The sequence below is a fragment of the Cetorhinus maximus genome, chromosome 20 (assembly GCF_964194155.1).
Source record: "Cetorhinus maximus chromosome 20, sCetMax3.hap1.1, whole genome shotgun sequence".
Classification (NCBI taxonomy): Eukaryota; Metazoa; Chordata; class Chondrichthyes; order Lamniformes; family Cetorhinidae; genus Cetorhinus; species Cetorhinus maximus.
This window is the reverse complement of record NC_135898.1, coordinates 45,398,282-45,686,639: the sequence shown is the minus strand read 5'-3', so window position 1 is coordinate 45,686,639 and position 288,358 is coordinate 45,398,282. Positions and strand designations below refer to the sequence as shown.

At 42.7% G+C, this 288,358-nt stretch overlaps 3 protein-coding genes and 1 long non-coding RNA gene across 6 annotated transcripts; 2 read left to right on the top strand and 2 right to left on the bottom strand.

Moving 5' to 3' along the window:
* Nucleotides 1–65,538: 65,538 nt before the first annotated feature.
* On the bottom strand, nucleotides 65,539–67,017 carry LOC144695074 (uncharacterized). The gene is made up of 2 exons (XR_013579859.1): nucleotides 66,533–67,017; nucleotides 65,539–66,091 (listed from the first exon to the last, which is right to left on the bottom strand). It is a non-coding gene; the product is annotated as an uncharacterized LOC144695074 (long non-coding RNA).
* A 148-nt stretch (nucleotides 67,018–67,165) lies between these two features.
* ankrd1b (ankyrin repeat domain 1b (cardiac muscle)) lies at nucleotides 67,166–75,945 on the top strand. The gene is made up of 9 exons (XM_078565987.1): nucleotides 67,166–67,302; nucleotides 69,318–69,524; nucleotides 69,767–69,898; nucleotides 69,990–70,097; nucleotides 70,187–70,285; nucleotides 71,066–71,164; nucleotides 71,260–71,358; nucleotides 72,370–72,468; nucleotides 74,572–75,945. Exons 1-9 carry the CDS (start codon nucleotides 67,276–67,278, stop codon nucleotides 74,668–74,670), a joined length of 969 nt encoding a protein of 322 aa, XP_078422113.1. The 5' UTR covers nucleotides 67,166–67,275; the 3' UTR covers nucleotides 74,671–75,945.
* Nucleotides 75,946–81,473: 5,528 nt separating this feature from the next.
* On the bottom strand, nucleotides 81,474–119,703 carry rpp30 (ribonuclease P/MRP 30 subunit). Of its 2 annotated transcripts, XM_078565985.1 has the most exons (11): nucleotides 119,174–119,703; nucleotides 114,390–114,445; nucleotides 112,784–112,840; nucleotides 110,742–110,816; nucleotides 108,456–108,527; nucleotides 105,611–105,700; nucleotides 91,090–91,206; nucleotides 89,973–90,002; nucleotides 88,331–88,368; nucleotides 87,094–87,173; nucleotides 81,474–81,829 (listed from the first exon to the last, which is right to left on the bottom strand). In XM_078565985.1, exons 1-11 carry the CDS (start codon nucleotides 119,253–119,255, stop codon nucleotides 81,717–81,719), a joined length of 810 nt encoding a protein of 269 aa, XP_078422111.1. In that variant the 5' UTR covers nucleotides 119,256–119,703; the 3' UTR covers nucleotides 81,474–81,716. The 2 variants fall into 2 exon arrangements, with proteins under 2 accessions (XP_078422111.1, XP_078422112.1); XM_078565986.1 differs by lacking the exon at nucleotides 108,456–108,527 and having other exon boundaries at nucleotides 119,174–119,670.
* Nucleotides 119,704–119,781: 78 nt separating this feature from the next.
* On the top strand, nucleotides 119,782–242,695 carry LOC144695070 (kinesin-like protein KIF20B). Of its 2 annotated transcripts, XM_078565983.1 has the most exons (34): nucleotides 119,782–119,967; nucleotides 124,133–124,289; nucleotides 127,356–127,454; nucleotides 127,547–127,666; nucleotides 134,464–134,599; nucleotides 134,685–134,869; nucleotides 137,931–137,982; nucleotides 139,856–140,068; nucleotides 142,660–142,771; nucleotides 143,553–143,621; nucleotides 148,932–149,078; nucleotides 154,623–154,785; nucleotides 161,646–161,939; nucleotides 166,276–166,415; nucleotides 172,022–172,151; nucleotides 174,584–174,791; nucleotides 184,807–184,862; nucleotides 186,944–187,048; nucleotides 190,982–191,132; nucleotides 202,386–203,589; nucleotides 210,243–210,381; nucleotides 214,790–214,912; nucleotides 219,876–220,013; nucleotides 220,933–221,029; nucleotides 221,834–221,959; nucleotides 223,125–223,276; nucleotides 225,529–225,684; nucleotides 227,114–227,290; nucleotides 227,700–227,897; nucleotides 229,019–229,087; nucleotides 233,187–233,291; nucleotides 236,046–236,181; nucleotides 241,693–241,835; nucleotides 242,427–242,695. In XM_078565983.1, the coding sequence occupies exons 2-34, from the start codon at nucleotides 124,134–124,136 to the stop codon at nucleotides 242,508–242,510; spliced, it is 5,583 nt and encodes a 1,860-aa protein (XP_078422109.1). In that variant the 5' UTR covers nucleotides 119,782–119,967; nucleotide 124,133; the 3' UTR covers nucleotides 242,511–242,695. The 2 variants fall into 2 exon arrangements, with proteins under 2 accessions (XP_078422109.1, XP_078422110.1); XM_078565984.1 differs by lacking the exon at nucleotides 229,019–229,087.
* Nucleotides 242,696–288,358: the final 45,663 nt, after the last annotated feature.

The window sequence follows — 288,358 nt, the reverse complement described above, 5'->3', positions numbered from 1 at the left end:
GGTTAGTTTGTATCGGTGAGAACTGATCAGTTTGTTTTGGCATGAACTCACCTGTTATTTTGATGTGAACCTCTCCCCGTTGGCTTTTAAACAGATGGCTGTGGTTTACTTCATAGATGTTTGTAAAATTTTGAAAGTTTTGATAGAGCGTATAGTGTGTTTCTACTTTTTGGTCAGAGCAAATCTAGAGGCCGATTACATAATCAGCAAGAAATTAATTGGGATATTGAGGAGAAATTCTTTGTCCAGAGGATGGTGAGAATGTGGAATTAATTACCACAGAGACTCTTTTAAATGAATAGTGCTGATACATTTAAGGGAAGGCTATATAAGCATATGAAGGAGACAGGAATAATGAGTTATGCTAATATAGTTAGATAATAATATAATTGGATTCCTGTGCTTTGGATGAGACATTAAACCAAGGCCCCATCTGCCTCCTCCTTGGGTGGGTGTAAAGGTTTGTATGGTACTATTTCAAAGAAGAACAAGAGAGTTATCAGGCCTTTGTCCTGGCCAATATTTATCCCTCAATCAACATCACAGAAGGCAGACTATCTGGTCATTATTACATTTCTGTTTGTGGGAATTTGCTGAGAGCATATTTGCTACTGCGTTTCCTACATTACAATAATGACCACGCTTCAAAAAGTACTTCATTGACTGTAAAGCACTTTGAGATGTCCAGTGGTCATGAATAGTGCTATATAAATGCAAGTCTTGCTCTTTTTTTTTCTCTTTGAGGAAGGATGGAAGGAAGCTCAAGTGGAACATGAGCAATAGCATGACTAATAGGGCCGAATGACCTGTTTCTATGCTCTATATTCTGTGTCTCTTCTTCATCTATAGTACTGAAAAGCTTTAGGGAGAATTGTAGAAATATTTGACAGAATGGGAAAGTGTGGGATAATGGTTTTTGAAATTTGCCAGGTATGCAGCATAGTCCTGTCTAATCCTTTGATCACATGAACAAATTACATTTTTTTACAGTTGGAAATATTTAAAGGTTCTAATAAATTGATTTTCATTGGCAGAGATGTGATATAAATATACTCACTTGTGAGATTGGCCATTACCATCTATCACAAATAATTACCATTATACGACCTATAGATTGAATAAAAAATAATTTGAAATAAACTTTGCAAAGAGTTCAGTTGTAACAGGCATAGTACCTGATGAGTTACTCGGAGTAGGCCAATCCAGGTAGTGGCCTTCCTTCCAAACTCTCTAATTTGATGTTAATAATGTGTTTACCTTTAAGAAGGTAATATCGAAGGAATATCGTTACATTAGCATTTATCCACAATGCAAAGCATGCAGACAGAATGAGGAAGGTATCCATGTGCAAAGATGGGAAGGATTAGCCTGGCTATTCACCAGAAGCTTCCAGTTACTCTAGCTGTTTATAATCAAGAGAACCAAATGAGAGGTGTACCTCAAGGACATTTTAAATCAAGATAAGTTATTCCAACCTGTATAGATTACTGATAAATCACCAAGTAACGATTAGGTGACACCAAGCCTGGGCTTCAAAAGCTTTCTGAGCACCCGTATTCCAATAGTGAGAACCGAGGAAGTGATAGAGTTTGTCGGCTGCTCAGTGGCCCCCTCACATTTTACTATAGCTGTAGCTGTGGCAGCCTTCTTTGCTGCATCTTGCCACTTCTCTTTTATTATCCAATGGCGCAGGTTTCATTCCAAGCTCGTTGCATCCTTTTTTTGATCTGGAGGCAACATGGTAAAGAGGGCAGCGATGTGTTTGTGGGTGTCTGTCAGGGCTTTTGTGATAACAGCCTCAGGTGCCAGTAAACGAGGAAGGTAACAACTGCAAAAGGAAACCTGCTTCCTGGGTCAAAGGGCTTGAGAAACTGAAGTGTGCGATGGAAGTGAAGGAAAACAATCGTGGCAAACGGTACACCGGAAAGGAGATAGTTATAAAAAGGGACAATGTGAAATATGGAGAGGGTGACACCAGAGTCATGAAGAAAGGAAATAAAAGGTAGCAGAAGGCACACAGACTGTGAAGAAGTTAACACTCAGAAGTATCAACCCAGAAGCTAGCACTGGGTGTTTGAGAGAAGATGACCAGTGGTGATTTTGTTTGCATTGAATATGCCCTATCTCATTTACCTCCTACAGTCCTACAACCCCCAGAGAACTCTGTGATCCTCCAATTCTTGCCTTCTGTACATCCTGGATTTTCATCACTGCACCATAGGCGGGCATGCTTTCAGCCACCTAGGACCTTAGCTCTGGAATTCCCGAAACCTCTCTGCTTCTCCCTCTCCTCCTTTAAGACCTACCTCTTTGACCAAGATTCTGGTCGTAATATCTTCTTACGTGTCTCAGCTTCTCATTTTATCTGGCCAGGCTCCTGTGAAGCATCTTGGGATATTTTAAAGGGCTTAAGGCTATATACAAATGCAAATTATTGTATGGAGGCATGAGTACACAGCATCTAGATATGGAAAGATGACATAATGAAAACACTACAAAGAGACAAAGAGAGATTGAGTCAGAGAAAGTCAACTTGAACAGCCCAGCCAGAAATCACCTGAATTTGAGCAGGATGATAACAACAGCAGTCATCTTGTCATTGCACAATAGGTCATTTGAAACCTACAGGCACAAAATGATAGTAATCCACACCTGAAACTAGGATCATTGAACCATGTATGTAAATTATTTTTCTATTCCTTCAAGGAGTGTGGACGTCATTGGCTAGGTCAGCATTTATTGCCCATTCCTAACTGCCCTTGAGAAGGTGGTGGTGAGCTACCTTCTTGAATGGCTGAAGTCCATGTGGTGTAGGTACATCCACAGTGCTGTTAGGAAGTTCCAGCGACAGTGAAGGAATGGCGATATATTTCCAAGTCAGGATGGTGTGTGGCTTGGAGGAGAACTTGCAGGTGGTAGTGTTCCCATCTATCTGCTGCCCGTGTACTTTGAAGTGGTAGAGGACGTGGGTTTGGAAGGTGCTGTCAGTGGAGCCTTGGTGAGTTGCTGCTATGCATCTTGTGGATGATACATACTGCTGCCTCTGTGCATTGGTGGTGGAGGGAGTGAATGTTTAAGATGATGGGTGGGGTGCCAATCAAGTGGGCTGCTTTGTCCTAGATGGTGTCAAGCTTCTTGAGTATTTTTGGAGCCACACTCACCCAGACAAGTGCGGAGTATTTCATCACATTCCTGACTTGTGCCTTGTAGATGTTGGGCAGGCTTTGAGGAGTCAAGAGGTGAGTTATTTTCTGCAGAATTCCCAGCCTCTGATGTGCTCTTATAATTATATGATGGTATGTGAAAATAAATTGTTCTGAAGCATGCTGAAAGCTTGATCTCAACTGTTCCATCGAGCTAGGAGGTCACCAAGTTTTGTTGTGCCTTGCCTATTACTAAAGTTACTGTTTAGCAAAATTAGCCTTGTGGGGGTTCTTGGCCAGCATATATTTAGCATATTAAGAAGACAGAGAAGCTAATGGTTTTGTAATCTGTAAGTTGCAAGTGAGTCAGCTTGTAACAGAAGGTTTGGCGATATTGGGTATTCTTTGAGTATTCGAGGGAATGGATAGGTCTTTCTTGTGCAATGGAATTTGTCAACTGTTAAAAGAGTGTACTTATGTCCTGTCAAGAGTTTGGTTGAGCTTTTCATGTGGCAAGTCTGCAATTCACCTGTGGTGAATGCACCTGAAGGTGCTCCTTTTGGATAACTTGAGGGTGCCAATATTTTCAGGTTGACATTAGCCCCTTACCAGACCAATAGATATACTGTTACTATGGGACAGTTCTGGACCTGTCAGCCTTTTCTACTGGGGTCGAGACAGCTGACGGCACAGTTGCCAAAGGAGGGGTGAAAGGTATGGTGATATTCCAGGGGCCAGATTTGGAGGAACACAGGCTCCTTAGAGGGTTATAGAATGAGAGGAGGTAACAGAAGTAGAGAGTGTAACAGAGACCATGGTGGTAGTTAAGCACAATAATGGGAATATTAAAAACAAATCATCGATGGACTGGCAGCCAAAATAGACGAGTGAGCACAGACGTACTAGGTGAACTGGAATAGGTGTAAATTAGGATTCAGTCATCAGTGCTTTGGATCAAGTTGATAGAAAATGGGAAGGTGGGGTGGGAGGCAGCTAGGCAAGCATTGGAATAGTCAAGTTTGTAGGTAATAAGAACATAAATGAGGGTTTCAGCAATAGATATTCTCAGGCAGGAGAGACAATGGGCGATATGACAGAGATGATAGTAAGTAGCCTTTGTCGTGGGGAGGATTATGGAAGTTTAGTTCACGGTCAGTAAGATGCTGAGTTTACAAACTGTCTGGTTCAGTCTGTGACAGTGGCTGGGAAGGGGGTGGAATTGGTGACAAGGAAACAAAATTTCCAACAGGGAATCAAAGACAAAAGCTTCCCAGTGTTTAACTGGAGGAAGACACTGATGTCAAGCATTTAGAAACAAGTAACTCTTAAAGGAAAGATGCAATATACCTCATGGGACTAGCTGAGTGAGACTGGGAGTGAAATCGATGAAGTGCTGAGAGTCTCCATGCTGGAGTTAATAAATATATGGGGCTTCCACTGCATTGGAACTTATTTCCAAGGAAGGCGGTAAAACAAACCAAGCCAACTGCAGATCCTTTAGTCCAGGCTTGGCCAACCTTTTCGTGAGGGAGGCCACATTTCCATTTTTTCCTCACTCAAGGGGCCAATGAGCAAATTTGGGTAAGAAACATGAATTTCTTTTAAATGTTGAGTATGAAGAACAGAAACAACTTGCTGAGCAAAAAATAAGCAATAAATTGATCACTTAAAAAAAGAGTAACGAATAAAAATGATCATTAGAGTGTAAGAGGGTGAGAGTATGTGCATCCAGCACACTCCCAGTCTCAGGGTGTTTACTCACTCACTATCATCCACTATGACGGTGAGAGTATGTGTTGGAGTGTGGGGATGAGGGTAACTGAGAATCCTGAGACTCGGAGTGACCCTGACATAGTCACTCACTCTCTCCATCACACACACACACACACACTCCCGCCCTCTCTCTCTCACACGCACATTCTCTCCCTCTCTCTCACATACTCACTCACACACTCTCCCTCTCCCTCCAACACACAAACACACTCTCCCTCTCTCTCACTCACACACGCACACTCTCTCTCCCTCTCTCACACACACTTCCTCTCTCTCACACATACACATACACAAACACACACACACTCTCCCTCTCTCTCACTCACACACAAACACACACATAATCTTTCCCTCTCTCTCACACACACACTCCCTCTCTCTCTCACATACACACACACACAAAAACAACATCCACACACACTCACACACTCGCTCTCCCTCTCCCTCACATACACACAAATACGCACACACTCTCCCAGTCTCTCACTCACACACAAACACACACATACTCTCTCCCTCTCTCTCACATACACACTTCCTCTCTCTCACACACACATACACAAACACACACACTTCCTCTCTCTCACACACACACATACACAAACACACACGCTCTCCCTCTCTCTCACTCACACAAACACACACATAATCTTTCCCTCTCACACACACACAGTCCCTCTCTCTCACATACACACACACAAAAACATCCACACACACACTCGCTCTCCCTCTCCCTCACAGACACACAAATACGCACACACTCTCCCTCTCTTTCACTCACACACAAACACACACATACTCTCTCCCTCTCTCTTACACACACACTCCCTCCCTCTCTCTCACACACCCCCTCTCTCTCTCCCACACACAAACACACACACTCCCTCCTGCTCTCTCACACACACACTCACACACTCTCCCTCTCTCTCCCACACACAAACATACACACACTCTCCCTCTCTCTCTTTCACATACACATACACACAAACACACACACACTCTCTCCCCCTTCTCACACACACTCACACCCCAAAAACAACATGCACACACACACCCGCACACACACACTCGCTCTCCCTCTCCCACACACATACACACATATGCACACACTCTCCCTCTCTCTCACTCACACACAAACACACACATACTCTCTCACACACACATACACACTCCCTCTCTCTCTCACACACACTCCCTCCCGTGCTCTCACACTCACTCACACACTCTCCCTCTCTCTCCCACACACACACACACACTCCCTCTCTCTCTCTTTCACACACACATACACACAAACTCTCTCCCCCTCTCACACACACACTTACACCTCAAAAACAACATGCATACGCACACACACACTCGCTCTCCCTCACACACACACAAATACGCACACACTCTCCCTCTCTCTCAATCACACACACACAATCTCTCTCTCTAACCCCCCTGCCACCCCCCCACCACCACCCCCCACGCCCCCTCAAGGCGCCAGTCCCAGCCCCACAGCACTTTCTCACTCTTTTCCCCCCTTTCAAATCCTCTCTCTCCCCAGCACACTTACTGCCACCAGTGATCGCTGGTCATCCAATCAGAGACTGCTTCTTTCCCACATAGGAGAGGATCAGCCTCTGATTGGAGGAGCAGGGCTTGCAGAATCTTCAACTTCACTTACCTGTCTTACCAACATTTTGAACAGTGGCTCTGTAAGCCACATAAAATGCCTCTGGGGGCCATAATCGGGCCCGCAGACCATGTGTTGGACAAGCTGCTTCAGTCTTACCTCAATAACAGGCAATATAATGGAATCATCCTTTCAGAACAAAGTTGTATGAAAACATCCTATTTTTTTTTGCAGTTAATGGCTTGAGAAGAGGTAAACCTGGCAGCGACTTTAGTGATGAAGTGACTTTCCTTAACAACTCATTAAAGGCCTATGGTACTGTAGGTTTGATTTAGATGTGGAGTACAGATTGAGATTGGCAGTGGGCAGGGCATTCAATGCAACAAATGATATTCGAAGGACTCAGAGATTGGTGGGTGGGCCTCATTGTAGTGAATGTAAGTAAAACCTTTCATAATGTTTTAGGGACCATGTGACTGTACAGCTGAATCAGCCCTTAGCGCGGGTAACCTTAGGGGTGGAGCTTTCTAGTCGTGATCTTGGTTCGAGCTTGTAGCTTCATCAGGAGCTCTGTAAATAAAGTTTACTGTTTCTAACAAGAAACCTGTCCGGTACACCAAGTTTATTACAATTGGTGATGAGGATAATTAGCTCCGACGCTGCACCTCGCCTCACAGATGTGAGTATTTTGATTTTTAAGGGAGGAAAGGAAAGTATACTCACTAGTCTTGCCACACTTTGGCAGAATTGACCCGTACGACTCATTCACGGAAAACTGGAGTCAGTACATAGAGCGCCTAGGTTTCTATTTTGTGGTAAACAAAATAACAGCCGAGGAGAAACAGAAGGCAATTCTTCGAAGTGTCTGCGGGAGCAAAACATAAAACCTAATCTGTAGTTTGATGGCCCCGAATGCGTCAAATTCTAGATCTTTTAATGAGCCAGTAGATCTCGTGAAGGCACATTTTCAGCCTAAGCTATCGGCAATCATGTAAAGATTCAAGTTCAAACTCTGGAGTAAGGGCCCATGGTGAGTTAATCAGCAACATATATTGCAACATTAAAACAGTTGACTGAGCACTGTGACTTCAGAGAAACTCTCAACGACATGTTGCGAGATCATTTGGTTTGCAACATACACGACAATGCCTTTCAGTGCTGTTTACTTGCAGAATTTAATATTGACCTGAAGTGCAACATGGAAATAGCACTAGCAACGGAGAGTGCTGAGAGTGACTCATAGGCTTTGCTCCTTTTGCAGGATGTGCAACATGGTGCCGTTCTTCAGCTGGGGTGGGAACCTACCACCAGGCATGGTGCAAAACCAGGGAGACAACCGCAAAGCGGGACACAGTCCCTACCACTCGAAAAACAAAAAGAAATACTGGAAGCATCTCACCAGTAACTCAGAAATTAAATTGTTACCGATGTGGGAGTAGCCATGTTCTGGAAATCTGCAGATTTAAAGAGGCGGAATGACACCACTGTCACAAAAAAAGGCATGCTATAAAGCAATGCAGGGCGAAATCAAGACAGCCATTCAGAAAGCAGGCCAAGCTGATTGAATTGCACAACACAAGTGAGCCAGAAGCTGCTGTTACTGATATCTATTCCCTGTTCAATCTCAAGGCAAGGAAAACTGAACCAATCACCATCACTCTTCAAGTAAATGGGAAGACTCTGGTCATGGAGGTTGACACAGGAGCTTTCACCAAGTGGTGGGAGAACACATCTTTAAACACTTAAGTCAAGGTACCCAGCCACTGGATCTGGGGAAAACCACAGCTGAAGACGTACACTGGAGAGGCAATACAGGTTAAAGGCATCACCTCTGTACCTGTATCTTACAGGCATAGCAGCCCAGCTGCCAGTAATTGTTGTAACAGGTGAAGGACCTGGCCTTCTGGGCCACGATTGGTTGAAAGAAATTAAGCTGGTCAGAAGTTTTTCAAGTCAGAACAGGAAGAAACCCTGGGTTGACAAGGGAATATGATGGTTTCTTTTGGAATGAGATAAGAGACCCGAAGGACCTTTGCAGGATGCAAGGATCCCTCAGGTCAGAGTTGGTTCCACGGAAAAATCATGAAAAGAAGCAAAATGAATATGGTGCCACTCTGGACCAACTGAAGAAACAGTTGGCAGAAAAAACTCAACAATGTTCAATGCTCCAGTGGGATGCCAAAAGATACAAAAAGGAGACAGGAGAACTAAAGAATCAGTTGCCTGAGACAAAAGAGGCAATAGAAGGAAAAGTCATGGAACTTTCCAAGATGAGAGTGGGTAGCGAAGCTATGGGTAGCTCAACCCTCGAACTGAACCAAGTTAAGATTTCACCAGAGAGAAATTTGGCCGACTGTGAAATCAAAATGAAAGATGAGACAAAACTCTGCGGAAAACACAAGAAGAAGACAGAAATCAATTCCAAAAGGCCAATAGGATATGTCCCCAGAACACTTTCTCATGCAAGAAGGGTTACTCACAACTTTAAAAAGAAGGTCTATCCATAATATTTAGAGGAAAGAAGTTCCATCAATATTTGCATGGTCGACATTTCACCATAGTGCCAGGTCACAAGCCACTTATGGTTTTATTTAGTGAAAATAAAGCAATTCCGCCAATAGCCTCTGCTAGAATTCAAAGATGGGCTTTAATCTTGTCAGCATATGAGTACACTTTTATACACCGTCCAGGTTTGCATATAACAAATGCAGATGCCCTCAGTCATCTTCCTTTGCCAGATAACATTATATATGCCCCAGCGCCTCAAGGAATTGTACTTGTGTTGAATTTCCTGTAACTCCTCGCGGTCTGTGTGAAGCAGATAAAGAATTGGACAAGCTGGGATCCAATTTTATCAAGAGTCCAAGAACAGGTATTGCAAGGATGGTCAAATACACAAGTCTCTGAAGAGTTAAAACCATTCTATGCCCATGAATTAAGTTGTCAAGATAGAATCTTGTTGTGGGTAATGAGAGTCATCGTCCCTTCACAAGGAAGAGAACACTCTTGACGGAGTTTCATAGTGCGCATCCAGGCATTTCAAAAATGCAAGTGCTTGCGCAAAGCTATATAGTCACGACTCACTGGGGATAGTGTGCTGTAATATCAAGCCCCACAGTTCCTTCAGCTATGACAAATGTGAAAAGTTTGACCAAGCCACCAGATTGTCCCAATTCTACCAAACTGTTTAATTTAGGTTAACAGAATACGAGCGCCAGGTTTGTAAACTTAATAAGTAAATAACTGTTTATTGAACAAATTGTTTTTAACTAGTGGCAAAAGAAAGAAATATGAACTGCTAACTTCTAACTCAATAACTTAAACTCTATCCCTTCTTAAGCCCATATACACAAACTCATACACACATAAGACACACAAAAATGCATTTTGAGGGTGAGATAGAACAGTTCAATAGCACAAATTCGTAGCACAGGATTAGGTGGGTTGATTCTGATTGATGTCTTCCAAATTCCTTGCAGTTTGTTGTTGATGCACGATGTGGTCACCCAGCACTTTCAGTTTGTGGTTCATTGGTTGAAAAACTTGCTTTTCAATGTCTCTACTGGCGATTTTTCCCCTTTTCCTCTTGGCAGGGGATTTCAGAGAAAGCAGGTTACAGAGATGTGAGGGATAGCCAGCTAGCTATTGTGGCTGAATTGCTGGAACCTTACAAACACAGGAGGGAGAAATTTCAGGTCTTCCCCCTTTTCAGGTTAGGAGCTGTTCTCCCTGCACTGTTACCACACAAAACCCTGATCACCTGGTCAGGAACGAATTAAAATGCTGTCATCAGGCAGTTCCCCTTAGTCCAGAATCCCTTTCCAGCACTATCTTGTTCTCTTATGGCACCCTGTGTTCCAGGATAGCAACATTGTAGATATTCCTCATCCTGCTCCAGTGAACATGTCTTTCAACTGCCGCCATGGTAGTTTTTTTTAAAGCCACAGTCCAATTTTTAAAGCCACAGTCCAAGAAAATATAAAATAGGTTCTTTACAATATCTGGTGGCCAGCTATAGACAGTGATAAAGAAAAAAATGGTTAAACACTGTCTCCAGTGTCAGCAACAGCAGAGGTTGCCCATTTCAGCTCCATTTCATCTGTGGGAGTAGCCTGGTCAACCCTGGGTTAGACCAAATATAGACTATGTCGGTCCATTTTTAGGTACCATGTTTAGTGATCATCGATGCACATTCTAAGTGGATGGATGTGTATGAAGTGAGATCACCTACATCATGTGCAACTACTGAAAAGCTACGCCAATGTTTCAGTGTGTATGGCCTACCAGAAGTCATTGTTTCGGGTAATGGCACTGCTTTCACTAGTAGGGAATTCCAGAGATTCATGAACTTAAATGGGATTAAACATGTCAAAACAACATTATATCATCCCTCATCCAATGGGTTAGCAGAAAGAGCAGTACAAACATTTAAAACAGGAATGAAGAAATTATCCAAAGGAACGTTAGAAACACGAATTTCAAGATTTCTTCTCAACTATCACACAACTGCTCATGCAACCACGGGTTCAACATGGGAATTACTAACGAAATGCTGCCTTTGTACAAGATTGAGTCCCTAACTTAGAGTGGAAGGTAGAGGAGAACCAGCGTAGTCAGAAGGTGAATTATGATCTTCACAATAAAGATTGAAAATTTACTGTAGGAGAGACAGTTTTTGAGTGAAATTTTGGAACTGGACCTAGATGGGTTCCTGGTGTAATTGTCTCTGAAACAGGACCTTTGTCATACCAAGTGGAAATGGAAAACTGGATTGTTAGGAAACATCTGGATCATCTAAGAAGTAGAGAGACACTCCAACAACCAGTTACTCCACCTGAAATTGAAGTCGAACCTTTGATCCCCGAGGTGCCAGGTTGATATAGAATAAGCATACCGGATGTCTCTGTTGAAGTAAATAATTCTGAACTGTCATTGTCTGAGGATGTCATTGATGCTATAGTTCCTGGTCAAATCAATCCAGTGGAAGATTCTCAATTCACAGAGCTACGTCGCTCTACCCGAATCAGAAAACCACCTCAAAGACTTAATCTATAATTGCATGAACTATATATATTTATATATATTATGGATTAAGATGCTCTTGTAAATAAGAGGTGTAAAACAAAATGAAAGGGGGAAGAACATAGTGATTGTAAGTAAAACGATTCACCCTGTTTTGGGGATCATGTGATTATACAGCCGAATCAGACCTAAGCGCGGGTAATCTTAGGAGCAGAGCTTTCTAGCTATGGTCTTGGTTCAAGCATGTAGCTTCATCAGGAGTTCTGTAAATAAAGTTCTAACAAGAAACCTGCCTGGTACGCCGAGTTTATTACACTCATTTAAATAGGATACATGTGCTGCCAACATGAATCATGTTTCTTACAGGTGGAATAGAAGTTTGGCATGGGCCTGCAGCAGAACTTTAAAGGCCATGGGTGGAAGCATTGGGGAATAAATGGTGCAGCAGAGTCCAGCAGCAGGGTTGAAATGCTGCGATATTTGCATGTGCCTGAGGGAATGAATGGACATCGATATAAGGAATGGAAACAAGTGAAGAGGCTCCAAGTTTTTTGGGCACTAAGGGAATCAAGGGAAGTGGGGTTAGGGCAGGAGGAAAGTAGAGCTGAGATTAAAATCACCCATAATCTTATTGAATGGTGAAGGAGGCTCGAGGGACTGAGTGGCCTACGCTAGGTCCCATTTCTTAAGTTATGTTCTTATGTTCTTCAAGCAAAGGATGTTTAGACTCATTCACTTCCCATATTGTTTAAACACCCAAAATCTCCACGGATCATTCCTGATGTCTCAGATACACCCACCTCTCCTGAACTGTCATTAAACATTGAACTAATGTCAAAGAACTTGTATATCGATGTAGAAATGTTTAAATCGGGCACAATTTCATGTAATGTTTCCAGAGGTAAGGGTCTGATATAAAAATTCACACAGTGATTATTGTTTTGCTTAGTTTTGTGGGCATTAGGTCTGGATCACATAAGTTTCAAACAATGTCCAAAAAAATCATCTAAATAACGCCTTCTTTCAGTTTCTTTCAGTTCAACCTTCAACCTGACAGACAAGCAGGTTTTGAAAGATTCAACTGTTACTTTGTGTAAGTTGCCCACACACCAAGCGATCTTCTAGATTCTTCAGGAACCATCAGAGAGTTTTTTTCAGAAGTGAGGCCCAAAGTGCTCTTGGACGCGATTATCAAATTCTATAAAAGGAACAGTCTGTGTCACAAATGAATGCTTGAGAAACAGTCTACTATTTTGAGAAAAATCATGTGACTGATATCCATATATGTCAGTCAAATGCATCAATGTAAGCTAAACAATCAGTCTGCATGCACCAATTAAATTGTGTTAATTTTTTTTTCTGCTTTATTTAGGAAGGCTGCCAATACAGCCTATAATTTTAGGAGGTGCCTGTTCTGCTATCTTCAACATAAAATTTATTTCACACGTTGATCCTGCCAGTCCTATCAGTGCCATGACCTTTCAGCCATCTGTTAATTTTCTTCCTTTCCGTTGGTTAAGTATGTCAGTCTGGTTTTGTTTTGCTCCTTTTTCATTGATTATCTTTTTTTACCTTAGTTATTCATATCACCCAAAATCTTTCCCTCAAATTTAAATTTTCTCTTCATTGACATTCCAGCTGAAGTAAAGGGCAGAATCGTCCTAGATTTGCACTAAGTGCAGAAGCAGGCAGGAAAAACTATGTTTTACCCACCGGCTGCAATGGCGGCTTCTCGAGCTGTATTGTCCCAATCCCGCCTCATTAATTATGCATTCCAGGACACACACTGGTTTGATGGTGGGCGGGCTGTAATTTGCCCGCCATGCCGTCCCCTCGCCGCTTCATCACGCCGGGCGCCATATTTAAAGTGCAGCCGCGCGCACACACCTCTCAGTGTTTCCAGCCCAGGACTGCTGCAAAGAAGACATGGCCCTGAAAGGCAAGAAGACTGCAGCCCCCAGGTTTAGTGACACATCCCTCAAATTCCTTTTGGACACCGTGGAGGACTGCTCTACCCCTGCTCTGGCCTCAGGAGGGGCAGCAACATCACCATTCTGGCTTGGTAGGTATTGGCAGTGGTGGTCAGTGCCAATGCTGCACAGAAGAGGTTGGCCATCCAGTGCAGAAAGAGGATGAATGATCTCATCTGTACCGCCATGACAAGGCAATCATCTCATCACTCTAAACTCACACATCAAGACCATTGTTATGACTGATACAGTTGGTAAAGCGGAGTTATTTAAACATCCCAGAGGGAAACTTTAAAAAACTGTCATAACCTGTAATTTTAAGTGTTATCTTTGAGATGCGACTATAAATTCAGGAATCAGACCATCATTTCCTGAGGTTTTAAAGTAAACTAATTGAAACATTTTATTAATTTACACAGGTTAAAAATATACACATGGCTACAAATTACTACTATCATAACTTTTAACAAATTCCCAAACTAATCTCCATTAAGGCAACAGCAACCCATAGACTTAACCAGACACCAGACAAAGCATCTTCACCTTACGAATTCAAAATGAGGTTCTTTCCCTTTGGTTCCTGTGGAGACAGTTGGATACTTACAACTGCCTTTTGATCTCACATTGCCTCTGCTCTGCACACACAGAACTGCTGAAGTTATACCTACCACCACTGATTGAATTCAAATTTTCATTGTCTCACCAGCCTCTTTGACCTTCACCTTTTAAAAATGAAGCCCCTTTCATAGTACCAATTTTATTAGTAATATAAACATATTGCTTGGTATCTGCTAGATCGGTGTCAAGTTTTCACCCCACTTCTTGAATGCTCTATTCAAAAAACGTAGATGCACAATACCTCTCTGTTTACATCTCAAACTAGTACATATCAAAGCACCCAGACTAGCTGACTTTAATCCACAGACTAAACCTCTATTTTAAAAGAAAAATATTTTTCAAAATATTATATACATTAATAGCTTCATGACACTCATCACACATTCACTGGCATCTCACTCACTGCCAGCTCAAGGGACATCACCACCCATTCTCACACACACGCCCTCACATGTCCACCTGGCCTCATCTCCTCTGGAGACTGACTCCTCAGCCCTCACCATCTTGAGGCCACTTGCACAGATCACCATGTGCCCCCCCGCCCCACATCTTGGGATACCCCACTTCGTCAATATTGCCCTAGCCCTACGGCCATTGAAAAGCCACCCACGCCTTATGGCTGATCTGGTAGGTAGAGACATGCCCGTAAGCCCCCCTAAAAGTCATGTGGTGCTGCCTGTGAAGCCTGGCGCTGATGACTGCGAGTGCAGCCTGAAGCAAAGTAGGCAAACAAGCCTAGAGTCCTGAGAAAAGTGCAGCTCGCCAACTGCACGCCTTATATATGCTGTTGTGAAACACGCCAACGTGCTCGGATGATTCGTCGTGGGATGGATGATTCCGGTGGGCTTGGCTTATAATGACATGCAGATGTATTACAATGAGGTTCGCGACATGCGGTGGCGGGAAACGCAGCCCGCCATTGACGGGCACAGCAGACAATTGCTAACTGGTTTCATGGCGTCGTGAAACCGATTTTTGGCCTTCTCACCATATTGTCCACTTGATGTCGAACACGCCCAACTCCAGTGGGGACGAAAATTTCTGCCCAAAATTGTTAAAATTAATGGTAACATTTGCACCTTAAGATTTTAGTTGAAGAGCATGCATACTGCTAAACAAAAATGACCCAAATCATACAAAAAAGAACTTGCATTTTTATATTGCCTTTCACATAATGGATTCCACGAAGCACTTTTAGGCCAACAAATTACTTTTGAAGGGTATAGCCACTGTTTTTTTTTGGGCAAATGCAACAGTCAATTTGTACACAGAGAACCCACAGCAATCATAGAGATAAATGATCCATTGATCTGTTTTTGGTAGTGCTGTTTGAAGGATGAATGTCTGCTCAGATACCATAAGAATGCCTTTCTCTTCTTCATGTTGTGTCATGGGATGTTTCACATCCATTTAACAGGCAAATGAGACTTCAGTTCAAATTCATAGATTCATAGAATCATAAAGCACTGAATGTAGCCATTCAGCCCATTTAGCCTATACCAGCACTTCAAAAAAGCTGTCCAATTAGTCTGACTCACATGCTCTTTCCCTCATTGCCTTCCATTCTTTTCTAGTTCAGATGTATGTCCTATTCCCTTTTCAAAGTTACTTTTTGAATCTGCTCCAATCACTCTTTCAGGCATTGCATTCCAGATCGTAACAACTTGTGCATAAAATAAATTCTCTTCATCTCACCCCCCTAAATTTATGTCTAATCTAATCTAATGCTCCCAATAGTGTAGCACTCCCCATGTATTGAATTGAAGTATCGGTCTAGATTATGAAATAAAGTCCTGGAGTGAAGGTTAACTCCTAATCATTTGAGTAAGAGTTGAGAGTGCTACCACTTCAAAAAGGTTGATAGCAAATAAAAATGTTGTGCCTAATTAGGTACAATTTATTGCAGTAATATTAAAAGAAGTAATCATTCACTTCATGTTACTATCCAGTATATATTAACATAATGCCCAGCTGCATCAAATCCAAATGATTGAATATTTAAATCAATGATATGCATGACAGGAGACAGGATTACATCTTTCCCATATTCTTATACAATTTTCCATGAGTTTTACCAAAGTATTGATGGTGGACAGAAACTTCCCAGTCGCATGGAGTAGGCTTGAAGGCGGGAATGGAAGGAAAATTTGAAAGGAGGGTGTTAGATTGGTTGGCCCTTTGCTGGCTGATCTTGCTGGAGGGGCAAGAAGAAATGGGTGAAAGAGGCAATGTGGCAGCAGTGGGTAGCCACTTTGCATATATAACTGCCCAATTGTGGGTAGATTGGGGACACTGCCGGGATCTTCCTGGCTGCAGACGGTCCTCCAGCTAAGGTCAAATCATTTTCCCCTCCATAGGGGTAGCCTGGCAGCCATGTCAACGTTTATTTTATAGAAGTTAATACCACTTCAGAGGGCACCTCAGGTACCCTTACATTCCCGCTCCTGCAACTTGAGCATCCACCACAGGCAGTGGGGCTGCCGTCTTTCCAAAATTGCAGGCCCTCTGATTGGGTCCACCCACCACCCTTTCTTTGGCGGCAGACCCTGAGGTAACCTCCTAACTGGCCACCTCCAGGAAGAGCCCCCAGGTGGGTGGAATGAGAGCAAATGCAGAGCAGCATCCTGGAAGTAGCCCCATCCCTGATTTATTTTTAACGGGGATAAGATTCCGGCTGATAACAGCAACCTGATATGAATGCGCAACATGAGGTTCTAAGAAACCTTTGTGCTGCCACAGTACTTGATGCTTGATACCTGAGCCATTTAATGGCTAAGATTGGCAGCATTGTGATGTGGCAACTAAGCCCAGTGAAGCAAGAAGATTAACATGTTTGTGTATTGACAAAGATCAGCACTTTGTAAAGTCCGTTGCATTTTCCCCCTTTGTACCAATTTAATAATGAGCAGGAAAAGAGCTTGGCAAGTTTCTGGTCAATGGTAACCCCCAAGATGTTGATAGTGGGGGATTCCATCAAGGTAATGCCATCAAGGGGTGGTGGTTGGATTCTCTCTTGTTGGAGATGGTCATTGCCACACACTTGTGTGGCGCGAATGTTACTTGTCACTTGTTAGCCCAAGCCTGGATATTGTCCAGGTCTTGCTGCATTTGGACATGGACTGTTTCAGTATCCGAGGAGTCACGAATGGTGAACATTGTGCAATCATCAGCGAACATCCCAGTTTCTGACCTCCAACAACCACAACCATCTTCCATGTGCTAATTTTGACTCAGACCAGCGGAGAGTTTTCCCCTTGATTCCCATTGACTCCAATTTTGTGAGGGCTCCTTGATGCCACACTCGGTCAAATGTGGCCTTGATGTCAAGGGCAGTCATTCTCACCTCACCTCAGGAGTTCAGATTTTTTTGTCCATATTTGAACCAAAGCTGCATTGAGGTCAGGAGCTGAGTGGCCCTGGCAGAACCCAAACTGGCCGTCAGTAAGCAGATTATTGCTAAGAAAGTGTCGCTTGATAGCACTGTTGATGACCCTTTCCATTACTTTACTGACGATCGAGAGTAGACTGATGGGGCAATAATTGTCCGGGTTGCATTTGTCCTGCTTTTTGTGTACAGGGCGTACCTGGGCAATTTTCCACATAGCCGGGTAGATGCCAGTATTGTAGTTGTACTGGAACAGCTTGGCCAGCTATTCAACCATGTCATAACATATTGCATGGCACTCAGTGATAAACTTCCCTCTCTCTTGTGGGAGAAGGTTTGGTACAAGTGGAGCCAGCAGGAACTAACTGTATCTAGATGTTTTAACCCCCATGCAAGAGACAGTGTTGGCCACATTTGGAAGTGCCATTGCTGAGGGGTGGCCAGGGGCGTGGCTAGATCCATTGAAGATATAGATATTATCATACCTAATTCTCCTTCACATTGCTCCTTGCACCTAAATCACTTCTAACTTGCAAACTGCAGATTGTGTAAGCATTCACTTATTACTTTCCCCTCTACCCTCACCACAACCTTATCCTAGTCCCTTTTCCCTTTCACATACCCAAGGGCTGCAACCTGGCCAGGCAGTGGAGGAAGACCAAGAAGACTTGATTGCACACGCAAAGTCATCAGCTTAGATACTGACACTGCACATTTCTTAGAGGACAGCGTAGAGGTGGGATCTGCACATGATGAGAGGCCTGCAGGGCAAAGGGCAAGGATAGTGCAGGTGCCAGCTCAGTGGAGGGCAAAGTTGCACATGACTTCTGCTGCAGAGGATTCAGATGGGGTCTTTGAGGGGCCAGGCTACAGAAAAAGACTGATGGGTGGACATCTTGAAATGCTTGATGTAGTGAGAAGCCTCCCAGAAAATTTGCATTCAATGTCAAAGAGCATGGCGGAGTCTGGCACCAACTTGGCATGAGGTTTGAGCTTGGAGCTCATCCTTTCCAACAAAAAACTGATGGCCAACACCATCAACACACTTGTGGGCCCAACCATGATGTGCCACCAGTGGCTGATGTCTCAACTACCATCACAGTACAAGCAGAAGACACCTAAAACCTTAGTGCTGCAGTGGAAGCTCAGACTGGTGTCGTGCAGGGTCAGCTAGCTGCTATACAAACTCCAACTTCTCTCAACATGACTGAATGCAAGAAACGGAAGCAGGAGTAGACCATATGGCCCGTTGAGCCTGCTCCACCATTCAGTATAATCAGGGCTGATCTTGGGCTGCAACTCCACTTTCCTGCTCACCTGCCATATCCCTTGATTCACCAAGAGACCAAAACTCTGTCTATCCCAGCCTTAAATGTATTCAATGATAGCACATCCACAACCCTTTGGCATAGAGAATTCTGAACATTCACAACCCTTTGAGTGAAGTAATTTCCCCTTATCTCATTCCTAAATGATTGGCCCCTTATCCTGAGACTGTGCCCTTGTGTTTTAGGCTCCCCAACCAGCGAAAACAAACTTTCAGCATCAACCCTATTGAGCCCCTTCAGAATCTTGTGTGTTTCATTGAGATCCCCTCTCATTCTTCTAAACTCCAGAGAACATAGACCAATTTTCTCAGCCTCTCATCATAGGATAACCCCCACATCCCAGGGACCAATTTAGTGAACAAACTTTGACTGTGAATACCAGTGGTCAAAGGGACTTGCTGGTGTCACATCAGTTCAGCAATCTGTCCTCCAACAGACTGCTAGCATTGCTGGGATGCCACCCTGAGGGTGAAGTAATGGCTCCATGAAGCATGAATCGCCATCCTCTCTCAGAATGACAGCGTTCGTGACCTCATCCCTGCAACTTCACCAATGCCCCTGGTGGCAAATGGGGAATTGGCGTTGAGGTTACAGCCATTGCACTTTAGTTAGTTCTCATGTACAGTCTGGGCAGAAAGGGGCCATCTGGATTGCAGCCTCCTTTCCTCAGCCTCCTCCTCTTCCACCTTCTCCTCTTCATGTTCCTGCTCCTCAGCTTCTCACCTGATAGGTAGTGGCAGGGGCTGTCCCCTTATGGTGGCAAGGTTCTGCAGTGTGCAGTATACAACCACACCACCACAAAGCTTGAGACCCATTCTGATGAGTACCTCCAGAGCAATCCAGGCAGAGGAATTGTTGCTCAGCAGGCCAATGGTTTGTTCCATCACATTTCTTGTGACAACATGGCTGTCATTGTATGCATGCTGCCCACATGTAAATGGGTTGCAAGGCAGAGCATGAGCAATGTTGTCAGCAGATAGCCTTTACCCAATAGCCCTCATTTGGTTTGGCGTGGTGGTTGAAATACAGCTGACAGGGACCATTGCTACACAATAAAGGCATCATGACTGCTGCCAGAATATTGGGCATTGGCCTGCATGGCTTGCTACCTATGGTCACATACCAGCTGCACTTTGACTGAGTGGGATCTACTTCTGTTCCAGTATAAATACAGAGTTGACACAAGGCACCTGCAAAGCAGTGTGGATGGAATCAGTGTCACCCTGTACAATGAGAAATCCTACAAACTGTTCAAACTCTTGTAATGCTTCACCTGAATGAATGAAATTAAATTAAATTATCTCTTTTTGCACTGAGAACCTCAGTGAACTCTCTTATGTAACAGTCGACTGCAAGTTGTGAGATGTTGCTAATATCACCAGCAGACACATAAAAGTTCATTGCTAGTCACCTTTACAGCTACTAGCAATTTGGTTCTTGCCCTGCTCTGATGTTGGAGTTGTGTCTGGCAGATTCCAGTTATGGCCTCCTTCATGAAATGCAGATGTCTCAAATGGTCGTTACTGACATAGGAATATGGGTTCTTCTTGAAAGCCCCATCCTCCTTTTCCTCCTTTTATTAGCAGCTTGACCAGCTTTATGTGGCTGCTACTCACTCCCCAATTTATGCTGTATTCCAAGAGGAACACCTTTCAGTGCACCAGTGACTGAGGAAGACTGGTTTGTGGGAATGCTGTGCATGAAGAACTAACTCAAGTGGGATATCTGTAAACTCAACACCAATTCACCAAAACACTTGTAGAATTGTAGCAACAGCCAGAACAAATCGACCAGCAACTAATCGGCAAGTTGTTAATCATCCCTTTAAATAACGCTGATGGAAGTGTCCTTCATGCTGTTTCACATGTATTCAGCTATTGGGAGGCTAAGAAAGGATTCAGCTGGAACATAGTGCTTCAAAATGACAACGCTGGCATCAAATCATTATTGCATTCAAATTGATGTCAAGATTTGCTTGCTGTGCATAATTCTAGTGGATGTTAAGTGCACATGCATGAAACCCTTTACCAAACTGGGGTTCGGCACACATCCAGTCAGAAGTATGCGCATATGCCACTGCTGCCATTTGGAACCCTAAGGGCATTGGCAGCGCCCAGAAAATGGGCACTACTGAGTCTAATTTTGTCCCTACATATCTACATGGTGACAGAACGTTTCTTAAGTAATTTGATATGTTTGAAGTAATGTAAAATCCAGATCTTAATGATATACCCTACAGAATATTTTATGTTTCACTGAGATCACCTCTTCTAAACTCCAGAGAAAATAGGCCAATTTGCTCAGCCTCTCATCATAGGACAACCCCCACATCTCAGGGACTTGATGTCTCCTCCTGCAAGGGGTTCCTCAGTGAATCCAAACTAGTGCCTTCTCATGGTTTCCTGGAACCAGCAGTTACTTGTTTAAAGCATATACTACACTTACTGACATTAACAAATCTGCAGCTCAGTTTTGGGAAAGCAGCTTTCACCATCCTTTAAATATCCTTAAGAGGTTAGGAACAGGTGAAGGCTCAGAGGGCGAGAAATCTGATGGCACTATGCCTATTTTCCAGGTGCTAAACGGCTACCTAATTTTTCAATACTGCAGGCGGAAAGCACAGGTTCATTACAAGGTGCACCATCCGACTTACTGATACAGATCAAAATTATTTTTATGGGGACAAAGTATGGGAAATAGAAACAGGAAACGCTGAAAACACTTGGCAGGTCAGGCATCATCTGTGGAGAGAGAACAGTTCTGACAAAAGGTCATTGCCCCGAAATGTTAACTCTGTCCTTTCTCCACAGATAATGCCTGACTTGCTGAGTATTCCCAGCATTTTCTGGTTTTATTTCAGATTTCCAGCATCCACACAGTATTCTGCTTTTCAAGCAAAGCACGGGAGTTAGCCCAATGGTAAAACTGTTTGTTATGTAAGGAAACCTACTTCTTAATTGAAATTATTAATAAGCGACAAGCCGGATTAAATTTTCCTTAAATGGAGCTGTATTTTAGCTTATGTATCATTGTGTAAAGCAGAAATGGGTGAATTGTCATGTAGTCAAAGTGACAGAATCCATAAAAAGCAGCACTTTGTATAGTTAGTTAGGATTCAAAAAGGTTTGGCCTGGTAGTATGCTGAGCTCAGAACTATAATGAGCTCTCCAACATTGGTACTAAGTACTAAGCCTAGCTTTCGTTAAATCAAGCATGCCTCATTCTCTCTACCAGCAACAGCAACAACTTGCATTTATATAGTGCTTTTAGCATAGTAAAATATCCCAAGGTACTTCATAGGGGCGTAATCACTGAGCCACAAAAGAAGACGTTAGGTCAGATGACAAAAGTTTGATCAGAGGGATAGGTTTTACGGAGTGTATCAAAGAAGGAGAGAAAGGTAGAAAGGTGCAAAGGTTAGGGAGAGAATTGCAGGGCTTCTGGCCTAGGCAACTGAAGGCATAGACACCATTGCTGGAGCAATTAAAATTGAGGATGCGCAAGATACCAAAATTGGAAGAATGCAGGTATCTTGAAGAGTTATAGGGCTGGAGCAGTTACAGAGATAGAGAGGGGCAAGGCCATGGAGGGAGTTGAAAGCAAGGATTTGAAAAAAGGCTTTCAGCCTTCTGCTGCCTTTCTTTGCTGCTGTCTCCATCTTCCATCTCCCATCAGTACCTCCATTCACGCTTCACCTCTTTCATTTCAATGTATCCTGTCAGTCTCCCAATTGACCCCCCCCACCCGAGCTCTGGCAACCCCAATATAATCTCAACTTTCCATCCTAAAGTCTGAAAGCTGCAAACTTGAACCAGCCTGGTCTTGTCACTGCTAAAACTGGTTGTAAAAGTATATTTTAAGTGTATGTTTAAGTACTACTACATATACTGTGTGCTTAATAAATCAATGATGCATGACCTCAATATTTCAAGAAACTTATTAAAACTGAGGAACAGTAATTATAATTAAAACCCATCCTTTAAAACTTTTGATGAATAAATCCATGAGCTCCTTGCATTTAGTGTTACAAATGAAGTTAGAAGAGGAGAAGGTTTAAGGAGTTAGAAATGACCATGGAGAAAAGGACTTGTAGATTGTTACCCTCCAGGATTTGGTCATGGAAACACAGGTGTGGAAATGCTTGGAATGGCCTCACCAGTTTTAGCAGTGACAAGACCAGGCTGGTTCAAGTTTGTAGCTGTCAGACTTTAGGATGGAAAGTTGAGATTATATTGGGGTTGCCAGAGCTCGGGTGGGGGGGTGCGATTGGGAGACTGACAGGATACATTGAAATGAAAGAGGTGAAGCGTGAATGGAGGTACTGATGGGAGATGGAAGATGGAGACAGCAGCAAAGAAAGGCAGCAGAAGGCTGAAAGCCTTTTTTCAAATCCTTGCTTTCAACTCCCTCCATGGCCTCGCCCCTCTCTATCTCTGTAACTGCCCCAGCCCTATAACTCTTCAAGATACCTGCATTCCTCCAATTTTGGTATCTGCGCATCTTCAATTTTAATTGCTCCAGCAATGGTGTCTATGCCTTCAGTTGCCTAGGCCAGAAGCCCTGCAATTCTCTCCCTAACCTTTGCACCTTTCTACCTTTCTCTCCTTCTTTGATACACTCTGTAAAACCTATCCCTTTGATCAAACGTTTGTCATCTGACCTAACATCTTCTTATGTGGCTCAGTGATTACGCCCCTATGAAGTACCTTGGGATATTTTACTATGCTAAAAGCACTATATAAATGCAAGTTGTTGCAGTTGCTGGTAGAGAGAATGAGGCATGCTTGGTTTAAGGAAAGCTAGGCTTAGTACTGCAATTATTTACGTTACTTTTTTTGGACTCTTGAAAGAGATGGTGAGGATCAAGTGAACGTCTTATTCTCTGCACTACATGTAATCACACTCTTTGGGATACTTACTTAACGGATGACATGAAAAGGATCCAGAAGTAGAATTACATATTTATATATAATTATGATATTTAGAGACTCAAAGAATAGAGAAAACCAGTCAAGAATACAAGCATGCCTTGAAGATTACATGATAAGGCCTCTATGATGAACAGAGCGTAGGGCCTGTTACAATGGTTAAGATATAGAGATCCTGAGGCTAAAAGTCTCATAGTTGGGGTGCAAATTTATCTGGTGATGGGTGTTACGTAGATGTTAAGCAGGCAACCAGGAGATGGGAGAGACATGAGGCAGTGTGAAAGTCAGAGACTGCAAGGAAAGTGACCATGTGGGGGCACAGGAGGAGGCAGTGGTCTTGGCATACTTTGTGGTGGTCCTGAGGGAGCCTAGCATGAAGAACCCGGGCTGGATTTTATGCCCAGCAAGGGGTTGCTGTTGGCAGATGCAGAAGTGGGTGTATCTTCCACTCCCACCCAGTTCCATGGCCCCGCAGAAAATTAATGTCCTTTTGGGCATTAATTACCTTCAGGTGAGGCTTCCACCCTATCTTGAGCAGAAGTCCCACCCCGACAAGCTGCTGACCAGCAGCGCCACCAGGAGCGGTGGTCACTGATAGAACTGCATGTGGTCCCAAGCATCATTCATTGCTGGAGCCGGTTTAATAGGTTGGGGGGGGGGTGTGGTTGGAATGGGGGAAGGTTGCCATGCTCCAGTGAGGGGAGCAAGGAGGACCAGGGGCTGGGGTAGACAGGACAGAGGGGAAGGGGAAAAGCAGGGGTGCCTGTAGCTTTGGGGGAGTGGGGGCCTCAGATCGAAACGGGGGCCCATATAGGAAGTGTGATAAAGTGAGGTACCCTGTCCCTTTAAGAGAATGCAAGCCTACTGATCATGTGACAGCACTGATGAATCACTGCACAGCATGGGCAACTGGGAAGTGTAAGTCTAGTTCTGGAGGTTTTTGAGTAAACATGAGTGATCTGGTGCTCTGCCCTATGTCTCAATAAACCATCACTGTTTATTCTTACATCAGTATCTCCCTGTTATTGATTGCAAGCAGCAATTGATGAGAACATTGAAAGGCGTGCAGTTAGAGTTCGGTTGGTCAACAAACTCAATTACCCAAGACATAAAAGTGGCGACGAGGGTAAAAGCATTGCAAGACCCCGAGTGTGAGTCCACAAGACGGGTGAGTAAAGCATTGGAAAGAGCATCTGTACTTAACTTGTAAAATAGGTGATAGCCAGCAATTGAAGCAGAAAGCATTGCTGCAGTTGAAATTTTTTTTAAAACACTGCAGATCCCACCAAAACTTGAAAAGAGCGCAAAACCCAGCAGAGAAAAGCCAACAGCTGCAGAGACAGAGTTAAAAACAACAGTGACTGCTCTGAAAGAGGCAAAGCATTTAAAAGGGTAAATACATGAAAATGGCGATGGACAGAAAATTATAAGTGACCCCAGAGTGAGGGCAACTCTGCGGTAAGCCTAACACCTAAATTTGTCATTACCTGGAAAGTCTATCGGAAGTGCAGTCCCCTTGTGGTCATTCACAATGCCATAGTTTGGGCATGTCAATCCATTTGACCCCATTTCAGATGACTGGTCTCAGTATGTTGAATGCCTAGTGTTCTTTTTTACCACTAATGACATTGAGGGGGAGGAGAAGAGGTCAATTCTATTGTCCTCATGCGGGATCAAAACATACGGGCTGATCTGCAGCTTCACATCACCTAGCGTCCCAGACTCAAAGACTTTCAATGAGTTAATAAAAATTGTACAGAGCCATCTGAGACCAGAGCCCTCAGTTACTATGCAGTGCTTCAAGTTCAATTCAAGGAACAGGCTTCCAGAGGAGGCGATAGCTGACTATGTGGCCATTTTAAATGCATTAACTGAGCATTGCGAATTCGGAACATCCACTAGTGATATATTGAGAGACCGGCTGATATGCGGGATTGGAGATGATACTATCCAAAGGCACTTGCTAGCCGAACCTAGTCTAGACTTCAATAAGGCATTAGAATTAGCCACAGCCATGGAGAGTGCTGTTAGAAATCCTGAAATTATAAAAAATACACAAAATGGTGCCGTCCATCTGGTTAAGCGGGACAATCCGGCAACAAAAGGAGCGAAAACGTCGGACTCCATGGAAAGACAAGAAACGCTTTCCAGCTCCAGACCATTGGAAAACAACGGTACTGCAGTGTAAACCCACAAAATGAATGAGAGAAATACACCCAGGCCTCCAGTGAGCGAATGACAACTCAAACAAGTCGAGTGCTTTTTCTGCCACCGCTATGGCCACATAAGGCGGCACTGCAGAGAAAGGCTAAAACAACACTATAAAGGCAGAAGGAATGATCATGAAATATGTCTCATGGAAGAGCCAGAAGAAATAGAATCAGACAGCCATTCGTTATATAACCTCAAAGTGGGTAGAACCGAGCCAATCCAAGTAGCCATAATGATCAACGGACAGCCCATTAAGATGGAAGTTGATATGGGACCGCCGATGTCTAGCATTGGAGAGCATACGTTTAGATATCTGAGTAAAGGAACCCATTCTTTGAAGTTCAAAGTTTCAGACACAAAGCTGGGGACATACACGGCGAAGAAATAAATGTGAAAGGGGCATGTCAAGTCAAGGTGCAGCATGAGGAAGTGTCTGCAAAATTACCCTTATTTGTAATGTCAGGCAGGGGACCGTATCTCATGGGAAAGAACTGGCTGGGAGAGATAAATCTTGAGGGCCCGCTAAGTTCCCAATTCGAAACCAGAAATGATGCTGCAAGAAAAAAACGAGTACGCTAAGGCCCAACAGGAGAAGCCCATAGAAATGTTTCACTGGGACAGAGCTCAAGCTGAAGTCAGCATCCTTCAAAAGGAAATGGAAAATCTATTTAAGGACTTTCGTGCACCACAAAATTCAATCAGCTCCCAATTTGTGCCACAAAAAAGATATGGAGAAGGAAAGGAAGAGCTAAGCCTGTCTCTGGCTGAGTTAGGGAACTGAGAAGGAGCAACGATATGTGATTCTCCAGGAAACTATTAATGAGAATAGGCAAGAATTGGAAGAGCTGAAGCAGCAGCTGTGTAAAAGCCCTGAAGTGTTAAAGCTGGAAGGCCCTGAGTTCTCAGAAGAGCTGTCGGAAAATCCAACTACTCTCATTCACGTTCAGCTCGTGCCTGGGTCTAGTCCAGCCAACAGCGAAATTAAAGAGAAGACAAAGATACAGGTCAGTGCTACCAAGAAGAGGACACGCAGGAAGAAAAAGAGAAATTATTGACAGTCCTCGAAAAGAAAAACAAAATTTTTTTTTTCCTTTTCCACTTTCTCCTCACACGTTATGTAGCTCATCGCTGTATTGCTTTGTTCTTGTTGCCTTTATCTATTTCAGCTTGGAGGGGAGGGGCAGCAGGAGTGAACGTGTCTGCACCCGGAAGATGGTAAAATCATCCGCTGAGGGATATAGTGGGCAACTGCCCCTGAAAAGGAGGCCTCGGAAACACCAGCCGGGGTTGTTGGGCTACGACGCTCAACCCATCAAAGACGGCCTCCTGAGAGACTTGAACTGTAAATAGTTATTGTGTAAATAACTCATGTGTTTTAAGCTTGTTAACTGTACTTTTAAGTGAAGGGGGAGGTATGTGATAAAGTGAGGTACCCTGTCCCTTTAAGAGAATACAAGTGTACTGATCATGTGACAGCACTGACGAATCACTGTACAATGCAGGCAACTGGGAATTGTAAGTCTAGTTCTGGAGGTTTCTGAGTGAGCACGTATGATCTGGGGCTCTGCCCTATGTTTCAGTAAACCATCACTGTTTATTCTTACATCAGTCTCTCCCCATTATTGATTGTAAGCAATTGAGGAGAACTTAGGAAGGCATGCAGTTAGAGTTCAGTTGGCCAACAAACTCATTTACCCAAGACATAAAAGGAAGCACACTCCCTTTCCTACCTGAAGCCCGGGTAATATTATCTGCCTCCAGTCCATTGCAGGCAGTCCACCACCTGTGAAATAGCAGAGGATGCAGGAAGTGGCCACATAATCGGCCACTTATGGGTCTCAATTGTCATAAGGACAGGCATGACTCTTTCCCCACCACTGGTAAAATTGTAGTGGGAACAGGGGGGTGGGCAGGTAGGCACAGGGAAAGGCACCCATGGAATTTTACATCATCCCACCCCCCAGCACCTCGCATCCAGGGTGCAATCGACTACACACATGTGGCCAACAAGGCGCCAGTAGGTCAGCCAACAGCAAGGGATTCCATTCGATGAACGTGCAGATAGTGTGCAGATTCTGCAAGTCTGTGAAAGGTAACCAGGCAGCAAACATGACACTTACATCCTCAGACACTCCCAGGTGCTGAGGCTCTTCAGTGCTCCAACCCAGCTGGATGGATGCCTATTGGGTGACACAGGCTATCCGTAGAACTGGTGGCTCATGACACCTCTCTGCCATCCAAGAACAGAGACAGAGAAGCGTTACAATACGAATTATGCCTCCACAAGGGCGGTGGCAGAGAGGATCATAGGTCTTCTAATGATGCACTTCCAATGACTGGACTGTTCAGTGGATGCACTACAATACCCCCCAGAGCGGGTGTCACTGATAGTGGTCGCATGCTGCACTCTCCACAATCTGGCACTGACAAGGGGGACCCACTGGAGGAAGAAAATCTTGATGCAGCTACACAGGCCACAGATGTTGAGTGCAGTAGTGAGTCCGAAGAGGGCCACGGTGATGGGAACAGTGAGGGCATGGAACCAGACCTCGGTAACCTCTAGGGAGGCAGGGACACCAGGGGGCCTTGATCCAACACTCCTTTAGCTAGGCTACCAAGGATCAGCTTCAACCACATGCCAGGGCTGCCTCCTCCATCCTGGATGTTTGAAAGGACCCTTTCATTTGAACACAAAGAACGCTCAGTGCCTGTGCAATAAAGTTCAGAGCCACCTATGTCCAGCATAACATACTGGAATTCCCCACACCAATGAAATAAAAAGGCATACTCTGGCCATGATGACAAAAACAAAATTTATCTCATTCTGACAGTTCAATAATATTTTTATAAATGTTTCTGGTCTTCAACCCCAGACCTAAATATATAAAGTCAACATAAATGAACATACAATCACCCGTGGCCTGTCCCTCTTGTGTTCATGGTGCTTTTAACTTACCTTTGTAAGTGCTGCATCTTGGTGCATCCCCCTCGCTGGCACTGGCATTGGAGACAGCCTGCTGACTGCTGCCTTGTTGGCCTTGATGACCTTGGCGGTTGCCTTCTTGTCAATGGAGCCTGTGTTGGCCCCACCTGGGAGGGAGCGTCCAGCGCCACAGCTGGCATCTCCCCAGTCGCTACAGCCTCATCATATGCCACAGTCACTGGCAGAGGGGCAGAGGAGCTGCTGCCGTCATCTGGAGCGCCCTGAAAGGAGCTCGCAGAGACAACAGGCAGCTCATGCACCAAAGTGAAATCGCTCTGGACCTCCCTGCTCACCATTGATGGACGGGCACCTAGCTGGGATACTGGTGCCTCATCCATCTCCCACACGGACGCTGACCACCTGAGCTCAGTGCCTGTGTGAGGGTTTGCAGGCCCGAGTGCAACCCCAGGAACCCCTGATTCTGTTCCTGGAGTAGCCTCTCCATGAGAGTCGCCACTCTCTCAATGGACGAGGCAGTGTGCTTGGCCATGATGGTCAATACAGTGCCAATGCTCCATCACGCAAACCATGGCATGTAGACCCTCATGGATCTCCGCCAGATCCTCCCGCACACCCCACTGGACATCCGGCATCTGCCACCTAATGGACAACTCCAGAGGTTCATCATCCGCCTTCGACTGAGCATGTTCCTGGTCTCCAGCAGTACTCCGACTGCCGGCACCCTGGGCACTCTCTGCCTCTGCCAGCACCTCAAGCAAGTGTGAAGTGGCCTTACTATTGTGTACCAAGATACTGACTGCTGATGTAATGCCCACCGAGGCTCTGGTGCCTGATTTAGAGAGCGGGTGTGACGCAGGTGCAACAGAAGCTCGGTGGTCCTCCGGTGTCAGGGGTAGCCCTTCGAGGTCTGCAGAGCGAACTCCTACTGGTGAACCCAGAAGGAAGAACAAGGACATGTCATTAGTTAAAGTCACCACACTGTCACTGTGCATGCCAGGCACCCTGGTGACGCAATGGAGATCTGCATCACGGTGCCCTCGTCTTCCAATGATCAATGGGGATTCCAGGTTCAAGGCTCACATCAATGAAGAGACTATATTAGAATGTCTCACCTCTGTACACTCTGCTCTTACCTTCGTCTGGCACCCCTGCCTCTCCACGCCCAGTTGCACGGGGCACATGGCCGCTCTGGAGCTCCAGGGCATCTTGCTCATATCGGGAAAGGCTTAGGAGTCTGGCAGGGGCTCCGCTGGCCTGTGACCTTTCTATATTGTTGTGGGCTGCCTTCTCCTGAAACAACAGAGGAGCATTGATTAGTCCACTCTCTACCTGCAGCGCCATTGCAGCCTGGCCAAACCCACCTGAGGAGCACCTTGCAGGGCACATCCAAGTCGTGGTCCTTGAGCCGCAAGGTACTCAGTCCAAGCAGCCAGGCCTCACCCCCTTGGCAAGCTCCAGCGTGATTGACAGTTGGCACTCAGATTCTAACACCCCTGAGGTCCATGGGGGGACAGCCACACCTTAGCACTTCCACACACTGACCCCATGCCAACATGGTACTCACCCTTCCTGAGCTCAGCAGGTCATTGAACCGCTTCTGGCACTGGACCAGGTGCGCCGCAGCACGTCATGGCTGCTAACCAGAGCGGCAACCTCCTCCCATGGTTTCCTGGTGAGGTACGGTGGCCTCCTCCTCCCATCCCTGGGGAAAACAGTATCCCTCCTCAAAGTCACCTCCTCCAGGGGGACAGCGAGGCACTCATCAGAGAATCGGGGGCCTGAGAGCCCACCCAACCTGGCCTCCCGCCTGCTGTGTCCAGCTGCACGTCCTCCTGCAGCAGCCTTTCTGGGGCTGCCTTGGCCGCTTTTAAACCAGCCACCGGGTCGCCATTGGACCTGGCGACCGACAGGCCCCCGCCCACGCTCAGCGCTTCCCGGCCAGGGCGGAGTCGTGTTTCACACTGGGCAGACCTTAATTGCCCCGCCAGCGTGAAATCGTGGCCGGGGCCTCATCGCAGGCGGAGGCCCGTTTCCCAGACACCCTGGGGCCAGCTCGCCGCGCCTGCCTGATGACCTCAAAATTCTGACTAGGATGAAAATGGATTTAGGAAACCATTGCAGGAGCTTCAAGAAAACTATCCTAGACAAGTGACGTTGCACACACCTTGAAAATTGTAATGCAAATACAGCTCTTAGCACTTTGTGTGTTGGGTTGAATTAATAGAGCGAATACGGTATCAGAAAGTAGCCTGAAAGGTTCTTGATTTACCAGTCAATAAATTGATTATTGATACTGAGTGCCGCCTACAGGACGAAATACATCAAGCTCCATTCACAGATTCAATGCCAACATACCATAGGCACTTAAATTAATGGTGAGAAAGAGGCAGCAAGACAAGTGGGGAGTGGAATACGCTTCCATATCACAGTTTTCAGAACTGCCAGACAGGTGGACTGTTCTGCTAGTATCACCATTTTGTTACTTTTCATATATTTATTATTAAAAGCATGCAGTTTGGAGAACAGTTTTAAAAGGACTCATCCATTTTATTAATATTACAAAAACTAAAACATGGGGAAGGGTTTTACGTCCCACGGGTGGGCGCACGTCCAATCCGATCGGGCATAAAATAGCGCGCGATGATGGCAGGTAAGGGTCCCGATGTCATCGCACACTCATGCGATACTTTGCTTGGCGGGTGCCGGAGCTGTGCCCACCATTATTTAACAGGCCACTTAATGCCATTAACGTCTAATTGATGGTGATTTTTCGTTGCCTGAGCGATTTCGCGCTCATCGCACGGGCAAAACGGGCAGGCGGCCAGCCAACGATTTCAACAACCTCATCCAAGGGCGGGTTAAAATGGGTCAGCAGCATTGCCAGTGTGAGGAGTTTGATAGATAGTTTGCTGCTGGTGACTTATTGTACTTGGCAGCTTCATCTCTATACAGGGCTTCATTTTTAGCATTTCCAGGCTTCATTTCAGGACTCACTGGTATCTGCAAGGCCTCCGGAGGATTCAAACCGTGTGGACCCTTCCAGGTATCAGACAGCCTTCCATTACCCTGGGAATGGGGGTTGTGATCGCCGCTGGTGGCACCTCCTCTGAGGAGGAAGAGAGGGGCAGAAGGGAGAGGAGTCCATGTGTTCAATGCAGCTTCCAGGGGAGGGACTTGTGGGAGGAGAGGCGCAGGTACAAGGGGCGCAGGGCCAGCAGAAAGTCCAAGGCGGAAGGGGCCACAGAAGACGCCACTATCCTGCTGCGAGGGTTTACAGGAAGCGATGCAGCTACCTCAATGTGTCTGAGGTGCAATGCAAAGGACGCTCCGCCTCTCAAGGGAGACAGTGATCTCCAATTGTCAGATGATTGGCCCTGAGATCAGCTCTGACTGTGTGAGCAGCTCTAAAGGTCACAGGGGCCCTCAATTTCTTTGCCTCCGGCTCTTTCCTGGGCTCAGCGGGGGATCTGTGTGGAGTCTCCCAATCAGCTGTCCACAGCTGCGTCAAGCTGGTGACAGAAGCTCTGTTCAGACAGGTACTGACATTTATCCTTTACCATACGGACGAGGCCAGCCAGGCTGAGCGAGCCAGAGGCCTTGCAGCGATTGCTGGCTTCCCCCGTGTCCAGGATGCCATTGACTGCACGCATGTGGCCATCAAGGCGCCAGCGGGTGAGCCCGGTGCCTTCATCAATAGGAAGGGATTCCACTCCATGAATGTGCAGATAGTTTGTGACCACAGGAAGCAGATTCTTCAAGCCTGTGCAAGGTACCCTGGCAGCTCCAATGACACTTACATCCTCAGACACTCCCAGATGCCGAGGCTCTTCAGTGCTCCAGTCAGACTGGATTGATCTCTGCTGGACTGACAAAGGCTATCTGTAGAACAGGTGGCTCATGACACCTTTCTGCCACCCAAGAACAGAGGCAGAGAAGTGTTGCAATATGGGTCATACCTCCATAAGGGCGGTGGTAGAGAGGACCATTGGGCTTCCTATGACTGGACTGTTCAAGGGATGCACTACAATACCCCCCAGAGTGGGTGTCCCTAATAGTGGTTACGTGCTGCACTCTCCACAATCTGGCACTGGCAAGGGGGGACCCACTGGAGGAAGAAAATCTTGACGCAGCTACGCAGGCCACAGATGATGAGTCCAGTAGTGAGTAAGAAGAGGAGCACATTGAGGAGGATGCTGAGGGCATGGAGGCAGGCATCGGTAACCAACAAGGAGGCAGGGACGCCTAGGACACCTTGTTCCAACGCTCCTTCAGCTAGGCTAGATCATCTTCAACCACATGCCAGGGCTGCCTCCTCCATCCTGGATGTCCGAAATGACCCTTTCATTTGGACACAAAGAACACCCAGTGCCTGTGCAATAAAATTCAGAGCCACTTACATCCAGCATTACATACAGGCATACCCTGCACCAATAAAATAAAAAGGTGAAGCATACTCAGGCCATGATGACAAAAGCAAAAGTTATCTCATTTTGACAATTCCAAGCTATTTACATAGACTTCTCTGGTTTTCATTCCCAGCCAGCATAAAGTAAATATAAATGAACATAAAATCACCCGTGACCTGTCCCTCTTGTGTTCATGGTACCTTTAACTTACGTTTGTGAGTACTACGTCTTGGTGACCCCCTCACTGCCACTGGCATTGGAGACAGCCCACTGACTCTGGTATCTTGTTGGCCTTGATGACCTTGGTGGTCGTCCTCTGGCCAGTGGAGCCTGTGCTGGTCCCACCTGTGAGGGAGCGACCAGTGCCACGGCTGGCATCTCCCCAGTCATCGCAGCCTCATCAGATTCCACGGTCACCGGCGGAGGGGTGGAGGAGCTTCTGCCATCATCCAGAGCACCCTGACAGGAGCCTGCAGAGATGACAAGCAGCTTGTGTGCCAACATGAGGTCGCTCTGGACCTCCCTGCTCACCATTGATGGACAGGCACCTAGCTGAGATACTGGGTGCCTCATCCATCTCCCACACTGGTACTGACCAGCTGAGCTCAGTGCCTGTGTGAGGGTTTGCAGGACCGAGCGCAACCCCAGGAACCCGTGATTCTGTCCCTGGAGCTGGCTCTGTATGAGAGTCGCCACTTTCTCAATGGAGGAAGCTGTGCGCTCAGCTATGAGGGTCAATGCAGTGCTGATGCTCTGCATAGACTCCTCCATAATGGAGACCATGGCATGCAGACCCTCATGGATCTCCGCCAGATCCTCCCACACACCTGCTGGACATCCAACATCTGCTGCCTAATGGGCAACTCCAGGGGCTCATCATCTGCCTTAGACTGAGCATCGTCCTGGTCCCCAGCAGTCCTCCGACTGCCGGTGCCCTGGGCACTCTCTGTCTCCACCTGCACTTCAAGCGAGTTTGAATTGCCCTCTGTGTTTGGTTATGGCTTGTCTTCCCCTGAAAGAACAGAGGAGCATTGCTGAGTCCACTCTATACCTGCAGCCCCATTGCGGCCTGACCAACCCTAGCTGAGGAGCACCTCGCAGGGCACTTCCGAGTCGTGGCCCTCGAGCCAAAAGGGACTCTGTCCAAGCAGCCAGGGCTCACCCCCTTGGCCAGCTCCGGTGTCATTGACAGTTGGCCCTCAGACTCTCCCACCTCGGAGGTCCACGGGGGGACGGCCGCACCTTAACACTTCTGCACACCTATGCCAACATGGTAATCACCCTTCCTGAGTGCAGCAGGTCATTGAAGCGCTTCCAGCACTGCACCTAGGTGCACCACAGCACATCATGGCTGCTCACCTTTGCTGCCACCTCCTCCCATGCCCTCTTGCTGAGGTGCGGTGGTCTCCTCCTCCCATCTCTGGTGGCATGGGTGTCCCTCCTGACAGCCTCCTCCTCCAAGAGCACGGTGAGGCACTTGTCGGAAAAGTGGGGGGCCGGGTGCCTACCCAACCTGTCCTCCCGCCTGCCATGCCCAGCTGCACTCGACTCCTTTGGGAACATACACCCTCCTGTGTCGGCCTTCCAGGGGCTGCCTGGGCCGCTTTTAAACTGTCCGCCAAGTCGCCACTGGACCCAGCGGCCAACAGGCTCCCGCCCGCCGCTTCCCAGCCAGTGCGGAGCCATGTTTCACACTGGGCGGGCCTTAATTGGCTCACCAGCGTGAAATCACGGTCGGGTGCCAATCGCGGGCGGTGGATCCTTTCCTGGCCAATCCCGGGCCTGCCCACCACGTCCGCCTAACGTCCCAAAAATCCTGCCCCATGGGGCAGTTTTTGACTCCAGTGGGTTTCAGGTGAGCGAGTAAAAAATACACTCACAGGCATAAGTTTGAGGCCTATGGTATTTTCAATGTGCCATCAGCATATTGCTCCAATGATGTTTAATCACTGCAAATGAGGCAAGTGTTAGGCCTCTGATCACACAAGTCAAAAAGGGCTCATTTTTGAAAAAGGTCATTGTTTATTATCAGGCAGACAAAGAGCAATTTAAAGCTGTGACACCATTGAGAAGAAAATTGAACTTTAGAAATGTTTGAGATTGTAATTAATGCCCCATACAGCCTCGTGAATAGCCTGGGATAGAAGGTGCCTCCACTTTGTACTGTTGTCTAGCTATCTAACTGGGCAGATTTTGGTATGAAGTTGAAACATTCATGGAACCTGAAGGTTGCTACCCTGTTTGATGAGGTCCCACCTGTACAGATGATAAATATAATATCAGATGATTCACCAGTGAGGGAAGTTATTCAATTCATCCTATTTCAATCCTCCAAAAAGGACCTTTGGCCTCTCTCTCACAGCATCCAGTTGATTCTAAATGAGTTTCAGTTTTTGCACCTCCATTATTCCAGAAGTGCATTTCATTTGTTGTTCACTTTGTGTGAAATCATCAGTCCTAAATTTATCCTTTGGTGGTTTTAGCATCAATTCTTTTGTCCTACTGTCACAGTTTAATTTGAAATATTTGTGGGAATGCGCCCTTTACAATATTATATACCTTTATAAGGTCACCTCATTTCTATATTGAAAGGTCCATTCTTTCCTCACAAATTTGTTCTCTAACACTGGAGATCAACTAATTGGTCTTAACCTACAATGCCTTCAAAGCGCCAACGTCTTGCCTGTGTGTTTCACCGACCAGACTGGATACAGCATTCAAGATGTGGTCTGGCTGGAGCAATTTGAGGCCAATTTCCTCTTTCTTGTATTTCATTTTAACTGCATAGTTCAATATTCTACTTGCTTTATTCATTGCTGAGCCACAATGACAGAATATGACAATTGCTGAGTCTACTGATAGCCTAGATCTGTTCCAATATTTTCTTTTGCTATTTTTGATGCCATTCAAAGACATGTTTGTGACAGCAATTTTTCCTTTGCACAATATTTTACACTTGTCCACATTAGATTTTCTCTATCACTATTTGTTGTAATATTGCTTTGTATCTATGATCAGGCAAGCATGTACCTTTAAGAGAGCTAAGTGTGACACCATACCATGTGATATTGTGACATCATGCCATGTGACATTCATGTATAAAGCTACTAGCCCCATCTTGAATAACTGCCACTGTACTTTGGAATCCATCAGGAAAGTCAGTCAGTCAATCAGTCTGTTAAATGATAGAGCCTAGACAATATAGATGTCTAGAGACAGAGTTGTAATATATTTAGTTGCTTTATGAATAACTCTTCTCAGCAAGAACTCCATCTCAGTGCTCATGTTACAGTGCTCATGTTAACCTAATAACACAAGAACCCAATGCTTTTCTGCCCGTTTAGGTATTTTATAAAACTCGTCCTTTAATTTGCCTTCTCACGTTCAATTCCCCTCCACCGTGAATTTACATTGAAGACCTGAATGCAGAGCATTCCAACACTGGAGGTCCCAACACTGATCCCAGGAGCATCCCATTCAATCCTGGGCTGAATTTTCCTAGTCCCATGGAGATGGGGTTCGGGGTCTGGGGGGTGGTTGGGGGCCGGGAAAGCAGCAGGAAACACCGTCTGAATGACTCCCTGGCACTGCCCAGTCCTCGGGTGACTCTCCCTGGGGCAGATTGCCACGGGAATCAGCAGCCTCGTCCACAGAGGTGGGCAAGCAATGAAGCTAATTAAGGCCCCAATCAAGGACCATTTTGCCTTGGTGCTGCAACATTTCCCCTCTCACTGTGTGGAGCCCAGCAACGGAGGCAGCCTAGCTCTCACTGGGAGGTCCATGGGTGGCTAAGTTATTTGCAGCATCAGGGGCCTAGGAGCGGCTGCAGGCCTCCTTTTGAAGGGGTAACCCCTCCAAACTAAGGACCCTCACGGCACCTTGTCATCTCCCACCACTGAAGAGGGAGGCTTTCAGCAGCGCCTCTATTTTGAGGCACCCTTTTTCTACAGCATTTACCTCTCCCAATGCGGCTGCCATCCAGGCATTTCTCTGATTGTGCCTGGTCCACCCGTTGTCCTTAATTAGACGTAGACAGTTAGGAAGTTTCCTCTCATAAAGTCGCTTTTCTGATGAGTGCCTCGCTGTCCTCCTGGAGGAGGTGGTTGCCAGGAAGGACACTCTTGTCCCAGGGATGGGAGGAGGAGGCCACCACACCTCACCAAGAGGGCATGGGAGCAGGTGGCAGCGCTGGTCAGCTGGCCGTGACGTGGTGCGGCACACCTGAGTGCAGTGCCGGAAGTGCTCCAATGACCTGCTGCGCACAGGAAGGGTGAATACCGTGTTGGCGTAGGTCAATGTGCAGAAGTGTTAAGGTGTGGCTGTCCCCCCCGTTGACCTCATGGGTGCTAGAGTCTGGGTGCTAACTGCCAATCACACCAGAGCCAGCCAAAGTGTTGAGCCCTGGCTGCTTGGATTGAGTGACTTGCGGTTCGAGGGCCATGACTTGGATGTGCTCTGCCAGGTGCTCCTCAGCTGGGGTTGGCCAGGCTGCAATGGCGCTGCAGGTAGAGAGTGGACTAATCAATGCTCCTCTGTTGTTTCAGGAGATGATGGCCCACAAAAAAATTTAAATGTCGTAGTCATTAAAAGCCTCCTAATACTCTTGAGAGAGCAAGATGCCCTGGAGCGTGAGAGCCAGCACGCCGTTCGTGCAACCGGGCATGGAGAGGCAGGGGTGCCAGTCGAAGGTAAGAGCGCAGTGCACAAAGTAGAGACTTTTACTTGTGCAACCATTCTAGTGTAGCCTTTTCATTGATGGGAGCCTTGAACCTGGAGTCCCCACTGATCATTAAAAGACAATGGCACGGTGATGCAGATTGCCATGGTCTCACCAGGATACCTGGCATGCACAGTGACAGTGTGATGACTCCAATAACTGACATGTTCTTGTTCTCCCTTTTAGGTTTGCTATCAGGCGTTCGCTCTCCGGATCACGACGGGCCACCCCTGACACTGGAGGACCACTGGGCATCATTTGTGCCTGCGTCACATCCGCTCTCTGAAGCAAGAACCAGCACAGATACCAGCACCTTGGTGGGCATTAGAGCGGCGGCGAGTATCTTGGTGCACATTGGTGAGGGCATTTCACAATCATTTGAGGTGCAGGCGGAGGCAGAGAGTGCCCAGGGCACCAGTGGTCAGAGGAATGCTGGGGACCAGGAACATGCTCAGGCAAAGGCTGATGATGAGTCTCTGGAGTCGTCCATTAGGCAGCAGATGCTGGATGCCCAGCGAGGTGTGTGGGAGGATCTGGCGGAGATCCATGAGGGTCTGTGTGCCATGGTCTCTGTTATGGAGGAGCCAATGCGGAGCATGAGCACTGCATTGACCATCAAGGCCAAGCACACTGCCTCCTCCATTGGGAGAGCGGCAACTCCCATGGAGAGGCCGCTCCAGAGACAGAATCAGGGGATCCTGGGGTTGTGCTCAGACCTGCAAGCCCACACACTGAGCTCAGATGGTAGTGCGATGGTAGGAGATAGATGAGGCACCCAGTATCCCAGCTAGGTGCCCGTCCATCAATGGTGAGCAGGGTGGTCCAGATCAACCCCATATTGGCGCACGAGCTGCCTGTCATCTCTGTGGGCATCACAGAGGGCACTCTGGATGATGGCAACAGCTCCTCCACCCCTCTACCTGTAACCATGGCATCTGATGAGGCTGCAGCGACTGGGGAGGTGCCAGCCGTGGCACTGGCCGCTCCCTCCCAGGCGGGGCCAGCACCGGCTCCACTGGCCAGAGGATGACTGCCAATGTCGTCAAGGCCAACAAGACAGCAGAGTCAGCAGGCTGTCTCCAATGCTGGTGCCAGTGAGGGGGAAGGCACCAAGACCACTCATAAATGAAAGTTTAAGGCACCATGAGCTCAAGAAGGACAGGTCACGGTTGATTTTATGTTCATTTATGTTAACTTCATCTATACTGATCTGGGAATGAAGACCACAGAAGTTTATGCAAATGGTTTGGAATTGTCAAAATGAGATAAATTTTGCTTTTATCATCACAGCCTGAGTATGCTTCACTTTTTTATTTCATTGGTGCAGGGTATGCTGGTATGTAATGCTGGACATAAATGGCTCTGAAGTTTATTGCACAGGCACTGAGTGTTCTTTGTGTTCAAATGAGAGGGTCATTTCAGACACCCGGGATGGAGGATGCAGCCCTGGCATGTGTTTGAAGCTGATCTTTGGTAGCCTTGCTGAAGGAGCGTTGGATCAAGGCGTCCCTGGTGTCCCTACCTCCCTGGAGGTTACCGAGGTCTGCCTCCACACCCTCAGCATTCTCCTCACTGTGCTCCTCTTCTGACTCACTAATGGACTCATCCCCTGTGGCCTGTGCAGCTGTGTCAACATCCTCTTCCTCCAGTGGGTCCCCCCTTTGTGGAGAGCGCATCATGCAACCACTATCAGTGACACCCATTCTGGGGGTATTGTAGTGCACCCCCTGAACAGTCCAGGCATCGGAAGCGCATCTCGAGAAGCCCTATGGTCCTCTCTACCACTGCCCTTGTGGAGGCATGAGTTGTATTGTAACACTGCTCTGCCTCTGTTCTTAGATGGCAGAGAGGCGTCATGAGCCACCTGTTCTTCGGATAGCCCTTGTCACCCAGCAGCCATCCATCCAGTCAGGCTGGAGCACTGAACAGCTTCGGTACCTGGGAGTGTCTGAGGATGTAACGATCATGGGAGCTGCCTGGGTACCTTGCACAGACTTGCAGAATCTGCATCCTGTGGTCACACACTATCTGCACGTTCATGGAGTGGAATCCCTTCCTGTTGATGGAGGCACCGGGCTCACCCGCTGGCGCCTTGATGGCCACATGTGTGCAGTCGATGGCATCCTGGACATGGGGGAAGCCAGCAATCGCTGCAAGGCCTCTGGCTCACTCAACCTGGCTGGCCTCATCCATACGCTAAAGAATAAAGGTCAGTACCTGTCTGAGCAGAGCTTCTGTCACCAGCTTGACACAACTGTGCACAGCTGATTGGGAGACTCCACAAAGATCCCCCACTGAGCCCTGGAAAGAGCTGGAGACATAGAAGTTGAGGGCCACTGTGACCTTCAGAGCCACTGGCATGGGGTGTCCACCCACACAGTTGGAGCTGATCTCAGGTCCAATCATCTGACAAATGGAGGTCACTGTCTCGCTTGAGAGGCGGAGCCTTCGTTGGAATTGCACCTCAGACATATTGGGATAGCTGCATCACCGCCTGTAAACCCTGGAAGCAGGATAGTGGCATCTCCTGTGGCCCCTTCCACCTTGGACTCCCTGCAGACCCTGCGCCCCTCGCGCCTGCGCCTCTCCTCCCACAGGTCACTCACCTGGAAGCTGCATTGAGACACCTGTCCTCCTCCGCCTCCTGTCCCTCTCTTCCAGCGGCGATTAGAACCCCCATTACCAGGGTAACAGAAGGCTGTCTAATACCTGGAAGGGTCCACACGGTCTGAATCCTCCAAGGGCCTTGCAGATACCAATGAGTCCTGAAATGAAGCCTGGAAATGCTAAGAATGAAGCCCTGAACAGAAATGAAGCTACCAAGTACCAAATAAGCAACCAGCTGCAAACTATCTTCAAAACTGCTCACTGCCCACACTGGCAATGCTGCTGACCCTTTTTATCCCACCCTCAGATGAGGTTTGTGAAAATGTCAGCTATCTGCCTGCTGGTTTTGGCCATGCGAAGAGCTGGAAATCGCATGGGCAAGGAAAAATCGCATTCAACTGGACTCTTAGGGGCCTTAAGTGGCCGCTTAATTAATGGAGGGTGCCACACCGGCACCTCTGCGCGCCCGTCAAGCGAAATATTGCGCAACAGCGCGATGACATCGGGATGCTCGCCCAATGTCATGACCCACTATTTTACTCCTGATCAGGTCAGGCATGCGCCCCCCGCCTGCAGAATGTAAAATTCCCATTAACTCGGTTTCTCTCTCCACAGGTGTTGCCAGACCTGCTGAGTTTTTCCAGCATTTTCTGTTTTATTTCAGATTTCCAGCATCTGCAGGATTTTGCTTTTATATATTATTTGTAACTGAGAAATGGTTCAGCCCAGGCATGGAGTCACTAAGATAAAACGTTAAGTGCTAAAGGAAAGCAAGAAAATAAATAACAAAACAGTAGTTTTCCTATAGGCTTTAACTTACAAATCACTTTCACGCCTGGATTATCCTTTGTATTGCCACCCACTTTATGATGGATTTGGGACATTAGAAAGAGCAAAATGTGTTCTTGAAAGCTATCATCTCAAATCTGCCACAAAAAGACCCACAATGCACTTTGCTCCAAATAGCCAAAAGTTGCCTATATTGCCTGCCAAAAATCCCACCATATTTAAATGAAGAATTTGTGGCTAATCCCTTTGTTCCCTGGTTAATGCCACCACATCAGTGCCTTTGAATGTCACAGGCTTGTGAATGTCATGGAGACTTTCCTGAAATGTAGTCATGTTATCCATGATGATGATGAGGTAAAAACTCCTTTAAATGAACCATCTTTGAAGATTAGTAGAAGCCCTGTGGCTGGGAATGTGAGTTGAAAGAATGGTTTTGAGTAAAAGATGTGCTTGAGCATTCAGAGGTTTCCCTTAATAGAAATGAATTTCTCAGACACCAAGCAGCTGACAGAGAAAGAGTATAATAGGTAAGGAGATGGCAGAAATTGTATGCATTGGCACCAGAGCCTGCCTTACCTTGATCTGCCTTATGAGGTTTTGGAACCTCTTCACGCATTGTGTTCTTGAGGTGATGAAAGTTGCGCTGATTCTGCCATCTCACCCTTGACATGCCATAACTTCTTTTATGGGACCTCCTACCATCAGTGCTTATCAGGTGGTCTTTCCTGAACCTCAGTTCTACCAGCAGCAGCTCCATGAATGCACTGGAAAATGTACTCCCAAGGCTGCTGCTCCTTCTGCCAGCATGCTGAAAAGTGATGCACTGCAACAGTATTTCTATCCCTCTCAGTGATGGTAGTCCAATGAAAGCTACTTCTCAAGCCTCCAAGTCACTCTGCATGGTTAATCAGAACTCTGGAAGGAAGTGACAGTTTCACCTTCCCACCATAAACCTACCAATAACATAAGAATCTAGGCCAAAACATTTAGAGAGCTTTTCATATCAATGATCAAAAAATGAACATCTTCTTTAAGCTTGAGAAACCTAGAGTTTGAATTGGAAGAGTTTAAAAATGTTAATATCTCTGCCAGATACATTGCCCTTTTAGATCTTCTCTCTGGCGCTGTCTTTTCAAATGTTTCCTTTTCAGTCCTGCCTCAAGTCACCTGCTGACAGAAAGCTATCCTGTGATGAAATGCTGCAGTGGTTTAAGGTTTTTAAGTCCCTGAGAGAGTGACAACTCCCAGACTCTTTACTTTTGCTGCCCGGTATTTGATTTTCATTGTCTTGCATTTTTTTTAACTGATTTATTCTGAGCGTAGACAAGGCCCCTTTACTTGCCCATCTGTCATTACCCTGAGATTGTAGTGGTGGGATTTCTCCTTGAACTGCTGCAGTCCTTATTAATGCAGCAGCTGTGGATGATCGGGCTGGATGCTGCGGGGTTTGATTTTTGAAGATCACATGATGAGAAAGGAGTCAACCTTAAGGGCAGAACGATGACCGACGATGTGGTTGGCCATCGGTTCAGTTATACAGGGCATTGGTGAGACCACATCTGGAATACTGAGTACAGTATTGGTCGCCTTTTTTAAGGAAGGATATAACCGTGTTTGTTGTAAGGTGGCCGAGTTGTGCATTTAATAATAGAGTTGATCTGCAGACAACTTTCTAAGTAGGAACCTTAGTTTATTTACAATATGCCCAGCAATAACTACACGTGTGCTTTCATCTCCAACTCTCTACACGAACTGCTGAGGTAGCCCGCACTATCCCCTATTGATTACTACAGATCATGTGACCTTCCCTAACAAGTATTATTCTTAAAGGTACATTACACACTAAATAAAACCATAATTATTACATTCCTCCCCCTTTAACTCGGCTATACATACTATATTTACAAGTACATATTTTTCAAAACAACAAAATATTTACACTGGATAAGGAGTTTACAAGTTCAGTGTTTCAGGTGGTTTCCTGGTACATGTGGAACGTCGCAGCTCCACAACTTCAGATTCTTTGTCAGGGACCTCCTTTTCCGGAGTTGCCTGAACATCAGGTGCTTCGGTGGGCACTTGCAGTTCTGTATCCTCAACTCTTACAGGAAAATCAGACATGTCAGTCCTGGGTTGAATATCCTCAACAGGAAACGCAGATCCAGTCATGATCACTGGTGGAACCTAATCTTGATGATTTGTCTCTCTCTTCCTTAATGGTCCACATATTTCCATATGATCTGACCTTCCACCTCCACGTGGTAAGATAGAGGTCCTGTCACCACACTTATGTCATCCAGTAACCACTTTGGTCCTCCCCCGAAGTTTTTCATGTATACCGGCTTTCCCACAGTAAATTTCCTATCGCGACAATGCCAGTCGTGCCTAGTTTTCTGGCTTCCCTGACTCCTTTCCATCTTCTCCTCTAAATTCAGCGTTATTAAGCTCAATCTCATCCTGAGATAGCATTTCAACAATAAATCCACAGGTGTGACACCTGTTGTTGTGTGAGGGGTAGTCCTGTAATGAAAAAGAAAGCGTGCTAGCTTGGTTGCCAAGGAATCACCAGTTAGCTCTTTCATGCCTGCCTTGAACATTTGAACCGCCCTTTTGACCAGTCCATTTGAGGAAGGGTGGTACAGTGCAGTTTTTACATAAGTAACACTGTTGAGGCTGATAAACCGTTGAAACTCAGCACTCGTAAATGCCATGCCATTATCGGAAATGACTACTTCGGGTAGTCCATGAATGGCAATACTTTGGTGTAGTTTCTCAATTGTAGCGGCCGACATTGGTGACTTTACCTCATATACGTCCATTTTGAATGGACATCAACAATGACAAGAAACATTGTTCCCTGGAAAGGTCCAACGTAGTTAATGTGTAACCGCACCCAGGGTCTACCTGGCCACTCCCAAGGGTGTAACAGAGCTGTCGATGGCAACTTTGCAGTTGCTGACATTGCACACAGTGCTTCACTAAACTCTTTATTTTGTCATCCATCCCAGCCCACCATAGATAGCTGCGTGCTACGGTCTTCATTCAGGAAATTCTGGGATGTCTACTGTGTAGTTCAAGTAAAAGTGGCTCCCTTCCCTTTGGAGGAACTATCACTCATGCACCCCACAATAAGATACCATCCTGGCTGGTTATTTCATGTCTTCTGTTGAAGTACGGTTTCATTTCGTCAGATACGGGCTCCTGTGACCAACCACGCAGCACTTGTTCTAGTACTTGACATAGGACTGGGTCTCAATTTGTCCAGTCTCTGATCTGTCGAGGACACGAGGAATCTAAGAAATTTAACAGTAAATCAAGTTCCTGTGGAACTGGGACGTTCTCATCATTTTCTGATAAATGCAAATGAATAAGGGCATCGGCGTTTGCGATTTGATCGCCAGGCCTGTGTAAGAAAGTGTATTCATATGTTGCCAGAATTAAAGCCCACCATTGTATTCTTGCTGAGGCTATGGGTGGTATAGCCTTGTCCTCACTGAACAATCCTAGCAATGGTTTGTGGTCTGGAATAGTTGTAAAATGACAGTCATGTACGTACTGGTGAAATTTCTTAACGCCAAAGATGATGGACGGGCCTTCTTTTTCTATCTGCGAGTATCCCTTTCTCTTGTGGTGAGCGTTTTTGATACGTAACCTATTGGCTGTTCCGTGCCATCATCCATCTGATGAGAGAGCACTGCTCCCACTCCGTAGGGAAATGCATCACATGTCAGCACTAATTTTTTCATCAGATCATAATGCATCAAGAGACTGGGCAAATGCAACAATTGCTTCACCTTTATGAAAGCTTCTTTCTGTGGTGCGTCCCAAGACCAGCGTTGGTTCTTTTTGAGTAGAGAATGCAGGGGGGCCAGCACTGTAGACAAATTGGGTAAGAGCCGCCCATAGTGGTTGATCATTCCTTGGAATGATTTGAGTTCTGAGGCGTTCTTTGGTGCAGATGCCTCTCCTATGTCTCTCACTTTCTCCTCAACTGGGTGGAGACCCTGTGAATCTACCCGGTGGCCCAAATAGATTATCTCCCTAGCTTGGAACATGCACGTTTCTTTTTTTAAACGCACTCCAGCTTGCAAGAGCCATTTTGCAACTTCTTCTAAGTTTGCCAAATGCTCTTTTTCAGTGAATCCTGTCACCAATACATCGACTAAATAGACTACAACCTGATGCAGTCCCTGCAGTAAACTTTCCATTGTTCCCTGAAAGATGGCACTAGCGGAGGAGACACCGAAAGGCAATCATGTATATTGGTACAACACATTGTGGGTATTAATTGTGACAAATTCCCGAGAGGCATTATCCAACTCTAGCTGTTGATAAGCATGACTCATGTCAAGCTTTGTGTACATTATCCCCCCTGCCAGCTTGGCATACAGGTCTTCAATTTTTGGAATGGGGTACCTGTCTAGCTTAGCTACTTTATTAACCGTCAATTTGTAGTCTCTACAAATACGGACGCTCTGGTCGGGTTCAAGGACTGGGACTAAAGGTGCTGCCCATTCTGAGAACTGCACAGGTTGTATAAAGCCCAGCTTCTCTAGTCTGTCCAGTTCAGTGTTGACTTTTTCTCACAGGGCATATGGCACCGGTCTAGCCTTCATGAAGTGAGGGGTTGCTTCCGGATCCACGTGAATTTTTGCCTGCAGCCCCTGGATTTTCCCAAGTTCGTTCTTGAAGACAGTGGCGTACTTTTGAAGTAGCACTGGTAGCCCACTTGCTCTCAACTGGAAAATTTCAGCCTATTATCATTTTTAATCTCCTTCAACCAACTTCGCCCCGGGAGGTTTGACCCTTCACCTGCGAGCACCATCAGGGGTAGCTTTGCTGATTGGCTTCCATAATGGCTTCCATAATCTGCTTATGCCTTTTACTTGAATGTCTTCACCCATGTATGTTTTGAGCTTGGCAGCTGTTTCTTCTAAACTTAATTGATGTTCACCATTATTCAGATATCTGAAATTATGTTCCCCAGTTAGTGTAGTGGACGCTCCCATGTCCACTTCCATTCTAACATATTTGCCATTTACTTTCACTGTGACAAATATTGGTTGTCTTTCCAACTTTCAGATTAAACAACAAGTAAATGTCTGAATTTGTTGTTTCAAGCTCGTCTATATTGTAGATTTCATTGGGCTTCTTCTTTTGTTTGCAAGCCTGCTTGATTCTTTCCTTGCACTGCCTCATCATATGCCCATTTCGGTGACAATAATAGCACTCGTTTTTTTAAACTGCCAATCATTAAAAAGCTGCATGTTTCCCCCTCTATTAAAATTATTCTTTGATTTCGCTGCAAAGTTATTTTTCTTTATTCTCGGCTAGCGAGGGCTGTTTCTCGCTTCTTGACAGAGTCTTGCATTTTTGCATCGCTTTTGGCTAGGGCTTCCTGCCCGATGTGGAGGACGGCACCATTTTGTGCATCCTGTATTGCTTTTGAATCTCTTACTGCGTTTTCCATGGCCAGCGCTATCTCTAGCACCTTCTTGAAATCCAAATTCACTTCAGACAATAATCTTTTCTGAATAGTGTCTTCATTCATACCACACACTAAACGATCTCTGATCATGTCATTTAGATATGTACCGAATTCCCACTGTTCTGTTAGCTGCTTCAAATTTGCCATGTAGCATGCAGTTGTCTCACCCGGGGCTCTACTTCTCTAATTAAACCTGAACCTCTGCATCGTGACTGAGGGCTTTGGTTGAAAATGACCCTTCACGAGGTCCACCAATTCATTGAAATTTTTCAAATCTGGGGCACTGGGCGCCGTCAAACTTCAAATCAAACCATAGGTTTTGCTCCCACATGTACTTAAGAGGATCGCTCATCTCTTCTCCTGCCCCGTAATCTCATTTTCTTGAAAAAAGAACATGAGGCGTTTTATGTAATGAGACCAATCGGCTGTGGCTGATTCAAAAGGTTCAATTCTCCCAAATTGTAGCATTTGAGAGGGGATAGCTTCTTCGATTCTAACAGAGCGTGCTACTTACAATTACTGGGCGGGGTACAGTGCTAATTTCTTTCTAACTTGATTGCTTCTGTTCAATCTTCATCACCAGTTTGTTTTAGGGTGGCAGAGTTGTGCTGGTAATAACAGAGTTGATCCACAGACAACTTTCTAAGTGGAAGCCTTAAGTTTATTTACAATATACTCAGCAGCAACTACCCGTATGCTTTCAACTCCAATTCTATCTCCAAACTGACTGCTGACCGCGCTACTCCCCTATTGGTTACTACAGATCATGTGATCTTTCCTAACAAGTACTTTTCTTAAAGGTACATTACACATGAAATAAAACCATAATTATTGGAAGCAGTTCAGAGAAGGTTTACTAGACTAATACCTGAAATTGGCAGGTTGTCTTTTGAGGAAAGGCTGGCAGGCTAGGCTTGTATCTACTGGAGTTTATAGACAGAAGAGTAAGAGGCGACTTGACTGAAACATATAAGATCCTGAGAGCACTTGACAGGATGGATTTGGAAAGAATGTTTCCTCTTGTAAGAGAGTCCAGAACTAGGGGTCACTGTTTAAAAATAAGGGGTCACCATTTAAGACAGAGATGAAGAAAAATGTTTTCTCTCAGAGGCTTGTGAGTCTTTGGAATTCTCTTCCTCAAAAGGCGTTGGAGCGAGAGTCTTTGAATATTTTTAAAGCAGAGGTAGATAGATTCTTGCTAAGCAAGGGGGTGAAAGGTAATCAGGGGTAGGCAGGAATGTAGCGTTGAGGCTAAAATCAGATCAGCCATGATCTTATTGAATGGTGGAACAGGCAGACAGGACTGAGTGGCCTACTCCTGCTGTCAATGTTGCCGGAGCTGGCCAAGGGGGTGAGCCCTGGCTGCTTGGACTGAGTGCCTTGCGGCTCAAGGGCCACGACTCGGATGTGCCCTGCAAGGTGTTCCTCAAGTGGTGTTGGCCAGGCTGCAATGGCGCTGCAGGTAGAGAGTGGACTAATCAATGCTTCTCTGTCCTTTCAGGAGAAGATGACCCATAAAAACATTGAGAGGTATTGGACAGGTGGAAGCCCCCCCAAACATCTTAATCCTAACCAGATTCGAGCAGGATGCCTTAGAGCTGTAGAGGCGCCACGCACATCTGTCAACCTGCCATGGAAAGGCCAGGGTGCCAGACAAAGATAAGAGTGCAGTGCACAGAGATGAGACTTTCGGATGGTGCAAACATCTCCTCATTGTTGGGAGCCTCAAACCTGGAGTCCCCATTGATCATTGAAAGACAGTGGCAGCATGTCCGGTGGGATGTGTGGGAGGATCTGGCGGAGATCCATGAGGGAATGTGTGCCATGGTCTCTGTTATGGAGGAGTCCATGTGGAGCATAAGCACTGCATTGACCCTCATGGCCAAGCGCACTGCCTCCTCCATTGGGAGAGTTGCGATTCTCATGGAGAGGCAGCTCCAGGTACAGAATCAGGGGTTCCTGGGGTTGTGCTTGGACCTGCAAACCCTCACACAGGCAATGAGCTCAGGCGGTCAGTGCCAGCGTAGGAAAAGGATGAGGCACCCATCACCCCAGCTAGGTGCCCATCCATCAATGGCGAGGAGGGAGGTCCAGAGCGACTTCACGTTGGCACACGAGCTGCTTATTGTTTCTGCGGGCTCCTCTCAGGGCGCCCTGGATGACAGCAGCAGCTCCTCCCAGTGACTGTGGCATCTGACAAGGCTGCAGTGACTGGGGAGATGCCAGCCGTGGCGCTGGTCACTCCCTCCCAGGTGGGGCCAGCACAGGCTCCACTGGCCAGAGGACGACCACCAAGGTCATCAAGGCCAACAAGATGCCAGAGTCAGCAGGCTGTCTCCAATGCCGCTACCAGCGAGGGGGAGGCAACAAGACGGAGCACTCACAAACATAAGTTTAAGGCACTATGGGCACAAGAGGGACTGGTCACGGGAGATCTTCTGTTCTGTAATGTTTTGTTTATGTTCACTGGTCTGGCAATGAAGACCAGAGAAGGTTATGTTAATTTGTTTGGATTGTCAAAATGAGGTGAATTTTGTTTTTGACGTAATTGCTTGAGTATGCTTCAGCTTTTTGATTTACTGGCCCAGGGCATACCAGTATCTCATGCTGGAAGTGAATGGCTCTAAACTTTATTGCACAGGCACTGAGTGGACTTTGGGTTCAAATGAAAGGGCCATTTCAGACATCCAGGATGGAGCAGCAGCCCTGGCATGAGGTGGAAGCAGATCTTTGGCAGCCTAGCTGAAGGAGCGTTGGATCAAGGTGTCCCTGGTGTCCCTGCCTCCCCGAAGGATACAGAAGTCTACCTCCACACCCTTAGCTTTCTCCTTACCATGCTCTTCTTTTGACTCACTACTGGACTCATCATCTGTGGCCTGTGGAGCTGTGTCAAGATCCTCTTCCTCCAGTGGGTCCCCCCTTGCCAGTGCCAGATTGTGGAGAGCGCAGAATGCAACCACTATCACTGATGCCCGCTCTCGGGGGTAGGGTAGTGCTCCGTCTGAATGGTCCAGGCATCGGAAGCGCATCTTCAGAAGACCTATGCTCCTCTCTATCTCTGCCCCCGTGGAGGTATGACTCTTATTATAATCCACCTTTTCAGCAAATAACCCTTGTCACCCAGCAGCCATCCATCCAATCGGGCTGAAGCACTGAAGAGCCTTCGCATCTAGGAGTTTCTCAGGATTTAAGCATCATGGGAGCTGCCTGGGTACCTTGCACAGACTTGCAGAATCTGCATCTTGTGGTCACACACTATCTGCACGTTCATGGAGTGGAAGCCCTTCCTGTTGACGAAGGCACCCGGCTGACCCGCTGGCGCCTTGATGGCCACATTGCAGGGGAACCCAGCAATCACTGCAAACCCTCTGGCTCGCTCAGTCTGGCTGGCCTCATCCATACAGAAATGAATAAATATCCTTACCTGCCTGAACCGAGCTTCTGTCACCAGCTTGATGCAACTGTGGACAGCTGATTGGGAGACTCCACAAAGATCATCTGACAAATGGAGGTCACTGTCTCCCTTGAGAGGCGGAGCCTTCGTTGGAATTGCACCTCAATCATATTGAGGTAGCTGCTTCGCTGCCTGTAAACCCTGGCAGCAGGATAATGGTGACTTCTGCAGCCGCTTCCACCTTGGACTACCTGCTGGCCCTGCGCCCCTTGTGCCTGGACCTCTCCTCCCACAGGTCACTCTCCTGGAAGCTGCACTGGGACACCTGGCCTCCTCTCCCTTGTGCCCCTCTCTTCCTCTCAGAGGAGGTGCCTCCAGCGGAGAGAACAATCCCCATTCCCAGGATAACAGAAGGTTGTCTGATTCCTAGAAGGGTCCACAGGATCAAAATCTTTGGGGAGCCTTGGAGACACCAATGAGTCCTGAAATGAAGCCTAGAAATGCTAAGAATGAAGCTCAGAACTGAGATGAAGCTGTCATGTTCAAATAAGCAACCAGCAGCAAACTCTCTCCTAAACTCCTCACTACTCACACTGGCAATGCTGCTGACCCTTTTTATCCTGCCCTTGGATGAGGTTTTGCAAAATGTGGGCTGCCTGTCTGCCAGCTTTGCCCGTGCAACAAGTGAAAAATCACATGGGCAACATAAAATTGGGTTCAAATGGGTTTTTAATGGCCTTAAGTGGCCTCTTAATTGATGGATCTGACGCCCGCGTGTGTCCGCTGGCCGGAAGATTGCACGCGTGCAGGATGACATTGGGACGCTCACCCGTCTTTTCACGCTATTTTACACCCAATCAGGCCGGGCGTGCGTCCGCCCACGAGGTGTAAAATTCTGCCCCATATGATCGTAGCAACGATGATAAGCAATAAGCTACTAAAAAGGAAGATCTTAGGCAACAATATTAGAGTTTGTGGGTAAACTGGAAATTGTGTTAAGTTAGTGAAAATAATAGTTGTTTCATACAAATGGACTGAACTTTCCATCAGATTGTAAAGTTGCTGTAGTCGCCAATGAAAAGAAAGACTCTTTTCACAACCTCAACCCCAAAGTGTTTTTGAAGTGTAGTGACTGTGGAAATTGCCAATTTGTGCACAGCAAGACCCAACAAAAAGCAATGAGATAAAGACTAGGTAATCTCTTTTTAGCGGCATTAGTTGAGTGATCATTATTGGTCAGGTTGAACTTCCCTGCTCTTCCTCAAATAGTGCAATGGGACCTTTACTGTCCAGCTAAGAGAGTAGACAAGACTTGGATTTTCTACCTTATCTGAAAGACAGAACCTCTGACAGTGCAGTATTTCCTCAGTACTGCACTGAGGTGCTAGCCTAGATGTTATGGTCCAGTCTCTGGAGTGGAACCTGAACTCAGCCTTCTGACTGAGAGGCAAGAGTGCTCCCACTGAGCAGTTGCTGACAGATGGCAATCAGTCAAAAGACCTCCTAATCATTAGTAAATTATGGATTTCCATAATGGTGAGTAATGATAGTTAAAATGGTTCACAACTGTGCAAATATTGACAAAACGAACCATAATATTGAGTCGGTTATCAAGCCATGCAGACCTGAGACATCTGAATCATTGCAACTGAATATCTAGCACTTGCAGCTCTAAGTATTTCTGAGGGCAATATATAAGTGCAGCACTTGCATTCCTAGCATATTCATTACCAGAAATCCAGCAGCTGTTAAGGTTAAGTGGAGCATCTAGCCTGAACTCTCCCATTCACACATTTATTATCTCTTTAAAATTCCCAGACAGATGACTCCACAAGTGAACAGCTGCACTGTTCTGCCAGTGCCTTAAACTCCATGATTCCATAGGGCTCATTTTAAGTTATAGAATTAAAAGTTGTGTGTCAAGTGCACATCCATAGTGTTGTACTTTTCAATAGGCATTGCACCTGAAAATGTTGTCGCAGACTCCTCACTCCCCAGAATGTTACATCCATGTGTCAAACAAAATGAATGCCTCAAATAAGTACTCACCCAGAAGGAAAAAACAGTTTGGACCAGTACACTTATTTCCCAGTTTTTACTGGTGTTCCATTTTAAGGTATGCAAGACCAGTTCAGACCAGTCTTCTTATTTCCCAGATAAAAGCAAAATACTGCAGATGCTGGATCTGAAACAAAAACAGAAAATGCTGGAAAGACTCAGCAGGCCTGACAGCATCTGTGGAGAGAGAAACAGAGTTGACTCTTTGGAAGTGTCATACAGACTTGAAAGGTCAACTCCGTTTCTCTCTCCACAGATGCTGTCAGACCTGCTGAGTTTTTCCAGCATTTTCTGTTTTTGTTTCTTATTTCCCAGTTTTTACTGTTTTTTGATGTGAAGGAATTGAAGTGAGCATAAGGTTCTATGAGTATCAAGGATCCAGTAGAAAACGGAGCAAGTTCTCAGTTCTTTTCAAAGCTATCACTCACTGGCCAACAAATAGCACAGAACTGAAAATTTCACAAGTTATTTCCTCACACCTTTTTTGATCACCACTTTCTTTCCATCAGTGTATGTAATAGAAATAATGGCCTCAATTTGAACTCCCTCTAACTGGTGGAAACAAAGTGGAAACCAGGCACGAGAGTGGCAGTTAAAACAGGGTCCTGTTTAAATAGGCAGAGTAAGCTCCATTGACATCATCTGGACGTCATCATGGCTAAAACCTGGTCATTTTAAACTGAGAACTAAACAGGAGTGCAGTGATGGCTTCCTCAACAGGCCAAACCTGTCTGGAAGAGTAACCACGCCACAAGAGTCCCAACAAGGTAAGTTTTTAAAATTTTATTTGGTTCCTTGTGGGCGAGGAGGAGTAGGAGTGCTGCACTGGTCCCACAAGGAAGCCTTGGGTCCCCCCTTCCATGGGCTTCTCTCTCTATCCCCCGACCACAATTCTCCTGCTGAGCCCCACTTACTTGTGCCAGGGAAAATCCCCTTGGATCCCCAGATTCCTGCCACCTGATGTTAATGCCCAGACAGCCACTCTCTATTAACTCACAGAATCACAGAATCACACAGTGCAGAAGAGGCCTTTCGGCCCATCAAGTCTGCACCGACACGTGAGAAACACCTGACCTACCTACCTAATCCCATTTACCAGCACCTGGCCCATAGCCTTGAATGTTGTGACGTGCCAAGTGCTCATCCAGGTACTTTTTAAAGGATGTGAGGCAGCCCGTCTCCACCACCCTCCCAGGCAGTGCATTCCAGATTGTCACCACCCTCTGGGTAAAAAAGTTTTTCCTCACATCCCCCCTAAACCTCCTGCTCCTCACCTTGAACTTATGTCCCTTTGTGACCGACCCTTCAACTAAGGGGAACAGCTGCTCCCTATCCACCCTGTCCATGCCCCTCATAATCTTGAACACCTTGATCAGGTCGCCCCTCATTCTTCTGTGTTCCAACGAAAACAACCCAAGTCTATCCAACCTCTCTTCATAACTTAAATGTTTCATCTCAGGCAACATCCTGGTGAATCTCCTCTGCACCCCCTCCAGTGCAATAACATCCTTCCTATAATGTGGCAACCAGAACTGCACACAGTACTCCAGCTGTGGCCTCATCAAGGTTCTATACAACTCCAACATGACCTCCCTACTTTTGTAATCTATGCCTCGATTGATAAAGGCAAGTGTCCCATATGCCTTTTTCACCACCCCACTAACATGCCCCTCCACCTGAAGAGATCTATGGACACACACGCCAAGGTCCCTTTGTTCCTCAGAACTTTCTAGTGGCATGCCATTCATTGAATACTTCCTTTGTCAAATTACTCCTTCCAAAGTGTATTACCTCACACTTTTCAGGGTTAAATTCCATCTGCCATTTAACTGCCCATTTGACCATCCTGTCTATATCTACCTGTAGCCCAAGACACTCAACCTCACTGTTAACCACCCGGCCAATCTTTGTGTCATCCTCAAGCTTACTAATCCTACCCCCCACATAGTCATCAACTAAAGCTGTTCCAAACCTGCTTCAGCTTAGAGCTCATGCCCAAGTCCAGCTACATATTCATCCAATGCTTCACTTCCTGGCCTTGTGCTCCATTTCCCCAACTGCCTGCTCTATGCTCTGGCCAAAGTGCGAGACTAGCTGTGATCAATGCCACAGGAAGTGTGCTAATATGTATCTAACGTGCAAAGGAACAGGACTAGGCCATTGAACCTACTCTGTTATTGAATAGATCCTGGCGATATGTAACTTAACTCCATTTAGTCACCATTTATCCATAGTCCTTCAGGCCCGTAGCTGACAAAACTCTGCTAAACAGAGTCTTGAATTTTCAAATGACACATCGTCCATAGTCTCTGTGGACCGCTACTCTTTGTGTGAAGAAGTGCTTCCTGAAATCACTCCTGAATGGCTTCACTCTAACTTCATGATTCTTGTTCTGGATTCCACCACTAAAGGAAATAGCTTTTTTGCATTTACCCTGAATCCTTCTATTATTGTGAACGCCTCAATTTGACCACCATGTAACCTTCTGATTGCAAGGGATTACCAGCCAGGATTATGCAATCTGTCTTTACAATTTAACCCTGTAAGCACTGGTATAATTCTGGTGAATCTGCACTGATATACCCTTCCTGAGGTGTGATACCCAAAAGTGAACACAGTGCTCCAAATTGGGCCTGACCAAGGCTCTGTACAGCTCAAGCAGAATTTCCTCCCCTTTGTATTGCCGCATCCCCCAACCCCCACCATGCCCTTGAGATAAAGGCCAATATTCCCCATTGACTGTGGCTCCTGACACCGAACTGGAACTGGAAGTCGGTACCCACTCCGTTCACCGGCGCATACATGATTGCTGACGTTATTGTTGTGTGCCGCTCACCACTTCATTCACCAACTTGCTCGCCACCCCATTCCCCACCTCACTTGCTGCCCCGTGGCCACTTTGCTTGCTGCCTCGCTTACTGCCCTGCTCCCAACCCTTGGCCGTCTCACTTGCCCCTGTTCTCCTGAGCCCTCACTGTCTCACTCGCAGTGAGTGGTAGGCAGCGAGGGAGCAGGAGGCAGTGAGCAGTTGGGGGTTGGGCAGTCAGTGAGGCAGCAAGCGGGCCAGCGAGGGAAGCGGCAAAGTCAAATCGCAATCACGATCTCTGGATTTTCAACTGGTGTTTTGGGGGTCAATATTCTGTGAAAACTGCAATTTTTAAGCATGATAGTAGGGTGTCAGAGTGAGATCGCACATCATTTAAGATCCTGCACATTGGAGAAACATTTGAAAAAAACACATTAATTGGTGCTGCCCTTGTTAAAACATCTTTACACTGCTCAATATTACAGATGGTCCTATTCTTTGATGCAGGCAGCTACCTGTGGTGTCAGCTGGCGATGATGTCCACTGCGACTGCATCTGTGGTGAGTGGCGCCCTCTGCAGTTGCAGTTTCAGCAAACACAGCCTTCTCTATATGCGTGACATGAAATATTGCCAATTTTTGAGGCCTCAGAAGCAATCAGCAGAAAACAGTGATAGGCATTAAAAGGATAAGACTATTATTCAATTTTGCAGGGAGATAATTTGCCCTTTTTTCCCACTTCTCTACTGGCCACAAGAAGATGTATTTCTGAGAAAGAGTGTTTTAACCCCTCCAGAGCTGTGTTTTTTTTTAAGAACAGACACAAAACAAGCTTTCTTGTAAATTGAAAATCAAAAGAAGGAATAAATGTTTATTCATCACAGAAGCCGAAATGCAAAATACAACAAACACTCACTCCCCAAAAACACAGGCACACACATAAGGAAAGAAGATTTATAGAAAATTAACGTGCACTTAGATTACTGGAAGAGTAGTACAGAAACAGTTCACTTCTTTACACTCCTTTACACTGCAGGCCAGAAGGATTTTCTCCTAGATTGTTGAAAACAAATGGACATTGGAAGTTGCTGCTTTTAGTCTAAATTGTGGCCAAGCCTCTATAGTAAAGAAATGTAATAGCAGGTAAAAGGTACTTGCCCTTTTACTGCCTGAGGTGACTTCTCCGCAGGGTTCTTCCTTTTGCTGGACTGGGATCTCTTCCCTTAGGGTCTTGTTTTTTTTGATTTCACTGACTCCTGGACATTGAAAAGAATGTCAGTTATGGAGTGTCAGTTCTAAAGTGTCTTTCATCAGAAGCCATCTCCCTGTCATGTAACCATGGTGTCAGCTTTCCATTGTCCACACATCAACATTCTGGCCATGAAAAGCATATGACGCGATCATAATCTAACTTCTGCCATTCATTAAAAAAAATCCTACGACCCCATTCCCCCCACCCCCACAGAAAGGGACTGTTTGGCCATTTGCTATACTAGGCAAGGAATTGATGTAGTTCTCAGAATACGATTGAAAGTAAACAGAATTCGTATAATGTTACTGATGACATTTCATCATCCCCTATTGTAATGGAAATATTAACATATTTATTTTATGTGGGTTTAGGCAGTGATTTAAAACATCAAATAATGGAATGCTTTCAAAAGTGTTAGGCATTTATCCACATATATCATTAATCAGTCATTTTGAGAGTATTGTATTTTAAACCTCTAATCATGAAGGAAATGTAGAAAGATGTCCAGGGTAAATATCATTGTTTAAAGTTGTTTTTAAAATTGAAAGAAAACATAGTTAACACAAAGGATCATTCCATTGTTGGCATACTTTTAGAATTAAAAATTATATACCTGCGGTTTTGATTTCCTGAGGAAGTGTCCCTGTTCCGAATGTGACAATCTGCCATCTGGTGTTCTATCTGGGCATACCCGCTGGATGAAATTACCCTTGTTCCTAGATAAAGTTACAGTTTTAACCACTGTCGTGACTCTTATGTCTGAGAGACTGCAAGATAAAAGGTAAGAGCAAAAGAGAAAATTCCTTGGGCACCTAGAGAATTGCTGAACGGAATACAGAAGAATTTTGTATCTGTCCAGTGAAGTATCAGCCCTGTAGCTGATTGTTTCTATAGATAGTGATTCTCTTGCAGCATTGCCCAGTAAGTTGAAGAATAGTTTTACAATGATAGGAATGCTATGCCATGTAATGCACAATGTATTAACAGGGCACTTATTGGTGACTAAAAAGCAAGATCAATTTTATATGTAATAAAGAAATTTTAATTGTATTTTCAGCATACAGCCCTCAGATTTGTCCATTTTTCTATGAAAACAATATATGACCTTGATTAATAAATGCTCCTTTATCTATGCACCCAATATTAACCATTTATTTCCTTTAAACCCCGGGATACAGAGAAAATTGCTGGCAACATTCCTGGAGTCTGATTCAGCAAGAGTGGGATGAGCTGTTAATCAACAATTATCAGGGAGGCAATCCTGGGCTTTGGCAGCATTAAGGAGTGGAACTGGGACGTGGTTCTGAGACCTTCATTTTCCTAGCAATGTAAAGAAGAATGTGGGAATTGATTGATTGGGGCAATTACTGGAAACTGGCAGTAATGGGAGAGGAACCCAAGATTTGGCAGCACTTGCTGGATCTCAGGTATTATATCACAATGAGGGCAGCTAAGCATCTGGGAGCGCTGGGGAGTGATGCTGCAGTCATTTCAGTATGTAGAACAATATGTCCTTGAGCAGTGTCAGGGTCTGTAGCACAGGTAGAGAGGGACAGAGGTCTAGCTGTATTGCTGAGGCACCCTCAGGCCTAGTAACATTACGGGGGGGTGCTTCTGTCTTACAACACTGCAGAGAGGAATTTTGTGGTCCAGGAGCACTGGAGTGGTGGGGGTGGGGGTACACTGGGAACTGAAGGTCGTAAGATATGGCACTACTGGGAGAAGACACGGTGGTAGCACAAAGGGCATATTGGGCTCGTAGTAATGAGGAGGCATATCCCTGGGTCTGGGGTAGAACAGGAAATTCTTAGGATGTAGGTATCTGTAATGAAATATATTTCTATTTGACTGACAAAAAAATAAGTGACCAGATGTATAAAATAAAGAATAATCAGTGTTTTTTTAAAAAAACAGTGATATACCGTTGGGATTCTGATGTTATAAATCATGAGTTGCTACACTTCAATGGGCATCTTGATATCTTACCTTAGAAGTCAATTAACCTGTCACTAAATGGCATTCAACAATCTTGCTTTATCACAAGGGTATAGCGGAGGACCCGGTGTGTCGCATTAATTGCACAGTTTTATGCCTATAAAATATTTCTGACACATGTTCAAGATGTACCTATGGAAATAGAATTTCACATTTTCAGGCATCACAGGGAGCTCTAGAAATTATTTAAATGCCCTTATTTTTGTCTTTGAAAATCACATATGAGATAGAGAATAGGTTATGTCTACTAAGGTGAGTATTTCTGCTCAGGTGCCTGATCATTACCTTCAGGATGATGAAGTTACCTGTTCAGCCAATCTTAGGGTGATATTTAGCATATCTTCAAGATTCTATTATAAAAATAAGATCATAAAATCATACCTCACAGAAGGAGGCCATTGTGCTTAAACTGGATCATTGATAGATCTATCCAATTAATCCCAATCCCTGCTCTTTCATGTGGCGCTGTAATTTTTTTCCCTTCAAGTATTTGTCCAATGTTCTTTTGAATGTTAATATTGAATCTGTTTTCACTGCCCTTTCAGGCAGCATATTATACGTTACAACTTGCTGTGTAAAAAAATTGTTTCCTTGTGTTGCCTCTGGTTCTTTTGCCAATCACCTTGAATCTGTGGTTACTGACACTTCTGACACTGGAAACAAGTTTTTCCTTACGTACTTTATCGAGATTCAGGATTTTGACCATCTCTCAACCTTCTCTGCTCTAAGGAGAACAACACCAGCTTCTCCAGATTAGCCACATGGCTGAAATCTCTCATTCCTGGCACCATTCTAGTAAATCTCCTCTGTACCTTCTCCAATGCCTTGACATCCTTCCTGAAGTGTGATTCCCAGAATTGAACACATTACTCCAGCTGAGGCCAAACCAGTGTTATAGAGGTTTGGCATAACTTCCATCCTTATACATTCTATTCTTTTATTAATAAAGCCAAGGATCTCATATGCTTTTTAAATAAATTTATTAACCTTAAACAAACTTTTCAACTTTAAACAAACTTCTCATTTTATCCTGCTGCCTTCATAAGATTTGTGTACGTACACACCCAATTCTTTATCTTCCTGCAGCTCTTTAAAATTGTTCCATTTTGTTCATATTGCCTCTCCTCATTCTTCCTATTAGAGTGTATCCCTTCACACTTCTCTGCATCAAGTTTCATCTGCTATGTGTCTGCCTAATTCAGCAGTCTGTCTATGTCCTCATGAAGTCTGTTTCTATCCTCCTCATTGTTGAATATATTTCTAAATTTTTCATCTTTTGCACACTTTGAAATGATGCCCCATGTACCCAAGTCCATTACGTTAATATATATCAAAAAGAGCAGTGGTTGTAATGCTGACCCCTGGGAGTACTACTGTATACCTCCCCTGTCTGACAAACAACCATTCACCACTGCTTTCTGCTTTACGTTTCTCAACGAGTCCTGTATCCATGTTGCCACTGTCCCTTTAGCTCCATGGGTTTTGGTTTTGGATTCCTTTCCATTCCCACTCATGGGAATGTGTCTACTCCCGACCTGAACCATCTCTTCTTTGAAGGTCTCCCACTGTTCAATTACTGTCTTGCATACCAACATTTGATTCCAATCCACCTGGGCCAGATCCCTTTTTGATTCACTGAAATTAGCCCTTCTCCAGTTAAATGCTTTTATGCTTGATTATACCTTGTTCCTTTGTATAGCTATTCTAAAGCTAATAATATGATCACTGTTCCACAAATGCTCTCCCACTATAACATGCTCCAATTTTCTCACACCATTCCACAGGACTGGACCCAGCGCTGCTTCCTTCCTCTTGGGCTGCATCAAGAAAGTTTTCTTGGAAACATTTCCAGAATTCCACCCCCCTCATCTTTCTCCTTGCACTGTTACTTATCCAGCTAATTTGGTACGATCTAGTTAGCAACCAGTAACTTTTTGTTTAAAGTAGAATAAGTTTGAAATTCCAGTTACCCACTAGGAGAATAAAGGCACAAGATTACACAGTTTTAAGCAAACAAAATGAACTTTACTATACAAAGTAAGAAAAGTAAAACAATCTCCAATATCCTATACTCTAGCATTCAGAATTAAAATGAGGTAAATATGAATTAACAGGCAAACTGTAGTTGAATACACCACACTGCACATTAAATGGCAGGTGTGACCAAGATGGATCCCACGATTTCTCAGCATCCCACCCAGACATGTGACAACTGTTAGTCATGAAATCTCATTAAAATTCTGTCTCCCTCTCGAAGAATTTCAGCTCTTCACTTTTGCAGATTTAACCTCTAACTTCTCTCAAAATCCACTCCAACTCAGACTGCCTCAATGAGTGCTTACCTTTCGATGCTTCAATCTCTCCTCCTGAGACTGTGTTCCACGGGATTCACAAAGTTGCACTCTCACCTTTAATTACAAGAACACTTCCAAATCTTTCATAGACCCCTAGCTTCACTAAGCTGGCACTGCCGTGTGTTTCTCCAAATGTCAGCCTCTTAGCTGCACCGAGCTATAAATGGCTCCCAGGGCTTCTCTGAGCCCTAACTGTCTCCAGCATGGAACCAGTGACCTTCTGCTGCCTTCTTAGCTCCTCAGGACTTCTCTGAACCATAAATGCTCCAAATAGCTCCCAGGCTTCTCTGTGAGCTGCAAGCTGCACGAAGTCCAAACTCCAACCACCCCTCTCCCAGCAAACACACAGATAAATTGAAACCAGAGAACCTTCTTAAACTCCACCTATCACCATGAAGACGTGATCTTTCAGGTTTCACTGAATGCTTTTAAATTAATTTAGCTCTAACTCTTAAACCAAAACATCTCTCTGGTCTGCACTTCTTTGCAAGCAGTGTAAACATCATGTCTCCAGCTCTCCAGCTAAGTAAGTCCACGTCCTATTTAATGGCTCCATCTTTTCTACTCTGACTCAGTTGAACAAACAAGGGTAGCTTTCTGAACTGCCATTTCTTGAGATGTTTTAGCAATCACTAAGTTCTAGTTACCTTACCCTTTACAACTTGAATTGTCCCAGTACTAAAAATTACTTCTAAAATATTAACATGAATGATGAACTAGGTATTTACAACAATTTTAGAATAATTAAAGTTCTCCATTATCACTACACTGTAGTTCTTGCACCTTTTAGTAATTTCCCTGTAAATTTACCCCTCCAGCTATTTTACACTATTTGGTGGCCTTTGGTATATTTGTCACTTCATAGCTTCTCTATTGATTTTAAATTCGAACTAAACAGACTCTATCTTTGACTCCTCAGCTACTCATTCCTCGCCAGTGTGGTAATTGGCTATTTGATCAATACAGGTACTGCTATCTCCCGCCCTTTCCTTTTTTTCCCTTTCTGACTTTTATTGAATACTTAGGCTCAGGTTTCCGCTCCCAGGTGTTCAGAGACAGAACTCCTTGCTCTGTGAACCCAACCATTAAAAATGGCTGCCCACAGGTTGGATTTTCACTCCAGGGGGCAGGCTGGATTGGAAGTCGGGCCCGCTGCCCCAGGAACATGCACGGAGGCTGCCGGGTGTGGAGGCGAGATAGACGGATGACCTGCCTCTGTACTTTGGCACTGTGTTGAATTAAATTTAAAAAGTACAAAAACAGCCCTCTAGCCCTTATCCTCCTCACCCCACACTCTCCCCAAGCCAACCTATGCCACCTTATGCCCCCACCCACCTCCAATCGTCCTTCATATACCCATGCCAACCCATGCCTCTCTACCATCCCCCATGCCCCCCTCATACCCCCTATTCACCCACATCCCCGTGGCCCTTTATAGCCTTTATGCCATCTTAGTGTCAATTCATGCCAACACATGCCTCCGCTCCATCCTTTGCCCTTACCCTTCCATGCCAACTCACCTCGTATCCTTTGGCAGCTCCTTGGCAGCTTTGATAGTTTCTTGGCAACTTCACAGTTCTTTGACAGTTTGACAGTTCCTATGAGTTTATGCACTTTTTACACATAATCATGTTTACTTTTAACAATCCTAAAGGGTGCCTTACCTCTCCCAAAAGGCGCCTTACCTCTCCCAAAGGGTTACTTATCTACCCCAAAGGTGTTCCAGGACCAGATCCTAAGGGGTACCTTGCCTCTCTAAAGGGCACCCTGGCTATCCAAATGAATCCACCACGTTCAGACCTGGTCTAATCTGCACACTACAGGTTTCACACTCCTAGCCTATCAAATTCCCACTTAAGTGGAGGCAGCTGGTGATTTAAATGATGAGCTGCCTCCACAAACCATGCGCTCCTGCCCCTGTGAAAATGGAACATGCCATGTGGGACTTAGGATTTCTGGGATTTTCACCACAACAGAGAGGCTCTCCATCATGGTGAAAATCTGGCGCCTTGTAGCCAGGAATATCAAGTTCCCAATCCTTCACTCCTATGAACCAGAAGTAGAACCATGGATCAAACAGACAATTTTATCCTGTCTGCACTGAATTTGAACACAGGTTGTAGAGGTGATAGGCCAGTGTCCAATCCACCACTCCTCCCACTCCTCCTTTCTTGATATCTTCACTTCAATTTTTTTATTTTACGTTCTCTAGAATTCACACTTGGTTGAACCTCATGCAGTGAGCAAGAATATTGTCTCACTCTCATACAAACATCACATCAGCAAGTCTATGAAAGGTGTCTTCTTCCATACATTTTGAGGGTTATTGACTTGTACAAGAAATACATTCTGGACCCCTTGTGGACTGATTTCTACGTATTTGTGCCATGATTTGCTTATCTGGCTGTTCCAATTACTTATGTTACTTAAAATAAATGAGGGCTATATGTTATAGCTTTAGTGCAACAGATTGATGGTGCGATATTTACTACCTTTTGGAGTAAACAGCAGTGTATGGAGGACATCCATAATTATGATGACATGCATAAAATTGTAGTATTAGCTTCATAAAAATGTAGTTGGCTTTTGTTTGAGCACCAAATAAAAGCTGAGATTTGTAACAATATCCTTTATCTCTGTTTCTCTCGGTCACACACAAACACATGCCCCCACTCTTTTTCCCTCTCCTTTAAGTCACTGCTATGGGCTGATATTTTTGCCATTCACTGAATGGGCCAAGTGTGGTCTCTGTAATCTAAAACTGTCAGTGCAGATCTATAAACTTTTTAAAAAAAGAAACAGCTGACAAAGGTAAAATTTGTGCCCATGTTCTGGGAAGAATGTAGCCTGTTCAGCACAAGCAGGGGACTGTGTAATATGCAGCCGGACAGCTTCCACCTCTGCTGAAGACTGCTTTTTCCCAAGGCAATCACAATCTTCTACATATTCTGACTTGTCTGGGATAGTAAATACACAGGGTTCACTGGTGGACTAACACATTCTTATTTCATACAGAACTGAAAAAGTATGGATGGTTAAGCTCTGAGTGTCTGCGGCATGCTTTATGTCAGATTAAAATGAATTGTGATTTTACTGTCATTTATCATGCTTGTACCTTTAAGATGAATGGTATAGTTAGAGTTGTACCAATGATGAAAACCCACGATCTATCACTTCCATTATTGTTAACTAGAAGGGGGTCACTAATGAATCCCAAAAAGAATTCAGCAAAAAGTTATTTACCCAGATAGTGGTTGTAATATAGAACGTCCTACCACATGGAGTTACTGAGGTCAATAGCGTGGATACGCTTAAGGAGGAGCCAGGGAAGTACATGAGGGTGAAAGAATATACAGTAAGAGTTGGATGAAGTAGGGCAGGAGGAGGCTCCTGTGGAGCATAGACACGAGTTTAGAGCTGAATGACTTGCTTCTGTGCTGTAAATTCAATTAAATGTTAATAAGTCACAATAGTTACCACAACATTTGTGCAGCACACACTGTTCTTATAATCAGTTATTTAGCATTTACATACTACAAACAGTTTTGATATATTGCTGATGTTTTGGAATTTAATACATATAGAGAGCAAAAATGTTGTTACAAATCGATAGCTGACAGTATCAAAGGTATCTTGGAAACTTTGAATCTTCATATAATTCTTCCTCCTTCTTCTCGAGTTCTCTGCCCGAAGGCAGGTCCAAGCCACCGTGCCACGATGACCACCGCAGGCAGCGCAAGGAGGCAGCTTCCAAATCAACCCCAGCCAGAATGGGGGTCAACCCCCATGCTGTCAGCACCAATCTGATCCACACTGTTTGTCCAGCCATCGGAACCAACCAGTGTCACCCCGTATCCCTGCCCGCCCCTCCCCCATGCCCCTTAAAGGGGCCTAGTTGCTGTGGCAACATATCCTTTTACATGCATGGTGCAGCCTGGAGCTATGGATAATGATGACAGAGGCCCCGATTTCTTTCCATCAAAACGCTTGCCAATGGTATATGTTGGAAGGATTTACGAGTTGATACTCAAACTGTGTGGCCGCTTTATGACCACACCTTCCTTGGCCGTCAAGTCCTGGAGTGGGACTGAACCTTGGCTTAGAGGCAGGGACCCTGCCACTGCGCCACAAGACCTCATTTCTTCATTATTGAACATAAAAGTGTTTTACATCTTTCACAGTGCAACTTGCACTAGAAATTACTCTGCACCTCCCCCCCACCTCCAAATTTAAAGCTGGAACTTCAAAGGGTAAAGGCAATAGAACAATTTCCCAGCTCGTTTTCCCCACTCTAAATTTAATATACTGTTTCCCTCACCCCGAGTTCCCACATGAAAACCTTGGCCGAAAAACAGACACTGACAACTCGGTGGGATGCAGGTGTTTCCTATAGCAAAGTAGTTGTACACGGAAGGTTTTTCCCTGCAGCATTTCCCCGCTGAGCCCCTCCCACGGAAGCATTGTGTTCTCGCTGCACATTGTACTTGGGATAACCTCACACACTGTGCGAGATAGCACATGTTCACACATGGCCATAAATGCATCAGTAAAACATCAGAAGAAACCAGATATGATGCCTGCAGTCTCAATATTAACAAATGGTGCAGGCATCTTCCTTTAAACTTCGGAATGATACAGTACAGTATTTATTTTAGAGATATCATGAACTCAATTCATAGACAGCAAGACTGACAAGTGTTATTCTTAGTGCAAATAAAACAGCTGAGGCTGAGGGATTCTTTCGTGAGCTGTTGTTTATTTCTATTTGGGCATTTAGTCGCTACATACCAATTAAATCCACAAAGGGATAAGCACTTGCTTCGAGTGTATCACGTTCTTAGAAGACAAACGTAAATACACGTGTTAAATCATACTATAAATAATATCACGCTTACATAATCAAAGTAAATATTATTAGAACCTCAACTCGGATTTCATATCTCCCATTCAGGCTCCGATGCAGTATTTCTTCTGCTTATCTGATTTGGCAATCAATAATAAACATTGACTGTTTGTGTATTTGTTTAACATCTGTGTTTCCGCTGTCAAATTGTGGCTATGTCATTGGTAATGATTTATGCTATGGATGTCTGTCCAATTTAATCCACATCGCCACTCACTACATTGGCGTCACTCATCACTCCGCACGAAGCCAAACTGAAATCAGCTCTTGAAGGTTATATTTGTAAAACACGGAGCGCCAATGTTCACTAAAGCCCCGTGTCCCCACTCATTTCCACGTTTATCCAGGTCATTGAGACTTGTTTCCTCTTGCCGGTTCATGGAATTCTGCCGAAAGAAAATCACAGCCATTTATTAAATTGTGTTTGGAAGGGAATGGAGTCTGTGTTAAGAGGTTGAAAATAGGACAATTAAACCAGTGAATATGGGTTGGGCGAAGTGAAGGTCGGATAGACAGAAATGTATACAGTATAAAAGGTGGGATGTGAAAATATCGTTGATTAAAGTAATGAAGCGAGGAAATGACAAGCAAAAGCAAATTTGACATAAAAATAAAAAATGAAATGCTGGAAATACCCAAGCAGAACAAACAACATGTGTAAAGTGAAACAAATGTCAGGTAAAATGTACATTGTCAACGCCGTAAATGCACTTGCTCGCACAGACCTCTATGCTTGAACTATGTTGTTTACTGTCGCTTCAATAAACCACATGGAGCAGCATCTATTTACGCCGATCTTTTCATAGTGTGGATAGCGATCCTCTTACCCTGGGGCCAGTATTTCCGAAAAAGATGACCCGACTGTCTGTGACTGCATCATCTGCAGGAAGCACCGTCGGGATGTTGATCCCAGCAAGGTGAAGCGGCTTCAGATGCAGCCATGTAGAAACTTCGATGTGACCAATGAGCTGGTTTGAAAATATATATATATATATTTGTCTCTGTGACAAATCGCTCTTGTGAGAGACCCATTAAAATTAGCCTAGGATGTAACGGGAATTCACACCCAGTCCATATTGTGTGTGTGCCCTGACTCTGTGAGTCAAGGTGAATTACGATATTAATGCATTTTACGCGCTCTTATTTTCTCGGATCTGCTCGTCTGGTAAAAGAAATCTCTGGAATTCAGCAAGACAGCTGTCACGCAAAACATGAGGTGGCAACGTGATTAGCATAGTTTGCTTCTTTAGTCAGTTCTAATAGCACAAGGATTACATTTCAGATGCTTAATATATGCAGTTTTGTCTGTGTTAAAGGCGTCTTTCACCCCTGGTTAAAAAGGTCTTGTGACATGAGATCACGCCTCCCACTATGCCCGGAATGACAAGGAAGCGGTGGTCCTGACCGATCCCTGGGTAAAGCTCCCAGCTTGGAACATGACCTCATTCAGAGGCGCCAATTTTATATATAAGGGATGTAGAGGCTGGGAGGCTCATCAGAAGTTTGCAGTGGGCACTGAGGGAACTCAACTGGATTCAAGGAGTCTTCCTTTCCAATAACTACTGGCAACATGGTTATGCTACGAGTTGAAGATCTGGTAAGAACTTTAATGCAATCAACCCATATTATTAAAGATATCTTATTCAGCGGTTGTTTTTACATGAATTGCAGGTTATATGTAATGTCCCTGCTAGTGATAAATATCCTATACCAGAGTTTAAAAATATTGTCATTCGATTGTAAATGGTTTTCTAACAGGATCCATTGATTCAAGTGAAAGGAACAATATTTAATGTGTGAATCATATATGAGCATGCATTAGTGTATTTCTGCAATAACTATGAATATTAGTCTCGGTTAAATGTTTTATAAGACAGGAGAATACGTCAACAATTTAATACATTGTGATTAAACAGAACGGCAATGATAAGTTACAGAATGAGAATAATACACAGCAGCATGAACGTATCATCGCTTCTTTATTGGTGAATGACCCAGGGTATCTTGGCGTTCAAACGGCCACAGTAACGATGATATTCTATTAGGTAGAAAGTTGCATTAATAAATCAGCGAAAACTCTTACGTTTTATGGACAGTTGGTTTGATTAAGTGACAGGGACTATGAATTCAAACATGAAATTTGCTTAAAAATATATCGCAAATGGATTTATCGGACAGTTTAACTGGACTGGGATATTGTCCGTAATTTCATCCACAATAAAAGTCATTCCTCCTAAATTGGAATTTGATAAACTGGAGTAGATGGTAATTCAGTTCGTTTCTATTGGAGGAGACCGGCGCTCTGGATAGTGAACAAAAATAAAAATACATGGAAAAACTCAGCAGGTCTGAAAGCATCTGCGGAGAGGAACACAGTTAACGTTTCGAGTCCCTATGACTCTTCAACAGAACTAAGTAAAAATAGAAAAGAGGTGAAATATAAGCTGGTTTAAAGGGGGAGGGGGGGCAGGTAGAGCTGGATAGAGGGCCAGTGATAGGTGGAGATAACCAAAAGATGTCATAGACAAAAGGACAAAGAAGTGTTAAAGGTGGTAATATTATCTAAGGAATGTGCTAATAGGTGACATTAAGGGTAGAAAACAGGACGAGCAAGGTACAGATAGCCCTGGTGGGGGTGGGGTGAGGGGAAGGGATCGAAATAGGCTAAAAGGTAGAGATAAAACAATGGATGAAAATATATTTAAAAATAATGGAAATAGGTGGGAAAAGAAAAATCTATATAAATTATTGGGAAAAAGGGGGATCGGAAAGGGGGTGGGGATGGAGGAGAGAGTTCATGATCTAAACTTGTTGAACTCAATATTCAGTCCGGAAGGCTGTAAAGTGCCTAGTCGGAAGAGGAGGTGCTGTTCCTCCAGTTTGCATTAAGCTTCACTGGAACAATGCAACAGGCCAAGGACAGACATGTGGGCATGAGAGCAGGGTGGAGTGTTGAAATGGCAAGCGACAGGGAGGTCTGGGTAATGCTTGCGGACAGACCGAAGGTGTTCCGCAAAGCGGTCACCCAGTATGTGTTTGGTCTCTCCAATGTACAGGAAACAGCATTGGGAGCAGCAAATGCAGTGGACTAAATTGAGGGAAGTGCAAGTGAAATGCTGCTTCACTTGAAAGGAGTGTTTGGGCCATTGGACGGTGAGGAGAGGGGAAGTAAAGGGGCAGGTGTTGCACTTTCTGCGGTTGCATGGGAAGGTGCCGTGGGAGGGGGTTGAGGTGTAGGGGGTGATGGAGGAGTGGACCAGGGTGTCCTGAGGGAATGATCCCTGAGGAATGCCTGGGGGGAGGGGGGGGGGGGGGAGCGGTGGTGAAGGGAAGATTGTTTGGTGGTGGCATCATGCTGGAGTTGGCGGAAATGGCGGATGATGATCCTTTGAATGCGGAGGTTGGTGGGGTGATAAGTGAGGACAAGGGGGACCCTATCATGGTTCTGGGAGGGAGAGGAAGGTGTGAGGGCGGATGCGCGGGAGATGGGATAAACACGGTTGAGGGCCCTGTCAACCACCATGGGTGAACTGGTTTCCGCATGGTTGTGCTCAACGCGGCTGAAGGGGCCTCCTCCGCCCGAATTAATTAATTTCGTGTCTTTTCCACCAGGTGACTGGCAAGAAGAGTGAGGTTAAATCCGCGGGATGGGAGGCCGAGCCGCGGAGGGTGCAAGAAGAGTTTGGAAATGGAGAATACTGTGCCGCGATGGCAATCGAGAAGCAGGATGGGCTGAAAGCCCAGACAGCGCCATTCCCCTTCATCCCCAGCCACAGCCACCAGAAAGAGCAACTACAGCCAGTGCCACACAGCAAAAACGTACGCTCCTTGGGGAAAAATTAATTTCTCTCGTATTCCCTTCACAGCCTCGTATTCAAAGGCCAGCGACTTACCCTTGCTCCAGCTTACATGCCGAGCAGTGCGTCTAACTCGAATTGCAACCTAACACCATTCAAATTATATCACATTTACCTTTCGACCCCTTAGGCTTTTCAGTGTTGATGTGTGCCAGCGCTAGGGTGTGTTCGGCTTTCACTAACGATTCTCGTTGTTGTGTTTAGATAAAGCCAAAGGAGCAGAGGCTGAAACTTGAAACGATAGATGACCTTCAATTCATCGTCAGGTTGAAGAAGAAGAAGCAATCTAAGGCCATTGTTGTAGAGCCCCCAGCAGAGCAGGAAGCCGAGACTGTCGTAAGTTAAAGGCAACAGGCGCAAAAGTGAGAACATAAAGAAATGGAGCTGGTCTTCTAAAAACTAACCCCTTCCCTGTGTTCTGCCCCAGACTGGACCTGTTGATGTGGAAACCTTTTGGAAGGCGGCAGTGGACAACAATCTTGCTGTGATTGAGAAATACCTGGCGGATGGGGGGCATCCAGATGTGTGTGACCAGGTAAAATAAAAAGCCAATCTTTTTTTTGTAATTCTGGCTGATTAAAGGGAACGAAACAAACATTTGTTTTTTTTTATATATTTAAACAGTTTAACAGGACTGCCATGCACCGCGCCTGCTCAGAGGGAAATGGAGAGATTGTACTGAAGCTACTAGAAGCCGGAGCCTCCATTGAGTTTCAAGATATGGTACTGATCCGATCATCAATATCTATCTATAATCGTCCAGACACACCAACGGGTGAAATGAGCGATGCATAAATCGTGCACTTTAAGGCAGTACATTAGGTTAAGGGAATATTAACTCTAATAATTTCTTACAATGACTGCATGAAAGCGTGTTTTTCAATAACTGAACTCCAGGGACTCAATTACAAGGAAGGACAACACAAACTAGGAATGTAAAAGTTTAAGGGATGATTAAATCAAAGTTTTCAAGATACTAAAGAGAATTAATATCATAGGTAGTGCGAAACTATTTCCATTGGTTGGTGAGTATAGGACTAGGGAACATAGCCTGAGCATTAGAGATAGACTTTTTAAGGATGGAGTTAGGAAACATTTCTGCATGCAGAGAGCAATAGAAGTTGGAAACTTTCTCTTGCAATCAACAATTGATGTTAGATAATTTTTTACTTTTAAATCTGAAATTAATAGAAATTTATTAACCAAAGCTATTAAAGGGTAAAAGTATATTACAGGTCAGCCACAATTTAATTGAATGGCAGAGCAGACTCGAGGGGATAAATAACTTAACCCTGTTCATATGTACCTACAATTTTGTTCTGGTTTGAGGGGGGACACAAGACAAACAGAGCTGAGTGTACACACTGCATGCTGCATTTTCATATGATTTATGCCATCCCGTCGTGTAATTGCAAACGTTTTGTATGGCATTTTAATTCACGTTAATTGCGAAATGTGCGCCACTCATAATAACGACAATTATTTAAATTGCTTCTGGCACAGCTCAATGCAACGGCGGTCCATTGGTCCTGTCGTGGTGGTAGCCTCGAAGTGCTGAAAACTTTGTTAAACAAAGATGCAAATGTAAACGCCAAAGACAAGGTGAGCAGTTATCCGTATTATCAAATATCATGCCAAGATTCACGCGCAATAAAGTCTATTTGCCAATAACTGTTCTCTGCCTTTGTTTCATACAGTTATCTAGTACTCCTTTGCACGTTGCTGTCAGAACTGGACACTATGATTGTGCTGAACACCTTATTGCATGTGGAGCAGATCTGAATGCAAGAGATATAGTATGTATTAACTCATGTAAAAAATCTTTCTATCTATCTATCTATCTATCTATCTATCTATCTATCTATCTATCTATCTATCTATCTATCTATCTATCTATCTATCTATCTATCTATTCGTCTGTCTATCTATCTGCCTTATGATTATATTGGACTCATTTCTTCTGTAAAAGAGAGCTGTAAAAGACGAGGCTATAACAGTGTTTAAATTCCGCGATGATATATAAACTTATATATAAATTTATAAAATTATAACCTAACTTAAACACAGCTCCCTCAGATCAGAGGATCTGAGGAAGGACTGTGAACACAGTTCTGGAGGCGCTAACAAGATACGTTACTTGCCATATGGCCAGCAGAATGACTATTGGCTGGAAACCCTTGGTTTTGGACATTAGGTGTCAAAATTGATGGTCGCTGCTACTGTCGGCCTCTTGGGCTTGCTGCAAAAGTTGACTTTCCTGCATCCGCCTCCAGCCCACTACTAGGCACAGGATCTTACTAAAAGCAGGTTCTGCACCAGGGGAATATTGGGCATCTGCAGCTAATTGGAACTTAGAAGGACTAGCTAGTTTATATCAGGTCAAGTGGAGGGCAGCCATGGGAGGATTTGTGCTTAAGCTGGGAATTGGGGGTGGAAAGAGGAAAACCAACCCACGTTTTAATATTCCATTGTGGGAGCTTACAATTGTTTCAGCATTGCACCCATTTTAATTTGGGAACAGTACTTGTATTCTGCCTGTTGTATAGTAATAAAGAACATTTACATCACTGACTGGTTCGCCGTGCCTAAGCTACGTTGACTTGGGTGAGTGAGGTGTGTCCAGTGAGAGTGAGGTATATCCAGAGAGAATGCACTTGTTCTAGGTAAACAGGCGCCTTACCTCTGTGGATTTTTCAGAGGCTATTTTTGGGGAATTTTAAACAATAGAGCCGGGCTTCTGACTATGGTGAAAACAATGTGATTTTACTGAATAGTAACCTTTATCTCCCAAATGTCACTTTCTGAAGGAAGGGGACACTCCTATGCACGATGCAGTCAGACTGAGCCGTTACCGACTGATGAAGCTGCTGATGATTTACGGAGCCAATCCAACTTTAAAAAACAGCGTAAGTGCAATAATAGACAAATATATTCACTTGCAACCTTTACGGGATTTAAAGCGGAATTTGTTGAAGTTAGATTCTTTGAAGATTGTTTTTTAAAATGGCATAATTTGTTAATCATTTTGAAGAACATATACCAGGAGATTCAGTGGCTAACAAAGGATATGACCAGGGTTAGCTTAAAGCAGCTAAATAGCAATCAGTAAGACAACATTTAGAGCCATTGGAATCTCTAGTTCTATAAAGCCCTTTGATTTTCGGGTTTTATTTTCTCTTGAATGGCGTATCAGAAAGTTAGTGGAAATCGGATGCCAACGAATACATTGGGTGGTTGAGGGGTAAAATTTTCTGCGGACTTTTTCCGTTTCACCGCTGTAAACTCAGTGAAAAATCCATTTACACCTTTGAGTGGTGGAATGCCAGAAGCCCTGAGGAAATTCACCCCTTCCCCATCCCCTCCTCTATGTTCTTTCATAGCCGGAACATTTCGGGTTTAATCAGCAATTTTGGAACGAAGTTAATACCTTTAAGATAGTACAATGCTAGAAGGAACTTGTTTAGCGCAGTAGCTCTGTCCTCGGCGCTTTTGTTCAGTAGCCAACTCCAGATGTAGACCAGAATGGTATCAGGATGATTCTGGTTGATTTGACCTTAAATTTAGGACTTATCTTTTGAGTGGTAATTATCCGACTTAATCAAGCGGAATCCTGACATCAAAAAGCTTACTTGTGATTAATCATGTATGATTATAATTAGATGGAGCATATTGTTTCTCATACACTTGTGGAAATAACATTTTTCAGCTCAATCACACTGTTAGAAGGACCACATGTAGTACTACATTGTTGAAACAATATATAGGCTATAAGTATTTTAAATCTTCTCATTTTGTTTAAATTGTGGGAAGTAATATTGGCAAGTGGGGTTCGCTAAGATAAAATGCAAAATAAAGCTAAGCACTTAATACATTTGCCGTTGATCTCCAACGTTAAAGCAACCTTCATTGTTCGGTAGTGTAAGTCACTTAGAAATTGTGTTGTTTGCCGACAGATATTTTGTCCATTATAAGCAGTTGTACAATAAATCGAATTTGTAGCGAGAATCTTCAAAATCAGTGAATATAATGTTGGTGATAACCTGAAGTAACTTTTCATAATAGAAAATTTGAATTATCTAACAATTTCCACTAAGCAGCATAAATACAACAGTAAACTGGGGATTCAGTGCTTAAAATAAATTCCAAGATAATGTGAATTAAATAACTTTAAATGGTTTAGATTTTGGAGTAATCAGTTTGACAAGTTTAAAGAGCGGTTTAAACATGTTCTTGTACTGTTGAATAAAGTGTGCGTTGACTATAACACCAACTGATTGTCATGCCAGTCAGTATTACCTTCAGCATATGCGCAACTGCACAGCACCGTATTTTGACAGGCAAGTTATGTAAAGTCTACATCTCCACAGCACCAATCTCAACATAGCTGCTCACTTTAAACTCAAAAGTGGTCCTTAGGGAGAGCTTTGCGAGATGTAAGTGTAGTACAGAAATTGCCTGGACTCAAAAAATAATCAACTCGGATGATCAACAAAATGCTTGGATGCAAATTTATTTAAAAAAAAACTTAAGAGGAAATATACTCCAAATCTTTAAAGGAAAGCTGGAAATACCATAGGTCTGTCAGCAGCACTTGAAAGGTGACTTGTCTGACCTATCACCTGCTTAAAACAAAAAGCAGAAATTATTAGATGGCCAGCATGATTTTTACATCAGATAATAGAGAAGCATGAGAGAAATTAAAGACCTTGAAGATACAAAGAACATGTGAATAGCTATATCAGTGGGAGGCAACCCAAGGAAGGGATTAGGAGGTGAATTGAAAGCCTGTGGATCAGGTCTGAAATTAGAACAGGAAAAGCAGGCAAATAGGGTGCAGTATTTCAGCCTTTCCCATTTTGTACACATTGTGGAATCACACTGTAACACCATGGAAGTTTTAAGAATATGTACAACAATGTATTGCTGTGAGCATTTCACAATATTTTAACACTTTTTAACATATTGAATTGTAACAGTTGCATTTTGTAATTGGTGCTGTCTTATTACAGAATGCACAGACACCACTAGATCTTGTTCTACAGTGGCAGACTGGCACAAAGGAAATCCTTAACCAATTTATGGAAAACTCACAGAAGTCACCAAAGTGAAGTTTGCTGCAGTGCGAAAAAAAATTACATCCCACCCCCCTCTCCCAAGAATGCCAGGTGCACTCTCCTAGTGTGGCGATTTGTGAGAACTTCAACACACTCACAATTGATTTGTCCTTAGAATTGAGTTTAATAATTTAAACTTGTTGTGGTAATGTGATAATTTATTGCAATCGCTTCAGTTCTTAACTTGATGAAAATGGACTAAGAGACCTGAAAAGTCAAGATTGTATTCAAAGAAGATTGGAATCTCTGTTGATCTTTTTGACTGTCAGTAACAAAGTTTACTCTGGGATTCTGGAACGTTGAAGGAACAAGGCTGGGTGACACTGGAGATCTGAAAGTTGCAGTGTTTTGTTGGTGTATGGTTAAAGTTTTAGACACACTGGGAGGGATAAGGTTTTTAAACACTTGCTTGAAAGGTTTCACTATTTGATATCTAATCAGCAATGGCGTAATTAAGTTCCATAACATTCCCCCCACCATGTCTATTGAGATGGCAATTCAATTATTAAAAGTTATTTAAAAATAGTTGGATTTGAAACTGGGATCTTGAATGAAATGAAGGTGTGAGTAAGTACTGTATATGGAAAGTCAGTGAGGACTTATGAAGCTTATGAACTGAATAATTAGGATGTGATTGACTGTATTTATGATGTAAAATTTGTATATTTATATAATGTTTTAAATTTGTAAATTTTGCATACATTTTAAGCATTTACTGTTATTTATCTGCAATTGAATTAAGAAAGAGTAAGGCTACTTTTAAAAATAGAATATGATTCCAATAGCTTGGACAAAATGTGAATTTTGTATTGGGTGGCACAATAATGGGATGCAGCTAAGGGAAAGTTTAGCAAGGAAAGATGGTTTGATTCTGGTGGTTGCTGAGAGGACAGGAAGACTCGGGGATTTATAATGTCATACCTATGGACATGTGGCAGAACAGAATGCAACCTGATCTCAGCAAATGTAGGCAAGGGGCTTTCACCATTGGTGGGCTCTTGTGCCCAGCCTCTGCTTTTGGATAATTATGGGCAGGCTGCCCAAGATTACATGCTTGAAGCTCCACCAGCACGATACGGTGTCCCACAATGTTTATCCGCTTGTCTTCTGCAAAAAGGGGGCAATTTCTGACATATTTCATGTTGCATTGAGTTCTATTTTAAAACAAAAGCTTTTGTATGGTCCTTTTCTGTATTTTTACCTGAGATTTTTCTCAGAAAATATTGAAAGCAGCATTGTAGACAGAACATAAATAAAGTATGAACATGGGATTGAGACTCTTAAAAAATAATTTCAAGCATGCTAGTAATTATATCACATCATTCACATCAGAGTGCTGACATTTGTGACATTTGTGAAGGTAAGGGATACAAAACAGTAGACCGTTAAGATATCAGTGCGACCTAATAGGAAATTGTGATTTAACAATTCAAAGGACCTACCAATCTTCTGCAGTGAGATTAAAGCTGTGCATTCAGTATGTGGCACAGCAAATATCCAAATAATTGGGTAACTAATTACGTCCAGTCACAGGGCTTTCCGGTAATGTCCATTGGAAACAACAATTACCACAACTACCAAGATACTTCTTCCTATCCTATTTTCTGACTCCATTCCTTTCTCCTGATTGTTATATTTGTGTTGGTGATAGCACCTTCCATATCAAAGCAATGGCAATGTACTTTTCTTAGTCGAGGACCATGTTCTGTTGTGGTCCTTCCCATTTCACATGTTTTTTTCTCCTTCATCCACAATACAACTCCACCAGGATTGGGTACTGCTTTTTCCCCCCAATAACCAACCATATTCACCAGATCACCCTCCCATATTTCTGCCATCTACATTACCCCACCAATAAATGCATTCCCCCCTCCCTCCATGTCCTGATTCACTCCTCTGGCACCCATACAAACTGTTGTCCTTTCGCTGGCACCTTCCCTTGCAAATGCAGGAGTTCCAACATCTATCCACTTACCTCCTCCCAGTTTACATGCATTTCCACTAAACTGTATCCACTATTAATGGTGCAGTTTCCTCTACACTAGGGAGACCAAATACAGGATTGAGATAAGACTCCTGAACACATTTGCAAGCATAATTCCAAGCCCAATCATTTGTTACTTCAGTTCCTCATCACACTCCTGCCTTTGACCTTACACGAAGGTCAGCCTAAATTTGAGGGCTAGTACCCAATCACTCAATTAGTTAGTTTTTAGTTGTCTGGCTTTAACTGATTTAAACCTCAACTTTAGGTTCAGTCAATGGATGAGGCAGCATATCAGGGATGGGGAGAAGGGTGACAGTTGGGCTCTCAATGTGAACAGTTTTAGGGTGTGCTTCACCTTTAGTGTCAACCTACTTTCTTCCTGTCCAAAGCTACTAGATTCTTTACCACTTTGCCAGATTTTTTTTCAGACCCCAGCTGTCTTGGATTCTCAAGTTGTGTACCCTAATGTCTTCAATTTTCCTTTCCCTTATTGGCTCATGTTAACATTATAGTATTTACAGCAGGGAGGCAGGCCATTTAGCCAAACAGGTGTATGCCACGATTTATGTTCCTCAGGCCTTTCACCCTTCTTCATCTAACCCCATGACCATCAATATATCCTTCCGTTCCTTGCTTCCATATTATATATATATATACATATAGCCTCATCATAAATGCTTCAATACTACATGGCTCAACTAATCCCTTCGGCAAAGTTCCACATTCTAACCACTCTCTGGGGAAACTTTCTTCTAAATTCACTGTTGGATTTATTAGTGACTATCTTATATTTATGACACTGAGTTCTGGTCTCCCCCACAATTGGAAACAACTTCTCTATATCTGCCTGCTCAAACCCTTTCATAATCTTAAAGGCATCTATCAAGTCACCGCAGTGTTTTCAAACAAAGAATCTCAGCCTGTTCAATCTTTCCTTATAGGTATAACCTGTTAGTTCTTGTATCATTCTGGTAAATCTTTTGTTGCACCTTAAGTGTCTCTATATCCTTTTCACAATATGGAAACCAAACTGTTCATAGTACTCCAAATATGGCCGAACCAAGGGTCGATACAAGTTTAACATCCCTCTAGAAATGAACCCCAATGTTTTGTGTTTTTTTTAAAAATAGCCTTATTAGCCTGCATTGCTACTTTGGTGATTTGTGTAGCTGTACCCAAGATCCCTATGCTCCTCTTTTTCATTCAGACACTTATTTTCCAAACTAAATGCATCACCTCACATCAGCGTTGGGAAACCAGGCACATCAATTGAGGTGAAAACTTGAAGGATTCAGGAATTAAGTGCCTTTACACTTACCTTCTGGATCAAGGTGTCTTCATGAAGAGCCTCCATGATTGGGTGCCCACACCCTGCCCCAAACCAAGATCATCAACCCCCTCCATCCCCATATTTTCAGAAAATTCTTTAAGGCATTGGCAAACATTGGCTTCATCTCAGATGATGTTCATTGCTATACAACAGAAAGAATATGCAAATACAGAAAGTAGAATGATCTTATAGGACACCACAACTCCACAGAGCCCATTGCAGGTTTACAATGCAGGGTCCGTAGCTTAAAAAACTATGGGTCAGTGATGTTATGTTTTGAAGAGAGACAAATATGACATAATCTCCTGATCCTCCTTTCTTAGTTGGTTTACACAATAGTTCACGGCTGGGTGATAAGATTCAGATGCAAAACAGCCAATATTTGTTGTACTAGGGATAAATGCAAGTTGTTGTTGATATCTAAATCATATTATTTCACAGTATCACAGTATTTTTACAGTGCAGGAGGCAGCTATTCGCCCCATCAAGTCTGCACTGGCTCTCTGAAAGAGCATTCTACCTAGTCCCACTCCCCTGCCTTATCCCTGTAACCTTGCACATTCTCTCTCTCTTCAGATAGCAATCCAATTCCTTTTTGGATACCTCAATCAAACCTGCCTCCACCTTCCTTTCAGGAAGTTTATTCCAAACTCCAACCACCCTCTGTGTGAAAAACATTTTCCTCATCACATTTACTCCTTTTGCCAATTATTTTGAATCTGTGCCCTCTATTTCTTGTTGTTCTCTTGAGTGGGAGTAGTTTCTCACTATTTACCCTACTCATCTCTCAGGATTTTAAATACCTCTATCAAGTCTCCTCTCAGCCTTCTTTTCCCCAAGGAAGAGAGTCCCAACCTCTCCAATCTATCCTCATAACTACAGCTATCGCTGGAATCATTCTTGTGAATTTCCTGTGTGCTCTCTCCAAAGCCTTCACATTCTTTCTGAAGTATGGCACCCAAAACTGGATGCAGTACTCCAGCTGAGACCTAATACCTTATACAAGTTCAATATGACCTCCTTACTCTTGTACTTAATGCTTTTATTAATAAAGGCAAAGATATTATATGTTTTTTTAACTGCTCTCAATATGCCCTGACATCTTCAATGACCTATGTATGTATACATCGAAGTCCCTGTTTCTGCACCTCCTTTAGAGGCTTCCCCTTTATTTTATACTGTCTCACCATATTCTTTCTGCCAAAATGAATCACCTCACACTTCTCTGCATTGAACTTCATCTGCCACTTATCTGCCCAATCCACCAACATGTCTATGTCCTTCTGAAGTTCAAGGCTATCCCCATCACAGTTGACAACATTTCCAATCTTCGTATCATCTGCAAATTTTGAAATCATGCCTTGCACACCAGTCTAGGTCATTAACATACATTAGGAAGAGCAAAGGTCCCAACACTGACTCCCGGGGAACTCCACTACAAACCTTCCTCCAATCTGAAGAACAACCATTTATCACAACTCAGTTTCCTGTCACTCAGCCAATTTCTTATCCAAGTGCCTACTTTCACTTTTATTCCATGACCTAGGATGTTGCTTAAATCTGTTGTGTGGCACTGTATCAAATGATTTTTGAAAATCCATATACACATCAACAGCATTGCCCTTATCAACCTTCTCGTTACCTCCTCAAAAAACTCCAGCAAGTTAAACATTACTTCCCCTTAATGAATCCATGTTGGCTTTCCTTAATTATCCTGCGCTTGTCTATTGATTTTATCCCATTCTATGGTTTCCAGAAGTTTCCCTACCACTAAGGTCAAATTGACTGGTCTGTAGTTGCTAGCTTTATCCTTGCATTCCTTTTTGAACAAGTGTGTAACATTCACAATTCTCCAGTCCTCTGGCACCTCCCTTGTGTCTTAAGACTGGAAGATTACCACTAATGTCTCTGTAATTTCCACTCTCACTTCCCTCAGTACCCTTGGATGCATCTCATCCAGTCCTGGTACCTTATCTATTTTAAGTAAAGATAGCCTTTCCAACACTACCTTCCTCTCAATTGTAGGTTCTTCTAGTGTACCAGTTACTTACTTTCTCACCACAGCCTGGGTAGCATTCTCTTCCTTTGCGCAAAGCACTCATTCAACACCTCCACAAGTCCCCTTTTTTGTCTCTAATCTTTAAGTAACCTTTTATTATTTACATGCTCAGAGCCACTTTCATGTTAGTTGCCAGCCTCTTTTTAGGCTTGCTCCTTGCTTTTATTAGTTTCGTCATTTCCCCCTGGTCTTTCTATATTCAGCTTGACTCGCCATTGTATTTTCTACCTGACATCTGTCACATGCACACTTTTCATTTTTACTTCTCTCTCGTCATCCAGGGCGCTCTGGATTTATTTATCCTACCTTTCCCCTTCAAGGGAATATACTTTGATATTGCCTGCGATACTTTTTCATTGAAGGTGGTCCATTGTTCAGCCACCGTCTTTTCTGCCAACATTTGATTCCAACGCACTCAAGTCAGATGCTTTCTCATCCCATTGAAGTTGACTTTTTCCCAATTAATTATCTCTGCTCTGAATTGTTCCCTGTCCTTTTCCATGATTAACCTAAACCATATGATACAATGGTCACTGCCTGCTGGAGGCTCTCCCACTGATATTTGATCCACTTGGGCCAATTCATTCCCCAGAACCAGGTCCAAAAGTGCATGCCCCCTCATTGGGCTGGAAACATACTGCTGCAGAAAAATTATCTTGAACATTCCAGGAACTGTCATCCCTCTGTACTATTCCCACCTCAGTCTATATTTAGATAATTGAAGTCCCCCATTATGATTACACTATAATTCTTGCAGCCTCTGCGTAATTTCTTTGCAAATTTGTTTCTCCACATCCCTTCCACCATTATATACACCATTTATATACAACACCAATCAACGTTATTGCACCTTTTTCATCCCTTACCTCTAGCCAGAGAGATTCTGTCCTTGACCCCCCTGGAACATCCTCTCTCTCCAGTACTGTAATGCCATCTCTAACCAATATTGCCACTTCCCCCACCAACCCCTTTTCTTCCTTTCCCGTCTCTCCTAAACATCTTGTACCCAAGAATATTTAACATTCAGTCCTGCCCTTTGTTGAGCCAGGTCTCCATTATAGCAATAATATCATAGTTCCATTCCTCAACCTGTGCCTGCAGTTCACTAGTCTTCTTAATCTCACTCTGTGCATTCACATACATGCACATTAGCCCTGATTTAGGCTTTTTTTACTTTCCCCTTTACTCTGACCCCATCTGATGACTTATGATTGCCTACTCTAATTCTATCAAAGTCTCCAAGTATTCGATCTACCTTGATGCTACTGTCTGATAGATACTCCTTTCTATAAGAATTTAATAAAAGCTTGCAAGATGGATGAGAACTATGTCAGTTGTGGTGCATTGTTCAAGGATATTCACTTTTTCTGAAGTTGTACCCACTAGCATCTTTGAAAATGAATTTCTCACCAAGTAGAAAATCAGGTTTAAAAGAATTTTATTTTGAGCTAACAGATGTTTAATGTGCTGCAGAACTTAATTAGTCACAAGCTCCTAATTTTGTGCATTCAAGATCACTGATGAATAAAATGTTAAATGGTAATTATAAGAGCATTGTAATTTAATTAACAGTGCAATTTCAATGCAGTTATTTGTAAAAAAAACAAGTATGTTTGCAAATTTAGAAATCCAGTTATAAGTCTGACAATGGCGTTTTCCCATCATCAGTCACTTTTGGTCTTAGCTCGTTTGGAAAGAGGTCTCCCTTCATCCTTCTCTTCAGTTGCTGGAACTTTCCTCATTGTATAGATCACGCCTAATGCAGTCTTTCTGGTTTCTGTTTTGAAAACACGATTCAAAGGTTAGTTTAAAGTGAGTTCATTCATGCAGCCAGTATAGGAACACAGGGAGGCCCTTCAGCCCATTCTTTACTACAACATATGTTCCTGTTCATTTCAGCATTACAGAAAACAATGGCATTTTGAAAATGTTATATTGTACACAGAAAGTTGTATAATTATCTACACCAAGCAAATTTTAGGTGAGTAAAATAACATCCATGTTTAGTCTGCAATGGGCACTTGAGGCTGACTTATTTTGTGTGACCACAAAATCTTGAAACAGATTGAGACTGAAGCCCAGATTTTCACATCAAGTTGGTGCAATGCTCCTGCATGACTGTTTTAAACTCCACTTCATACTGTAGGATATAGGATCATCTCTGGAATACTGCACGAGTTCCTAACCTGACACTTGCTCTTGCATTCCTTTCTGACAGGGCTGCCCTTGATAATATACGGCACCACAGACTTTTTGCTCAAAAATTCTGTTCACCATATTAATCAAAAGTAGACATACTATAAACTTGTGTGGTACCACATTTAGTACAGGCAATGGATTGAGAAAATATTAAACTTACTGTTATGGCACAGCTGATGGTAAATGCTGAGGTGTTCAAATCCCAAAGGGAAACTTGAAACAACTGCCACAACTTGTTTTGTAATTTGTATAAGTTTCGAGATGCATGCCTTGAATTCAGTAGTAATAATACCACTAAGTCTTATAGGGTTATAGGGTTTTACAAAACTAGATTAAACATTTATTAGAAGAAATGACTTTAAATACATACATAGATCTACAAATTATGGCAACTTCTAAATCCCCTATTTAATCTGACACGTTTTCGTTAAGGCAACAGTAAGACACATATTTTCAAAAGGACCAGGCAAAGTAAACAATACCCTGAACAGTCAAATTCAAAGTAGGTTCCCTTAACTTCAGTCCCTAAAGGTAACAGTTTGGTACATACAGGCTGAAGGCGTCACACTTGTTGATTCTTAGACTGCCTTCCCTTATACACAGCCTTTGCTCCTTTATACATATTTTCCCTTTTTGAATGCAAATACCCATTGTTTCACTGTCTTTGGACTTTACCTTCCTGATAATAAAAATCTCTCATAGCACTAAGTTTTACCAGTAATCTTTGGGGAAGAAATAAACACACTGGATGGAATTTTCCCAAATTTGCACTAAGCGCGATAGTGTTCTACTGATGACGATGGTTGGTTTTCATGCCGTATCTTCCCAAACCTACCTCATTATTCATGCATTCCTGGGAAACACTGTTTCCATGGCGGGTGGGCTCTCATTTGCCCTCCCACCATCAGCCTGCCATTGCATCAGGCCGACCACCATGTTTAAAAGGCAGCCACCAGCACATCACTACCAGCTCACCGCTGCTGCCTGGGAGACGTGGCCAGCAAAGGGAAAAAGCTCACAGCTCCGCGGTTTAATGACAGGTCCCTCGAGCGACTGCTGGATGCTGTGGAGGCCTGCCGGGATGTCCTCTACCCCTGCTCTTGTCGCAGGATGGGTAGCAATGCAAGCAATCCAGCTTGGGAGGCAGAGGCAGCCATGGTCAGCACCAATGCTCTTCAGAAGAGGACAGCCACCCAGAGCCGGAAGAGGATGAATGATCTCCTCCACTCCGCCAGGGTAAGTCACTCTTTTCATCACTCTCAACTCTCACACTTACAAACCCAGCACACATCCACAGGGCCCTCACTCTCTGCCAGTTCAAGGGACATCACAAATCTCTCACACACACCGTCATTGTCCTCAGCCCATCCATGGGACCACCCGCACAGGCCAGGGACATTTATCATCTGGCCTGACAGGCATCTTGCTTCCTCTTTCTCCATCTTTATCCACACAGGGCAACCTGGCACACAAGAGAGAGGGGCCGCAGACCGGTGGTGGAATGCTCGAAATCAAGGTCCTCAAGGACTTTGAAAACAGAGCCATCCAGCTGGCTGGTGTGGATCTGGACCGGTCCTGCGCTACCAAGTGAAGATCCATCAGTGCAACATCCATCAGGCAACCATGCCGTGAGTGATGTGTCCTCTTTCACAGGCCACTGCCATGCACTAATTATCTCCCCTTGCTTTCGAAGGCACATCTGGCAAACAGCCAACAGAGTCCATGACCCGGGACCTCCAATCAAGCCCCAAAGAGGGGAATCTGAAGGTACCCTCCTCGAAGTTCCGTCACAGCGCTCATCCACACTCTCCACCAGCACAGAGAGACACACTTTGGTGGGACCTAGCTTTAGGACAGGCATGAGATCACAATCTGGTGAGCACATCGCACTGTCTGATCCACAGCAGGCAGCGGTCCCTGAAATTTGGAGGACTGCTGGAGGCCAGAAATTTGCTAAGTCTGGGTCAGATGACGAGCCTCTGGATTCAGTCATGTCACAGTTGCTGGAGCTGCAAAGGCAAGCTCGGGGGCACCAGGAAGGGATGTCCGTTGCATTCTTCAGATTGCAAGGCATGTTGGAGGAGTCCGTTCACCTTCAGGCTGAGGTGATGGTGCATTGGCATGCGATGCACCGAGTTCAACACTGGTAGGATGGCGGCCGCCATGGAGACCTTGGTCCAGGATGTCGCTCTTGCATTGCTGCATGGGCTCAACTCTATCGCTGATACCATAGTTGGCCTACAACAATGTGTATGAGAGGTGTGTAGGGCAGCTCGGTCTTGCTCCAGCTACCCCCTCCCCTCAAGGAATCAGCCAGAGGTCCACAGGACCCATAGGGAGGAGGATCAGCAGGTGTACATTCCGGCCCCCTCCACCCAGGTGACTCTGGGAGTGACCGGCCCATTCGATTCCCCTTTTCCTGTGATCTCAGCAGCTACAGCTTCACAGGCCAAAGAGGGTGCCACTGCCACACAGCAGGACCCTGAAAGCAGTCCAAGGCCTTCCAATTCTCAGCCCTCCAGAGGTCATATTCTGCCCGCCAAAGTCATTACAGACAGGGCATTGTAGTGAGCAGGCCGCCTCCACCTCCACTGTGGAAGTCCAGGGAGCACCAAGACGTAGGGGCAGGGTTAGGAAAGTTGAGAATGAGTTACACAGTCTGTGTGCGGGTGTTAATCGCTGGTACATACTGTTCACTATTGTCAATAAACTCCCAAGAATGTCTCCCTGCCTATGGCTCCTTGTTCTGATGAGCAGTGTTCTTGTCACTCAGATGTGAAACCTTTGTGCACAAGATAAAGGCACGTGTCTCGGTCCAGGGCCTTTACTTGTGTGCGGTGCAGCCTTCAGGCCAAAGTGATGGTCCACCGACACAGTCCCTAGAAACATTACTGATGCTTGCATCTCAGCGGTACTTGTCATAGCTGCCAGAATGTAGTGGGCAGGCGCCACAAAGTTCTCTCATTCTCTTGATGTGCTCTCAGCACCTTTAAGGAGAGGCTGGGCTCCAACACTTCAGAATCTGTGGCCAATGATGCTGTGCTCCAGCTCCTGAAGGCAGACAAAGCATTAGGTGCCTCTAAAGTTTGACTGCATCTCTATGATATGACCCTGATCATGGAGCGCAAGCCAGACAGGAGTCAGACTCTCTCAGAGGTTATAAGAAGATTTATGGAGTGTCCTCACAGCATGTCGCCGTCATCCTCCTGCAATCGAGCGATTATTAGGGTCTCCACTGTAACTCCTTGACAGGAGAATTCCTCAGAGGGTACTCACGCTGCCATAAGCCAGGCTGGAGTCAAACGTTCACAAATGCGCTGAGATGATCTATGGGGTCACCTCACTGCATGTCATCATCCTCCACAAATCTAGCAGCTATGAGGGCCTTCTGACCATGCCTGCCTTGTCTAACCAGTGCAAGGGCCTCATCCCTGTCACCGTCACCTCCGAGGGCCTCCTCACCCTCATCCCCCTCGGCATCCTCCTCATCGGAGGAGATGCGCAGCTCCTCCAACTCTTCCTCAGCCAGCTCATGCCCCGTTGGAGTGCCAGGTCGTAAAGGCTGCAGCAGACGATGACAATGTGCGACAACCTCTGTGGACTGTATTACAGGGCTCCACCAGACCGGTCCAGGCACCAAAACCTCATCTTCAGCATCCCGATGGTCTGCTCCACCAAGTTGCGAGCTGCAGCGTGAGCCTCATTATACCACTGCTCTGCTGCAGTCTGAGACTGTTGCACAATGTCATCAGCCACTAGCCCTTGTCCCTGAGGAGCCACGTCCGCAGCCTCTGCGGACTCTGGAAGATTCCAGGGATCTGCGAGTGACTGAGGAAGTAAGCATCATGCAAACTCCCTGGAAACAGTGCACACACCTGCAGGATGCGTTTCTGGTGGTTGCATATCAGCTGCACATTGAGTGGAATCCCCTGAAGTTAATGTAGTCCACTGTGTGCAACGACGGAGACCGGAGTGCTACATGGGTGCAGTCGATCGCACCCTGCACCTGTGGGAATCCCGAGATCCAGATGAATCCAATGGCCCTTGCATCCTGGCTGTCCTGGGCAAAATGCACAAAGTTGTGCCCTCGAGAAGATGGCATCATGACCTCATGGATGCATTTGCGGGTGGTGGCTTGTGATATCCCACAGAGGTCACCTGTGGAGCCCTGAAAGGAGCCATTGGCTTAGAAATTGAACGCCGCGGTCACTTTCACAGCCACTGGTATTGGATGCCCTCCATGTTCCCTGGGTGCCAAGTCCTGCAGTAAGCAGCAGATGTGAATGACCAGGTCCCTGCAGAAGGATGGTCAGTTTATACAGGTGGCCACTTTGTTCGTCTACACGGCCCCCCACCTCAATTCTTTGTGCGCGGGATCCAACGCCAGGGCAGCAGTTGCCCGCCCCCCACCACCAACGACAGCAATAGTCGCCCCAGAGGCTGGGCAGTTGCTCCCAGACACCACCCCCCCAAAAACAGGCAGGGCGGCACTTCACCTTGGCCTCCCCGGTGCCCCTAAGGCCTGCAAAGCGATTTGTGGAAAACTATGCTGTTCACTGAGCTCAGCTCCCCCAAAGTGAAGGCCAGCAAGTGCACGTCGCCTGCGTGCTGCTGTGAAATACGTCGATGTGCTTTCCCGCTGATGTGAATGGATGATCTGGCAGGGGTCCAAGAGCCTGGTGGGATGGCCTTTTAATATGATGTATTACAATGAGCTCCTCGGCGATCTGCCTTCCCACTGTCGTGAAACTACTTGTGACATATTGTCTGCACATGCCACTTCATGCCCGCTGGTGAAAATATTAAATGACTAAGGCTGTTCCATCTGAGTGCATTACTTACCTCCATGCAAAAGGGCTGCTCTGCAGTTGGTTGACACGGCAGCTTTGGCATCTCCTTCAGTTAAGCCAAAAAGCAACCCCCTTGCAGTAACTTAGTCAAGGACTACAACTTTATAGTATAGCAATAATATTTTCTTACCCCTATAACTAGCTTTTACTATTATAAAATTTTATTATTCAATGTAAATTATACATGGAAGTTAGGTCTAGTTAACATCTCTATCAGCATAATGAATATCATTCCTGGTTTTGTATCCTTAATAATTGATTGCTGCGGCCTTATTATGGGCAATCTAGTTATTTCACCGATTCTTTTCTCTACATTGCATTCTGTGCATGGGGTGCACACAAAGCATAAGCTTCTATTATGGAGCTTACAAAGCAAGACCTCATTGGGTACAAGATTAAGATGAGATCAATGAATCACATGGAATATTGGTAGTTATTGGCTGTCAAGAACCATGCGATAATAATGGTGTGAAATTTAATTCAAAGTAGGAATGAGGGTGTTACTTATTTCAACCTTTGCCTGACTTTAAGTAATACATAATTTGTCACTTAGTCCAGTTAGTAGCACACTCACTCTTGGGCAAGTAGGCCATGGTTCAAGCCCAATGCTAGGCTTCTGACTGCAATTTAGGCTACATTCTAGAGCAGTATTGGGCAAATGCTACATTGATAGGAGCCCATCTTTTGGATGAATAGACAAATTAAAATCCTACCTACCTATTTAAGTGATTGTAATTATTTGAAGAAAAGCAGGAGGCTTTTGTAGCATCAATGGCCAACATTCCTTCCTAAAACCTTACCTCTATAAAAATAGCTTAAATAATCATTTATTCATCTTGCAGGATATCGCTCATATATATTTGTGTGCATAGTACTGAACTCTGAAAGTAAACAACTACGAAGAGCTATGGAACACTGAATGTGAAAAGTGTTACACCAATCACAAGCATCATTCATTAATACAACTTATTACTAAAATATACCTGATCTGAAACAGATTCTTCATTCAAGACATTTTCTTCACTCTTTCCCAGTGGTGAACTTGAAAGTTCAGTGTCATAAGTAGTTTTTAAAAATCCTCAACTGTGCAATATAGTGCTACATAAAACAGAAGCTGAGTTTATTTTATTAGAAAGTTAAATACTTTTTACATGTGCTTAATTTAGAAGTAAGCTCCATGCATGCAGTGCAAAAATGTTTTCTATACCAACATATTTGGACAAGGATACAGGTTAGCAATATCGTATGGTCCTCTCAGTTCCAAATGCTGCAGATAAGAAAAAGACGTTAATATCCTGATTTTTAAAAGAATCAATTTTTGGCACAAACATTTTGCACACTTCATAAAGCATATCTATCTTGGGTAGCTTTCTCAAACTTTGCCATATTGTTTTGTTCATTGTCATGATCTGGGCAACATTGGCAGGGCCACATTTGTTGTCTACTTCTATTTGCCCTAAAATAGCAGTAGTGAACCTCTCTTCAGCAATTGCTCCTCTGATGGAGTGGTTTGCCAGGACACTTGATGTGGAATTACAATTACATTGTATTTGGGGTTCCAGTCACTTGAAAGCCAGATTGGCAGATTTCCTTCCCTAATGGGCATTAGTGGTTTTGAGGATAATCAGCTGATTTCATTCTTTATAGATGCTAACCCACAGGTTACTGAATTTATCGAATTCAATTTCGCCTCAGTTCATGGTAGGATCTGAGCTCATAGCCTGTGAATTGCTCATTTATTACTGTAACCAGTAATGCACACAAATTATCAATTGACACTTTTTCATAACCGATAAGCTAACTTGAAGGGCATTTCGTATAGTATCAGGTGCCGACAACACTGGAGAGTGAGTTAAAGAAAATGTCAGGAACTAGATAATACAGTTTTATAAGTGCCCTCCAAAGGCAGTAGGTGGGTGCTCCCCAGATAAAAAATGTGGAGGGCAACCCCCAACTACCCCAAATTCTTGATTCGCATTCTCAGTGGAGATGGTTTTGTGGGAAAAGTGTCATTTTGTAAACTTATACCTCAGGCAATGCTAAGCTTAGGTTTTAAAAGTCTGAATTTGTAAAAAGAAAGAAATACAAGGTAATAAAGAATTTCAGTCTAAGTTCTGGAGAAGAATGGGTTGCAGTAGGAGACTGCAATGAGTCCTGATTTCAACACAGTAGGAATGCAGGGTATATCAACATAGTAGGAATATAGGAGTGTGAAGGATTCAATAGTGCCACTTAATATTTAAATATTAAGTTAAAACTATGATCCATGTTAAACTCAAATGCCCAGCTCTCTGTTCTTGGAACCAAAATCAATAACTAACTTTATAGTAATTTATTTAAAGAAAACACTGTAACTTCACCATGTGAATATACTGATGGAGATATCTACTACATGAAGGTGCTTGTACGTGTGACTTACAATCCAGAAACAGATCATCCTAAATTACTGCATCTCAGCAACTTGAGTCTCTTAATTAAAATATCCTGCAGTTATCTTTGCTACAGTGCTATTCCAGCCTACCTACTGTTAATACTGTTACTGTTTTTTGAAGTGGTCAGCTGTGCAAAAATATTAACCTTTTCAGAACAAATTGTGCAATAGCATTGGCTTTAGGATCATTAGCATTGCTTTAATAATTTATAATGAATATCTTGCTCTTGCAAAATGGTTCAAATATAGTGCTTCAAACACAGTGCAAAGCTGATCAAGTACACAGGTCCTGCCTTGCCTATGAATAACAAATTACTGTAAAAGGTATCACTGCTCCGGTGGCAGACAACTTATCACAGAGATAATAGGAGCCAAAATGTAAAGAATCAAATTTATGTATGGCTGAAGACACAATATTGGATTAAAAATCAAAACCTTACCCTTTCTGCTGCACTTGACATAATTATGTTCTGAAGGAATACAAATACAAACATTACTTGCAGGATTTTACACAGTACAGGTACTGCATTTTTAACAACTGTCACTAAAACAAACAGTAACTCAATGTTTAGCAATCTCAAGTGCAAGATTTGCTTGGAAAGAATACAATTCAAAGCACTTTAGGCTAATTGAATGTTAATGGCAATGGCAAACATGTTGCCGAACTTTGCTGTCAGCAGTGAAGTGATGGTGCTGACTGCTGACCTCAAAGAAAGCTGTTCACAAAGACCTATTGATCTCTGGCGTGGATTGCCCCTTTTCTAACATTAATATGAATTGCCAAGTCAAAGTGATTTCCAGGCATTCAGCAACAGTGCTGTCATCAAGTAGGCTAAGCAGTCATTCAGTGAAGATTGTTACTCAATTTTCACAGACAAAATAAAGATCGGGACATGCACATTAGAAGCTGAACCATATAAATAGGCTTTTATGGATATTAGACTAAGGATTTCATAATGGAAAAATCTGGACATTATGCAAATATAAAATTAGTTTTCCAAGACCAGTGATGGTGTTCAGTAATTATAACACTGAATTCCATTAAAAACCCAGTTACACTTTGTGCTGATGCAAAAAGTTGCTGTTAGTTTCAAAGGATAATGATGGTGAACATTGACAGCTTTGCTGCCATTAGAACAAACAAACTGGCCACTGTGGCTTTTTATAAGTGATACAATAATTGTAATAACTTTAAAGCAACTACTATGATACATTAAAACTAGTACATCTACAGGCGAAAATGATTTTCAAGGTTTCATTCATAGTGATCCTAATTCTTTGTAAGCAATGATGATCAAAAGGTTCTATACATTACAATATTTGTGAAAGATCTTTCCAGGCAATTGGGAATAGCTAGTAGTCCAAAAGCTCGCTTAAAAAATTAAATTTGGTTTTATTATTTGGGTTCATGATACTCTCGGTTTCACAGCAACTACTTTTTAAAAAAAGAGTAAAACTATACACTAATTATGGTTCAACAAGAATCAGAATACTCCCTTTGCCTCGTCCATAATCTTGATTAAGCATCGAAAGAACAGGATAACTCTTCATGCTCACCTTTCCTTTGCATATCTGCATCAGGCTGAGTGCATTTGAAATGGTATATCTTCTCATTGTGGAGTCTTTAATGGCAGGAGAATATGCCAGTTCAAAATAAATTCCTCTCTCAATAGCCTGAAATACAATTAGTAAGTGATCAATAAAATGACCAACAATTCCATTAACGTTTTCAATGAAAGAATAGTAAGAATTCAGATCCTACCCACTCAAAAATTGATGTGGATATTTAATTTCTTCATTTCTCATCCCCATCAACTTATATTTACATAGCACCTTTAACATTAAAAAAAAAGTCTCAAGGCACTTTACAGGAGCATTATGAAATAAAGAATGACACTGGGTCACTTAAGGAAATATTAGGTCGGATGACTAAAAGCTTGATCAACGAGATAGAACTGAAGAAGTGTCTGAAAGAAGTAAAGTGAGGTAGAGCGGCAAAGGGGTGCAGAGACGATATCCCAGAGCTTGGAGCCAAAGCACCTGAAGGCACAGCCACCAATGGTGCAGCAGTTAAAAGCAGGAATGCGCAAGAGACCAGGATTAGAGGAGTGCAGATATCTGAGGGTTGTGGGATTGGAGGAGAATACAGCAATTGGGAAGGGTTGGGGGATGGTGGTGGGCGCAAGGCCATGAAGAAAACATAAAAGAAGGATGAGACTTTTAAAATGAAGACATTGCTTAGACTGGGAACCAATGTAGACTGGCGACCACAGTGATGATAGGAGAACGGGACTTACTACAAGTTAAGACACCGGCAGTAGTTTTGGATGACTTCTGAGTTTATGGACAGTAGAATGTGGAAGACCAGCCAGGAGTGGGATGGAACAGTCAAGTCAGGAAGTGACGAAGGCAGGAATAAGGGTTTCAGCAGCAGATGAAACCAAGGTGAGGTGAGGGTGACGACACTTGACATTGTGTGGCATCAAAGAGCCTTTGCAAAACGGAAGTCAATAGAAATTGGGGAAAACCCTCCACTGGTTGGAGTCGTAACTAGCAAAAGGAGGATGGGTGTAGATGTTGGCAGTCAATATCAGTCCCAGGACACCACTTCAGGAGTTCCTCAGGGTAGTGCCCTAGGCCCAATCATCTTCAGCTTCTTCATCCCTCCATGATAAGGCTAGAAATGGGAAAGTTTTCTGATGATTGCAGAGTGTTTAGTATAATTTGCAACTCCTCAGATACTGAAGCAGCCCCTGTTCATAAACATTAATACCTGGGCAACATTCAGGCTTGGGCCTGATAATTGTCAAGTTAACATTTGTGCCACAGAAGCGCCCGGCAATTACCATCTTCAACAAAAGAGCATCTGATCACCTCCCCTTAACATTCAACGGCATTACCATCACCATCCTGGGGATTACCACTGGCCAGTAACCTATCTCGATCAGTGATATAAATACAGTGGCTACAAGAGCAGGTCATAGATTGGGAATTCTGAAGCGAGTAACTCACCTCCTGAGTCCCAAAGTCTGTACACCGTCTACAAGGCACAAGTCAGGAATGCTACAGAATACACCATCCAGGACAAAGTAGTCCGCTTGATTGGCACCCGGTCCATCACCTTCAACATTCACTCCTTCCAGCACTGACGCACAGTGGCTGCAGTGTGTACCTTCTACAAGAGGCACTGCAGCAACTCACCAAGGTTCCTTTTACAGCACCTTCCAAGCCCAGAGCCTCTACCACCTAGAAGAACAAGGGCAGCAGATGCACAGAAACATTCCCAGTTGTAAATTCCTCTCCAAGCCACACGCCATCCTAACTTGGAACTATCGCTGTTTCTTCAATGTCGCTGGGTCAAAATTCTGGAACTCTCTCAAAGCACCGTGGGTGTAACCACACCAGATGGACTGCAGTGGTTTACCACCACCTTCTTGAGGGCAATTAGGGATGGGCAACAAATGTTTACTTGCCAGTGACACTCTCATGCTATGAAAGAATAAAAATGAGCTGAGACAGGGGTGAAGTTGGCCATGGTATGGAGGTGGAAATAAGTGCTCTTAGTGATGGTACAAATACAAGGTCGGAAGTTCATCTCTGGATCAAACATGGCATCAATATTGTGAGCAGGCTGGCTTAATCTCAGACTGTTGCCAGGGAGAGAGATGAAGTCTGTAGCTAGGGAACAGAGTTGAAGCAGGGTCCGAAAACAATGGCTTCAGTTTTCCCAATATTTAATTGCAGGAAATGTCTGCTCATCCAGTACTAGATGTTCAAAAAGCAGTCTGATAATTGAGAGCACTGGGTGTCATCAGCGTACATGAACAAATAATCGTGGATAAATTCTGGAATACATACTTTTCTGCTTAGAAATTGTAGAAATCTTATAACAAATCCAATTCTACTAAAAACTGACCCATTGGTATAATCAGAAAATTGAAGGAAAAATGACAGGATCACAGAAATTTCAACTTTGCAGGGTGGTCTACTGCAACTGCGCTGTAGCCATCCAGTCCATTTCATTTCTCTGCCTCACCATAACCCTTTTTATTCTTCTATTCAAAGAGTTATCCAATTCTTGTCAAATTACATAAGTCTCTGCCTCACTAGCCACTTAGGTCCAAGTATTTCATGTGAAAATCTCCAAACTTTCCCATCATTCTCCTAGTAATATGCTACTACTCCTTTGGTCCCCTAATAATACCAAGTTTATAACCTCTTGTTACTGATTCACCAGCCAAAAGAAACAATATTTTACTATTTACCTTCTCAAAACCTTTCATACCTTGTGTAACAATCAGATTTCCCCATCTCCTTTAATGTTCTCTATTCTGGTTAAAAACTGTCCCAGTTTTCTAAGTACAACCGCTTCATAGGTATGACTGCTCAATTCTGGGCATAATTCTATTGAATCTTCACTGTACCTTTGTCATAACCTTATGTTGCCCTGAGCTGCATGCACATTGTATTCCAACTGTGAGCTAAGCAATGTTTTATATAAATTCAAATTAACTCCTTGTTTTTATATACCATTCACTTTTATGTAAAATCCAAACTCATTCCGAAACCAAACTAAATTGTATTTCACTTTAACGTAACACAATTTTCAAACTTTCGTGTGGCGTATTCCCTCTCTTCCTTTACAAAAATATGATTAAATGCAACTGCTGAAGTATTAGAGCTGTGTTTTGACACAGAACAAGTGTCAAATAGCACAACTATACTTACGGGTACAAATTTGAATGATGTCGCAACAGCTACATTCGTGAATGCAAACAATTTATTCAGGGATTTAAGACTTCAATGAGCCTTTGTTATTTGAAATAAAACAAAAGCTAAAGTCAAAAACACTATGATGATATTCAGGAGTAGAGTGGGAGATGATCAGTCTCCTGGAAAATAATAAGTAATCCTTATGCTTCTAACCTCAAATCCAAATTAAATGTTTATATTAGCCATCTTCACTTCAGTTGAAGGACCATTAATCATAGCCATTTGATGATGCACTGAGAAACTTTCTTGGCTCCAAGCACAGACAGGAGAGATTACTTCCTTTAGAATTGTTTTAAGGGAAAAAAAATAAAAGAATAAATTGCAATTCAAATACTAAGAGCAGATTAGTCATCAACAATTAAAGTGCACTGAACTTGAAACATGGCCAATTAATTGAATTAGGGAATAATAACACAGGAGAAAAGCTAGTTATTTATACGTCTGTAGCAACAGCACCCTCTGAAGGAAGCTTTTCATAGTGCTTCCATCTCAAATTTTGTGCATTAAAAGCACTTTTATTGGTTTGACGTATATCAGAGAACTTAAGTGTGCCTATAAATAAAGCAGGGTATATGCAGCATTCTCGTCTGCCACTGGGGGGCTGCATGCGAAAGTGTGGGACGTACCATCAGCACTATAGTTTTGCTACCTATTGTCTTGACTTGTACTCTTGGAGTGTGGTTTCCTTTTGGGATTGTGCAATTGACCCTATGGCAGCTATGGTGTACTAGTCATTTACACACACACACAGACACACAAAAGAACTGCAGTTGTTTAAAAACAACAATGTATAGTAAAATGCAGATCATCAAAAAGTCAGATTTACCATTATAACCTTACTTTCCCCCACCCCATACATTATCAGCAAATACACTCTGCTGATTCCGAATGGGTCATGTAGGAGGGTGATCACATGGGCTGCAGGTCAATGATATAAAATGCAGACAATTTAAAAAGTTGCAGTTGCTTAAAGTGCCAGACACACCATTGGCCAGATACAACTTGAGTGGAAGAAACTGTACAGTGTACATTGAGACAGATGGCTGAGGCAGTAGAGAGGCCTAGGGAAAAGAAAACACTGTTTTAAAGTCAGCACCCGAGGGATAAGGGTGATATAAGTACAACAAAAGGTTGCCATTTTTGGTAAGGGAGCAGACCCCTTAAAAGTCTCCTTCTAGGATATCCTACAATATCAGGCCCGGATGAAATGTATCCCAGACTGTTGAGTGAGACAAGGGAGGAGATAGCAGGGGCGTTGCGTTGGCAATAATTTTCAATGCCTCCCTGGCCACAGGAGAGGTGCCAGGGGACTGGAGGACAGCCAATGTGGTACTGTTATTCAAGATAGGAGGAAGGGATAAACCAGGGAACTACAGGCCAGTCAGTCTAACCTCAGTCGTGAGGAAACTATTGGAAGCAATTCTGAGGGGCAGAATTAATCTACACTTGGAGATGCAGGGATTAATCAAAGACAGTCAGCATGGTTTTGTTAAGGAGAAGTCATGTCTGACCAATTTGACTGAATTTTTCGAAGAGGTGACCAGGTGTGTAGATGAGGGCAATGCATTCTAATTCAACGCAGTCTAATTAGACTTCAGCAAGGCTTTTGATAAGGTCCCGCATGGGAGACTGATAACGAAGGTAAGGGCCCATGGGATCCAAGGCAATTTGGCAAATTGGATCCAGAATTGGCTGAGTGGCAGGAAGCAAAGGGTGATGGTCGAGGGGTGTTTTTGCGACTGGATGCCTGTGTCCAGTGGGGTTCCACAGGGATTGGTGTTGGGTCCCTTGCTGTTTGTGCCTTAGATTACAGGAGGATATAGATGGGCTGGTCAGATGGGCTGATCAGTGGCAAATGGAATTTAATCCGAATAAGTGAGGTGATGCACTTGGGCAGGACAAACAAGGCACGGGAATACATGATGAATGGTAGGACCCTGGGAAGTACTGAGGATCAGAGGGACCTTGGTGTGCTTAAGGTAGCGGGACAGGTAGATAGGTGGTTAAGAAGGCATATGGGATACTTGCCTTTATTAGCCAAGGCATAGAATATAAGAGCAGGGAGGTTATGCTGGAATTGTATAAAACGCTGGTTAGGCCACAGCTAGAGTATTGCATGCAGTTCTGGAATCCACATTATAGGAAAGATGTGATCGCACTAGGGAGTGTACAGGGGAGATTTACCAGAATGTTGCCTGGGCTGGAGAGTTTTAGTTATGAGCAGAGATTGGATTGACTGGGGTTATTTTCCCTGGAGCAGAGGAGATTGAGGGAGGACATGATTGAGGTGTGCAAAATTATGAAGGGCATAGATAGGGTAGACAGGAAGGAACTTTTCCCGTTGGTAGAGGGATCAATAACCAGGGGGCATAGATTTTAGGTAAAGGGCAGGAGGTTTAGAGGGGATGTGAGGAAGCATTTTTTCACCCAGAGGGTGGTGGGAATCTGGAACTCACTGCCTGAAAGGGTGGTAGAGGCAGAAACCCTCATAACATTTAAGAAGTATTTGGATGTGCACTTGCAATGCCATGGCATATAAGGCTATGGGCCTAGTGCTGGAAAATGGGATTAGAATAGTTAGGTACTTGTTTGACCGGCGCAGACTCAATGGGCCAAAGAGCCTTTTTCTATGCTGTAGACCTCCATGACTATGTAGCAGAACAGATGAATGTTATTTCTCACGTGCACGATAAATGAAGAAAGAGTTTACCATATTGAGGACTTATGCCAAGTTAGGTGTAGCCTGAATATAGCTGCTTCAAGCCTGAATATAGCTGCTTCAAGTGTTAAATAACATGCCTGGATTATAAGCTTTCACTTTAAACAGCTCTATCTTGACTCTGATGGTAGTTTTGAAAGGTAGAAAAGACCCAAGGAAAGGGAGTGGTTGATGATGTTAGCGAGCAGTGGACTGACAGATGGTAACACAGCAAGGATCTGGGTATGGTGGAATTTATTTAATAGATCTGAGGAAATTAAATTTAGAAATTACTGCTAATGAAGGTGGACAGAAATTGCAATATGTGACAGGGTGAGGGCAGATATTAGAAGTGATGGAGTCTGATTAAGTAGCAACATTTTGGAAGGTTCTAACCTTCCAGAATGATCCTAGATAGCGATATTGGTTAAAAAAAAGAGGGACAATAACTTTTAAGGGGGTCAAACCTGTTGTGGCACTGCTCAATCAGAACAGTCAGGAGGCAAATGTGTTTAAACCTATGCTTCGCCGATTTGAGATGTTGAAAATTAGGCTTCTCTCTATCTACCCCATCTTCAAAACTTTGATCAAGCCACCTTAACCTTCTAAATTCCAGGGAATATAACTCTAATTTATGTAATTTCTCCTAATTTAGCCCTTGGAGGCCAGATATCACACTGATAAATCTATTCTGTGCTGGCTCCAAGAGCAATATATTTTTCCTAAGATAAGGTGCTGACAACTGCTAACAGCATTCGAGATGTGGTCTAACCAGGGCTTTGTATAACTGAAGCATGACTTCTACCCTGTAGTATTCTAGTCCTCATGATATAAAGGCCAGCAATAAAATTAGTCTTTTTGATTATTTTCTGACCGGTTCATGATATTTTAATGATCTATGTACCTGTGTCCCAAGTCTCTTTGGACCTCCACTGTTAAGATTTTCGTCATTTAGAAAGTACCCTCTTCTACCTTCTTTTTAGATCCAAAGTGGATGTCTGCATATTTACCTATATTGAAATCCATTTGTCAAAGTTTTGCCCATTCACTTAATCTATCAATAACTGTATGCTCGCACTTACATTGCTTAGAATGCCACTTACATGTGTGTCATTAGCAAATCTGGACATAGTGCTTTCCATACCATCATCTAAGTCACTTATGAATACAGTGAACAGTCAAGGTTGCAACACTGCTCCTTGTCACATGTTGCCAATTAGAATGCCTGCCCATTATCTACTCTGTCTCCTGTTGTTCAGCCAATTTCCTAATTAGGTCAATAATTTGTCATCAACTTTAGCTAACAGTCTCTTATCAGGGACTTTACCAAATGCCTACTGCAAGTCCATATAAATAGTATCCATAGACATTTTCCTGTCGACAACTTTTATTCACCTCTTTAAAAAATTCAATCAGGTCCATCAGGAATGATTTACCCATTACAAATCTATGCTACGTCTCTCTGATCAGCTCAAAATTTTCAAATCATCCTATCCTTAATTATAGGCTCTAATAACTTCCAAACAACAGATGTTAGACCAACTAGTCTATAATTGGAAGGTCTTCCTCTCAGCTTTCTTAGTCCAAACATAGACAGAAGAGATGAATTCACGAGGTGAGGTGAGGATGACTGCAAAATTTGACATCAAGGCAACATTTGATTTAGTGTGGCATCAAGGAGCCCTAGCAAAACTGCAGTCAATGGGAATCAGGGAGAAAACTCTCCACTGGTTAATCATATCTAGCGTAGCCACAGGTGGTGGTTGTTGAGGTCAATCACCTTCGTCCCGGTACATCGCTGCAGGAGTTCCTCAGGATACTCTCCGAGGCCCAATCATCTACAGCTGTTTCATCAATTACCTTCGCTCCATCAAAAGGTATAAGTGGGAGTGTTTTCGTATGATTACACAATGTTTAGCACCATTCATGACTCTTCAGATACTGAAGTAGTCCGTGTCCCTACGCAGCAAGGTCTGGACAACATTCAGGCTTGGGCTGATAAATGGCAAGAAACATTCATGCCACACAAGTGTCACACAATGATCATCTCACAAGAGAGAATCTGACCATCTCCCATTGACATTCAATAGCATTACCATCACTGAATCACTGAACCTATTAACAACATAAATTGACCAGAAACTGAACTGGATTAGCCAAATGAATACTGTGGCTACAAGGGCAGGCCAGGGGTTGGGAATTCTGTGGCAAGTAACCCATCTCCCGCTTCCGCAAAGCTTGTCCGCCATCTATACGGCACAAGTTTGGAGTGTGCTGGAATGCACTCCACTTTCCTGGCTAAGTGCAGCTCTAACACTAAAGAGCCTCAACATCATCCAGGACAAAGCAGCATACTTGACTGTCACCTCATCCACCACTTTGAACATCGATGCATAATGACAGCAGTGTGTACCATCTACAAGATGCACTGAAGCAACTCACCAAGGTTACTTTGACAGCACCTTTCAAATGCACGACATCTACCATCTAGAAGGACAAGGGCAGCAGATGCATGGGAACACCACCACCACTTGCAAGTTCCCCTCCAAGCCACACATCATCCTGGCTTGAACTATATTGCCATTCTTTCACTGGATCAAAATCCTGGAACTCCCTCCCTAACAGCACTGGGGCATACCTACACCACATGGACTGCAGTGGCTGAAGAAAGTGGCCTAGCCAGTGATACCCGCATCCCGTGAACAAATAAATAAAAGACAAATAGCAAAATGATGAGCGCAATTTTTCAATTTAAAGAACATTTTCCGAATTGGAAGATTATAGCTAGGGCAACAGCTATGCTCTTACCTAATTCCTTTAAAAGCTTGCGATGGAAATCATTTGTCCTGAGGATGTCATTCATAAGTGTCAATATTTTCTTCATTACTGTTGTTTTGCTTATGCTAATTTGGGTGAGCTCCTGTCCCTGATTCAATATTAGTTTCTCAGGAAATCCAGCATGCTGATCTCTGAAAACTGAGGTTTTCCACCCACGGTGGTTGACAGGGCCCGTAAATCTGCCCTCACACCTTCCTCTCCCTCCCAGAAACATGATAGGGTCCCCCTTGTCCTCACTTATCACACCACCAGCCTCCGCATTCAAAGGATCATCCTCCGCCATTTCCGCCAACTCCAGCATGATGCCACCACCAAACACATCTTCCCTTCACCCCCCCGGCGGCATTCCGCAGGGATCGTTACCTCCGGGACATCCTGGTCCACTCCTCCATCACCCCCTACACTTCAACCCCCTCCCACGGCACCTTCCCATGCAACCGCAGAAGGTGCAACACCTGCCCCTTTACTTCCCCTCTCCTCACCGTCTAAGGGCCCAAACACTCCTTTCAAGTGAAGAAGCATTTCACTTGCACTTCCCTCAATTTAGTCTACTGCATTCGTTGCTCCCAATGCGCTTTCCTCTACATTGGAGAGACCAAACGCAGACTGGGTGACTGCTTTGCAGAACACCTTCGGTCTGTCCGCAAGCATTACCCAGACTTCCCTGTCACTTACCATTTCAACACTTCACCCTGCTCTCATGCCCACATGTCTGTCCTTGGCCTGCTGCATTGTTCCAGTGAAGCTCAACGCAAACTGGTGGAACAGCACCTCATCTTCCGACTAGGCACTTTACAGCCTTCCAGTCTGAATATTGAGTTCAACAATTTTAGATCATGAACGCTCTCCTCCATCCCCCCCCTTTCCGAGCCCCCCTTTTTTTCCCAGTAATTTATATAGATTTTTCTTTTCCCACCTATTTCCATTATTTTTAAATGTATTTCCATCCATTGTTTTATCTCTACCTTTTAGCCTTTTTCGATTCCTTCACCCCACCCCACCCCCACTAGGGCTATCTGTACCTTGCTTGTCCTGCTTTCTACCCTTAATTAGCACATTCCTTAGATAATATCACCACCTTTAACACTTCTTTGTGCTTTTGTCTGTGACATCTTTTGGTTATCTCCACCTATCACTGGCCCTCTACCCAGCTCTACTTGTTCCACCCCACCTTAAACCAGCTTATATTTCACCTCTCTTCTATTTTTACTTAGTTCTGTTGAAGGGTCATTCGGACTCGAAACGTTAACTGTGTTTCTCTCCGCAGATGCTGCCAGACCTGCTGAGATTTTCCAGGTATTTTTGTTTTGGATTTCCAGCATCCGCAGTTTTTTGCTTTTATGCTGATCTCTTCCTCTATTGTAAATACTGACACAAAGTAGTTATTCAACATCTCTGCAATTTCCATATTTGAATTTGGCAATATCACCATTATCAATTGTCAAGGGGCCTACAGTGCTCTTGGCCACTCTCCTTTTCCTAATAAAACAATAATTGTGGCAATTTTAATATTCCTTGCAAGTTTCTTTTCATACCTTTTTTTTGTAGTTCTTATGTGCTGAAACGTGGGGAAAGTTTCAGATGAGTAAAGGTGTAAGCCAATGTGGAATACACACTCATGGGTCATGCCACAGTATTAGAGTTAAGGTGGCTTTAGTGAAGGGAAAGCAACCAGTGCAATTGAGCTAGGTTTCATTGGCAAACTCAGCTAGAGATAAGGTGTGAATGTAGGAGCCTAGCTCAAGAGAGCATTCTATAACTGGCCTGTGAAAATTCATTCTGGTAGCTGGAGTCCTGCCAAGGGAATTGACAGGATTGAGGGCGGGAAGTAGAAAGGGAGACAAGAAAGAAGCTGGAAAATTGACCCCTAAGTACTGCGTGGGTCAGGTGTGCACAGGGAAAGGAGTATTGCAGTTTACATGACTGCAAGAAAACTGGCTGCAATGGTTATGCTGGGGGGTTCCCTAGGTAGGAGCAAAAAGCTGTGAACCTAGCCAAAGGAGTCTCAAGTCTGGGATAACATCAGGATATAGGGTCAATAGGAGAGTATTAGTGAATGGGTAAAAGGATGAAGCTTTGGAAGAGGAGTGTGCAAAGGGGCAAGTTCACAGTGAATTGTTCAAAAAAGGGTGTAAAGCCCAGCAACTACAGGCAAGTATAATTTTAGCGGTATTGAATTTTTTAGAAACAATGACTTGGGACAAAATCACTTGGGCAAATGCAGGCAATTAAGGGCCAGCATGGATTTGTTATGGACAAAGTTGTATTCAACTAATCTGCTTGAGAATTTTTAATGAGATAACAGAGTGGATGAGGGCATGCAGTTGATGTGGTGTACATGACTTCCAAAAGGCATGATTAAAATGTCGCACAACAGACTTCTGAGCAAAGTCGTAGCCCATGGAATAAAAGGGACAGTAACAACATGAATATGAAATTGGCCGAGTATCAGGAAACAGTAGTGGTAAATGGTTGCTTTTCGGACTAGAAGAAAGTTTATAGTGCAGATCCACAGGGGTTGATGTTAGCACCCCTGCTCTTCCTGATCTAGATTAATGGCCGAGACCTTGGTGTTTAGGGCACAATTTCAAAATTTGCAGACAACACAACTTGTAAGTATTGTGAACATACAGGACCTGCTGAGTTTTTCCAGGTAATTCTGTTTTTGTTTTGGATTTCCAGCATCCGCAGTTTTTTGTTTTTATATACAGATTAGTGGAATGGGCGGTCAAGTGGCAAATCAAATTTAATGCAGAGAAACATAGAGCGATTCATTTTGGTAGGATAAATGTGGAGCAACAATATAAAATAAAGGATACAATTTTAAAGGGAATGCAGGTACAGAAGGGCCTGTGGCAATATTTGCATACAAATCATTGAAAGGTACAGGGCAAGTTGAAAAGGTGGTTAATAACACATACAGGATCCTGGGCTTTATAAATAGGAGCATAGAGTGCAAAAGCAAGGCATAGAGTACAAGACTTGAAACGTTAACCCTCCTACTCTCTCCACAGATGCTGCCAGACTTGCTGAGTTTTCCCAGAATTTTCTGTTTTTATTTCAGATTTCCAGCATTCTCAGTATTTTGCAGTTATTTTAGAAGTTATAAACTTTTATAAAACACTGGTTCAGCCTCAGTTAGAATACTGCGTCCAGTTCTGGGCACCAGACTTTAGGAAGGATGTAAAGACATTAGAGAGGGGGCAGAAAAGATTCACAAGAATGGTTCCAGAGGTGAGGAACTTCAGTGACATAGATTGGAGAAGCTGGGGTTGCTCTCCTTGGATGATAAAGAAGAGAAGAAATATGATGAGGTATTCAAAATCATGAGGGGTCTGGACTGAGTAGATATGGAGAAGCCATTCCCCTAAGTGGGAGGATCGAGAACCAGAGGGCCCAGATTTAAGGCAATTGGCAAAAGAAGCAATGACAACAATAGGAATTTTTATTTTTGTTTTTTTACGCAGTGAATGGTCAGGATCTAGAATGAACTGCTTAAGTGTGTGGTAGAGGCAGATCCAATCATGACATTCAAAAGCAAATTGGATCATTATCTGAAAATGAAAAAAAATGTAGGTCTATGGGGAAAAAGGAGGCAGATTGAGCCTAGGTGCTCTTGAAGAGAGCCAGCATGCATATGATGGGCAGAATGGTCTCCTTTTGTGTTGCAATTATTCTATAATTCTAGAAACGGGAAGGGTGACAGAGGGGGCTGAAGGGCAGTGCAGCTCTGGTGCAGAATAACAAGGAATGAGCAGGCATGGAGAGCCATGGAGAGACACAGAATAGTAATGTATAAACAAAGTGTGAAATTATTCTTCAAACAATTACTTCATTGTAGTAGTTAAGAGTTTGAAGCTGCCTGATATATGGGTCAAATCACGGTGTAATTTAATGTGAAAAGGCAGAATAGAACCTATGATTTATGTAAAAATCTGCCATCAGGCAAATGAGTAGCCAGATGAACTTTAGAATGGATAAATTTAGGATGATGCATCATTCCACAAATGGTGACACTGCTGAGGGCAATGGGCATTAGTACCTCAACATTTAACATGTCCAGACACCAAGCAGCAGTTATTAAAAAAGCAAATTAAATGTTGAATTACACTGCTGGAAAAGTGGAGGACTAGTCAGTGAAAATCATGCTAAAACTATATAGGGTTTTGGTCAGACCACAATGAGTACTATATTCAGCTTAAGTAACTGAGACTTGAAGGACACATTCAAGATGTGACAAAAAAGGAGTCACAATGCTAATCCCTTAGTATTGAGGAAAGACTGTGAAGTACTCGGCTTTCCAGCGTTGAAAATAAGTGACCTTGAATCCACCTCAAAAGAACTTAGAGAGTAAATGGTACGCAAGACAGAAAAGGTAAACCCCGAACACTAATTCAAATCAAACCATTCTAAAAAGATAAAATGACATATTCTGACTGAAAAAAAATGCCAACTTAAGACTGATGCCAGAAACGTTTCTCCAGAGTGAAGAATATATGGGGCTGGTTTGCTCAGTTGACTAGATGACTAGTGTGGTGAAGAATAATGCCAACTGTGCATCCTTGTACCAGCTGAGGCAGTTCATGGGGCCTTCCTCCTCACATTGCCCCAAAGTGATATAGCAACTCAATGAGGAGAGAGAATGAAGAGAGAGAGAGAAAATATATGAAATGGAAAAAGTAGAATTGCAGGGACAACCACTTGAAATCATTAGCAGTTCAATTCTGTGATAATGGATTTCCTGCCCCCAAACTCTCTTTTGGTTGGATGAAGAGTAGCTGAGTTAGTCTCTTTGCCAATATCTCTCTCATGCTGGGTGGTTTGGGCTCATTCCTCTGAAATGCACCTCATGTATTTCTATTTCCATTTCTGTTTGCTCGTCAGCTTAGTTATGATCAGGAACTCAATGAACAGAAAGCTGCAGATGTAAACCTGCACCCTATTACTTTGTGCACTGCCACAAAGAAATCAACTCGCTGTACCACTAACTGAACTTACAACTTCAATTGGAAAAGAAATACTAAACACCCAAATCTCTTGGACCATCCAATCAGGTTTTGTAAAACCTTATAAACAAATTAGGAAGTAAATAACTCAGCCAATTACACAAACCATTCATGGTTGTAATGAGTTTCCAACAGTGTTGTACTTTCTTTGTATGAGCAAATTTAAATATTATAGGGGCTAATACTATCTCTTCAGAATCAATTTGATCAAACAGCCTCAAGAAAACAGACACTAACATATGGAAATGTTACAATTAAATACTAATTCTATGGAAGGCTAGGCACGGTTAGAGAAATGTCATTAAAAGTATCAACATATAATTTGTGATTAACTTTTCTGTAACTTGAGACTTTCTAGTTCAATAAAGAACACATTTAATCAATATATAATGTGTGTATAAATAGAAGGGCAGTATACAGTATAGGGCCTTACTCAGGCTACAGTTTCCTTTACCAAGCTCTCCCTCCTCATGATTTAGTGTGTTTTCTGTACTAGTAGCTTGATATTCAAAAGGTGAACCTCAGATAATATCATGATTCATATTCCAGTCTCACAGTTGAACAAATACAGTGCTATAGGTTAAATACTTACTGCGTAAAATACTTTGCATCCTATTCTTTACTGCTTATTGATGTAAATTTGCCTTTATGCTCCATATTGAAGGTCCCCTATTTTTTGTTACATTTTTCATATAAAATGGCCATTTTGTCAAATGTTAAAGGTTTACTAATAATCTATCTATGCTGTACAAATAGTACTTACCCCATTGACAGAAGGCCGTCTGAAATGGTATGATTGTTTTTCTATCACATTAATACAAATTAAGTCGATATCCAAGGTCATACAAGCTACCTGTTAAGAAATAAATTATGTCACAAAAATATTTGATAAAAATGAGGTCCAACATAGTAAGTTATACTTAATGAAACAGGATCTTCACAGTTCTGCCATATTTAGAGAAATTACTTTTTGGGAATGGGAATGAAGAGGACAGCACTAGGAATGAACAGCTTTTAAAAAAATAAAAATTACTATTTCATCTCTGGAGAAATGGAACAAAATTGTCATTCTTTATGTTGCTATTTCTCTTTTACATCTTTTCACTACATTTCTCACACATTTACTTGGGTTGTTGATTTATCTACTGTCAACCCTTTCTTACTCATTAGTTGTCTCTCTGCATGGGATACCACATATTTCATTAATGATGCACTTAATTTCTGTCAAATCAAGGGTATGCAGCATGATAGCAATGAAGATGGTTCAATGGGATCAGACAAGATCACATTGGGCTGGGAGCCTGCTGGATCATGTATACGAGAGGGAGGGAGAGCGCAAAGAGAGATGGGGCAAGCATGGATTAGAGGAGTTATGGTAGGAGGGGAGATGGTGCCTGGTATATGAGGGACAGTAGTGGAGGGAGCCAGGGTTTGGAATTACTTAAGATGGGTCAGGAGAATTAGATTATGTGGTTTCAGACTACTTTGAAAGGCAAAGGTTGGGAATGAGTGGTGGCTTGTGGAATGTAGAAAATGAAGGGGAGGAACAGGTCTTGGGTACAATCAATCATCCATGTGAGGGAGAGGGTGTCATGTGCACCCAATTGCTTGGAGGGGGTAGCAGTTGCAGGTGTCTGTGACATTGATCCTGGATTCACACTGCTGGGGAATAGGGTAATTGGGATGCATAAGCACTCAAGGGAAAAATGGGGCATTCATGGGTACTATCAAGTGCAAACCAATATCTGGGAGCTCAGTAGCACAGACAGATAGACTGGACATCAGATAGAGTAATCTGCTGTGATCGCCTTGACAAAAGATTCATAGAATATGTAGAGGCCTGTAAAGTTGCAGTGCCCTGCTGTGCCCAGGCATATAAATAGTACAGAGGTGACAGGCATGTAGAGATGCTGCAAATTGAGAAAGGAAAAGTAAGTTAGCCTGAGGAACCCAATGAAGGAGGCCTGGATGTAGATTGTTGAAGGCGGTAAAGTGGAAAGGAACGTTTTGTGAATACTTGAATCTTTTTACAAGTTTATGAATTTTGTTTAAGGGATTTGATTGGCAACCATGGTTCAGCTTTATTTTCCAATGAATGATTCTTCTTCATTTAAAAATAGTTAGCTTTGGTTTGAAAAGAAAACACAATGATCATCTCAAACATGTCAATCAGCTGGCAACAGACCTATTTCAGTTGCTCTATGAATGCATTGAACATTTCACTTTGTCATATAAACCAGATGCATAAAAGTAACATTTGTATAAAAATAGCAATATAAAAAATAGAAAATCTTAAGCAACGTAGTATAATTATTCTATATCCACACAAGGTAATTTCTAACAAGGGTTAAATAATTGATTTGACAGTCCCAAAAATATAACTCATACTTGCAGAATGTAGGGAAATGCATATATCTATATTATTCATAGACATGGCTAATTACTAATAGTATTTCAAGTCAACACTTGAAATACTACAGAATTTTAGGAGGCATGGTTATACATAGTTTCAATAATTTGAATCTATAGAAGAAATTTTACTCTAGCTTGCCAGGAATCACTCAGTTCCTGGGTGCAAAATGGACAAGAAAATGGATGGACACATCATCAGGTTTCCACTTGTAGCAGAGAAAAATAGTGCTTGTTATCTATGGCAATATCACTATGCTAAGTGGCCACCTATTCTTAACAGCACTGAGGACAACACCGTGAGTCCAGCAACAACCTCACTCACATCAGAGGATCTGAGATGGGGGCATACAGCAAGAAGGTACAGTGGGGAAAATGGCAAGCATTTTTTAAAACTATTACAACATTAGATAATATCTTTGAGGATGGAGTTCTTCTGGCTGCTCTTTTCACACAGACCAAGAGGTCCAGCAGCTGGCAGTCATTGCCAGTGTTGCAGGCCTGCAGGACCTACAGCCTTTCATCTGTTTCCAGGATCTAGGCCCTTCCAGTGGGCAGGCCAATGCTGGAAGGACATCCAAGCCTATAAAGATCACCCAAGACAAAAAACATAGTCCGTTTCAGATTGTGGCAGACACAGTCAGGGGGAAGGGGAGACAGGAAATTGGCTCATATTTGTTTATTGCATCCATCAGTTTCACTATTGATGCTGAAAAAATAAAACATTTGTAAATTCTAGATTAGCAGAATTTGTTTGAAAGGTGGTGTGGGGAACCTTTTTCTTGCCACAGGTCATTCACACAATCAGTCATGGGCCACGGACACAAAATCAATTTAATTTAGTTTTTTTAAAAAAAGAGAGAATACAGAAAGGTTCAACTCACCCGCTGTTTTAATGCAATGGCTGAATTTGAATATTATATTGTTAAATATTATATATTATCCATAGCAAATTTGTAACATTGACGATAATGCTATTTTGAAGGCACTACCGTCATAGCTCTATATTTTTAGAAATCTTGCTGTGGGTTGGATTAAATTGAGCAAAAGGCTGGATCCGGACCACGGGCCGTAGGTTCCCCACCCTTTTTTAAGCCATACTCATGAATTAAACAGAAACTGAAATACATGACAAGATAATTGTTATATCCGTAGATGGATATTTGTTAATTATACTCTCTCAAATTTGGTTCACTTACATGAAACAACTTTTCTGTTTTTGGTAACACAGCCACAATGTCATATGACCTGGTATGTGGGGAGGTAGTTCTCTGTAACCAAATAATTGTGTTTTAATTATCAGGACGGAACATTATCTTCGTTCAAATGAAATTTCAACAAATAAAAATAAAACTGGAATATGACGAACAACAGTTTACACTTGTTTGACACTTTTCTGTCAATGTGCTTGATTTATAGCAAAACTATATTTACTTTTCTGGGGCTACCCCTGTGCCATACAGTAAGTTCGACTTACTCCTGTTTCACATTAACATCGGTAAGTTAAATGGAACCTATAATCTTGTTGAGCGTTGCGAGATTTGTTTTAATGATATTTCCATGTGACCCATTCGGGGCCATTTTGGACTAGCCTCTCTTGCTCTCTAACTCCGACTTGCAGCCTCTACCCATGCCCAAACCTCCACCTTGCAGCTTCTCCTTCTGCCCAACCTCTGACTTGCGGCCTCGACCCATGACCGACTTCTCCCCATGTCCAACCCACCCACGCGCCGAACCTCCCATGAAGGTGATGAGTGGGTGCATTTAATAAAAAAAACATGGATTATATCAGCCCCAGCTTGGCACTTCATTGGGACCTGCATTTTCAGAACCCCAGAGCTCCAACTTCAGATTGGATCTGGATCTTGAACAGGAATGCAGTTTCAGGAAAGGGAAATGGTGAGAGAGCGAGTCAGGGAGCAGGAAGTTGGGAGAGGGTGGCTGGGCACAGGTTGAGGCTGTAGGGTTGGGGAGGGGGTAGAGGCAAGTTGGGGAGCCAGGGCAGGAGGAAGGCTGCAAGTCGGAGGGTCAGGAACAAGGAGGGCTGCAAGTCAAAGGATCAGGGATGAGAAGGATCTGCCGTATGGAGTGGGAGGTTTGGGAAGCAGGATCAGTGACGATGGGATACTGTAAGTCAAAAATTACTTATTTTATATTTTAAATATAAGTTATTTCATGTAGGAATTTAACAACGTAAAGTATTTCAACTCACAAGGTGTAATGTTTTATTTTTTTCTCTGATAGATTCTCTCGGACCTTACTTACTTCCAATTTTAACATTGATTCCTATGGGAACCCATGTTTCACAAAGTCGTTTCACTCAAAAATTGCGATTTTCAGGAATGCAACCATAACTTTTGTGAAGACTTACTATATATAAAAAATAAAAATGGGCATCATGAAAATGTATTTTCAACATGTGCATGAACCCACATTTTAAAAGTGCATTTCAATAACTTAACGTTATCTATCCTCTAATATTTAGAGCTGTAATTTTCCTGACAGGCTAAATTTTACAGGTTTGACATGTTAATATAATATAAACAATCAAGGGGAAGAATTCCTTTTTTTGCTTTGTATAATAAAAACATAAAACTGTTCTTTTTAATTAGGTTTATAATTTAATTGTCCATCATCCAAAGGGAATCCTCCTCAGTTACTCAAAACTGCTTAATGGGGTAAACTTCTACATATACACTAAAGATACTCAGCTCCATTTTTCTGGATACTTCCTCAACTCAAAAGTAGCTGCTATTCTTTGCAACTACCTGCCCAATAATGAGAGCTGAATGAGCAGAAAATTGCTGCAGTTAAAGGGTGATAAAAATTGATGCCATGCCATCTGTGGGCTTCTGCCTCTGTCTTCTAGTGCGGCTGAAACCCTAATGTACATCAGCATTTTCATATATTCCTTCACTTTTACTTTCCATTCTTCCCTCATCCCTCCTCAAACTACAACTCAATCAAGATACTGTGACCTGTGTCATCACCTGTCGCTGGACATGCACTTCATCTTTCTTCAAACTTCATCGTCCCACCATATCGAAGTAAATTAATCTGCTCAATGTCACTTTTAAACCCATCTGTGGTTTTGTCTCACCATCCCTCCATGATCCCCTCCAATAACACACCCCTTACACACACTCTACTTCTTGCTTATTCCCATGACCTTCGTTCCACAATCAGCAGCTGCCATTTTAGGCCTGCGTTCTGGAATTCCTTCAATTCCTCTTGACTAGTCACCTTCCCCCTTACCTTATTTAAACAAAACCCTCCCTCTGAATAGGATTCAGCTTCCCTCCACTCTCTTCATCTATCAACCCAACCAACACTTACTGTCCCTGACATAATATTCTGAAATGTCTTTTTCAAATATTGTGTAATAGAAGTTAATATTTTAAGTAGCTTGGAATAACTGTTGTAAAAAAACATTTGTCTTGGAAATCAAACTCACTGGAGATTAAAAATTAAGCATTGGTACTTACCAGATCATTGCAGTGAGAGGCATCAGAGACAATCACAGTAAGTCTGGTCACAATTTTAATTGGTTTTGATTTCCCCTATTTGACAGAAATTCTATTAAGCTTATCAGTTTAATTATTTCCTGTTCTACATGTTAACCATCATGACAAAGTATATTTGTCTTTGAGCCTTAAACATTAATGTTCTGTCATACTTAAGGTTTAAAATATTTGTACAAGTCACCTGCAGCAGCACTGTAAGTCACCCCTTGAGAAAAACGTAGGCACAATCATGAGCTATTATTAGTGTTTAGAATGCATTATTACCCTAATGTTGAGAATTCTTCAAGCTCTAAAAGGTTTAATATGGCTATCATGATCAAAAATCTATCCCTAGACTATCTACTTTAATTACAGTCCATATTTTTTCTCCTAGATTGTTATAAATGTATGAATGTCAAAATCAGAGTGTTCTGATGAAAGGTCATCAACCTGAAACATTAATCGTTTATCTCTACAGATGCTGTCTGACACGCTGAGTATTTCCAGCATTTTCTCTTTTCATTTCAAATCTATTTCAGATTTCCAGCATCTGCAGTATCTTGTTTTTGTATTTCAAATGCTCTTGGTAATGATCTGGTCCTCAGAAACTGAGGCGGGTTGAACAGATTCAGTGCAAGTATGCATCAATATTAGCTCAATCACTTGGGAACCCTGAAATTACACATGCATTCTTCTAGTAAGGTTCAATGGTTAACAATCGCCAGTGGAAATCCTGAACAATTTCACTATCTTTAACAAAAGGAGTTATGCCTAGTTTTAGGACTCTGGATGAGAATCGTTCACTAGGAAAATTTACTGAACCAGTAGGGAAGCTGCAGTAATGAAAACAGAAACAACTGTTTGGAATGATGAAATATTCTTTGCAATCACACATAAATATATTCACATAAAGCGTTAACAAATTCATTATTACAGAACCTAGTCTTAAGCCACATCTATATACATATATATGCTGAATACACCTGGCAAACCAAAGAATTAAGGAATACACTCCAACACAATTCAAAAATGTAAAGTCAGAGATCATTGAAATGCATTTGCATAGAAATGTCAAAAATGATGAAAATCTGATTTAAAAAGTGGAATTTATGCATAACCAGATTAATGGAAGATGTTGTCTATAGTTCTTGTTTATAATTATTTATATGAAAATGTGCATACAACTAGCCACTTTATACTGTTCCTTGCAATAAAACTATGGAAAAGGTGAAGGATAATGATTAACAGAAAAAAACAACAATTGCCACATTCATTGAATAGGAACTGTGAAGACAGTTCCAACATAAAAGACAGAAAAAGTTACACTGATTACACAATAACACCAGGGCATCATTAATAAATTTTTGCACAGTACTCAAATATTGTGTAATAAAAATACAATGCCATTGTCAATTCCACGATTGCAGTGGTTCTTAATGTCTTGTCCGCAGATCACTGATGGTCCATGGGCGTCCTCCAGGTTGCCCATGGGCTGGTTCAAAATGCAAGTCAATGATGTGCAATGCCATGATCAAGGCCATATGAGGGGTTAGGCCAGAACCCTCATTCCCACCATTTGGTAACACCACATAACCACATGCAGGGTGCAATCGTCAAAAACACAAACAATAATGTGGTTTTACAAGCAAGGTTATGTTACTGTTACAACACACAATTGCGAGATTAAATTTTCAACACATGTGGGTCTGAAAACAAAGAACAGGAGCCTAACAGGAGAATGAAGTTATGGAGCTTGGTACCAGACATCACCTCATTGGTGTCTCATCAAAAGCAGCAGCGTACTTCCCATTAGCTCTGATGAGATTTTTTGAGGTGGCAAGTGAATGCAGGAGGGTTGGGACTGGTAGGTGGTCCGCGGGGTCTTTTGCCCTACCTGAGTGGTCTGCGGTTGAAAAGACTGAGAACCACTGCACGATAGTAGGCATAACAGGAACCAAAATTATACTTCCCAAAATGTACTGTACACTGAAAACATATATTGTGAAATTCATTTAAGTACGTACCTGCACAATAGGTGGAGATGGGAAGAGTTCTGTAACAGATATTGGTTTGGCAATTTCCTGGAAAACATTTTATTGTTGTAATAAATGCCAAACGAGAAAGGTTTTTTTGAATTGAAATACACAATTTGCACTTCTGTTGTCTCACTGATGGTCAAAATGTAAATGTTCATAACACATCTGAAATTGTATGTTAATAAATTCAGACAAATACAATAAATTCTAGCATATAATTCAAGGTATTCATTGCAATAAAATTTTACTCGGTAATGTAATCATGGAATGCAACAACTTGCATTTATAGTAAATTTCACTATCAAAAACTTAATTATGTTCAAAAAGAGATTTCTCGAAGTTTTTCACCTTGCACTCATCAAGGCAGCTCGTAAGAAACACCAACAGTAAAGGGAACAACAATTTACACTGCATGAGAAAAGAGTGGCTTGGCAGTTAACTGTTTCCTGCTACATTCTCCATGGCAACACCTCTACCAATTAGAGTCCACTAGCCAACTAATCAGACTCTTCTCTTGCAGTATAAACTGCTGGTATTTCTTGCAGGCTGTCCTGATGAGTGCAAGACGAAAAGCTTGGGTAGCATATCTTTGTTCAGCAATACTTCAGTTATGTATTGCTAAACAACTACTTAATTCCGTTCCTTCCTGTATATATGTAGTTATTAAGTAACACATTTGTTACTTAAAGGTGGCAATAAGAGGCCAGAAGCCAAATGCCAAGTGACTAGGGATTGCGTGGTGACAGGGAGGAGGACTTGGAAGGAGCAGAGATTGGAGGTAGAACATTTCAGGGTTGGAAGAGCAGTAGATTGTTTAAATGAACCAGAGTCTTCAAAAGACCAAATGTAGAAGCATTAAGATGGGTCAGGGAGGTGTGGATGGAGGGTATACGTAATGGTGGATGGTGAGCCACCTTTGTCTCAGTTGTTTGGTGCAATTCCTGAAACTTGGACAGCTTTTTATTTATAAAGAAAGATAAACTCACAGCTCAGGGAAGATTGCTTTGTTGCCAAGCCAAAACTTCAGGATACAAAAGCAAAATACTGTGGATGCTAGAAATTTGAAATAAAAACCGAAAAAACTGGAAATACTCAGATTAAGCAGCAGTGTGGAGACAGGACATGCAGTTAACGTTTCAGGAGGATGACCTTTCATCAGAACTGGGCTTCACGATGGTTGAGAATTCTGATGACAGGTAATCAGCTGTATTTGGGAGGCTTTTGGAGTGATCAGAGAGGAGTAGGTAAGTCAATGTAGAATTTTACAATGTATTTCAAAACTGGCTAATTTTGGTGTTTATTTTGGTGTAAATTTTATTACTCTTTCAACACTAAAGACAACATTTACTCTGTGTACTATGTTCTACTCTTGATTGGTGATGTGCAAAAGCAGTGCCAGCTTTTCCTTAAAGATGTTATTGATTGCTTTTGTGGTAGTTGCCGATTGTTCAGTTTTCAGCGATTTTAGACTTTTTTAAAAAAACGAATGCAAAATCACCATGCCTAAAAGACAAAGGACAGACACTAAACGATAGAAAGGATAATTAGACTATATAAACCAATTTGAATTGGGACATTAATAAAGCTTCCATACCTGCCTTTTTCCTTGAAATTCAGCCACATGGTTAATTGCAACTGTTGAATAACCAACTAAGGGACAGAAAAATTAAATCATTAATAATGCTCATGCTGCAGCAGTACAGCAGCATATAATTATTTATGTGTCCTTTCATCCACGTTCATACTTTAAAAAAATATTTATTCGTTCATGGGATGTGTACGTCGCTGGCTAGGCCAGCATTTATTGCCCATCCCTAATTGCCCTTGAGAAAATGGTGGTTAGCTGCTTTCTTGAACTGCTGCAGTCCATCTGTTGTAGGAACACCCAAGGTGCTGTTAGGGAGGGAATTTCAGGATTTAGACCCAGCAGTGAAGGAACGGAGATACGTTTCCAAGTCAGCCTGGTATGTGGCTTGGAGGGGAAATTGCAGGAGGTGGTGTTCTCATACATCTGCTGCCCTTGTCCTTCTAGGTGGTGCTGTCAAAGGCACCTTGGTGAGTTGGCGCTGTGCATCTTGTAGATGGTACACACTGACACTGTGCATTGGTGATGGAAGGAATGAATGATGAAAATGGTGGGATGGGATGCCAGTCAAGCAGGTTTTATCCTGGATGGTATCAAGCTTCTTGCATGTTGTTGGAGTTGGACTCATTCAGGCAAGTGGAGAATAATTCTATCACACTCATGGCATGTGCGTTGTAGATGGTGGACAGGCTTTGGGGAGTCAAGAGTCAAGTTACTTGCTGCTGAATTCCCAGCCTCTGACCTGCTCTTGTAGCCACAGTATTTATATGGCTGGTCCAGTTCAGTTTTGGGGTCAATGGTAACCTCAGGATGTTGATAGTGGGGGAATTCAGCGATGGTAATGCCATAAAATGTCAAGGGGAGATGGCTAGATTCTCTCTTGTTGGTGACGGTCATTGCCTGTCACTTGTGTGGTAAGTAACATCGCTGCCACACATCAGCCCAAACCTGAATATTGCCTAGGCCTTGCTGCATAGTGACATGACCTGCTTCTGTATTTGAATTGCAAATGGTATTAAACATTGTGCAATCAGCCGCAAACATACGCCACTTCTGACCTTATGATGGAAGGAAGATCATTGATAAAGCAGCTGAAGATGTTTGGACTCAGGATATTACCGAGGAATTCTTACAGCGATGTCCTGAGGCTGAGAAGATTGATCTCCAACAACCACAACCATCTTCCTTTGTGCTAGGTATGACTCCAACCAGTGGAGAATTTCCCTCCATTCCCATTGACTTCAGTTGTGCTAAGGCTCCTTAATGCCACACATTGTCAAATACTGCCTTGACGTCAAGGGCAGTCAATCTCACCTCACCTCTAGAGTTCAGCTTCTTTGTCCATATTATGACCAAGGCTGTAATGAGGTCAGGAGCTGCGTGGCCCTGGAACCCAAACTGAGCAATAACGAGGTTACTGTGAAGCAAGTGCCGCTTGATAGCGCTGTCAATGATACATTCTATCACTTTACTGGTGATCAAGAGTGGACTGATGGGGTGGTAATTGGTCAGGTTGGATTTGTCCTGCTTTTTGTGGACAGGATGTACCTGGGCAATATTCCACACTGCCAGGTACATGGCAGTAGTATGGCTGTACTGGAGCAGCTTGGCGAGGGGTGCAGCTAGTTCTGGAGCATGAGTCTTCAGTACTATTGCTGAAATATTGTCTGGGCCCATGGCCTTTGCAGTGTCCAGTGCCTTCAGTCATTTGCTGATATCATGTGGAGTGAATTTTATTGGCCAAATCAGCATCTGTGATGCTAAGGAGGCCAAGATGGATCATCCATCCAGCAGATCTGGTTTAAGATGGTTTTAAGTGCTTCAGCCTTATCTTTTGCACTGATGTACTGGGCTCCCCCATCGAGGATGGGGATATTTGTGGAACCTCCTCTGCCTGTTAACTGCTTTACTGTCAACCATCATTCACATCCGGATGTGACAGATTTCTCTCTTGTTGGCTCTTCACCACCTGCCACAGACCTAGTCTAGCAGCTATGTCCTTTAGGACTTGGCTAGCTTGGTCAGTAGTGGTGCTACCTACCCACCCTTGGTGATGAACTTTGAAGTTCCCCACCCAGAGTACATTGTGCCCTTGCCAGCCTCAGTGCTTCCCCCAATTGGTGTTCAACATGGAGGAGTACTGATTCATCAACTGAGGGGGGCAGGAGTTGGTAATTAGCGTGAGGTTTCCTTGCCCATGTTTGACCTGATGCTGCGAGGCTTCCTGAGGCCCAGAGTCGATGTCGAGGACTCCCTGGGCAACTCCGTCCCGACTGCATATCACTTCTGGTGGGTCTGTCCTGTTGGTGGGACAGGACATAACCATGGATGGTGATAGTGATGTCTGGGACATATTCATACTCACCGAATTATATGCTGCAGACAATGTCAGGCTCTTGCTGGACAAGCCTGTGGGACAGCTCCCCCAACTCTGACACAAGCCCCAAGATGTTAATAAGGAAACTTCTGCAGGATTGACAGGGCTGGGCTCGCAATTATTGTTGCAGAAGTTGATGTCAGATGGTCCACCTGGTTTCATTCCTTTTAGAATCTTCATAGCAATTAATATTGGGCCATAACTTCCGTCAAATGGCAATCACAATTGGATTTCCACTTCATTCAATGCAGCAGCACCTTTCTTGCCCACCTTCCGACTCAGGCTGGATAAGAAAGACGCAGTGCAGCAGGTTCCCGAGAACAGGTGAACTGAAGGTAAGGAAGGCATGCCCCGTTTTACAGTACTAGTTTCAGTAAAGCAGGTAGGTTAGACCAAATGATTCCTCGCTCTAAGCAGTGTACTTAAAATTACGCATTTACTGCCAATTTGAGCTGTACTATTACTGGTGAAAATATAATCTAAATAGGGTGCAAAGGAAGACTCTGTCCCCATACAAGTGTGAGATGAGCAGGCATGGACAGGATATGGTAAAGTTAACCATAGCTTTATTGAACTTTTTACCCAGCAAATGATTTAAGTTGACTCACAGGTCACTGGAGGGCAAATGAGACTTTTTTTCCCTATTCTTTCATGGTTGTGAGCTTTGTTGCCCCTCAGGTGTTGGTGGCGGCGAGCTGGCTTCCTGGACCGCTGCAGTCCACTTGGTGTAGGTATACTCAGTGTTGATAGGAAAGGAGTCCAAGGATTTTGACCCAGTGGCAGCAAAGGATCAATGACATAGTTCCAAGTCAGGATGGCATGTGGGTTGGAAGGGAATTTGTAGGTGGTGGTGTTCCCATGCATCTGCTGCCCTTGTCCTTCTAGGTGGTGGAGGTCACAGATTTGGAAGGTGCTGTCAAAGGAGGTTTGGTGAGTTGCTGCACAGCATCTTGTATTTGGTGCACACTGTTACTATTGTATGTTGGTGGTTGAAGGAGTGAATGATTAAGACGAATGAAGTGTCGATCAAGCAAGCTGTCTTGTCTTGGGTGCTATCAAGCTTCAAGTGTCCAAGACACACTTGACTTGTGCCTTGCAGGCGGTGGACAGGCTTTGGGATGTGAGGAGTTGAGTTACTCGCTGCAAAAGTTCTAGACTCTGACCTGCTATTTTAGGCACAGTATGTCTGTGGCTGGTTCATTAAGTCTCTGGTCAATGGTAACCCCCAGGATGTTGATGCTAGAGGGATTCAGTGATGGTAATGCCATTGAATGTCATGGGAAGGTGGTCACTTGTATAGTGCGAAAGTTACTTATCAGTCCAAGCCTGAATGTTGCCTTGCTGCAGACACACACTGCTTCCATAACTGAAGAGTCATAAGTAGTACTGAACATTGTGCAATCAGCAGCCAAGATCCCTACTTGTAACCTCATGATGGATGCAAGATCATTATGAAACAACTGAAGATGGTTGGGTCTAGGAAATACCCCAAGAAACTCCTACAGTGATATCTTGGGGTCGAGATGATTAGCCTCCAACAATCACAACCACCTTCCTGTGTGTTAGGTACATCACAAACCAGTTGAGAGTTTTCATTCCGAGTTCAGCTTTGCTAGGGCTCCTTGATGCCACACTCGGTCAAATGTTGCCTTGACATCAAGGGCAATTACTCTCATCTCGTCAGTTCAGCTCTTTTGTCCACATTTGGACCAAGGCTGTAATGAGGTCAGGAGGCAAGTGGCTTTGATGGAATCCAAACTGAGCAACATTGAGCAGGTTACTCTTGTATAAATACGGCTTGATAGCACTTTCGACAACACCTTCTGTCACTCTGACGATTGAGAGCAGTCTGGTGGGGCGGTAATTGGTCAAACTGTTTGTCGTGGAAAGTAGACAGGATGCATCTCAGAAATTTTCCATATAGATGTCAGTGTTGTTGCTGTTCTGGAACAGTTTGGCTTGTAGCACACAACTAATTCGGGAGCACAAGTCTTCAGTTCTACTGCCAGGTGTTGTTAAGTATTATAGGTTGTTGGCCTTTGCCATATCCAGTACCTTCAGCCATTTCTCGATTGATAGCAGAAGTTTTCCGGCACTGGTCCTAAGTCATGAAAAATTGTTTGAATGAGGAAGCAATGTGTAGCAGTTTAGAGTTCTAGAGTAGGGTGTGTTGAATGTTGTTGTGTACGAGCTTAAATTGGAGACGTTTTTTCCTTGGCTAGGAAAAGGCATCAATTCTGAATTCTATGCAATTCACTCAATGTGACACGTGGGTCTACTACTAAAGGACGAAAAGCAGTTTGTCGTAATTCATAAAAGGACACTTAAAAAAAAGACACTCCAATTAAAAGACGAAGTTTGCACTCCTGGGACATCCAACTAGTCAACTTAACTTAGGAGCAGAAATAATACTCACGATGCGCCGCGGTTTCTATTAGACTTTGCAATCTCTTTCTGTCGGCGGTGTTGACGATGTTTAAATCTACGAAAAGCGTCATGCTTTCACAATGTGACGGGAAGTGTCCGCTCTTCCAGCGGCTCGGTGGATAAATACTTGCCGCTCGCACAGGGCCCCGCACAAAGCCGCCAACCCCGTCCCCCTCACTTTAAACCAAAGAGCAACAAACTCGAAATAAAAACAGGAAATGCTGAAGAAGTTCGGTAATTCTGCGAAGCATTTGTGGAAAGAGAAACCCAGATTAAAGCTTAACGTCGGCGACCTCTCCTCAAAACGAACTCAATCTGAGCCGGAGCCGGGCGATTAGACTACAATTCCCAGACTCCCCTCCAACTCGTTTCGATATCCTTAATAATAACAGGAACAAAACGCTCTCTCCTCGTATTATCGCCAGCAGCTCACCTCAGGTTGATTTTACCACTATCCGTGAGAAAACCACGCAACTCACTCGAGCCAGGGGGAGCCTTTGCGCAGTCGCACTTGCCACTACCCGTGATGCACCGGATCGCTGGCGGTTCACCATTGGTGGAATTTGAAAACTGGGGCGCGCGGTGGGAGCGTTAGTCCCGGAGGGCGCGCGCGCGGTGGCGATTGGAGCAACCGAGTCCGGGCGCTCGGTGTCAGTGTTCCCCGGTGGTCAAGTTTGTATGGTCCAGGTCGGTTACCACCGCTTCTGAACTGCGGGGCTCTTTGTCGTCTGGGTTGGCACCAGCGCCAATCTGCAGCACGGGGAGCCGGTCCCCGTAGTCCAGGTAAACCCATTGCTGTGGGGCTCTCCCTCCCGGGTAGTAGAGTAACTTCTAGTCCTGTACGGGGCGGGGCGGGGGGGAACCAGATTGCCGGACATCACGAACAAATCTGACCCAGAGGGTCCCCGTGTTAACGCTCGCTCCGCGCCTGTGCTCTGTCCATTTGATCTTCCTTCTGGGGACTTTGCGGCCTCTATTCTGACTTTTTATTTAAAAGGGTGTTTGTGTGCTGCATGGTTACAGCGGCTGACCTTTGGATGCGATACTACTCTAGATGGGATGTAAAGGATCCCATGGATTTTATTTGAACAAAATCAGGCAGATTTTCCGTGGCCTGGCTAAACATTTCTTTCTCGACCAAAATGCCTGAAAGCGTTTTTCATAGAATGCAGCACAGAAATGGGTAATTTCGCCCAACCGGTTTGTACTAATTTTTCTGAGCCTCTTCCCTTGCGCATTCCTCTAGTCCTTTCCCCATGAATTTGGCATCCCTCTAAAGGCATCGGTGCTCGTCGCGTCAACATGTTCCATGTTTCAGATGCGCTCTCTCTGGGTGAAATGGTTTCTGCTGAACTCTGGCTATCATATTATGTCTCCTAGTTTGCAAATATCTTGGCAATATTCTAATTCACAGATTTGTTGCTTTGGGACATTGCTATATGCAAATTAGTTCTGGTGCTTGTCTACATAACCGTGGTTGCATTTCAGAGCTAATTCAATGGCTGTGTTGCTTTACTGGAGATTGGGATATGATTAAATATGTGAGATTTTTCTCCCTATTTTTAGTCAAAATTGTATTTTGCAGGCTTGATCTTTAATGTTTTAGCTATTTGCAGGATTTGTTCTGACTAAAGATTATCTCTAGATTATCTCAGTGCCTCTTGTATATAGATTTGACCTGGCGATTATTGGCGTAACATGGAAGTGATTTCAATGAAGCATTTTATTAGGTTCGTCCAACAACAACTATGGCGCTTCATAGGCGTATTGTAGCTATGTATGACATTGAACCTCGTAAGGAAACATCAGGTCAGATTGTTATGATCCCCATAGAGAGAGGGTGAATTTAAACTTTCAGGGTATAGCTGAAGGCAAAGCAAAGTTTCTTGTTTTAAGGCTTTACAAACTAAGAGCAACATTGTCTACTCTTTCAGTAGGCAACTTCTACTGTAACGACAGAACAGAACTTTTCCCTTTTTACTTTTAACACAACTGAAAATCCGCTTCAGTTATATTTTATACTGTCCTTCAAGTAGGCATTCAGTTATCGGGAAACCTGTTCTTTTTTGTGAAGTTATCCGCTTTGGTAGGGAAAAACAGAAATGCAGAGTATTTCCTAAATGGGGAGAGATTGGGAAGTGTTAATGTCCAAAGAGACCTGGGTGTCCTTGTTCACGAATTACTGAAAGCTAACATGCAGGTACAGCAAGTAACTAGAAAAACAAAATGTGTGTTGGCCTTTATTGCAAGAATAATTGAGTACAGGAAGAAAGATGTCTTGCTGCAATTGTATGGAGTCTTGGTGAGACCACACCTGGAGTATTGTGTAGAGTTTTGGTCTCCTTACTGAAGGAAAGATACACTGCCACAGAGGGACTGCAACGCAGGTTCACCAGACTGATTCCTGGAATGGCAGGATTGTCTTATGAGGAGACATTGAGAAGACTGGGCCTGTATTCTCTAGGGTTCAGAAGAATGAGGTGATCTCATTGAAACATACAAAATTCTTACAGTGCTGGATAGGGTAGATGCAAGAAGTTTCCTCTGATTTGGGGGTTGGGGGGTGGATCTAGAATCAGCAGACACAATCTCAGAATAACGGGTAGACCATTTAGGATTGAGATGAGGAGGAATTTCTTCATTAAGAGGGTAGTGAGTCTTTGAAATTCTCTATCCCGAGGACTATGTTCAAGGCATAGATCAGGCATCAAGAGACATGGGGATAATGCAGTAAAATGGCGTTTGAGGTAGAAGATCAACCATGATCTAGTTGAAGGGTGATGCAGGCTTGAAGAGCCAAATGGCCTACCCCTGCTCCTATTTCATGTGTTCCTATGTTCCTATCTTTTGCCATGTATCTGAGTAATTACATTTTAAACCATACTCTTGTTTTGTGGCCAGCTTTCTATCCATTCTGCTGCTTGTCCCCTGACTCCCATGTTCTGCCCTTTGATATGAGTCTACTAGTGGCACCTTGGCTTTTTCGAAATCCAAATATAGTTTGGACAATTTTCTGAAGAGAAAAGTTGTAGGTCTGTAGGGAAAATGTATTGGGGATAGCACTTGCAGAGAGTTGGCACGGACGCAAGGAGCTGAATATCCTCCTTTGCTGTTACTATTCTATGACTCTGGCCCAAATCTTCAGGTCACAGTGATGCTGAGGTGATTGCCACTGACTGTGAAGATAATTGCGACCCTTTTTCCATCCTTGCAGCCGGGTCTTCCTGTCCTAGCTGCATCAGCGGTGCTTGAGCACAGCCATGCACGGAGAGCAGTGGCAAAGAGGGGGCAGTGGAGGTGGCACGCCCCCTTTTTACAAGATCAGCTGTCATGTTCGTGTAAACTTTTAAATGTCTTAAGGTTTTCAGTGGAGTATGTGAATCAATGGGTGGATATTCGAGTCGGGGGGGTGGGTTGGGTTGTGCTGTTAACCAGAGTTACAGCGGGAGAAGACTAGGGTAAGTATTGCGCATCTAGACCAAGTCTCCGATCCTTAGCTCAGTGTTGGAGAAATTATGATGTCAGGGGCAGCCCAAATCAGCCATCAGCAGTTTTAACTTCCCGGCAATTACCGCGCATGTGTATGGGTCAGGCCCTCCGATGGGTCCTAAAATGCAACAGCGGCAGACATCTCATCATTCGCCGTTGACGTCAGAAGATCCAGCCTATATCTGCAGATCTGCATTTTATCTTTTTGCCTGTTACTACTTCAAATAATTCATTTAAGATTAGTCAAATATAACCTTCTCTTTGGAATCTGTGCTTTATTATATTTTCAATTTCTGGATGCATCTCTGTTATCCTTTGGTTAAGGATTCCATTATCTTTCCTACCACTGATATTAAGCTAATTGGTCTGTAGTTCTCTGGGCTTGTTTTATCTCTATTTTGTGTATGGGAACTGCATTAGTTGTCCATTAGTCTTCTGGCACTGTTTACTTTTCTAATTAAGTTTTGTATCTTTCAATGCTTCTGTTATTTCTTCCTGATGTTTAGGTATGTATGGATTCAATGCATTTGGACTAGGGATTTTATCCTCTTGATTAAATGTTTTTATATTTTGCATTCTGTAAGTTGTGCTGATTTACTTTTGCTTGCTCTGCAGGGCTTGTGTACAATACGTACTGATCTCTGCTCTGTTTCTAAAAACTTCTGGTTTGGTATATATGGACTAAAATGTTAATGCATACTCCCTACTCTGTGGCCACCGTTTTTTTTGTTATTAAGTATGAATCAGCTACAAAAACAGATTTTTGTATTGGCAGATCAGTGGCATGAATTGACTGCTGTTCCAGCTGCCAGTGAGATCTGAAGCATCAATTTGAAACCTTGTTTGCAATGCTGCTTGGACTAATTCTGAAAGTACAATATTGTAAATGAAAAAAAAAGACTTGCATTTATATAATGCTTTTCATGACCAGTGGCCCCCTCAAAGTGCTTTGCAGCCAATGAAGTACCTTTTAAATTATAGTTACTGTTGTAATGTAGGAAAAGTGGCAGCTAATTTGCACTGAGCAAACTGTCTCAAACAGCAATGTGATAATGACCAGATAATCTATTCTCGTGATGTTGATTGAGGGGTAAATATTGACCAGGACACTGGAGATTGCTCTTCTGCAAAATAATGCCATGGCCTCTATTGCATCCACCTGAGAAGGCAGATGGGGCCTCGTATTTGTCTTGTGAAACATGTAATTTAGATATCATTTGCATGAAATTTAATGAACAAAGTTGTATTATCACATGACTGATACAAGCCAAGGTACAGAGATCATGTCAATTGAAATAAACCCTGAATTGTATGACATAAGTTCCAAATGTTTCCATATTTGCAGAAAATAGAAACTTTCAGCTAGTTGCATCCAGCATTTATTACACTTCACAACTTCAAGGACTTTTCAACTTTAAAAAAAATAAAATGTAATTTGCCAACAATTGTTTCTTAGCAGAATGGAACCAGTGTTAAACTCTAAGTTGTCATTTATACAATCGCAAGGAATTGTGAATGACGAACAGGAGATATCTACTGCAGAGGATTTTGAAGACATAAAAAAGGATTTGATCGATGAACTTTGCCAGGAAGAAAGTTCAAATGCGTCACATGTGGTAAATACATAATACGATTTGGCTGCATGTAGCAAGATTTGGACAACATTCAGGCTTGGGCTGATGAGTGGCAAGTAGCATTTGTATCATGCAAGTTCCAGGCAATGACCAATAGGACAGAGTCTAACCACCTCTTCTTGCCATTCAATTGCATTACATCAAATTCCCCATCAAAACCTTGAGGGTCACCATTGACTAGAAGCTTAACTGGACACAAATATTGTGACTAGTATAGCAGCTCAGAAGTTGGGTATTCCGAACTCAAAATCACTCTGCCATCTTCTAGTCACAATTCAAGAGCGTGATAAAACCCTGCCCGATTAGCTGGATGGGTGAGGCTGCAACAGCACTTGATGTTTTACACCATCCTGAACATAGCAGTCCAAAAGATATGCACCCCACCAACCAGTTTGCCAATCCATTCCCTTCGTGACACACAAGAACACAAAATAGGAGCAGGAGTAAACCAAATGGCCCATCGAGCCTGCTCCACCATTCAATATGGTTGTGGCTGGTCTTGGGCTTCAACTTCACTTTCCTGCCCACTCGCCATATCCCTTGATTCCCTGAGGACCAAAAATCTGTCTATCCTAGTCTTAAATGTATTCAATAATTGAGTATCCCCGATTATCTGATGTAGAGAATTCCACAACCTTTTAAGTGAAGTAATTTCTCCTCGTATCTGTCCTAAATGATTGGCCCCTTATCCTGAGACCATGCCCCTGTGTTTTAGACTCCCCAACCAGCAGAAGCAACTTCTCAGCATGCACCCTATCAAGCCCCTTCAGAATCTTGTATGTTTCAATACTTCTAAACTCCAGAGAAGATATGCCCAATTTACTCAGCCTCTCATCATAGGACAACCCCCCCTCATTCAGGCGATTCCAGTATATCCTTGAATGTTGAGACCAAAATTGCACACAATGCTCCAGATGTAGACTTGTCAAAACCAAGTATAACTGTAGCAAGACTTCTTTATTCCTGTATTCCAATCCCCTTGTACTAACGGCATGCCATTTGCCTTCCTGATTTCTTGCTTTACCTGAATGCTAACTTTTTGCATTCTTTGTATGAGTACAGCCAAATCTCTTTGAACATCAATACTTACAAGTTTCATGCCTTTTTTAAAAAAAAATCACTTTTCTGTTCTTACAACCAAAGTGAATAACTTCACAGTTCCCTACATTGTGTGCCATGTGTCATCTTGCCCACTCATCTAATCTATCTATATCACTTTGCAACCTCTTTGTTTTACCTTTCCATCTAGCTTTGTATCATCAGCAGACTTGGATACGTTACTCTCTGTCTCTTCACCCAAGTCATTAATATAGATAGTAAAAATTGAGGCCTCAGCATTGATTCTTGCCGTACTTCACTATTCACTGCCACCAACTTGAAAATGTCCCATTTATGCCCACTCTATTCTTCTTGCCTGTTAACCAATCTTCTATCCATGGTAATATGTCATCCCCAACTCCATGAGCCCTTATCTTGCCTATTAACCTTTTGTGTGGCTCCTTATCGAATGCTTTTTGGAAACCAAGATAAACTACATCTACTGGTTCCCCTTTATCTACCTATTAGTTACACTCTCAAAAAGCTCTAATAAATTTGTCAACATATTGAGTTGTTCTAATCGTACTATGCCTTTCTAAGTGCATTTTTAAAATTTCCTAATAATGGATTCCAGCATTTTCCTCATGACTGATGTTAGGCTAATTGGCCTGTAGTTCACTGTTTTTTCTCTTCCACATACCTTTCTTGAAAAGTGTTGTAACATTTGCCAACTTCCAATCTGATGGAACCGTTTCTGAATCTATGGAATTTTTGAAAATCATAGCTAGAGCATTCACTATCAGTGTAGCTATCTCTTTTAGAGCCTTAGGGTGTAGGTCATCAGGCCCTGGGGATTTGTTGGATTTTAGTCCCTTAATATTCTCCAAGATGTTTTCTCTGCTGATATTAATTTCCTTGCTCTTCTTAGCCACTTGGTTATCGTCTGTTTCTGGAATGTTTCTTGTGACTTCTACTGTTTAGATAGGTACAAAATATTTATTAGACACTTCTACTATTTCCTCATTCCCCATGGTAATTTCTCCTGTCTCTGCTTCTAAGGGGCCGACATTAACCTACTTATAAAAGCTCTTAAATCTGCTTTTATATTTCTTGCTAGTTTCTATTTTTTCCATTTTTATCAACTATTTGGTAGCCCCTTTCTGGTTATTAAAACACTCCCAATCCTCAGACTTGCTACCTTTTTTTTGCAACATTGTAAGCCTCTTTTTTTTAATCTAATACTCTCCTTAAATTTCTGAGTGAGTCACAGATGGGTCTTGCTTGCTGAGTGTTTGTTTTCAATGGATGCATTTTCGTTGAACGTTTTGTTTCCCACTGTTCATTTATGGCCATACATTTTAGCCTATTTACCCAATTAAACGAAGCCAGTCCTCCCCTCATACCTATGTTTGTGATTAGAGTATGTCATTTTCACACTTAACGTGGAATTCAATGGTATTATGATCACTATTTCCCAGCAGATTTTTTTACTGTGACATTACTAATTAACTCTGCTTTGATAGATTTATCCTTAGTCAGTTCCACAACGTATTGCTCTAAGAAACTGTTAGAAAAACATTCTACAAACTTATCTTTTAGACCACTTTTGCCAATTTGATTGTCCCAGTCTATATGAAGATTAAAGTCCCCCACAATGATTATATTGCTTTTGTTACAAGCTCCAATAGTTTCTTGTTTAATGCTTTCTCCAATGGTGCAACCACTGTTAGGGTGACCAGCATACTATAGCTGCAGTATGTACATACAGCAAGTTACCTAGATTTCTTTGGCAGCACCTCCCAAAACCATAACCTCCACCACTTAAGACAAGGGCAGCAGGTGAAGCATCATGGCATCCAAGTTCTTCAAGGCACAGATCATCCTGACTTGGACATATATTTCCATTCCTTCATTTTCGCTAGATTAAAATCCTGATTATTTTTTCAAATTTAAGCTTGCGAAATGTATCAACTTTATTTTGATGTCTTAAACCATATCTGTTTTTAACAGGCTCTTCAACAAAAATGTTCAAGATCAAAGGATCATATGTGTGTTCATCTTCGTATTAGACCTTTCACTGAAGCTGAAGTCGCACAAAATGAATCTCAGGTTGGTTATCTATATTACTTTGAATTAAACTTTTTTAAAGTTTTGATCCCATTGACATATGTGCTGATATGTCAAACTCGTGCTCTTTCTAGGAGTGTGTGACAATAGAAAACTCGACTAGTGTCATTCTGAAACCACCACGCAATTCCTTGGGTTCCCGATGTAGTGATCGAGGAATTGGCCAAATAGCTCAATGCTTTTCATTTACTCATGTAAGTAACAAATAGTCTGTGTATTCTACAGTTGAGTATCGTGGCAATCTTGAATAGAGGCCTAATTGGTGCATTTGTGTTTTTAAGCAGAGTTCTATATATGATGAGTTACTTTTCTGAGCCTATGCCTTCATGCATTTAAAAATAGGTGATTAGCTACTATTACATTTTTTTTTGTGACAGATTTCTACCGTAAAACTTAATAGCTGTTGCTTTAGGTAACAAAAGTTACTTGATGTTTCTTTTCCTTGGGAAACACTACTAACTAGAAGGGGCAATTCAAAGAAGTATGCTTGGAAACTATCAAGTTAATTTATACACTTTAGTTTAATATCAGATTAATTTAACAACAAATAAGGAAAAAAGATGGATAGCAAGAATGTCATGCATGGTACTAAAATTGTAAGGGCAGTTTTGGAAGATCTAGAGGTTTGTTTCACATTGCTCCGCAACAGAGCAAGTGGAATGCTGATCCACGTAGCAGTAGAATACAAATTGAAGGAACTCATTTTATAATAATAGTGATCTATCAGACCATGTCCAGAGATCTGAGTGCTGCCCTGGAAACAGCGCAGCGATGATCCACAGAATTGATTTCAATGTCAGAAGGCCGTGATGAGAATAGGGAATTATGAATCTCATCCTTGAAAGATGCCAGAGTGTGTAAATTAATAACTTGTGCTGAATAGCTAAATTAGAATAAATGAATATAGGATAAACGGATATGCGTTCAAATTTATAAAAGGCTAGTTTAAGGTTGGAAGAAGTTCTTCTGCCAGAGGATCCACGTATGGAATGGATTTCGAGATAATGGTACAGACGAAGGGGTAATTGGATGCTGTGATGGGCAGACTGTAAGATTATTGGGCTGGAAGTATTGAGATGGGCAAAATTGTGCTGCATTGTCGTGAGAATTCCACCCCCTCACCCCCAAATATTGAGTGTGCTTCATCAGGAAAGGGTGCAGTTACATCGTGGATGAAAATGTTTTCTCAAGGCCCAAATTTGATGAATAGTTAACCTTGCCAACCTTTCCTCAAGCACCAATATGGGTCATGAATGTCAAATAATTCTTTAAGCCGAAGTCCTTTGGCAAAACAGTGTTAATAATCTAGTGTCTAATTGTAAAATGGTTTATTGTTTTGCCTGCTGGCAGGTGATCATTAAGAGCTCTCTGTGCATAAGCTTCCATAAAACTTTGAAAACTGTATATGTACGTTGTAGCTGTATTGGCAAAGTAATATTTTGGAAGAAGTTGAAGTGGTCTAAATATATCTTGGATGAGATATATATATCTGTATGAGGCAAAACTCCTTCAACTGAATATTAACATAATTTTCAGCTAAAATCAGTGGGCAGAATTTTGCCTTCGGTTGGCGAGTGGGCCTCACCGGCTTGGCAGCGGGCGGGCGGGCAGCCAAACTCAGCCGCCGAAACGGGGCCCGCCACCATTTTGAATGCGCTTCCTGTGTGGGGGGGTGGAGGGATTCCCCATCTGTCAAAGTGCGCTCTTTCGCGCACGTGCGCGAAAGTGTGCACTGCTCCCTAAGACTAAGTGCTATCTCCGGGAGATTAGTGACAACTTAAAAATCATGAAAAATAGAAAAATCAAAAAATTATTAACATGTCCCCTTCATGTGACAATGTCACACGAGATGGAACATGTTAATAAATCTCTCATAAACTTTATTAAAGTTTTTAAAAACGAACATGAAACCTCATCCCGCCAGTGGATGAGGTTTCATGTTTTATCAGAAGCCTGCTGAGACTCCTGGCCTGCCCACCAGCCTTAAGGTTGGATGGGCAGGGTCTTTAATTATCTTAATGACCCTGTCAATGGCCTCAATTGGCCATTGACAGGTCGGCGGGCAGACAGCTGATTTCATTGTCCGCCTGCCTTCCTAAAAATTTAAAGGGACCAGGATGACATCGGGGGTTCCTCCCAATGTCATCCCGTGTCATTTTCCCATCGGCGAGCGGGCCCCACCCCCAAATCGCCGACGGGAAAATTCTGGCCAGTATCTTTGACCTAGAGTCCATCAATATTCCTAGCTTCCTTCCGCACATCTGATTTACCAAAACAGTTTTCTTCCATGTGCTCAATTCTGCTCACGTCTACCAAAACACTAACCCATGCCTCATTACTTTGAGGAATGACTTTTCCAATACTTTTCTAGCTGGGCTTTTCATATCAATCCTCCAAAAACTTTAACTCAATTTAAAAGACAATAATGCAATTCTTTGTGCACACTCTGTCCCTTCATATTTCTGGTGCACAGGCTCATTGCTTCAGCAATTTCAAAATTTCCATCTTTTGTTTGCAAATCTCTGTATACTTATGACCCACCCTACCTTTAGATCTGTCCTTCTGCCTGTACCCATTAATCGCTAATGCAAATTGAAGTGAATTATAATGCTAACCCCTTTTTGGGACTATACCAGATCAGACGTACTCCTTGGATGACCAATCCCACCTATGTCTGAGAAAGACAGACCTCACAGACACTCAAATGGGTCTGAAAAACTGATCTAACTCTCCCTCAAAGAAAGGAACTATCAGGAAATATTACCATTCTCCAGACAGTTGTTTTAGTTCGACTATAACAACCCGGATGTTATTAGCGTCCAGGCATCCCCTCAACAATCTAGCTCTCCACTGAAGAGTGTATGGAGATGGGATCTTGAGTTTGGATACAGAAAACTATGTCAGACAATATATTTTCTAAATTTATGTAAAGGTTTATTAAAGAACTGAACATGATAATTCATTTGTAACATTATACTTACCGATTTCTAGAACTGTTAATCTTGTTTCTAATAGAGAATCCAGGTTTTATGTCTTAATAATGTTACAGAGAAATATTTAAAATATCCATCAATATTTAAAGTAGTATTTACCTTGAATCCCTATGTAGAATGCTACTAGGGTTTAGCAAGGATACCTCTATCCCAATTAAGGGGAGAACTATAATCGCTATACTAAAGGAGTGAATCCAACAAATCTAAAAATCCATCTGTGTGGTTTGAATATTTATACCCTAAAAGAGTTAAACCAGTGGGAAGCTTGCTGAGCACTCATACCGGTCAAAATCCTTTGTTCCTGTCAATATCCTTCAAACAAATGATACTGAGAGGTACAGATGTGATCATTTCTTGTAGCCCAGTTTCCAAAATTCAGTTAACAAGCTACTTGGAGTCATCCTTAAGGTTATCTATTGTTAGATTGTAGTATCTTAAATTTATCAATGTCTTGTTGAGATGAAGTAAAGGTCAAGTTCCTGCTGTTTCAGAACTGCCATGCCACAGGATATTGTTATACAATTACACCCGGCATGGTTATAAACTTATTGAACCTTTATCCAGCAGTATAAGGAGATAGATGAATTCTACTTTTAATTTGAACTCTGCTTTTGATTTCAATCTCTAATTCATAGTTTTTAAATCTTTTAACCCCTTTATTTTTAGCTAGATTCTCTATAACTTTGTATTTATAGCTGCATTCCATTTTATTATCTCATGGGATGTAGGCATCATTGGCTAGGCCAGCATTTATTGCCCATCCCTAATTGCCCTCGAGAACTGAGTGCCTTTCAGAGGGTGTTTAAGAGTCATTGCTGTGGTTCTGAGTCACATGTAGGCCAGGTAAGGATGGCAGATTTCCTTCCCTAAAGGACATTAGTGAACCAGATGGGTTTTTACGACAATCAGCAATGGTTTCGTGGTCATCATCCAGATTTTTATTGAATGTGCCATGGTGGGATTCGAACCTGGGCCCCCAGAGCATTACCCTGGATTACTAGTCAAGTGACAATACCGCTACTCCACCGCTGCCTCCTAAAGGGTGTGCTGCACCCTTTGTCCTCTATTTCATTTGATGCTTGGTAAACCAGTTACTGTGCAGTTTCTCTGAGGAATTATCTACCCAGTTTCCACCTCACTCACCGTTCATCTTCTCCAGATTTCTCTGTTTCTTCCCTTGGAATAAACTCTCCTGCCTCCCCAAGTGACCCCTTGTAATGCCATTTTCAAATTCCTAATTATGTGTCTTTTTCCTTCCATTCACCATGATAACACTTCAGCTATTAATCTGCTCAGTCATGCACTCGCTTCCACTCTTAATGCTCTTGTCTGTGGTAAAACCCTTGCCCTGTTTCACCTTGGTACAGCTCCCATAAGTCCAAATAAACAGTTTTGAATAATTTTAACATGCAACTGGTTTCGCCATTTATTACCATATCTGGCTCGACCACGCCAAGCTCTACTAAAACTGTTCACTGTCCTGGGTTCATATTAGAATACCAAACTAACTGTTGGCTTTGTTTTGCTGCCAACTGTGTCCTTGAGTCCCTCTCCCATTCCTGTTTCACCTACTACCTCTTCCAGCAATGTGGAATGATTGAGGTCATCCATTCAGCTGCCTCTGCTGCGACTCTTCCATTCCTTCATCCATCAGGATGAGCTTCCTCCAGGTCCTAGCTCTATAGTTCTCTCATCTCCCCTTGTGGCCTCTCTAAATCCATCGTATCCACAAGTCCAATCTCTTGCTGTCTCGACCTTAAACTGCTGAACACCTAACATCCTTTTCTAGCCCATCGCCAGAATCTTCGGGTCGGCGAGCGGGGGCAGGCCCCGCTCGCCAATGCGTAAAATGACACTCGTTGACACCGGGCTTGCACCACAATGTCACCGTGCGTCATTCAGATCTTCAGTTCGGTGGGCGCACACCGGAGTTGGCTTTCCGCCAAACTGTCAAAGGCTTATTAAGGTCATTTAAAAACCAATTAAAATAATTAACTGAGCTGCCCATCCAACCTTAAGGTTGGCGAGCCGGCGAAGAGCCCAAGTGGCCTTCGCATTTATCATGGAACCTCATCCACGGGCGGGATGAAGTTTCATGAAGGTTTTTAAAGTTTAATAAAAAATTTTAATAAAATTCATTGCCATATCCCTGCTCATGTGACACATGAGGGGATATGTCTTAAAAACTTTTTTTTTCTTCAGTTTGAATTTAAAATTTTTTAATAATCTCCCTGTGGCAGCTCTGTGCCTCAGAGAGATTTCTGCGCTCTTTCGCACGCAGGCCCTGACTCAGCCTACTCCCCCCGCCCGCATGCGCGCGCATCACACTGGGCAGGCCTTAATTGGCCTGCCCATGTAAATTGGTGGCACGCAGCCAATCGCACATGGCAGTTGGCTGTGCGCCCGCTCCCGCCCAAAACCCCCCCCCACCCCCGATGGGGAGAAAATTCCCCCCATGTGTTAGCTGATATTATAACCAGGTCCTTGCTCCTTGTGTACACTGCCTCTTAACCCTTCTCCAGGTCAACATTGGGAAGACAAAAGTTATTCCTTTGGCGCCTGTTGCAATTCCATTGCCTAGCGACTGATTCAAAATACGTTTTTGAAATGAACCATGATTATCAACCCCGTTATTCTCTATGACCCTAAGCTGAGCTGTCACCTCCAGATCCCCTCTATCACAAAAATCGCCTACTTCTATCTCCATAATATTGCCCGCTCCATCCCTGCCTTAGTTCATCAGTTGCTGAATTTCTCATCCATTTTTAATGGCCAGCATCTTCCGGTTGGCAAGCGGGGCCTGCTCGCCAACGTGTAAAATGATACTGGGTGACGTTGGGCGTGCGTACTGGCGTCACTCCACGTCATTTAGATTGTCAGTTCGGCAGGCGCGAATCCCACTCGGATGTGCGCCCGCCGACCTGTCAACGGCCTATTAAGGCCATTAAAAAACCAATTGAACTTGTTAATGGACCTGTCCGTCCAACCTTAAGGTTGGCGGGCAGGCCGGGAGCCCCGGCGGGCTTGTGAAAAAACATGAAACCTCGTCCACAGGTGGGATGAGGTTTCATGAGTGATTTTAAAAATGCAGAATATTTTACAATAAAAGTTATGGACATGTTCCAGCTCATGTGACAGTGTCACACGAGGGGACATGGCAGGGAAATTTTTTTCTAATCTTTATTGAAAGTTTTAAATTGGTGCTGATCTTCCTGAGGCAGCACTTTGCCTCAGGGAGGTCTATGTGCTCTTTCGCGCGCATGCACGAAAGAGCGCACTCCCGGCTGAAATCCCCCTTGCCAGCGCAGGGAGTGCATAGCGCTTCCTGGCGTACGTCACGTAAAATGGCGGTGCACCCCTGATCAGGGGCGCTAATCAGAAGCGCGCCCGCTCCAACACTTTCCCCCCGACGGGGGGATAATGTTGCCTCTGGAACTGACTATTCCAATGCTCCCCTGGCTGGCTTCCAATCTTGAACTCAACCAAAATTCTACTACCTCCATCCTAATCCACTCCCATTTCTGTTCACTAAACATCCTTGTTCACTGCCCTACATTGCCTTCCAAACCTCCAGTGCCTTGAATGTTTTTAAAAAAATTCTCACCCTTGCATTCAAATCCCTCCCTGGCTTGCTGCTTCCCATCGCTATTATTTCCTCCAGCCCTGCCACCCTTAGAACTATATCATCCTCCAATTCTGGACTTGTGTATACCCTACTTCTTTTGTCCTGTGGCAGCCATGCCTTCTGTTTACATTCTAAGCTCTCATATTCCTTCCATCCCTAAAACTTGCCTCTTGGGCCAAACGTTTGCTGTCCTACTTTGACAAATGTTTACAATTCCCAATACTACAGCAGTATTGTTTCACTGCCAGATGACTGCTTTGTTTGATCTAGAGGGAACTGGCCTAAGTGGAAATCTTTTCTTTCTCATGCATATTGATATAAATATGTTAAATAAGCCTATTTCTTTTTTTAAATCCATTATTTCAACTCCTAGGTTTATGGGCCAGAAACCAAACAAACAGAAGTATTTGGAGCAATAAAACCACTTATTAAGGAAGTTTTGAATGGACAGAACTGTTTGGTTTTTACCTATGGTGTCACCAATGCAGGAAAAACATACACGTTTCAAGGTTTGTTTTCTTTTAATGTGCAAAAAAAATTAGATTTTCTTTCCTTCAAAATTTGATGCATTTTGATTATTCTCTTTTGTTGTAGGGCCAGACCACGATATAGGTATCTTGCCACGATCGCTGAGTGTTCTATTTAAGAGTATCGAAGGAAAGATTTATAAAAACATGAATATTAAGCCACAGAGATGCACAGACTTCAGTAGATTAACAGAAATGCAAGTGAAAGAAGAGGAGGCTATTAAAAAATCGGTACTTCACCTGTTTAGAGAGGTAAACAAATGAATTAACCATTGAACCTGTTATTTTTATATTGTTTAAAATGTGTGTGAATAAATATTCTTGTAATTGAGCTGGAATAATTATTGGTCTTAACTTTTCACAAAAGAGGAAAGTGAATGCCAAAACAGCTTTTTGAAGATAATTATGGGTAACTTTCTCTGTATAAATTTGTATATAGAATCATAGAATGGTTACAGTACAAAAGGCGACCCATCATGTCTGTCAGCTCTCTGCAAGAGCAATGCACCTAGTGCCACCCTTGCCTTTTTTCCCATAGCACTGCAATTTTTTCCTATTTGGATAATTATCCAAGTCTCTTTTAAAAGCTGTGATTGAACCTGCCTCCACCACACTATCAAGCAGTGCATTCCAGATCCTAACGACTCATTACATAAAAAATTTTTCCTTTATGTCACCATTGCTTTTTATTGCCATTCACCTTAACTTGGTCAACTCTGGTACTTGGTCCTTCCGCCAATAGGATCAGTTTCTCCCTATCTGCTCACTTCAGACCCTTTATGATTTTGAATGTCCTCAACATTTCCTTCTCCAAAGACAATATTGGCAGCTTTTCCGATCTATTCATGTAGCTGAAGTTCCTCGTCCCTAGAACCATTCTCTTGACTCTTTTCTTCACCATCTGTAATGCCGTCACATCCTTCCTAAAGTGTGGTGCCCAGAACTGGAAGCAATAATCCAGTTGAGGCCGAAACAGTATTTTATAAGGCTCACCAGAACTTCCTTAATGTTGCACTTTGTCTCTATTTATAAAGCCCAGGATCCACTTGTTCTTTATTAACTGCCCTCGCCCAACCTGCTTTGCCATCTCTAAGGATTTGTACACATATACCCCCAGCTCCTTCTACTCCCACACCCCCTTTAAAATTGTACCCTTTTTTTCTTTTTGCCTCTCCCCATTCTTCCTACCAAAATGAATCACTTCACAAATTAGCTGACTTCAAGATGCTAAAATAAAATTAGTAATTAACTTAAGGCCCATCATCCTCTTCAAAATGACAAATCTTCATATTAATTTTGTTGTTACATTAGCCATCATTATTTCAAACAGATTTTTAATCCTGAAGAGGCAGGTTACTCAAGGATAAAGTGCTTTATTAGGAATAAGTTGGGATTGCAATTAAGGCCATTGGTACTTTTAGTTACTGCACTTCAATTGAGAAAACTAAATATTTTTGAGACTTCAATATGCCCATGCAATTAAAAAAGGATAATTGTGATTAGCCAGCATATAGTGCCATCAATGGAAGTCTTGTGGCCCAATGGTAGCATACCTGCCTCTGAACCAGAAAATCTGGGTTCATGTCCCACTCCAGTACTTGATGGCCAAGGAAGGTGTGTTCATAAAGCAGCCAGACAGGTTGAGCATCAACTTGTAAATCCTTCCATATACACCAATGTCAAGTGTAAGATTGGGGGAGATTCCTGGTCAATCATTTGATGTAAAGAAATTGGAGCCTCTACTATCACTGTCCATAGCTCCATGCATGTAAAAATGTATGGTGCCACAGCAACTCTAGCTCGTTGAGGGACTGGATTGCCAGTGTGGATTAGATTGGTGCCAACAGCATGGGGCTCAAATAGTCGTTTGGTGCTACAAAACTTGAGTATTACTGAATAACAAGATTTTTTTTCAAAGTTTTTTGTCTTGCACTCATCAGGACAATTTGCAAGAATACCAAATGTAAAGGGAACAACAGTTTATACTGTATGAGAAGAGAGTGCTGATTGGTTGGCAAGTGGACTCTGATTTGCGAATTGTCCTGATGAGTGCAAGACGAAAAGCTCTCTTTTTCAGTAATACTCAAGCATGGGGTTCGATTCCCCGCTCTGGCTTGAATGATTTGGGACCTGCGTCCTTGGCCTACCCTGGTGCTGAGGTTTGGACCTGCTTTCGGGCAGAGAACTCGAAGAAGTAGTAGCATCATGAGCCCCAGCTAGAATGGAGATGATTTAGTAATTCCCCATCAATCAGCTCATGAAACTGCACTACAAATGACTGGGAATGATTTTGTGAATACTGTTGTGTCCTGCAACTATCCTCCGTTCACTGCATTTTTCTAGAGAAATAAAATAATTTATCTGGAGACTCTGGCTTTGATGATTAAACTGCCAGGATGGGTGGAGTTAAACCCTCAATGTTTCCAACTGACTGCATACACAAAATGTTAGTTGGTAGCAAGGTGTCTAAGCATCCTGTCGTGGGAGAGGTGGGTCATTTTAACACATTTAAACTAGACTCCCTGTTGCCAGACAGGTTTCAGAGAGCTCAGTGGAAACCTGGCAGCGAAAGGGAGGTGTGAGCTTTCATCTCCAGAAGGTAAGTGTTTATTTTTCTATGTAGCATTCCTGGGGGCCAGGAGGAGGAGCACTGCTCTCCCAGCCCCTCGAGGAAGCCTTCAGCAATTGTTTGTCCCTCAATCCAGTTATTCGCCCAGCTCCGATTTCATCCTTGGCTGTGGTCTTCTGCCACAGGCTTACCTGACAGCTGGCCAGCCTGTAAATTATAACAAGTGCCGAGCAGGAACTGAATAAAAAATGATAATGAGATTATGTGGCAAAAATCCAATGGGGCTGCTACTTCTCTGGCCTTGCTGTATATCTATATCGCATACCTGCACCCTCTCCCTGTAAATATCGGCCCCTGCTGTAATTCACGTAGACTGTTTACTGGATAATTCAACTTTGTTTGCTGTAACTGCAGGCTTGCTTCCAATTCATTGACATATAGCGGTATCAGTATCCTCTGTTATAACTAAGCGTTATTTTTAGCAGCGGTAGTATAAGGTCTAACTAAGCAAAAAAAAACAGCCAAATTCTGAAGCTAGACAAGAGAGTTATCTTAGTTATCATTACCACATTAGCTTGTGAGCTACGAGGGGGTGTATTTGTCCCAAGTCTGCTATAAAATATTACCCTCCCTAAGTGACTATATAACTATGGTCAAAATAAAGGATTGTTTTTAGATTTAAGTAGGAGTAGTATATTATAACACTAGAGCTTTACATTTTTACATTCCATTTTTCCCCCATAGAGTGATCAGTGCAATGGGAGCTGCCAGCATAGTTCACTAGATGCTTCAGAAGGTAAGTTGAACAAGTGTGCATAGAACATATATATAATTCATGGTTTCATTAGTACATTGAGGCATAATTCTAGATTGTAAACTTTAATTGTGAATTAACAAGGTCTGGTCTAGAAAAACGATTATAAACTTTCAATAAGTTGTCTTCTAAGGCTTGTAAATACGATGGAGCAACTTTAGCACTTTTACAACATAGGATGCTGATTTGTTGCTGATTATGCCTCTAGGTTATAGTATTTTTCAATCATAACAGGTAGTCCTGCACCTTTTGGAATTCAAAATGACCAATACTCTTCCTAAATATGTTTTGTACTTTCAATTTAACAAAAATGCCAAATACAAAGTAAGAATTTTAATGCAAAAGCATACTTCAAATGCTGGAAGCATGAAATAAAGACAGACATGAAGGCCATCAACCCAAAATGTTAACTCTGTTCCGCTCCACAAATGCTGCCTGATCCCCTGAATATTTCCAGTATTTTCTGGTTTTGTTTGAGAATTTTAATTCCACTTTTAGTTGCCTTTAACACTACAGATATAATTCTAATAATATGTAATTTAACTTCTAACTAATATTTAATGAGCTGGCTGCATACATTGTGTGTAAATAATACCAGGTTAGGAGGCACAGTAAGCTGTGTATATAGGAGCAAGATGTTTCAAAGCTACATAAACAGATCACATAAGTGGGTAAAAGAAAAATTCAACATACAGAAATAAGAGGATAATCCATTTTGACTCCAAGCACAACCAAATCAGAATATTTGGTTACTGGCTAGAGACAAGAAATTGGAGGTTAGAAGGGTCTTGGGCATTCAGCTGCACAAAAATGTTTTATTAAAAACTAGTGTACCAGTACAAATGATAACTGAAGGCTAATGGAAACTTTATTTTGAGAGGATTAAAATACAGACGGAGGAAGTGATGCCTTCAATCAGACCCTTGGAGATGGTATAGTAGATTCACCAGAATTATTCTGGTATTATGAAAGAAGCTGAATGACGTCTTCTACGTGTAAATTTCTGCTCCTGATAGGAGGACTGGTTGCATAAGTTTGGGATTTGATAGGGAACATAGAGAAGTTATTTTATCTGGTGGGAACCCAGAACAGGGGACTATCATAAAATTAGAGTTAAGCTATTTAGGATTGAAATAAAGAAGCTTTATTTTATGTAATAATAAAAAATAGTGGAAACCTGGAATTCTGTCCCCAAACAGCTATGAATGTTGGGTAATCGGAAATTTTCACAACCAGGGAGATATAGGTATTTGTTGGGCAGTGGTATCCTGTGATATGGATCAAAGGCAAGCAAATGAATTTAATGTACATATGAGCCATGATCTAATTGAATGCTAAAATGGCTTATTCCTGTCCTTTTGTTCAAGTTATCAGTAGATTTTTGCTGTTAATTTGAGAAGAAAATGATAGGAATTTCAGGCACGTTTGATTGAATGACTGATTAGCTGCCATTCAACGTGGCTTAATACTGCAATTTAAAAATATGGAATTAATACCTGGGACTGAAATTAAGCTATTTTTAAAGGGAATATCAATATACTTCCATAATCTGCCCTCAAAATTCAAGGAAACCTGAATATAAAGGATTAATTTGGTCCAACGTTTCCAAAGATAGGGACAAATGTCAAATGGTGAATATCAAAAGCACAATCCCAGTGGTCTGTACTAGTTAATTTTACACTCATCTACTTTAAAATTGTTGATTTCATATTTCAAATGCAAGACTAATATTTAATTCCTTGTTACCCAGTACACCAAATGGATTAAGGGGTTCATTTACAAATTGATACTATGTTCTCTCAAAATGATGCATTCTTGATTTAACCATTAAAGATTTTTTTGTTTTGTTTTAAAGTAGGTAGTCTAGGAGATTTTGCTGGACAATTAATGCATTCTGAACAAGTTGCTGTGACTGCACCAGAAAGGATCAGATTTTCTGTTTGGGTTTCATTTTGTGAAATATACAATGAAACTCTTTACGATTTACTTGATCTGGTACCATATAAATATCAAAAAAGAAAGGCACTTCGGTTTGCACAAGATGCAAAAGGCAACACTTATGTGAAAGGTAATTAAGCAATTAAACAGCTTTATAATTCTTGCAAAAATTAAAACTGAAGGGATAGAATTTGTTTGCAATATTTACTCTATTTTTAAGCTGTCTTTTCCTATGACTAGCAATGACCAGTTTTTGTGTTACAGTGTCTTATAAAATTAACTTCCTCTAAGCCTCCTTTACTGCCCTAGCCCTGAACTTGTTTCCTTCTCTAGTTTCTCTGCTATCTCACCTCATGCCCCCTCTGAGCTCATCTTGCCCATGAGATCCATCTTCCCTCTCAACCCTATTCCCACCAAAGCATTGACAGCCTAACTTACCTTACTGGCTCTCATGTTAGATGACATTAACAGTTGTCTCTCCCTTTTTAAAAAAAAAATCCTTTGACCCGTCTGTATCCTTGCAAACTACTGCCCCATCTCCAATCTCCCTTTCCTATCAAGTCCTTCCGTGTATTGATTCCCAAATTTGTACCCATCTTTCATTGAACACCATGTTTGAAGCCCTCCAATCAGTTCTGCACCATACCACAGTAATGAAATGGCTGTTTATCAAAGTCATATGACTGTGTCTTTGACAAAGGTAAACTATTCCTTCTTGACCTGTCTGAAGCCTTTGACACAGTTGATCATGTCAACCTCCGCTGATGACCCTCCACCATTCATCTGGGTGGGACTGCACTTGACTGGTTCAATTTTTGTCTATGGGCTGGATTTTACAGTTCCCTGCTGTGTGTGTTTTCAGCAGCGGGGCATATGAAATGTCAGGTGGCTAACCCACTGCCTTCCTGCCCACCCATGACCAGGTCCTATAATATGGGGAGCCTGCCACCAGGCCTATAAATGTCTACTTATATGACCCCTACCATAATAGGCTGCATACAGGCAGGTTGAGAGTAGGAAAGTTGTTTTTTAAACAACTTTGGTGAAAAATGGGGAGGAAGAGTTGGGGGAAACATCATTCTAGGGGGTGCATTGGGGGCAGCACCCACTCCCCTCCATACCGCAGAGGGCTGGAAGTCCAATCCCCATTTGTTTAGGCTGCCCAGAGCATGGTATCACTGCAGGGTGGCCGGTTTTAAAGTCAGCTGATTTGGAACCGACTTTCCCTCCCCCCACCCCCAGCATAGTTACCTCTTGTGTCGCCTGGGGGACAGCTGGGGCTGACTTTCTATCTCCAAGATTTGAGAGGGAGAGGTCTCCGAGGACTACAGCTAGTGTGGTCAGCAGAGAGGAGGTGCTGCCTTTCTGTAGACTACCAGGCAAACTGTGGAGAAAAGACCCATCCCATGGCAATCTAAGGAAACTGGAGCATTCGTCTTGGCATGGCTGGGGCTGGGGGATGGTAGGGTGAAGAATCACTAGAGTGAGTCTTGCTGCTGGTAGTCTGTTTGGAAGTTCTGAAAACTGAGAGGTGCCTTTTGATGCTCATTCGACTGTACTTCATTGTGAAATGGGGAAATGAACCTGTTGGAAGCTGGGAGTGATGTTGGACTGGTTATTGCAAAAATTATTATTCTACAAGGGTTGCGGGGGGGGGTGAGAAACGTAAAAGTATGATTGCGACGTGGGGTTTTTGGCCATGTTAAAAATTAAAAGGGAGGGAGATATCCTTTTTGTAGTTTAAAGCGCTTAATGTTTTATCGATGTTGCTTTTAGTTGCTTGTTGCAGGAAAAGTTTGAACTTTATCATTTTGACTTAGTCTTGTTCCTTTAAGTTAGTTACTGGGAATTTTAATCTCTTGTTTAAAGTTATTGGCCTCTATGGGGATTGTAACAATTGTCAGCCTGTTTATCTAACATCAAGTATTGGATGAGCAGAAATTTCCCTCAATTAAATATTGGAAAGATTGAAATCAATACCTTTGGTCCTCCTCATAAACTCTGCTCCCTTGCCACAAATTCCATCCTTCTCCTTGGCAATGGTCTGAAGCTGAAATAATCGGTCCCTGAGATGAGCTTCCAACTATGTATGTGTGTCAACACTTAAAACAGCATATTCCCATCTCTTAAAATTGCCTGCTTCCTATCCTACCTCAGCTATTCTGCAGCTGAAACCCTCATCATGCCTTTGTTACCTCCAGACTTTACAGTTCTAATGCACTTCTGGTTGATCTTCCACGTTCTACTCTGCAAACTTGAGGTCATCCAAAACTGCTGCCAATGTCCTAACTTGTACTAAATGGAGTTCACTCATTGCTGCTTGTGCTCACTGACCTACACTGCTTTCCAATTAAAATTCTTATCCTTGTTTTCAAATCCCTCCATGGGCTGCCCCCTCCTATCTCTGTAATCTCCTCCAGCCTTGGAACCCTCTGAGACATCTGCTCCTCTAATTCTGGCTTCTTGAGCATCCCATATTTTGCTCACTCCATCATTGGTGGCCATGCCTTCAGCTGCATGGGACTTAAGCTCTGAAATTCCCTCCCTAAACCCCTCCACCTCACTATCCATTGACATTCCTTAAAACCTACCTCCTTGGCCAAGCTTTTGGTTATCAGTCCTAATGTGCTCAGTGTCCTATTTTGATTTATAATGCTTCTGTGAAGAGCTTTGATATTATATTAGAGACACTATATAAATATATGTTTGTGCCTTTTCTAGATCTAAGGTGGATTCAGGTTTCCAGTGCAGAAGAGGCATATAAAATATTAAAACAAGGGAGAAAACAGCAAAGTATTGCTTCTACAAAAATCAACAATCTTTCAAGTAGAAGGTAATTTATCATTCATGCAAATGTTGTGTAGTTACAGTTCTAAGGGCAGGATTCCACCCCGCCCCCCCCAAACCCCCTGCCCTCACCATCGGGGGCGAAGTTGAAGGGCGTGTGTGCACAGGCACGCTTCTGATTGGGGGCATGGTGCCATTTTATGTGGGCGGGCCAATTAAGGCCCACCCAACGTGACGTCCGCACAGAAGCACGGTGCGCTCCCTGTGTGTGTGGGGGGGAGGGAATCCCAAAATCGAGAGTGCACACAAAAGAGCACACTCCTCTCCCTGAGGCTAAGTGCTGCCTCAGAGAGATTGGCTCTAAATGTAAAAAAGCTAAAGGGACACGTCCATAATTTTTACAAAAACTTTATTAAAATTTTTCAAAACCTACATGAAACCTCATCTCGCCTGTGGATGAGATTTCATGCTTTTTCTAATTCCCGCTGGGGCTCCTGGCCTGCCTGCCAACCTTAAGGTTGGATGGGAAGGTCCACTATTTAGTTTAATTACTCTGTCAATGGCTTCAGTGGGTGTGCAGCTGATTTTGCTGCGCCCTAGCCTACCGGAAAATTAAATGGGGCGCGGTGACGTCGGGAGTTTTACCCGACGTCACTGCACGTCATTTTATGCGTAGGCGGGTGCCCCCCCCCACCCCCGCCGAAGGGAACATCCCGTCCTAAATAAACAATTTGCTTAAATTCAGAGTGCAATACTGAGCAAATGCATATGATTTAAACCAGTAACTGAAGTGAATTTAAAATGTTTCTAAAATCTTTATTCCACAGCCATTGTACTTTTTCAATAAGAATTTTGCATGTAGTAGATGGTGGACTTCATGTTACAAGAGTCACTGAGTAAGTAATATACTTAAGGAGCTTTCTTTGCCATTTGTAATCATGTTTTCATTGAAATTAATCCAATGGGAAAAGTTGTTTGTCAAAAGCTTGCTGTTATGAATTTTACATGCTGTAATTAGCAAACTGTGCATTTTAACTATTCTTTCCCAAGGTCCTGTGTGCCATCTCTACCTCAATCCTTGGTTGGTCATGTTTCTGGAAAAGGATTTAATTGCCTAAAACCAGTCCAGCTACTAATTTGCATGATTTTAAAAGCCTTTCAACTGAAGGCCAATAGTGCATCATTGTGGTCAGCCCCAACCACATTACATCACAAGAGCTGCTTGCAACTGCTGATGAAATCTATGGAGGAGCATCACCTAACCTACGTGTGTCAATCACTGGATTTTTGATCTGAATAACTCAGTTTTGTAAAAGATTATTTGAAGAATTTGAACAGTTGAAATTCACATTTTCCCCTTTAATCCTTCCTGGACACTCATTTACAAATGAGCTGCACAATTGGGAATACAAAAGAAGTTCTGCACAGTATTTTAGTTGTTTAAGTCCCTTTAGGCTTTTGGAAGAACTTGCTATGTTGTTACTCAACCATGAAAATTCACTTGCATAAAACAAAAATTACTTCTGATAGCTAATCATTCACAAAGTGACAATTCATTTGTGATGTGAAAAATGTGCAAACTTTATTTCTCAATATTTAAAATAAACTTTGAGATGTCACAGAAAATGGTAATGAGTAAACAACTACCCATTTTATGTAAGTACTGTCTTAACAGCTTGATTGTTGTTGTAAGGATTTATTCAGTAGGTCTCACGAAGAGGTTCAGAGGCTTGTAAGGTTGAAGAGTAGTGTTTATTGGTAAAACATAACTATTTACACATGTACAAAGTACAGCCCAAACTAGGACCTAACTGCATGTTGACTCCTACTCAAGTCTATCCATATAACACTCTCTCCTGTCTACTGTCATATGTGTCTCTACATCATACTGTGAGCAGTACAGTTCTCCAGTCCCACATTAACCATTGCTATGCAGAACACCCTTTTACTACACTTTCCCCCCACCCCCCACAACTCTTTACCCAACATATTTAAGTACAACCTTTCTTTACCTGCTACCCCTTCTGCCCCCACTTGAGGCTTTCACTTTATAAATTCAGATGGTATCGAGACTTGATAATTCTTCCAGACCTCATTCTGGTCAGACTTGGAGAAGTGGTAGCCTCAATTGCTTTGAGCAAGCCTTGTTGGCGTGGTGTTGAATTTTAGTATTCTGTGTTTCTGGCACTTAGTTGTTGCCACCTGATTCGTTTTTTGCGCCCCTTGGAGTTGAACTTTTCCTAATCAACATCCCATCTGCTTTGTTCGGACACCATAGTCTTGTCTTGTCTTCCTTCCAGAGGGAAGGTTCACTCTGTTCCTTCATTGTATGAATGCTGGGATTCTTTTGCTGTGGGGTCAGCCATGATCTTTCTAGGAGTTAACTGTGCATCTCTATTCTGTTTGAATGTTCCTCATTCATGAGCTCAACCTGCAGTTTGAGTTTCATCAATGCACTGTGTTCTTTCCTGTGCCCTTGTACTTCACTGAGGTGTGCTCTGGTGAGTTGATAGTCACTACTCTCCTGCTCCAGCATCACTTTGCTGCTGTGTGCTTCTGCTGCAATTGCAGTTTCATTGCCACAGTGTTCCCTGGTTGTTTGACAGCAGCCGTTGGAGCCTAAGGTTGGGGCTCATCGTTCTGTTGCTGGCCATTCTTGTGTGTCTTCCGCTGGAAGTATGGTGGCACTTATCTGAAGGCTTGGCTGGTCTGACCAAAGAGGAGCTTTTGCTGTCTGCAAGGGATTTGGACAAGTCAACTCGGCAAAGAGTGAAGACAATTAAGAGCTGACATCTCAGTTGAGAGTCTCTTCATTGGTGGACCCCTTAGAACCTTGCAGTTCCATATGGTTGACGGCAGGTTGTTTCGACGTCTTCTGCTGTTCCTCCTTAAGAAAGAAGAAGATTGGTTTCGGATGATGTACAAAATTTCGAATATTTTCTTGTCGCCATACTGGAGTGGTGCTATGGTCATGTCTATGACCAGAAGTCAGATTCCTTGAGGACCATAGAGTGATGTGCGTGTCGTTTGTAGCTGGAGGTTTTCGGTCACGATTCATTATCTGAGGGACTGTAACACTGGCTCCCGTGTCTAATTTGAAATTGGTGAGGTGGCTGTTTACAGAGATGTCAGCATTCCAGAAGGAGAACCTGGGATCCTTGATCTAGCCCGAGAATCATGGTTGGACTTCTTCCTGGTGTGGTACCTCAAACTCATGGACTGTTTTGGGATCGTCCACACGTCTGATGCCTTAGACTTGCACGGATTTCCAAAGCTTTCTCAGCCGGTTGCATTTGAAACACTGCAGAGTTTGTTGGATGTTGCTCTTGTCTGTGAGGCCTTTTAGCTCCACAGTGCTTACGTGGTCTCTCACCATTGTGTGGTCTGTTTGGGCATTGTCTCCTTGGCCTTTTGTTGCTTTATGAACTGGACAGTTGGGGTTGCTCTATACTGTAGCTTAACCTCACCACGTAAAATGGGCCAGTGGTATTGGCAAATTTCAGGCTGCCTGACTACTTGGATGGCCTTTTTATGGTCAGATCTTCCTTGGCCTGTCTGTTGTATGTCTAAAGGACATTATTGGCCACTCCGACTAATTGGTCTCGTATGAGTTCTGACTTGAGATTGCCATCGTCACAGCCTTCAGCCAATCAGTATAATTTTTTTATGAAGGAGCCAATGAGTTTTCCAGGCTGTTGGACTCACTTGAACTTTGCTCGCTCTAAAATTTTATTACTGCTTAAGCTAAAGGAGGTATTGAAGGATTTCAGAACATTTTCCAACTTAACTGAAGGTTCATTTGTTCCTTGCCTCGCAATGATGCCATCAGATATTGGACCTACTGAATACAGTATTCACTTGTTCAGCCTCTTATCTGAGCCTGAAGCTAAGATATATCTTGAAAATCTTTTTTGCCAAAGCCTCCAATTCTAAGGCTGGTCTGGCCCATGTATCAGCCCAAATTGATCTAGTAGGGTTGATTTATTATCTATGGTTGCTTTTCAGGCCAGGGGAGTACAGCTTTGAATGCTGATTCACTTTTTAAGATGGCGATATGATAACCGTTTTTTGTTTCAATGCTTCCTGTGCTTGTCAAGGTTTGGTGGGCTCCTGCAGTGATCATGGACCTGAATTCAAGAGGGATCGATTTCTTGCAGGGCCCTTTTAGGACGTTTTTGGAATATGTTAGGGCGATTTAAAGGACAATTCCTGGTTTTGGATTAGTTTTTAAAACTTTTTTTTTCATTGGTTTTCAGCCGCCACATGGCACTGACTCTGAACTTTGGCTGGCCATGGTGATTGACAAAATGGACTACTCTGACTGATTACTGGCCTGAAAACCTGTAAAGGCTTGCTCAGACTTAGAATTGAATTTTTGCTCGCCCTTGCTAGGTCCTTTTGGCTCTGCAATCGATAGGGAATTCATAATGACTTTTGCGTTCTCTGATGGAGTTCTTTAGCTACACAGTGGAAGAAATTGCCCTTCAGCCTCCATGTCTTCAATGGAGCTTTTTAGGTGATCTACAGCTGTGTCATCAGTTCAGGTGCACTTCAGTCAGCTCAGGATGCTGTTCCTTTAGTTTTCAGATTCCAGGTCCTCAACAGCTTCTTCGGTCCTGGGTTTGTTCATGAGCTACCACCATGTTGTAAGGGTTTGTTCAGTAAGTCTCACTAAGAGGTTCAGAGGCTTGTAAGGTTGAAAAGTAGTGTTTATTGGTAACGCAACTAGTTGCATATGTACAAAGTGTAGCCCAAACTAGGAGCTAACTTCATGCTGACTTCTACTCAAGTCTCTCCAGACAACTGTTGTCTCCTGTCTTCTGTCATGTGTCCCTCTACTAAATACTGTGGGCAGTACTGTTCTCCAGTCTTACGTTAACCCTTGCTGTGCCGACCACCTTTATACTACAATTGTAGGCTGGCGGGTGCAATTGATTCTTATAAAAACTTGCCCACTTGCTGAATGTGGGATGGAGAAAAGAAAGAATTCATACATAAATCAAAAGTAACAAGTGTTGGGCATCACAACGGTTGGCTGACTATGCAGGTACAACAGGTAATTAGGAAAGCTAATAGAATGTTATTGTTTATTACAAGGGGAATTGAATACAAAAGTAGGGAGGCTATGCTTCAGTTATGCAGGGTATTGGTGAGACTGCGGCCCAGAATTTTCCAGCCCCATCTGCTGCTGGGATCTTCTGGGCCCTTTAAAAGCCAACGGACTTTTGGTTGGCCCTGGGGCCGGAAAATTCCAGCCCACATCTGGACTACTGTGTACAGTATTGGTCTCCTTAATTATTGGAGGATGTAAATGCATTGGAAGCAGTTCAAAGGAGGGTTACTAGATGGTTGCCTTATGAAATGTAAGGTTGGACAGGCTAGGCTTGTCACCTGCTGGAGATAAGAAGAGTAAAGATTGATTTGACAGGTGGACATAGAGAGGATGTTTCCCAGTGTGGGAGAATCTAGAACGAGGGGGTCACCGTTGAAAAATAAGGATTCATCCATTTAAGACAGATGAGGAGAAATTTCTTCTGAGGGTTGGAAGTCTTTGGAACTCTGCTACCACTGCCCTTTGAGAAATAGTGTCTTTGAACATTTTTAAGGCAGAGGTAGATTCTTGATTAACAAGCAGGTGAAAGGTTGTAGGGGTAGGTGGGAATGTGAGCATGAGGTTACAATCAGATCAGCCATGATCTTATTAAATGGCAGAGCAGGCTCGAGGAGTTGAGTGGTCTACTCCTGCTTCTAATTCATATGTTCGTATGTCGGCTGAGATAACCTTACATCAGAAGTGGAGTGATGTAGCAGTTTTAAAGCAAGTACAGACAGAAAAATGGGGGAGGAAAGGAAAGTACAAAACAGAAGATCTGTAAATCTCGTCTCGATCGCAAATATTGATATGAAGGTTGTGGGATTGGTTGAGCAGATTAAAATGTTGCAGCAGAACATTGGCTTTCCTGGTAGGGCTCTGCATCATACACTTGATGAACCCTGCATAATTGCTGAAGATCATTTGAATGTTTTAATCTTGGCCCTAGACTGGTGGCCCACTGTGGGATATTCTACTGTAATGTGAAGTAAAATTCAGTTGAAGAATGGAAGCTCCTCAACTGCTAGGCCAAGCTATTAAAAGGCATAGTACAAACTATTTAAGTCAAGCTCCATTTTTTTTATTGATCTGAATACAACTGCTTAATTTACAGGATGTCTCTTTGTGATCTTGCGGGATCAGAGCGGAATACAAAAACAAAGAACGATGGGGAAAGATTGAAAGAAGCTGGAAACATTAACACTTCTTTGCTGATTCTTGGAAAATGTATCAATGCATTGAGGCATAACCAATTTTCAAAGTAAGAGAAGCCTTTCTTTCTCTCGCTCCCTCTCTCTCGCCCCCCACTCCTCCTCTCTCGCTGCCCCCCTCCCGGCCCCCGTCCCACATATAATTCTCGTGTTATTTACAATTGTAGATTGATTTTCATTTTGTTCTACTGAAGTATTTTAAGAATTGTAAAAGTATCTTTTGATTTATTTTTCCGTTCACCCTCCCCAGTCCTCACTGATATTTTTGTTAAAAATGTTCCGTTGGAAGAAAATAATATTTTTGGTAATGTAGTATGTCGGTTGAATCATTCATTGGTTACAGGTTGCTTAATTAGGGCTGACTCATAGTTTACCTCTCTTTTTATATTTTTCATCTATTTCATCTTTAATGGTTGAGACCAATAACAAAATTGAATCAACTAGCAAAGACCCTCAAATATTTGTGGTCAAATTTAGTATACTTAACTAGTTCCATTATTTCATTTTACCCCCACATCCCCTCACCATGCTATTCCATCTTTCCAATGACATCTCCATTAAACTTGAATTTAACAGGATCAGGTCCGCCTGAACTAAACACAAGGCAGGGCTGACTCTTAAGGAATTAAGCTGAAATCCTGTTCCACTTAACGCAGGATGGGAGAGGTACTTTTGGGTCAGTCCCACTGCAATGCTGATTGCTGGTGATAGCCAGTGTGGGGCTGGTGACAGAGCTGGCAGTCATTGCTGAGATGATTCTATGATTGAACACATCTGTCTCCCAGCCATGGTACAACCTCACCACTAGCTGATTTCCATCCCGGTCTATTTTTAAAAAAAAACCTTCATAACTGTCAGGAGAATTTGCAACGCTTCTCACCCACAAACATCTTTGCTCATCAATCACTGGTGGCCCCACCTGTGTAACATGCCCCAGTCCTTTGTGTTTGCCATGTGTCAATGAACAGCAAGGTTCCACAAACTACAGTGAGGAGTTTTAAAAATTGTAGTTAACAACCACTTCCCTGAAGCTACTTGCATGGCAGAGATTGGCAGAGCCACATCTTGTTGTAAACAGAGGACCTTGCACCTTACTCCAGGTGCCTTGTATCAGATGGATCAAAAAATTGTTGTACTTGGCATACCCCAGTACCTGAATGTTTAACTAACTATCATCCCACAGATGCAAAACAGCTTCACGCACTGCTTAAACTGACCAATCAAAACAGCCTGATTTGTTTCCAGTCGTCATTCTGATTAGCGGGTACTTTCGCATAGTGATTATATTACTAGATTAGTTATCCGGAAACCTGGACTAAAGATCTGGAGCTACAATGGCAGTTGGAATTTTGTTCAACTCCCTTGAGTTCAGTTAGTTAATAAAATCTGGAATTAAAGTACTGCATCAGTAGTAGTGCCCATGAACCTACCAGATTGTTGTATTTTTAAGAAAAAAATTTCTAATATCCTTTATGGAAGGAAATCTGACACCTTTTTCCATTCAGGTCTATGTGTGACTGTAGAGCCATGACATGGTTGACTTTGAAATGGCCAAGCAAGCCACTCAGTTGTACCAATCCTTTACACTTGCAGTAGTTCAAGAAGGCAGCTCACAAGCACCTTTTCAAGCAATTGAGGATGGACAATAAATGTTGGCTTTGCCAGCAACACCAGCATCCCAGGAATGAATAAAAGTAGATATATTAACTATCCTAGGCTTCCACAAAAAGAAAAAAGCATCTCAACCTGAAACACTGGGAAGAAGGGTCTAAAAATTTGCAAGCCCTTATTGTACTTCTAAATAGGTTGATCCAGGTGGACTGAATGGGCACTTGTCTGTAAGAAATGTTGGTTGAAGTCTGAATAAATGGATTTCCCTCACACATGTTCCTCTTTCCCTAGCAGCATGAATAGAGGAGTTAAGTATCTGAAGTAAAATATCCATCACCACCTGAATTCTTTACTTTTTTTTTAATTGATTCATGGGATTTGGGCGTCGCTGGCTAGGCCAGCATTTATTGCCTATCCCTAATTGCCTTTGAGAAGGTGGTGGCAAGCTACCTTCTTGAACCACTGTAGTCCATGTGATGTAGGTAGTCCATAGGGTGTAGGTGCTATTAGGGAGGGAGGCCCAGGATTTTGACCCAGCGACAGTGAAGGAATAGTGATATATTTCCAAGTCAGGATGGTGAATGGCTTGGGTGGGGTATCTTGCAAGTGGTGGCGTTCCCATGTGTCTGCTGCCCTTGTCCTTCTAGATGGTAGCGGCTGTGGGTTTGGAAGGTGCTGTCTAAAGAGCCTTGGTGAGATCCTGCAGTGTACCTTGCTGTCTCTCTTTTAATAAGGCTGGATTCTGGAGGATTTGTTATTTTTCAGGTGATTTAATGCCCAGTTATCCATTGCAAAGGTTCTGGGGCTACTAAACCTTTATTAACAACCTGGCAATACTTTATGAATCATACATGGTCTTTAACCTCCGGGCCAGCTCAGCTCAGACACAGGTCAGCGCTAGTTCTAAGTCTGGTCTGGTCTGGTCTCTTTTCCTTCTGTAAAACTGACAACTCTGCACTGCACACTTTCATTTTTTTATATCCCTCTCTAACTCCTAGATACATGATTTTTCCTACCATATTTGGTGATTAGTAGTCAGTCGCCCATTTAGTTACATCCGTAGACCATTACAATTGTGGCCGTATCCCGGACTACGATAGACAACATTTAAGACATGCAAACAGCTTAATAAGCTTGCATTGTACCTTACACTTAGAGTGTCAAATATTCAGACAGCTTCATCAATTTGAATTGTCCTTTTCCTGTCTCTTATTGTTAAGTTTAACTGTTCTAATTTCCAGTTAACCATTCCGAATTTTCTAACTTCTTGTCCTTTGTCTGTATAGTCTTGTTTTATACACGTTATCCCTAATAATCGTGTGATCCTTTACGCCTTATGTAATCAATGCAAACAGGCCTTCACATATTAGCAGTTAACTCTTTGCTTACCCAAAGCCCACACATACATTATAAAGTACAGTACTTTACCTAAAATTTACAGTATAAGGAAAGTATATAAAAACAATATTTCTTATGCACTCTAAATTTCTCTTCATTTCTAATTTCTTCTTTTAAAAAGGCTGTGTGTGAGACCAATTTATTTAATTAGTATTAATTAATTAGTATTAATTAGTATTCAACTTTAATGCAAACTTTTTATTTGAACATGGATTTATTTAATCTGAAAATTCCTTTTACTGGAAAAAAGGCTGATAGTCTCGGCTCACTCTTAAACGTTTTTTGCTATGGATTCTCATTAATTGTCATTGAGGGCTTGCATTGCTAGCCTCTTCAGTGATCAAAATGTTGACTATTGATGTTAAACATCGAGTGTGTTGGGGCACGTTCTTGGAACAAAGATCCAGGTAGCTTTTTCCTGTCGTGTCCTTCTCAACCCCACACTATTTCAAAGCACTTTTCTGCTCATAAAGTACTTTTTGAAGTATAGCCACTGCTGTAATGCAGGAAATGCGACAGCTGATTTGCACAAAGCAGGGCCCACAAATAGCTTTGTCATGTGTGACCAGACAATTTGTTTGAGATGTTGGTTGACGGCTAAATATTGCCTAGCACACTTACTCTTTAAATAAACCATAGGATTTTTTTAATATGTCAACTGAAAGGGCTGTTGGAGGCTTGATTTAACATCTCATCTGAAAGACAGCAACCCTGGCAGCATTGAAGTTCCTATCTAGATTATGTGGATGAACCTCTTGTGTAGCATTTAAATCTATACGTATGTGGCTCATAAGAGTGCTACAACTGAGCCACCCCTGGTAGATGGAAAAAACCCACCAGCTAGTGAAACTTTGTTTAAACTCTATTTTATGCCCAACTTAAGCTTAACATAAAACTCCTATTTCCCCCTAGAATTATACTAGATCAGAGATTCCACACCCCATTTATGCTGATGACCTGCAGTTTCTCCTACTCCCATTCCAATTTTGTCAAAGATCAGGACATTTCCCAAGTTCAGCTTATCTCCTTTACCCCTCAATTCTGCTACTAGAGTAAATCCAACTACAGTTGGTGTGTGTTTCATGTATAATCTTATAACATAGAAGGAGGCCTGCCAAATTTAGTTCCACACCCCAGCCTTTTCCTCATAATCCTGCACATTTAGCCCTCTTAAAAGGCAATTGGACTTGTGCTTAAAGTTTATATAGAATCTGCTTCTTATACCCTTTTTGGTCGTGTGTTCCACATTTTAACAGCCCTCTGAAGAAATTTATCTTCACTTGCCTTTCTAGTTTTTCACTGAATTATTTTGAATCACTTGTTTCTGAGCCAGATAAAATAATTTCTTATTAGCTTCATCAAGACCCTTATAATATTGACTACCTCTTTGGATTCTCAACTTCTTTTCTAAGGAGAACAATCCCAGCATCTACAGCCTTCCTCACTGGTATCACCCTGTAAAACCTCCCTTGTACCCTCTCCAAGGCCTTGACATCTTTCTTGATTTTTCTGGTTCTCAGAATTGTATACCACATTCAACCTGAGACCTAACATAAGTTTTTAAGCATGATTTCCTTGTTTTATTCAATCCCTAGTTTACAAAACCAACTGTTTCCTTATCACCTTCTCAATTTCTGCCACCTTCAAAGATTTGTGAATGTTGAAAGATCTTGCTATATAATCTCATCTTTAAATTTAGTCAAGGGTGGAAATCAAGGCTAAACCTTACAGAATTCAATCTGTCATACACCAGGAAAATTCACAAAAATGGAATTTGACTTAATCAGCTAATGTAAATCCAATTACCTTCATTTAATCCCATAACTGACACAACATGTCTTTTGTTACAAACCATCAAATCTTCCAATTCATTATTAGCAATATTACAGGAGATTTAAAAGTATGGAACATATGACCAATTAACATTTATTTCCAGGGAAAGCAAAAGTTTAGTGAACAGGCCAAAACTGTTCTAATAAAGTATTTTTCTACATCTTCTTGTCTCCTATGTAGATACTGTTACCCAGCAAATATTTGTAAATCTCACTCTCGCTCTCCGCCTCACTCAATGTTCTTCACCCAGCTGCCAGAGCTTGTTAGAAAATTATCACTGGGTACTCTGTACAATTGCAATTGTGCTGGACTTCCCAAAATAAGCAATGATATAGACTGGAACAGTGCAGATGTTTTTTAGATTTTGTGCCTCATTTAAAGGTATAGATATCAGGTTTAAATACGATCGAACAGCTTGATTTTCAGTTTATATGGACCTAAAGAGTAGTTTTTCTTGACAAACCCTGTTTTGGAACTGTATTAGATTTCAAAGCTTCAAAACCCTTGTATGCTTTTGAAACTTTTGTAGTTTGCACTATTTGAGAAAAAAATAAAAAATATGCAAAGCTTGCGTGAATCTGAGATCTAACATTTACAATTTTTAATTTTGCCACAGTTAAAAGTGAGGAATGGCTCTTGTCAGTGAGATCTGAAAGGAGAATGTGGAAAATTGAATAACACAATGGATGCATTAAAAATATTTTTGCTAAACTCATTCAAGTTTCTGTAAAGCTCTTTCTTATGTCTCTCAGGACCCACAGCCATGTTCCATTTCGGGAAAGTAAGCTGACTCGCTACTTCCAGGGGTTTTTCGCTGGGAGAGGAAAAGTTTGCATGATCGTTAACATCAGCCAATGTGCTTCTATGTACGATGAGACACTAAATGTATTGAAGTTCTCTGCAGTGGCACAAAAGGTAGGTGAGATATGTGAATTAATTAAATTGTGCCTTCTAATCCATAAACCCTTCAGTTGCACAACTAAACACTTGGAAAATACCCATCATGACAGAAGACTTGCAGTTTTGTAAAGTTTTATTGCAACTTAGGAAAAAACCTTTCTGATTACGTTTCCTTTGTTCTACTGCTCAACTACGAGAAAAAATGGATTGTGGTAAAATCGCGAGTTTGAGTGCTGTTTTGATTGTTTCCTTTTCATAAAATTATAAATTTATATTTGTAGTCGATCACTCATTACCTGTCACAATCTCAACCCTTTCCCTGTGGCTCTTCCAAAAATCATTGAGTTCTATGACTTTAACTAGTATTTCTAAAGAGTTTTGAGAGAAATGAAAACTCCAAGTTTGACCATTATTCTGACCAATACTAGCAATCTGAGACTTGCACGTAAGAACTATTGGACAAAAGAAATAACACAAAACAGATGATGGAAAGTAATATACTACAGACTGCTTTTCATGCACTTGGCACTTGGTCAACATTCAAATCCTCAATGTTAGCTTATTTTTTCATCTTTAGTTAGTAAGCACACCAGGTAGTGCAAACCAACTTTCACTTCTCATTATCGATATATGCGTAAGAATGGGATATGAGGGTTTTTGATGAAGTCAGTAGGAGAAGCTATTTTATTAGTGGTTGGATTGATAACCAGGATGGGATGAGGAACAATCTTTTTCCACCATGAGTTATGATCAGGAATGCACCTGCTTGAAAGGGTAATGGTAATAGTCAGCTTAACATAGGTTCTAAGAAAAATATTGGAACCCTTACTGAAGGAGAGAATAGAAGAATGTCTAGAAATGAGAAGTGTAATAATGAATAGTCAGCATGGATTTAAAGAGGGAATATCTTGCTTGACCAATCTTATTGAATTTTTTGAGGAAGTAACAGAGTAGATAATGGTGATGCAGTAGATGTAATTTATCTGGATTTTCGGAACTCCTTCGATAAGGTGCCATAAGAGATTAATGAATAAGATCAGAGAATGCAGAGTAGGGGGAAAAAATGGTAGAATGGATTGCTAGCTGGCTTCAAGACAAAGCAGAGAATGGGAGTAAAATATAGTTATTGAATGGCAGAAAGTGGGAGATAGTATTCCGCGAGGATCAGTGCTGGGGCCACTGCTGTTCACAATTTACATTAATGGTTTGGATTTGGGAATCAAAAGCATAATTTTTAAATCTGTGGATTATCCTAAATTGTGGAGGATAGTCAATACTGAGGAGGTCTGCAACAAGTTACAGGAGGACATTAATAAACTTGCAGAATAGGCAAATGATTGGTAAATGAAGGTAAAAACAAAATTAGGGAGGTCACTTATTACTTGGAAGGTGCTAGGTGGGGTAGAGGAACAAGAGGATCTTGGAGAACAAATTCAGCAATCACTAAAAGTTGCGCCACAAGTTGGCAAAGCCATTTTAATAAAGCAACAAACCAAGCACTAGGATTTATTTCTAGTGTGATAGAATTTAAAAAAGTAGGAAAGTTATGCAAAACCTGTATCAAACCTTGGTTAGACCACACTTGCCATACTGTGTGGTATATTCTAAAAGGATATAGAGGCATTGGAGAGAATGCAGAGAAGATTTACAAGGATGATACCTGAAAGGCAGGGTATTTTCTCTTGAGAAAATTAGGCTGGTGACCTAATATAGGTCTTCAAAATTATGAGAGGTTCAAGAGTAGATACAGACAGAACGTTTCCTATTGTGGAGAAGAGCACATGTAGAGGTTATCAATAGGAAGTGGTCACCTAGAAATCCACTAGAGAGTTCAGCAGAAATTTTTAAGAAAATATTCTTTCATGGGAAGTATGTGTTGCTGACAAGGCCATGTTATTCACCCCCAATTAGGAACATAGGAGCAGGAGTAGGTCATTCAGTCATCACTGCTCCGCCATTCAATATGATCATGGCTGATCATCCACTTCAATGACTTTTTCCCACACTATCTCCATATCCCTTTATGTCATTGGTATTTAGAAATCTGACAATAGCATACCAAGCTTCTATAGCCCCCTTGGGCTGAGAATTCCAAAGATTCATAACCCTCTGAGTAAATATAGTAAATACAGGCCCAGTTTCCCCACCATCCCAGGAACAAGTCTTGTGAGCCTTTGTTGCACACCCTCTATGACAATAATATCCTTTCCAAGGTAAGGGGACCAAAACTGCACAACACTCCTGGTGCGGTCTAACTAAGGTTCTATACAATTGAAGCAAGACTTTGTTACTTCTGTACCCAGATCCTCTTGTGATGAAGGCTAACATCCCATTAACCTTCCAAATTGCTTGCTGTACCTGCATGTTAGCCTTCAGTGACTTGTTGACGAGGACACCCGGGTCCCTTTGTACATATACACTTTCTAGCCTGTCACCATTTAAGAAATACTCTGCACACCTGACTCTCCTACCAAAGTGGATAGCCTCACATTTTCCACATTATATTCCATCTGCCAAGTTCTTGCCCACTTAGTAAGTCTGACCAAGTCCTCTTGAAGCTGTTTTGCACCTACCTCTCAACACCCTTGAGAAGGTGGTGATGAGCTGCCATCTTGAACTGCTGCGATGTAGGTACACCCGCAGTGCTGTTAGGAAGGGAGTTCCAGAATTTTGATCCAGCAACAGTGTAGGAAGGGTGGTTATAAGTCCAAGTCAGGATGGTGTGTGGCTTGGAGGGGAATTTGCAGGTGGTGGTGTTCTCATGAATCTGCTGCCCTTGTCCTTCTAGGTAGTAGAATTTGTGGTTTTGGAAGGTGCTGTCAAAGGACCCTTGCTGAGCTGCTTCAGTGCATCTTGTAAATGGTACACGCTGCTACCGCTGTGTGTTGGTGATGGAGGGAGTGAATGTTTTAAGGTGATTGGGGTGCTGAACAAGCTGACTGCTTTTCCTCGATGATGTTGAGCTTCTTGAGTGGTTTTAGAGCTGCTGTCATCCAAGCAAGTGGAGCGTATTCCCATCACATTCCTGACTTGTGCCTTGTAGATGATGGACAGGCTTTGGGGGTGAGCTGCTTGCTGCAGAATTCCCAGCCTCTGACCTTCTCTTGTAGCCACAGTATTTATATGGCTGGTCCAGTTAACTTTCTGGTCAATGGTAACCCCCAGGATGATGTTAGCGGGGGATTAAATGATGGTAATGCCATTGAATTTGAAGGGGAAATGGTCATTGTCTGGCACTTGTGTGGAGTGAATTTTAGTTGCCACATATCAGCCCAAGCCTGAATGTTGTCCATGTCTTGCTGCATATGGGCACTGTCTTCTTCAGTATGAGGAATTGCAAATGGTACTGAACATTGTGCAATCATCAGCAAACATCCCCACTTCCTGGTATTGTGATGGAGGGAAGGTCATTGGTGATGGCTGAGCTGAGGATACTACCCTCTGTAATTCCTGCAGCAATGCCCTGGAACTGAGACGATTGACCTCCATCAACCACCTTCCATTTGGTAGTTATGACTCCATGCAATGGAGAGTATCCCCCTGCTTTACATTGACTTCAGTTTTGCTTGGACTCCTTGATGCCACACTTGGTCAACTACTGCCTTGATGTCAAGGACAGTCACTCTCGCCTCATCTCTTGTGTCCATGTTTGGAGCAAGGCTGTAATGAGTGGCCCTGGCAGAACCCAAACTGAGTGTCAGTGAGCAGGTTATTGCTATGCAAGTGTCGCTTGACAACACTGTCAACAACACCTTCCATCACTTTGCTGATGATCAAGAGTAGGCTGATGGCTGGTAATTAGCCAGATTAGATTTGTTCTGCACTTAGTGGGCAGGCCATACCTGGGCAGTGTTTGACATTGTTGGATAGATGCCATTGTTGTAGCTATACTGGAACAGCTTGGCCAGGAAGACAGCTAATCCTGAAGCACATCTTCAGTACAATTGCCGAGATGTCGTCAAGGCCTGTAGCCCTTGCAGTATGCAGTGCCTTCAGCTGTTCCTTGATATCACATGGAGTGAATCGAATTGTCTGAGGACTGTGGTGCTGCAGACCTCAGGAGGAGGCTGACATGGATCATTAATTTGGCACTTCTGGCTGAAAATGGTTGCAAATCTTTCAGCCTTGTATTTTGCACTGATGTGCGGGGCTCCACAATCATCGAGGATGTGAAGCCGCCTCCTCTGATTAGTTGGTTACTTGTTCACCACCATTCGCGATTGGATGTGGCAGGACTTCAGGACTTTGATCTGATCTGTTGATTGTAGGATCGCTTAGCTCTGTCTATTGCATGCTGCTTCTGCTGTTTGGCATGCAAATAGCCTTGTGTTGTTGCTTCACTAGGTTGATACCTCATTTTTAGGTATGTCCGGTGCTGCCCCTGGCATGTCCTTCTGCACTTTTGAACCAGGGTTGATACTATGGCTTGATGATGATGGTGGAGTGAAGGATATGCTGCGCCATGAGGTCACAAATTGCAGTTACAATTCTTTGCCCAAACAGTGGCGAGAGTGTAGTAGTGATTGACATGAATACCCATTCTTTTTTTTAAATTAATTTATGGGATGTGGGCTTCACTGGCTGGGCCTTCATTTATTGCCCATCCCCAATTTCCTTTGAGAAGATGCTGGTGAGCTGCCTTCTTGAACTGCTGCAGTCCATGTGGTGTAGGTACACCCACAGTGCTGTTAGGAAGGGAGTTCCAAGATTTTGACTCAGCGACAGTGAAGGAACAGCGATATATTTCCAAGTCTTGAGTGTTCTGGGAGCTGCACTCATCCAGGGAAGTGGGAGTATTCCATCACATTCCTGACTGGTGCCTTGTAGATGGTGGACAGGCTTTGGGGAGTCGGGAAGTGGGTTACTTGTCGCACGATTCCTAGCCTCTGACCTGCTTTTGTAGCCACATTATTTATATACCTAGTCCAGTTCCGTTTCTAGTCAATGGTAACCCCCAGGATGATGATAGTAGGGGATTCAGTGATGGTAATGCCATTGAACTTCAAGGGGCGATGATTGGATTCTCTCTTGTTGGAGATGGTCATTGCCTGACACATGTGTGGCACGAATGTTACTTGTCACTTGTCAGCCCCAGCCTGGATGTTGTCCAGGTCTTGCTGCATTTGAACATGGACGTCTTCACGGTCTGAGGATTCGCGATTGGTGCTGAACATTGTGCAATCATCAGCGAACATCCCCACTTCTGACCTTATGATAGAAGGAAGGTCATTGATGAAGCAGCTGAAGATGGTTGGGCCTAGGACACTGCCCCGAGGAACTCCTGCGGTGATGTCCTGGAGCTGAGATGACTGACCTCCAACAGCCACAACCCATCTTGTGCTAGGTGTGACTCCAACCAGTGGAGAGTTTTCCCTCTGATTCCCATTGACTTCAGTTTTGCTAGGGCTCTTTGATGCTAAACTCTGTCAAATGCGGCCTTGATGTCAAGGGCAGTCACTCTCACCTCAACTCGGGAGTTCAGCTCTTTTGTTCATGTTTAAACCATGGCATTCACTGATTTGTTCCTCAGACCAATGCTTTGACCAATTGGATTCAGGCTGTCTGGTTTAAATTTTAAACAATGCTTGGCAGTTCACTATCAGTTATGATTAACTGGTGCATTCTCCATGGCAAAGCCTCTACCATTCAGACAACTTGTCAAATAATCAACACTCTCTTATACAGTATTATTTTGCTTTCTCTGACATTGGTATTCTTGCAAGATGAAAGCTTCGGCAAAATGTCTTTTTTCACCAACACTCGAGATTCTAGAATGGTGCTGAACCATGAAGACCTTAATTCGATGTATATGTGCCGTAGTCCCTACACAAGCCCAAACTTGAACCACATTTGTCAGTAACATAAGATTTTTTTAAAAAAATCTATTAACACTTTTAATGTATATTAATGTATGTTGTTTGTAGATTTTATTGACACAATTGAGATGATTGTGGCTGCTGTAGAGCCACAGATCAAGAAGCCAATATTATAATTCATGTTTCAAGTGCATTGAATGCATCATGTGTGCTCTTTCCCAATGGCAAGTCCTTAGCTCATACAGCCTTCCCCTTGTCCTGTGCCAGCTTTTTCATTTTCCAATAACTTCTTTCAATTTTAAAGTCACCCAGCATTGATATTCTCTTCCTTCCTCTTCCTCTTTTTGTCCCCTTGAAATCTTCCCTCCATAACGCCTCTTGCTAGTCTGTTTCTTTAAGATGTGCCCTGCCCAGCCTCTATCTTTTCCTTATTATGTTTAGCAAATTTCTTTGTTCGTTCACTCTCTTCAGCACTTCACCACTTGTTACTTTTTCCGTCCAGCTGATTCTTTCCATTCTCCTCTAAAACCATATTTCAAAGCTATTTAACAAGTTGGTCTCCCTTTTCCATAAGGTACAAGTCTCTCATCCATACAAAACAACACTCCGAATCAAGCTTTTTAGAAGTTGCTTCTTGAGCTTATTCAGCTTGCCTGTTAACATCTGTGTCTTCTTACTAAATACAGCCTTTCCCATTGTTATCCTTGTTCTTATTTCTTTGTTGTTCTTATTATTAAGAATAATTGAATTCACTAGTTTGCATAAACTGTGTATTGCATAAGAACATAAACTTGGCTTCCATTTTGAAGTAATGAAACTTTAATGGACATTGAACTAAACTTGTGACTTTCATTTTCTCACTTCAGTTTGGACCCATGTAATTGATATATATGTGATATGGATAATCTAATTAAAGGAAGTGGCTTAACAGCTTTCCACTTGCATCCTAGAAACTTTCAGTAAATTGTTTAAATGTCTTTGCTGCTAACCTGCTAAAATTCATTTTTATTTTCTTTGACAAAACTGAACTCAATTATAAAACCAGTATTTTCTATTTAGGTTCTTCTCAATAGTTCAAAGCTTCTTCCTGCACTCTCGGTTTCAAAAAGATCAGCCAGAGATCTTTCATTGATCATCAACAATGCTGAAAATGAATCGTCCTTTGCAAAACGACAGACTATATCTTGGGATGCCAGTCTGGAGGATGTTGCTGAAGTGGAGGAGGGGGATACTGAGACAATAAATGAAGTGAAGCAGAGGGAAGAGGAGGAGGAGGAGGAGGAAGAAGATGAAGAGGAAGACGAAGAGGAGGAGGAGGAAGCGAATATAGTAATAAGTAAAAGACACTATGAGGTAAATAGATTTTATTTGATCTTGCTAAACTAAAGAGAATTTTGTGCTGTATGAATTCACAATTCCTATTGCTTGGAAGAAGTTAAATGTTGCTTGCAAGTATTAATATTTGTAATGGAGAAAGGGAATGAAATATCTTAGTAAATTAGATTTGCTAACCATTTTAACAGGCTCTCAAAGATACTGTGGTTGCTGAAGTTTAATGTGCAGCAGCTGAATACATGGGCAGTACCTAGTCAATCTAATACAAATACACTGGTAGTACTTATAGCCATCCACTCACTAGTGTTCACTATGAGTTTATCTTCACATCTATGACCTGTTGCTTTATATGCTTTTTGTTTGTAAATAGAGATCATAGTTCTCTATTTTTAAAAGTTAGATAAACTTTTCACCACGTGGAAGTGACAAGTATGATTGATGAGGGCAGTGCGGTGGATTTGGTGTATATGGATTTTAGCAAGGCTTCTGACCTGTTCCACATGGCAGGCTGGTCAAAAAAAAAAGGCCTTGGGACCCAAGGGATAGTATCTAATTGGATCCAAAATTGATTCAGTATTACTTGGCTTGAGGTAATGCATTTTTGGAGGTGTAACAAGTCAAGGGAAGTCAAAGTAAATGGGAGAATATTGAGTCATGTGAAACAATAGAGGGACTTTGGAATATATGTCCGTAGATCCGTAAAGGTAGCAGGACAGGTGCTAAAGTTGGTTAAGATGACCTATGACATGCTTTCCTTTATTAGCCAAGGTATAGAATATAAGAGCAAGAAGGTTATGCTAGAACAGTTGTAGAGGCAGAACCTCACCACAATTAAAAGCACTTGGATGTTTAGTTGATTAGCTGTGATCTGCAGGGTTATGGACCAAGTACAAGAAGGTGGGATGATGCTGGATAGCTCTTCATCGATCAGCATGGACCTGATGTGCTGAATGGCTTCATTCTGGGTCATAAATTTTCCATGATTTGGTGTAGACAGAGGGAATATTCCCTGGGTCCTTGAATTGCGTGAGGAAATACCTCTCTTGATGAGAAATGGACATAACACATAGAAAGCTACACACAGCAGGATTTTGCCCTTGGTGGGGATGCTCAGCGGAGGCGGTCGGGAAGCGGACCGTCGCCCGCGTTCGGCTCCACGCTGCGATTTCTCGTGGGCGGGCCAATTAAGGCCTGCCCTGCATGGATTGCGAGCGGGCGGGGGGAGGAGGGCAAGCCGGGCCTAGCGTGCGAGAAATAGCACTTCAATCGTGCCTCAGAGATTGAAGCGCTGTGTAAAAAAAAAATGAAGCAAATAAAAATTTAAGAAAACATGTCCCCTCATGTGACTCTGTCACATGAGCTGGGACATGGTTTTAATTCAAAAATAAAGCTTTCATTTAATGTTTATTTGCTTTGGGAAACCTTATCCCACTCATGGATGAGGTTTCCTAAAATACGTAAAGGCCGTTTGGCCTTTTTGCCTGCTCGCCAACCATTAAGTTGGATGAGCAGCGTAAATTTGAATTTAATTAGATTGTTAATGTCCTTAATAGGCCTTTTAATTATCGGCGGGCGCGCAGCCAACTCTGGCACACGCCTGCCAAACAAAATATCGCGAGGCTGCGCGATGACGTTGGGACACATGCCCAACGCACATCAATTTACGCTCGGGCGTGTCGGGGGAGCACCTGCACGTTGAGCGTAAATTCTGCCCACAATAACAAAGATTGTTCCATATACTCGCCACATGGTAAATCAGCTACAACATGTGGCAAACTGCTATTCATTTTTAGAATCACACTATACTGAGTTTTGTTAAAATGGCAGCAGTGGGTATGAGTATGCATGTCACTTGCTAGATGGCTATTTTTTCCTCCCTAACTGCTCAAGGAAAACTTAACCATGTTGCTGTGTGGCTGTTTATAAAAATATAGTTCAGGTTAGTGACCTTGAATCTGAAGGGCCACTTGCTTAATGAAACAAGACACATAGGGCAGAATTTTGCCCTCAGATGGCGGGCGAGCCCCACCAGCTCGGCAGCTGGTGGGCAGCCGAACTCCGCCGCCAAAACGGGGCCGGCTGCCATTTTGAGTGGGCAGGCCAATTAAGGCCCACCCAGCGGCCTTCCTGACAGGAAGCACTATGCGCTCTCTGTGTGGAAGGGGGGAGGGAATCCCCAACTGTCAAAGTGCACTCTTTCGTGCATGCGCATGAAAGAGCGCATTGCTCCCTGAGGCAAAGTGCTGTCTCGGGGAGTTTACTGACAGGTAAGAAAAGTCAAAATATAGAGAAATATTAAAATTATTAACATGTCCCTCTCATGTAACAACGTCACATGAGATGGGACATGTTAATAAGAAACACAAAGTTTATTAAATTTTTAAAAAACGGACATGAAACTTCACCCCGACAGTGGATGAAGTTTCATGAATAATCTGGAGCCCGCTGGGGCTCCTGGCCTGCCCGCGAACCTTAAGCTTGGGTCTTTAATAAGGTAAATTAACCTGTCAATGGCCTTAATTGGCCATTGACAGGTTGGTGGGCAGACCTTCCTGAAGATTTAAATGGATTGGGATGACGTTGGGGGGTTCCTCCCAACGTCATCCCGCGTCATTTTCCCCTCAGCAAGCGGGCCCCGTCCCCAAATCGCCGAGGGGAAAATCCTGGCCATAATGACGATGTTTTTAAATCTGCGGGACTGCACTGTCAGCCTTTGGAAGGGCAGTGGTTTGATGCTGTCGTCTTTTTGTTGGTGACACAGGATGCTGATTGAAAAAGTTGGTTTTGTTTGGTAGATGGCTGTTTTTGCACAACAGTTGGTGTGTGAGCAATGGACAGCACTGCATGGCTGCCACTGAGGGTTGAAATGTGCAATATTAGGCAAACTGGGGTAGTGCAGCAAGATCCAAAGTGTTCTGCCTAGATCTTAATAGATTTGTTAAAAAGAGCTATTAAAAGGAAGAAGGCACTATTAGTGTAAGAGGAAAGATTACAGGAAGCTGGCATGAGCCAAGTGACTGCTAAATGTACAGAAGCTGGGTTCGGAAATGGCAGGAAACCAAGCATAAGGGAAACATGAGTCCGAGTGCAGAAGCCAATATGTCGAGATTTGCTGATTCTTTTTTCTTTTCTTTTCTCTCCCCATGGTTCAAATATATTAACTGATAAAATAGAGACAGTTAACTCTTGAAGAAATGTGCTTTTTGGGAAGTAAACAGGACCACAATGTCCATAGCAGAACACTTCTTCAGACTGTCGCTTCACTTTTGAGAAAGCATACAGCAGGCCAAACCTATTTTCAAAAGATTGTACATTACTACTGCATATGTTTTGCATCATGTGGTGAAGATGTTATTTTAATTCTAGGCTTGTTGTAGACCTGAAATAATCTGAACTTTCCAGATTTTATAGCTGTGTTCAGGCAGACTTTAAAAATATCTTGGTAATTCAAGTTATAACAATTCCACTGTTTGCCCCTGCTGACTCCTGCCTCTGTGGAACTCAGAGTCAATTATTTTTAAATTACTAATGACTGAACTGAAACCTAAAACAATAGCAATTAGTATTTGTCTCTGGATTGATATTCTTTTCTGGCTGCTAAGGAATCCAGTTTATCTCCCGTTCTACCTGACTGTTTTTCGATTGTTTGGCTTTACTTGCATGGAGTAAGTGAACAATCAATGTGTTAGGTAAAGTTGTAGTTTTCCTGCACTTGGATGAGAGCACACGTGTAGTCCAATTTTGTGGTGTTTTTTCTCCCCCTTCTGAACATGGAACTAAATGGAGGAAAAAAAATCCAGTCCCGTCTGCTGATGGAAAGTCAAACAAAAGTTTTTTTTTGTATATAGATTTTACTGAATAACTTCAATGCTAAAATGCCATGGCAAGAAAATGTAACACTATTTTTATTACCAATAGAGTAGGTATAGCAGAAGAAGATTCTACTGTTCTCCAAAATACACTTTGACCATAATCTGAGATCTCCCCCACCTCAAGCACTGTGATAATGTGACATTTCCATATTCTTTATAATTATCACCATGTCTTTTACAAACTAAATTTCTGCTCAATTATATGCAGTTGAGTTGCCACTATTTAAATGAATTTTGCTGGGATCCTTACAGCCCGGAGAGCAGGGATTTTCATCTCACTCCTGGGACTTGGCTGAATTCAACGCAACATGAGCTTAGAGTACTGCAGTTCCATGTGGTTTGTGCATAGTTTTAATTTATTTTCAACATGTTTTATACTCTCAGTACTGTTTCAGCAAAATATGTTTTCAAATTGAAAGAATTATTCTATTTGAATTTGAATGGGCCACCTCTATTTTTTTGTAATTGTAATGCGTATACAGAAATTGCTGCTTTGCATACAAGACCTGAAAAACAAGCTGATTGAGGAAAAGAAAGAAAAAGTGACCTTGGAAAAGAATATCCGGGAAGAAGTTAATCAAGAAATGGAAAAATTCATGCCTCAGTTTGAAAATTATTTAAGGTAAAGTCTTATTTTTAAAGAAATGGTTACTTCAGTGTTCTAAAATTGTGACTTGAAGGAAAATCCAAACCTATTGTTTAACAATTCATACATTAGCTTAAATTTTGATTTTATTCTTTTTCTTCACAATTTTCAATTTGAAATTGGTAGCATTTGCTTCCCCACTCTCATTCTGTAGGGCTGTATTCTGGAAAATATGCACAGATTTTTTTCCTGTTATGAGTAATTCATTCTTCACTAGATCAGACAGCAGCTTTGTTGTGCATGTCTCTTTTTTGTTTCCAAGCTGACGCAAAGGGAAATAAAAATGTCCTTTTTTGTATTAGAACATATCCAATTTATATTGGGTTTTCAAGTGGCGATCAGACGCAAACCAAACTCATTAAATTTTATATCTGTGATTATTGCAGATAAACTCATAACCTACCTCTCACCCATTTTATTTTTGGCCTTTACTGATCATTTTAAGTACCAGATCAAGTGAAACAACGACATTTTGTATTTATATGCCACCTTTAATATACAAACAAACATATGGATTAGGAGCAGGAGTAGGCCATTCGGCCCCTCGAGCTTGCTGTGCTATTCAATAAGATCATGGCTGATCTAATTTTAACCTCGCCTCCACACTCCTGCCTAACCCTGATAACCCTTCACCCCAATGCTTATCAAGAATCTATCTAGCTCTGTTTTAAAAATATTGGAAGACTCTGCTTCCACTGCCTTTTGAGGAAGAGAGTTCCAAAGACTCATGACCCTCTTAGAAAAAAAATTCTCCTCATCATCCCTGTCTTAAATGATTGACCCCTCATTTTTAAACAGTGACCCATAGCTCTAGATTCTCCCACAAGAGAAAACATTCTTTCCACATCCACCCTGTCAAGATCCCTCAGGATCTTAAAGGTTTCAATCAAATCGCCTCTTCTAAACTCCAGTGGACACAAGTCCAGCCTCTCCAACCTTTCCTCATAAGATAACCTGCCCATTCCTGGTATTTCCTGGTATAAACCTTCTCTAAACTGCTTCCAACAAATTTACATCCTTAAATTAGGAGACCAACACTGTACACAGTACTCCAGATGTGTTCTCACAATTGAAGCATAACCTTCCTACTTTTGTATTCCATTCCCCTTGCAATAAATGATAACATTCTATTATCTTTCCTAATTACTTGCTGTACCTGCTTACTAGCCTTTTGTGGTTCATACAATAGGACACCCAGATCCCTCTGAATTTCAGAGCTCTGCAATCTCTCGCCATTTAGATAATATGCTTCTTTTTTATTCTTCCTGCCAAAATGGACAATTTCACATTTTCCTACATTTTACTCCATTTGTCAGATCTTTAACCATTCACTTAACCTATCTCTGTCCCTTCTGTAGCCTCCTTACGTCCTCTTCACAACTTACTTTCCTGTCTATCTTTGTGTCATCAGCAAATTTAGCAACCATACCTTTGGTCCCTTCATCCAAGTCATTTGTATAAATTGTAAAAAGTTAAAGCCCCAGCACTGATCCCTGTGGCACATCACTTGTTACATACTATCAACCAGAAAAAGACCCATTTATGCCTACCCTCTGCTTCCTGTTAGCTAGCTAATCTCCTATCAATGCCAACATGTTATCCACAACACCATGAGCTTTTATTTCCTGCAATAACCTTTGATGTGGCACCTTATCTATTGCCTTCTGGAAATCCAAGTACAGTACATCCACCAGTTCCCCTTTATCCACAGCATATGTGATTCCTTCAAAAAACTCCAATAAATTGGTTAAACATGATTCCCCTTTCACAAAATCATGTTGACTCTGCCTGATTACATTGAGTTTTCTTAAGTGCCCTGCTATAACATCTTTAATTTTTAATAACAGCTTTTAACGTTTTCCCTATGACAAATGTTAGGCTAACTGGTCTGTAGCTTCCTGCTCTCTTTCTCCCTTTTTGAATAAAGGAGTTATATTCGCTGTTTTCCAATTGTAATTGAACCTTCCCTGAATCTAGGGAATTTTGGAAAATTAAAACCAATGCATCAACTATCTCACTAGCCACTTCTTTTAAGATCCTAAGATGAAATCCATCAGGATCTGGGGATTTGTCAGCTCCAACTATTTGCTCAATACCACTTCCCTGGTGATCGTAATTTTGAGCTCCTCCTTCCCTTCTATTTCCTGATTTACAGCTATTTCTGGGATGTTACTTGCATCCCCTACAGTGAGGACCAATGCAAAATACCTGTTCAATTCATCTGCTATTTCCTTACTTTCCATTATTAATTCCCCTGACTCACTTCCTCCAGGACCAATGCTCACTTTGTTAACTTTTTTTTAATATCTATAGAAACTCTGACAATCTGTCTTTATATTTGTAGCTAGCTTTCTCTTGTACTCTTAATCTTTCCTTCCTTATTAATCTTTTTGTTATTCTTCACTATTCTTTATATTCTTCTGACCTGTCAACCTTCTTTGCACAATTATATGCTTTTTCTTTAAGTTTGATGCTGTCTTTAACTTTTTTAGTTAACCACGGATGATGGTCCTTCACTTGGAATTTTTTTTTCTCATTGGAATGTATTTATCCTTTGTATTCTGAAATATCCCTTTAAATGTCTACTGCTGCATCTCAATTGACTTATTCCTTAAGCTAATTTGCCAGTTCGCTTTAGCTAGCTCTGCTTTCATCCCCTCATAATTGCCCTTATTTATGTCTAAAATACTAGCCTTAGACCCACTCTTTTCTCCCTCAAACTGATTGTAAAACTCAATCATGTTATGTTGCTGTTACCTAGGAGTGCATCACTGAGGTTATCAATTAATCCTATTTCTTTGCACAATACCAGGTCTAGTATAGTCTGCTGTCTCTAGTTGGCTCCAGAACGTGCTGTTCTAAAATTATCCTGAACACATTTTGTGAACTCCTCAACTAAGTTACCACTGCCCATTTGATTTTTCCAGTCTAAATGTAGATTACAATCCCCCATGATTATCGCTGTACCTTTCTGAGAAACTCCCATAATCTCTTCCTTTATACTCCATCCTACTGTGTAGTTACAATTTGGGGGCCTGTTCACCACTCCCACAAGTGACTTCTTATAGTAAAATATCCCAATGTGTTTCTCAGAATTGTTCCCAAACAAAATTTAACACCAAGCTACATGAGATGATATTAGGGTAGATTTAGTCAAAGAGGTTGTTTTAAGAGGTGTCATAAAGAAAGAAAGAGCTAGAGGCGCACAGCTTTGAGGGAATTCCAGAACTTAAGATCTTAGTAGCTGAATGCACAATTGGCAATGGTGGAGTGATTAAAATCAGGGATGTCCAAGAGGGCAGAATTGGCTTGCTTTCCAGAAATTGGTTCTTCAGAAGAGAGGCTAACAGTTTTGTTCTTTATCTGAACACATATCTGGCACTCATGAGATCGTAATAAAGCATTTCAGATCCCTGGAGTAATTACAGATGCATTGTCTTTAAATAAAATGATGAGAACTGAAGGTCAGAAGGACTTTCAAAAGGAATCTATTCTGCTTTTCTTGGACGTCCAACCTCTAGTTGCCTTGCCTACACGTTACTCCGGACCTAAATAAGTAGTTGACTCTTGATTGTCTAGTAGCCTAGTAAGTTTGTTAGCTTTTTATTTTGTGGAATAGAATCATGAAAGTGGCATACCACTAGGACTGCAGCAGCTTACCACGGGGCAATGAGATGGATAGTAAATTTGACACTCTGAAGTTATTTGTTAAACTCTATTTTCCAGAAATACTTTATTTGCTCATGACCTGGATTTTGTGGTCAGCAATGTGATGCTAACCTTAAACTGCCCACAAAGATGAAGTGATCCCTATTGCGCAAATTTTACCTTTCTCGATAGTTTGATTCCACCACTGAGTCTGGGGGATCTCCAGGTGTCCAGCAATGGTTGTGTCAGCTGGGAATTTAAGCAGCCGATCACATTAAAGAATTCTCAGATGACAAACCAGGAAGAAAAATGCACTGAAGAAGAATTATACAGACTCTACATTAACTGTTGCCAGACCCGCTGAGTTTTTCCAGTACTTTCTGTTTTTATTTAAGAAAAATGCACTGATTATCATTCAGTTTCAAGAAATTCTATAGAGGATAAATAACAATTGGGACATAAATATAGGAATAAGATAGATGCTGAAATAGCAAACTTTTTATTACAATAAAAGCCTGTGAAATTTTTACCATGTAGAAATTTGACAGTGCACAAAGGGAAAGTTAGTTCTTTCAGGACCATAGGTTGTTTAGCAGTAGCTATTGCTTAGTAGACTGGTTTAGAAACCCAGTTGGATCTCATTCACAAGGCATAACTTTTATTTTTACAATGATAAAGGGAGAAGTTCATGTAAGTTCAAGTGATTTCTAAAGACTACTATCTACAGAAACTTCAGCTGCGCAACCATTGGAGGAGAAGGAAATTACTGATAGCACTTTCTGAATTTTCATGTTTAGTTATGCGTGTGCAGACACCAAAAGTTGCTGTTGGTTTCACAGTTGTAATGGCGGCAAACACTGATAGTATCACTGTCATTACCAATGCAAAATCCAGGCCTATGTATCTGACTAAATTTTTATTTAATGCTTTTTTAAAAAAAGAGCCATAGTGAAAATTCTTTAATTTCCTAGTCATTTAAATGCTGAATCTATTGATTATAATTGTTATTGTAAAATGTTACTGGCTTCATTGCCCATAGTGGCACCTCCGTATGTCTTTCCCAACTATGATATTCTGTTGATCTTCACCTTCTATCCCACAGGCCACCACATTCACCAGATGTCAATTCTTTCACCTAAAACATAATCCATCACCAAATAAATCTTCAGCCTCCTCCTGTGATGCCCTTGTTTACTCTCTTATCATTTTTTTATACTCAGGCTGCCGTCTTCCAGTCACCTACCTTTGCAAATGCAGGACATTCAACATCTGCCCATTCACCACTTAAACCAGGGCCCCACATGTGTGAAACAGAGATTCACATATGTTCCCTCTATTCTGATATTCTGTATTTGCTGCAGTCCCCTCCACATTGGGGAAACTTGATGCAGATTAGGTAAGCAATTTGTTTAAAAAAAAATCTCTTGTGTGGTCTGTTTGCAAAGTGTAACCATGAAGTGCCAATGCTCGCCACTGACCTATTTGTTATTGACCTTGTACTCTTACACTAAAACTTTGCAAGTTTCAAGGACAGCACCTCCTTCTGAAAGGCATCCTGCAGTCTGAACATTGATTCAGTAATTTCCAACTTTAGCTAGATCCTCATAAATCTCTTTAGTAGGTTTTTAGTATGTCTACCCTTCTGTTTTTTAAGTCTCCCACTTGTGCAGCTAGTTGCACTATCATTCCCTTTGTCCTGATTTTTTTTTTAATTCCCTCCTCTGCACCACCCCATCACTTCTGAATGCCTGGCTGCCTCTTATTTTTCAGTTCCTAAGTGAGAGCCTGCACCCAAAGCATAGCCATGTCTATTATCTCCCTAGATAGTTATTGTCCTCTGAGTTCACAGCATTTTGTGTTTTTTTTATCTCCTAGATTTCCACCATTTTCAGTATTTTACTTTCGTTGATTTGTTTCACTTTTTTAATATATAGAGAGCGTGTGAAGGAAGAAAATCAGTTAACTGAGGACAGAATTGAAAAACGCAATGAGATATTTCAAACTTTGGTCAAGGCATGTGTTGCTATTGACCAGAATGATGACTCTGTTCCTGATGTCAATCAGGTATGTGTTTTGCATTTATTTTCAGCAGAAGCCATTTGCTCTAGCTCATTGAAAAACAATTTTCACAAATCTGTACCCTTGCTTATTAAAACCTAATGTTTAACCCTGTCCAAATCTGCCTCAGCTCACAATTTCATTTGGCTTATCCAGGAGTTTTTGGAGTCATTATCCTCCCAAAAAGATTTGTCTAATCCTACCTGTGCCTGACACAAATCTCTATATGAGTAAGGTGAGGCTAAGTGTTGACTGTTCTCAGGGGGAGCACACATGTCTTATGTACAGCTGTTGCTTTCAGCAGCAATTTCCTCACCCCAGGGCTTTGAGACTGCATGCTTGTGCCTGAGAAAGATGTCATTGTCAGTCCAGCACAGAGGGACAGGTTTGCAGTGTATGTATGTAAGTGTACAAAGTGGTGAACAAGGTTGATATTCTGTATGAGAATATGATGTGGCAATAATAGAAACATGGCCTAAAAATGGTGAGGACTGGGTGCTTAATATTCACAGATACAAAGTGTTCAGAAAAGATTGGGAAGGAAAAAGGAAGGTGTTGGCAATACTAATTAGGGAAGACATTGTAATGTTGGAACTGGGTGTCCATGACGGAACATTTGGTTAGATGTGAGAAGCAAAAATGGCCTGATACTACTGGAGAGTATTCAATAGACCTCCAAATATTGAGAGAGAGGTATAAATTTGCAGGAAATCTGACATGTGCTGGAACTAGTGGTGATATAGGGAGACTTTCATTACCTAGAGATACTGCTAGAGTAAAGGGTAGGGAGGGTGATGTGTTCAGGAGAACTTCCTTGACTAGTATGTTCTTGGCCAACTTATTCACCATATTTTGTGCATTTACACATATAGGCATTCTAAACCTGTTTTTGTATTTTTTGTAGTCGTCCTCAGTCTGTTCCAATCTAATATGGTGCTACTTCCTTCAGGGTCATTTTAGTTTATCTGCAAGACTGTTTATGCTTGAGCCTGATTTTCTATGTTCATGTCAGAAGCATAAACTACTAAAATTACTCGATTTGTACCAATCCAAAAAATTAAATGGAGTAGGATTGAGCTTCAGATGCTATAATATCTTGTGGTTAAATTTTTTTTTTTTTAATGTTCTCTCCAACAAGAGAGAATCCAACCATCTCTCCTCAATGGCACTCAATAAAATTACCATTGCTGAATTCCCCACTATCAACATCCTGGGGGTTACCATTGACCAGAAACTGAACTGGACTAGCCATATAAATACTATGGCTACAAGTATAGATCAGAGGCTGGGAATTCTGTGGCAAGTAACTTGCTTCCTGACTCCCCAAACCCTATCCAGCATCTACAAGACACAAATCAGGAGCGTGGAATTCTCTCCACTTTCCTGGATGAATGTACTCCTACAGCACCCAAGCAGCTTGACACCATACACGAAAAAGCAGACCACTTGATTGGCGCCCATCCACCACCTTCAACATTCATCCCCTCCATCACTGACGCACAGTGGGGCAGCAATGTGTACCATGTACAAGATGCACTGCAACAACTCAAAGGACCCTTTGACAGCACCTTCCAAAATCGCAACCTCTACCACCTCGGAGGACAAGGGCAGCAGATGCATGAGAACACCATCACCTGCAAGTTCCCTTCCAAGCAATACTCCATCCTGACTTGGAACTATTTTACTGTTCCTTCACTGTTGCTGGTTCAAAATCCTGGAACTCCTTTCCTAACAGCATTGTGGGTGTACCTGTACCACAGATCTGCAGCGGTTCAAGAAGGCAGCTTACCACCACCGTCTTGAGGACAATTGTGGTTGGGCAATAAATGCTGGCCTAGCTAGTAATGCCCACAGCCCATGAAAGAATAAGGGGAAAAAAAAGTAAAGTTAAGCATCACCTCTTAAGCACTGACGCATGTATTTGACTGGGAAATCACCTTGCACATTTGCTTCCAAGTACAATTTCAGTTCCTCCTATTTGCATGCTGGCAACTGCGAAGGTTAGCCTCGTGTGTTTTATCCTTCCAGTTGCCTCCAGAATGTGCCCTGTCTGCCACCTAATTAATCATCAAAGGCCCACTGGTTTTCTCTATTTCACTGTCAGCCCATTTGATTCGGGGAAAGTTGAACTGACTGACTTTTCTAGGTTGTTATGTGCAAAATTGGGAGGTTTGAGGTCTGGACACAAGGCAGAAGATCCTGATGGCTGCTAACTTAATAATATGTATTTGCATTGCATTGATAGTTTTTGGTCACAAGGTTGATAAATAGTTAGTTCTCATAGACATGAAAAATTAAATGCAAGCATTTAATCAGCTCATTATAAACATGATAGTCAAGTTCCACTTTCAGTTAATGTTCTGAAGATTTACTTTTCCAATCCAGTGATTTGCTGATTTACAATAGTAGATGTGCAATCTATCTACTTTTCAAAACAGGAGACTTTGGTTAAAACTAATGTTGTGGGATGCATCAAGTCCTTGGAACCAGATGTAGCTGAAATCAAGAAACAAGCTGAAATGATCCATCACCATCTAACAACTGCTCCAGAACCTGAAGAAACTGTTACACTTCTGGAAGCTAATTTAGCTTGTGTCATTCAGGAACTTAAGCAAACACAAGAAACACTGAAAAAGAAAACTACTGGTAAGTTTTGGGGAAAAAACAATATTGCACTAATAAAGCCTTTTGGTGTTAATACATTTTGTTAAAATTTTGTTACAATACTGAGTTCTTAAAAGGTTTGTTTCCAATAAATAAATAAGCTAACTTTATTTTAAAATGAGGGCAAAATAGAAAGGTTACACCCCCCTAAGGGAATCTATAATTGGAGGGGGTAGATCGCATCTTCTGAATTCACAACTGAGAACCCAGAAGGTTGTGTTGCCTACCTGCTGCAAAGGTAAAGGATATCTCTGATCAACTGGAGAGGAACTTTGAAAGAGAGGGTGAAGATCCAGTTGTCATGGTCTCAGTTAGGACCAATGACATGGACAATAAAGGCGAGGAGGTCCTGGTAAGAAAATATCCAAAATTAGAAACTAAATTTTAAAAAGCACATCATGGATGGTAATAACAGGATTACTACTTCAGCCACATGCTAATTGGTATAGGGATAGGTAGATCAGGAGGGTGAATGCATAGCTGGAAGACTGGTGTGGGAATGAAGAGTTCCATTTTATGGGATACTGAAATAGGAAAGAGCTGAACTGCTGGAATATGCTCCAACTGAGCTAGAGTGGGATCAGTGACAAGTGACTACGCTGGAATGAGAGGAAGCTAACTAGAAATGTAAAAACGGATAGCAAGAGTTTCTACAGGTATTGATAAAGGAAAAGAGCAAGTAAAGTGAGTGTTGGTCCTCTAGAGAGTGACAAATGGGGAGTTAATAATAGATAATAAGGAAATGGCAGATAAAATGAACAAATATTTTATCACTGTCTTCACTATAAAGGATGCAAAAAACATTTCAGTAATAGCTGTAAATCAGGAGGTGAAAGGGAGAGAGGAAATTGGTGAAATTCCAATCACTAGGGAAGCGTACTGAACAAACTGATGAAGCTGCGGGTTGACAAGTCTCCAGGCCCAGATGGACTTCACCCTAGGGTCTTAAAAGAGGTGGCTAATGAGGTAGTAAATGCATTGGTGTTAATTTTCCAAAATTCCCTAGGTTCTGGAAAGGCTCCATCAGACTGGAAAGTAGCAAACAAAACCCCTCTATTCAAGAAGGGAGGGAGGCAGAAAACAGGAAACTATAGGCCACTTAGCTTGACGTCTATTGTGGGGAAGGTGTTAGTATTGATCATTAAGGTGGTATAGCTGGGCTCTTAGAGAAACTCAAGGTAATTGGGACAAATCCACATGGTTTTGTGAAAGGAAAATCATGTTTAACCAATTTATTGGAGTTCTTTGAAGGAGTAACATGCACTGTGGATAAAGGGGAGCCTGTAGACATGCTATACTTGGATTTCCAGAAGGCATTTGAGAAGGTGCCATATCAAAGGTTATTGCGGAAAATAAAAGCTCATGGTGTAGGGGGTAACGTATTAGCATGGATAGAAGATTGGCTGGCTGGCAGGAAGCGGAGAGTATGCATAAATGGGTGTTTTTCTGATTGGCAGGATGTGACGAGTCGAGCCCTGCAGGGGCCTATGCTGGAGCCTCAACATTTTACAATTTATACAATGACTTAGATGAGGGCAACAAAGGCATGATAGCTGAATTTGCAGATGACACAAAGATAGTTAGGAAAGCATGTCGTGAAGAGGACATAAGGAGGTTGCAGACGGATATAGATAGGTTGCAGACGGATATAGATAGATATGAGAGGGAAAAAATATGGCAGATGGAGTATAATATGGGAAAATGTGAAGTCGTTCACTTTGGCTGGAAGAATAAAAAAGCAGAGTATTACTTAAACGGAGAACGGCTGCAGAATTGTGAGCCGCAGAGGGATCTAGGTGCTCGAGTGTCTCAAAGTTAGTATGCAGGTACAGCAAGTAATTAAGACTAATGGAATGCTATTGTTTATTACGAGAGGAATTGAACATAAAAGTAAGGATGTTATGCTTCATCAGACAGGGCATTGGTGAGACCACATCTTGAATATTGTGTGCAGTTTTGGTCTCCTTGTTTAAGGAAGGATGTAAATGCATTAGGGATGCTTCAGACTGGACTTGTTTCCACTGGAGTTTAGAAGAGTGAGTGTGACTTGATTGAAGTAAATAAGATCCTGACCTTTGACAAGGTGGACTTGGAAAGGATGTTTCTTCTTGTGGTTGAGTCCAGAACTAGGGGAGCACTGTTTTAAAATTAGGGCTTGCCCTTTAAGGACAGATGAAGGGAAATGTTTTCTGAGGGTTGTGTGACTTTGGAACTCTTTGCCTCGGAAGGCAGTGGAGGTGAGGTCATTGAATATTTTTAAGGCGGAAGTAGATAGATTCTTGTTAGGCAAGGGAATTGAGGGTTATCAGGTGTAGATGGGAATGTGGAATTCAAAACACACGAATCAGCCTCTACAGTGACGACAGATGATGTCCAATATAGAAGTGACATATACCCTGGGTGCAGTCTATTGCCTACCAAGATGGACGGATGCCTATAGAATATAAGAGCAGGGAGGTTATGCTAGAACCCTAGACAATAATAAATAGCTGAAGTGCTATGTATAGTGCTGGTCACCACGTTACAGGAAAGATGTGATTGCACTAGGGAGGGTGTGGGGAGATTTAGCTGAGGAAAGACTGGATAGGTTGGGGTTGTTTTCCTTGGAACAGAGCAGGCTGAGGAGTGACTTAATTGAGAGGCCTCAATAGATATATAGTGATGCCCTATTAACTCCAGCAGAAGTATAGCAGAAGTAAAAACTAGGAAGTATAGATTTAAAGTGATTGGTGGAAGGGTTAGACAGGAAATGAGGAAACTTTTTTCACCAAAGTGTGGTAGGGCTTAGACCTCGCTGCTTGAAAGGATGGTAGAGACAAACTTTCACCATATTTTAAAAAGTACTTTGAGGTCAACTTGAAGAGCTGTGATCTGCAGGGCTATGGACCTAGTGGAGGAAAGTGGTTTTAGGCTGGTTATTTCTTTGTTAACCAATATTAACATGATTGGCCGAATGGACTCTTTCTGTGTAGTAAATTTTATATGTATATGGTCAAGGAACAAATAGTTTTATAACTGAAGTATAGGACTATTTGAGATAAATGGAGCAACTATTAAAATGTATTGAACTGCTTGCTCAGCAAAATATGCAGCATCCAAAATAAAATGGTGAGACTATAAACAATAGTCCATGGCATGATTAGAACCGCAGTGCGAAACATTTTAAACTGTGATCGAAGCCTGGAAGAAATGCATGCCATGAGCAAACTGGCCAGTAATGACACACCATGGATGAATAAAGAAATAAGAGTAAAATTGAAACCAAGGGTATAACTGTGTACTTGGACGATAAACGAGAGGATGATGAAGGGGAATAAAAAAGGTTAGGAAAAAAGTCCAAAAAAGTTAGGGCAGCAAAGAAAAGCTATGAAATTAAATTAACGAATATGGCTGCATTATTGATTTAAGAAGGTGAGGAGCTAATTGATAAACTAATTAAACTTAGAAGATTAAAATCTCTGCTTCAGAAGGATTGTATCGTGCATACTAAAAGAAGTTAGGGAAAGATACCAGAGAGATTATTACATACCTATAAAAATTCATTAAAAACAAAATGGTGCCAGAGGGCTGGCTGACAGCTATTGCAAACTAACTGTTATATTAGGCTTGGTCTACTTTGATCATTTAAATATGCCTAGCAAAGGGAAGAATCTCATGGCGGTATATGATACATTTCCAGTGTGTTGGAGTGAAACACTAAAGGATCATTATTAAATCTCCACATGCCTCTTATCATTTACCTAGATATTGGGCATGTAAAGGCACAATGCAAATGTGAGATCCACGAAGCCTGGATAAAAATATTTTGCATGAAGGCCTAAAAGTTCACCAAAAGCCTCTGATTGATTCCTAATGAGTGAACCCACAGCACTAACCTGATAGTCTTACTTAGAAGTTATTATGATAGCTGATGCAAGCAATGTTCTGATGGTGTAGTGGCTGCTCTGAGGTCAGACTGAACTGCACAATGGATCATGGAATGAGATTTTGTCTCTAAAATTCTAAATCCATTTTGACTAGAATGAGGATGCACTGGCATAAGGTTCAAAGTCTAGTTGCACTTCCTGATTGGGACAGCAGCTAGAATATTTTCTCCTTTTCATTCTGGCGAGACCAGTTTATTTGCCCCATCCCTAATTGCCGTTGAGAAGATGGTGGTGAGCTGCCTCCTTGAACTGCTGTAGTCCAGGTGTAGTTTCACTTGTAGTGCTATTGGGGAGGGAATTCCAGGATTTTACCCCAGTGACGATGAAAGAATGGCAATATAGTTCCAACTCGGGTTGATGAGTAACTCTTAGGGAAACTTATAAGAGGTGGTGTGCCCATGTGTCTGCTGCCCTTACTCTTCCAGATGGTAGAAGTTACAGGTTTAGAAGGTGCTGTTGAAGGAGCCTTGGCAAGTTCCTGCAGTACTTCTTGTATATGGTACATACTGCTGCAATTATGCACTGGAGGTGAATGGAATGATTGTATGAGGTGCTGATGACGTGGACTGCTTTGTCTTGGATGGGTTCGAGCTTCTTGTGTTGTTAGAGCTGCACTCATCCAGGCAAGTGGAGAGTATTCCATCACACTCGTGATGGTGAACAGGTTTGGGGAGTTGAGAGACAAGGCATTTGCCACAGAATACACATTATCTGACCAGCTTTGTAGCCACAATACTTAATGGTTGGTCCAGTTAAGTTTCTGGTCAGTAGCAATCTCAGTATATTGATGGGGAATTTGGCGATGGTACTGCTATTGAACATCAAGGGAGATGGTTAGATACTTTGTTTTTGGAGACGGCTGTTGCATAGCATGAATGTTAATTGCCACTCGTCAGCCCAAGCCTGAATGTTGTTCAAGTTTCCCTGCATGCAGGCATGGACTGCTTCAGTATCTGTGGAGTTGTGAGTGGTATAGTACGCTGCAATCATCAGCAAACATCCCCCCCTTTTGACCTTGTGTTGGAGGGATAGTCATTGAGGTAGCAGCTAAAGATGGTTGAGCTTAGGATACTACTCTGAGGAATACCTGCAGCGATACACTGGGCTGAGATGATTGACCCTAACAACCACAGCTACCTTGATCTTCCTTTGTGCGAGGTATGACTCCAACCAGTAGAGGGTTCCCCAACCATGCCCCCCAACCCATTTGTCAGTTGACTTCAATTTTGATTGGGCTGCTAGAACTCTCTGATACCACAGTTGGTCAAATGTTGCTTTGATGTCAAGGATAGTCACTCTCATCTCACCTCTGGAATTCCACTCTTGTTCATGTTTGAATAAGGCTGTAAGGAGGCTTGGAGCCGAATGGCCCTGACAGAACCCAAACTGAGAATCAGTGAGCATGTTGTTGCTGAGTAGGACTGTTAACCTTCCATCAATTTGCTGATGATCACAAGTACTCTGGGCTGGTAATTGGCAGATTGGATTTGTGGACGGGACATACTTGAGCAATTTTCCACATTGTCTAATGAATGCTAGTGTTGTGTCTGGACTGTAATAGCTAAGATCTTGGACTCCTGGAGCACAAGTCTTCAGCCCTACATCCAGGATGTTGTCAGAGCCCATACCTTTACTGTATCCAGTGTCTTCAGCTGTTCTTTATCACATGGAGTGAATTGAATTGTTTCAAGACTGACACTTATAATGGTGGGGACCTCAGGAGGAGACAGAGATGGATCATCCACATAGCACTTCTGGCTGAAGATGGTTGCAGAAATTTTCAGCCTTGCCTTTTGCACTGACATGCTGGACTCATGTGGCACAACTGCAGACCTTTGATCTGATACGTTGATTGTGGGATCTGTCCATAGCATGCTGCTTCCACTGTACAGCATTCATGTAATCCTGTGTTGTAGCTTCATCAAATTGGCACCTAATTTTTAGGCATGCTGAGTGCTGCTTCTGGCATGCCCTCTTACACTCCTCGTTGAACCTGGGTCGACCCCCTGGCTTGGTTATACTGGTAGATTGAGGAGTAGGCTGTGACGTTACAAATTGCAGTGGAATACAATACTGCTGCTGGTAGCCCAAGGCGCTTCCATGGATGCCCAGTTTTAAGCTGCTAGATTGGTTCTGAGCCTGTCCCGTTTACCACAATGGTAGTGCCACATAACATGATGGAGGATGTCGTCAGTGTGAAGATGGGACTTCATCTCCACAATAACTGTGCACTGCTACCAGTGCAGTCATGGACAAATGCATCTGTAACAGATAGATAGGTGAGGATGATGTCAAGTAAGTTTATCCCTCCTGTTAGTTCTTTTACTAACTGCCGGACACCCAGTCTTGCAGGTCTGTCTTTCAGGAGTTGGTCAGTAGTGGTGTCACTGAGCCACTCTTGGTGATAGACAATTAGGTACTCCACCCAGAATGCATTCTGCGTCCCTGCTTTCCTCAGTGCTTCTCCAAATAGTGTTCAGCATGGAGTCGCACTGATTCTTCACCTGAGGGAGGCAGTTGGTCAGAATTAGCAAGCAAGAGAGATCAGAGAAGTTGGGACTGTTTTCCTTGGAGAAGAGAAGGTTGAGAGGAAATTGATAGAAGTATTCAAAATCACAGGGGTCTGGAAAAGTGGATAGGGAGAAACTGTTTCCAATAGTGAAAGAATAGAGAATGAGAAGGCAATGATTTTTAGTAATTGGCAAAAGAAGCAAAGGCAACATGAAACACAACTTTTTCACACAGCAAGTGGTTAATGTCTGGAATGCACAGCCTGAGAGTGTGGCGGAGTCAGGTTCAATCGAGGCATTGAGAAAGGAATTAGACTGTTATCTAAAAAGAGAGAATGTGCAGCGTTAAGGGGAGAAGGCAGGGGAATGGCACTAGATGAGTTGCTCATTCAGAGAACCAGTGCAGACACGATGAGCTGAATTACCTCCTGTGTTATAACAATTCTGTGATGCTGAGAGATTTCCTTTGCCATGTTTGACCTGATGCCTTGAGAGGATGGAGCCCAGAGTCAATGTTGAAGAATTCTAGGGCCACTCCCCATTTTATAACACTAGGCTGCCACGTCTGGTGAGTCTGGGGAAGAACATAGCCAGCAATGCTGATGGTGCAGTCAGGGACATTTGGCTGTGAGGTATAATTCTGTGGGTGTGACTGTCACGGTTGATCCTTTACTAGTCTGTGGGACAGCTCTCCCAATTTGGGAACAAGTCCCCAGATGTTAGTGAGGAGAACTGGGCAGGGTGTGTCTTTGTCATTTCTGGTTCCTAAGCCAATGCCAGATGGCCTGTTCAATTTTATTCTTTTTCTTAGTTTGATACAATTCAGGGGCATATAAGACTCAACCACATTGCTGTGATTCTGGAGTTGCCCAGTCCATGTGGAGATGAAGTCCCATCTTTACATTTAGGATATCCTCCTGCTAAATGGGATAGATTTAGAACAGATATAGCAACTCAAAACTGAGCATCCATGAGATGCTGTGGGCCATCAGCAGCAGCAAAATTGTATTCAATCACAATTTGTAGCCTCAAGGCCTGGCATATCCTTTACTCTACCATTACCTACAAGCCAGGGGATCAACCTTATCTTTCTTCCATCATAATGGCAGAAGTGGGGATGTTTGCTGATGATTGCACAATGTTCAGCACTATTTACGACTCCTGAGATACTGAAGTAGTCCATGTCCAAATGCAGCAAGTTCTGGGTAATATCCAGGCTTGGCCTGACAATTGGCAAGTAACATTCGTGCCACACAAGTGCCAGGCAATGACCATCTCCAGCTAGAGAGAATCTAACCATCACCCCTTGACGTTCAATAGCATTACCATCACTGAATCTCCCACTATCAACATCCTGGGGGGTTACCATTGACCAAAAACTGAACTGGACTAGCCATATGAATACTGTGGATACAAGAACAGGTCAGAGTCCAGGATCCTGTGGCGAGTAACTCACTTCCTGACTCCCCCACCATCTACAAGGCACAAGTCAAGAGTCTGATGGAATGCTCTCCACTTTCCTGGATGAGTACAGCTCCAATAACACTCGAATCTTGACACTATCCAGTATAAAACAGTTTGCTTGATTAGCACCCCCACCCCAAAACATTCACTCCGCCCACCACCAATGTACAGTTGCAGCGATGTGTACCATCTACAAGATGCACTACAGGAACTCACCAAGGTTCCTTAGGCAACACCTTCCAAACCCATGACCATACCACCTCGAAGGACAAGGGCAGCAGACACTACCACCTGAAAATTCCCCTCCAAGGCACTCATCATCCTGACTTGGAACTATATCACCATTCCTTCACTGTCGCTGGGCCAAAATTCTTGAACTTCCCTCCCTAACAACAGTGTGGGTGTACCTACACCACAATGGACTGCAGCGGTTCAAGAAGGCAGCTCACCACCGCCTTAAGGGCAATTAGGGATGGGAAATAAATGCTGGCCTAGCCTGGAACGCCCACATCCCATGAATGAATGAAAAGAAATCCCTGGTTCAATTAGCAGTACAGGAAAGCATGTCAGCACCAGAAATAACTAAAAATGAGATGCCCACCTGGTGAAGCTACAAGGCAGGACTAATTGCAAAATAGCAGGAAGAAGCATGCGATGGACAGAGATAAGCGATCCCACAACCAGCTGATCAGGTCAAAGCTCTGCAATCCTTCCACATCCAGTAGTGAATGGTGGTGGACAGTGAAACAACTAACAGGAGGAGGAGGCTGCACAAATATCCTCATCCTTGTGCACCAGAACTAGCAGCAGCCCTCTCCAGGTATGTCCTGTCCACAAAAAACAGGACAAATTCAATCTGGTCATGTCAAGAAGATATAATAATTCTCATAATGTTGGAATTTATTGTAAAATAGAGTAATAGTGCAATGTGTCTGTGTGTGTGTGTAAGACTTAATTGAATTAGAGGCAGCTCGTCTGAGTACTTTGATCTGAGAAGAGAGGTTACATTTGAAATGTAAATTAGGTAAACATGGGGAAGTTTAAAAACATAGGTGTGAAGGGAACATTTGCATTTTGAAATAAACCAGACTAGATTGTTTTCAAAGGAGGGGTGAAATGTGTTACCTAGCCAGGTGAAGTTTAGAAACTGTGTTGTTCCAAACCTGTGACCGCTAACACCTAGAAGGTCAAGGGCAGCAGACACATGGGAACACTACCATCTGCAAGTTCCCCTCAAAGCCAAGCATCATCCTACCTTAGAACTATATTGCCTTTCCTTCATTGTCACTGGGTCAAGATCCTGGAACTCCCTAACAGCGCTTTGGGTGTACCTACACCACATGGACTGCAGTGCTTCAAGAAGGTGGCTCACCACCACTTTCTCAAGGGCAGTTAGGGATGGGCTATAAACGCAGGCTTTGCTAGCAACACTCACACCCTGTGAAAAAATAAAATAAAACTTGTAGGCCAGACCAAGAATGGAAATTATGTTCCTTCCCTAAAGGACTTCAATAGATGCATTTTCAAGACAATCTGGTAGTTTCATGAAATTATTAATGAGACTAACGTTTTATTCCAGATTTACTAATGAATTTAAACTCCCCCAGCTACTGTGGTGGGATTTGAACTCATGACACAGGAGCATTAATCTGAGTTTAACCAAATGCAAAGCAGCACTTGACATGGCTTGAGTGGCCGATAACAAGGTGAAAACATCTTTCAGCTTTTTCATCCATTGTCCTTGTAACTCAGCCAAACCTTTTCATTGGGTCAGTGAAGGCAAATGTCAGTACTTGCCCTGTTGATCAGTGCAACCAGCCCTCCCCCCAGCCTCAAACACCACCTTGACTTCATACTTCAGGCACCAAGTTGGAAGTGGCTTTGTTATTAAAGGCCACATACAACTGAGACACTGACTAATAACATCCTGCCCCTTTTTTTTGGCTGATTTTGTGCAAAGAGCAAAGTTGTTCTTGAGACTAATGTTTGATCAGAATGCATTGATCTGATGTTGTTTTTGTAAGAACTCAGATTCCCTTTACAATTTGAACTGTTGTGAAGGTTAACATAGTTAATGGTATTATTTTTAAATTTCAGAATTAGAGGTACTTGAAAAGTTGACTGAAGAAGGGAAATTGAAGGAAGCCTATAAGGTGACTGGTTTTAACATCATCTGAAAAGTTGGTTTCTGCCATTTTCTCAAGTTGTATTTTGTTTTTACATAGGAATAATGTTCATCGTTCTGAGGTTTTTATTAAGAAAACTAATTAAGAGTAAAACTTTTAAAAAGCTGCATCACATTTATTTTCTAATCACAAGATTTCGTTGTTAACGAGAGCCCAGTGAGCTAGTCAGATTTGTTTCCTCATTCCATGTGAACTGTTAGAATTTTCTAACCCTGTTCTGTTATAGATATATTTTTGACCAAGTTTGATTATTTTTCTGTTTTTAATTTCTGTTAGTCTAATGGTCACTGGAGAACTTGCATTTCTAATGTACCATATCATCATTCCAAGGATGTTCACGTATAATTTTAGCTTGAAGTGCAGTCACGTTATGGAGGCAAATATAGCAGCCATTCTACACCGAGCAAAATCCCACTGCAAGACAGGGCTTTGGTTTAGTGTCTTACCTGAAGAATGGCATCTCAGACAATGCAGCACTTCTCACTGGACTGAAGTGTCAATCTATATTTATATGCTGAATTTGTAGCCTGCAGTTTGAGTTCACAGACTTTTGATTCTGATGATAACGCTACCAAATAAATCAAAGTGTTTGAAGTGAAGTGCAAATAGCTTATAATGATGTAACATTCACACTCAGTAAATTAACTCTGTTTTGAAATAAAAATTAGAGAATTATGGAATAGTCAACCTCTGAATGAGTAGGATCTATTTGGTTTTAAAATTGAAATTCTTTCTATGAACTTGTATAGTTTGTATGAGATCACCAAAGCAACAGGTGGAGCTGAAGTACGCAGATAGTGACGATTTGCGCAGAGAAGCCAACAATTGGGTGAATCATAAGCAATGGGAGCATGAGTAGGCCATTTGGCCCTTCAAGCCTGCTTGACCAATCAATAAGATCATGGCTGATCTGACTGTGGCCTGAACTCCACTTTCCGCCCTGTTCCCCATAGCTCCTTTGTAGCTCAAAAAATATGTCTAACTCGGCTTTGAAGATACTCAATCACCAGCCTTTACTGTTCTCTGCTGAAGAGAATTTCAAAGACTAACGACTCTGAGAGAAGAAATTCCTTGTCATCTGTCTTAAATGGGAGACCCCTTATTTTTAAATTGTGCTCCTTAGTTCTAGATTCCCCCACGAGAGGAAACACCCTCCCAGCATCTACCCAACCAAGCTCCGTCAATCTTATATGTTTCAATAAGGTCATCTCTTATTCTTCTAAACTCCAATAAGTATCCTCATAATTTCTGAGATGAAGGTATTCTCTTAACTGAGTGAACCTCTCTGAACTGCTTCCAGTGCAAGTAAACCCCTCCTTCAGTTAGGAGACCAAAACTGTACACAGTACTCCAGGTGCTATCCCTCCAGTGTCCTGTACAGTTGTAGCAAGACTCTTGCTACAAGTATTCAATCTTGCAATAATGGCCAACATTCCATTTGCCTTCCTGATTATTTGCAGCACCTGCATGCTAACTTTAGTGATTCATGTATAAGGACACCCAGATCCTCCTCCTGCTGCATTCTGCCTTCTCTCTCTCTTTAAATAATATTCTGTTTTTTTTATTCTTCCTGCTGAAGTGGTCAATCTCACATTTTCTGACATACTTCATCTGCCAAACGTTTGACCACTTGCTTCACCTATCTATATGTCTTTGCAGACTGTTGGCCTAGGTAGGGCTCCGGTCTTTTTCTATCATTCTCCAATCTTACCAGTTACCTTTTGTGTAGTCTAGGAATTGAGGCTTAGACTTGCTTGGCCCATGTGGCTCAGCTGCTTGCTGTATGAGTATTCTGAGCTATTAATGCACTCCATAAGGTCAAAAGAAGAATATCTATTTAAGGGGAGTTTTTATTCGGTTTCCTCCAGGTTGGTTTTTATCTTTTAGCAGCAACCAAAGCTCAAGAAATTTATGTGATTAAAACATAAAAGTTTACTCAGTATTAATGTTCTAACTGATTCTGATTGAAATTTACCCACTGTAAGAGCACATCCTTCGCGTATTTGTTTCAAATTTTAATAACATTCTTTTACTCTCAAAAAAAATAGGATGAAGAGATCCAAAAGTTGAAAGATGATCTGATGCTCAAGGATGCTGATCTGAATAAAGTGACAAATCTGCTTGCAAGTTATGGGGAACAAATTGAAAGTTATGTAAGTTTCCGATTATTGTAGCCTTGATTGTCTAGGTGCCCCACAATAAGCTAGCTAATAGTAGAGCAAATGTGAAAACTGAGAAAAAGAGACATTTTGTCAAAGCTTTTCACCTTGCATTCATCAGGACAATTTGAAAGAATACCAATGTAAAGGAAAACAACAAATTTATATTGTATGAGAAGAGAATACTGATTGGTTGGCAGGTGGACTCTGGTAGAGGCATTGCCATGGAGAATGCACCAGTTGATGGTGACTGACAGTTAACTGCCAAGTAAATAAGGCCTGAGCCATTTGCTCACCATGCAAGCTTTATGCTGAAATGGGGTGCATCAAAGGTATCCTGCGGAATAATAGCTACCCTAATCAGATTATTTTGCATTGTATGTATGTCACGCACGCCTAAGGCCACCAAATTCGGCCTTGAAAAGTGCCCAGTCTACCTCTCATTATCCTGTAAGATATCTCAAAAATTTGAGCAACAGGTGAAACCAGCTGTTTCACGCAGCTAGTATGCTGTTGCAACATGAATGGTATTCGCCACTAACAGGATGCTGCCATGAAGCCAAAAAGACGTTCTGTCTATCACACAAATGAGTAATGTGGTATATGAATTTCAGTGCCAGTGTGATGCTAGGTATGTAGGCCGTACATGCAAAGAGTGGCGGATTGTATCAAACAGCATGTCCCTTCTGCTCTTCGCAATGGGCAAGGTACAGACTGTGCCCAACCAGCTTGTGCTTGCAAAACTCAAAACAATGTCCAACATTAGATGTGATCCCATGATTGGACAACATTTGCTAAGCAACCCAATTGAAGATTGTCAGCCAAGCTCGCAGTGTGGTGCATTTGTGTGTACTAGAAGCTACATATATTAATAACAGGGCCCTGTTCTTTGCAGACAGAAAGAATGGCAGACAGGCATTGCGCCTGTTTCAGCCAAACAAGATAAGTGACAGCCATTCAGTGATTTATTCCTCAGGGCAATGCTTTGACCAATCAGATTCAAGCACCCTGATTTAAATTTCAAACAATGCTTGGAGTTAACTGTCGTTCACCATCAACTAGTGCATTCTCCATGGAAAAGCCTCTACCAATCAGAGTCCTCTTGCCAACCACTCAGCGCTCTCTTCTCATACAGTATAAATTTGTTGTTTTCCCTGTTGTATTCTTGCAAATTGTCCCGATGAGTGCAAGACAAAGTTTTTTTTCGTTCATTTGGTAGTACAGAAAATATTTTTCTTTTTTCAACAATACTAAGTTCTGTACCACCAAACGACTATTTATAAATATGAAAACTTTAAACCTCCACATTGACAGTGTAAAAACGCAGATTTTAAGGAGTAAAAGTCAAATTCACTGTCAATTTTGGACTGCAGAAGTTAGACCTTTGTATTTCAAATTTTTTGGGCGGTGGTTTGACTCAGCAAAAAGAAAATCACTGCTTCTATTGCTTGATTAACTATGGATGCTGATACCAATATGTTGGGAAAGCTTACATTGCCTCCCCTGTCTTCTCATCAATTTTCACTTTCCTCTTTCTATTCACTGAGTTGGCAAAAATATCCTTTTCAAAAAGCCCATTGCAGTCAAACAAAGAGTGGGAAAAGAGGGGAGCTATTTGTCCCCTCCTCACCATAGCTCTGTCTGTGGCACCTGGAGTAATCACAATCAGCAGACAGGGTTCAACAACCTACAAGTTGGGTGGAGATAGAGAGATGAAGGAACCCACTTTGGGTCTTGTTCTTTCAGTGTCTTGGTTGCTTGTCCTGTTCTACAGAGAAAGCAGATGCCTGAAACACACAAAGGGTTGCCTTGTCACATGACTTCTCTCCAACTTCCCATGGATTCAAATAAGATTTTGGCCTGTGTATTCCAATTGTACCTTGATTGTAACACATCTGGGAATCCCTCTCTCAGCCAGGGTCCAATTGTCCAACTGATTATGTCTAATGGCTTCTCTCCACCCAATTGAGTGTCTGGATGTTGTGCCAGTAGAATAGGGGATGTAGGTCATTCCCATTCCCATGAGGTAATTGTCTACATTGTCTGTTTTTGCAGACAGGTAGACTCCATCTCAATGGTGTTGGAAGGTGAAAGGAAGGTGCAGTAATGCAAATTGTGTAGCCATCTTTGGCTGAGAGCTCAAATCACTGAAATGCAGCTTCAGTCACTTTTTAAGGGAAAAAAACAATGGGGTGGGGGGTGAGTTCCAGTCAGCCGATTCAAAATCATTTTTTTGATATAAAACATGTTTTCATGACATCCAGCAATGATTGTCCAGGAATTCATCCTTTTACTACCAGGAAACATTTTGTCTTAACTTTGCTATTTGCTGTGCAAAACTTTTATAACCAGGAAAGCAGTTGATCCAACAGAAGAAAACAGCACTATTCTTACAGCACTACATGAAGAGCTCAAAGTTTGGACAAAAATTCTTTGTTTTAAAAGCATTTGCCTCATTTTTAACCATTAACTACATCCCATCTGGAGGGGCATTAGTTCCTATTGTTTAAGAACTTTTTGGTTCATGAAATCAACTCAATTGTACTTACTTTCAAAATATAATGGAAGTAATCTATACCTGTTTTCACTGCTAAAATTTGAAATATGTATGAATTTTTTGACTCCTTGATTCCAATGCTGCTGCTGAATCCTCCAAATAGCTGTCTTGTATGAATCAAGATATTTTCCAGAGGCAAAACTGAAGTCTTCCTTTTGGATTCCATTATCTCCTACACATCTTTGGCCTCAACTCCTCCAACCTCCCAACTACCATCTTGTGCTAAATCTGGTGATGTCAAATCTGGCTGTGCTGCTTTAGACTAAGTTTCCTTCCTTATGCTTGTTCTGTTGCAACAATGAAAGAATAAGTTCATAGTAACATTGCCTGCCTGCTGCCACACCTCTCCCGTAGATCATGCTTTTGTTAGTTCGGGTTGCCTCCCTGCAACTTGCTCAAACCCATTCATTCATCTCTCCTTTCAATTCCATTATTGCTGCTCTTTTAGCCACTATGCCCCTGGCCTCTAGACCTCTTTCTTCAACTGCCGCCTGCACTACTTGGAAAAAGTTTTCTCCAATTGCTTTTCATCCAGATCCCTTGAGTGCACTTTATCTATTAATTTTTCTCCTGCTCTATGTCCATCTTCGAATGCAATCTGTAAAGTCTCTAGTAAGTCTATCAAATGTGAGGATCCATAGATAAATACAAGCAGTTGTGCTTTGGGCATGATGCAATCTTGCTCATACATGTTTTAAAGGCAACCTAGCTTGCCAAGAAAGTGATTTCTAAAAAGATTTGATCACTCACTGAATTATGCGTAATTTGAAACTTAGAATTCTGTGGATGCCAAAGGTTAGAACTGTGTTGTTCCAAATACGAATCTTATTGGGGTTCAGTAACAGATATCAGGTGCGATATGTCTTCTCTTCCAAGCAATGGAGTCCCTGCTGTATATTTTTTTTTAACCAGACTCACCATTGTGAATTTGACTTCTTTGCCCATGTCTCCTTATAGTCTCCCTCCTGAAAAGTGGTGCTGACTCACTCCGTTTTTCTCCAAATAGATCATTACATTTTCCTTCAGGGCACCCTCTAGCATTTAATCAGCAGCTTATAATTTCCGATATACATAGTCTTCCATAGTACTTTTATGAAATAAGCTTTGGCTAACCTCCACCTGCATCTATACCCCAATGAGGTTGAAGCTTCTTATTTTTCTACTTTATTGCATTGTAACTGCTTAGTTTTATGTTACTGCTGTGTACCAAGGTGCAATTTTAGAGCAAGGCAGCTTTTGCTTACATCAAATTCGTAATTAAAAATCACTTTTGTTTTTTTCTCTCCTTTTTCACTTCATTCACATTATGGTATAGAAACCAGTTGCTTCTATAGCATTAAAAAAATTGACACATGCCTTTTTGCTTCTAGGCTATGACTATAGAAAACATTGAAGAAATGTTGGAAACAGGTGGCATAACAGAAAACATGCACGTGGAAACGGTGAAAAATCCTTCAGCTACTAGCAGAAAACGTGCTTCTGAAAATTATAGAAAGGAAGACCAGCCACCTTCCAAAAAAGGTACCACTTTTCTCTTTAAGTAAAATGGTGAAATGCAAGCCAATACAAATGAATGATGCTAAAACAGCTCATAGTCTAGTCAGGCTGAAGAAGAGCAATGGTTTATGTGAACCTATGAATATAAGTCTATAAATTCTATTTTCATGAACGATGTCTAAAGAACTTGCATACCCTATTCCACTACATGTTCATAAATATTGAAATCCACTGAAGTTTTGATTCACAAAAATATCCATTACTCATGAATTACACAGACCTGGCTCACTTGGCTGATTAGTAAACAATACCATCTTGTTGTGTATCTAGTTTGTACCAGGCATTTCAGGTTGATACGCTGTAAAACAATGGCCCAGATCTTCTGGTCAGCATTGATGCTGTACACATAAAAACGCAATTACAGCTTGTTGCCTTGGTCTATGTTCTTGAATGATAATATCATGTAGCCTGCTTACAATATAAAGTTAATAGAGAGTTGACACTGCCCATTAAAATTTCTGCGGCTTGACCCTTTTCAGAGTTTTTTTCAGCCAGGAGTTCTGATCCCAGCTGAAGCATTGATAGGTCAGCACAAACATCCACATGCAAAATTGTCGAGCATAGGAAAAGACAGATGAAGACAGGACACCCCCCATCTTTTTCACAATAGTAGCTGCAGTATTCAGTTAAGCTTTTAAAGGTCTCAAGTCTTTCAGTAAGTGAGTGGGTTAGTAAATGAGTGGTGGGGAGTGAGTGAGGGGATCATACGGTCAGGGGTGGCTGGTTTAAGGTGGCTGGTTGTGGTGCTCAGTCAGTTATGCAGGTTAATCACTGAGTTAGACCAAGTATTAACCAGAATTAGATTTCCAGGGTAAGTATGCAGGTAATTCCTGTTAATGTTGCAATCTTTTCACGATGAAGTGCCTACTTTTTTTTATTCATTCATGGGATGTGGGCTTCGCTAGCTGGGTCAGCATTTATGCCCATCCCTAGTTTCCTTTGAGAAGATGGTGGTGAGCTGCCTTCTTGAACCGCTGCAGTCCATGTGGTGTAGGCACACCCACAGTGCTGTTAGGAAGAGAGTTCCAGGATTTTGACCCAGCAGCATTGAAGGAAGGGTGATATATTTCCAAGTCAGGCTAGTGAGTGACTTGGAGGGGAACTTCCAGCTGGTGGTGTTCCCATCTATCTGCTGCCTTTGTCCTTCTAGATGGTAGGGGTCATGAGATTGGAAGGTGCTGTCTAAGGAGCCTTTTTGAATTCCTGCAATACAACTTGTAGATGGTACACACTGCTACTACTGTGTGTCAGTGGTGGAGAAAGTGAATTTTTGTGGACGTGGTGCCAATCAAGCGGGCTACTTTGTCCTAGATGGTGTCAAGCTCCTTGAGTGTTCTGGAAGTTGCACTCAACCAGGCAAGTGGGAAGTATTCCATCACACTCCTGACTTGTGCCTTGTAGATGGTGGACAGGCTTTGGAAAGCCAGGAGGTGAGTTATTCATCGCAGGGTTTCTAGCCTCTGATCTAGCCACAGTATTTATATGACTAGTCCAGTTCAGTTTCAGGTCAATGGTAACCCCCAGGATGTTGATAGTGGGGGGTATTCAGTGATGGTAATGCCATTGAACATCCAGAGGTGATGGTTAGGTTCTCTCCTGTTGGAGATGGTCATTGCCTGGCACTCATGTGGCACGAATGTTACTTGCCAGTTGTCAGCCCAGGCCTTGATATTGTAGCCTTGATGTCAAGGGCAGTCACTCTCGCCTCACCTCGGGAGTTCAGCTCTTTGTTTGAACCATGTTGGTCCATGTTTGAACCAAGGCTGTAATGAGGTCAGGAGCTGAGTGGCCCTGGCAGAACCCAAATTGGGCATCAGTGAGCAGGTTATTGCTAAGCAAATGCCGCTTGATAGCACTATTGATGACCCCTTCCATTATTTTACTGGTGATGGAGAGTAGACTGATGGGGCGGTAATTGGCCAGGTCGGATTTGTCCTGCTTTTTGCGTACAGGACATATGTGGGCAATTTTCCACATAGCCTGGTAGATGCCAGTGTTGTAGCTGTACTGGAACAGCTTGGCTAAGGGCGTGGAAAGTTCTGGAGTGCAAGTCTTCAGTACTATTGCTGGAATATTGTCAGGGCCCATAACCTTTGCAGTATCGAGTGCCTTCAGTCATTTCTTGATGTCACGTAGAGTGAATCGAATTGGCTGAAGACTGGCATCCTGAGGCTGGGGACCTCTGGAGGAGGCTGAGATGGATCATCCACTTGGCACTTCTGGAAGAAGATTGTAGCAAATGTTTCAGCCTCATTGTTTGCACTGATATGCTGGGCTCCCCCATCATTGAGGATGGGGATATTTGTGGAGTCTCCCCCTCCAATGAGTTCTTTAATTGTCCACCACTGTTCACGACTGGATGTGGCAGGACTGCAGAGCTCAGATCGCTTGTGGGATCACTTAGCACTGTCCATCACTTGCTGATTATGCTGTTTGGCATGCAAGTCATCCTGTGTTATAGCTTTACCAGTTTGACATCTCATTTTTAGGTAAGCTTTGTGCTGCTCCTGACATGTCGTCCTCCACACTTCATTGAACTAGGGTTGATCACCTACCTTGATGGTAATGGTAGAGTGGGGGATATGCTAGGCCATGAGGTTACAGATTGTGTTAGAATACAATTCTGTTGCTGCTGATAGCCACAGCGCCTCATGGATACCCAATCTTGAGTTGCTAGATCTGTTCGAAATCTATCCCATTTAGCAGTGGTAGTGCCACACAATATGATGGAGGGTATCCTCAATGTGAAGGCAGACTTCGTCTCCATAAGGACTGTGTGGTGGTCACTCCTACCAATACTGTCATGGACAGATGCATCTGCGGCAGGTAGGTTGATAAGGATGAGGTCAAGTATGTTTTTCTGCCTTGTTGGTTCCCTCATCACCTGCCGCAGCCCCAGTTTAGCATTCATATCCTTTAGGACTCTGCCAGCTCGGTTGCTAGTGGTGCTGCTGAGCCACTCTTGGTGATGGACGTTGAAGTCCCTCACCCAGAGTACATTCTGTGATTCTGTGCCCTTGCCACCCTCAGTGCTTCCTCCAAGTGGCGCTCAACATGGAGCAGCACTGATTCATCAGCTGCTGGAGGCCAGTACATGGTAATGAGCAGGAGGTTTCCTTGCCCATGTTTGACTTGATGCCATGAGGCTTTATGGGGTCCGTAGTTTGAGGACTCCCGGGACAACTCCCTCCCGACTGTACATCACTGTCCCGCCATCTCTGTCCTGCTGGTGGGACAGGATAGACCCAGCAGTGGTGGTGATGTCTGGGACATCATCTGTAAGACATGATTCCATGAGGGTGACTATGTCAGGCTGTTGTTTGACTAGTCTGAGACAGTTCTCCTAATTTTGGCACTACCCCCCCAGATGTTAGTAAGGAGGATTTTGCAGGGTCAACAGGGCTGAGTTTGCTGTTATTGTATCCGGTGCCTAGGTCAATGTGTCTGTCCTTTTTTGAGACTTTGTAGCATTTTGATGCACTTGAGTGGCTTGCCAGGCCATTTCAGAGGGCATTGGTCAACCACATTGCCGTGGGTCTGGAGTCACATGTAGGCCAAACCAGGTAAGGGTGGCAGATTTCCTTCCCAAATGGACATTAGTAAACCAGATGGATTTTTACAACAATCATCATTAGACTTTGGATTCAATTTCCACCATCTGCCATGGCGGGATTCGAACCCAGGTCCCCAGAGCATTACCCTGGGTCTCTGGATTACTAGTCCAATCGCTACACTATCACCTCACCTACTCTAGTTGTAAGTGAGAGCAGATGTTACTAATTGAGAAAAGGTTAGGGCATTATCTTAAATATACATAAATGGTTTCCACGTGTGACTGGGAGCGAAAAAGGCAGTCCCTGCCTTTGTTCCTGGGTTTTTCACAAAACCCGGTGCTGAGGAAAGACTGGCTCCAGGTTCCTCCTCTACTCATTTTTATAGTAGCAAATTATAATAAGTTCCATGTATCTGAGCCAAGTCTCTGATAACTAAGTGTTGGAGACTTTTTTGCAAAGGGTCCAGGATAGTGCAAATCAGACCATCAGAAGTTAACTTCCCAAGCAATTTCAGCACATGTGCACATTAGAATTTCTGCAGGATCCTGATGCACATCTCCCAACTTGCATCCAACCTATAATGAACCAGAGACCGGATGATTTCTACCAATATAACTAACTTCTCTGAAGACTGATTAGTTTCCCAGTTTTGTGGCACATTTTTTTGAAGAGCCATGAAAAATTTGTGGAAATGCTTTTTTTAAAATTCATCTATGGGATGTGGTCGTTGCTGGCTCAGCCAGCATTTATTGCCATCCCTAATTGCCCTTGAGAAGGTGGTGGTGAGCTGCCGCCTTGAACCACTGCATTCCATGTGGTGTAGGTACACCCACAGCGCTGTTAAGGAGGGAGCTGCAGGATTTTGACCCAGCAACAGTGAAGGAACGGCAATATATTTCCAAATCAGGATGGTGATTGGCTTGAAGGAGAAATTCCAGATGGTGGTGTTCCTGTTTATCTACTGCCTTTGACCTTCTAGATGGTTGTGGTCGTGGGTTTGGAAGGTGCTGAATAAGGAGCCTTGATGAGTTTCTGCAGTGCAGCTTGTAGATGATACACGCTGCTGCCACTGTTCTTCAGTGGTGGAGGGAGTGAATGTTTGTGGAAGGGGTGCCAATCAAGCGGGCTGCTTTGTCCTGGATGGTGTCAAGCTTTTTGAGTGTTGTTGGAGCTGCACTCATCCAGGCAAGTGGAGAGTATTCCATCACACTCCTGATTTGTGCCTTGTAGATAGCCTTTGGGGAGTCAGGAGGTGAGCTACTCACTGTAGATTCCTAGCCTCTGACCTTCTCTTGTAGCCACAGTATTTATATGGCTAGTCCAGTTTAGTTTCTGGTCATTGGTAACCCCCCAGGATGTTGTTAGTGGGGGATTTAGTGATGGTAATGCTATTGAATGTCAAGAGGCGATGGTTTGACTCACTCTTGTTGGAGGTGGTCATTGCCTGGCACTTGTGCCATGAATGTTACTTGCCACTTGTTAGCCCAAGCCTGGATATTGTCCAGGTCTTGCTGCATATGGACATGTACTGCTTCAGTATCTGAGTCGTGGGTGGGAGTCGGAGAGGAGTGGAGCGGACCTATGGGAGACAGTTGGGACCTGAGGAGCGTCTATAAATACAGACCAGTGATTGCAGAGGGGCCTACCTTGCTGGGAGTAACAGCGTACTTACGGGAAACAGATGGGAGCTGAGGAGTGAGCTGTGAGGCTGCAGTCGAGGAAAGAGAGAAAAGGCATCCGTGATGTCACAGGAAGGTAGTTGATTGGCAGGTAAATGCTCAGTCTAAGGGACAGTGTGTGAGAAACCAGCCTAGGGCAGGCGAGTTCAGGTAGATCTATAAATAAAAAGAACTAAAACTTTAAAATAATAAACCAAAATGTAAAAACTTTAAAATTAAAATAAAACAATAAAGATTTAAAAAGCAATAAAAAAAAGTGATTTAAACAAACATCTAAAACACATACCTTGTAGTTAAGAAGCATATAACCTTTAGTTGTCAGTGGCACTAGCGTTCAATAAACAGTAAATTGTAGCATACATAGGAAGAAAATAAAATAAATTAACTAAATAATGGAGGACAGTTGTTATGTTGCAGCTGTGGGATGTGGGAGTTTTTGGACGCCAAGGCGATCCTTAACACACAGATCTGCAGGAATTCCGGTTCAGAATTATTGATCTGGAAGCCGAAATGCAGACACTGCACAACACAAGGGAGGGGGAGGAATAACTGGACAGTTTGTTCCAGAAGACAGTCACACCTCTTAGAAGAGTGTTATCTGTTTTGGTTAGCAGTGAGGGACAGGAGGATGTGACTGTCAGTGAGGCAGGTAATGGGACCGAGCAGAGAGTGGTGGAGGAGCCTCAGAATTTGCAGTTATCAAGCAGGTTTGAGGTGCTCACACCATGTGTGGATGAAAGCATGTTCTGCAAGGCGGATAAACTGACTGGCCATGGCACTGTGCTACAGGAAGCTGTTCAAGCGGGGGTGGGTGGGGGGGAGGAAGCAAAAAGGAATGTAGTGGTAGTTCAGGATAGTATAGTGAGGGGGATTGATACCGTTCTCTGCAGCAAAGAGCGAGAGTCCAGACAGCTATATTGTCTGCCCGGTGCCAGGGTTCAGGACATCTGCTCAGGGCTGGAGAGGAACTTGCAGTGGGAGGAGGAAGATCCAGTTGTTGGTGGTCCATGTAGGCACCAATGACATAGGTACCTAGGAAAGCAATTTCTGGATTTTTACGTGAGCCACATGCAAATTGGCGTAGGGCAAATATGATTCGAGAGATGAATGCGTAGCTCAAAGACTGATGTGGGAGAAGTGGGTTCCGATTTGTGGGGCACTGGCATCAGTACTGGGGAAAGTGGGGGCTGTACCGTTGGGACAGTTTACACCTGTTCCGCGCTGGGATGCGTGTCCTCATAAATCGCATAACTGTTGATCCTGTAACTGTCGAACCGTAAATAAGGAAGTAGAAAGAGCTTTAAACGAAACTAGAAGGGTGAGGATCAAGCTTGGGTAGAGGTAGCAATTCAGGGTGTAGTGTCAAGACAGGAGAGCAAAATAGTAATATGAGAAATGAAGGTCAAAGCATGGCAGGAAGGGACAGGGAGAAGAAAGCTAAGAAAACATCAATAGTCAAGACTAGATGTTACAAATGTAACAAAAGTAGTAAAAAGGTAAAAAACTGAAGGCCCGCTATCTGAATATGCATAGCATTAATAACAAAGTAAATGAATTGTTAGCATATTGAAGTAAATAAATATGATCTGATGGCAATTATGGAGACGTGGCTGCAGGACGACAAAGATTGGGTCCTTAATATTGAGGGGTACATGACTTTCAAGAAGAATAGGAAGCTAGGCAAAGGTGGAGTGGTAGCACAGAATCAAAGAAGGCATTGGTACAATAGTTAGAGATGACCTTGGTTCAGGAAATCAGGATTTAGAATCAGTTTGGGTGGAAATGAGGAATAGTAGGCGATAAAAGTCATTAGTGGGAGTGGTCTCCAGGCCCCCTAACAGTAGCCACAGTGTAGGACAAAAAATTCAAGAAAAAATATTGTACCTTGGTGATAAAGGGATGGCAATAATCATGGGTGATTTTAATCTACACCTCAACTAGAAAAATCAATTTGGCAGTAGTAGCCTGGATGAAGAGTTCTTAGAATGCTTTTGAGAGAGTTTCTTAGATCAGCACATTCTGGAACCAACTAGAGAACAAGTTAAACTTGGTATTGTGTAACGTGACAGGATTAATTAATGACCTCAGAGTAAAGGCACCCCTAGGTAACAGTGACCACAATACAATCGAATTTTACATCCAATTTGAAAAGGAGAAGAGTGGGTCTAAGACTAGTATCTTAAACTTAAAGAAGGGCAACTATGTGGGGATGAAAGCTGAACTAGCTGAAGTGAGCTGGGAAACTTGGCTGGAGGATAGATCAAAAGAGAAGCAGTGGCAAACATTTAAGGGGATATTTCAGAGTGTTCAGAATAAGTACATTCCTATTATAAAGAAAAATTCTAAGGGGAGGACCCATCATCTGTGGTTAACTAAAGAAGGTAAGGAAAGCATCAAATTTAAGGAAAAAGCAAAAAACTCTACAAAGATGAGCAGCAGGACAGATGATTGGACAGAATATAAAGAACGGTAGAAAGAAAATTAGAACATGAGAGGAAGCTAGCTAGAAATGTAAAAACAGATAGCAAGAGTTTCTACATGTATTTGAAAAGGAAAAGAGTAAGTAAAGTGAGTGTTTGTCCACTAGAGAGTGACAGATGAAAGGGAGAGGAACTTGGTAAATTGAAATCACTAGGCAAATGGTACTGAGCAGATTGATGGAGCTGTGAGCTGGCAAACCTCCAAGTCCTGATGGATTACATGCTAGGGTCTTAAAAGAGAAAACTAACGAGGTAGTTGATGCGCTGGTGTTAATTTTCCAAAATTTGCTAGATTCTGGAAAGGTTCCATCAGACTGGAAAGTAGCAAATATAACCCCTCTATTCAAGAAGGGAGGGGAGACAGAAAACAGGAAACTGTAGGCCAGGTAGCTTGATGTCTGTCATGGGGAAGTTATTAGATTTGATCATTAAGGAAGTTATAGCTGGGCACTTAGAGGAGCTTAAGGCAATCGGAAAGAGTCAGCATGGTTTTGTGAAAGGAAAATCATGTTTAACCGATTTATTGGAATTTTTTGAAGGAATAAATGCGCAGTGGATAAAGGAGAGCCTGTAGACGGACTGTACTTGGATTTCCAGAAGGCATTTGATAAGGTAGCACATCAAAGGTTATTAAGGAAAATAAAAGCGCATGGTGTAGGGGTAAGATTTTAGCATGGATAAAAGGTTGGCTGGCTGGCAGAAAGCAGAGTAGGCATAAATGGGCCTTTTTCGGATTAGCAGGATGTGATGGATAGAGTGCCACAAAGGTATGTACTGGGGCCTCAACTTTTTATGATTTACTTCAATGACTTAGATGAGGGGAGTGAAGACATGGTAGCTAAATTTGCAGATGATACAAAGATAGGTGGGAAAGTATATTGTGAAGAGGACATGAGGTTGCAGATGGATATAGATAGGTTGAGTGAGTGGCCAAAGATCTGGCAAATGGTGTTTAATGTGGGAAAATGTGAAGTTATTCACTTTGGAGAACGGCTGCATAATTCTGAGATGCAAGGGATCTAGGTGTTCTAGTACATGAGTCACAAAATGTTAGTATTGAGGTACAGCAAATCATTAAGAAGGCTAATGGAGTGCTATCCTTTTTCTGAGATGGATTGAACATAAAAATAAGGATGTTATGCTTCAGTTATACAGGGCATTGGTGAGACCGCACCTTGAATACTGTGCAGTTTTGATCCGCCTTATTTAAGGAGGATGTAAATGCATGGGAGGCCATTCAAAAGAGGTTTACTAGATTGATACCTGGAATGAGTGGGCTGTTTTATGAGGAAAAGTTGGACAGACCGGGCTTGTTTCCATTGGAGTTTAGAAGATTGAGGGGCGATTTGATTGACGTTTCAAGATCCTGAACGGCCTTGACATGGTGGACAGTGAAAGGATGTTTCCTCTTGTGGGTGAGCCCAGAACTAGGGGGCACTGTTTTAAAATTAAGGGTCGTCCTTTTAGGACAGAGATGAGGAGAAATTTTTTCTGAGGGTTGTGCAACTTTGGAACTCTCTGCCTCAGAAGGCAGTGGAGGTGGGGGTCATTGAATATTTTTAAGGCAGAGGTGGATCAACGGTTATCGGGGTTAGATGGCAATGTAGAAAGGTCAGCCATGATCATATTGAATTGCGGGCGGGCTCAAGGGACCGAATGGTCTACTATGTTTCTATTTCTTATGTTCCTATTATGTTCGTCACGGATGGTGCTGATCATTGTGCAATCATCAGTGAACATTCCCACTTCTGACCTTATGATGGAAGGAAGGTCATTGATGAAGTAGCTGAAGATGGTTGGGTCTAGGACGCTACCCTGAAGATCTCCTGCAGAGATGTTCTGGAGCTGAGATGATTGACCTCCAACAACCACAACCATCTTCCTTTGTGCTAGATATGACTCCAACCAGCGGAGAGTTTTCCTCCTGATTCTCATTGACTCCAGCTTTGCTAGGGCTCCTTGATGCCACACTCGGTCAAATGCTGCCTTGATGCCAAGGGCAGTCACTCTACCTCACCTGTGGAGTTTAGCTCTTTTGTTCAACCAAGGCTGTAATGAGGTCAGAAGCTGAGTGACCCTGGCTGAACCCAAACAGAGCGTCAGTTGGCAGTTTATTGCTAAGCAAGTGCCGCTTGATAGCACTGTTGATGACCCCTTCCATCACTTTACTGATGATCGAGAGTTGACTGATGGGGCGATAATTGAACAGGTTGGATTTGTCCTGCTTTTTGTGTACAGGCCACACAAGGGCAATTTTCCACATAGCCGGGTAGATGCCAGTGTTGTAGCTGTGCTGGAACGGCTTGGCTAGGGGTGTGGCAAGTTCTGGAGCACAAATCTTTAGTACTATTGCCAGAATGTTGTCAGGGCTCATAGCCTTTGTAGCATCCAGTGGAGTGAATCGAATTGGCTCAAGACTGGCACCTGTGATGCTGGGGGCCTCCAGAGGAGGCTGAGATGGATCATCCAGTTGGCACTTTCTGGCTGTTGATTGTTGCGAATGCTTCGGCCTTATGTTTTGCACTGATGTGCTGGGCTCCTACATCATTGAGGATAGGGATATTAGTGGAGCCTCCTCATCCAATGAGTTGTTTAATTGTCCACCACCATTCATGACTGGATACGGCAGGATAGCAGAGCTTAGATCTGAACCGTTGGTTGTGGAATAGCTTAGTTCTGTCTATCACTTGCTTCTTATGCTGTTTGGCAAGTAGTCCTGTGTTATAGCTTTACCAGGTTGACACCTCATTTTTAGGTATGCCTAGTCCTACCTCTGGCATGTCCTCCTGCATTCTTCATTGAACCAGGGGTGATACCCTGGCTTGTTGGTAATGGTAGAGTTGGGGGTATGCCGGGCCATGAGGTTACAGATTTTTACCATGCTGCTGCTAATGGCCCACAGTGCCTCGTGGATGACCAGTCTTGAGTTTCTGGATCTGTTTGTAATCTATCCCATTTAGCATGGTGGTAGTGCTTGGTGCATTATTGCTGTGATGAGCAGACTGGCAGCACGTCTGTGGTTGATTGCTTGGAGCTTATGATATTTGAAAAAACACCTTGTCATCTATGTTCTACTTGAGCACATAGCAGTGCTTTTTAGTCGTAGCACAATTTCATTTTAGAAAATTATTTCTCTTCATACACAAAGAGATAACTTAGTGAAATAACAGTCTAGAATACAAAATTCTAAAGATGCTTTTGGGTCTGGTATACTTAGCTCAGAAACCTGTGCTCCCTGCTTACCCTTCTATTAGGTCTTTGGACCTTAGTGTGAAAACCTGTGGGTTAACTAAATTTCAGCAAAGCAATGTGTGCATATTGTTTAGTGTGAAAAAAGCTTTGAAAAGTACACTTAACTTTAAAATTTCATAAAATACATTGCACCGGATGATAAAGTTTTGTATGTTTTATTTGCTGTTTGGTTGCCAAACAGAAAATTATATTTGCTTCTGTAAATTTTAATGAACAAAAATTACTTGAACATTTTGTTTTTCCTTTTTATAGGCCCAAATAACAAAGAGGCGTACAACTGCATCAATGTGAAAGCTCTAGAAGAGAGAGTTAAAGGAATAAGAAAGGAACTATTTGATAAAGAAAGGGCATTGACGTCATTAAAAGAAAAGTTGCAGTCCTTAGATGGTCAGTTAGCTATAGCTAAAGAGGATCTCAACAATGAGAGAATCTCAAAGGAAGGGCTGAGTAAACGGGTAGAAATGCTTCAATTAGAGCTAGCTTCTTCGGCTGAGACCATTTTCAAACTAACCAAAGAGAATGCAAATCAACATTCTAAATTTGAGAAGGAATTGAATGAGCAACAAACGGAACAAACTAAACAGCTTCACCTAGAGATAGAGTTAGGGAGGTGTGAAATAGCACAGAGAGAACTGCAAAATAAAGCTTTGGAAGATAAAATAAGCAAGCTAAATTATTTCCAAAAGGAATCTGACTTAAATGCCGTGGAACTAAAAAACATCAAGGATCTTCTAGAAAAGGCAAATAGAGAGTCTCTGAAGAAAACAACTGAAATTGAATCTTTACAGAAACAGCTGTCTGCGCTGAAAGAAGAACTTGATAATGCGAAGGATGCAGCGCAAAAACGGGACAGTGGTCACTTCCGAAAGACAATTGAAACACTGCAGAAGGAGTGTGAGCATATAGTAAAAGTGTCCTCCCAAAAAAGCCAACAAATTCAAGACCTGGAGGCAAAGCTTGAGGCCTCGAAAAAACAAAGAGCAGATCTCCAGACTGAATGTACTGAACTAAAAGCAAATGCAGCTTTAACTCAGAATTTGCTTCAAGAAAAAGATGCTCACCTCCAGCAGTTGAAAACAAAATTTGAAGAAACTGAAAGTAAAATGCAGACTTTAATACAAAACAAAGAAAATATTGAAACATTTCAAAAAGAGATTGAGGATTACCAACACAAAATAAAAGTTCAGGAGTTAGAAATCTTAAAAAGTGAAGGCATTTTAACTACACTTGAAGAACAATTGAAAGATAAGAATAGCATTATTGCTGATTTGCAAAGTAATTTAAAATGCACAGAAAAGAAATTTCATGACTTAGAAAAATGTGTTGGTGACCTGAAACTGCAAGAGATTAGATTTAAGGAAGAAGTCGGACAGGTCCAAAATGATCGGCATGTTGTAAAGGAACTCTTATCCAAGAAGGAAGAAGAACTAGAAAGCAGACTTTTAGAATTGGTCCAGTAAGTACTCTGCCTTACTTGATTTGCAAATATAGCATACATAATTCTGTACTACTATTTGGAGATGGTGACCATTAAATTTGGCTAGTTTGATTATTACTGAGGGTAAGGGATATATTACTTTGATATTGCATTACATTCTCTTCATGCTATTGTTTAAAATCACTAATTTAAAGGTGTGCCTTAATTCATCTGGATCATTTAATTTTTGCAACTAGTGTACATTAAAAAAAAATTGTTATTTATAGTTCTGATGCTAATCTTGACAGTACTGGCATGTTAGCTCAGTAGTCAACACAGTTAAGCAATCACAACAGGTACCTAGCAAAACACTATGGGGAGAATTTTCCTCATGTCGGTCAGGCCGGGTGGGCGCGGAGCCAATCGCCGCCCGCGATCGGGTCCGTGCCGCCATTTTACGCGGGCTGGCCAATTAAGGCCCGTCCAGTGTAATGCACGACTCCCGAGGATAGCGGGAGTGGTTGGGCGGCAGCGGGAGTGCAATGGCAACCCGGCGGCCTGTTTAAATGAAGCGCTGGCAGCTTTGCAAAGGCTGATCACAATGGTCAGTAGGGGAGCTCACCAGAGCGCTGCTGGAGAGCAAGCCAGGCCGGAGGGCAGGGCAGCGGAGCAGGCCAGGCCAGAGGGCAGGGAAGCGGAACAGACCAGGTCGGAGGGTAGGGCAGCGGGGCAGTGTGCCCCTTGGTTTTCCGATGAGTGCCTACCTGCCCTCCTGGAGGAAGTGGCAGCACAGCGGGAGGCCCTCGTTCTGAGAGACGGGAGGTGAAGGCCACCTCGCCTGACCAAACGTGCCTGGGAGGAGGTGGCAGTGATATTCAGCTCCCACACACACGTGGGTCCAGTGCCGCAAGCGATTGAACGACCTCTTGTGCTCGGAAAGGGTGAGTACCATGTTGGCAGAGGTCACTTAATAAAGCCGGTAGCCTTTTCCCCCCAAGGCCCTCCCTCCCCCAAAACCCTGAGTGCCGTTACAGCATTGACTCCTTCACAGCATGTTTCCCTTGCTGGGTGGTCAGCAGATATTGCCCATGCCTAGTTCACCCTGAGAGGGCTCTGCTGAGATGGGTTCTGCACCCGCAGCATGTGTGACACTGACACCCAGCATACTGTTTTGGGGGCAACCTCAAGGATCTGCACCTAGGCACAGTGCTGGCACTGCGAAGCATGTCAAAGTCAGAGTGCTGACATAGTCAGGGAGGGGAGCTTCCAGTTGGCAGGGCACCAATCTATCTGCTGCCCTTGGCGTTCCACATGCTTGTGCCTACTTGCATTGCAAGGTTAGACTGTGTGGTGCCAAATGTGATAGAGGCAGCATGTGGGCAAGGGGGGTTCAGCTCTGGCTTCTTTGTCTGAGTGTGCGGCAGCTGCAGGGTGACGAAGCACTGGAGCCCTTAAATGTTCCACTCTGGTTGCGGTGGCATGGATGCAATGGGAATCCAGGTACAGGGTGGACTAATCAATGCTCTTCTCTCCTTTTCAGAAGAAGACTGCACACAATGCTGCCAAGTGGATGCGGACTGGCGGAGGCCAGGCCCAGTTGGCCATCTTGATTAGATACAAGCAGGAGGCGATGGATCTGGAGAGGAGCCATGAGCCCAGGTCCACCGGTGGCGGTGAGGCTGGGGTGCCACAGGGAGGTATGTTTGCCGAGCACTGAGGTCACCATGTGTGTCCTAGCAGCCATGGCATTGCTGAATGCTCAGTGATTGAAGTTTGCAACATGGGTTGACCATTGATTATGGAAGGATGAGTGCATACTGATCTGGGGGACAGACATGCACATTGACATTATCTCCACTTTAACTAATCAAATGTCCTTGATCTACCTTTCAGCATCACCGGAGCAGGGCTGGGAGGAGACGGCAGAGGGGCCGCCTCTCACACCTGAGGGCCCTGAACAACTGGACTCACCAGTGTCACGTCATCTTTGCCAGGCAGGCACCAGCGCAGATACTAGCACCTCGGTGGGAATTAGATCATCGGCTAGTGCCCCAGGGCACAGCGGTGAGGGCACTTTACATTCACTTGAGGTGTGGGTGGAGACAGAGAGTGCCCATGGCGCCGGCAGTCGGAGGACTGCAGGGGACCAGGCGCCTGCTTGGTGGCTGATGATGTGCCTCTGGAGTCTTCCGTGAGGCAGCAGATGCTGGAAGTGCAGCAGGGTATGCGGGAGGATCTGGAGGAGATACATGAGGCTATGCGTGGCATGGTCTCTGTGCTGGAGGAGTCCACGCGGAGCATCACCAATGCAATGAGCCTCATGACCGAGCGTCATGCTTCCTCCATGGAGGGAGTGGCGACTCTCGTGGAGAGGCTCCTCCAGGAGAGCAATCAGGGCTTCCTGGGGTTGCGCTCGGACCGGCATTGACCTCAGATGGCCAGTGCCAGTGTGGGAGATGGTTTGGGCACCAAGTATCCCAGCTCAGTGCCCATCCATCTACAGTGAGCAGGGAGGTCCGAAGTGACCTCATGGCGCAGCAGCTACCTGTCGCCTCTGTGGGCTCCTTTTGGGGCACTCCGGATGAGGGCAGCAGTTCCTCCGCCCCTCTGACCTTGGGATCCCATGAGGCTGCGGCGACTGGGAAGATGCCAGTTGTGGAATTGGCCCCTCCCTCCCGGGCGGGGCTATCAAAGGCTCCACGGGCCAGAGGACATCCGCCAAGGTCATCAAGGCCAACAGGACAGAGTGAGCAGGCTGTCTCAGATACCAGTGCCAGTGAGGGGGAGTACCTAGACGTAGCACCTGCAAGCATAAACTTAAGGCGCCTTAGGCACACCACAGTTTCCTCACTGGTGATTTTATGTTGCCCTGCTATTAGTTCATGATCACTTGGTGTGATGCATAACACCTTTTGTAATGATTTTTTTCTGAACTTCATTTTGTTAAATCATTAAATTTTGATGTGTGAGCATGGCTCAGGGTGACTCCCTGGGAACCCATGATGTCATGAGTGAGTTGTTTGACATTGAGCTTTATTGACAAGGCCTTTAGTTAATGTTCCTACCCACGCAGATTTTGCACTCAGGTGTCAAGTATGAAGCCTGCAGCCCTGGCTTGTGTTGGAGGTCCATCTGTGGTGTGCTAGCTGAAGGTTCGTTGGGTTAAAGCCTCCCGGGTGTCCCTGCCCCCCTGTAGTTTGCCCAGGTCAGCGTCTACCCCCTCAGCATTCTCCTGTGCGTGCTCATCCTCGGACTCACTGCTGGGCTCATCGTGTGCAGCCGGAGCTACTGTGTCTACTTCGTCTTTGTCTACTGCATGGCCCCTTTCCAGCGCCAGATTGTGGAAAGCGGAACATGCAACCACTATCAGCAACACATGATCTGGGGAGGTATTGGAGTGCGCCCTCTGAACAGTCCAGGCATCGGAAGCGCATCTTGAGAAGACCAATGGTTCTCTCCACCACAGCCCTTGTGGAGGCCTGGATCCTGTTGTACTGCTGCTCGGCCTCTGTTCTTGGATGGCGGTGGGGCGTCAGGAGCCACCTTTTAGGGCATAGCTCTTGTCACCGAGCAGCCATCCATCCAGCCGGTCTGGAACACTGAAGAGTCTCGGCACCTGGGAGTGTCTGAGGATGTAAGTGTCATGTGAGCTGCCTGGGTACCTTACAGACTTGCAGAATCTGCATCTTGTGATCACACACTATCTGTACATTCAAGGAGTGGAATCTCTTCCTGTTGACGAAGGCACCAGGCTCACCCACTGGCGCCTTAATGGCCACGTGTGCAGTTGATTGCACCCTGGAGCGGGGGAAGCCAGCAATTGCAGCAAAACCTCTGGCTCGCTCTGGCTGGCTGGCCCAGTCCCAGCGGTAGTGGATGAAAGTCAATGCACACCTGAACAGAGCGTCTGTCACCTGTTTGACACGTGTGGACAGCTGACTGGGAGACCCTGCCACGATCACCCACCGACATCTGGAAAGAGCCGGAGGCATAGAAGTTGAAGGCAGCCGTGACCTTCAACGCCGCTGGCATGGGGTGCCCTTGCACACAGTTGGCGCAGATCTCAGGCGTAGATCATCTGACAGATGGAGGTGACTGTCTCCCTTGAGAGACGGAGCCTCCTTCGGCACTACACCTCAGACATATTGAGGTAGCTGCTTTGCCGCCAAAAGCCCTGGCAGCAGGATAGTGGCGTCTTCTGCAGCCCCTTTCGCCTTGGACTTCCTGTTAGCCCTGAGCCCCTTGTGCTTGCGCCTCTTCTCCTAAAGGTGGCTCCCCAAGAGGTTGAATATGGACTCCTGACCTCCTCCCGCTTCTGGCCCTCCCTTCGTCCTCAGAGGAGGTGCCTCCAGTGGTAGCACAACTCCCATTCCCAGGCTAAGGGAAGGCTTCCTGAAACCAGCAAGCCCCAGAAATGATGTTGACTCAGAGTCCTGACTTGAAGGCTGTTACTCCTGTCCAAGCAGCTGTGAAGAGTTTTGAAGTATTCCAGCTCACACAGGCAAGTAGCAGTAACTTTAAGCATTAAATGTCTGACAAATAACGCTCAACCCTCTTATCCCGCCCGTGGATGAGGTTTATACAAATGTGGCCTACCCGCCTGCCTGTTGCACCCGTGTGATATCCTGAAGATCGCATGTGCCTCAAAATCCCCTACAATTGCTGCCTCAAGGGCCTTAAGTGGATCATTAATTATTGCGCGCCCGCACACCTAAATATCACAATGGCGTGCAGTGGTGGGATGCTCGCCCGACGTCGCTGCGCATCATTTTACGTGTCCAAGTGCTGGACCTACCTCTGCGTGCCCACGAGAAAATTCTGGCTTATAATCTTTTACAAGAACAGAAAATGCTGGTAAAACTCAGCAGGTCTAACAGCATCTATGGAGACAAAAAAAGAGTTAACGTTTCGAGTCATAAGGACTCGAAACGTTAACTTTTTTTTTCTCTCCATAGATGCTGTTCGACCTGCTGAGTTTTTCCAGCATTTTCTGTTTTTGTTTCAGATTTCCAGCATCCGTAGTATTTTGCTTTTACTATAATCTTGTGTTTAAAAAAAACAGAAAAGTTCTTAAATTCTTTGAAACTTTTGTGGTTAATATTTTCCAGCAATTCCTGAAAGCAGACCTTAATCTAACTTTTTGTTACCTGTTTTAGCTGCATGGTAATCCTTCAGTATTCTTCTTTTGGAATGTTATTTTTGCCCCGATTCACCCTGCTGGCTTGAAATTGAACCTTTTTGTAGTTTAAAGGTATTGTGGCTTGTCAGATATTGAGACTTGGAATATGATTGGTTTATGAAATTTGTATTTCCCTTCTTGAATTGCTGTTGTTCTCTAACAAGAAAATGTAGCATGGGGAGATTAACTTTGCTAACAGGTCCTAACCTCTAACAAAGTTCAAAGCTTGTACGTTTTAAAAATGAATATGGGAAGGTGACTTTCAATTTGTAAACCATTGATAACAATAATAAAATGGCCCATACTGTGGTCTGTAATACTTAAGTATGAAAAATATAAAGCATCTGCAAAAAAAATCTTGATCTCTGATTCCATGTGTCCACAAACTATATTTATCTTGAATAAGAATAGACAGTTAGAGGAGTTAATTGAAACCTATTCTAATGTGATATTCTATTGCCTGAATTTTAAGAAGAATTCTCTTGAACTATTGATCAGCACTTTTTCTACACAGCGCCACCCAATGGAGGTATTTCCCAGGGTAGGTAAAGTAAGCCAATAATAGTGAATTTAGTGAAGGATCTGGAGGAGTACTATGGTGGTGAAATGAGAGATTAGAACAGCTAAAAGGGAATATGGCGGGTTGGGGGAAAGGTTTGCAGTAATAAGAAAAGAAATAGTAACATCTTATATTTACGCATTCAAGTTTAAAAAAATGCTTGGAGAATGTAGGACCACAGATGATGGAGTCTAACAGTGGAAAATGAATTTATGCGAGATATTAATATTGATTGTGGAACTGTGAACATAGTTTTACTAAAGGAAGATGTGGAACAGCTGATAGCAATAACTAAAAATAATAATTTTGGTTCTGAAGAAATTAGCTGATCCCAAGATGGATTGGCCACAGTGTCCTATTGGTGCGTATACTGGGTGCTGAAACAAAATAACTGGAGATGAGATGGCCAGATGTGCAATGTTAAACACAGTCCTTCCACTCTCTGTTGCAACAAAAAGTCAAAAGCAGCGAAACTGGCTCATGGTGATCCTTTATAATAGTGCTAGTGTGGGGTTGGGGGCGGGAGGTGGGGGAGTGGTGGTGGTAAGGATTGGCTCCTTGTGCAGCTAAATGCCCACTCTGCATTCTTTTGGTACATACATAACATGCTTGTGTCATGCAAACTGCATAGGAAGTAGCATGGCCACTATTTTACAAGCTCCCGGCTTCTGTAATGCTGACACAAGAGGCCTTGATGTCAAATTTATATTAGCAAGTGTAAATTCAGATGCAAACTTGTAGTATAATCGCTTAATATGGATGATGCCCTTTTTGTAAGTTTCATTGATCCCTGGAAAACTGCCATATGGCTACCCTTGTTATACAAATATTAGGAGCAGGTATGTAATTACCTGGGCTTTGTCTAATATCATGCTTTTTGCAGTTATCACAGGTTTATTTGTTCCCTTTGTATAAATTTTCTTATCAAGTTTAATTTTGTTTGCTGTATCAAAGGCTGAGGACTGAGCTATCTGATGGTGCTTCAAAATATCAAAGATTGACAGATGACCTGCAGAGGAAAGTTGAGGAATATAGTGATCTCAAGGAAAAATACATAGATGCCAAGAAGCAGATGCAACAGGTAGAGAAGGAGGTGAGTTCTATTGTTGAAAATAAAACAAATGCTGTTAACCCAAAATATAAACAGAATGCTGGAAAGAGAAAAGACTGCTAAATGTATTGTGTGGAAATGGTGCTGAACGAAACGTAGGAGGAGTCAGAATGGGTAGGATGGCCATAAAATTTTGCCTATTACATTGTAATTTGCACACTTATTTTATTTAGGAAATCAAGAACTTGAGTGATTTTTAGTTACCATGAGATCCTTTTGCATCTGTTCCGTTCTATGAATTATACTTGTAGTGGTGCTATTTCATTCATTGTTGCTATCTATTGTGGCTAATTCTGCAGAGCAGTTATCTAATTTAAATAATAACCGATTTATACTCTTGTGGCTTTTCCTGTGGTCCTGTAAAATTAATTGCCCAGATCTTCTGACCCTAATAGCAATGAACGCTGAGACACTTGCAATGGTCACAATGGCATTGGAGGTTCTGCGGAGCCGATTGATGCTGGAACCAGGAACTTCCAATAGTTTAGAAATGGCTTTGTGGGAGCACTCTCAGTTTGCTGTTCTGCTTCAACCATTGTTTTGGGCAGTGTTTAGCTAGGGGTGGGGTATTGTGGGCATATGTCAGGGGTGCGGGGATGGGGCTAATGAAAATGAGCATGTTTCGGAGGGTGCGGGAGAGGACAAGTGAACATGTGTCAGGGGTGTGGGAGGATGAAGATGAGCATGTGTCGGCAGACGTGCGGGAGGGAGTGGGTGATGTCAAGAGGGGGTAGCGGTGCGGCAGTGGGGGAGCGGTGCGGCAGGGGGTGGGCCCAACCACCTTCAGATGCTTCATCAATGACCTTCCATCCATTATAAGGTCAGAGGTGAGGATGTTCACTGATGAATGCATAATATTCAGCACCATTTGCGACTCAGATACTGAAACAGTCAATGTCCATATGCAGCAAGACCTGGGCAACATTCAGGCTTGGGCTGATAAGTGACAAATAACATTCAATCCGCACAAGTGCCAGGCAATGACCATCTCCAGCAAGAGCAAACCTAACTTGTGCCCCTTGACATTCAATGGCATTACCTTAGCTGTATCTCCCACTATCACCATCTTAGGAGTTACCATTGACCAGAAACTGAACTGGGCCAGCGTATTAAATACTGTGGCTACAAGAGCAGGTCAGAGGCTGGGAATTCTGTGGCAAGTAACTTACCACCTGACTCCCCAAAGCTTGTCCACCATCTGCAAGGCACTAGCCAGGGGAGTGATTGAATACTCTCCACTTGCCTATATGAGTACAGTTCCAACAACATTTGAGAAGCTTGACACCACCCAGGACAAAGCAGCCTGCTTGATTGGCACCTAACACCTTCAGCGTTCATTCCCTCTATCACCGCAGCAGTGTGTACTATCTACAAGATATACTTCAGCAACTCACCAAGTCTCCTTCGACAGCACTTTCCAAACCCACAACCTCTACCGCTTAGAAGGACAAGGGCAGCGGGCACATGGGAACAGCACCACCTGCAAGCTCCCCACCAAGCAGCACACCATCTTGTCTTGGAACTATATCACCATTCTCTAACTGTTGCTGGTTAAAAATCCTGGAACTCCCTTCCTAACAAGAAGGCAGCTCACCACCACCTCCTTGAGGGCAATTAAGGGTGGGCAATAAGTGCCAGCAACACCCACATCCCGTGAAAGAATAATTTTTTTAAAAATGTACTGTTATAGCAGTTTGCACATTTAAATATTTTTATTAAGAGTACCCAAACCAGTTATATGGCTTCCAGTTTCACTCAGTTTTTGATCACTTTTAATATTTTCTTCATAGCTGGAGGAATAATTCAAAGTTTTGATAAAATAGGAATTATTTATTTTATATTTTAGATAAGGCACTGATGCAATCATTCTCCCTGAGGAAATTCTTTTGATCAGAAATATTGTCTGAATAGGGCATGGACTTTTATAATTATAAAAAATACTATAAAACTCAAAGAAATTTAACATAATCTTTAAATATTTAATATTACTGAATGTTAGGTTCTAGGGCTTTTATTCAGAGCTCCCCTCTAGTTTGATTAACAAAACAGCTCTTCCTGATATCCTTTCCTTTAAACTTTTGATACTTGCATTCGCTGATACACAAGGAAATGCAACTGCTTTTAATTATTTAGTATACCGTACAAACTTCTCTGTTGTGTTTGTTAAATAAACAGCTTTTTGAATGAAGTAACTCAATGTTTACCTTATTTTGCATTTTTTTTACACAGTCCTAATTTCCATCACTACTTATTATGACTTTGCTAGATTTTTGATACTGCCAATCTTGGGCATATTTCCTTTGAACATGGGTTATGAAGTTTACAAATGGGCGAGTTCTGACATGATTCAAGAATTGTCAGTCTTGTTGTCAATCATGTACAAAAAGTGTTCCTTGGTGAGGTCTGCAGGACCTGTTCACGTGAAATGTGTCTGACCAACAGTCGCACACAAGCATTCACATCACTCCCTGCATGTGGCGCCATGTAGCTGCACAGTTCCGCAATATGCTCCTCTTCATTCAGGAAGAATAGGTCAGCAGCTCTGTAGCTTTTGTCTTTGAATTCTGCGGGTACGATTATCATCAGCAAGGCCCACTTCTACGAACCCCCTCTCCCTTGGGTTCAGACAGCCCCGATGGTGGCTATGTAGCTTTCAAGAGTCCCTTTTCAACCGATCAACCAATAACACCCGATTCACGGTTTGGCCACTTCTGGGAAAACACCCAGCTCTTTAGCATCTCAGATTTTCACACAACTTTCCAGGTTTTAGAACTTTTTTTAGCCAGCTTACACATTCTCTCCAAGAGGTACACCATATGACGGTCAGGGATAATTAGAAGCAAAGTTGCTGGAATTTTCCAGTTCAGCGTGGAAAGAGGAAATAACATTGATACAGAAATGAGAGAGGATATCTAATTTGGACTGGAACAAAGAATGTTCCACAAATCCCATGAAAAGACGGGCATCGCTAGGATCCATATAGGTTCCCGTTTTTATTTGGCAGATGTCAGTGGAGTCAAAGGAGAAATTGGTCAATGACAAGCTCAGCTGAATGGGGAAGGTATTGGTGTGGACAGGGACTAGGCATCCATTCAAGGAAGAAATTGAGAGCCCTCAGGCCACCATGGTAGGGGATGGAGGTGTAGAGGTATTAGACATCCAGGGTGAAAACATGATGGTTTTGCAATACCTTATCACCAATTTGTATTTTCTTTTATTGGGGAACAGAATTGATTTGATATGGCATCTTGTTCATCCAGTAAAAATACATCTATGATGGTCATATCTTCCCTTGCTTTGTATGCTATGTTAATCTGTCCATTCTCCCAGATTCTTAGACTCACCTTGCTCCCAAAGTACATCAGCTCAAAATTACCTTAATTAAATTGCATCTGCCTACTTCCAGTCTTCAGAAGTCTGCTACCACCGTGCTCACTATATGGAGATGATGTACAATCTAAATGAGACTATTTTGAGGAAGGGTGTGCATTTTCACAAACTTCAAAGGTGGCAGGTCAACTTGAGAATGTGGCTAGGAAAGTGTATAAAGTCAAACAAAGGTGTTTTGGTTATGTGAAAATATTGGCTAAACAGAGATTGTTTTCTTTCGAGCAGTGGAGGTTATGGAGAAGACTTAACAAAGGTATTCAGAATTCTAATGGATTTTGATAGTTTCTCCCTTGTGCTCTATTTTCCCCTGGCAACTTATTCAGTGTCCTGAAATAATTTGGAAAAAGCAGAGGGGAAATGAGACATTTCACTCAGAGTGGGTAAGATCTGGAACATAACATTCCATAGAAACTTTTTCCTTTAAGGCATTGAACCAATTTGTATAGTTATATGTTAAAAGCTGGGGAGTGGGACTAAATTGCACAAAATAACAGACTAAATTGCCTCTTTCTATTCAGTAAGATTCTATGAAATTAATGGTTTTCTAGTACATTTTCAGTTGCAAAGTCAATATATTCTTTCATTGGGCTGATGCCTTTTTCAGCAGATTAAAGTTACTTGCATAACGCCCAAAAAAATTGGAACTCCAAAACAATACTACTACTCAAAAAGAGCAATACTCAAGTGTCCTAGATATCATCTTCTGTCTTCTATGACAAAACTCAGTGGATGGATTTTCAAAGAAACTAGGTAATTTTTTTAATGCTTTGGACCTGTATATATGAGGAAACATAGTTGCCAAAAGAAATGGTGGGAAATTGTTTGTGACTTGGTTTATTTCCAGCAATGGTGGTTATATGAACCAATTATCTTAGTCTCCCAATTTCCTCAGGAAATATAACACAATGGATGTAGGTTAGATGATTGATTCATTTATTCCTTATTTCTAACTTTAGTTAAACAAAAGTCCTCTGCCACTGTTCACTTTTCAAATTTTCAGATTTCCACAAAACGTGAAGAAGAAAGGTCTCTGAGAAACAAAGTTCAGGAACTTGAGAGAATGAAGAATCAAATGACTCAAGATCTTGAGACTAAAGAACGGATGATCCAACAGTTTAAGAAGGTAGTAACTACTTTTTAAATAAATGCTGCTCTGAATGGCTATATGAGGATGAGATACAAATCTATAACCTGATTGTGGATTCTCTCTAATCGTTAACAATATAATTGGAAAGCGATCTTCAGTTGCTGTTTATACTGTCCTTTTCCTCTTGTACGTTATTACATTAATTTTGTTGAAGGTCTTTGGTCTTGTTTCTAGAATTCTATTGGTTCTCAAACTTTGAAGCTGAGTGACCTTTTCTTCAATCAATATGTACAATGTCCTTTCTTCAAAGCTTTGCTAAGAGTCTCCTGTCCTTTTATACACATTTATGGCGGGATTTTCCGCACCCGCCTGCCACTGCGATCTTCTGGTCCCGCTGCAAGCCAACGGACTTCTGGCTGGGGTGCTGCCTGTGACAGGGCTGGAAAACCCCGACCTTAGGGTGGAATTTTCTCTCGCACCTAGGATGTGGGCTGAGACACAAGTGGACTGGCACAATGACGGAATGTATTGGGATTGAAGCCCGAAGTGTTCTTGCTGCTGTTGAAATTCCCCGGAGGCAACTGGGCTGCCAAGTGGAGACCACAATTGAGCCTGTTAAGGAACCCATTAATTGGTATCAATTGGCACGCAACCAGTCTCGTGTGCAGGGTACGCTACGCACCTACAGAGGTTCTGTTTCCTGCAGATGTTGGAGCATCAGTGTCACCAAAGACTGTGCCATCCAGGGAGGCAGTGCCGGAGCTGTGTGCTATGATGGAGAAGGATGCGAACCTGATGGGAAGTGGTGGGCACCCATTGCTTGTGGTTGTGAAAGTCATAGTGCCGCTTAACTTGTACACCTTGGGATCATTTCAGGCAGCCTCTGGAGACAACTGGGATTTCCCAATCTATTACTGCATCAAGTTGGTCAAGGATGTCACATTCAAGATCGCCGGCCACTACATGAGGTTTTCACTAATTCAGTCAGGCAGAGCAGGTGGCAGGATTTAGGGTCATCACTGGCTTTCCCAAGGTGCAGTGTGTAACTGACTGCACACATGTGGTCATGCAGATTTTCAACAGGCAGGGCTTCCGCTCGCTCAATGTACAAATAGTTTATGACCACCATAAAATGGATCCTTCAGCTTTGTGCAAGGTTTCTGGGAACTGTTATGATCCCTACTGTCTAAGGTAGTCCCAGGTACTAGAGCTTTCCGCTTGCCTGTTCGTCTTCATGGATGGATGGATACCCTGCGACCAGGGCTACAATACTGAAGACGTGCCTCCTTATTCCTATGCAGAGTCCAAGCACTGAGGCAGAGGTGGCATAACAACAGCAGCTGACTCCAAAGGCATGCCATTAGTCTGAAGCTAAGCATTGCTGTGCTCTTCTACAGTCCCCAGTGAGAGTGGCTGCAACTGTCACTGTCTCCCTGAGCTGCTCAGGCTGAATGGTTCATAAATATGTTCAAATTCTCATCTACATTAGTATCTGCACTGATGGAGGATGTGCTGGAATGATGTGATGCTGCCTCCAGATTTTTCTTCCTTTTCTGAGATGCCAAGCGCCTCCACAGAGTGTTGCTTCATGTTCTACTTAACCTGGAAGAGAGAGAGGTGTGATATGAGGGCGCTGTGAATTCCAACATTTCCTCCTTGCTGCCCTCTGTTCAGTGATGGCTGTAGGAGTACTATAGTTACTGCTCGCCAGAAGGTTTTGTGGCCTCTTCCATTAGGTTATTCGCTTGCGTTAGTGCTCCATACCTGTCTCTTCATGAATGACAAGCTGTCCTGCCTCCAAAGCTGCTTAACTCCAGCGCTGCCTCACTGCCACTGAAGTTGGTTCATAAAGAAATGGCATATCTCTCCTAGTCTGTCATCTTTCTCTTGCGATTTGAGCTCTCTTCCACTGCAAACAGAGCCATGCACTTTGTCACTTCTCCATCGTGGCCACACTATGAGCCTGTATTAGTGGCAGCCTCATTATCAATCATTGCACCACAGGATGCTTGCTACATTTGACCATTTATTTATTGCAATTCAGCTAATGCAGGTTGGAGTCATACCTAGCACAAAAGAAGATGGTTGTGGTTGTTGGAAGTCAATCATTTCAGTTCCAGGGCATCACTGCTGGAGTTCCTCAGGGTAGGGCTCTGGGCCCAACCATCTTCAGCTGCTTCATAAATAAGGACAGAAGTGGGGATGTTCACTGCTGCACAATGTTTCACAACTCCTCAGAAACTTAAGCAGTCCGTGCTCATAAGCAGCAAGACCTGGACAACATTCAGGCTTAGGCTGATGTGTGGCCTGAATGTTACTTGCCACTCAAATGCCAGGTAATGACATCTCCAACAGGACAGAATCTAACTATCTCCCCATGACATTCAATGGCATTACCATTGCTGAATCCCACGCTATCTACATCCTGAGGGGTTACCATTGACCAGAAACTGAACTGGACCAGCCAAACAAATACTATGCCTACAAGAGCAGGTCCGAGGCTGGGAATTCTGCAGAGAGTAACCTGCCTTCTGACGCCCCCCACCCCCCCCTCAAAGCTTGCGAGCGTCTACAAGGTACTTATCTGGAGTGTGATGGAATACTTTCCACTTGCCTGGATGAGTGCAGCTCAAGAACCTCGATGTCATCCAGGGCAAAGCAGACTGCTTAACTGACACCCCATCCACCATCTTCAATATCCACTCTCTCCACCACTGACACATAGTGGCAGCACTATACCATTTACAGGGTAGCACTGTACCATCTACAAGGTACACCACAGCAGCTCACCAAGATTCCTTTGACAACACCTTCCAAACCCTTGACCTCTACCACCTAGAAGGACAAGGACAACAGATGCATGGGAACACTATCACCTGCAGGTTCCCTTCCAAGCCACACACTATCTTGACTTGGAGCTATATCGCCATTTATTCACTATCGCTGGAACAAAATCCTGGAACTACGCCCACCCAGCCACCACCCACACCCCCTGACTAACATCACTGCGGGTATACCTACACCAGATGGACTGCAGCAGTTTAAGAATGCAGCTCACCTAGAGGGCAACTGGGGATGGGCAATAAAAATGCTGGCCTAGCCAATGATGCACGCATCCCATGTAAAGAATAAAAAAAACAGACAACTTAGAGTCATAGGGCAGAATTTTCTGCCTGTCGGGCGGGCTGGCCTGACCCAATCTCCGGCGGGCAGGGAGTCGATCCCCGCCGGAGGAGCGGGTCCCGCCACCATTTTACGTGGGCGGGCCAATTAAGGCCCGCCCAGTGTGATGTCCGGCGGGAAGCGCTATGCGCTTCCTGTGCGGGGTGGATTGAGGGGGGTACCCCAAAAGCGAGAGTGCGCTCTTTCGCGCATGCACACATCTCCCTGAGGCTAAGTGCTGCCTCAGGGAGATCACTTACACTTTTAAAAAGATTAAAAATAGAAAAATAAAAATTCCCTAACATGTCCCCCCTCATATGACAATGTCACATGAGATGGGACATGTTCATAAATTACAGTAAAACTGTATTAAAACTCTTTAGAACCCTGCATGAAACCTCATCCCACCGCTGAATGAGGTTTCATGTTTTCTCTATTTGCCGCCAGGGCTCCTGGCCTGCCTGCCAACCTTAAGGTTGGACGGGCAGGTCCTTTAATTGTTTAAATGATCCTGTCAATGGCCTCAATTGGCCATTGACAGGTCAGCGGGCGCACAGCTGATTTTGCTGTGCCCCCGCCTTCCTGAAAATTTAAATGGGGCAGGATGACGTTAGGGGTTCTGCCCGAGGTCATCCCATGTCATTTTATGCGTCGGCAAGCGGGCCCCGCCCCCTGCTCGCCGACGGCAAAATTCTGTCCATAGAGTTTTACAGCATGGAAAGAGGCCCTTCAGTCCATCGTGTCTGCGCCGGTCATCAAGCCCCTATCTACTCTAATCCCATTTTCCAGTGCATAGCCCATAGCCTTGTATGCTATGGTGTTTCAAGTGTTCATCTAAATACTTCTTTGACCAGGTCCTCCACTGAGAGGCTGTTATGTATCTAACTGTGAGCGCTGGCGCAAGGTCATGGCGGATGCCTGGGCGGATACCATCTTTTTACATTTCATATGTACCGTTTGTGACATTTTAAAGTTGTGAGTTTTGTGTTATTATTTTGTCTTGTCTTGCCATACCACATCAGATCATTTACAATGCTGGAAATGAATCAGTGCGTCCTTGGAGCTGTCCTAAGGCTGTTAATCTCCCCCCTCTGCAACTTCCAGCCATGTCCTTTAGGGCAGGCATACCTGGCTTCCTCCTGCCATTATGTGGCAGGAAGACCCCCCTCCCCACCCTCCTCTGTGCCCTGACTGTCTAGAGGAGCACCTTCGGGAAGGCATCAATGAACCTGGGTGGCAGCCATCCTTTAGCTGCTGCCATTGCCCTACTTCCACCCTTGTCTAGCCTCCCTTTCATATACTTCTGTTTGTGCTGTGTGCCCCCCACCCCCCCTTTAAATATGACGCCTGCCTATCAGATGGTGGGACATCCTCCGCCCGCTCCCTGTTAATTGGAGGCCCCTGATTAAAATTCCTTGTAATCTTCCGCCTTACGGCCATGTCACCCGCTTTGTAATCTGACATCAGGACTTCCTTGCTGGCGATAAAATTCCGCCCTTGGTGTCTCTCTCAGCCTCTCATTGAGGTGAGGAAAAACTACAGAACACTTCTGTGTTGAAGAGCTCATGTACCCTAATAATCCAAACAAGCAGTTTGTCTACTGTATATGGAGTTATGTTCTGGTATTACACATTAGTTATTTTCTCTTCTGACACTTGTGACCAACACCTTTTTCACACGCACCACCTTGGTTATATAGTAACAGCGTTTAGCAGCAAATCTGTGGTTATTTCCATGTTCATATCATGTTAGCAGCTTATCGTTTTGCAAATGTTTCTTCATACTTTGGAAATATGTGAGAGATTTTAATTTACTAACATGCCTTATTGGGTTTTAGTTGTGTCATAATGAAGCAGACTTGAAAAAGAAGGTAGAAATATTAACGATCACCTTAGATGAAAAAGATACTGCTTTAAGGAAACTGGAAAAGGATTTAGAAGAGAATAACACCCTACACAAAATGAAGGAGCAACAGGTTAGTGTGGTCCCAGAGCTTAATCTACATTAAGTAACTGATAACATTTAAATGTTCAAATATAAAAATGTGTTCAAAAACCAGAATGGAAGATTTTTTGGCCTCATAGCCACTAAAAGTCAACAGGCAGAATTTTCTGCCTACCAGGCGGGTGGACCGACCCAACCTCTGGTGGGCGGGCAGCCGATCCCCACCGGAGAAACGGGCCCCGTCGCCATTTTAAGTGGGCGGGCCAATTAAGGCCCGCCCAGCATGACGCCCGGCGGGAATCGCTATGAGCTTTCTGTGAGGCCGGTGGGGGGATTCCCCAAATGCGAGAGTTCGCGCATGCGCACGATAGAGTGCACAGCTTCCTGAAGCTAAGTGCTGCTTCAGGGAGATCACTGACAGTTGTTTAAACAATAAAAATAAGAAAAAAAAACCCCTTAACATGTCCCCCTCATGTGACAATGTGACATGAGATGGGACATGTTAATAAATTTCACTAAAACCTTGTTAAACCATACATGAAACCTCATCCCGCCGGTGGATGAGGTTTCATGTTTTTTCAGAAGCCCGCCGGGGCTCCTTGCCTTGCCCGCCAACCTTAAGGTTGGACGGGCAGGTCCTTTAATTGTTTTGATAATCCTGTCAATGGCTGATTTCGCTGTGCCCCCGCCTTCCTGAAGATTTAAATGGGGCAGGATGACATCGGGGGGCCCCGCCCCCCTGCTCACCGACAGCAAAATTCAGCCCAGCCAGTCTAAGTTATTTGCAGTAACTGCATAGTAATTTGTTGAAGTTTTTGTGTTCCTCTTTAAATTGTATTCAGACTTGTAATTTTGATCTTACATAGTTCTCACTTTATTTACGTAATATATTCTTGGCAAAGTAGCACTTGTATTGATATATACATTACTTAAATGATGTTGATGTCTAGGGCTCAAGTGAAGATAAATCCACCCAGGAACCTTGCATCATGTTAACTGATAAAAAGGCTGAAGGAGCCATTCATCTTTTTCAAACTGCTTCCAAAGGTATTTAAAGAACTGAAGTGCAAATCAAATGTTGTTCAGATGCTTCCTGCTTTATTCAGAATGCTGAGGATATTAAATTGCTTGTAGCCTAGGGGACTGTTTGTTTGAAAGCTTGTTGATAAAATGAAGGCACATTGATAGTAATTAGGTTTGTGTTTTTACTTCATTTTTATTCAATTTAATTATTTTGCATAGCAAGTTTGCTAACTTTAAGATGTGGTTCTGGTGAATTTTGTACATATGCTAAAATCCACAGATTACAGAGCATTTTAAGTGGTATTTTATTATCAATCAGCATTAAGTGAGGAGATAATCTGGAAAGTAGATCTGTTACTTTCTACATGAGTTACCGTTTTGGCTAGAAATGATGCCGTGCATGTATTTTAGAGCAACACAGTATTTTCAGGAGATTTCAAAGATTTCTGTGATAAGTGTATGCTTCTCTCTGTTGCAAATCAAAGTTTTTGACTTTTGCTGATAAACTAGGCCCATTACAATATGGCAACTTTATGGATGAAAATTTATATTTTATGAAAAATTAAGGATTTTCCTCCTGTGTAAACTATTGTGACGTGTTTTTAAACAAGGTCTTTGTGACTCTAATTTGTTTGGATATTTACTAGCTTTAATGAAAGGGTTATATCCATCGATGTTTCATTGGTCATCCTGATACCTTCAGGTCCTCTCACCACTGCACAATTATCACTTTTTACCTCTAAATTTTGAAATATCTTCTCGATATTTCGAGTTCAAAATCTATTACAGTGGAATTGTTGTTGACCATCTGTTCTGATTCATGTCAAGAACTTCAGATAAAGGAGCGAATAATTCAAGATATGAAAATTGCATTAACTGAACAAGACCAAACCCAAGCTGAGCAAGATGAAGTGCTTGAGGCCAAGTTGAAAGAGATTGAAGAATTGAATACAGGTGATTGCACTATTACAGCTATATTGGGGATTTTTCATATTGGTAGTTGGTGCCCATCAAATAGCATGCAAAGTGGAAAATCAGTTTGTGTGGTGTTTCTTTTTTAAATTGCGACACAACCAGTAATTTGAGGGGAATAAACACAGCCCCTAACCAACGAGGGAGAAAGCTGCATGCTGTTCTAGCAGTCGGACTCCTAAGTTTAACTATCGTAAACAGACAGAATGAGAAGTGTGCTGTTTTTGCTGTGTAAAATTAATTGCTATGACTCTATTAAAATGATTTTTTAAAAATAAAACTATTAGAAACCCGGGGGAGGATTTTCCCCTTGTCAGACGGGCCCAGGAGCGGCCGCGCAACAGTCTGCCGCCCGTGATTGGACCCCGACTGCGATTTCACGCTGGCTGGCCAATTAATGAATTGCGCGCTGAAACACATGGGGGTTGTGGGGGGGGGTGGGGGGGGGAATGGCGGATGGCGAGTGCGGAAGTCAGTGCATGCGTGCAGGTGTGCTCACGGAAAGCTCCCTGAAGGCACAGAGCTGCCTCAGGAAGCTTAAGATTTTCCACATTAAAAATAAAGTTTTAAAAAATAAGGAAAATGTGTCCCCTCATGTGACTGTCACATTAGCTGGGACATGTTGTAAATGTGTTCTGAAAGCTTTTATTTTATTTTTAATTAACATCGGAAACCTCATCCTGCCCGTGGATGAGGTTTCCTCAAAAATCGAAAGGCTGCTTGGCCCATTCATTCACCTGCCAACCGTAAGGTTGGACGGGCAGGGAACAATTCTATTTAATTAATCGATTAATGGGCTTAACAACCCTCTTAATTGTCGGCGGGCGCGCTGCCAATTCCCGCATGTGCCCACCGACCAAAATGTCAAGCAAGTGCGCGATGACGTCGGGGCGCTCACGACATTATTGCGCTCGTGCTTAGGCACACGCCTGCATGCTGAGGTGAAAATTCAGCCCCTGGTGTCGTGAGACTCTTGATAGCTGATTTGTGCTTGTATGATGTGACGTGGAAAACGCTGTATTCTGACAATAGACACTTCAGAAGATTAATAATGAGCTCATTTTATTTTGCAGTTGAATTGCAGAACTGCACATGCACATAACAGGCTAATCTGGGTTAGTTTTTAATATATATTTCCCCTTTTTAGAATTAGAGAAATGGATGCAGAATGCCAAAGAATTTGAGAAAAAATGTAATACACTTGAACACAACCAGCTGGTGAAAAATGCAAGTGAACGTCATAACACAGAATCAGGACAGTTTCAGAAAGAAATTGAAGTTTTAAAACAGCAGTTGGTGGTAAGTTTCTGATCATTTGCTCAGCAGAGTACACTTGTCTCTTGATGCAGAGGATTGTGGGGTAGTTTCCATTCCAGGCACTTGAACATATGATCAAGGCTGACACTTTGCAGCATTCCCACAGAAATGCACCAGCATCGAAGGTGTTGTCTTCTGGGTGAGATGTTAAATTGAGGCCTTGTTTGCTCAGGCAGACATATCTATTTGAATTAGAGTCTTCAGTGTTTTGGCTGATTATTTATCCATAAGCCAACATGAACTAAAACAGAGTATCTGGTTAATATCTTATTGCTGTTTGTGAGACCTTAATGTTGCAGAATGCTGCCAACATTTTCCAGTAGTAACTGTACCTTAAAGTACTTCAACAGCTGTAAAGTGCTATGGGATGTCCTGAAGTCATGAAAGATGCTACTTCCTTGTACTTCCTCACTCACCCTTTCTACTGCCTGCCCCCCTTCTCAGATTTTTGTACAGTAATTTAAGGATACCAAGAGCTTTTTTTTTTTAACTATATCCAACTGGTTGATCTCCTGTAGCATGGTATGTTTGCAGGTGAAAGCAAGTCTTGCCTTCAGGTTAGGTGGAGTTGGCAGTTGGGAGACATAACTGAGAGACTACAACAGGCCACACCAGCAAGTGAATGTAATTGCAGTAAGACTCGAAGAGTTACCATTATAACTATGGATGTAGGAAATGTTAATAATAAACATTGATAATATTGAAGTAAGGTTATGCAGCGATGAGATCTTCATACTTGGAAAAGTATTGCAATTTATATGTATTTTTGGAGATTTAAAATTGGGGGCTGTGGAGTATTTTTTCAATACTGGAGGGATTTTAGTGGTTAAGTTTAAAATTGACCTGAAATGAATGTCAGAGTAAAGGACATTAGAAGTGTTTTATCATTTGATAGAGTATATATGATAGGTATATCTGAAATAACATTATGCACATCAAAGTAATATTCTCTTTGCATTGATTCAATTACTCTAGTTCTCATCAAAAAAGGACACCAAGATGTGACATTTAAAAATGAACTGCAATGCAATTAAGATAATTCATCAGAAGCCAGTTGAAACAATGTGATTAGAGTATAGCCAAGAGCCCTGAAAAAAAGATATTGGCCTGTATCTTCCAAGCAGCAGCAATGATCATCAGATTGCTGCTGCATTCGTAAATTCCCCAACTCGACACTGCTGAGCATTTCTACTTGGGTCTTCTGAGCCTGCTTTCACAGAAATGCGCAGCGTCCGTCAGGGAATTCTGTTAGAACAGGGTAGCGTCATGGAAAGATTACTTTTTTTTAACAGCACTAGCTGCCGTATGGTAAGTTTAAAGGTCCAGTTTGAATGTTAGTGAAAGGGTGAGGGGGTGTGTGGATGGCCGAGGCAGGTAGTCAGGGGGGTCAGTTGCGTAGTTATCAGGTGTTAGACTAGGTTTTAATCAGTCTAACACTTCCTTGGTACCAGGTAAGTACTGCGTACCTGGCCTCTGACTCTTAACTTCAAGTCAGAGGTATTCACGGAAGGTCCTAGGGAGCAGGGGAATTCCCCATTTGAAGTTGTAACTTCCCAGCCGTTTCCCACATGGGTTCGCATGTCAGGGCTTTCAGAGAGTCCCGACGTACATCCTCAGTCATACATCCGGTCTCCAGCAATCTGGAGACTGGAAGATTTGGCCCATGTGTCACAAAGGACTGGCAAGATATATGACTAGCAAAAGCAGTTGTGGCTGTTGCCTTCAAGTGTAACAACTGTTATCTGGGTTGTTTAGAAGTGAAAATGAATTCCCAACTGTATTTTTGTTTATTTCACTTTTGAAGTAGTGTCTGGTCATTTTCATAGCATTTCCATTCAGATGGTTACAATGAGAAATGATTAAAGTTCAGCTCATTTCATATTTTTTTGAATGGCATCTTGAACATCTCAAGTGTTTAAGTTAATAAATCTAACATTTTCGTCGCAAATTTTAAGGTCAATTTATGGGAATTTGTTTTTTAAAATTGAAAATTTGGCACTGTTCTCTCCTGGGCATTTCCTGCCTATTGCCCACTATTGAGGTGGTTGAAGAATTATATAAAACTCTTGCCTATTTGTTTTAATGAATCTGAATCTTGATTTTTCTTTTGTCATGTTATTGTATACCAATATTGTGACAGTACTCATGAAATCACCATGTGGCTAGTTTGACTTGCTTTAAACATTTTAAAGTTCAGCTATGAACACTGAGTGAAACTGGATTAAATTCTTTAGGAATTAGAAGATGAACAGAAATGTAATCGGAAGAAATGGCTAAATGAGAAAATGGTTCTCATTCAGCAAGCAAAAGAAGCTGAAGATCGGCGCAATAAAGAGATGAGAAAATGGACAGAAGAAAGAGAGCATTATTCTAAATTGCAATTAGAAATGGTAAGAAAAACCTGTCAGATTTAATCAGTTAATATGATGTTGCCAAATAAAATGTTTTTTATCTATACAAAAGTTGGCTCCAAAGTCTGCAGTCAATATATTTTTGAAAATAGCCTCTACAACAAATTTTAATTGGTATTTTTAAATTAAAAGATATATTGAACAAAGTCTTGTATAAACTTTTGCATTTAATTTTGTTTTGAACACTATCTTCATTAGGCACTAGCCTTTGGCAAGAGCGGTAGGGAGATGTTGAATGTATTAAATCATAAACCAATTGAAATTTCCCATCTCAGATGGGCTTTCCCAGTTTCCCTTTTTCCACCTGCAAAGCATCCCCATTCCAGGAATAGTCTAAAACCATGTATTGGTCAAGCCACATTCCAGCCTGGATGGAATGTCATGGTAAAGCCATCAAGATCCTCTGGGAATCTCAAATTTCATCTAGCATTATGTTCAAAGTACTCCAAAATTTGAGTTCAGCTTCTATTGATCAACTTGGAGTATTCAACAAAGCTGTTGACATAAATTTGACTGCAGTGATAATCTAAGTTAACTCTAGGATCTTAGCAAGCAGCTATATTAAGTTTTCAAGGGTCAATTTTGTTCTATACATTTGGCTCCTTTTATTCATATAATGGTTATTCTTTCACTTGCACCTTAAACAAGTCCAAACCAGATTGTCCTTTTTACTAGTATGTCAGACAGGCCAGATTTGGCATCACCTAACAAAAAAGGTCTACCTAGCTTACTCAACCAGGGCTAGTAGCTTCTTTCCTCACTGAACTCTCTTCAGTGCAAAGAGAGAAACCTGTGTAGGTGGGGAAAGCCTTCTTTTCCAAGAGCCACTTCAGATCTTTGATTCTGATCTCTATGTGCATTCATCTGTTGGAGATGACCACATGGTCAAGAGCAAGTTGCATTGCACTTAGATCTTTTTTTTTCTGTAGACTGATGGAAATTTCTCTTAAGTGTCGGGTTGCCGTGGCGGTAGCAGTTGGGCCTGACTCAAAGTTATTAATTCAAGTATCAACACAGCATGAGCCCATAATTTAGGTTGTTAGTTCAAAACAGTACTGAGGGATAAGGAAGTGCTGATTTGTCTTTTGATGAAAAAAGCTTTATCTCCCTGTTAGATGTATATAAAGGATCCTATAATGCAATTTTGAAGAAGTTCTATCAGTGACCTAGCCAACAGTTATCCCTCAAACTACACCAAGAAAGAAGATTGATTGGGTATTTACCTCATTTGCTATTGGTGGGACCTTGAAGCAAATTGGCTGTCATGTTTGCCTACATAATAGTGACTGCTAATTTGTTGGCTGGGAATATCCTGAGGACAGAAAACCCCAATATAAATGCAATTCATGTATATAACAGCTATGGTAAATATTCTAAGTAGTTTAATTTTTCTTTTTTTTTGGTTAAGGAAAAACTTGCATCTGAGATAATTGAGAAGGATAAGAATCTGCAGAAATGGCGAGAAGAGCGGGACAACTTGGTAAAGGAGCTAGAAGTGAAGCTTGGAAGCCTTATAACCAGCAATAAGCAGAAAGATGAAGAAATAGAAAGACTCAAGGCTTCTGCAAAAGGGAACCAAGGAGAGGTGAAAAGAGAAGTGTGTTTGCGCATGCTCCTGGCTGGCTTAGACAAGTGCTTTTTTACAAAAAGAACACTAGATATAGTGGGGAGTCGCGGGGAGAGTCTTTTTATTCTGAAAAGATTAGATCAAATGGGCTGTTGCTTTGTGATGTACAAAGCCAATATATACTAAATTGAATAGTGGGTTAGTTAAGAACCATAAGAGGTGGATCTCACATTATTACAGGGGCTGACTTCACATTTAGAACTTGGGAATGAAAATAAAATTTATTTTGAGTGGTTTACACAGCTCCATTGAATTTTTTTCTTGAATTTTATATTTAGAATCGCTATTTAACTTGTACGTGAGTTATCTGTATGGGACTTTACTTTTTTTTTGTTTTTGAAATGCTTTCTATCTGTTCATTGACCAGTCGGAAACTGTCCTGGATTCTTCAGAGGTTTCAACGGAAAATGGAGAAAAAACAAGTAGGTTTCCAAAACCTCAATTGGAGATTCAGTTCACACCGCTTCAACCTAACAAGATGTCAGTGAAAGAATCAAGTGGCAATTTGATCACTGTGAAAATACCCAGATCCAACAGAAAAAGAAAAAGCTCTGCACTGGAAGAGGTAACGAATCAGTGTAAAGTAGCTGCTAAGTTACATTCCTACCATGCCTTCAGTTGGACTCAGGGGAGCTATTTTACACACTTAATTACATCCATGTGCACAGAACTCTTCTCCTTTTAGAAGATAGTGGGTTCAAGCCCCACTCCAGTGACTTGAGCACACAGCTTCAGTTGACACTCCAGTGCAGAACTGAAGGGGTGTTGAGCAGCCAGGGTTATTGATGCTCAGATGAAACGTTAAACCAAGACTCCATCTGCCTTAGTAAAGATCCCATGGTGCTATTTTGAAGAAGAACTAGGGAGTTATCCCAGGTGCCCTGGCCAATATTTATTCCTCAACCAAACAGCTCGAAGTAGATTATCTGATCATCATCACATTGCTGTTTGTGAAGCATAACTGTGTACAAATTGACTGTCAAGCATTTTGAGACTACTTGAGGTCATGAAAGGTGCAATATTAATGTAAGACTGTCTTTCTTTCCTTAATGTTTGTAAATTGCTTCCTAAAACAATAGTTTAAAATTGTGTATGAGCTTAGATTGCTTTGCATAAGAGAAATAGCGGATTGGCTAAGCAGGAATGTTGGATTCCCTTCTTTGAGATGCTTAAGCAGTGTGAAACTGCTCTGCTTCACCACCCCAATAGTTTTGTTTTATTTATTGTGTGTGTGTACGCGCGCATATCCGTGTTAGGCTGCTTTCAAATAAGGAGCCTTTATGATTTACCTGGCTCCAGGTAGTATATGCCTAATGGTTATATTCACATATATTCCAAAGATGGTTTTATCCATGTGGTTGTTGGGATGGTGTGCTTCATCTTGCCAAAGTGAGGATTTTATTTGCTGAAGACGTAGTTTTGAAGTCTATGGAAATTTATTTAATTTCATGCGTTGGTGTTTTAACCATTCTAAATATTGTAGCATTTGTTATAAGTTCTTGTATCAGTTGAGACCTTCCCCCAAATGATATAGATTGCATTTTAAAGCTTGCCTGTTTAGTATTTTAAACTTGGATTTTAAATATTGCGTCAGATTTTGAATAAGGTTTTCATTTCTACAGTATCATATTTTTGATAATATGCTTAAATATACTTTTTCCCCTCATTTTACAATTACCCTTCAAGAGTGGTATGCTGTCAGGCTGCTGGAAAAGCAATTCTACAAAGAAATCCTCAGCAGCTGGCACTTGTAAGGTACAAAATTGTGTTGCTGAAAAAAACAATAATAATGTCTTAAGTGGTGTTTTAATTCAAAGTAAATCAATATTTGAATTATAACTCATTAATTTGGGATTATGGATTATCCATAATCCCAGTGTTCTATTTAAATAGAGGCACATGCCTGTTCAAGTCTAATTCTGATAACTGTGCAATCCAAATGTGCAAAAATATTCTCCATTTACTTCTATTCCTAACTGAAAATTAATCTGAGTAAAAATCTTATTTGAGGATAATGTATTCCCTTATTTGCTCAGTGCAACAAATACGGTTAATTGCAAAAGGATATCGAGATCTCATTAGTCAAATAATTACATGCTGAGTCCAGCTAAATCCATAAGGAAGTGGAAGACAACTGCAGCAAGTTTGGACACTTTTTAAAAAAAATCATCAAACTTGGTCATTGAACAATTGCATATAACTGCAGTTTGCTGTGTTGTGTGTTTGATTTGAAAAATATCCTTCCCTTTTTTTCCTGATGGTGCTCATTGCTACTTGTGGACGGTTTTGTGGGCATCAATAACACAACAGCTATTCTGCCTAAGTAGCTATGTGAAGCCATATTATTCAACTATAAAGGGCAGTTTGTCCAAGTCTGAGTCTGGTCTTGCCTGAAATTCAGAGCTGCATAGCAATCAAAAGTAGAAACATGCTCACTCATCCTGCCCTGCCCATTCGTTGAGGCAGAGAGTCTAATTGTAGTATCTCAATTGCTTTTCCATTGAAATGGGAATAGATTCAATTCCACGTTCCTTCCTTTATTCCATATTCTTTGATAACTTTAACTATAGAAATTTTTCAAACTCCATCTTGAAAATTTTTATTTACTATTTGCAGCCTTTTGGGAAGAGAATTTCAGTTTTCCACTGCCCTTATGTTTGAATTTCCTGATTTCATTTCTAAATAACTTAGCTCTAATTTTAAAATTGCAATGGATTACCCCACCAAAGAAAATTATTTGTCTCTAGCCAATATGATTCCTATCATTTTAGAGACCTCAATGAAATCACCTTTATCTTTCTAAACATTAGGAATCCACTTTGTGTAACTTGTCCTCAAATTTAACCCTTTCAGCCCTGGTATTATGGCAAATCTGTGGTCGCATAACAGATCCTCCCTAGGATTACGATGCCAGGAAGAATCCGAGAGAGATGCATTTTTGGGACTTTCTGCATACAACTTGCAATTACCCAGAAAGTACATCAGGGTTGCTATTTGGTTAAATTGAAAATGGTTATGGTACAAATGCCTACGAGGCATTCTTTGTATTTTATGACCACTGTAATAAAAGTTTGTGCTTCTTAGAAAATTTAATTGATTCAGCTACAATTCTTGTGGTTTAGTATGAAAGCATCAATTTTACTCAGATGGTCTGGTTAGCTCTAATTAAATAGAACACTACATATCTTTGGTTAAGGAATGTGACTGTTTCATCAAATATTCCTGTAATTCAAAGGCTAAATTTAATCAGGAGAATAAAATGTGCTTGGAAAATAATTCTTGATATTTGGAGGTATAGTCACATTGTTCCGTAGTTCCATTAACAATGTTTGTAGCTATTACAGCATTAACAAAAACCTCTTAGCACCAGACCTTTTGCACCCTGTCATTCAGTTAGAATTTGGTCACTGTACTTTCCATTATTAAAAAACACACTTTTTTTTCAACTGTTTCAATTTACCGTTTTTAACAAGCACTTAAGTTTTAATGTGCACTGAGTATTTTACATAATCTGCGTGTGTGGGGAGAGATGGCATTGAGGAATGACAAGACGTAATTTTATTGAACATTGGATTCTTGTCAAGGGAGTCATAACAGCACAAAAGGAGGCCATTAGGCTCATCGAGTCCATACTTGCTCTCTATAGAGCAATCCAGTTAATCCCCTACTCTATCCGTGTAGCCCTGCAAGTTTTTTCCCTCAAGTGTCCATCCAGTTTTCCTTTTGAAATAATTGATTTTCTCTGCCTCAATCACCCTTGTAGGCAATGCGTTCCATGTCATTACCGTTTGCTGTGTTAAAAAATTCTTCCTCACATTCCCTCCATAATCTTCTGTGAATCTGTGTCCACTAGTTTTGTACCATCAGCTAATGGGAACAGCATTTCCTTGCCTACCTTTATCCAAACCTGTCATATTGTGCATCTTTATCAAATCTCCCCTCAACCTTCTTTGTTCCACGGAGGACACCGCCAGCTTCTCCAACCTAACCATGTAGCTAAAATCCCTCATCTAAACTGACTAGAACTGGTTTCAATACTCTAGTTGTGGCTAAATTAGAGCTGCTGCCCAGTGAATATATTGTACCCTTTGAACAAACACCTGTTATGTTAAACAAATTGCAATTAAATCTGTTAGAAATTTTGATTGTGTTTTGAGCTATTTTTCCCTTTGAAATATACTTTCCTGTAGTTCTTTTTCTCCAGGTAGTATTCTCAATTATTCAAGGGTCACCAAGCCATGGCTTATGCCATGATTTTACTATGGGCAGAGCAAGGGGGCAGCCCCAAGTCTACTTCAACCAGAACTGAGATCAAACTGTTGGCATTACTCTGAACCACGCACCAGCTGTCTAACCAACTGAGCTAACTGGCCTCCCTCCTGTAATTCATCCATTGAAAATAATCTAATCTTTTGGGTAATTCAAAAGCACTGAAGGTTCAGCACACTTCCCTTCGTCTTTATTTATTTAAATATATTCCTTTAAATTGTATCTCTAACTTTATACTCTTTGTGAAGGAAAGCAGAGTGACAGGGTTTGAAACAACTTTTCATGTCTGGCAATATGACAAGATGATGGAAAGCAAAGGGGGAAAAGAATATGAAAGGAGTGAGGAAAAACAGCATGTAATACCTTAGGCCCTGAAAGTGGCAAAGATAAGTCATGTGGTCTGAGAGGCAAAGATATTGCACATGAACAGAGAGACCTGACACTTTTTTGTAAGGAAGACACACGTGAGCAAACCAGACTTCAGGAAGAGAGTCAACCCAAATGCTAGACTCGTGAGTTGGGATCCTTATGTGCTGAAAAATTGTAGCGATTTTGAATACATGGGGTTTTTTTTTGTATTTTGCTGATTTTCTTTACATCTCTTTGTAGATGTAATCAGTTATCTATCATGGAGTTGGTTCATAACCAACATGACCACTCAAGATCTGAAGATGTTTGTTTTGGTTGGTTTTTGCTTGGTTTTATGATAGTTTATTCTTGGTTGCTTGGGCACAATCTGAATGGTATTTTGGCATTGATTCCTGACTGGACTGTCCAGTGATGATCAGATATTTGATGTCTTGCAATAATCACTTGGCTGAGGTATGGTGTGCTATGGATATGCCTTAGATACAATGGGTCTGATTTTTAACTCACTCAAAATGCGCTGAGTTAATATCGAGCCAAGATTTTTAACCGCCTAGATAGGCATATGCAGCATTAAAAAGCATTGAAAGATTTTATAAATTGGGACTGGAGAAACAATGATTCAAGGAGCATTTCAATATTTAGACTATCCTCTGAATAAAAATGTGAGATGCAATTAGGATTTCAATTCGATGTAATAGTGTAAGATTTTTGTCATTCAAACTGAGGTTATTCTGGAGAGCGTTTTCACATGAGTTAAGTGATGGTAGTATTGGAGAAAATTAAGGAATTGAGTGATTATCACACAACATTAACACTTACTGACTTAAGATCACTTTTTCTTATAGTGTTTTGATTCCAAAATGGCAAAGTTGACAGTACTATTTTTCATAGGATTACTGTATTATTGAGAAAGAAACTTTTAATTCAATTGAGCATGTGGTACTTGAGTTACAGATCTTGCACAGTCCTCGGATCCAGTAAGTTGCAAATGCTTTCAACCATTACACAATGCTAGATTACCTTCAAAGTTATGAAATTCAGAAATTTACATTTCAAAGAATAATTTAGTATAGGGATTGCAAGCCCTTAATTCCCATACCTCACCCCGCACAAGTACTCTTGTAATTTTGTTGCAACTTGTTTGCTAATTACTTCCTAAGTAATGGGATTCATGCTTATCAGTATTTCCCCTAACTTTTCTTTTTTCTGCTCTTAGAATATTGATGACTGTGAAAACCAGAAAAATGCAATTGTTTCTAGAATGGTATGCAACAATCCTCCAACTTTCTCTATTCCCACCATGACCAGTGTTGCAGAAGAGGTTGGTCTTTCTATTGTTACCTATTAGCAAATTTGCAGAGCTTAATTCGTAATGGACTTTTAATAAGTCCTTTCATTCACTAATATGCAATTTTGTCTTCTTTTCCCCCTCTGCAACTTCGGAAAGCTAACGTGTTCTAAATTAAGTCAGGCTGGTCTATAGCACTCCAGGGCACTATTGATTTGCCATAGAAAAACAGCCAATCAAATAAGTGATCTTGGGAGGGTAGATGTAGTGGTGGTGTGACGATTTTAGAAGTAGATGTACACCGTAAAGAAGTGTTTTTGCTATGGAGGTCTGTAAGCATGCTGCTCCACCCACCAGAAATTTTAAATTTTAGCACTATGGGCACGAAATTCAGATCTGTAGAGCCACTGGAGACGGTGCTTATGCAGGAGTCCCTGCTTGCATCAGAAGCAGCTGATCTAGTGGAATCATTACATCACACTGCCTTAACAGCTGATGTGACACTTTATCTCCAAATCTGGACTGAGTAGATTCAGTCAATGAATTTGCACGTCACTTGCCAAAGAACAACCGTTCAGCTCCAAAAGGGGCTGAGCACTAACATAATTTAAAGGACTTGGCATCTAACTTACAGCTAAGGTGATTTTGAAAAAAAAACATTGGAAGTGCTCTGGGGTGTTTTTTGGTTGTTGTGTTGAGTTCCTGTATTTGGCAGAGTGTTGTTGCATCTTTACAGAGAGAACAGAAGGTTTGGTGACTTCAAACAAGGGCTGCAATAGGTGTGGGGGTTGGATTTACCGTGCCTATGGCTCTGCAGGGAAATGGAGCAGAGGCGTGGTCCTTGAGGGGTCCCCTGCAGAAATATGGCACCCCTTCTCGTGCATATCTTGAGCGCAGCATCCATGGCCCTGAAGTCTCCCTGGTGTTCTATTTTCCTTATTTTATAATTGCAGTAATGGTATTCCGCAACAGCCTCTTGTAGTTTAATGCCGTTTCTCTTATAAGAGGGACAGACTTTAAGAACAGAAGGCTGCTTGGCCCTCTTGGAAACCATCAATGTGGGTGACACAATCTATGCTGCAATCAATAAATGAGGTAGGAACACCAAATTTGCATGCTGTCTACCTCCATCTTGATAGGTGCAGGCAGATCATGATTTGCGGCCCTTGCGCTCAAAAACAGTATGGACCAATTTTTAGCCTTTTATTTTGTGCATTTTGGAATGCAGACTTTCATATATACAGAAATATTTTCTGATGTTTATACCACTTTGTATGAGGGAATATAGCCCACTGAACTATATAGCAGGGTCAACCATGTATGTTGTAATATTTTAAAATGACGTACTTTTTGTACCTCATACTTTTTTCTAGTAGTAGTATACTCAGACTTTTTACTGCACACATTAACACATTTATACAGTTTCTATATTTTGATCTTAATGAATCACTGGAAATATGATATAGTATAAAATACAGTTCTACATAATAACTGACCAGAACCTTACAGCCTTCATCAGAAAATGACTACTTGTATTGTCTTGATCTTGTTGGTTTGGAATGCAGATTGTACCCTCGTGTACAGCTATCACTGGTGGTTGCGCCTTTTCTCACTTTGATCCAGATTATCCAGCAAGCTAATTCCCCTGTTTTCTTTATTTCCAACACACATATTTTAGTGGTAAAGTATAGACAACCTCAGTCTACAAGTTTGATCTAATCCGACGTTTTCAATTATTTCAATTGATCCAAAATTTTTTTTAAAATTCTGTCTCATTGTCTGGTTGGAAGTTCCCTTGGAGGAGTTTGTCTCTCGCTGTCTCTTTTTTTACCCACCCCCAGCAATCATCTTCTGCACTCAGTACTTTCCACTTGTTGCTAATTCCATCTACATCTATGAAATTCGATTTAGATTGCATTTCCCCAGCACCATTATTGTCCAGACCCTTTCCAAGCATGATTTACTCATATTCACAGCAAAAAGGCAGTTCTTATAAGCAGCCCTATTGTTTTCCATGAACTGAAGTGAGTGAGAGATAATGTGCCACTGGATTCATTATGGCCATTTTTCTGCAATATTATGCACCAGAGACTGCGTAGGTTCCGAACTCTGTATATTCAACACTCAGAATGGAAAATATGCTATCAGAACATATAATTCAGGCTGAAACTAAGGGAAATTTATTTTCAAATTGGATGTAGAAATGCAACTTGAATAACTTAATCCAATACTTCAAATACAATTAGAGCCTGAAGTCTTTGTATTTTTTTCAGAAACGAAATGGATTTTCTGACTAATCATTGTGGCAGAGAGCTCTGAAAACGGCTAGTCAAAACAAATGAAAATTTTTGAATCGGTGTCCAAATATAATTGTCTTTTGAAAAATGAACATAATTTCTTAGTAGTCAGGCAACTAGAATATTATTTTTTACCACTTATGGACGCAATTGTAAGCAGCTGTCTCCTTTTTCTTGTAAGTTGGGTTGTTTTCTTGGATACCTGACTGCAGTAGAAAATCAATTCCACATGCCTGATATATTTGTTTACATTTAAAAGACTTGGACAAGGAAAGCAACCCTATTCAAAATTATGTTCGTTTGCTCTCTTGCATACACTCTCTCTCTTCACCAAAGACTGTAAATAAACTTGTACATGGTAAAATGTTAGTTGAAGGAAAAGAGATACTGACAAACGTGTACATACGATCTCCATTGCAAACCTAAATTGACAATTCAGTAGATTTAATTTATGTTACAACACTGTCTCAATTCAAGTTGTTTGTCTCAGAATGTAAAAGGTACAACTGATCGGCTAAGGAAACAATCCTCTGTCTCAAGTCTTGGGTCATGCCAAAAGAAAGATGGAACACTGCAGAAAATTGGAGGCTTATTACAAAGTTCCCCAACAATTCTACAGAACAAAGGTTAGTCCACAATTTGCATGCTTAGTTGTAGTAAAATTTGTATGTAGAAACTGAAAACATAGTGAAAAAATGTTGAATACCTGCCTTTTGAATCCTGCTTGTGGCTAATGACACTGCCCAGTGTAACACACGTGACTTATAGATAAGAGTTTATTTGGCAGAGTTCTTGCCTTTGAGTCAGAAGATTCTGAATTTGACTGCCACTCTAATGCAGTATTGAAGGAATACTGCATTTCCTACAGTTCTTTACTTCAAATGAGATGTTAAAATTGTGTTCCGTCTTCTGCATAATGTGGACATTTAAACATTTCATTTTGAAGAAGAGCAAGGTTTTGTTATGCCGTAGCCAACATTCCTCCTCCAACCAGTACAGTAAGTCTTCATTTAAAGTTATAGTTGCACTCCTGAAAATTGTGACTTTTAAGTGAAACAATTTCAGTGAATCATAGTAATCAATGTTAAAACCGGAGTTAGGTTTCTTCAGACATTTCTCGCCCGGAACAAAACAATGTACAAATTGAAATACTGTAGCATGCATATGTAGTACTGTGCATTCCTCCTTGAAATAACTTGCAAACTAAAGTGCTAAATATAAAAGAAATACTGGTTAAATTCAAATTAGATAACCCTTAACTCTTCTTAGGCAGTCCCTCGGGTATGGGGATGACTTGCTTTCACTCTGGTTCAATGGGTTCTACGGTGGCTGATCAGCTCAATACAAGATCTGCAGACTATGCTACTGTACATGTGGGTCAGGTGTTGCTTGGAGGGTCAGTTAGATGCATTACTTGGAGGGTTTTGCACTCTTCCCCCACTGCATCCCACCTCCCCCTTGACTCTGCCTCTGCATGTTCCTGACTTCTGTGACCATTGTGTTTTCAATCTAACTAGGAAGGTGGCTTGTGCTGGGGAATGAGGTGGGCCAAGTAGACTGTCTGTGGGGGGAACACATGGGTAAGAGTGATCATTGTATCATAAGATTTAGATTAATAATTAAGAACAAGGAGCATTCTAAAATAGAATTTCTAAATTGGAAGAGGGCTAACTTCAATGGGATGAGAGAGAATCTAGCCAGGGTAAAATGGAACCAAAGTTGACAGAAAAACAGTACAATGGGTGATCTTTCAGGAAGAGATGTTTCGGGTAGAGCTACAGTATACTCCAACAAGAGGGAAAAGTAGGGGAACCAAAGCCAGCCACTTTGGGTGATAAGGGAGATGGAAAAAAAAGCAAGTGGTGTATTTTCTATTGTATGATGCATGTCAGGTGAATTTTTCTTGAACTAGGCCAAATACAATAAGTTGAGAGGGGAACTGATGAAGAAATTAAGACTGGCAAAGAAAGAATATGAGAATACAATGGCAGTCAACATAAAAGGTAGCCCAAGCATTGTCTACGGGCATGTAGATAGGAAACGAATAGTAAAAGGCAGAGTGGGGCCTATTAGTGACAAAGAGGGTGATATCTACTTAGAAGCACATGACACGGCTAGAATACTCAATGAGTACTTTATTGGTATTTACTAAGGAAGAAGATGCTGACAAAATATTGGTAGAACCAAAGATGATAGAAGTAATGGATGGGATGAAAATTGATGGGCAGGACATATAGGAAAGGCTATCTATTTGGGGCAGCATTTTCTCAGTGTGGGGTGGGGCCCGCTCGCTGACGCGTAAAATGACACGAGGTGACGTCGGGCGTGTGTCCCAACGTCACCGCATGTCATTTAGATTTTCAGTTCGGCGGGCGTGCAGCCAAGTCGAACTGTCAAAGACCTATTAAGCCATTTAAAACCTAATTAACTTAATGTAATGAGCTGCCCATCCAACCTTAAGGTTAGTGGGCAGGTGAAGAGCCCAGGGAGCCTTCGCATTTTTCATGAAACCTCATCCACGGGCGGGATGAGATTTCACAAACTGTTTTAAAATCTTAACAAAAATTTATACATTTATTCTTTGACATGCCCCAGCTCATGTGATAGTGTCACATGAGGGGACATGTTTTAAAAGTTTAAAAATCCTGTATTTAAAAGGTTAACACTGAAACAAACCTCCCTGAGGCATGGAGATCTCTGCGCGTGAAAGAGCACAGGGAACCACTCAGGGAATCCCATCCCCCCCCCTGCCCGTACAGGGAGCGCTCAGCACTTCTGGGCAAGCGTCATGCTTGGTGAGCCTTAATTGGCCTGCCCACTTAAAATAGCGGTGCAGACCTGATCGGGGACGCTGATCAGGTTCACGCCCGCCCCCGCACAACCCCCACAATGGGGGAAATTTCTGGCCTTGGAGTGGATAAATTGCCTGATCCAGATTAGCTTTCATTTCAGGTTGCTGAAGGAAGAGGGGGTTGGAGATGGTGGAAAGGCTCGCCATAATATTCCAAACTCCCCTAGATATGGGGGAGGTGTCAGAGTTTTGGAAAGTGGTAGATGTGTTGCCCTCGTTCAAGAAAGATTGTGTAAAGATAGGACTAATAACTATAGGCCGGGCAATTTAACATCAGTGGTGGGTAAATTTTTAGAAATAATAGAGGAAAAAATTAATAAGCATTTGAGTTAATTGAGAGCCAGCACAGATTTGTAAAAGGCAGATCATGCTTGACTAATCTGGTTGAATTTTTGATGAAGTAACAAAAGGTTGATGAAGAGAATGGAGTAGATGTTATCTATAAGGATTTTAAGAAAGCATTTGACAAAGTACTGCATGAAAGGCTGATTACCAAATTTGAGGCTCATGGAATAGGAGTCAGCGACAGCATGGATTTAAAAATTGGCTTATGGATGGAAAACAGCATAGATCTTTGAAGGTGGCAGGACATATTGAGAGTATTTAGCAAAGCACATGGGATTTTGGGCTTCTTAAGCCGAAGTATAAAGTACAAAAGGTGAGAAGTTATATTGAACTTTTATAGTGCTCTTTTAGGCCACATCCAGAGTACTGTGTCCAGTTCTGGTCACCGCACTTAGGAAGGATGTGAGGGTCCTTGAGAGGATGCAGAAGAGATTTCCCAGAATGGTTCCAAGGATGAAGGAATTTAGCTTGAAGGTTAGGTTGGGGAAGCTGAGGTTGTTCTCCTTTGAGCAAAGGAAGTTGAGTAGAGATTTGATAGAGGTGCAGAAGAATATGATAGGTATTGATAAAGTCGATAAAGAAAAGCTATGCCATTAGCTGATAATGCAAGAACCAGAGGGGACAGATTTAAGATTTTGGGCAAGAACAGAGAGGGATGTGAAGAAGAACAATTTTGTGCAACGAGTGATAATGACCTAGAAGTCACCCCTATGGGGGTTGTGGAAGTGAAAGTAATCAATGACTTTAAAAGGAGGTTGGATGGGCATTTGAAGGAAATAAACTTGGGAGGCGACAGGGATGGTTTGGAGGATTGCGGCTGACTGGATTGCTGTACCAAGAGTGGCAGGCTCGATTGGCTGAATAGCCGCTGCATTGCTGTAATGACTCTGGGCTGAACGTTCGAGTCTCACCAGAGGCAGGGACTGAGGTTGGTGGGGAATGAAAATAGCGCTGGTGTGTTTTCACCAAGGTGGGGGGTGTGAGGTCCAGAGATTCCACCTGATCCATTAACTACAGCAATTAAAATTATCAGCACTCATTGAAAGTTTGCTGAGGGGCATGAATTTGGGGCACACAGGCAGCATGTGCTGGCTGGGGCAGACATGGGTTTAGCCAATCATGACCAGCCTATGAAATTCCCATGAAAGGGTGAGTGCCCAGAGGGGGGACTCGACCATTGGCACACAGGTGCCATGGGGTCAGTGCAGGTTGCTGGGAGAGTGGTCTGTAAATGTTTCGGTGGTGCAGAGAGTCATCATAATGTTGGCATCGCAGGGCTAGAAGAGGAGGGGACAAGGCTGCCAAGCACAATTGAAGGGTGGGGGGGGGGGGGGGGTGTCATGCCACCTGACCACAAGGAAGGCTGCTGGGCCTCTGCCTCTCCTGAGATACCTTTCCAACAGCAGGTAATGCATTGAAACAGCAGCCACAGTAATAGCTGCTGTGGTCTGCTTAAATCGGGCCTGCATTTGCACAGTCCCACCTCCATTCCCAGGGCAACCAAACCCAGATCCAAGGCAATTACCAGGGCACTCCTGTGAAACACTGGGATCAGCGACTGTGTTTTTTCCAAGGTGCAGGTTCAGGACCCAGAAATGCTCCCAATACCCGTTTCCTGCCCTGGAAAGAAAATCTTGTTTTTGAGTATGAAATTGTTACCATGTTTGAAATGCAGTGGTTCATTATGTTGGTCCATTAATTCACTGGTCTGGATTTTCATGGAGATTCCAGGGACCTTCCAAAATTGCATCTGGGTTCTGGAAGTCCTGCCCCCATTGCTGACGGATCCTATTTTGCCCAGTCGGTGGGGGTGGGGCAGGGGGGAAGGTTGGTGAGCTGGGGATGGGGCATGATTCCCACATTTTTGGAAACCCAATCTCAGCAGGGTTGTTTGAACACTATGCTAAGTTCAAACAGACCCCATTTTCACTGGAGCAAGAGTCTTATCCAGTATCTTATGTGGGAGTTGCAAATCTTTAAAGAAGGCTGTTGAAGAATGGTTGGTTTAGAACTGTCAATATTAGCTGTCTTTGTGGGCTTATGAATGCAAGTCTGTTAATTTGATAAGGGATTAAGTACCTGAGGGGAGTTAAAAGCATTGAATGGGCTTTCATGAATGGAATTTTTTTTCATATCATGAACTCAGTAACAGATATTTAGATTCATTTTATTTCGTCTCGGCATGACTCCTGAGGTCTGCCCATGGTGGGTACTGGGTGAGTTGGCATGGACGGTTTAAGTGAAAAGAATGGGAAGGGGGTTGTGAATTGGCACCAAGTTGGCATAGGGGCTTTTTGGGACCATGGAGATGGATTAGGGGCCATGAGTTGGCATAGAGGTTTGAGGAGCCATTGGGGGTGTGTGGGGTAAGAGTTAGCATGGAAGATATGAGGGGCCATTAGGGGTGGTTGGCATGTATGGGTAATGGGTGGTGGTAAGGGCTAGAGGGCCAAATGTTTGAGAAAACAACTGGGATGAAGTCCCAGAGAACCAAGGAAACAGCCCGCTTCAGCACTCCAATGGCCGCCTCCGATCTGCGTCTTGGGTTGGGGGGCCCAACTCCATCCTGTCATATGGGGCACTTTTTGCCAAGGTGAGTGTGCCAAGCTGGAAAATTTCCAGACTTGAGCTACTCATTTTGGGAGCGAAAATCCAGGTCATTGTGTGCAAAGCACTTTGAATGTTACAGTATATTGCAGTCTAATAAAACAGTAGATACTGAAAAGGTTGCCATGTTATGGCGAATAAAAGTAGATTTTAATTCTTGGATTTCCAAGCTACTTTTGACTCCATGGTTTAGTAAATATTGTATTCAGTTTAATGGCACAATTGGGGATCTGAAACTTTACCAGTTCCAGAACACAGCCATAAATTGTTATACCCTTTTTTCAGATTACAGGCCTTGCACTTTATAAAACAAACAATTTACATTTGTTTACAGCCAAAAAGTTAATGGAATCGTTAAGTTCCCCCAAGCATCTAGAAGTCGAAACTTTATGTAACAATGAAGCAAGGCCCAAAAGATCAAGAAGAAAACTGTATAAGCAAGATATATCATCACCTGTGAACTTTCCATCCCAACCTGTAAGTGCAGTATGTGGCAAACAATAAGTTACAATTTTCTGTTTTCATTTTTTTTAAGACTTTTAATACTTTTATCTTTTTAACGTGAAATATTGAATAGTGGTATTTGGAAACTAGTACTTGCACAAGAGATACTAAATGATAGTGAAGCCGCAGTGCAGTTATGGTTCAATTTGTAACTATATCACTATTGTAGTTTTGGAAACAATTATATGGTTTCAAATTGATTAGCTGAAAACACAGCTTGTGTACAAAAACACGATCATGCTTTTTTTACAACTAGATACAGAACTGTTAACTCATTATTTTCTAATACATCAAAAGAACCTAAGAATACAAATGTTAGTTACAGATTGGTGATATTATCTGATCCAAAGCTGCATAATATATCAGATTGTCCTTTGACCCAACTGTTAAGAGTAAAACAATATTGAAATGCTCAAAATATGTCCAGACTCTGGCACAAATATTGATGGAGAAAGTTATGTAATTCTAAAAATCCAATAAACTACCTTTTAAAAGAAAATTGCATTGTTGGATTTTGTACTGAATTTAATAGTTGAATTTAACAGATTTTTTTAAAATTTGCAGATAATAGAGATGAGTGAAAAAGAGAGTGATCATTCAATCATGAAGAGGCGATTACGTACAAGAACAGTTAAAATGGCAAAGTGACCTTCATCTCCAGATATATGGAGTAGTTTTATTTGTTTTTTAAACTGCAATCATTGTACTTGTACAAGAGACTTCTCATCTGTGAGAAGGGATGTATATAATATGCTTAGCTCTTTTGATTAAGATTGCATATGTACATATTGTAATTGCTGCGTGTAAATCAATAAACTCAAATGGTAAATCAATTCTGAGCTATTAATATTTGATTTGAGGAACAATAAATACCTAGAAAGATCATTTTAATAGAATTCAGATGATTTATGATCCTCTTGAAACTTTAAACAGCTCATTTAAAAGGTGTATTCCCTTTCAAGGCTTGAGTTGGTCATTGTCTTCTCCCCTTCCTGGAAAGGCAACTTAGTATAGCTCCTTCTGACTAAGGAGCTATTTCCGGATGGTCCCTTTCATAACCAACTGACTATTCCACACGGACAGGCCAAAAGAATCTGAATTAGATCGTGTTGAGGTAATGTCCAATACTCGGACCATATAGGAAAATACTTCATTTTTGAAGAGTAGCTTTTGTTAGCTATTTTTTAAGTTTAAGGTTCCAAAGTCTTTTGTTAAATGAATGCTATGTTACGTGAAATATATAAAAGTTGATCCTATTGCCAAAGCACCATTTTCAGATAATTAGTCTATATGTTGTCCATTCCAATTTTCCCTTTTGAATGGATACGGTTATTGAAGCCTAGCAGAAAGCTGAAAAATTAAACTGATGAGCTAAAACATGCTAAGACTCAGGATATGCAAGACCTCGTTTCCACAGCAACTTTACCCATTAATGGGTCATCACATTTTTGGTGTGGTGCATTCCGAGTCTAGTTCATTCAGGGTCTAGTTCCATAAGAGTAGGGTGAAAACTATAGTTCCCATGATTGTCAATAGGGACTAGAAATCTTGAGCGTTTAAGTATCAAATAAAATGCACAACTCCCATTTCAGTCTGTTTCTGCTTCAGTTAAGACTTATGCATTTAAGTTGTCTGCACCAGATGCTTCATTTATTTTTAAGAACATTAAACGTTTTGCAACCATCTCCTTTGCTGTCTGTAAATTCTCTCACTCCTCCACTATTAACCTCTCTGACTTGGACAGCTTCCCCATCTCGTCATGGGTGAAGTCAGATATAAGATAACAATTTAACTGCAATTTCTTGCCTCCTGAATCCAGCTTCCCACTATAATTTTTAAGGTCACTAGTACTTTTGACTCTTTTCTATATGGTTATATTGCACGATGCTCTCAACAATCAGTGTTTTTGACTTTGTGCCTACTTTTGCTCATCTTATACTTTACCCAGGCCTATTACCCACTGGATTCCTTTTATGTTTTCAAAGCATTCGGCCCATCACTGATGCTAAATGTTCCATTTTAGGATTTTTGACTTTCTGGCCTAGAAAGCATTTTTCGGTTATGTCATAAAATGTTTCTGATATAAGGATGGAAAGGGTCGTAGACAGTGCTTTCAAGTAGCACTTACTCAGCAATAACCTGCTCACTGATGCTTAGTTTGGGTTCTGCCAGGGCCACTCGGCTGCTGACCTCATTCTAGCCTTAGTCCAAATATGGACAAAAGATTTGAACTTGGGAAGTGAGGTGGGAGTGACTGTCCTTGTCATCGTGGTAGCATTTTACAGAATGCGGCATCAAGGAACTCTAGCAAAACAGGAGTTAATGGGGATTCAAGGGGAAAATCTCCACTGATTGGAATCATACCTAGTGCACAGGAAGATGGTTGTTGGAGATCGCTCATCTCAGTCCCAGGACATCACTGCAGGAGTTCCTCAGGGTAGTGTCCTAGCTCTAATGATCTTCAGCTGCTTCATCAATGACCTTCCCTCCATCATAAGTTCAGAAGTGGGGATGTTCATGGAGGATTGCACAATGTTCACCATTCGCAATTCCTCAGATATTGAAGCAGTCCGTGCCATATGCAACAAGAAGTGGACAACATTGAGGTTTGGGCTGATGAATGGCAAGTAACATTCATGCTGCAGAAGTGCCAGGCAATGACCCTTGACGTTCAATGGCATTACCATCGCTGAATCCCCCACTATCACATCCTGGGGGTTACCATTGACCAGAAACTGAACTGGACCAGCCATATTAGCACTGTGGCTACAACAGCAGGTCAGAAGTTGGGAAATCTGCAGCGAGTAACTCACTTGACTTCCCAAAGCCTGTTCACCATCTACAAGGCACAAGTCAGGAGTGTGATGGAATACTTCCCACGTGCCTGGATGAGTGCAGCTCCAACAACACTTATGAAGCTCAACACAAAGCAGTCTGTTTAAATGGCACCCCATCCACCATCTTTCAACATCAACTCCCTTCACTGACACAGTGGCAGCAGTGTGTCTCATCCACAAGATGCATTGCAGCAACTCACCAAGGCTCCTTTGACAGCACCTTACAAATCCGTGACCTGTACCACCTAGAAGGGCAAGGGCAGCAGATTCATGGGAATACGCAATCTGCAATTTCCCTCCAAGTCGTGCACACCATCCTGACTTGGAAATGTATCGCCATTCCTTCACTGTCGCTGAGTCAAACTCCTGGACTCTCCAAAACAGCATTGTGGGTGTTCCTACACCAGATGGACTGCAGCGGTTCAAGGTGCCTCACAACCACCTTCTCCAGGGCAATTAGGGATGGGCAATAAAAATGCTGGCCTAGCCAGTGATGCCCACATCCCATGTGAAGAATTTTTTTTAAAGTTTTAGCTTTCCTGGGGTTCAGTTCCAAAGGTCTGGGGGTGGGGCTCAAAATTTGTGAACTCTGCCTCAATATCTGTCCTGAAAAACAATGAGCCAAATGTTGAAAAGTACATCTCCAACAGATGAATTGTTACCCAAATCCAACACTTCCAGTAAGGTTTCACAGACGGTATGTTAAGGGCTGCAATCGTGCATTTGGAGTTGTTTGCCTGGAAGGGTGGTATCTAGTTTAATTAGCTCTGAAGAAGAATCATATGGATTTGAAATGCTAACTCTGTTTCTCTCTTTACAGATGCTTCCAGACCTGCTGAGTTTTTCCAGCATTTTCTGTGTTTATTGCATATCTAAACCATCACTGAATTCCCAATTGTTTTAAATATGCAAATTAATTCCAAAGCACTTGGATGCATCAGTAAGCGAATGGTTTATTTGCAACTATATATAAGCCTTAACCAAATGCCTTTGGGCCATTTAGAATTGAATAGTATCAATGTAAATATAGCAAGTTAGCCCAGAAAAAATTGGATGTTAGAGAAAATTGAATTATTTACAAACAGATTTTTTATTTTTATGCACATTGTGACTGAGCTGAAAAAGTGGCTATATGCCACAATTGGGAAGTCCTGCCAGACAATTGGTTTTCAGGTACCCAAGTCGATGTAACAAGTGGGTCATTGGGTCCTGCTGGAGCCAATGTGCCCTGAAGCAGCCAGTAAGAATCAGTCACCTTTAGACAGTAGCCAATGGCAGATGAATCAAAATAATATTTGTGTTTTACTTTATAGCCTGTTTCATCATCTCTCACCACTAGAACAGATGCCTTCCTCATGCTGCGGGAGCTGATATGCAGAACAGATGGGATTAGGTTGCAATCTCCTCGTCACAATCCATCTGGCATGTCAACCAGATTGAAACCCTGCCCACTATAATTGGCACTGTTATAATTAAAAAAACATAACTTATTATATGTATGGGGTGGGGGGTGAGGTTGATGGGAGAGAGGAGAGAGCCAACAAGCCGTTTCCCTCTACAATGTAATGACCTGAGAGGTGCAGTATTTTCAGAATGCTTTTATAGTTCCATATATTTGGAACGGTGCTAATGCAAAGATATTTCTGGTTTACAATGTTGATGACACAAATGCTATCTCATATGACTCAACAATCTTTTCCTGCACTGTTCACTCCCCCACAACTCCCACTTAATTGTTAAAGTAGCTTTATTGTTCTGCATAAAAGCAAAATACTGCGGACGCTGGAAATCTGAAACAAACACAAAAAATGCTGGAAAAGCTCTGCAGGTCTGACAGCATCGGTGGAGAGAGAAACAGAGTTGACGTTTCGAATTCTTATGTCTTATAAAATGTGTCAAGGCTGGCAGGGAACATTGTTGGTACAAAGCCCTCAGAATCCTGAATAAGCATTCTAGTCTTTGAGTGGTTCATTGATTGCTGGATCTCTGCAGATCTTTGGCTACCAGGCAGTAGAATTCCATCCAATCAGCAAACTGATGGCTTGTTGCACACTTTGAATCTGGCTCAGGGCCAGATTTTCAAAGAGCTTGGGGTTGGGACTCGGTGTGGTGAGATTTAAAAATGCGATACTGGAGGTCATCTCCAGATCCTGATGCTTCTGGGGCATCTTGCAATTTACAAAGGGCCAGTGCAGGGAAGGAATGAAGAAACCAGTCATTGTCAATTAACGGCCCCTTAAACTTCTTAAAAAGCTTGTTAAGGATGTTTGGGAAAGCAATTTTGAAATTGATTTTAGCAACCCCTAAAAGCCTGGCGCATGTTAGTGCCCAACTGTTGGGATCACCGCTGGGCAAAATAAAGTTCATTTCTTTTTGCTTAATTGAAATTTGAGGGGTCAACTAGCACTTGACTTGTCTTCCTTGGCCACTTTGCACTGTCTTAATCCTCCTGGCCCTTTCATGAGTTGTATGCTTTGCTCAGCAAGACAATGACAGCCTTTGCTATTGGCACCAGGCATGCAGCTATCTGCTCCTGGAGGGGCTCGGCAACTCTCATTTGGTGCCAAGTTCACTTCCTAGCTAATTAAGGCAATAGCATTTGATCAAGGAGAGTGAGTCAGTTCAGGTGCAGCATCAGGACCCGGAATTCAAACAGGTGTGTTTCTGACACCATGTTGAAAAATCAGCCCTCAGAATTAGTTGCTTTTCAGCACAGTTGTGTCAGCAAATTATTATTAGCTAACTTAACCAGGTTGGGGTTATTGTCACCCAGGAGATAATTTTGGTATTTTATTCCAAATATGGAAACTGGTTCTTCCCATCAATATCCTCCCTTTTGTCTTTGCATTATTGCTGCTTATATAAATTGCTCACCCAGTCTTCAGTTCCGACCTCTCAGAGATTTTGATTCCTGTAGCACTACTTATCCCATGTTGTTAGATTTGCTCTGTGTTTCTGCCCCTTTCATTGTATTTGGGTGCTGGCTCACCCTCCTTGACCCTATTGTTGAGCCTAGCAGTGCTGATGTTGCCTTGACTCCTGGAACCACAGCTGGTTAGTGATGCTGCCTTTTTCCAAGACCAAAACTGGACAGTGGACTTGACAGGTGAGACCATGGTTTGAGTTCTGATATATTTTCAGCTGATGAACCTGCATCATTTAGAAGTACAATTTTGATCAGGTAAATCATTTTAAAAATAAATATTTTTATAAGTCTGAAGTCATACTCAAAAGTCATCTTGTTAAAAAGTAAAATCTATCAGATTTTCAAAAGGCTTCATTTTTTAAAAAAAATCAATTTTAACTTTTAAAAGATCCTTTCAGGTGTGGACCTCCCCATTGAGTATTTGCAAATTGAGAGGAAATTACATCTGGAAATGCAGATCTCAAATTTTAAAATATAATTAATTTGTAATTATTGGTGAATTAGCCTAAATTCGTACAGGTTCCATACTTTGCCATTTGAAGTCGTAAACCCTCAAGTAGTGTGTACAGTATGCGACCACTCAAAGTTGTGGGGCCTCTCTGAAATATCACCTCTTTTCTATTTTCCCTTAGTTCTGTTGAAGAGTCATACAGACTCAAACCGTTAACTGTATTCCTCTCCGCAGATGCTGTCAGACCTGCTGAGTTTTTCCAGGTATTTTTGTTTTTGTTTTGGATTTCCAGCATCCGCAGTTTTTTGCTTTTATCTCCTGTGAAGCATCTTGGGAGGCTTTTACAACATTAAAGCTGGTTATATAAATGCAAGATGTTATGCACCCACTAGGATAGTAGAAGACAAATTAGATAAATCTTCCTCTTTTTCCATCTAGTTGTTCCTTTAATCATTTTTATATTTTAAAAAAGCTGGATAATAAGGACTATTGCTCTCACATGTATATCTTCCTTACGTTGCTTTCTTAATGGTTTACTGCTTCATCCTAATTAAAAAGGATCAAGCTCCTAACTACAATCCAACAGCCCCTGCAAAGGGTTTTGTGTAGGTGGCTGGTGGGGTGGTGAGGTAGGAGCTGCAAGTGAAGGATTGATTTGGGCTGTGCTATAGTTTCAGATGTGAAGAATGGTCACTTGGATGCAATATCAAAGACAACTGGTGCCCATGGATCTGAAATGCAAGAAATTACTAGGCAACGTCAACATGCATGTTTGAAAGGATGGTCCTGCCTCACCAGTCCGGCTGAATTGTTGGAGAAAGTTTCCAAGTTGGCTGATGTCAGAAGCCTCAAAGTGTGTCCTTTTATTTCAAAAAGGTCCCTTGACAAGGTATCGAGGAAGAAAAACAGGCTACTATTTTTTTGGGATTAGTAGAGAGAACTTGGAACAATGTAAATACAAATTGTTCTTGGAAAAGGAATTGGTTGAATGCCCTCTTGTCAAGGTTACTCAGGATAAAAGTCTACAAATATTAAAGGATGTGGGAACACAAAATGAGTTACAGGTTCTAATGGTACACTTTCTAGCATGCATTTTTGAGACATGTATTTGGCACAGAAGTTGCAAGCAAATTTATTTAAGCACCCTCTGTTTAGTCAGCCATCTTCCTCCAGACCTGTATTTGGCTCTGCTGGATCCTATAAGTAACATTGACTCTGACTGCCATCTTCCACTATGCTTGCTGCACCAGAGAATTTTTAGGAGAATGCCCTTCTGTCTTGAATGGGACAAACCTACTTTCTCACACTTCATAGTTGAGAAACTTCAATGCTTGGTCACCAAGTGGTGCAGTCCTGCCCTGATAACCACCAGGCAACTGTAACGCAGGCTCCTGGCCTGCCTTTTTGTACCACTGTAGGGGCTTAGCAGTCTGTTGAATCCATTTAAATGCTGGCCAGCTGCCCAACTGGCCACAATGTTCCAATGCCCAGCTTGTTGTGCAGAGAGGCAATCACACAACTTGCACATCACACCAGGAGCATTCAACAACAGAATCAGGGCAAAGTATATGCAAAGCAAAATGGCCAAACTGTAGGAAATTAAAGTTGACATGCAAAGCACTGTTAAACTATTAACAGGGCATTAAATGCCCTGAAACTGCAGCAACTGCATTGTTGATACTGGAATGCGTTGCTTGTAAGTTGTTCAGTGTTTCAGCATTACATTTGCAAACAAATTTCTTTCTTTGAATTCAAAGAATATTATTTTAAAAATGTAATCTATGCTCACATTCTGCCTCTAGCAGTGTGTTTGCATTGAATGTGTTTTCCAGTAAGAAAACACACTACTGTATCTAAGTATTTCATTTTGTTTCTTCACACCTTACAATCCACCCAACTCCAATTCTGGGCATCCTATTTTCAGAAGTATGTGAAGGCATTATAGAGGGTGCAGAAAAGATTTATAAGAATGGTTCCAGTGCTGAGGAACATCAGCCACATGATGGATTGGAGAAGCTGGGGCTATTCCCCTTAGAGAAGATTAGGAGGAGATTTGATGGAGTTTTTCAAAATCATAAAAGGTCTGGACAGAGTAGCTTGGGAAAAACCATTTTTATTGGTATAAGGGTCAAGAACCAGGGGGCACCAATTTAAGGTGATTGACAAAAGAAGCAACAGTGACATGAAAAACATTTTATGCAGTGAGAGGTTCAACTCTTGAATACAGCATTCTAGTTGTATTGAACTAGAATGCAAGTTAAAAATGAAACTCTCATCACCAAATGGCTGCAGCACAAAAGGAGGCCATTCAGTCCTTCATGTTTGTGCCGGCTCTCTGCGAGAGCAACTCACCACCCCTACTCCCCCATCTTTTCCCTGTAGCATTGCAAATTTTTTTCTCTTCAGATAGTTATCCAATTCTCTTTGAAAGTCTTGCCACACACTCAGGTGGTGCATTCAAGAGTTGAGCCACTCGCTGTGTAAAATGTTTTTCCTCATGTCACCGTTTCTTCTTTTGCCAATCACCTTAAATTTCTTCTTATCTTGACTTCGTTCTCTCTCCCTTTGTCCAGTCTCTTCCCACCTACATCCGCAATTCCTCTGATGCCCTACGTCATATCAACAATTTCCAGTTCTTAATTGGCCCTAACCACCTCCTCTTCACCATGGACGTCCAATCCCTTTAAACCTTCACCCTCCACCAGGATGGTATGATGGTTCTCTGCTTCTTCCTTGAACGGAGGCCCGCACAATCCCCATCCACCACCACTCTCCTCCATCTGGCTGAACTTGTTTTCTCACTGACCAATTTCTCCTTTAATTTATCTCACTTCCTTCAAATAGGTGTGGCTATGGGTACCCACATGGGCCCCAGTTATGCCTGTCTCTTGATGGGGTATGTTGAACATTCCTTGTTCCAGTCCTACTCAGGCCCCTTCCCACAGCTCTTTTGTCAGTACATCAATGATTGTTTCGGTGCTGCTTCATGCTCTCGTCTGGACCTGGAAATATTTATCAATTTTGCTTCCAATTTCCACCCCTCCTTCACTTTCACATGGTCCATCTCTGACACTTCCCTTCCTTGACCTCTCTGTCTCAATTTCTGGTGATAGACTATCCACCAATATTCACTACAAATCCACCAACTCCCACAGCTACTCGACTACAGCTCCTCATACCCTGCTTTCTGTAAGGGCTCCATCCCATTCTCGCAGTTCCTTCGCCTCTGTTGCATCTGTTCCAATGATGCCACTTTCCAAAACGGCACTTCTGACATGTCTTCCTTCTTCCTTAGCCGAGGTTTCCCACCCACTGTGGTTGTCAGGGCCCTCAACTGTGTCCGACCCATCTCCCGCACCTCTGCCCTCACATCTTCCTCTCCTTCCCAGAACCATGATAGGGTCCTCCTTGTCTTCACTTTTCAACCCACTAGCCTCCGCATTCAAAGGATCATCGTCTGCCATTTCCACCAACTCCAGCATGATGCCACCGCCAAACACATCTTCCCTTCACCTTCCCTGTTGGCATTCCGTAGGGACCAATCCCTCTGGAACACCCTGGCCCACTCCTCCATTACCCCCAACACCTCGTTTCCCTCCCACGGCACCTTCCCATGCAATCGCAGAAGGTGCAACACCTGACCCTTTACCTCTCCCTCCTCACTAGTGCTTCACTTGCACTTCCCTCAATTTAGTTTACTGCATTCGCTGCTCCCAATGTGGTTTCCTCTACATTGGAGAGACCAAACGCAGACCGGGTGACCACTTTACAGAACACCTTCAGTCCACAAGCATGATCCAGACCTTCCTGTCACTTGCCATTTCAACACACCACCCTGCTCTCATGCCCACATGTCCGTCCTTGGCCTGCTGCAATGTTCCCGTGAAGTTCAACGCAAACTGGAGGAACAGCACCTCATCTTCCGACTAGGCACTTTACAGCCTGCCGGACTTAACATTGAGTTCAACAACTTCAGACCATCAACTCTCTCCATCCCCACCCCCTTTTTATCCCCTTTTTTATTTTAATTTTATTTTTTATCCACTTATTTTTATTTTTATTTATTTTATTTTTATTCAGTGTTTTATCCCCACCTTTTATCCTATTTTCAATCTTTTTTCCCATAACCATCCCCCCCACCACCCCCCCACACAATGGCCATCTGTCACTTGTTCATGTTGTTCTTTCCAGAGTGCTTACCCTTGTCCTGCTATTACCACATTCTGCTTTCTAACCTTAATGCCACCATCAGCACCTCCTTTAGCCAGTATCACGATCATCAACACCCCTTTGTCCTTTTGTCCATGACATCTCTGGTAATCTCTCCTTTGTCTCCACCTTCTATCCAGCTTCAACTGCTCCCCCCCCCGCCGCCCCATCAAACAGTATAAATTTCATTACATTTTTACTTCTCTTTAGCTCTGAAAAAGAGTCATAAGGACTCGGAACTCTTTTTTTTTCCTCTCCACAGATGCTGTTAGACCTGCTGAGTTTTTCCAGCATTTACTGTATTTCCAGCATCCGCAGTATTTTGCTTCTGCCTTAAATTGGTGCCTCTAGTTCTTGATCCTTCCACCAAGAAGAACAGTTTCTCCCTACTTATTCTGTCTGGATCCTTCATGATTTTGAAAATCTCTATCAAATCGCCTCTTATACTTCTCTAAGGAGAACAGCCCCAGCTTCTCCAATCTATCCACATAGCTGAAGTTCCTCTTCACTGGAACCATTCTTGTAAATCTTCTCTGCACCCTCTCTAATATCTTCACATCCAATGTGGTGCCCAGAATTGGACACAGTACTCCATTTGTGGATGAACCCAGTGTTCTATTAAAGTTCACCATAACTTCCTTGCTTTTGTATTCTATGCCCCTATTTATAAATTCCAGAATCTCATATGCTTTGTTCACACTTTCTCAACCCGCTGTGCCACATTCAATCATTTATCTACATATGCCCCCATCTCTCTCTGTTCCTGCACTCCCTTTAGAATTGGATCCTTTATTTTGTATTGCATCTCCTCTTCCTTCCTACTGTATTTTAAACCAACACTCAACGCAGGGTCTTTCATTCAAATGTCAAGCAACCTTTATTTTTTACACCAGTGGGGAGACAATCTCTACTGGTTAACCAGGAGACTTCTCCAACAATACAGAGTTTCAAGCAGTATATATACTATTCTAACTGTGTTACAATCACAGTGCTGCCTACAGCAGAACTGAAACTATTAAAAAGACTGGAATTTAGGACATCACAACAATGACACAGGATAACCACCATCATGGGGAGAATTTTCTCCCTAGTTGGGCGGGCAGTTTGGGAGCGGGCATGGAACTGATTAGCTGTGCGCTGCCATTTTGTGTGGACAGACCAATTAAGGCCCGCCCAGCGTGACGCGCACCCAGAAGCACTGTACACTCCCTGCGCAGACGGGGGGGGAGGAGGGAGAGTTGGGGCCTGCGCTCTTTCGCGCTTGCACACAAAGCTGCCTCGGAGAATAATTTAAGAATAAAACATTGCAAGAAAGAAAAAAACCATTACTCGGACATGTCCCCTCGTGACAGTGTCACATGAGCTGGGACATGTTTATGTATTTTAATAAAATTTTAAATTTAATTTATAAAGCCTTCATGAAATCTCATCCCGCCCGTTGGTGAGCTTTCATGAGAAATGCAAAGGCCGCCTGGGCTCTTCACCTGCCCGCCAACCTTAAGATTCGATTGGCAACCCAGACAATCAGTTCAATTAGGTAATTAATGGCCTTAACAGGCCTTTGACAGGTCGGCGGGTGTGCAGCCGACTCTGGTGCGCGACCACCGAATTGAAGTTCGGAATGATGCGCGGTAACGTCGGGACGCACGCCCGACATCACCGCGCATCATTCTACACGTCGGCGTGCAGGGCCTGACCCCCGCACACCGAATGGAAGATTCTGGCCCATGTAATCTAATTAAGAAATGGAGGAGGCCATTGGCACAAACAAATGGCCCCAGACAATGTCCATTCGCCCCTGTCACAGAAGGAGAGAAATCCTTCACATAAAGATCAACTTTGGAGCCAGGGACAGCTCATTTGGTAGGATTTGTTGTTTTCAGTTGTGGAAATAACATCAGCACTGAGCAGGTCTGCCCAGACCAAACATGCTGGATCAAAGTGGGTGCTAAGCACCAATCATCCAGCAAGATGCCCTCAGAAGATGTGTTTGTGATATTGTTTACTGAAACAAACCGTTGGACTCACGCGTTTGCAATAAAGTTGTTTTGTTGCTTTTGCATCTAATAAGCTTAGCGTTCGAGAATCATTTTAACCCCATAATTGCTGTACAGCTCGAAAGCCCCACTTCACTACCAAAATGAATCGCTTTGCTCTTCGTTGCATTAAACTTCATCTACCATGTTCTGCCCCTTCCACCAGCCTGTTTACGACCTCTTGATCAATCACTATCCTCACAGTTCACAATACTTACAAGTTTTCTGCCATCCGTAAATTTTGAAATTGTGCCCTGCACAGCCAAGTCATTAATATAAAGAAAAGCAGTACCCCTAACATCGACCCCTGGGGAGCCCCACCATATACCTTCCTCCAATCTGAAAAACAATTGTTCATCGCTATCTTTTTCATGTCACTCAACTAACTTTCTGTCCCTTTTATTTCATGGGGTTCAACTTTGCTGACAACCCTTTTATGTGGCATTTTATCAAACACCTTTTGGAAGTCCATCTTACACCACAGCGACTGCATTAGTTTTTTTGATGAGGTAACAATCAAGCTAGTTAAACATGTTTTGCCTTTAACAAACCTGTGCTGGCTTTCCTTAATTAATCCACATTTGCCCAAGAAACTGTTAATTTTGACATGAATTATTGTTTCTAAAAGCTTTCCCACCACTGAGGTTAGACCGACTGGCTTGTAGTTGCTGGGCTTATCCTGCTTTTTTGAAAAAGGGTGTGTAACATTTGCAGTTTTCCAGTCCCCTGACATCGCCCCTGTATCTAAAGAAGTTTGCAAGATAAGAACCAGTGCCTCCACAATTTTCACCTTTTACTTTTCTCAGTATCCTCGCACGCATCTCATCTAGTCCAGGTGATTTAACAACTTAAAGTGCAGCCAGCCTATTTCATGCCTCTTCTTGATCAGCTGTGGTTCAGTTTGTAGCACTATTGCCTCTGAGTCATCAGTTCAAGTCCCACTCCAAGGCTTGAGTGCAAAAATCAAGGCTGACACTCCAGTGCAGTATTCAGCTGTCAGTGCTGTTTTTCAGATGAGATGTTAAACTAAAGTCTCCTCTGGCTGATCGAGTAGATGTAAGAAATCCCATGGTGCTATTTCGAGAAGAGCAGCGGAATTATCCCTGGGGTCCTGGCCAATATTTATCCCTCAATCAACATCAGAAAAACAGATTATCTGGTCATTATCACATTGCTGTTTCTGGGAGCTTGCTGTTGCCAAATTGGCTGCCGCATTTCCTACACTACCACATTCACAACATTTCAAAACAACATCATTGGCTGTAAAGTGCTTTGAGACATCTAGTGGTATTGAAAAGTGCTATATAAATGCAAATCTTTTTTTAAAATCAAATTTTAAGCCCAACCAGTGCCTTAACTACCACTTCTTTCACTATGACTTGGGTAGCATTATCTTTGATAAAAACAGATGCAAAATAGCCATTTAGAACCTCAGTTATGCCCTCTGCCTCCTTAGTAAATCTCCTTTTTGATTCCCTAATAGGCCCCACTCCTCACTTTACCACCCTTTGGCTATTTATATACTTACAGAAGACTTGGATTCCCTTTTATGTTCACTGCCAGTCCCTCATTCTCCCGCTTATGATTGATAAATACTAACTTCTTGATATATCCCAGTTATTTTTATATCCATGAAATAGCATTTCATTATACACATTTACAGGGTTAACTTTTTGCCTATAAGAATGGAAAGTGAATGTGCTGAGGCGGTTTCAGCTATGGGCATCGCTGCAGGTTGTTTTTTTTAATCAATGATATCAGGATGATAAGGAAAACCTTGGAACAAAATTATGCTTTAAATGGACAGCTCAGTATTGCTCTGAGAACAGGTTGTACTCACTGACACTGATAGAGCAGAGGAGCCTTTTACAAGCCAAACATTTGTTATGTAAGTTGGTCTTAAAAATGTTGTGTTTTTATAATGATATAAAAACACCAATCACTCATAAAGGATTGGGTAAACACATTGTGGATTCATTTATTAAGACTAAGCACACAAGAACATATATACATGAATAGAAAGCTTGACAACATCAGCAGCAGAACCGTGTTCTGCTCTCAGGCCAAAGTGAAACCGAGTAGATCACATGACACACTTCCCTTCTACTGATGGCATGCTGCTATCCCTTAAAGGTATATTGCAACAAAAAAAATACCAACCACTCAGAATGGATCTTGAATAAACCCATAGCATTGATAGCACTTCCTTTTATTGACATTTCTCAAATCTCCTCCAGGAACACTCAGGCTGGCAAATTACTTCAAGGTTTCTGCCCACAATCAGTGTGCATTTTCTGGATTTCCCATCTCGAGACGTCCTCCTTGGGATTCATCCCTTCAAGCTTCCCTGCTGCATTGACTGAAGAACTTGTTTTGTAGCAAAGGAGGATGGCATATGGCTAGATGGAAATTATTTTGATGATTGCCATGAGACAAAATATTATTGAAGTTCAAATTGCTTGACTTAAACAAATTAGTCAGGTTTGAATTGTGATTTGAAAGGGCAAATTATATAATTAGAGGAATTAGAATGTTACTTAAGCAGGGGAAACCATCTGCCACTACTTTATAGTTTACAAATAAATCTGAAAATGTGCAATTTATTTGCAATCCTCTCATGATTTCCATTATTTTCCACCAGAACATTGAAACATTTTACTTTGCTTTTTGCAACACTTATCCTAGAAATGTAGATAAGGGGAGGCAAATTGGCATTCTTTCCACAACTTATCGTGGATTATCAATCATTCAATGTTAGGCTTTAATGTGTTGGAAGAACGCTATTGTAAGATAGCAGTTTTTAGAGAGTAAATCGAAATCAATATACAAACTTAAAGAAATTGATCAAATTTGATAATTGTGCAGGGCTATTTGAAAATAGATCCTTTCCTCGTAAATACTTAAGTAATTTAAACATTAGTTGTATTTTTGTCTATTTGTGAATATATGATTTCTTAATATTGTCTCACAGCAATAACTTGTTAGAGATCATTATAAAATACTGCTATTCATAAGCCAATACAATGTCTGTAAATATTTTGCAATTCCTTAATCATTGAATATTCAAATAATATATCAACTTATTTAAGGTGGGTCGTTTTATGTGCTGAAATCTACAGAAAATGGCTTCTGAAGCTTTTGGGTTCATAACACAACAGCCTAAGTAGAGAAAAAGATTGTTTTGCGCTACTCCTGCTTCTCCCCCTTCCTCTGAATACAACTTTATGGTGTTGTCTGTGACCTCCTTTAGAAGGGGATCATACTGAAAAACTATTTTTAAAAATTTGGATCCTCTTCAGGGGTCCAAATCTCATTCCCAACCTGGACCATTAGATGGGCTGGATTTCTGCCCTTAATCACATCATCGTGTCACCAGGCATACCCGTTGATTCAGATGCTGGGTCCCACTGATGGACAAAAGGTCACAGGAATCCCAACTTAGAGAATCCTGATCCCCAGCTCTTTCCTATGCCAATGGCCATGTTTGAGCTGGGGGAAAGATTCATCCCCCAGTAGAAAATCATGGAATCCCTGACTGAAGGGTAGGGCCTATGGCACCCAGGTCCTGGCCTAGTTCCTGGGGGTCTGGTGTTCTTCCACTGGGGTCACAGCAGGAATATGGCAGAGTGACTGCAGGTTTCCAGGTCAACTTTTATAACAAAGCCATAATTAACACACTCTGCCTCAAATTGCTTATTCTCACTCAGTGTTGCCTGTATTTTAAGTGACTCAGTTCTTCCGGATCAGTTGCTGTCCACATCAATGGCAGCAAGCTCTCTCCCCTATTCACTTGACTCCAGAGTGCTTAAGCAACCTCCACAAAATTAACAGTTGGAAGTTCAATCCTCCTTCCTAATCCTTTTTCCTAATATTCACACATTGCAACAGGAGAATATGGTACATTTCTGGTGCAACTGTTGCCCTCTGACGTCCAAGTTTGTGACGTGTTCCAGTTTCAGCACAACTAGGCAGCAAAGGGCAACCGAGGTTCACTCATGCAGCGCACATTTACAAAGTTGCTTATTCTTAAGTCTTTCATCTCTACCAGCTGAAACATGTAACAGCTTGTTCCTTTGCATCATTATTGTAGCCTAATTGACATTTCATAGGCTTCCAACTAATGAACTGAAACAAGAGAATTGCAAAGTGCTTACAGCTACGAGAATAAACAGATGGTATGATATTTTAAAATGATTTCGATCTACCAGTGAAATAATAAACAAGGAACAAAATACCAGTTTATATTTTCTTCCTGCTTTGCATTTTGTGCAAGATTATTAATCTTCCCCCACTGATACTGATTACTAATCTTCCCCTACTGATACTGATTATTAATCTTCCCCCATTAATATTGTTTATCTATGTTCCCCCATTAATATTGATTATCTACCTTCCCCCAGTCATATTGATTATCAATCTTCCCCCATTGATACTGATTATTAATCTTCTCCTATTGATACTGATTATTAATCTTCCCCTATTAATTTTGATTATTAATCTTCTCCTATTGATACTGATTATTAATCTTCCCCTATTGATATTGATTATTAATCTTCCCCCATTGATATTGATTATTAATCTTCCCCTATTGATGTTGATTATTAATCTTCCCCTATTGACGCCCATGATTTTTCTTCAGATGCCCTGGCCCATTTCAGATTGAAAAGCTATGCACAAATGAACTAAACAATAAAAAGAAAACTGTTTGATGGAGCATAAAAGACTAAGCGATCTTAGCACAAAACAGCTTGCCATAAAAGTACAGAATAATAATAAACCTCATGATCTTTTCTCATGAGGAGGTCATTTTCCATTTCAGTCAGTAATTATTGTGAATTGCAGAAGCACATGATTGGACTAAACAGATGAATAAGATTTTGTAAACTCCATTATTTGAAGAAAGTTTACCACATTACGGAGGTTTATAACAGGAATATCGGGTGCAATCTTGTGCCTTTCCCTGAGGCGGCTTTGGTGGCAGGGGGACATTTAACTGGGTGGGAAAATGGCAGGCGTGGACCCTGCCATCTCCACAGGAAGGCCTGTGGACAGCCTTCCCACCCTGCCACCAATTGAGGCCCTTAAGTGGGCAATTAATGTCCACTTAAGGGCCTTATCCCTTGCTGCTGGTATTGGCCGAGTGGTAAGCAGGGCCTCACCATACAGGGAGAAAAGCAAGCAAATGCTGGTGGGCTCCTGGGGGGAATCCCTCGTTCAATGGCACTCAGTTCCAGCATCAGGAAGGGGGGGGGCTTGCTGATGGCCACCTCTGCCCTTGCTGATGACCCCCCTTCCCAGCAACCTCCTTGTCCCACCACCACACACCTGTGCCTGGATCCCTCCTCAATCCGAGGCCTCAGATGGCTGTAGCACCATTATCCTCACCAGCGGTGCTGCTGAGTACAGAGAAACTGCCAGCCTCTGATTCTTCTGGGTGACTCCTCCCACCCTCCCCTTGCTGGGGTCCTTGATCTCAGGGGAAGGCCTCCTGCTGGCCTGCCAAGTAACTGAGTGACACAAGATGTGGTGGACCTTCTCAAAAAATGGCGACACAGGGCTCTGGTCAAGAGCCCCATCGTCTCCACAATATTCTCCCCAATGTATTGTTAGTCAGCCTGTAGGCCAGATATTTTTATCCAAATAGCACATAATCTAGTCTAACACTTTAGTAGAGTGCTGTACTGAGGAAGTCTCAGGTCTCTGCCATTTTCCTGGAGGTTCCACTGGTAACTTCCTCAAAGTTGTAACAGGAGACTGGCGAAATGTAATGTCCTTGGTTTCTAATTCACGACTCAATCAACGTTGTTTCACTTTACTATCACTCCTAAAATAGGGACTATATATCCTCTTAACATTGTGATGTTCACTATAAGGTGGATTTTCACAGACTTCCTGTTCTGTGGCATGTACATCCCACATGACATTTTCTCCCAGCGCTGTTAGGCTCAGTGCATCTCTTCCCTTCAGTCCTGCCCTCAGTCCTGAAGCCCCTCTTCCATTCTCACCTTTAAAGTTCCCAGTGTCTATTGCCAGCACTGGGGACTTTTTCAGCAGGCTGTTCGTACCCCACTTCTGCCCTTGGTCCCACTGCCGCTTCTGCTGCTGCCCTCTCCCTCAGTCCTGAAGTTCCTCATCCCTCCCACCCTGGCCCACCCTCTGTTCTTACCTTTAAAGTCTCCAGTGTTGGTTGTCCCCACATAGAACTTCTTCAGCTGACTCCTCTTCCCTCCGCTCCCATTCTTGCTCTGCAGCTCACGCTGAAGTCCTGGGATTTTGTCAGCTGCTACCTGCAAAGACCAACCTCTGCCACTAGATGGAGCCTGAACAATCCAAAACCAGGCAGCTGGTGAGTGTAATTTTTTACATTTATAGTATTTGCATGTATATTGCATTTTTTATATTAAATTTATTCTATTTTAAAGGTTATTTCATTTATGAATGTAGGCATTCAGGAACATACAGCATTTCAACTTATAATGTTTTTTTCTGCTGAGAAAGTTCCTAAAGTACCTAACTACAGTATTTCTTTCAGATTTAGTGATTTATTTAATTTCATTTGTTATTTCAGCTAGGAAACACAGCCCTGCACATATACAGAACAGTTTTTCAACCTGTACATTGGTTTTATCAAACAAGAAATATCCAAAAGAACCTAACTTCAGTTTTAACATTGATTCCTATGGAAACATATGATTCACTGAAAGTCGTTTCACTTATAGTCGCGATTTCCAGGAATGCAACAGTAGCTTTAAGCGAGGACTTGCTGTACTTGCACTGAAGTGTCAACCTGAATCCGGAGCCCAAGGGCAGAATTTTCCCTGCCTGTTGGCGTCATGGCATCATGGCGGGAATGAGCGGACAATATGGCGAGAAGGCCAAAAATCGGTTTCACGACGTCGTGAAACTAGTTTGCAATTGTCCGTTATGCCCGTCAATGGCGGGTCGCCTTTCCCACTGCCGGATGGTCGGGAACTCCATTTTAATACAGTTGCATATCATTATAAGGCCTGCTCGTCGGAATAATCCCCCCACATTGGATCATCAGGGCACGTCAGCGTGATTGCACACCAACAACAGCATTTATAAAGCGTGCACCTGGTGAGCTGCACTTCGAGGGGAACTGGGAGGTGAGTGCACACTAATGTTGCACAGCACTCATGAGGGTCACCTGTTGGACTTCAAGGCAAGGGCACAGGCAAGTCGCTTTTCCCCAGCTGGCTGACAGTGTGGTGCTGGGGCAAGGGCTGCACCGTGATTGGGACAAGTTGGGGGTGGTCAAGGACTGCCCTACGTCTGATGGTAGTGCACAAGCACAAGTAGGGGGGAGGGAAGCGGTTACACATTAGGGAAACCTTATATGAAGCGACCACTCCTCTGCAGCTGAGACTTTCAGGCGCAGTCACATTGACATGCTTGGAGCTCTAGCTTACCTGCCCGCTCAAACAATGCAGAGGCATCCGAAGTGCCACCAAATATTCCAGAGTTTTTCACCCCTCGGGCACAGACTAAAAACTAATGAACATTTTAGTGGACTGCAGAACAATTGGACAGCTGGGCACATTGTACAATCTCCTTGTGAAAGCTGGCTGTGGAGCAGTCACTGCTGGAGGTGCTCACAGCCCCTTGCAATGTCATCATCCCAGTTTGGACCCGTCTCCCCCATGGTTCAAGCTAACAGTGCAGCTTTGCAGTGGGGGTTAGGAGAATGCCTGACACGTGTGGGTGGTGAGTGGTCCCATGGACAGGATGACGACAATGAATGTGTGTGTGAGAGAGTGAATGATGATGTCCCTTGAGCTGGCAGTGAGTGAGGGCCCTGTGGATGTGTGATGGGTTTGTGAGTGTGAGTTGAGAGTGATGAGAAGTGCGGCTTACCCTGCTGGAATGGATGAGAGAATTCATCCTCCTCCTGCACTGGGTGGCTGTCCTCTTTTGCAGGGCGTTGGCGCTGACCACTGCTCCCACCGCCTCCCAAGCTGGATTGGTGACCTTGCTTACTGGGCTTTGCCCAGAGAGGGGGTAGAGGACATCACAGTGGGCCTCCACTGTGTCCAGTGGGCTTGAGGGAGATGTCACTAAACCTGGCATATTTCCTGCCTTTGGCAGCCATTGGTTTGCAGCAGCTTCCTACCCCTTGAAGCTCTTTGAAGGGGAAGCCTTTAAATATGCCACCCTGTTTATGAAGGCCTGAGGTGATGGTGGGGCGGGCGAATGCGAGGACGCCCCGTCAAGAACCCGGCGCGTTTCCCGGGTATGCATGATTAATGAGGCGGGATTGGGACGGTACGGTGTGAAAAGCCGCCATTGCGGCCAGTGGGTTAAACGTCCTTTATCCCGCCTGCTACTGCACTTATGCAAATCTGGGACAATTCTGCCCCAAATCTTTCACCTGGGACTTGAACCTCGGACTCAGATAAGAGTTACCACTGAGCCACGTTTAACATCTTAAGGAAACATAAATGATTAACTTAATTAGTTAAGCCCATGAGAAAAGTGTGACACTCCTGTCATAGGCAAATGCGCAACCCACAGATTCAATGTTTGGCACACTACTTACAAAACTTTAATTTATGTAGATTTGTGGTGTAGTATATTTAGGGTGATATAGTATATTTAAGGTGCCTATACCTTTTTGATTAGAATTTCATATCCCTCCTACATATAGGGAAGTAGAATTCTGTGACCCTGTCAGTAAACCTTAAACAGAGAAGAATGTCATTAAGATCCCCATAAAAGAATTTTCTAGTTCTCCTGAGTTCAAAGCTTACCTTAATTGGAATGAATGTATTTAGAAAAAAATACAGTACATTCAAAAAATATATATTCCTCTGATATTGCCATTCCTCCAGAATTTCCTAATGTTGGTCTATTATTCATGTCAATTCCTTCTTTTCTACCTTCAGTATCACTTGGAACTTTAACATTTTGTTTAGTTGCGCTATGTTTAGAAATATAGTTCTTCGCATTTTTGTTTTACCTCTTCAGTTATTCACTTGGGTAATTGCTTCTTTTGGTTCCACTAAATAGCTAATGTCCCCAGGACTTGCAACTCATCTGTCAGAATTTCAAAGCACAGGATTCCAATGTAGTTGTATTCATTATAGTTATTCTTTAACTACCTGACTCAAACTTAGTTCATAAATTGTGCATGCTGTGATTAATTCGCCCTATCTCTCTGAAGACATTTTGCATTCACCATAATGCCATTGCTGCTTTAAGGTGAGACTTTTATATCATGGGTCAGAAGCAAAGGAGCAACCACAGCCCAATGTCACCTGGAAGGAGCCACTGGCGAACTGGGTGCAAATGGATACAATACTTGTCAAGATACACTTGCATGCAGGTCGGAATGTAGTGAAACAGGTGACCCAAGTCAATTGACTCCTAAATGGATTTCATATATGGGCTACAAACTCAGCATCGAATGTTGGACCTATTGATGGGCAACACTGTTCTATTTCCCTCTTGACGTTACTGCAAACAAAGTAGATTAATAAACAGCCCTAAAGGCTCAGCAACCTCTTTCAGTGAGGACCTGAGGAGTGGTGACCAGGAAGGTCCAAGGTTCTGTACAAGGGCTATGCTGAGTGAGCTGATGTCCAGTTTGGCAACAGTCCAGATATTCCAATTAGCCTTGGGGTTCTAGATTGTGGAAAGATAAATTGCAAAGGTTTCACTATTCTGATGGCTTTCCTTGGCCCATACATATGTACTTGTATGGATAATGGGTGAAGCTATGAGTCAGCTATGAAGGAAACAAGAGAGCATGGAACCATCTCGTTGCAAGAAATAGGCGTTATGCAAGAACATATTTTAAAAAAGGTTAAATTTGATAACATTTTAAATTTGTGAATTAGATGTCTTGATGGTTCAATGTTGAAGTACTGAGAGATGGGGTTAACAATGGCCCAGATGGGCCCCATCAAACATTAATCCCCTCCTTCCAGCTAAACTTGTTGTTACCTTGAGCAACTTTCCATTCATTCCACTCCAGGCAATAAGATGTTGCTTTGGGGAACACCCCACCCCCACCCCCTTGGTAGGCCACAGATCTGTCAGTGCTTTTATATGATATGTTGAACATTTCGTTCTTGTCACATCCCTTTGTAGATTATATTTGTTGCTACCTCCTGCACTCACCTTGATGGAGAGAATTTCATTAACCATGCTAAAATCTTTCATCCCTCCTTTTCTCTGATGGTTCAGTGATTGGCAGAGATGAGCCCCTTCTTGGTTCTGGGCAGTCTCTACATTTCTTGGGTTAGATAACTTAGTCTGGACAGTTTATACCTATACATTTGGCCAGAGGTCAAGAAACAGGATATTTGGTGGCTAACCCCCAGGTTTTCATTGCATAAAATCAACTACAATTTGGTTCCAAAGAAGAGTCGTATTGGACTCGAAACGTTAACTCTGTTTCTCTCTCCACAGATGCTGCCGGACCTGCTGAGTTTTTCCAGCACTTTCTGTTCTTATTTCAGATCTCCAGCATCCGCAGTATTTCACAATTGGTGAATTGGTTCAGTTCAAAACTGCTACAAAGTTAACTGTTTTTGTACCTGAAATGATTTTACTTTGCTCTTGCCACCATTTATTGTTCTCAATATCCCCATTTTCAGTTTGAAGCAGGGAAAATGACCTTGATATCTTTTAGCTCCTGAGACAAACACTAGTCATTATCAGTGGCAGCTGTGTCAAAACTGCCCATACAGGAACATCCATCACTGGTCACCAAACATTAACTGAATATATTTTGGATTTGATATGTTTTGGATTTGAATGCAAGAAAATGATCTCATAGGAGAGCAAATATTTAAATGCTTAGGCCAGCCAGATCCACTTTTGCAGCAACATTAGACTGGATCTTTGTGATGCAAGGTAAGATATTTCTGTAAGGCACAAAGAGAGTATTTAAAATCTGCCTGTATGGGATGAACGAGCAGAATACAATAGTGCTGCAAAGTATCTATTCATACTAGAAGATTTATGGTAATGAAAACCATGCTTGACCAGTCACGAGGACTATTATGTGGTCCTCTTAATTGTTTAGCATGTAGAATGGGGAATTTTGTGATTAAACATGTTATGCAATTATGCAGAAGCCATCTCCACTGAAATGAATAGCAAATTAGTTTTGTATCACAACTCCTAACTACATTGTCTATTAAACCTGAAAGAATCAACAAAGTGTAAAAAATCAATAGAAATCACTGAATTAGTTTACAACTTATTCTGTTAGCTGAAAAGATAGGCAAGGTAGCACAAGTTTACTATCTGATCATTGTGGATTTCCCGTGATAAATCAGCAGATCAAATAACAATGAAACACACAAATTGAGGGGATGACAATCATTCTAAAGTTGGCAGCTCACATACAAAAATGGAAAATACTTCAGAGCATAAGAAAGTACTGGAAATGGAGACTGCAATGACTGGGCTAACTTGATATACTAAAAAAGAAAACAAAAGACTTGCATTTATATATTGCCTTTTGTTACAAATATGAAGTTTATAAAATTATGTTTTGGGACTGTCTCTTTAATTGCCGTTAAACTGGACAAATGAAGGTGGTCATGTGACCTGTTCCGAATTCTGCCTGAGAACAAGTTTGGGTGGCTTGGTTGCGATGGGGACTGGGGTGGGGGGGCAGGTTAACTTACTGGGAAGAAGGTGCAAGATGCATACAAGCCAGCTGTACTGTATGTGGGTAGACTTTCAGCCTCCAAGCTTTGGGCTGAAAAGAGAGAGGGGGGCGGGTCTCATAGAGGCGGATTATTACAGTTAGTGGGTGGTCAGCAGAAAGGAAGCTGTGAGTTTTCTGCAAACTACTGGGGCAGAATGCAGGATAGTACACGGTCCCTAGTTAAAGAGATGCATCCCATGGCCATCTAAGAATCCGGAAGATGCATCCTGGCACACCCGGCAGGGAGAAAGAATCACTGGCAAAGGCCTTATTGCTGGTAGTCAGTTCAGGATTTCTCCAAAAGCTGAGAGAAGCGCCTTTTGATGGTCAATCGATGTTGTAACTCAATGAAGTGGGGAGGGGCAAATCCATTTGAAGCTGAGGGTAATTTTGGACTGATTCCTGTACAAACTGCAGATAGTGGGAAGTGAAATATAACGGTGGCTGGAGTTTTCAGTGATGTTAAAAAGTTAAATAGGGATATCTTTTCAGTAGTTTAGCATATAAGTTGTCCACTAGATTGTTTAACTCAAAACCTTAACTGTATTCCTTTCTGCCGATGCTGTCAGACCTGCTGAGTTTTTCCAGCTATTTTTGTTTTTGTTTCAGATTTCCAGCATCTGCAGTATTTTGCTTTTGTCCACTAGGTAGTGTTTAGTTAATGTTATTTTTAGTTTGTTTGTTACAGTAAAAGTTTTAAAACTTGAAATCTTGTCTTGCAATTCCTTTAAGTTAGTTACTAGGAATGCAAATTTTCAATCGGCCTCTATGGGGATTGTTACACTTTCATGACCTTAGGACCTTGTTTGGTGCTTTACGGTCAATTAAGTGGTTTTGAAGTGTAGTCACTGTTGTAATTGTAATGTGAGATTGAAGCATATGGACTGCACAAGTGTTATAAGACAAGGTTAGTTTATTCCACTGGCATCAAAGCAGATAAACTTGCAAAGAAAAGCGTAACTCCAAGAAACAAACTATTTACAGAGAATATTCACCACTGATCCCCTGGATCTCTATCCTAGTCGGAGCCGCAGTTCCTCAACACAGCCACACACTAGGCTTGTTCTGCTCCCTAGCTCCTGGCTGCAGTCCTGCTCTGTCTCTCTCTCTCTCTTGCTTGAGGCTTCTCAGACTCAGGGGAGCTGCCAGTCATTTTGACTAGGTTTCCAATTCCCTTCCTAGTTGCAAGCTGCCCAAGGTTCCTGTTGCTTTCTCCCTTGTCTTATGGCATCTGGCTCTGCCCCTCAGCTTGTTAAAGACCCTGCTCCCTACAGGAGGGGCTCAGAGGAGCTGAACAGTTCTCCTGCTCATTGCTCTCCCCCAACATTGCCACTTGCTGCCGGAGGGCCAATACACTCTTCCCTGCTTGAGTGTTACCGTACACTGTGACTGTCCACTGAGCTATCGCGTGATCAGCAGGTCTGATTGAGCTACGTGCATCACCAGTCTGGGCAAAAGATACGGGTTAGGATGATATCCAACATTTACTCAAGATAACCCTCGCAACCCCTCTTCCGATCTGACACTTCCAATAGCACCCAGGCTCTGTGACGGTTCAGCCACGTAGAGGCTTAGATTGCTCATATCTCCAGGGACCATATTATCAGCAGAAACTGGCTGCTCCAGTTGCAGCCTCCATCTCTGCCTGACATCTTGGCATCTCTTTCCAGCACCAGAGTCAGTCTCCTCACAGTGGATGCATCCCGGAATCCCTGGCTCACACATTCCAGATTTCCCATCGTTATCCAACTCCTCTTCACTTAGGCCACCACCGGCTGCCGCTTCAAGATTCACTACACTGTTGAGTGAGCAGCTTGTCCCTAAATCATCCACCAGACTCTTTGGCACTGAGTAACTTCCCTCGGGGGATGGTCTTCGTTGGTTGCCCTCCAGCTACAGGTCCAATGTCATCGGTGTGACTATCGGTGTCGAACTGCTTTCCTGCTTAGGCCAAAGTACACCTCTCAGAGATTTGGCAGCACTCGGCAATCCCTGACCAGAAACACCACCTTCTTGTCAGTGCAGCTGGCTTCTCCAACACTCAGCGTCCCACCTGATCATGAACTGTGGTCAACACTTGATGCCGGAGACTGTCAGGCAGGATGAGTTACTTCACCTCTCTCGCATTGTCATGAACCAGCTGAAATGGAACTGCTCAGTCCTGCCTGACCCTCTTCCAAAACCTCAGCAGTTTATGTGCCTCACTGGACTCCTTCATTAGGCAGGGTTGGGTTGGTGGACATTTAGTCTTCCAGTAGAAATGAAATGTGCCGAAGCCTTCATCAACCAATAGAAGCTGCCTTTTTAAAAATTCATTTACGGGATGTGGACTTTGCTGGCTGGGCTAGCATTTATTGCCCATCCCTAATTGCCCTTGAGAAGGTGGTGGTAAGCTGCCTTCTTGAACAGCTGCAGTCCATGTGGTGTAGGTACATCCACAGTGCTGTTAGGAAGGGAGTTCCAGGATTTTGACCCAGCGACAGTGAAGGAACAGCGATATATTTCCAAGTCAGAATGGTGAGTGACTTGGAGGGGAACTTCTAGATGGTGATGTTCCCATCTATCTGCTGCTCTTGTCCTTCTAGATGATAGTGGTTGTGGGTTTGGAAGGTGCTGTCTAAGGAGGCTTGGTGAGTTCCTGCAGTGCACCTTGTAGATGGTACACGCTGCTGCTACTGTGCGTCAGTGATGTAAGGAGTGAATGTTTGTGGATGTGGGGCCAGTCAAGTGGACTGCTTTGCTCTGGACGGTGTCAAGCTTTGAATGTTGTGGGAGCTGCACTCATCCAGGCAAGTGAAGAGAATTCCCTCACACTCCTGACTTGTGCCTTGTAGGTGGTGGACAAGCTTTATGGAGTTAAGAGGTGAGTTACTCTTCACATGATTCCTAGCCTCTGACCTGCTCTGGTAGCCACAGTATTTATATGGCTAGTCCAGTTCAGTTTCTGATTAATGGTAATCCTCAGGATGTTGATAGTGGGGGGTTCAGCAATGAGAATGGCTTTGAATGTCAAGGCGCGATGCTAGATTCTTTCCTGTTGCAGATGATCATTGCCTGGCACATGTGTGGCGTGAATGTTACTTGCCACTTTTCAACCCAAGCCTAGATATTGCCCAAGTCCCGCTGCATTTGGACATGGACTGCTTCAGTATCTGAGGAGTTGCGAATGGTGCTGAACGTTGCACAATCATCAGCGAACATCCCCACTTCTGACCTTATGATGGAAGGAAGGTCATTAATGAAGCAGCTGAAGATGGTTAGGCCCAGGTCATGACCCTGAGGATCTCCTGCAGTGATGTCCTGGAGCTGAGATGACTGACCTCCAACAACCACAACCAATTTCCTTTGTCCTAGGTACGACTCCAACCAGTGGAGAGTTTTCCCCCTGATTCCCATTGACTCCACTTTTGCTAGGGCCCCTTGATGCCACACTCGGTCAAATGCTGCCTTGATGTCAAGGGCAGTCACTCTCACCTCACATCTGGAGTTCAGCTCTTTGTCCATGTTTGGACTAAGGCTGTAATGAGGTCAGAAGCGGAGTGACCCTGGTGGAACCAAAACTGAGTGTCAGTGAGCAGGTTATTGCTAAGCAAGTGCCGTTTGACAGCCAGTGCCCTTCCATTGCTTTACTGATGATGGAGAGTAGACTGATGGGGCAGATTTGCCCTGCTTTTTGTATACAGAACATATCTGGGCAATTTTCCACATTGCTGGGTAGATGTCAGTGTTGTAACTGCACTGAAACAGCTTGGCTAGGGGTGCAGTATGTTCTTGAGCACAAGTCTTCAGTACTATTGTCAAGGCCCATAGCCTCTGAAGTATGCAGTGCCTTCAGCACGTGGAGTGAATCAAATTGGCTGAAGACTGGCATCTGTGATGCTGGGGACCTCCGGAGGAGGCTGAGATGGACCATCCAATCGCACTTCCGGCTGAAGATTGTAGCAAACGCTTCAGCCTTATCTTTTGCACTGATGTGCTGGGCTCCCCCATCATTGAGGATGGGGATATTTTTTGAGCCTCCTCCCCCAGTGAGTTGTTTAATTGTCCACCATTCACGACTGGATGTGGAAGAACTGCAGAGCTAAGATCTGATCCGTTGGTTGTGGGATCACTTAGCCCTGTCTGTCACTTGCTGCTTATGCTGTTTGGCACCCAAGTAGCCCTGTGTTATAGCTTCACCAGGTTGGCACCTCATTTTTGGATATGCCTGGTGCTGCTCCTGGCATGCCCTCCTGCACTCTTCATTGAACCAGTGTTGATCCCTTGGCTTGGTGGTAATGGTAGAGTGGGGCATATGCCAGGCCATGAGGTTACAAATTGTGTTTGAGTACAATTCTGCTGCTGCTGATGGCTTATAGTGCCTCAATGGTTGCCCAATGAGTTGCTAGACCTGTTGAAAATCTACCCCATTTAGCATGGTGGCAGTGCTACACAACATGATGGAGGGCATCCTCAATGTGAATACAGGACTTTGTCTCCAAAACGACTGTGCGGTGGTCACTCCTACCGATGCTGTCATGGATAGATGCATCTGTGGCAGGCAGGTTGATGAGGATGAGGTCAAGTATGTTTTTCCCTCTTGTTGGTTTGCTCACCACCTGCTGCAGACCCAGTCTAGAAACTATGTCCTTTAGCACTCGGCCAGCTCGGGCTGTGATGGTGCTACCGAGCCACTCTTGGTGATGGACATTGAAGTCTCCCACCCAGAGTACATTCTGCGCTCTCACCACCCTCAGTGCTTCCTCCAAGCGGTACACAACATGTAGGATTATTTGATTCATCAGCTGAAGGGATGCGGTAGGTGGTAATCAGCAGGAGATTTCCTTGCCCATGTTTGACCTGATACGATGAGACTTCATTGGGTCCAGAGTTGACTGTATACCAATGTGCTGCCACCTCCGCTGGGTCTGTCATGCCGGTGGGACAGGGCATACCTAGGGATGGTGATGGTGGAGTCTGGGACATTGCCTGTAAGGTGTGTTTCCGTGACTGTGACTGTATCAGGCTGTTGCTTGACTAGTCTGTGAGACTGCTCTCCCGATTTTGCCACAAGTCCCCAGATTTTAGTAAGGAGGACTTTGCAGGGTCAACAGGCCTGAGTTTGTCACTGTTGCTTCTGGTGCCTAGGTCGATGCCGAGTGGTCCATCCAGTTTCATTCCTTATTGTCTTTTTTTTTAAAAAGGTTGGAAACAATTGAATAGCTTGCTAGGACCATTTCAGAGGGCATTTAAGAGTCAACCACATTCTGTGGATCTGGAGTCACATGTAGACTAGGTAAAGACAGCAGATTTTCTTCCCTAAAGGACATTTGTGAACTAGATGGTTTTTTTTTTACCATAATCGGCAATGGTTTCATGGTCATCATTGGAATTTTAATTCCAGATTTTTATTGAATTCAAATTCCACCATCTGTCATGGTAGGATTCAAACTCAGGTATCCAAATCATTACCCTGTGTATCTGGATTACTAGTCCAGTGACAATGCCACTATGCCACCATGTTTCCTGAGGTCCTCTTTTGAGATGGATGCCAAAGGTGAAATTGTACATGGCTCTATCCCCTTGGACCACTTTTGGATCTCCCTCGTACTTTGACGACTGACTGCCTGGATTCTACAGAGGATTGGGGTGTGAATGCTGCTATATTCTTGAGGCATGGGAGCCGCATTAGCCATAATCCTCTCTAAACTGGCAAAAATGGGTTGCCTTCCATGTTTAGTCTTCTGTTTGAGGGCCTCAGTACATACACACATACTCAATTTAGGAGCAGGAGTAGGCCACTCATCCCTTCGAGCCTGCTCCGCCATTCAATAAGATCATGGTTGATCTGAATTTAACCTCATATTCTTGCCTACCCCTGATAACATTTCATCTCCTTGCTTATCAAGAATCTATCCACCTCTGTCCTAAAGATATTCAACGACTCTGCCTCAACCACGTTTGAGGAAGAGAATTCCAAGTCTCGGAACTCTCTGAGAGAAAAAACTTTTCCTCATCTCTGTCCTAAATGGGCAACCTCTTATTTTGACACAGTGACCCTGAGTTCTAGAGTCTCTCACAAGAGGAATTATCCTTTCCACATTCACCCTATCAAGTCCCCTCAGGATCTTATATGTTTCAATCAAGTCATCTCTTACTCTTCTAAACTCCAGCAGATACAAGCCTAGTCTGTCCAACCTTACCTCATAAAATAACCCACCAATTCCAGATATTAATCTAGTAAACCCTCTCTGAACTGCTTCTAATGCATTTATATCTTTCCTTAAATAAGGACACCACTACTGTACACAGTACTCCAGATGTGGTCTCACCAATGCCCTGTATAACTGAAGTATAACCTCTCTACTCTTGTATTCAATTCCCCTCACAATAAATGATAACGTTCTGTTAGCTTTACTAATTACTTGCTGCGCCTGCATACTAACTTATTGCAATTCATGCACTAGGACACCCAGATCCGTCTGCATCTCAGAGCTCTGTAATCTCTCACCATTTAGATAATATGCCTCTTTTTTCATTCATCCTGCCAAAATGGACAACCTCACATTTTCCCACATTATACTCCATTTGCCAGATCTTTGCCCACTCACCTAACCAATCTATATCCTTTTGTAGCCTCCTTACCTCCTCTTTACAACTTACTTTCCAACTTACCTTTGTGTCATCATCAAATTTGGCAACCATACCATCGGCCCCTTCATTCAAATCATTTATATAAATTAGAAAAAGTTGAGGCCCCAGTACAGGTGCCTGTGGCACACCCTGCAAAGCAGAAAATGAACCATTTATGCCAACTCTCTCCTTCTTGTTAGCGAGCCAATCTTCACCGAGCTTTTATTTTCTGCAATAATCTTTGATGAGGCACCTCATCAAATGCCTTCTATTTTCCAATCCAATGGAACCTTCCCCGAATTTAGGGAATTTTGGAAAATTAAAACCAACACATCAACAATCTCACTAGCCACTTCTTTTAGGCCATAGGATGAAATCCACCAAGACTTGGGGACTTTTTAGTTTGCAGCTCCAACAATTTGCTAAGTGCCACTTCCCTGGTGATTGTCATTTTCTTGAGTTTCTCCCTCCCTTTCAATTCCTGATTTACAGCTATTTCTGGATGTTACTTGTATTCTCTACAGTGAAGACCGATTCAAAATACCTATTCAATTCATCTGCTATCTCCTTATTTTCCATTATCAATTCCCCAGACTTATTTTCTATAGGACCAATGTTCACTTTGTTAACTCTCTTCTTTTTAAAATATCTTACTGCCTTACTGCCTGTCTTTGTATTTCTAGCTAGCTTTCTCTCGTACTCCAATTTTTCCCTCCTTATTAATATTTTAGCAATCATTTGCTATTTGTTACATTCTGCCCAATCTTCTGACCTGCTGCCTATCTTTGCACAATTATATGCTTTTTCTTTAAGATCGATACTATCTTTAACTTTTTTGGTTAACCATGTGTTAGGGGCAATAGAGGAGTACAGTGAAAATCTATTGTAAGGGGATGAAATTGCTTGAATTTCTAAACAGCCAGTGCCAGCAAGTACATAAACAGTTAAAAACCACCATATGAACCTTGTACACCCTTGGGGCCTGTGATCATCAGTAAGGTCCTGGGAGCCAGGCTGGACATAGAGAAATGCAAATAAGATAGATTAGGTGTCCTAGGAGTCAGACTGGAGACTTAGGTTGAAAAACAACTAAGATTGGGCCTGTTTTCAACAGATAAGGAAAGGCCAGATGGTTCCAGCTTAGATTGGGGGAGAAAGCTCTGCCTGGGTGTAGGGGGATGTGTGTATCTATATGTTGACAAGATTGGAATCTGAACAATGTTCTTGTACATGACCAGTAATGTATAAATATGCTGAACACTTGTAACTTAGCAGAGTGCTATCTCAAGCTGCTTGAGTTGGATCTCTCCTTGCAATTGCTCGAATAAACGATCGTAACCTGTACCTGAGCCTCCTGTGGCCTGTTTGTCAAAGCTACCACAACAGTTTGGCGTAGTCAGCAGGATACTCGGATCGGATCCTCGGGATGGCTCTACAAAGTGGGTGAGTATACTTTATTTACGACTCGTAGTTAGTGCAGTAAACCTACCCGAGAACAGTCCGATTGAGTATCAAAAGAATCGGGAGGAGGACTCAGGGCAGGAGGCGCCGGGGTAGGAGGCAGAGCCGTGCTGGCGGGTTACGGTTTGAAATACAACCTCAGCCGAAGCCACGCAGGGAGGCCAGACCCCTGGTGAAATAATTAGACTGCATGTCCAGCAAGTAATTAAGTTGTCACAGCCGCGCGAACTAATTGCACAGAGATAGATGGGAATATAAGAACAGAATGCTATCAGGAAAACAGGAAAGTGCTATGGAACTCAACTGGGGAGCCATGGACTCCATCATGAGGTTCATAGCAGAACAACAGAGAATGGGAATATGTGGAAAGATGATTGAATTTTTTTGTAACTTAAAAAAATGAATTGATCTAAGTTACAAGAGCTGTTTGTGCTGAAGAGAGAGAGACAAAGAAGGGGGGTTACCCCTACGGGGGTTAATGAGCAGTGACATGCAGGAACGGAGGAAATGTGAGCTTCAGTCAGTTTGATTGTCTCTATAGGTGGAGCTTCCAAGATCCCTTTATTCCCCCCACTGCTTCTTGAAGTTTCGTTTAGAGTTAAGTTCAATATTATAGGAATATAAATACATACCTTTACATATGTGTTTGTTTGTGTGTAAGGAAGCATTTGTATGTGAGCTTTAATGTGTTTCCTTCCTTAAATTGTCATTTGTGTGTGTAGTTCAGCACTTTAGAGTTGAAAGCCCCATATTAGATTAAAGGAAAAGTATACTCAAACATTCCAAAGTTTTGAGTATAAGGTTTGAGTTGAGATTTCTAGCAAAAATTGCAATTTGAAGGTATTGTAAAGATAAAAGGGTTTGCCTTTGTTTGAGATGAACCAACCATTGTACCACCCCCTTGCAGTCTAGTAAGGAATAACCCTTATCACCAGCCTCCAAGCTGATTGGGATTAATACATACAAGTTACATTAGCTCATACAAGTTGGTATTCTAAAATTCTGAGGGGAAAAAATTACCTGAAATTCAAAGGATTCTAGGAAAACCAAAAGGCATAAACATACAGTCTAGGTGGTTCCAATGGATAAAAAGGGTTTTCTTTTGAAGAGATAAACTAAATAGGAAATGTAAGGGGTGGTGGTGTGTGTCAGCTTCACCTCTGACTTCTGAGCAGTCCGAATCGCTCCCACTCCCTGGGTTCTAGACCTTGGACTTATTTGGGGGTTGTGACAAAGTGCAGCAGACACCTGGTTTTGGTGCAAGAAAAGAAAAACTGGGTTTATTGAAGTCACAAATGAACTTATAACATTAGGATTACACTGAGATTATACAGACCTACAATGTACACTTAGTTAAGAATGGGGAACACACGGCATAACGAGGGAAAATCACACTACTAATCCCCTTACCCTTATCCCATCCCCAAAACCTAACTAAATTGAACTAGGAGAGGTCAGAGATCATGCTCACCAACCAGGGTTCCTTAGCAGTTCGAAATCCAGCCAGGTAAGCCGGTTGCAGTTTTGGGGTACGCTCTTTGTGTCCTCTGGGGCCTGCCGTCCCCACGTGGTCCTGGTCTGTGGAATCTGTGAAGGTTCTTCAGTTGGGTGGAGGGCGCAGTTGTGGGTGGTCGATCTTCGTGGAGGGCTGCGGTTGTGGCCTTGTTGTCTTCGGTTGAGTCTGCCACCCTGTGCCCCTCACCATGATGTTACCTGTGGGCCTGCAAACCTCCAGATCTCCTCCCTCCGCTTATCTCAGCTACCTCTCCCTGCTTAAACTTTGCTTCAACTGCTCCAAAACTGCTCACCCTCCTCCCCTTTGTAACTGGTGGCCCAGTTATACTGTTTTTCGAATTTCTTATCTGAATCCAAATCAAGGTTAGTTCTTTGTCTGATTTTGGTGGGCTTCTTCAGGTGATTGTTGTATCGTTGTTTTAATGGGCTCGCATGATGTTTATCGTTGTCTTCCTGTCCCCATAACTAACCTTGAACTGAAAGCCATTGTATATGTGGAGTATTGATGGGTTCGCATAATTGTATTGATTGCTGTCTTCCTGCCTTAGTAGTTAGTAGTGATTATTTATGCAAGATTTTGATGGGCTTTAGTTTTGTGTAAGATGAATTCTTTCTCTGGGTTGATTGTTTTAAAGGGAAGAATGCGTCTTCTGTCTCCTCTCGTTGTCTGGTTTCAGGCAACAATCCACACTGCACTCAACAAGCCCGGGCATGTCCAGTCCCAGGCCTTCATGGGCCTAGCCTCCTGTCTGCAGGGTTCTACACTTAACCCAGCAGTTGGGTCCTCTGCCATAAAAGTCCAAAATTCATATCCTTGTTGATGATATGAAAAATGTGGGAATTTTGAGAACCCTTCAGAAAGGAAATCTGCATCCCAACAGCACTGTTGTTTGAATTTGGGACAATCTTGAGATGTAAAGTGCAGTGTAATTTAGAAGGTTACTTTTGAAGAACTAGGATGCTATTCAAGGTAAAAAATGTGTTGATGAACATATGGGACCTTTAGTCTGGATACAAATCAATAACATGAGAAAGAGGTTGTTTTAATTTTGATGGTGCAAATTACAATTCTTACAAAGTTTAAAAATTTGAGGTTGGTTCCTGATAAAGTTCGCAAAAGGGAATTTTTATTTTAAAAGGTTTGCCAACAATTGACACTAATTCAAATGCTGCAAGCTTTTGTATTTGTAAGTCTGTTCCCAAAATATGAAGTTAAGCTCAAGACCTTGACAAAGTTGCGCAGAAATCCAATTTTTGGCAGAGTTAATGAATCTGGGATAATTCTAAAATAAAGGGTCAGACAAAATTTAATGGGGTATTTTTGAGACAATAAAATGTTGTTTTGAGAAGAAGATAAGGGAAAAAAACATGTCAATACCTGATTTCTGTTTTAAAACTGTTATGGAAATACTTTATTGGACTATAAGTCTCTCCGGACAACCTGAACAAGACAAGATGGTAGCTATTGCATGTATAAAATGGTATGAGGAAGTGAGACAGACAGACAGAGAGACAGACAGACAGAGAGAGAGAGAGACAGAGAGACAGACAGACAGAGAGACAGAGAGAGAGAGAGAGACAGAGAGACAGACAGAGAGAGAGAGATAGACAGAGAGAGAGATAGAGAGTGATGCAGACCAGGATACGCATTTTAAAAGAAATGCTCAAAAGAAATATGTGGGTGGCTAGGAATTAAACACAAGTTCCATGTCTCCTATCACCCACAGAGCTCAGGCATGAATAGGACCTTAAAGCGCGCATTGGCAAAGGCCATCCAGGATATGGGACGAGGGTGGGCATACTTGTTGCCCAGTATTCTGATGGGACTTTGGGCGACACCTAACAGAACGACGGGGTTAATTCCATATGAGTTGATGACGGGAAGAGCAATGAGGTTGCCAGGAGGTGTCATAACTGGCAGTGAGGAAGTGGGTCCGATGAGGGAGAGAATGAAACAATTTGTCTGGGAGTTGTATAGACAGCTTCTCCAGCTAAGGCAGGAGGCCAGGGATCAGCAGATTATACGGGACTTGGAAGGGGAAGTCAGATCAGAGAAAGCTGCAGTGCCTGGCATAGGAGAGAAAGTCATGGTTAAAGTTACCCCCCGAGAAACCTGGGTTTGCACCCAAGTGGGTGGGAGTGTATGAGGTAATCGAGACCAGCGATACATGCGCATGTGGACTTCAGGGGAAAGAGGCGCTGGAAGCACTGGTCACAATTGAAGGTTTTTATTAACTGATTTTTATCCACAGAACTAACTTCAACAACCGACCAGTGACGACTGGGACGGTTATCTGCTTAAGTTCACAGAATGATGATTATAAAGTCAACGCTCGTGGGCATGGCGATACTGGCAACAAGGTCGGGAGTGATCACTGCTCATCCCGCACTGCAGGAGGGACTTTGGTACAGCACGGACAGTGCCGAATGTGACACACAATGGGGAATGATAAATGTAACAGTAGGGGAATGAATGATTTTGAATTGTAGTGAGGGTTTGCTTCAGATCAAGTGTGGAAGTGTCAGAGACATGACACGTGTGAACGGTTGGTGGGGGCTGTTTGCGAAAGTTGGCTCTTATGTTAAATTCCCAAATCTAACTACTGTGTGTTTTAAGCATAAGGAGTGGGCAGGGCAGTTTGATTTTGTCTATGAACCAGAGAGTCATGTTTATGTCACGTGTTTGACAATGTACGAGACAATGGTTACTCATTCTCATGCCAGGGATTCTAAATAGAACATTTGTAGCCCAAACAATAACGATATACCCGACTTGGGGAAACAGTGATGGGAGATGATCGTGGGAGGTCCGCCCAAAAGAGAAGATTAGTACCACTACCCAGCCACCTCCCACGACCTCCTCCACAGTCCGAGCAGAGGCAATTGAAGCCCTTCAACCCATACCAACCAACCCACCTTGTTCGGCTATGAACCCAGGGCTGACGAATGGTCTCATATTGGTTAATCAGAATAAAGTTTTGTATGATAATGTACACCATGAGCTGGTACCCGTAGTCTTGAACATATCTAGTATTGCCCTGCCCCAGTGGTGCACAACCTATGCTCGAGCACTTTATATGGCTCTGATGGGCCTGTTGATGACTGAAGCAGTTCAGTTTAATGGCAGGATGCGATCAGATCTAGAAGGAAACCGGGATAAGCGCAGCCTGATGAATGACGCTGCCACGATATTCAACACAGGGACATCAATAGTTAATTCTATTGACCTGGCAACTGTTGACCAGAAGGTCCAGACCTTGAGCTCCAAGCTTAAGGAAATTTTAGAACGGGAACATGGAATTCACAGCACCAAATTAAATTCAGACCAGGACATGACACAGTTAATCCAAAACCTGGCTACCGTGCTTGAAAGCCATGCGAGGACTATCAATAAATTGATCGGGATAGGGAAAGATATTTCAGATTAAGCAAGCAGAAATGATGTTTGCAGCACCTATGGATCCTGGGCACTGGGAGAATTTAAGACAGATTAATGAAGGGGTAGTTCCTTTATGGGTAACTAATGAACATTTATTTAATCTTTCACGACATAAGGATCGTGACTTGACTGGTTGCCAGCTTAGAGGTTTAACATGTGTATATAGAATGAATGTTGAATGCATAGTGAATAATAATATGCTAATAGGCATTGTATTAGTGATACCTGTTATACCTATGTCAACACCTGGCAGAACATTATATAGAGTAGAAAATATTGGGGTGATACGGGGGGATTATTATATTAGGTACCATGACATTCCACCATATGCAGTAGACATAGAAGGGAATATAGTTAGCACCACATTAGAAGGGTGTAGTATAGAGACCAACGCAGTAGTATGTACACATCCAATATATGAGACGGAAGAAGCTAAGTGTGGATTTAAAGCAGCATCAAATTGTACAATGGAAACCATATGGGCTGCAAAAGAACCGACCCATGTTGCATATATGGGGAATAGGAGATATTGTATTACCATGTGGCAGCAAAAGATCCAGTATGGGAACAACCACAATTGTTCAGTGTGCCTACACCCGCAGGTGCCAGCAAGGGTGGGGAAGGTGGAACTGGTCGAAATATACAAGAGAGGAGCGGCTACTATTCAAGTCATGGAAAGCCTTAAGGATAATCTGACATGGTATTTGAGCCAGTTCTCCTATGAAATTCCCTTGTGACCAGAACACTTAACTGCGATTCGGAGACAGGCTCAGCAGATATATAGAAATTACTATACACTGCAGCAACAGGTTAGAGCCTGAGGAGAGGATATTGTGCAAATAGATTCCTCCACATGGTGGGAGGATCTATGAAATTGGGGCTTAAATGTACAAATACACTCCTGGATTCAGATTATCTCCCATGCCCTAGTTGCGCTTCAGCTGATATTAATTATATATCTAACACACTTGATTCATCACACCCAAAGGTCACAAAAAAGGTGGCACTGGGGGAGTTCTAACAGGTTGAAAAGGAATTTAGGAAGTCAGAGTTCTGAATTGAAGGGCCAGATGATACAGATGGTCTGACCAATACCTTTTTACGTGCCAAAGACGGATACCTGGCCAGTACCAACGGTTGGCAGTATGTAAAGGACAGTACCACTGTAGTTGGCTACCTTGGGATAGGCCAAGGTCAAAAGGGGGGGACTGTTAGGGGGAATATAGGAATACAGTGAGAATCTATTGTAAGGGGATGAAATTGCTTGAATCTCCAAACAGCCAGTGCCAGCAGGTGCATAAACAGTTAAAAACCATCATATGAACCTTGTACACCCTCGGGGCCTGTGATCATTAGTAATGTCCTGGGAGCCAGGCTGGACATAGAGAAATGCAAATAAGATAGATTAGGTGTCCTAGGAGTCAGACTGGAGACTTAGGTTGAAAAACAACTAAGATTGGGCCTGTTTTCAACAGATAAGGAAAGGCCAGATGGTTCCAGCTTAGATTGGGGGAGAAAGCTCTGCCTGGGTGTAGGGGGATGTGTGTATTTATATGTTGACAAGATTGGAATCTGAACAATGTTCTTGTACATGACCAGTAATGTATAAATATGCTGAACACTTGTAATTTAGCAGAGTGCTATCTCAAGCTGCTTGAGGTGGACTCTCATTGCAATTGCTCAAATAAACGAACGTAACCTGTACCTGAGCCCTCTGTGATCCATTTGTCAAAGCTACCACAACACATGGATGGTGAATTCTCCCCTTGGAACCTTTCATTTTTGTTGGAATGTGTCAATTCCTTCTATTCTGAAATATCTCCTTAAATATCTGCCACTAGATCTCTATTGACCTATCCCTTAACCTAAATTGCCAGTTCAATTTCGCTAGCTCTGCTTTCATGCCCTTATTTAAGTTTAAAACACCAGTGTTAGGCCCAGTCTTCTCTCCCTCAAACTGAATGTAAAATTCAATCATATTATGATCACTGCTACCAAGGGGCACCTTCAGTGTTTCCATTACTTTTGCCGGGCCTGTATCTTCTATGGTGAGGAAAAAGGAATGGAGTTGCCATGCCTGACATCTGTGGTGTTTGTGGTTGTTTAAGGCAGTCTTGCTGGAAGTGCCCAACTCTGTTACAATTCCAGGACCTGTTTGGAGTATCCCTTGGATGTGCCTAGTCACAAAGCTTACTGTACAGGTAGAACAGCAAGGATTGAATTTGTGCTTTATACTGTTTAAGCGGGGTGGAGCAGGTGAAGCTGGATAGAAGGCCAGTGATAGGTGGAGGCAAAGGAGAGATTGCCAGGGTTGTCATGGACATGAGAACAAAGGGGTATTAATGACAGTGATACCTGTCTCCTTCTGAACTTGCTGCACTCCATTCTCTCAGGTCCAGCTCTAACTTTGTTATCGAACCTGCTGACAAGAGTGGTGCTGTTGTTGTCTGGCGTACTGACCTCTACCTCGCAGAGGCTGCGCTCCAACTCTCAGGCACTTTCTCCTACCTCTACCTGGACCATGACTCCACCACCAAATATCAAGCCATTGTTTCCAGGGCTGTCACTGACCTCAGAGATCTTCCCTCCACAGCTTCCAACCCCAGGGTCTCCCAAACCCGGACAGCCTGCTTCTACCTCCTCCCCAAAATTCACAAACAGGACTGTCCAGGTAGACCGATCGTGTCAGTCTGCTCCTGCCCCACTGAACCCATTTCTTCCTTTCTTGACTATAAGACCATAAGAACATAAGACATAGGAACAGAAATTAGGCCATTCGGCCCGTCGAGTCTGCTCCGCCATTCAATCATGGCTGATAAGTTTCTCAACCCCATTCTCCCCGTAACCTTTGATCCCCTTACCAATCAAGAACCTATCTATCTCGGTCTTAAATACATTCAATGACCTGGCCTCCACAGCCTTCTGTGGCAATGAATTCCATAGATTCACCACTCTCTGGCTAAAGAAGTTTTTCCTCATCTCTGTTCTAAAAGGTCTTCCCTTTACTCTGAGGCTGTGCCCTCAGGTCCTAGTCTCTCCGTCTAATGGAAACATCTTCCCAACGTCCACTCTATCCTGGCCTTTCAGTATTCTGTAAGTTTCAATCTGATCCCCCCTCATCCTTCTAAACTACATCAAGTATAGACCCAGAGTCCTCAAACGTTCTTCATATGTTAAGCCTTTCATTCCTAGGAACGTTCTCGTGAACCTCCTCTGGAGCCTCTCCAGGGCCAGAACATCCTTCCTGAGATACGGGGCCCAAAATTGCTCACAATGTTCTAAATGTGGTCTGACCAGAGCCTTATAAAGCCTCAGCAGCACATCCATGCTTTTATATTCTAGTCCTCTTAAAATAAATGCCAACATTGCATTTGCCTTCCTAACTACCGACTTAACTTGCAAGTTAACCTTAAGAGAATCCTGGACTAGGACTCCCAAGTACCTTTGTACTCCAGATTTCTGAATTCTCTCCCCATTTAGAAAATAGTCTCTGCCTCTATTCTTCCTACCAAAGTGCATGACCTCACACTTCCCCACGTTGTATTCCATCTGCCACTTCTTTGCCCATTCTCCTAACCTGTCCAAATCCTTCTGCAGCCTCCCCACCTCCTCAATACTACCTGTCCCTCCACCTATCTTTGTATCATCTGCAAACTTAGCCAGGATGCCCTCAGTTCCTTCATCTAGATCTTTAATGTATAAAGTGAAAAGTTGTGGTCCCAACACTGACTCCGCTCTCTCTCCCTTTGTCCAGTCTCTTCCCACCAACATCTGCAATTCCTCTGAAGCCCTACGTCATATCAACAATTTCCGGTTCCCTGGCCCTTACTGCCTCCTCTTCACCATAGACGTCCAACCTCTCTACACGCCCACCAGGATGGTCTGAGGGCCCTCTGCTTCTTCCTTGAACAGAGGCCTGAACAATCCCCATCTGCCACCACCCTCCTCCACCTGTCTGAATTTGTTCTCTCACTGAACAATTTCTCTTTAAACTCATCTCACTTCCTCCAAATAAAAGGTGTGGCTATGGGTACCCGCATGGGCCCCAGTTATGCCAGTTATGGGGTTGTTGGAACATTCCTTGTTCCAGTCCTACTCAGGCCCCCTCCCATAACTCTTTTTTCGGTACATTGATGACTGTTTCGGTGCCGCTTTAAGCTCTCGTCTGTACCTGGAAAAATGTATCAATTTTGCTTCCCATTTCCACCCCTCCATCGACTTCACATGGTCCATCTCTGACGCTTCCATTCCCTTCCTTGACCTCTCTGTCTCAATTTCTGGTGACTGTCCACCAATATTCACTACAAGCCCACCGACTCCCACAGCTACCTCAACTACAGCTCCTCACACCCTGCTTCCTGTAAAGACTCCATCCCATTCTCTTAGTTCCTTCGCCTCCGTCACATCTGTTCCGATGATGCCACTTTCCAAAACGGCGCTTCTGACATGTCTTCCTTCTTCCTTAACCGAGGTTTCCCACCCACAGTGGTTGACAGGGCCCTCAACCATGTCCGACCCATCTCCTGCACCTCTGCCTCACACCTTCCTCTCCCTCCCAGAGCCATGATAGGGTCTCTCTTGTCCTCACTATTCACCCCACCGGCCTCCACATTCAAAGGATCATGCTCCACCATTTCCACCAACTCCAGTATGATGCCACCACCAAACACATCTTCCCTTCACTTCCCTTGTTGGCATTCTGTAGGGACCGTTCCCTCCGGGACACCCTGGCCCACTCCTTCATCACCTCCAACATCTCATCTCTCTCCCATGGCACTTTCCCATGCAGTTGCAGAAGGTGCAACACCTGTCCCTTTACCTCCTCCCTCCTCACCGTCCAAGGGCCCAAACACTTATTTCAAGTGAAGTAGCGCTTCACTTGCACCTCCTTTAATTTGGTCTACTGCATTCGTGCTGTCAATGTGGTCTCCCCTACATTGAGGAGACCAAACACACACTGGGTGACCGCTTTGCGGAACACCTTCAGTCTGTTCGCATGCATGATCCAGACCTCCCTGTCGCTTGCCATTTCAACACACCACCCTGCTCTCATGCCCACATGTCCGTCCTTGGCCTGCTGCAATGTTCCAGTGAAGCCCAACGCAAACTGGAGGAACAGCACCTCATCTTCCGATAGGGCACTTTACAGCCTTCCGGACTTAACATTAAGTTCAACAACTTTGGACCATGAACTCTCTCCTCCATCCTCACCCACTTTATGTCCCCTTTTTTCAATATTCATTCTAATTTCTTAAATTAAAAAATTAAAAAATTAAATTTTTATTTTTCATCCACATTTTTATTTCCATTTTTATTTAAATTCATTTTTATTCATTGTTTTATCCTATTTTCAATCTTTTTCCCCCCCACAACCATCCCCTCCCCCCACCCCCACAAGGGCCACCTGTCACTTGTTCATGTTGTTCTTTCTAGAGCGCTTACCCTTGTCCTGCTTTTACCACATTCTACTTTCTGACCTAAATGCCACCATCAGCACCTCCTTTAGCCAGTATCACTATCATTAACACCCCTTTATCCTTTTGTCCATGACGTCTCTGGCAATCTCTCCTTTGCCTCCGCCTAACTCTGGCCTTCTATCCAGCTTCACCTGCTCCACCCTGCCCCCCACTTAAACAGTATAAATTTCATTACATTTTTACCTCTCTTTAGCTCTGAAGAAGAGTCATAAGGACTCAAAACGTTAACTCTTTTTTTTTCTCTCCACAAATGCTGTTAGACTTGCTGAGTTTTTCCAGCATGTTCTATTTTTGTTTCAGATTTCCAATATTTAGCTTTTATCTTATTGAATTTGTGCTTACTATGCAGCAACCTGTTCCGCTTGCCTCTGTAGCCTAAGGCCTACATCCCTGTCCATGCTCACTGTCACGTCCCTGATGGTGGCCTCCTTCCTGATCTTAGCAGTCTAGTCTTCGCCCATGATCCGGATGATGTAATCTCTCGCATCAAAGAACCACAATCGAGGTTTGTCACTGTTGAGTCTCCTCAACTCCCGCCTGATATCATCATCCCTCACCGCTCCAGCTGGGCAGTGTTTCAGCTACATGTCCCTGGTCGATCTGAAGGAGGGATCGATGCAGTCAAACCACTTCACCAGCTCCAGGGGTACGGAGACCAGGTCCTCTTCTTTGGCTTGCTTGTGCTCATAAAACTTCTGCCGCAGCTGAGACAGGCCACTACTGTCCCCAAAAACCCTTGCCAGGATCTCAAAGATCCACTGTAGACTTCTTTGAATATCTGTACCTCTCCCCAGTATTTCCCGGTGAGCTATCCCGCACAGATGTTCCATCATGAATGCTGCCTGTTCCCTTTTGTTGAGGCCACTGGATGCCATAGCCAGCTGCTTATCCTCGATCTAGTGCCTGGCTGTCAGATTATTGGATGCCTCTAGCCTTTCCACAAAACCTGTCCAGCTTCTTACTCGTCAGAGTGAAGAATGCTACCATTAAGCCACAACGGACACCTACTGCTCATTTGTCTACTTCTTCAAACATCTCTCCAATTCTCCCTTAACATTTCCCATATTATTTGCCTCCATTCCACACACTCGTTGTCCTGTTTGTACATGAGGCCAAAATTTGATAGCCCCTGAAAACAGCTGCAGGGTCAGAATGGTCGATCAGCCCATGCTCGATGCTTTCAATGCAGGAATACAAAATTCTTGCTGCCTGGTAACTTGCATGATTGCTGCGTACAGCCAGCGCTAAATGCACTGTTTAATAGCTACCCTCTTCAGCGGGGGGCCAAAGTTTCTGTGAGACTAGCACCATGTACTGTAAAGCTACTCAGCGTCTCCTAATGTGAAAGTGTATTCTGGCTGGAACAGGTTCTGGAACCGTTTGTCGAAGAGTCTGAGCAGTAAGAAGAGTGAGTTATAGTGCAATGGGGAAAGGAAAGACTCCTGGGTTCTCTGACGGAGCACTGAAGGCCTTGGTGGAGGTGGTGTAAAGGAGGAGAGAGATCACGCAATGACAATCGCCCTCCAGCCAATTTTGCAAAGGCAGTGGTACCAGATCATTGTCAGGAGTCAGGCCTGAGGACCCAGACGCAATGCCTCAAAAATTTCAATTACCTCACATAAGTGGTCAATGTCAACCAAATGAACCACTAGCCTCACACTCTGCTCAGTGCACCACACCCACATCACTTACTCAGCAACAATCTCTATCAATCTCAACTCTTGCCTCGCATTCATAGATTTACCTCACCCTCACATAATTAGCATTGCTGCAAGCACCACACCCACATTTCATAACTTACATGCACTGACAACTATCCAACCATGACAGCCAAATCACCCAAACACATTACACAACACTCACTGACACACCTCCCTCGCTCTAACAGGACAAGGCAGCACAGAACCGGAGGGAGCAGGAATCGGTGAGGGGAAGGGGGCCTGAAACGATTCAAGATGATGGTATGCTTATACCTAATTTCGCATCCCACTTCCTCATCATCCCAACATCTCTTCTGATTTACAAGACACAGATGGTGTAAGCAGACACCTCTTACTTTCCACCCTACTCTTCTGCCTCCCTCCTTTCATACCCAAGAACAGCAACTTGTTCAGGAAGCGGTGGAAGAATTAAGAGCTAGAGGAGAAAGAAGAGACCGATGATGAAGAAACACCGTTACTGGCTCTCACGCTCACACCCACCAGATCAGATACTGACAATGCTCGTAATTAAAAGGTAGCTTAGAAGTGGGATCGTATGTGTTGAGTCACCATGCATGAGTAGCCTGCAGCCAATGTCGGGGAAAAGGATGGCTCAGGTGTTAGCCTGCCAGAGGGCTGATGGATATGCACTGCGAAATGCTTGGTGCTTTCATGGCAGGCGTCTAGTAAACCTGCGTGCACAAATATTTCTTGGAAGTTATAAAACTGTTCATTGTTATCATGACAATGTCCAAAGGAGTCAAAGTATATGGAACTCTGTAAACCATTCTTCTGTTCAGTGAGAGGTGGTAGTGGTTGATCTGTCTGTAGAGATAGATCATTCATCTTGGTGGTCATACAGTCACTCTTGGGGTTGCAAATTTCAGCGTTCTGATGACCTGGATCAGCATTCTGGTATACGCCCTCATTTTTGGTCACTCCATTCAACTTGCTAGGAGTGGTATTTGGTTCTTTTGATTGCTCTACTTTGAATTATTCAGCTAAACAAAATTCATTAATATTAAGTCTGGCACCAACCTGACACAGGCTTTGCGAAGACCTTGGAGCCCATCGCTTCCAGATTAAAGTGGTAGCCAACTGCAATAGCACACTTGTGGGCCCAACCATTATGCAGCGTCTAATGGTTGATGTCTCAGCATAAATAGAGGCCACTCAATGCCTGGACAAGCTCTGACTGTTGCCATCATGGTGGTGGATACCAATATTCAAAGGGTGTTCCAGGGTTCACTGCAGCCCAGCAATCTGTCCTCCAGTAGATTACTGCAATTTCTGAGGAGCCCCAAACGGGTGGCAGTAATGCCAAGAAGCACAAATCTGCTGCCTTCTCACAGCATGACAGCATTCATCTCCCACAACTACGATTCCGCCAGTGCCCCTTGCTGTTACTGTCGGCAAGTCAGCCAAGACAGCTGCCACCCAAGCTGAGAGAGTGCAGTCAGAAGGCAGAGCTCCTGGAGGTTATCTTGCAAGGTCATTTGCAGTCTCACCGACTGAAGGTCAGCAACCTTCCACCATCCATGCTGCAGCTGGTGGCTGCAGCATGGATGGTGGAAGACTGCTGGCTGCATAGGAGCATTAGGACAGGAAAAAGCATAGGGAAGACAGGGACCGAAGGAATTCACAAGGGTGATTAGATGGGGTTGCATGCAATGTGACATGGTTTGAGCTGTAAATTTGGTTTGGAATGTTTATTTTATGTTGCGTTTTATTTTTGCATTGGCCAAACGGCTGCTGTGATAGTCAGTAATGGAGTGAAGGTAAAGTGTGGTAACATTGGTGAATGGGGAATTGGTGTTACGTTTACTGTTATTTGGCTGAGTTGATCACAGACAGCCTGGCCAGGAAAGGGGCTGCATTGGTTGACTCCTCTCTTCTTCTTTCTCCTCCTCTTTCTCTTCTCCCTCCTCGTTGCCAGCTGGTCACTGTATAGCTGTTTGCAAGGGTTGTGTCCTTATGGTGGCAAGAATGTGCAGCGTGTAAGTTCACCATTACTCTTGACACATACTCTGCTGAATATTGCTGGGCTCCTCCAGACAGCAGAAGCATGGTCTTCTCAATCATATTCTGTGTAGCAGTATGGCTTTCATTGCATGCATGCTGCCCGTGTGTGTGTAGGTTGTGCATCAGAG

What these genes read in the sequence shown, in the direction of transcription:
- ankrd1b (XM_078565987.1), top strand. Translation starts at nt 67,276, where the DNA reads ATGGTTATGCTACGAGTTGAAGATCTG. An exon ending in TGCTACGAGTTGAAGATCTG is followed by an intron (nt 67,303 to 69,317) that starts GTAAGAACTTTA and finishes CTTTTCCACCAG; the next exon opens with GTGACTGGCAAGAAGAGTGA. An exon ending in ATCCAACTTTAAAAAACAGC is followed by an intron (nt 72,469 to 74,571) that starts GTAAGTGCAATA and finishes GTCTTATTACAG; the next exon opens with AATGCACAGACACCACTAGA.
- LOC144695070 (XM_078565983.1), top strand. Translation starts at nt 124,134, where the DNA reads ATGGAACCAGTGTTAAACTCTAAGTTGTCATTTATACAATCGCAAGGA. An exon ending in TGCAACAGGTAGAGAAGGAG is followed by an intron (nt 210,382 to 214,789) that starts GTGAGTTCTATT and finishes TCAAATTTTCAG; the next exon opens with ATTTCCACAAAACGTGAAGA. An exon ending in TTTTAAAACAGCAGTTGGTG is followed by an intron (nt 223,277 to 225,528) that starts GTAAGTTTCTGA and finishes TAAATTCTTTAG; the next exon opens with GAATTAGAAGATGAACAGAA.
- rpp30 (XM_078565985.1), bottom strand. Translation starts at nt 119,255, where the DNA reads ATGACGCTTTTCGTAGATTTAAACATCGTCAACACCGCCGACAGAAAG. An exon ending in AAACAGAAAAGTTGTTTCAT is followed by an intron (nt 105,701 to 108,455) that starts GTAAGTGAACCA and finishes ATTTCTTAACAG; the next exon opens with GTAGCTTGTATGACCTTGGA. An exon ending in TGTCAAGTGCAGCAGAAAGG is followed by an intron (nt 88,369 to 89,972) that starts GTAAGGTTTTGA and finishes TCTTATCTGCAG; the next exon opens with CATTTGGAACTGAGAGGACC.